General features: G+C 37.1%; 2 protein-coding genes across 3 annotated transcripts; one reads left to right on the top strand and one right to left on the bottom strand.

Moving 5' to 3' along the window:
• Window positions 1-55478: 55478 nt before the first annotated feature.
• Window positions 55479-69750, bottom strand: LOC131689789 (probable cytochrome P450 6a13). The gene is made up of 7 exons (XM_058975087.1): window positions 69487-69750; window positions 69094-69424; window positions 68833-69020; window positions 56362-56483; window positions 56212-56306; window positions 55876-56150; window positions 55479-55808 (listed from the first exon to the last, which is right to left on the bottom strand). Exons 1-7 carry the CDS (start codon window positions 69711-69713, stop codon window positions 55526-55528), a joined length of 1521 nt encoding a protein of 506 aa, XP_058831070.1. The 5' UTR covers window positions 69714-69750; the 3' UTR covers window positions 55479-55525.
• Window positions 69751-71763: 2013 nt separating this feature from the next.
• Window positions 71764-237760, top strand: LOC131693342 (protein N-terminal asparagine amidohydrolase). 2 transcript variants are annotated; one of them, XM_058981081.1, is made up of 8 exons: window positions 71764-72095; window positions 154103-154985; window positions 196012-196184; window positions 196254-196383; window positions 215211-215393; window positions 236696-236904; window positions 236973-237134; window positions 237257-237760. In XM_058981081.1, the coding sequence occupies exons 3-8, from the start codon at window positions 196062-196064 to the stop codon at window positions 237380-237382; spliced, it is 933 nt and encodes a 310-aa protein (XP_058837064.1). In that variant the 5' UTR covers window positions 71764-72095; window positions 154103-154985; window positions 196012-196061; the 3' UTR covers window positions 237383-237760. The 2 variants fall into 2 exon arrangements, with proteins under 2 accessions (XP_058837064.1, XP_058837065.1); XM_058981082.1 differs by lacking the exon at window positions 71764-72095 and adding an exon at window positions 113378-114016.
• Window positions 237761-269109: the final 31349 nt, after the last annotated feature.

The raw sequence follows: 269109 nt of genomic DNA, 5'->3' as shown, positions 1-269109 counted from the left end.
GAATGGTAACTAATGGTTAGTGCCGTGATATCATTTGCATATATTATACGATATTTTGATTCCTTGCATCCTTATTATAAATAATGAAACTGGTAATTTTTTCACCATGAACAGTATAACCAAAATGTTGCAAAAGAAGTCAAATTTTCACTAGAGTTTTGAGATAAACTAGAGATTCAACAATAAAGTTGCTCTTGGTGCTCCACGATTATAATATGCATAAATAATATATCTCACTATTAAGTGGACTACTTTGTGATATGTGTATTAATGCACCATCCATCATCTACCACACTGCTGAACGCAATGCTTAATTCAAAGGATAAATACATCAACTCTGAAAGAATTTTCAATTTAAGGTGTAATTGCACATTATTCTGGCTTTGAAGTGAACTGAATTCACAAAATGTTTTCGGAATCAATTTCCTTGAATCACGTAGATGTATATTCATCCCCCGATATTCAAAATCGGTATAGTTTTGCCCCTAAAACACCAGTAAAGCAATACGGTTTCATTTTTAGTTATTAAAAATTGGTAAGTAAGGATTGGAAAAATAAATTGTTTAATATCTCCACCACTCGATAGCCGATTTTGACCTACCTATGGCTGGTTAGCAAGGCATTTTTAAAAGATTTCTAATTATATGCAGGTAGCGTGATTAAATTGCTTCGTTCGATTAAAACATGTTGTGTTTTGACAAAATGACCCATATTTCAGAAAGTAAACAACATATCAAAAATCAAAAACAGCAGTGTCCAATTGTCACGTTAGGCCTTTCATTTGAAAGTAGTTTCGTTATGATCGGTTCAGCCGTTGCTGAGATAATTACATTACACACACATACATATAGACATTGTCTCAATTTGTCGAGCTGAGTCGATTAGTATATGAGGGCCGAGTCTCGGGTCTTGGGAAAAGTTTGCAAAGTTTGAGCGAACCCTATACATTTCTTTTCTAAGAAATTTAAAAAGCTATGCTTATACTTTCTGTTCAGTGCCTTCTGTGCTGTGGTGAAACAGGTCGTTCACTCACCCAAATCACTCGCGTTTATGTTAACTTCTCTAACTAAATAAACACAGTCCTCGTATAAGTAACAATCTGTGCATGGCATGAATCTGAAAGGAAAATATCGTTTCGCCAGAATCTTGAAACCTGGTGCTAGAAAAAAGGCATGAAACAAACACAGCCGTCATATGGTGATTTGCGAAAATTTCTCCAACCGGATAAATTTCACTGCTTGTTGTACCATCCGGTGCATAGCCTGAATAAAAAATTCTACGAAATCATCTTGTGTTAAATTCAAATTTGGCAAATAGCACACCATCCGAATGGTCCTACAGTAGACGAGGCTGAAAGTAATAGGTGGCCAAAAAGTCTCGCAACAGCGATAGCGTAAGAAAATCACCCGCAATGAAATTCAGTAGCTTGGAAATAATCACAACTCACCGTGTCCCTCCATCTCCCTACCTAAAGTACCTTGCGGAAGTTCCTCAATGAGGCAGCCCCATTAAGTTAATTATTTCCATCAACGAACACACCACCAACGCATCGGCAGCCATCACATCCGCACGCGGTGATGCTCGAGTAACACCATGACGGCGGGAGCGTAGCCCAGAACGATGCCCCCCTTCGATCACCCCAATTCACATTGTCCAGCTCCTCCTCGCTACGGAACTGTTCCGGCAGCTAGACTAGCATCATGTGTCTGATTAACTTCCGTCAATCGATTTTCACCCTCCGGAACGAAGAGGATTCTAGTTCGGAAAAAACGCGATGAGGGGCGCAATGTGTCTAATGGGCCGTAACACGGAAGTTTTATTCTTTGCTTCAGCAATCGGAGATGGAGAAAAAAAATCGTTGTCCATAAAACGGGAAAAAGTGAAAGTCCAACCCATTCAATGGAGAGGCTTAAAAATATTCAGTTCAAGTGAAAATAATTGAACAAATGTAATCTAAACCGTAATCCGCAAAATTTAAGCGGAAATCGATGAGACAGAAATAGCGAGCGACATTTTTTCTCTCTTTTGAATGGATGTAATTATGATCGATGGACAGTTGACATCCTCTCGGGGCGAGCGCACGGGTTGGTTTGTCGGTCGATCGGTCTTCATCTGTCCGTTCCATTGTCAAACCGAGGTCGATAGATTGAATTTCCATTCCGGCACCGAGTGCGAATTCAATTCTGTGTGGGAAAAACTGTTTTCACTTCCGGGTGTTTTGTGGGCGGTACAAGCTGTTTCTGTTGGAATGTTTTGTAGTGAAATTTTCCACCATGATATCTGCCTGATAATCCAATCAATTCCCAATCCTAGCGGTTGAGTGGTGACACGCGGTTCATTCATCAACTACGCAAGTGGTGATTGAAATCATACCACCATCCAGGGCAGTCTGAAATTGGATCATAATTGGAACGAGAAAAAGCTTGACAACTCAGTTATAATTCGGAGGGGACGCATGGTACATCTTTCTTACAAAAAGTTTAAGATAAATATTCATCTTCAACAGAGAAGCAAAACCAGTTTCAATACTTCTTCATTTGACCAAGTTCTCAAGTGTGATTGGCGAGGCAGCCCACTGGCCAGAGTGCGATAAAGTCTCGTCGTCTCATTCCGAACGGAGCATACCAGCCGCCGAGAGTAAGTTTTGCTGCAATAGAAACTAATTTAGCATTCATTGTGCACAATGGAAAACTTACACATTTCCAAGCGGGGAAAGGCAAAACTTTTCCCCATCCGTTTTGCTTTAGCTTAGTTAGTATAGTATCTACTTCCGTTACTAGTTTAGCAGATGGCTTAGCGTACTCCCTATCCGAAAACAGTTTTTGTGTAAATTGCCAAGATTTCACTTGGATTATAAAATCTTTCCTTCCTTCCTTCGGTCCCGTGCAGCTCGGAATGGAATGTTGACTTGAATTGTAAATAAATACCGTTTAGCATTTAACTTCCTTCTATTTCTTTTGCCATCCTCTTAGCTCTTGCAATGCTTCCCTAGCACAAGTTGATCCTGAGCGTACCGAGCGGGAGCCTAGATCAAAACAGCAACATCATTCATTGAAGCATTCGAGTGAACATCCTTGGATGGATTCCTCACTAACAAAGCTGCAAGCAAATTGCTGCTTTTTCGACGAAAGCTCGTTACAAAGTTCATCGAAGGGGCAAAAAACGCTACAGTTCGGGGAAAGGCAATTGACGTTATGAGATAGAAATTAATTAAGTATGATTAATGTGTTTGCAGAAGAGAGTTTTCCAGGCTTAATTTATATTATACACATGGGATGACGGTGCTGGAAAACGCAAGGTATTCTGAGATACACGATTTAAAGGTGTAGAAGATGCTAAATCGAAATGAGTAGAAAAATATCCATAATATGCTTGAACCAGAAGAATATCGAAATTTGCACAAAATTTTCGGATTTAGCAAGGGATTTGTAGATGCGCAGAAATTGTTCAACTTTTATTTTCGTTATCTGCCGGCCTGCAACTGTTACCAGTTCTAAAGCATCATGCTAAAACTATTTTTTGATATGTTCTTTATAAATGAAACTATTTTCGAGCCTGGCCTTGGCCTGGAAGATCAAAGCCCCAGTTAGGTAGGATTTTTGGTGATCAATGGGATCAAAATATACATATCATTGATGTAATCAACTAAGTTTCCAGAATTTAATCTTCTAAAAAAAGTTGTCCACAATTAGAAAAAAAATCACTTAACACTGATTACTAATATCTTCTAATTTACGAAAAAAATTGTTAGATGTATGATTGATGACACCATTTTTCCCATAATTACCATAAAGATCGGAAGATGTTCGACTACTCGAACAAAGCTGTAATGTCTATTTTATTACAGGTTTATTTTACCACAATTTGAGAAATACTTTCAATCGAAGCTGGTGCACCTAACGCATCAAAGCCCTACGGATAACGAAGACGTAATAAATTTTTTGAAGATGAGAGAAAAGAGCGCAATTCCAAAAGCACACGAGTTAATTGTACAGAGAATATAGAAGAGCTTCTCTTGAGTTGATTTCAATTTATTAATTCATTTTTCTTTTACTATATTATATCTGATCATCTCACTCATTTTATTCAATAGCGAACAAAAATAAAACGAAAGACTGTCATACATTGAAAACATGAAATTGAATCAATAATCCCAATTCATAGACTTTTTTTTGATCATAGAGGTTCTAACCTTAAGGTCATTCGACTCTTTTCGAGTTAGAAAAATCTCTTATGGAAAAATCTCTAACCCTATGTGCGGGGTTGGGAATCGAACCCATGTGCGCTGCGTACAAAGCAATCGATTTACCAACTACGCTATGCCCGTCCCCTAACTTATAGACTTATAGACTCAACTAGTTACAACATTTTAGCCGCTCTCCGTGATAGCCTACTGATATCTGTTCACTGAATCGTCACGTAATTTTTGAACTTACCTAGATACTAATTGGAAACCATCAAAGCGACTAAAATGCTGCTGCTGGTTGCAATATTAAGTTTATTATGATTGATTGACTAATATGTGGTTTAGCATAAATTGACATCCGATGGATAGTAAAGATAAAATTGCGACGGTTGGTCCTACCGCTACTGTGTACTTGTACTGCGTTTTTGGTTTGTTCATTTTTTCATGTTTTTCTTGGTTATTGTTCGATTGATTATAATATCACAATTTTCCGGACTAACAGTGCTTTAATACGGAACGCATTCCTCGCATAAAATGAAATTAGGTGTCATTAGAAATACAATTGCATTAAAATGACGCAAAAACAAAAACTGTATTCTCGGCTATAATGCATAGCTGGAAAATGTCATGGTTATGACCAGTCATCTGGTGACTGGTCGCATGTTTGCACGTGACATGTACAAGTTGCGGATTCTTGCGACATGTGACACAAGCGCGTGTACTATGACACGATACATATTCCCCGTGACATGTCATAAAATTTGTACATGATTCAAAACAAAACTAGTTTGTCAAGCGGCTGTACATTTACTGAACTGTGACATGTATGTTCGTTTGCGAACGGTCGCGACAATAGAAAAACAGGTTTGCTTGTTATGTGACATGTCGACAATGAACCGGTATTGAAAATGGGTAAAATATTGGATACCGTACTTTGGCGGATAATTGGAAATATAGAAAACGAGATAATTGTATTTCTTTCAACATTTCACAAATAAATATTGTTTGTTATTGCGGTTTAGAGGTGTTGAAAATCAATAGTTTTAGACATTTTAAACGCACACTGGGAAGTAAATGCGTCAAAATCGAAAAATTTTCAACTTTTCACAGATAAACATTGTTTGTTATTGCGAGTTAAGAGGTATTGAAAATCAATAGTTTTAGACATTTTAAACGCACACTGGGAAGTAAATGCGTCAAAATCGAAAAAAAAATTCAACTTTTCACAGATAAACATTGTTTGTTATTGCGAGTTAAGAGATGTTGAAAATCAATAGTTTTAGACATTTTAAACGCACACTGGGAAGTAAATGCGTCAAAATCGAAAAAAAATTCAACTTTTCACAGATAAACATTGTTTGTTATTGCGAGTTAAGAGATGTTGAAAATCAATAGTTTTAGACATTTTAAACGCACACTGGGAAGTAAATGCGTCAAAATCGAAAAAAAATTCAACTTTTCACAGATAAACATTGTTTGTTATTGCGAGTTACGAGGTGTTGAAAATCAATAATTTTAGACATTTTAAACGCACATTGGGAAGTAAATGCGTCAAAATCGAAAAAATTCAACTTTTCACAGATAAACATTGTTTGTTATTACGAGTTGTTTACTATTTTTACCTGCAACCGTCGGCGCGGCCCGGCGCGGCGGCGCTGAGCACACCTCTAATTTTAAACGCATTTTTAAATTTCCATTTTGTCGAAATTACTTCCCGTTGTGCATTTCAAATGTTCAAAACTTTTGATTTTCAAGTCCTAATAACTCGGAAAAACAAGCAACATTCATCTGTAAAAAGTGAATTTTGCTATTTTGACGCATTTACTTGCCCATGTGCGTTTAAAATGTTCAAAACTAGTGATTTTCATATCCTAGTACAGTAGGATTCCGTTTTTGGCAAAAATTTTATTTTTTGCTGTTGCCAAAACCGGAACCGTGCCAAAAATTGAACCTTATTTTTAAAGTTTGGATTTTCAATTTACGACTTCAAAAATGTTTCAAGGATTTTTAACCATGTGTGAAATGGAATTAAATGAAAGGAAAAAATAAGAAAATTCAATTTTATTCATATGTTTATCAAATTCAGTCTTCGCACAGTGATCACCTTCCATAAAAAAGTCGTTCAAAACCTCAAAAGGGATCCGAATTTTATAAGAAGTTCACATTGGGGTAATTTTACGTCGCTGAACTCATGTTTTGTGTTAATTTATTATTTCTTTTTACCAGAAAATTTTGGCACCTAGGGAGGTTTGCAAATTCAACATTTACGAATATAAAGTGCACTATATCTGAAAATGCATTTTCAAAAAGACATCGTAAACTATTTGGGAGCTATCAGTTTTGTATTCCTAAATACGGGCTTTCGATATGTATTGCAAATTTAGTGCCATTGTAGTGACGTTGTATTATACGGTGTAGCGCATTCATCTGCATTCGACTATAAAAATTGATTCCGTCTAACACTAGTTACACTGCTACCACTTGTATTATACATAAACAATACATTTCTATACTTATTGTTATCATTAAATACGACACATATAGTGTAAAACATAGTTAACCTTTAAATGCATAACGCTTTTTTAAAACAACATTGCGAAAAACATCACAAAATTATCACAGTTAAGTATTGAAACTGTAAGACAATTTTAACAAAATTTAAAAAAAATGATTTGGGCTTTTGAGGATTAATATGACTCCCATGTTTGGAAATAAAGTCAAATGCAATGTCAATTGATACAAAAAATATCTATTGCACATTTTTAAAAGATTTATTATGTACAACAAGAATGTTGACAAAAACGGAACCCATTTGTTGCGAAAATCGGAGTGTGCCAAAATGGGAGCATGCCAAAAACGGAACGTGCCAAAACGGAATCTTACTGTAACTCGAAAAACAAAAAAAAATTAGCGAAAAGTTGAAAAAAAATCCATTTTGACGCATTTACTTACTAATGTGTGTCTAAAAAGTCCAAAACTATCGTTTTTCAACTTCACATAACTAGCAATACCAAAAAAAAAACCTGTCTTAATCCACCTAGCGGTGCAATTGTGCCTTTCTCATTTCTCTAAACTATGGCACGGAGGCTTTTTATGTTCAACATAATTGTGGAAATGTCCATTACATTCTTAGTACACTTTGCACTTATACACAATGGCATGCCAGCCACGAACTTGATGAGCTACGTGTCGACGGTGAAACACTTGAAACAAAAAAATATCATACTCCATTAGCCTAATCATCATTAGATCAATGTTATCTGCTTGCTAACTCATTTTGTCATGCGGGGGTGGGTATGTGAAGATGGTGAAAGTCCCATGAACGAACGACTCCCCAGCTTAAATTGGTATGCTTTGTGATACAGTGGTGGTTTAAAGATGATGGGGTTGAAAGGGAGGGGTATGAGGGCTGGATGGGGTGGTGGTCTGAGGGGTGATTTAAGGAGATTTTTAAAGGAGGGGCGCGAACAGTAGAGGGGGGGGGGGGTGTAACCCCTCTCCGTAAACCATCAACTACGCCCCTGTTAAAATCCAGAAACCCTAAACGAGTCGAAAAAAAATTTAGGTTGACATTTTTCAGAGTGATTGCATAACCTTTCTATATGAGAAAGGCAAAAATGTGCCAAAATCCAAAAAAGTGAATCGTAGTCAAATTTTTTTTTCGAGTTTGCATCAAATCTCGACGTTTCATGCACCTTGAACACATTTAGCATCAAAAATAAAAATTCTATTTTTAATTTTTCCTATAGTTTATATGAGAAATTTCTGTATGGCCGCACTCTGAAACCCGTAATTCCGGAACCAGAATTCCGATCGATCCAAAATTCAATAGCAGCCGATGGGAAGGTTGCACCTTTTATTTGAGACTAAGTTTGGGCAAATCGGTCCAGCCATCTCTGAGAAAAATGAGTGACATTATTTGACACATACGCACATACATACACACACACACACACACACACATACATACATACACACACACATACAGACTTTTTCCGATCTCGACGAACTGAGTCGAATGGGATATGACACTCGGCCCTCCGGGCCGGGATTAGGTTGACGTTTTTCAGAGTGATTGCATAACCTTTCTATATGAGAAAGGCAAAAATTGTGTGAAAGTAGATTTTTTTTCCATTATGACGCATTTACTTTCAAGTGTGCGTTTAAAATGTCTAAAACTATTGATTTTCAAATCCTCGTAACTCGCAATAACAAACAATATTTATCTGTGAAAAGTTGAAATTTTTTCGATTTTGACGCATTTACTTTCAAGTGTACGTTTAAAATGTCTAAAACTATTGATTTTCTACTTCTCGTAACTCGCAAAAACAAGCAATATTTATCTGTGAAAAGTTGAAAAATTTTCGATTTTGACGCATTTATTTCCCAGTGTGCGTTTAAAATGTCAAAAACAATTGATTTTCAACTCCTCGTAGCTTGCACTAACGAACAATATTTATCTGTGAAAAGATGAAAAAATTTCAATTTTGACGCATTTACTTCCCCTTGTGCGTTTAAAATGTCTAAAACGATTGATTTTCAACACCTCTTAACTCGCAATAACAAACAATATTTATCTGTGAAGAGATGAAAATTTTCAAATTTTGACGCATTTACTTCCCAGTGTGCGTTTAAAATGTCTAAAACTAATGATTTTCAACTCCTAGTAACTCGCAATAACGAAAAATATTTGTCTGTGAAAACTTGAAAATTTTTAGATTTTGATGCATTTACTTCCCAGTGTGCGTTTAAAATGTCTAAAACAATTGATTTTCAACTCCTCGTAGCTTGCAATAACGAACAATATTTATCTGTGAAGAGATGAAATTTTTTTCAATTTTGACGCATTTACTTCCCAGTGTGCGTTTAAAATGTCTAAAACTATTGATTTTCAAAACTCGCAATAACAAAAAATATTGACCTGTGAAAAGTTGAAAAATTTTCGATTTTGATGCATTTGCTTCCCAGTGTGCGTTTAAAATGTCTAAAACTATTGATTTTTAACTCCTCGTAACTCGCTACATTTACTATCAAGAAGTTGAAAAAGTTCAAAATAATTCAATTTATATAGCGTCTACCATTCCGTTTATCTGCCACTGCACGGTACTTAAACGATCAAGAATAAGATACAGGTCAAACAAGCAAACCATAACAAAATGTTCATCTTTGTACAGGTTCGTAAACTGTGTGACTGGTATCGCCTTACGCGCGACAGGTAAATTATCCTCATGACCAGTCTCAAGACCGATGATGCATTTAAATTCCATGACATGTCACGAGACCAACCATCGAGGCTTGGAAGCTAACCTGTTTGAGACATGAGACATTTTCAGCAGAGCGTGAATGTACGGGTGGCTTGACATGTCGCGAAAAATGTACACAGGTTCCAACTATGCTATAATGTCATCAGCTAATTGAAATGTTTTTGACTAGCATGCATGAGTGAGATGCCTGATGTATATACGAAACGTACAGTGCACTAACCTATTACAGAAATTCAATTTAACTAACTTTATGCTGGTAAATATCTAGTATAATAGCTGAGTTTTGTAAAACGCAATCCCTAGCGGTAAGGTGTTTATTTTGGAACAGTTTTTGTACTCCGTTTTCTATAAAACTTCTACATTTTTATTATATAATTCACTTATTTTATTCGGGTCAATGCAATAGCTAAATGAAGCCTTTGGTCTTTAATTTATTTTGATGATGTAAACAATGAATATGATAAAACGTTAATCGTTGTCCAACAGATCTCGTGCGAGCGACTAACGGTTGCGCGTGGAGACCTGATTAATAGGCTGGGAAATATTTTTCCTAACGTCTTGGTGGTCGTTCATTTCTATATTGTACACTTGCGTGTCATCATCGTTGTTACTGCCATGTCCATGTTCGCTAATATCTGATTTCATCTTTGTTTCCGAACCCCTCCCGAAAAATTTCAACTTGCTGAGTAATATTAAATTATTTTGAATTTGATGTTAGTTTCAAACTCAAAATCTTTTCATGCCAAATTTGACCACCAATACTGATTTCCATTAAATGAGCTTTTTCCGATTTACGCATTGTGCAATGTTCATTTTAAAACCGAAATTTCGAACCCCTCCCGAGATTGTTTTCTGGATCCGTCCCTGTTTCGTGCGCTTACGGGTCACGAGTGTCGACTTCCTCACTGATGGTGCTGGCTGTTGATTTTGAGATACTAAACGCATCATTTGGCGTTAATATTATCTGTACAGCAGCCTCAAATTTGAGTGGTGATACGCGGGGCATTTATCAACTACGCAAGTGGTGATTGAAATGAAACCGGCAATTGTTTGTTTTTCAGAAAATGGTATTGGAGACTATGGATGTGCAAAGACGTAATGTGTATAATGATACTATTGCATTATATTTTGTACGTGCAGGGTCAGGTAGGAGGAAATGGGTCAGTCCACGGAAATTCTCACCACAAAACACCATTTAATATATGGGGGAGTACTTCCTAGATGTGTCCTATATGATGCATTCCATTTCTTCCAGATGTGACAGGTATCTTTTAATGACCCCGGTACAAGTCATTGATATCAGATCTTGTAGCCGAACATTTATTTTCTCATCGTCCATATATATGAGGATCAACCACGTGTTACAAGTTGTTATGCAAAATGACTGGTTTTGCCTGGGCTATTTTGTTGAATGACATCAGCACTGAATGCCTGGCATGGTAGAATTCGTTAGAGGAGATGTTCGTAAACTTAACCTGCATCAGTAGCGTAGTAAGGGGGGGTGGTTGGAAGCAAACACCCCGAAATATTTTGAAGATATTTGAAAAAATTGAATATGTTCAACAAAAATATGCCCAATATTTTAAATGGAATTCTCAAAGCTTCATTTGCAAAAGTTATATTTTGAGAATATTTCCTTGTAGTGAAAGAAAATTGGCGGCATACCTCGACACCTACCTGTCGGCTCGTTGTGGAGGCTAGCTCAACCGCCGAGGAGTACAAAGAGTAGATCGCGGCGAAGCGAGGAGCTAAATGGCTCCTGGAATCGTGACAAAACTGGGAGCTTATTGGTTTACGGTTTATCGATACCGAGAGAAATTTCGCCACATTCTGTAGTCCTTGACTGATGGTGAACATGGACTGGAGAATGAGCGAGAAGTATCCCCATATCGACCACCAGGCAATTCGCTACCGCATCAACCAATGGAACTCCGCTGCAGCACGGAGAAGGACGACCGGCGAACAGTGGAATTAAGATGCGACTGATCTAGCAAGAAGAATTGTGACGTCATTCGTTTTCGAGCGCTCGATCGAGATACAAGTGTTTTGTTTCCAGTCCGTGCGACAAAGAATAGTGCTAATCCGCGTTCAAGATTATCTTGCGCATTCTCTGCCTCTTCGAGGTTTTGGACTTTTATCTTCTCTTGTGCGTGTATCAACCGTTTGTTCGCATTCTTCAGCCTTTTGTTAGCAAAGTGAGGATTTAACAATAATCAGCTATATAAGCTGGACTGGTACGTCGTGGGAAACGAATATACAGGTAAGAGAAATTAACCTTTTTTGATACATTTACGGCTTTTCCCGTCTGCGCGGGTACTGACCCCGTGCGTTGACGGTGTCGATGGCTCCCTCCCCGGATGGCCAAATGGTGATCGAGTCGACTCCTAAGGCTCTCCCCCGACCCAAACAATATCCTTAGTGGTCTTCTTTCGGCCCAAAACAAAATCGCCGAATCTATTACAGATTTCAAAAGACCTGACGGAACGATTCTCGGCTGTGACCGAAATAAAAAAGGTCCGCTCAGACAGGCTCAGGGTCGTGTTGACTCTTGCACAAGGTTTGTCTGCCTGTGTGTCTGTTTGTACCGCGGGTCATGATTTGCACAAAGTGTAAACAATTGGGTCACACAGCCAGCCCGCTGTAGAAAATGCGGGGTGAATCAACCAGATGATTCGTGCAATAAGAAAGCCGAAAAGTGTCCTTACTGTGAAGAGTGTCTGTATGATATCTGGGCATGTCCCGCGTACAAACTAGGTGAGGATAAACTGAAACGTTCCTTGGCGGGACGATCCAAACTTTCTTTCGCAGAAATGCTAAAGAAAGCTACGCCACCAACCTCAACAAACATCTATGCTCCCTTGGCTCCTGACGAGGGCGAGGCTGATGACCCACAAGAGGGAACATCTACTAGGGTGCCTAGAAGTTATAGGAAGAAAGTTCCTTGTAAAGGCCAGAATGTGTCCCTTGACGGGGCTCTGGAAGTGACATCTCTTGGAAGTGTTGGAACCAAACCGAAGCAAGTTTTAAGCCAATATATTCTGATTCCTGAAGTAGCTCCTGGTCTTGGAGAATTCAGCTCAGAGAAGGAGTTCCCAGCACTTCCCGGAACATCAAAAATCCTCTGTTTCAGTTCAAGAATAATCGCGGCACTGGAATTATCAAACTCTCGGACATTGTGGACTGGATAATAAAAACTTTCAATATAACTGATCCTATTAAAAGTCTGTTGTTAGCTCTTCTACCTACAGTAAGAACATTTTTAAAGCAATTGACTGCGAAATGGCCCCTCCTTTCAGCGATTGTATCCTTCGATGGCTAACTCATTGAACGAGGTCACGCATTTAATCACTGTTCTACAGTGGAATTGCAGAAGTATCATCCCCGGGGGTGGGCGTAGCGTAGTTGGTAAATCGATTGCCTTGTACGCAGCGCACCTGGGTTCGAGTCCCGACTACGTACATAGGGTTAGAAATTTTTCATAAGAGATTTTTCTAGCACGAAGAGGCGAATGACCTTAAGGTTAAAACCTCTATAATCGAAATAAAAAAAAGTATCCTCCCAAAAATAGACACCCCCTATGGAGGAGGGCTTTTGGGGATCAAAAAGTGCTATTCCTTCTACAGAATATCCCTTCCCTCGATAACAGGTATTGAAGGTGTCGCATGTCAAGCTGAAACCAAAAATAAAGGCTTTGCATAGCTTCTATATATATATATATATATATATATATATATATATATATATATATATATATATATATATATATATATATATATATATATATATATATATATATATATATATATATATATATATATATATATATATATATATATATATATATATATATATATATATATATATATATATATATATATATATATATATATATATATATATATATATATATATATATATATTGCCCCTAACACCACGGTTGGACAACGACGGCTACAAGACATCTTAGAATCCCTACCTGCTCCGTGACTAGTTTTAGGAGACTTTAACCCTAACGGTACAGCATGGGGTTGCCTCTATGATGATAAGTGGTCTTGCTTATTTCACGATCTTTGCGATAACTTCAATATGACATTTTTGAACACGGGTGAAATGACACGGATTTCCGCTCCCCTAGCGCGCCCGAGTGTCTTAGACTTGTCCCTCTGCTCAACATCGCTGCGGTTAAGTTGCACGTGGAAGGTAGTTCCTGATACCCACGGCAGCGACCATCTACCGATCGTAGTCTCAATCAATAACGGTTCAAGGCCATTGAAATCAATCAATATTTCGTATGATCTCACGCGAAATATCGATTGGAAGAGCTATACGGCCGCGATCAAGCTCAGACTAAGCCAGTACCCGGCGCGAATATACAAAAAACGTTCTCCTAATCCGTTGTAGGCCAAAGAGTGCTCAGACGTGTGCGCGGAGAAGACCGCCGCGTATGAGACATTCCGGGACGACGGGTTACCCGACGCGACGCGACGTTAGAAACGGGAATGAAGTTTGATGAAAGCCAAGAAACGTAGCTACTGGCGTTGGTTCGTCGACGGATTAACGAGAGAAACATCGATAAACACTCTTTGGGGAACAACCCGACGTATGTGGGTCGGAATTTCATTCGCGTGATGTCTCGGCTCATGTCCAATCACTACACACTCGACGCTCATCTCCGGCGTATTGGTTTCGCGGATAGCGGCATCTGCGCTTGTGGCAACGGTTATCACGAGATCGAACATATTGTTTAGGCATGCGCCGAGTACTGTTCTGCCAGATCTCAACTATTCGATTCCATTCGGGCCCGAGAAAGATCACCCAATGTCCCGGTTCGAGATGTACTGGTAAGCCGCGATATTCTCTACATGTCCCTTATATACACGTTCCTAAAAACCATCAATAACAAAATTTAACTGCCCCTATCATTTCTCTTATCATTCCCAGAAGTGCCCTTTTCCGCCTACCGTACCCCAACGATGGTCTGATGCGACTCCAAGACGACACAAAACATCTCTGTCGAATGACCCAACAAACACGAGACCTACAGTACAACATCACACGCGCAACGCGGTGTGTTGCCGATCCGCATCTGAGCCGTACTACGAAATCGTATGGAGGAATCCCTGACGGCTCGAGGAAGACCGCCCGGCGTTCCAATATATGATGCATCCGTCCGAATCTGTCATCCTTTCTGTTGATTATCGATGGCGGAAACTGAAAGTTTATATCTCCCCACCCCCCTGTCAGCCTTGTCCACTCTCTCTCCCATGTCTCTGATACACATATGTAGGACTTCACTGCCCTCCTTTTTCCCCTTAAATACCTTCCCAAAACTTAAGTGCCCCTCTATCTTCCAGCTTTAGTTGATCAATATTTAATCTCGTTAGGAAACGCCCAACAGTACCAATACTTATAAATAGCCCTGATTAATCCCCCTAACCTTAATAAAATTGGACCACTCCCTCTAGTTAATTCTTGTTAATAAGCTTGTAAAATGTTCTACTTAGTTAATAATTAATTGCCCCAACAATCCCAACAACAAGTTTTTTTAGTTTCATTATATAAAAATAAAATAATATTGAAATATGTATCTCCCTAGTTTTAAGAAATTCAATTCAATGAAAAAATGGCACCTTTAAGCTAACACAAACGTGCCTTATCAAATTAACGAATTGAATTTAAAAAAGTCCCTTTCTCTAATTATTTTATTTGACACCGCCTCTTCCGTAAGGCTAAGCTACATTTTGGCCTTTAGAAGATTTTTCTCCTCGCGCACACTATATCCAACGGCTGTTAGTTGTCATTAACTTTGTTGACTTGTAGTTCTGATTCGGGTAGAAGTTCAAAGCACACTGATAACAAGTCTTTGATGTTGTAAGGATTGTTGATCAAGCTATCGATTATATTTTCTACGAATTTAGTCAAAATTTTGGCTGTCATGTAAATAGAAACTTCATAGATGAATTGGAATGTTTGTAATGGAAACATATAATCACAGAATTCTTGGAAAATTTGATTGTAAGTAAAAGTCTCATACAAATTGAGCATGAGCATGACGACCGTACAATTTGCAGTGGTTCCGTGATTGACCAGAACGAGCGAAATTGCACATCGAATCAACGAATGGGGCCTGGCATTAGCTCTCCATCCTCACTGTGAACGTTTCGAGACATCTATACTTTGAAATGTCAATAACCACGCCGGCCACGTCCTTACTGTCACCGGAGAGAGGAAGCAATGCTAGTGTAACAAATGTTGCTATGGAGACCGTGTATACCTCTGCATCTCCACGTTTGTCAGAGAAGTTTTTGTTAGTAAGTTGGGGTAGAGAGTTAGATAAAATCTGGATCCACCTTGATAAGTGATGCGATCTATGACACTCTCAGAACTGTTATCCTGTGATTATTGCTCTGGACAGCCGACTGCCGAAAATTCATGGTAGATTTATCGTTTGTTGAATTAATTCGAAAATTCTCGGTTTCTAAAAATGCAACTTCAACTCCGGACAGCCGACAGTCGGGAGTGTTGCTTATGTTTAATTGAATCAAACGGCAGATAAACGATTTTATTATTCCTTGCTCCTTCATTTCGGCGAAGCAGGACATTCCAAAAACAGTACAAAATAATGAAAAGCGATTACTTTCAGTGTCTCGAGACATTTGTCGATATATCTTTGTAATTAAAGGTTTCGTAATAGACGCATTACTTTTCGTATAAAAATTTTTGTATTATTATTAATGACAGTTATGTATTGGTTTCTTTCTCCGCGGACAATTAATTCTTATGTTATAATTATTCGCGCGAGTTGTTATACTATCTAAGGCACATTTTAAATGGTATAAAAAACCGAAATACCTGAAACGACTAACTTTGTATGCCGTATATACAACCGATGACATATCGTCGCTGTTGTGCTATCTTATGACAAGCGCCATTTTGCACATTTCGAGAAAAACGATTTTTAAAGTTTGAGATTGAATATCATGAAACTTATAAATAGTAGAAACAATTCAGAGAAGACAATTGATGCTTCTACCTATTCTGTATTAATCTCTCAAATATTACGAAGATCGGTTGACTATGTTGCGAGTTTTAACTTAAAATGTAAACAAAAGTCGCACTCACACGTGTCATAGGTGTGTATTGATGAAAAAATTTGTATGACGTGTCATAATCGTGCATGGAAAATTTTCCACAGAAAAAAATCACCAATTATGAACTTTTTATTATTATTCATTTCGTTTATTTGATAGGCACAAATGCGTTAGCTTGGCGGTGCCAAATGCTTGTGTTTTTACATTTTGGATATCTTAAAACTAGGAGGTTACAATGTTGAAATATTTTGTTTACAAAGGAAAAAAAAGAGTTTGCAGCTATCTTAAGACTAGAAATAAGATTCAATATACAAGAGAGGGCCAAAAGATTTTTTTATGAAAAAATTTAAAACAAGGGATTCACTTTGATATACAAGAGAGGGAGTAATAGTATTTTACGAAATATTTTACGGTTATCTTAAAACTAACAATATAGTTTTGTACACAAAAGGAGGAACAAATATTTATGAGAAACTTCACAGAAATCTTAAAACTAGGGATTCAATTCTATTTACAAGATGGAGGACAAGAGTTTCAATAAAGAGTAAAAATTATAGCTATCTTAAAACTAGGAATACAGAATACTAATTTGAATTTTTTAACTAAAACTTATGCTTGGTCAAGATATTCAGACGGTGGCTTATTTCCGCATCAGTGTAGCAGCAGTTGTATCAAGGACAGGGGAGAGACAGGGAAAGAAGAGCAAAACTTGCAACTTTCGCTCGAACGGGGGGGGGGGGGGGAAGGGGGATCAGCGAAACAAATTTGCGCCTCAGTCTAGTAAGTCGTCGAGTACCGGATTGGCGGATGGTATTCTTCGGACCCGCGGGGAATCCTTCAAAAGTCATCGGACCTCGAGTCGCTCTCGCTTCAGTTTCCTTCTATGCAGGCGTAGTGGTAAGGGCGACGGCGGTTACATAGTGGCACTCTGGAGCTGATCGGTTCCACAAGGCAGGAGGAAACTCTAAAAACGAGAAATAAAAGAGAGGGGCTAAATTGGGATATTTATCGTTTTTATGAAGGTATAAATAAGGGACATATAGGGGAAATCACGAGTTGCCAGCATATCTCGGACTGGTACATTGGGTGGTCTACCTCGGGCCCGAAGGGATTCCTTTAACTGAGACCTGGCGTCACAATACCCGGCGCATACCCAGACAACGTGTTCGATGTCGTGATAGCCCTCGTCACAAGCGCACAGACTACTCTCCGCAAGCCCAATACGCCGCAAATGTGCATCTAAGGTGTAGTGGTTAGACATAAGTCGGGACATTACACGAATAAAATCCCGACCCACATCCATCCCCCTGAACCAAGGCTTCGTTGATACCTTTGGGATAATCGAATGTAGCCATCGTCCAAGTTCCCCGTTGCTCCACGAGGTTTGCCAACTGTTGAGCGTCCTCTGATGACAAATACTAAAAAATTGAAGCAGATTGGTCTTTCGTATATGTCACCATTTAATGCGCCCACCTTTGCTAATGAGTCGGCCTTTTCATTGCCCGGGATAGAACAATGAGAGGGGACCCAAACAAAGGTAATCTGATAAGATTTTTCAGATAACGTACACAAGGACTCCTGTATCATCCCCAGAAAATACGGGAGTTGCTTTTTAGCCTTCACCGCACGAAGAGCCTCGATAGAGCTGAGGCTGTCCGAAACGATGAAGTAGTGATCTGTGGGCAGAGTGTCGATGATCCCAAGGGTGTACTGAATTGCAGCTAACTCTGCGACGTAAACTGAAGCGGGATCATTGAGCTTGAATGAAGCGGTGATAGTATTGTTGAAGATACCGAAGCCAGTGGACCCATCGAGATTTGATCCGTCAGTGTAAAACATTTTGTCGCAGTCGACTTCTCGGAATTTATTATAAAATATATTGGGGATCACTTGCGGGCGTATATGGTCCGGGATTCCACGAATCTCTTCCTTCATGGATGTGTCGAAGAATACAGTAGAATCAAAAGTATCTAGGAAACGGACACGGTTGGGATTGTACGAAGAAGGATTGATGCTCTGTGCCATGTAGTCGAAGTACAAGGACATAAAACGGGTTTGAGAATTAAGCTCGACGAGCCTCTCGAAATTTTGAATTACCAACGGGTTCAGAATGTCGCATCGGATGAGCAATCGATATGAGAGTTCCCAAAATCGATTTTTTAGCGGAAGAACGCCCGCCAGCACTTCGAGACTCATCGTATGGGTCGAGTGCATGCAACCCAAGGCAATGCGCAAGCAACGATACTGGATTCTCTCCAGTTTGATGAAGTGTATGTTCGCAGCGGAGCGGAAACAGAAACACCCGTACTCCATCACCGACAATATCGTTGTTTGGTACAACCTGATCAGGTCTCCTGGGTGAGCACCCCACCATGTTCCAGTTATTGTTCGGAGAAAATTGATCCTTTGTTGGCATTTCTGTTTCAGATACCTAATGTGACATCCCCAGGTACCTTTAGAGTCGAACCAGACCCCGAGATATTTAAATGTGAAAACCTGGTTGATCGTTGCACCCATTAACAAAAGCTGGAGTTGCGCCGGCTCACGCTTCCTAGAAAAAACAACCAACTCAGTTTTCTCCGTGGAGAACTCAATACCCAGCTGAAGAGCCCAAGCAGACAAATTGTCCAAGGTATTTTGTAATGGTCCTTGCAAGTCGGCAGCTTTGGGCCCTGTAACAGAGACCACCCCGTCGTCTGCAAGTTGCCTTAGCGTGCATGAATTGGCAAGACAATCGTCAATGTCATTCCCGTAAAAATTGTAGAGCAGGGGACTTAGACATGAGCCCTGGGGAAGACCCATGTAGCTAAATCGCAATGTTGTTAAATCGCCATGCGAAAAGTGCATGTGCTTTTCAGACAACAGGTTTAGCAAAAAGTTATTTAAAATTGGCGAAAGACCATGCTGGTGCAGCTTCTCTGACAGAATGTTGATAGAAACTGAGTCAAAAGCCCCCTTAATATCCAAGAAGACTGATGCCATCTGCTCTTTGTTAGCATAGGCCATTTGGATTTCTGTAGAAAGCAACGCAAGGCAATCGTTCGTCCCTTTGCCTTTGCGGAAGCCAAATTGTGTATCTGACAGTAAGCCATTTGCTTCAACCCAATTGTCGAGGCGAAACAAGATCATTTTCTCGAACAACTTCCGAATACAGGACAGCATTGCAATCGGCCGATACGAGTTGTGGTCGGAGGCTGGTTTTCCTGGTTTTTGGATGGCGATGACCTGCACTTGCCTCCATTCATAAGGGACAATGTTACCCTCAAGAAACTTGTTAAATAAATTCAACAAGCGCCTTTTTGCAGTGTCAGGCAGATTCTTCAGCAAGTTGAATTTGATTCTGTCTAACCCTGGGGCGTTATTGTTGCACGATAAGAGAGCAAGTGAGAACTCCACCATCGAAAACGGTGTTTCGTTCGCGGTATCGTGAGGAGACACGGCGCGGCACGTTTTCTGTACCGGGACAGAGTCCGGACAGATCTTCTTGGCGAAAGCGAATATCCAACGGTTTGAATATTCCACGTTCTCGTTGGTACTATTACGGTTACGCATACGTCGAGCCGTACCCCAAAGAGTGCTCATCGCTGTTTCTCTCGTTAACCCGTCGACGAACCGGCGCCAATAACTGCGTTTTTTGGCTTTCATTAGACTCTTCATTCGCCTTTCTAACGACTCGTACTGTTGATAGCTAGCGGGTAACCCGTCTTCCCGGAAGGCCTTATATGCAGTGGACTTTTCCGCGTACAGCTCTGAGCACTCTTTATCCCACCACAGGGTGGGAGACCGTCCATGGGTATTCGTGCTGGGTACTGGTTTAGTCTGAGCTTGATTCGCACTGTCGAGAATCAAGCCAGCCAAAAACCTGTACTCTTCCTCCGGAGGAAGTTCTTGAGTGGATTCGATTTTAACGGATATCGCGGTCGCGTAACTCTTCCAATCAATGTTCCGTGTGAGGTCGTATGAGACATTGATTGTTTCCGATGGTCTTGAACCGTTAGCAATTGAAATCACGATAGGCAAATGATCGCTACCGTGGGAATCAGGGATCACCTTCCATATGCAATCTAACTGTAGCGATGTCGAGCAAAGCGACAAATCCAACGCGCTTGCGCGTGCTGGTGGTGTAGGAATCCGCGTCATTTCTCCCGTGTTTAAGATGGTCATGTTGAAATTATCGCAAAGATCTTGGATTAATGTTGATCTATTATCATCATGAAGACAGCCCCATACCGTACCGTGCGAGTTAAAGTCTCCCAGAACTAGCCGCGGTGCCGGTAAGGATTCCGTGATATTACAAAGCGTTCGGTGCCCTACCGAGGCTCTAGGAGGAATGTAGATGGAAGCAATGCAAAGGTCTTTACCTTTGATTAAAACTTGACAAGCGACAATTTCAATGCCTGGTGTCGAAGGGAGGTTAATTCGGTTGAAAGAATAGCATTTTTTGATCCCCAAAAGTACTCCTCCATAGGGGTTTTCTCGATCCAGACGAATTATATTAAAGTCGTGGAAGTTGAGATTTATATCGGAAGTTAACCAAGTTTCACATAATGCGAAAGCATCACATTTTAAACTATTTAGTAAAAATTTAAAGGAATCGATTTTCGGGAGGATACTTCTGCTGTTCCACTGTAGAACAGTGATCGAATCGGTGACCTCGTTCGATGACTTAGCCATCGAAGGATACGATCGCTGCAAGGAGGGGCCATTTAGTAGTCAACTGCTTCAAAAATGTTTGCACTATAGGGAGAAAACGTATCAGAAGGCTTTTAAGAGGATCAGTAACATTGAAAGCTGTGAAAATTAAGTCCACTATGTCAGAAAATTTCATTAGTCCGCTACTGGACTGAGTATCTGTTTGAAAAAAGGGGACACTTGGGGTTTTGGATGTCCCTGGAAGTGGTGGGTACTCCTTGTTAGAATTAATATTTCCAAGTCCTGGAGCAAATTGCTTCGGCTTTTGTGCATCACTTCCGTTGGATTTATTGGTTGTAGATGGCGCACTCTGAGTGGACGACACCTTGGCACCCTTACGAGGCAATGTAGGGGAGGCTGGATTTCTCCTCTTCCTGGATTCCCCTGGGTTAACCAAAGATGTTCCCTCTCGTGGGTCGTCAGATTCTTGCTCAACGTTAGCCAAACCAGCATAGGGATTTTCAGACAGGACAGATGGCGAAGCATTCTTTAGCATTTCTGCATAAGAACGCCTTGAGCGTTCCTTAAGGGAGCGCTTAATTTTATCCCCGCGCTGCTTGTACGCAGGACATGATTTAAGAGCATGTGAAGGGCCCCCGCAGCAAATACACTTTTCAGTTTCTTTGTCGCAAGAGTCATCCTCATGCTCTCCTTCGCATTTGCCGCATCGTTTCTTATTTCCACAATATGTGGCTGTGTGGCCCAACTGCTTGCAATTGCTGCAGCTCATGACCCGCGGTACAAACAGGCGAACTGGTAGGCGAACCCTGTCAAGGAGGATGTAGTTGGGAAGAGAGGACCCGGCGAATGTCACCCGAAGCGAGCCTGATAGAGAGTAGGTAGTCTTACCTCCCTCGGTGTTTGCGGTATACAATTGTTTGCATTCTAAGATCTTAATCTGTTCAAGAGAGGGGTCCTTAAAGCAGCCAACCCCGTGCTCCAACAGTTCTTCGCATTTCAGGCCCGGTTCGGACACTACCCCATCGATTTCACAGGCCACACAAGGCACGTATGCTTTAAATTCCCGCGTAAAGCGCTCACAGCAAGCAATCGCGTTTGCCTGGCCGAGATCATTCACTAGAACACGTATCTTGTTTGCCCGAACACGTGTTATCTGAGTTACGGCCGGGTAATTAGCAGTCAGATCTCGAGAAAGTTTTAATATATTAACCGGTTTCTCTCCGGTCCGAAAATATACCACCCATGGCCCAGAGGAACCTTCTGGGTATTGCTTTATACGGGGAGCAATGCGAGTATTAGGGGGATCAGGGACTTCCATGATTACATCAGATGGTATTTCGCCCTCGGCCATTTAAGCACGAGGGCAGAGCGTTATATAAACGGGAATGTGTCTTATTATTTGATTACAAGGTAGAGTAAAAGTAGGGAAAAGGAAAGAAAGCAAACGAGGAAAAAAAAATAAAGCAAAACTTATCTGCAAACAACGTCGATTGTTCCGCACCAGCGAAAACAATGTACTGGATTTACTGCCGGCACCAGCAGAATGGCAGCTAACGAACGAACAAAGGATGACCTTCAATCACTGAAATTTACACAACGAACACCACTGTGAAATATAACGATCCGTTCCGTTCAAAGGTTGGGAGACGTATGAATTATGAACTTTTATTGATATCTTTGGTTTAATTAGGTCTATAAACAATCGGTTGGATGTATTTTGAAGGAAATGAGTCAGGGAATCTAGAAAAAATAGTTATTTTTGGTTACAGTGTTGCCAAATATGTTATATTACCAGTTTAAAGCTAAAACTGCGTTTTTCTCCCAATACATGTATTATTCTTTTGAAAATTATTATGCCATTGTGTTCCTACGACATTTTTACACATAAAAGCAACTAAAACTTCATTATAACTTGAGCCAATCCCAAGACATAATGATTTGAAGCAAAAAAAACTCACAATTTCTAATCACTTTTCTCTCTATATTTCAGTAACCAAGCAAAATTTCAAAATTCTGGAAACGCCATCTTATAGAGATTCGTTAGACGAGTAATGTGGCATATCTAACTCAGTTTACCCCAAAATGGCGTTTGTCATAGGATAGCACAACAGCGACGATATGCGTGGTTTTTTTACGTTGATTGCAAACAATAAGAACGGAAGGAAACTAATTTGTCACCTTTTACGTCAATAATCAAGCTATAATATTTTTATACTCAAGAAGAAAAATGGTTAACAAGACAATAATGTGGGTCATGTATTACTACAGTACAAAGCATATGTAAGTACTCAATACTATAAGAACACTTAGAACAATTAATATAATTGACTAGCTAATACCTATCGCGCGTTGCTGCGACTTTCAACGAAATAGGAGGAAAACACAATTTGTTCTGAAGCGCCATCTAGCGGGCAGCTAAACCCCAACCAATAGCACACAAACACGCCCCATAACGAATGCCTACTATGTAGAAATTTTTAAGGCAATCGGTTAAGCCGTTTGGGAGTCTATTAATCAGAGCTTAAAAAAATTGACATCGCTGCATGAATTTGAAAGGAAACGAAATTCAATTCATGCCCGCTGCGATGAATGAATTTTTTGGTTCGTTTCCATCGTCATTCGTTCTCCCGACGCAGCGCTTTCAGGTACGGACATGTTTGGTTTCAGAAGCAAAGTGAATTTTCTTTCTATGCTGGCTCTGAGAGGAATTATCGATCAAAAGTGCACCAGATATAGATTACGCAGTTCACTTATGCTCGAAAATGTACAAGATGCTAACTTCTGCCTTCAAACTGTCGACATAATAACAAATGAATGCTTTGGTTGGTTAATGAATTTATGTTTCCTCTGCACTCAAGCATTCGATTCTGCATGAAATTTCAGTCAGTTGAAAATTGAATGAATGAGAGAGGCGTTGAATCTGAATGTCGGTTTCGGTAAATGCAAGCAGAAATAGGTAACTGATTTTGAAATTTCGTAACACTGCTATTAATCATATACATACAAACATTGACTTTTATATAGATAGATTGATAGATTGATATGCTAATGGACTAAAAGTTAACTAATGAATATGATAATAAAATATTTGTTCTTCATATTGATGTGACTGCCGAAAATTGATAACTGGTTTTGAATTTTTTTTGCAAATTGTGAATCCTCAACACATAATTCAAAAGTCTTTTTCCTCTCAGACAAGATCATGCGTATTTCTCACGCGCATTACATACCCAGCGCACTAGTTTCCTAGTTGGTCAAATAAACCCCAAACAAACAAAGAAATTAGTTTGCTCAGTCTAAAGAACTGTCAGCTCGATTAGCATCAACTGGCGGATACGTGTTCCCTTACAATGCCATCAAATCAAAGAACATTTAAAATTACATGCGACAAAATATGTGGATTTCAGAATATAACAAAATAAAGACTGCTTAATTATTTTCATTAAAATAAGATGGGAAAAAATTAGTTGCATAACCGAGGTGGTTCATTTTCTAAGATAGCACTGCTGATGAATCACTTTATAAAAATAAGTGATAAGGGACGCGGGCGAAAATAGCACACAACCGCCAAAAGTTGTTGGCAAAACTTGAAAAAGTCTCATTCAAATTAGCTAAGAAGTATCAACGTGTTTGTAGGAAACAAATTGTGATGAAGTATAAAAATAATTTTTATAGTTTAACGAAATCAACTTTTTCTTGTTCATTTTCAGATTACTCATCTTATTTTAATGAAACCAAAAAAGTATTGGACGTCACATATAGTTCTAACTTCTATTTCATAAAGGTTTATAAAGAGATTCCCAAAAATTTCACGCTCAATAGAACAGGTCATCAAAGAAACACTACCACCAGGAAATACTTTCCTCTGCGTCCTTTTTCACTCCAAATCATTCACCCTCTCAAGTTCGAATCTCCTTGAAGTGGACAGAAGAAAGGACATCCTAAAATGCGTACATATGGCAAAATGGTTGAAGCTATGTATTTGCAATTTATAGCCACAGATCGGTTGGAAATCCGCTTTCCCCACACTCGTCCTTTCACGATTCCTTTTCCACCCAAGCTTCCAGTTTGTCGTTTCGTTAGATCAACTTTTGAACCGAAAGAAAAGTTTCCGCCTTGAAGAAAGGAAAAGTCGTTTGATGGGAAATGGGGCCCGAAAAGTCAAACCAATACCCACTTGTTTGGAGGATATCGGGTTTCAAAGTGAAGCAAGCCGAGCGGGTTTAACGGCAAACGTTGAATATTTATGAGAACGTTTAAAATAAAATATGTATTAAAACAAACACGAGACGGAAAAAAGGACTAACGAACTGCGTTGGCAATATTTCTAGGGTTCAGCTATGGTGGCTCACTAAATATTGAAGAGTTGGGCGTAAAAGTTTTCGGGCAAGCTAATAACTTTCACCAGGATCAATATCCCGGCTTTCCAATTTCATGTCGAAATGATTGGAAGAGAAATTAAAAACCTTATGGTAGTCGCTTCCGTTAACGGGAGGAAATTTATTTACATCATGAAACGAACTCAATTCAGGAACTCGGCACTGTTGACAGTCATCAAATTTTCACCTCTCGCTTCATATCATAAAATAATCATTTAATTTCAAATTGCGCTTGTTAATCAAATATTTGATCGAACAATGTGAACAAGCAAAAACATAAATTTATATGCTATGCAATCAATTATTGATATAATCAGAATCGCGCCGCCTTTTTTCTGTGATTTTTTTTGTTTGGAACTCGAATTTTAAGTGAAGTGAAAAAAAGTGCGGGAGGGGGGCAATAAGTTTCCATCGGACAGTAAATGAGGCAGCCATCAGTTATCGGAACAAGATTCTGCCCACATTTTTAATTGCTATAGTTTCAATTACCGATCTACTTTCCAATGTATTTCGGTTTTTTTTTTTTCGGATGTGCATATTTCATGCTCCAAACGGATGACATCCGCAGGTTGATTTATGGAATTTCATTTTGTGGATAATATATGATCTTGCTGTATCTGCTTTCGTTTCGAATTGAAAACCAGACATGCAAAAATGATGCCGAATTGTGCATTCATCGCACCCGGAATTACCAAGTCAAATCATTTAAAGCAAGCAAAGAAAATAATTCCGATCTACATCTTCTAATTTATGTATCAATTTCAAAGTCCAAGTGAACGAGATAACAAGCGAAAATATTTCACAGTACTGTCAGCTAGAAAACGAAAAATAATCCATCTCGGACAAGTCTACCGCAACGACATGTTGACACAAGCCGCCAGAAAGCTATTAAAACACAAATTTAGCATTTATATGCGATTAATCTCACACCGCAATTACTACTTGTCCTCGTCTCGGACGATAACCACACAAGCAGTCAGTTGGGAAGTAATTATTCTCCGAGGGGAATGACAGCATCACTAGAATTGACCATGATTTTGTTTTCTACCGGCTCGACGGGACGCGCAAACAATGCGTAGTGTCAAGTACATTAAAATCATTTGAATATGGCATCAATTGGAAGAAAGTGGTAATATGTAAATTTAGCTGGTGAAATTAATTAAAATGACTCAATCAACCCGATCCAGAGGGGCTATAAACATGATTTTGAGCATTTTAGTTATTTGGAGCCAAGACTATTCATATTTGCGAATTTCCCCCTTTGGCGATGTTCCTTTTTTAAGAAATTGATCATAGTAGACTATAGAAAATCTAACTTTTAAACGAAGAGAGAAAGCGCTTTATCGTCTTCGAGAAAGTTATAGAGGAAAGCATATCCATAAATTTGGCTGAAAATGTCTTTTCTCTGTCATTTAAAATTTTTCGATTTTAGGAACGCTATGTCTATGTCGACCTTAAAATTCAAATTTTTACGTCCAGCATTTTGGTTTTCGATTCTTCGCGTTTATAATGCTCAGCGGCCTTTGTTAAAATTACAAAACACAATCTTACCGAAGATCGGGTCATTTGTTTGAAAAAAGTTGTGACTGATTTTGCATTTATTTTCTCTTGTTTTTTCAACTTTTATAATTTTACTATGGGCAAAACCTATAATTATGTCATAGCACCCGTTCAGAAGCTACTATTGATATCTTTGTCTTTGATCCACCTGAAATCGTGTGAATGGTTATATGCAAAGTTGGAACTCAAAAAATCGAAAACAAATTGAATATTCTGAAACTACATACTTTTGAAAATATCTGTTCGAAATTTCATCCAGATCGGAGCACTAGATTTTAAATTACAGACGTTTGCAGCGCGAATGAAGTGGACACAAAACTTTAAACGCAATCTCGAAATGAAGTTTTTTGAAAAGTACCGTTGCGGTCAACATGATATCTCAAAAACTATTCATCCGATCTGCAATTTTTTAGTTGTTTGTATCTACATTCTCGTGTACTTGAACGGTTCCTTTTTCATTAAAAAATTCGATTCTTTGCAATGAATTTTTGTTTAAAATTTTGAACGCCACAAAACTCAATTTTTTGGTCAACATATTATGTATGAATGAAACAAAAATTTTATTGAGAAACTGATCCGTTCAAGTACACACCATAATACATTTTTCTTCAATAATCTTTGGGACCATCCATAAATGACGTAGCATTATATGGGGGAGGGGGGAGTTTTGTATTTTGTGATGATGTGTGACGACAGGGGGGTAGGGGGTCATGTCATGCTACGTAGCTTTTTTAAAGGGGAATAGGGGTTGACCTGATGTCACGACAATCTTACCCGTTTCATCTAACTAACATCGTTTTTGATTTTTTTAAATTTTTTACGGGGACAACGAGGGGGTGAGGGTTACCGTCAAGCTACGTAATTATCAGGGGGGGTATATAGAATTTTGTGACGAAATGCTACGATGGGGGAGGGGGGTGTTAAAAATCGCTCAAAAAATGCTACGTCATTTATGGATCATCCCTTTTTAGTTTTTGGATTTCAATTTAGCGGTTCGGCTTGGAGAGCGTTCACCGCAAACCTCTGCCAAGAATTTTTAATTTTTAAGAATTAAGGCACTTAATCACGAATTCAGCTCACTTTTTCACCACAACTTTGTATATAACCCCTTAATGAACGAGCCGACGATGGTGGTCAAAAACACTTTCGCTTTTTCCTTTTTATTTTGACGTTTGCCTTTTGTCTTTTGCCTTTGCCTTTTGCCTTTTGCCTTTTTGCCTTTCGCCTTTTGCCTTTTGTCTTTTGCCTTTTGCCTTTTGCCTTTTGCCTTTTGTCTTTTGTCTTTTGCCTTTTGCCTTTTGCTTTTTGCCTTTTGCCTTTTGCCTTTTGCCTTTTGCCTTTTGCCTTTTGCCTTTTGCCTTTTGCCTTTTGCCTTTTGCCTTTTGCCTTTTGCCTTTTGCCTTTTGCCTTTTGCCTTTTGCCTTTTGCCTTTTGCCTTTTGCCTTTTGCCTTTTGCCTTTTGCCTTTTGCCTTTTGCCTTTTGCCTTTTGCCTTTTGCCTTTTGCCTTTTGCCTTTTGCCTTTTGCCTTTTGCCTTTTGCCTTTTGCCTTTTGCCTTTTGCCTTTTGCCTTTTGCCTTTTGCCTTTTGCCTTTTGCCTTTTGCCTTTTGCCTTTTGCCTTTTGCCTTTTGCCTTTTGCCTTTTGCCTTTTGCCTTTTGCCTTTTGCCTTTTGCCTTTTGCCTTTTGCCTTTTGCCTTTTGCCTTTTGCCTTTTGCCTTTTGCCTTTTGCCTTTTGCCTTTTGCCTTTTGCCTTTTGCCTTTTGCCTTTTGCCTTTTGCCTTTTGCCTTTTGCCTTTTGCCTTTTGCCTTTTGCCTTTTGCCTTTTGCCTTTTGCCTTTTGCCTTTTGCCTTTTGCCTTTTGCCTTTTGCCTTTTGCCTTTTGCCTTTTGCCTTTTGCCTTTTGCCTTTTGCCTTTTGCCTTTTGCCTTTTGCCTTTTGCCTTTTGCCTTTTGCCTTTTGCCTTTTGCCTTTTGCCTTTTGCCTTTTGCCTTTTGCCTTTTGCCTTTTGCCTTTTGCCTTTTGCCTTTTGCCTTTTGCCTTTTGCCTTTTGCCTTTTGCCTTTTGCCTTTTGCCTTTTGCCTTTTGCCTTTTGCCTTTTGCCTTTTGCCTTTTGCCTTTTGCCTTTTGCCTTTTGCCTTTTGCCTTTTGCCTTTTGCCTTTTGCCTTTTCCCTTTTCCCTTTTCCCTTTTGCCTTTTGCATTTTGCCTTTTGCCTTTTACCTTTTACCTTTTACCTTTTACCTTTTACCTTTTACCTTTTACCTTTTACCTTTTACCTTTTACCTTTTGCCTTTTGCCTTTTGCCTTTTGCCTTTTGCCTGTTGGCTTTTGTCTTTTGTCTTTTTTACTTTTTCCTTTTATTTTCCTTTTTTTTCATTTTCTTCCTTTTTTCCTTTTTTTCTTTTTTTTCCTCTTTTCCTTTTTTCTTGTTTATCCTTTTTTCTTTTCTTTCTTCTTTTTTCCTTTTATTTTCTTTTTTCTCTTTTTGTCCTCTTTCCCTTTTTGTCACTTTTTTCCTTTTCTTCATTTTTTGCCTTTTTTTCCTTTGATTCCTTTCATATTACTTTTTGTTCTCTTTGTTCTTTTTTCATTTTTTTTCTCTTTGTCCTCTTTCCCTTTTTGTCCTTTTTTTCCTTTTTTACTTTTTTCCCCGTTTTTCTCCTTCTTTTTCTTTTTTCCTTCTATTACATTCATTCCTTATTTCTTCTTTTGTTCCTTTTTTCTTTATTTTTTTTTATTTTTTCCTTGGATCCCTTTCATATTCCTTTTTGTCCTATTTGTTCCTTTTTCATTTTTTCCTTTTTTTATCATCTCCTTCATTTATTGTCTTTTTCCTTTTTCTTTTTTATCCTTTCTTTTCTTCTTTTTCTTTTTTTTCTTTTTTTTATTTTATTTCCTGTTAGACCTATTTTCCTTTTTTTCCTTTCGCTTCCTTTTTTTTGCTTTTTTTCCTCTTTTTTCCCTTTATTCCTCTTTGTCCTTTTTGTCATTTATGTCCTTTCTGTCTTTTTTTCCTTTATGCGTTTTTTTCATTTTTTTCCTTTTCATCCTTTTTTCTCGTTCTTTTTTTTCTCTTCTATTTTCATTTGTCCTTTATTTTTCTATTTATTCTTTTGTCTTTTTTAACCTTGTGTCCTTTTTGTCATGTCTTTCTTTTTGCCTTTTTTCTTTTCTTTCTATTTTTTCCTTTTTTTTTTTTTCTTTTTTTTCCTTTTTTTCCTTCCTGTACTCTTTGTTCTTTTTGCCCTTTTTGTCTTTTTTCCTATTTGTACTTTTTTTTTTCCTTTTCGTCCTTTTTTTTATTTTTTTCGTTTTTGTACTTTTTGTCTTTTTTCTTTCTTTCGTTTTTACTTTATCTGCTGTTTTTCCTTTTCCCTTTCTCCCTTTCTCTCTTTTTCCTTTTTTTTTCTTTTTTCCTTTTTCCTTTTTCCCTTTTTCTCTTTTTCCCTTTTTCCCTTTTTTCCTTTTTCCTTTTTTCCCTTTTTCCCTTTTTCCCTTTTTCCCTTTTTCCCTTTTGCCCTTTTTCCCTTTTTCCCTTTTTCCCTTTTCCCTATTCCCTATTACCCTTTTTCCCTTTTTCCCTTTTTCGCTTTTTCTCTTTTTCCTATTTCTCTTTTTCCCTTTTTCTCTTTTTCGTTTTTTTTCCTTTTCCCTTTTTCCATTTTCCCTTTTTCCTTTTTTCTCTTTCTCCCGTCTTCTTTTTTACTTTCCCTTTTTCCCTTTATCGCTTTGTCCCTCTTTCCTTTTTTTTTCTTTTTCCCTGTTCCCGGTTCCCTTTATTCCTTTTTTTTCCTTTTCCCTTTATCGCTTTTTCCCTATTTCCATTTTTTTTCTTTTTCCCTGTTCCCTGTTCCCTGTTCCCTGTTCCCTGTTCCCTGTTCCCTGTTCCCTGTTCCCTGTTCCCTGTACCCTGTTCCTTGTTCCCTGTCCCCTGTTGCCTGTTCATTCCGTTCGCATTTTCCATTTTCTTTTTTTCTGATTTTCCTTTCCATTATTTCCCTTTTTGCTTTTTTTCCTTTTTTTATTTTATTTCTGCTCAATTTTTCAATTTCAGAACATTCGGCATGTTCCATGCATGTTCAATTTTTCAATTCGACATTCGGAACATTCGGCATGTTCCCATTCCAATTTTTTTTTTTTGCATTTTTTTCGCTGTGTTTCCCTTTTTAGGTTTTATTTCATTTTTATTTTATTTTTGCTAAATATTTAAATCATTTTCTCCCACTATTTGTCGTATTTTCTTTCACCGTATTAGTTTCATTTTTCTTTTTTTTTTTAATTGCTCTGTCCCAGTAATTTACTTTTCAAGTTATCCACTTTTCGTTGCTCATAAATTTTGCTTCATAGGCCATTCTTTTTTGATTTCTTCTGCTTCCAATTTTCACTTATTAAACCATTATTCATCAGTTTTTCTTTTGCTGGGCACTACTACTTTGTCCTCTGCTTTTCATATTGATTTTTTCAGTTTTTTCAATCGGTTGATTCTATATTTTTTTCCTAATTTTTCTTTGTATGTTCATATGCCCTTCCTATTAACTCTTTCTGTTTTTTTCTGCTTCAGCTTTTCCTTTTTTGTTTTAATCAGATTTCCTTTTTCAGGTAAGTTTTTATTTTTTCATTTCTATCAGTATTTTTTCTTTGCTTGTTCTGTTTTTATTTTATCTTCTTTCTGAACTGCTTCCTTTAGTCATTTTTTCCTCGGTGTTTTTACGTCTTCTGTTTTTCCTTTCTAGTGTATTCTTTTGAAATCATTTTGTTTTGAGTGTTTCCCTTTTAGAACATTCAGTTTGCCATTTTCAGTTTTTTCCCTTTTTATATTTACGTCATCAGTTTTTTTCTTACTCAATTTTTCCTTTCTCAGTTTCTTTTTCTGAATATATACGCGAACGGAGGTCTTAGTGGAGTTCTTTTTCTGTTTGTCTTTGATCAGTTGATTAATAAATTGTTTACTTTTTTCCGGTTTCAAATTCTTTCTTTCACAGTTTCTTTTTTTTCAACGTATAATTCTGTTGTCGTTCACATAAAAAAATTGTGCCGCTTTTTTCGCTTCTTTCTGTATAGTTTACTCTGGTTTCTCTGCTTCTATTCTTTATGTCACTAGCTGTCACAAATTTCTTAAGCCTCCTCCTACACTAGTATATTTATTTTTTGTGTCGTGACTACGACATAGTTTTCAATATAGGGGGTCCAATTCAAAATATCGGAAACAACAGCAGTGTAAGGTTAGTGTACTTTAGCAGCTGGATTTTTTATTCCAATTTTGTATTATTTTCGAAGTTTGTATGATTTCTGTAAACAATACAAAATTTTATTTTTAGAAAATCTTTTGAAAAACAAAACGAAGTTTTCCAGTCTATTTCAGAAAGAGTCGTTAATTTGGAGCATCTAAGAGACCAAATCGAATATTATGAAACGCCGCAAGTATTTTTGAGCCTCATTCGTCGATCGCTAATCGAACGAGAAGCATTTGGATATGCGTTCAAAATAAGCAGTGGGAAGTAGGTATCCTAGCTTTCTGTCGTTTATGTGTAGTTGCGCATGTAATTCTTGTTAATATTCGTGGGATGCGTCATAAAATGACGTTGGAAGCCCAATTTTTAGTACTTCGTGGGGAGTTAGATAACAAGGTTATTTTACTAGATAGACCGACAGGATTGTTTTTAAAACCCCATCCAACTTAGTAATTCAAACTGTTTGTGTAGCATCGGAGGTTTCATCAATCGTGTCCCATAGACTAAGTTGTCAAAAAAAAGTTTTTCGTGCGATAAAACAGTGAAAATGTTAATAATGTTAAAATTGTACTCAAAACATGTTTTATTACTAAAAACTCCGATCAGCCATAAAATTCTGCGCGACCGCAGTGAGAACTCAATCTCTTGCCCGGAACCATAACTAGAAGGTTTACGGAAAATAAATCAAATAAACAAGGAAAAGCTTTTAAATAGAACACTGGATTAAAAGATAAAAATAAGAAATAAAATAGTCAACTATTAAAAAACTATAGTAGATCTCATGCATTTTGACATCTATTGATTCAAGAAAATTGGCTAAATTCTTGAACTTTCTAAAACAATGTAGTTCATGCAAATTTCTAACCATCTAATCTAATTGCCCAGATCCGAGTACTTTAACCTCAACGAACCCCGTCATATCGAGAATCCTCCCCAAACCAGAGAATCGTACAGCAAATCCTGCTCTGCTCTTCCCGTATGGTATGAAGTCATAACAACCAGCAGTAAGCGCAATCTCAACAATCCGATCATAAAAAACCGATAACGTTCAATTCTTCTGAGCTGTGGCACAGGCACTCATCGGATTCTCCTCCATGGAAACGGGGGCACGACAGCCCACCGAAAGTCTTTGTCCGTCTCCCTTTAAATGTAGGCAGGTACGTATAGGAAATAATTGTAATATGAGCCATATCTTTCGGATTGAATCGATAAGAGCTTGCGGAACCGCGGCAAAAGAAAGCCTTTTTCCCCTAGGTAGGTAGGTAGGTAGAGAGATACCTCTTCGTTCAAACAGCGATGAGTTATGGAACACGAACCAATGCCGCGGCTTTGCCGACTGCTGCTCCTGCTGCTGCTGTTGGTGGGTACTTTTTTCGGTGCCTATTTGCATTTCGACAGTCCCGTTTGTGTACGCGAGACATCGGATTCCATCCGATGTGATCCCGAGCCGAAGTGCAGGACCTGATGCTTGGAGGGAATGTAGTGGCCTAGTGGACAAGATTCCTGGCCTGCGATAAGAGATTGTTTCGAAAAAAAATGAAATAATAATAGAGAAATAAATATCTAGGTCTAACGGCCCATTCCTGGAGACTATTCGGTTCCGGAATTGGGTCCGGTGCGGGGAGGGGTCACGCTCTGCGAAGATGGCCCATAGCGGAATTGTGTTCTGCCGTGCAAACGGCGGGCGAGATTCGTATCGCGAATTCATTGAAACTCTCTTTCTCTATACATATAGCCGTAGCTAATGCGGTGTTCTACGGATGTAGCCCGTGCCCCGGTCTCGGGTAGAATTCCACATAAATAATGCGCCTCGGTTAGAGCATCAGAGACGAAAACATCTGGCTGCGCGAAAAAGCATTTGAACGCTGAGCGGCTGGAATGCTGCTGGTTCTCCGGGTGGATGCCTCCTCGTGGCCGCACTGCCGGAGGACCGGCTCTATGCGCAATTCGATAGTCATCGCGAAATGAAGACAAAAAGTCGTCGAGAGTATCGCGATAATAATTAATTATATTAACATGGTTATTCACTAAATCTGGGGGTCCGCGCAGTAGGCCGTGGGCAAACTTTCAACGGAGAAAGAAGATGATATTTTCGATGTGGCTCGATAGCTTGTGGCAGTTTAAACGGAGGGGCTCTGGTCGCTGTGGTGAGATGATCACTACTATGACTGAACTATGTGAAAAGCTATGGTGGCTTAAGGTTGGAGAGAGAATCGGCAAAAATCGAAAACGAAAAAAGCAGTTTTTTTTCTACACCGAGTGATAGATCTTCATAAAAATCAATCAGCAGTACTCTAACAACATTTTACATAAGCTGATTGATTTTTATGAAGATCTAACACTCGGTGTAGAAAAAAAACTGCTTTTTTCGTTTTCGATTTTTGCCGATTCTCTTTCCAACCTTAAAGTGGAAATATATGAAAAGTTACACACAATTTGTCATACATTTTTCCAGGGTAATTGGAATATCAAAAGTGTTTTTTATTTTGCACAAAATCCATTTTAAATCTAAAGTCGATTTACAAAAAAAAACATCTTTGATTTGAATGATATTTTGTTCCAAGATAGGTAATTATGTTCCCTACCAACCGTCAAAAAATAAAGTTGGGCACTTTCAAGGAAAAAAATTATTTGAAAAAAACTTTTCCTTGTCCAAACTGAATTATTTTTTCTGTATATTTTTATCGAAAACTCACACAATGAAAGTCAGTGTACAGGCCCGTAGCCAGGATTTTGTTTCGGGAGGGGCTTAAAAAAATTTGCATAAAGCTTTTAATTCTGACAATTTGATATAGTCACTAGAAACTAAATTAAATTTTGAAAAGTTCATAATGAAATCAATTCCAAATCAAAGACAATCCTAAAAATATGTTCATTGTCACAAGAAAGGTTATAGTACTTACTCTCGTTACAACAAAGTATATTCTAGAGTTCACAGTATTTATGCGCTAACCGAATATGACAATGCTTGACGGTGCTGGAAAACACTAGGTGTTCCAAGCTACACCTTTAAAAGGCGTAGAAGATGCTAAACCGAAATGAGTAGAAAAATATCCATAAAATGTTCGAACGAAGAGAATGTCGAAATTCGTACAAAATCTTCTGATTTAGCAAGCGATTTGTAGATGCGCAGAGACGGTTCAACTTCTATTTTCTTTGTCTGGTGTTCTGCGAGTATTATCAGTTCCAAGGCATCATGCTAACACAATTTTTTGATATATTCTATTTAAATGAAACTATTTTCAAGACTAGCCTTGGTCGGGTAGATTAGAACCCCAGTTAGGAAGGATTTTTGGTAATCAATAGGATCAAAATATTAATTTAAATGATTAAATCAACTGAAGGAAACTGCCCACAATTTAATTGATTAAAGAAAATTGTCTACAAATCGAATGAAAACACTGATTACTAATATCTTCTAATTTTCCTTCAAATCGCCAGTCGCCGTGCATGTGTCGTTCACCGTGCAGTTTCAAAATCACGAAATTTAAAGAACTAGCTCCCTAAATCCATCGGAGAGATCCAGATCCTAAATCCTTTCGTTTCATCGTTTTATTGAAACATTCCAACTAAAGTTGAATCAAAATTTTAAATACACCGTAAGTTGATCATATAACGTGCACTGGTGCCAAACAAATGTCCTCAACTACTTATTCTCGTTTTGTTGGTAATAGTTTTATATTATTTCTAAATTGTGACGTATTTAGATAGGTATTTTTACGGTGACTATGAGGGCGGTTTTCATTTTGATAAAAAAAAACAGGATTTGAAGTCACGTCAAATCCACCTAAACGCACGGTAACTGGGGACTTGACGGTACGTGAAATTTGTTAAATGTATTACCAAAAGAACTAGAAGGTCTACCTTCTGATGTCGCAAAAAGCAGAAGCAAAAAAAATTGCTACGCTATAGCAGGCTACAGGCACCAGTGAATCAAGCTAGCTATTGTTCTATATCAGTGCACATACAAATTGTATCGTTGCCCCCGGCTGCGGAGTAAAATGAGTTTGCCAAATGAAGCAAAAGTGCCTGTGCTACGGGATAACACGAACAGTTAAGGAAGTGGAACAATTAGTTAAAGTGAAAATGGAGCTTAATCTCGCTGAAGTTACCTACATTCAGCTACATCACGTAAAAACTGTGTTTTGATCACGTTTAGAAGCTTAGCACAGGCCGAAAACTTTATTGCAAAGAACAACATGCAACACGAGGTCGAATTTAATAACACCAGAATCAAGATCCCCGTGCATATGGAAAACGACATGGTGGACGTGCGTATCCATGATTTGGCCCCGCGCACGAAGGAAGATTTCATCAAACAAATCATGTCGCAATATGGAGAAGTAGAATCTATTACGAATGACACCTGGAGAAATTTTTTCTCCGGCATTCCCAATGGCGTTCGTATTGTGAGAATGCGAGTGACTAAACCAATACCTTCTTACATGACTATCGAATGCAAATCACCGAAGGATGGCGTGACCTATAAGCAAACAACGCTAATTACATATCCCGGGCAGACCCCAACATGCCAATTCTGTAACTATACAGCCTACTACGGAAAAACATGCGCCGAAGCAACTAGTCAAAACTCATCTACTACAGCCAACTCTAACAAGCAGCCACCGATACCTTCAGATAAACCTAAAACAACGATCCAATTACCCAATAATGCAGGTACAACGACCACGACAACCGCTCCCAAACCAACAACTAGCATCGCCAATAAAGAAGCAAATACCGATGAAGACGGATATACAACAGCGACCCATAAGAACAAGAAACAAATAAGAACCTCTGATCGTGAACAGGAAGAAAGCAGTACCGATGACGACATGGACGGGAACGATAACGCGAGAGAAGGCAAACTGAATGACCACCAAGCGGCCTCACCGCCAAGGAAAAAGATCTCAACACGCAGCAGCAAACTGCGTCAACAAGATCTGGCAGACCGACATTCTTAGATTTTTTTTATTTTTACTTATTGTAAAAAAAATTAAAAGACCCACGGATCAGTTGTGCTAACGCATTGAGCCGTTTCAAATAAAATTTTAGATTGAAAAAAAAGAAATATTATAAATATGAACAAGCTCAATAATTTCAGCATCTCTTTATTCCGACATATGGACGGGTATACATCGCACTTACTTCACCTCTGTCGAAGAGTAACGTAGGTGTAAGGCCAACTTTCTTTGATGATTTCTGTTGTTCTGTAGTTGAGTGCCCAGAAAATATAGAACAGCTGCTCTTGGGTCGATTTCAATTTATTTATTATTTTTTCTCTCTTTTTCTTCGTGACCTCTGCTCATCTCTCTCATTTTATTCCATAACGAACACAAATAAAACGAAAACATGAAATCGAAACATTAATCCCAATTTATTGACTGTAGACTCAACTAGTTACAACATTTTAGTCGCTATCCGTGATAGGCTACTGATGTTTGTTCACTGTATCGTCACGTCGTTTTTAGACTTACATGGACATTAATTGGAAACCATCGAAAGAGACAGAAATGCTGCTGCTTACAACATTAAGTTTATTATGATTGATTGACTAACATGTGGTTTAGCATCTATTGACATCCGTTGAAAAGTAAGGATAAAATCACAACAGATAGTCCTACCGCTACTATGTACGTTTCTGTATGTGAACAACATTAGTAATATACGACGGTATACAATTCTTGGGTTGATGAACACCTCAGAAAAACCGCTGTTTTGCCACTTTTTGGCTTGTTTATTTTTTGGCATTTTTCTTGCTTATTGTTCGATTGTTTAAAATATCACTACTTTGCGGACTAATAATGTTTAAATACGGACCGCATTCTCCGCATAAAATGAAATTGAGTGTCAACAGAAATACTATTGCATTAAAATGACGCGAAAACAAAAACTGTCTTCTCGACTATATTGTCATCAACTAACGGAAATGTTTTTGTCTAGCACGCTTGAGTGAGATGCCTGATGTTTCTACTAAGCGTACAGTGCACTAACCTATTACAGAAATTCAATCTGCTTATGCTTTAACTAACTTTATTCTGGCTAATATATAACATAATATCTGAGTTTTGTTAGACACAACCACTAGCGATAAAGTTCTCATTTTGGGACAGTTTTTGAGCTCACTTTTCTATAAAACTTCTGCAATTTTATTATATATTTCGTTTATTTTATTCGGTTCAATGCATTAGCTAAATGAAGCCTTGTGTCTTCAATATATTTCCATGATGTGAACAATGAAAGTGATAAAACGTAAATGGTTGTCCTACAGATCTCGTGCGAACAACTAGCGATTGCATGTGGAGAACTATTTACTAGGCTGAGAAATATTTTTCCTAACCAACAGTGTCGCGGTGGTGTTCATTTCTATCTCGTACACTTCCTTATCATCATAGTGGTTACTGCCATGTCCATGTTCGCGAATTTCTGACGGGTCACGAGTGTCGACTTCCTCAATGATGGTGCCGACCGTTGATTTTGAGATACTAGACGCAGTTTTTGCCTTCAATATTATCCGAACAGCAGCCAAAATTTGGCAAATGTTTGTTTCTCAGGAAATGGTTTTGGAGACTATGTATATGCAAAGATATAATGTGTAAAATAATACTATCGCATTCAGTTTTTACGTGCAGGGTCAGGTTGGAGGAAATATGTCTGTTCACCTAGATTTTCACCACAAAAACACCATTTAATATACTTCCTAGATGTGTCCTTTATAATGAATACCATTTTTTCCAAATATGACAGGAATCTTTTAATAGCCACGGTGCAAGTAAGTGGTATCAGATCTTGTAGCCGAGCATTGATTTTCTCATCGTCCATATATATGAGGATCAACCACATGTTACAAGTTGTTATGCAAAATGACTGGTTTCGCCTGGGCTAATTTGTTAAATGGCATCAGCACTGAACGCCTGACATGGTTAAACTCGTTAAAGGCGATGTTCGTAAGCATAACCTCCATAATCACCTTCAGCAAATATTTCACATCATTAATGTTGCTCCAGCCAAATACGGAGGCTATTGACTTCAGGTCTTTTCGCATAAGATCGATCTTATGCGAAAAGACCTGAAGTCAATAGCCTCCGTATTTGGCTGGAGCACTACTTCTTGCTTCTGCGACTCAATCATTCGACAGATCCCCACAGCAAGAATTAAAGTAACAGTTTCGTTTGTCTTCCGACGAGTCACACAATATGAAGGGAACTGTTTTATCACACTCAGCATACTGAGTAGATATCCTGACCGCTGTCTTCGGTGGTTCGAAATAGCAATCTTCCTCACAATTCTCGCATTAATTTGTTGAAACCAAACAAGATACAATTTTTTTAAGAGTCACCGAAAAACATGTTGTTTCTTAAATTTATTTTTGAAAATTTTCGGGGGGGGCTTTAGCCCCCTAGCCCCCCCTCTGGCTACGTGCCTGTCAGTGTAGAGGTTATACTAACTAACTAACTACCTAACCTAACTAACTAACTTACTAACCACTAACCTAACTAAATAACTAACTAACCTTTTTGGGACTACAAGAGAAATTCAAAAAGTGCTCTGTTAGAAAATGGCAAGCCACTTTATTGTACATATTATCGAGTACAATGATCTGGTCGAATCGTAAGTGACTCTCTACCTACCGGGCCTCTATTGACAAATCGATAATTGGTGCCATAGCATTCCCTTTCTATCTGAGAACGCCAAAAACTGGGTAGTAATATATTACTTTTTTAATTCGCTCGTAAAATCGAATGATGCTCTATTAGAGACGAGAATTGTATACCGAAGCCACATCTCAAATCCAAAACGATTGAACTGCGTTCAGAATCCAACATATTATGCTAATTAATTGTTATGGCTTTTGTTGAAAAGTGTGACCGACAATCGCTCCCATAGGTTAAACTTTTGAAAATCAATATATTAGTCTAAAACGGGATCGGTTCCTGTTGACTTGCTAGACCGAAACGAACTAATTTAGTTTTGATTACATCGGAAAGATGGAATCAGAAGGATTCAAGTAAGTTAAAATTTATTAATAATAATTGGTCTGCATTCTAATGTATGATATATGTCAGATACGAAATATGATTAAAAAAAAGTCTACAACGGGTTAGATTGAAACTTGCTGAAAAATACTAAAGTAAAGGCTAGGTTTAATTATAATGTAACTTTACACTGAAACCGCTGTTAAACTATCTTCACCCTACAAAGTTAAAACATATTTTAATAATTGACAACAAGGAAAACGTCATCAATATAGCGTTAAAACACGTTTTACCTCGTAGTGTGAACGTAGTCACACTACGAGGTAAAACGTGTTTCAACGCTATCTTGATGACGTTTTCCTTGTTGCCAATTATCAAAACATGTGTTAACTCTGTAGTGTGATTTAACACACAAAAAATATTATATAAACAAGCACAAGCGAGCTTGCAAAAAAATATTTTTCAAACCATCATACTTGCGACTTCACCCCTGACCATAGGCGATCGCATGACGGCACAGAATTTAAGCAAATATTTGCATGTCATAAACATAGACAAGACACTCACTAGACCGATGCGAAAGGGTTTTTTTTTGCTGAACCCGCAACAGCCGCCCGGTTCAAACAGGTATGGCACATATGGCCGCCGGCTGTCTTGTTGGGGAGTCCGGCTAACGTTAGAACGAAACGAGCACTCCAGAAATCCCGTTTACTTTGACCTGTCCCTGGTCTGGCTGGCCTGGCCGGGTGGTAGGGTGTGGTACTGTCTCAAGAAACTGTAAACATGGTTGGTTTGGTTTTTCAATAGAATCATGCCTCCGATCCGTCCGTCCAAGAGTGGATGGAATTTTTCCTCCGGCACTGGTGGTTCGTCATTGTTGCAATGCTTTCGCGCGTCACAAACGGCGGCGGCGGATGGGAGAAGGAAATCTAGACTTTGCAAATGCAGGTTGAATAAATATTTACAGCTCATTCTTTTCTCGAAATCATGGGCATCGCTAAAAGAATAGAAAGGACTGAAGTGGGAAGCCTTGCCATAAACAATCCCTGGCTGGCTTCTTCGTGTAGTAGCTCCGGCCGGCAGCTCAACTGATTTTCGCTGGATAACTGCCAAACACTTCATTGTACGACGTTGGTGATGGGTATTTATTTACTCACGCCGGTTCCCGTTGGCAATCTTGGACGACTTGAATCGATCTTTGATTCACTGTGCTTGTTTGTTTTGCTGTTGAAGAACGAGTTGGCGATTAATGCCGCAATAAGGGGGGAAGGCGTGGATTATTGGCAGTACTATCGTAAATCCGAAGCTATTAAATATTAAGGTTTCGAAGATGTGTGTACGTAGGGTAGACGAGCCCTTATTCATCTTATTAGTCAGGATGTCACACTATTTCGTTGATAGCTCGACATAGAGTGACTGAATTGCGCTTAAATAGGCATTGTCATCTTTGCTACGTTGCAGTACAGTTGAAAATTTTGCCTGGAAAATGTAAAATGCTTGCGTTTGAGCGAAGCGAAAAGTCGAGTAGAACGTACCCTTTTTCATGCTACCATTTGAGCTAAAGCGTTGAATAAAGATAGCAGATACTGCTCTAACCAATGTGTCCAAATGGGTGGGATGAATAGAGAATCTAAAATGGATTTGGGAGCAGTAACCCTACTTCTTCAATAGAGCGATTGTGAGCACGCTTAGTCAAATATGAAGAACTATCTTGGAAATGGATCAATGCGTGATTTGATTTTCTTAGTTTGATCTGAAGTTGATAAGAAGTACATTCTCTGGAACGGGAAGATCGTTGTGGGGTTATGATGTTCTTACGTAACCACACAAATCGTCTGTCAGACTAGAAATGTTTTCACGAAATTGAACTTCTTATTTGACATGGCTTGTAATATTAATTTGTTTGTGAGATAGGACAGTTTGTAGGTGTGATCATTTTACACTACACATTGATATGAAAGATTTCAAAAGTGATATTGATTTTCCAGTTGAATTTGTTTTTTTAATTTTTGCTCACCCTTAAATGCATACTGTTTCCATTTGGTAACATACCGAATTTTGTGACAGAAAACCTCAACAAGAGGTAAATAGCGTATACATACTGAAAAATGAGTACCAATGAAAAATGAGTGTCATGTAATTAAGGGTTAATTTACTGCAACTCAGAAAATTAAACAAACCGAAATTGTTCGGTGCCTTTTAGAGTGGCCAAAAAAAGTTCTTCGTATTATAGTGCTATTTACATTATTTTGAAAATTTAAGCAAAAACAAAAAAAATTAAGCTGTTTCTATCATTAAACTTCCAACCGTCATTTCAAAATATTGTGATTGTCACAATTTCATTGAATCTTCAATGTTTAAAATAAAGTGAAATATGTGCGTTTCTGCATATGTGTGTGTTTGTCAAAACTTATTTATCTCAGAGATAACTAGGCTGATTTGAATCATATTAGGCTCAGGTAAAAGCTCTAACTTTGCTTTCGTTTGCATCGGATTTCTGGTTCCTGAGTTACGACTTGAAGAGTGCGATCACGCAGAAAATTTCCATATAAACTGGTGCAACCATGACAACAAAATGATGCAATACCTTCTAAAACTAAAAATAAAAAGTTATTTTGATGCCATATGGCTTTAAAAATGCATGAAATGTAGATATTTGACCCAAAAAAATTGACTTTTTTAGCTTAACAGAAGAGTACCAAGGGGTGTGAGGTTAAGGGTCCCAGTCCCCCTCATACCTGTCGCACTTGTAATAGAGGCACAATCGCACCACTAGGTGGAGTAAAATTGGTTTTTCAATTTAATAATACCCTAGCTGTTTCCAAAAATTTTGACAATCCATTTTTGGAGTTAAGATCATTTGGGCATAAATATCCTTCCTACACATGCTGCGAACATTGCCCTTCTACTCTCTACTCTAAATAAGACGAGCAAACTAAGTCTCAATCCGCCGATTATTGGTTCTAAGGGTTCAAATTTTCGATAAGGCCTTACCTTTTATACAAAATTTTAGAACTCGAATATTGATTTCTTTTCTTATACAGGGTGTTTGGTTCATGATTAAGAATCTCTCGGGGGGTGATAGGCTGCCGTATTTGGAGAAAAAGATTGTTCTACACACACCATCAAATCTCAACCGTTACAGAGTTATTGAACTTTTAGTGTAAAAAACTTATTTGCTTTAAAATACCTCTAACTTTAAAAGTATACTTTGTATTTTAAATGTTTTAGTTCCATTCGAAAGGTGAAAAAATTTCGCATTGAGTGATGCCCTCACATGTTTCAGCAAATGAGTTTAAGTAGCCTTTTCAAAGTAATTTATTGAAAATTAAACAATTTTAAACGATTTTTCGTTCATTTCTTGAAAATCCTAATAGTTAACCTCATCATTTTAATAATTCAGATTGTTAGTCTTGATGAGCTGCTTAGTTCGTTCTTTGACATGATACACTTACCTTTTCTTATTTTCATGATTTTGGGTTATTCAACTTGGATATTTTTATCTCATTTTCACTAGTACCAGCTCTAATTGAAAAATTATGGCACTTATTGCATTTTTTTTTTCTTTTTATTCGAAAGCTAGGAAAATTTTACAGTGAAAAATGTATTAATACCTTTCAGTTAAGTGAATTTAGTATTCTTTTAAAAGTAAATTAGTTTAAAGTTAGTGCTATTATTAGCATTTTCGTTAATTGTCTTAAAATTGTAAATAATAAACATCACCATTATTATCATGAAAATAATGCATCTCAGCAAGTTCTACAGTTCTTTCTTTGACTCCATTCAATTATCTCTTTTGGTTTCGACACAAAATCGTTTTTATCACATCGTTTCATATGCAAAAATAACGATTTCGAACCCACTACATTTGTGGCGAGCTCATGCTGTGTTAACTATTAAATAGCAGCAAAATGAAAAGAGATATAGACAAAGTGTCCAATAAAAAGTTATAGAGAACATTAAGGGGCATCAAATGAACAATAGTAACGATAAATTTTGTTGATTAATAATTAGAATAACTAAAAAACTCTCCAAAGAACACAAATTTTGAGTTATTTCGTTAATAAAAAATCATTTAGTACACTTAACTAAAAGATATTTGTACATACACTGATAGGACATTTTCTCAGCTTTACAATGAAATCTTGTAAATTACGATATAAAGCATATTTTTTAGATTAGAGTCTTTTAAGCACTTGCAAGTCGGTTACAGGAAAAGTATAGTAATGAAATTACAGAGAACTGAGAAGAGATAGAAATATGACGTCCAATAACAAATTATGAATCGTCCTAAAACCCAACTTTTGGATAATGGATATTGCTATAATCATACTTCATTATTTCGAGAAAATTAGCAAAAAGCTCCTCAAAAACACTAACTTTTGACTACTTTGCAGCTAAAAGGTAATTAAAACTAATTAACTAAAAGATATGAAAACACCATTCAATAGAAAATTTTCTCACCTTTCGAATGGAATTGAAACATTTAAAATACAAAGTATACTTTTAAAGTTAGAGGTATTTTAAGACAAATAAGTTTTTTACACAAAAAGTTCAATAACTCTGTAACGGTTGAGATTTGATGGTGTGTGTAGAACATTTTTTTTCTCCAAATATGGCAGTCTATCACCCCCCGAGAGATTCTTAACCATGAACCAAACACCCTGTATATAGTTGTCATGTCATGTACAATATAATCATAATCATAATCATAATCATAATCATAATCATAATCATAATCATAATCATAATCATAATCATAATCATAATCATAATCATAATCATAATCATAATCATAATCATAATCATAATCATAATCATAATCATAATCATAATCATAATCATAATCATAATCATAATCATAATCATAATCATAATCATAATCATAATCATAATCATAATCATAATCATAATCATAATCATAATCATAATCATAATCATAATCATAATCATAATCATAATCATAATCATAATCATAATCATAATCATAATCATAATCATAATCATAATCATAATCATAATCATAATCATAATCATAATCATAATCATAATCATAATCATAATCATAATCATAATCATAATCATAATCATAATCATAATCATAATCATAATCATAATCATAATCATAATCATAATCATAATCATAATCATAATCATAATCATAATCATAATCATAATCATAATCATAATCATAATCATAATCATAATCATAATCATAATCATAATCATAATCATAATCATAATCATAATCATAATCATAATCATAATCATAATCATAATCATAATCATAATCATAATCATAATCATAATCATAATCATAATCATAATCATAATCATAATCATAATCATAATCATAATCATAATCATAATCATAATCATAATCATAATCATAATCATAATCATAATCATAATCATAATCATAATCATAATCATAATCATAATCATAATCATAATCATAATCATAATCATAATCATAATCATAATCATAATCATAATCATAATCATAATCATAATCATAATCATAATCATAATCATAATCATAATCATAATCATAATCATAATCATAATCATAATCATAATCATAATCATAATCATAATCATAATCATAATCATAATCATAATCATAATCATAATCATAATCATAATCATAATCATAATCATAATCATAATCATAATCATAATCATAATCATAATCATAATCATAATCATAATCATAATCATAATCATAATCATAATCATAATCATAATCATAATCATAATCATAATCATAATCATAATCATAATCATAATCATAATCATAATCATAATCATAATCATAATCATAATCATAATCATAATCATAATCATAATCATAATCATAATCATAATCATAATCATAATCATAATCATAATCATAATCATAATCATAATCATAATCATAATCATAATCATAATCATAATCATAATCATAATCATAATCATAATCATAATCATAATCATAATCATAATCATAATCATAATCATAATCATAATCATAATCATAATCATAATCATAATCATAATCATAATCATAATCATAATCATAATCATAATCATAATCATAATCATAATCATAATCATAATCATAATCATAATCATAATCATAATCATAATCATAATCATAATCATAATCATAATCATAATCATAATCATAATCATAATCATAATCATAATCATAATCATAATCATAATCATAATCATAATCATAATCATAATCATAATCATAATCATAATCATAATCATAATCATAATCATAATCATAATCATAATCATAATCATAATCATAATCATAATCATAATCATAATCATAATCATAATCATAATCATAATCATAATCATAATCATAATCATAATCATAATCATAATCATAATCATAATCATAATCATAATCATAATCATAATCATAATCATAATCATAATCATAATCATAATCATAATCATAATCATAATCATAATCATAATCATAATCATAATCATAATCATAATCATAATCATAATCATAATCATAATCATAATCATAATCATAATCATAATCATAATCATAATCATAATCATAATCATAATCATAATCATAATCATAATCATAATCATAATCATAATCATAATCATAATCATAATCATAATCATAATCATAATCATAATCATAATCATAATCATAATCATAATCATAATCATAATCATAATCATAATCATAATCATAATCATAATCATAATCATAATCATAATCATAATCATAATCATAATCATAATCATAATCATAATCATAATCATAATCATAATCATAATCATAATCATAATCATAATCATAATCATAATCATAATCATAATCATAATCATAATCATAATCATAATCATAATCATAATCATAATCATAATCATAATCATAATCATAATCATAATCATAATCATAATCATAATCATAATCATAATCATAATCATAATCATAATCATAATCATAATCATAATCATAATCATAATCATAATCATAATCATAATCATAATCATAATCATAATCATAATCATAATCATAATCATAATCATAATCATAATCATAATCATAATCATAATCATAATCATAATCATAATCATAATCATAATCATAATCATAATCATAATCATAATCATAAGAGATCGCCCGTAGTTGCTACTCCGTTATTGACCAGAACCAAATTAGGTTGCAAAATGTTCATTGGAACAACATGCTTGGGAATAACATAATGAGCCACATTGTACAATCTATATTGATCCCTGCATGCTGATCAATACCGACGCCGGCCACGTCCAAATGCAGATCTTCTGGGAAAGGACGGAATGTTAGTCCGATACATGTTTTATTCGATTCCAATCCGTCCCATACTAAGACCTCAACTGGAGGTGTGCGCCACGCCGTCGAATTCAGAAAAATAGCTAGCGCCGGCGCAACGCCGGCGTGACGACAGCCATCCTTGCCAAAAATCGGCGACGTGGCGCGGTGGCGGCGCGGTGCACACCTCTAACCTCAACATCATGGTAGCCATCAGTGCCAGCCGCTCTCATCTCCATCGTTCACGGGAAAGGATAAAGGATTAAGTAGACGGGAAGTGTTGATGCCGACGGGACGACGATTCATCAGACTCTTCCATAGATGTCGCAGAGTTGGTGGTTTGGAAGGGTCTAGGATTCGCTCCAAGCAAGCGATGCGACCTGTAAAGCATAGTTTATTAGGTAGTAGTTTAGTTAGTTTTCGAGAACACGATCGCTCGAAAAAGTAATTGTCTTCTCGGCTAGATCCGTTCGCACTGTCTCATTCTGCCACTATCGGCAGAAGGCCGACAGCACCCAGTCGTCGCCGGTCTAAGGACCAAATGTCATCAATAGACCTAGACTCGCGTGGAGGCATGGAATAGAATTGAAAACTAAACAATGAACATGACAGCAAAATACTTATTCTTCGTGCTGACACAACTGAAGGTAATTGCCAACCGGTCCCCGATCCCTCTCGCGAATTGTCAATTCTTAAACCATTCTTTTAAAATACATGATTGAAGTCATCATTCCACTCAAATAAGGCCATGTGTTTTCCCTATGTACATTGAAAGCTCTGTGGATCAGTTCCCCCGTTGGTAAAACAAACTCTAAACAAACATAGAAATTAGTTTGCTCAGTCCAAAGAAAAGTTGACCAACCGGCGGATACGTGTTCCCTTACTTTGCCATCACATCAAAGAACACCCAAAATTTACAAGCGACAAAATATCTGCAATGCCGAATATAAAAGAATCAAAATCTCTACTCATTTGCAATAAAATAAGAAACTAAAAAAAAACAGTTGAATATCCAAGGTGGCTCATTTTCAAAGATAGCACTGTCGATGAAACACCCAATAAAAAATAGGTGACAAAGGATTTGGACGAAAATAGCTGAGCACCGACCGGCTGGTTTGCTATCTATTTTTCGGGCGAAGAATTTTGGGGCGACACCTGGTGGTCGCTAGTCGCCGGTGAAACGCCAATTATTTGAATATGCCAATTTTTCTTATCGCCGTATTTTTTTCACTTTTCTGATCGAATTTTTTTCACTGAAAAACCATTTTTCACTATTTTTAGAATGTACACTGCGTTTCTATATGTTTTCTGTGCACTTTTATTATCGTTGCATCGGGAATCGACGGCCCGTAATGCGAGGAAAAGATTTTTTTTTTCATTTGCTGGAATTCGTTTTTCACAAACTGTCACCACTCGCGTCAGTCGAAAATATGCCGAAAAATGCTTTTATAAGCCACTTCACTTTATATAATCGTTAAACTGCACCGTTCTTCACACTTTCGATAACCGGGAGGCAGTAAACTGTGCCGAAAATGATAAAAATTAACTGACTCGAAGGGAGCTCTACGAGAGTCAACCGTTCTCGACGAAGATACACACTCGACTCTGAAATGAATTAATTGAATTATAGAAAAAATTGGTTATTAAAATTAAATTGTTAAATTATTAAGTTATAAAAAGTAAATTAGCTTGCATTAACTGGAAAAAATGAATAAAATGCTTAACATAAAGTGAATAAAATAAGTTAAATGAATGACACGAATAAAATGCTTGAAATGAACCAAAGAATGCGTCGCATAAAATAGATAAAAGAGCTCAAATGAACAAAATGAATAAAAAGAACGCAAAGTGAAAAAAATGAATAAAATGAAATGTTCATATATTTAAAATTATTAAAATTAACAATACGAATAGAATCCATGAAGTAAATTAATTTGAAAATAATGAGTAGATAGAATGAAATTTCGCAAAAAAAATCATGAAAAAGGTACATTGAAGTTGTCAGTAAAAGCGTGTCATTTCTAGCTACAGTCTACGTATTACAAAATTGTAGTCAAATCAACGCTCTGTTCAATGCATAAACTCTGATTGTAATCCTCGCCTATTTACGTGTAGAATTCGGAGTACTCAAATGAAACGTGTACTAAATTATCCAACGCCTCTCTACTAATTGTGGCATTGAAAATTCAATCGAAACGTTCGCAGCATAATGCAATTAGGGGAAGATGGGGTAAAACGCACCCCCTAAGGAAATATGCTCATAGCTAAGCTATAGAGCATCAATTGGGAGAATTTAATTAATGATATAGTTTAGCCAACATTTTCCTCTGTAATCAAAATCATAACGCTTTGCAAAATATTCAAAAACATGAAAATAATTCAATTCTTCAAAATCATTAAAAATCACCTTTTGAAAAATAAGCAGGGCAAAACGCTCCTGTCCGGGGGCAAAATGCACCACAACAACGGGGTAGAATGCACCGCAACAACGGGGCATAATGCTCGGCGAACAAGCAAGTAGTTTTGTTTTCTGACGAGATTTCACAAAAGTGTGCCATTAAATAGCCTTAGGTTATGCAATTGGTAGGGTTTCAGAACGATTTTTCTGCTTTCGATTAAAAATCAGCAAAATCAGAGAAGAGGGCATTTTGCCCCCGATAGAGCTGAGATATAAATTTAGCAAAAAGTGAATTATTTTGTAGATTTTTCATATGTAGTGCGACAGAATAATGAACAACGATATAAATAGAACTGGAATGCTCAAATATAATAGTAAAACAGTATTTATAAGAGCGGAAAATCCTTGTTGCACGAGCCACAATAATTACATGCGAAGAGCACGTTATTGTTTTTTATTTATTTCTAGTGCTGCTATTGATGTACGGCTATCAAACTTTGACAGTGTATGTTTACTATGGCGGACTTCCGACTGGTGTTACCGTTTTCTAGAAATTTTCAGCAGTTTTCGATATAAGCAAGGGGTGCATTTTTCCCCGGGGTGCGTTTTACCCCATCTTTCCCTATAGGCTATTGAAACCTTCGCTGTAAGTTAGAAGAATCATCATGCATGCATCCCCCATCGAGAGTTCAAGGGGTCTTTGGGCGACTTTGTCCCGGATCTAATATGTGGATTTTTTTGGTATTCTCAGCTTTCAAATGACCTATTTCAAAGTTACCCAAACATTTTTCATCTTCAGGATTTGAACATAAATTAGTTGCAGTTTGTCGAATATGAACGCTTCATTGTACAGAATCGTAATCATAATCACAATAATCTATTAAATACCGCAATCCATGTATGTTATTTAATAAGGTAAAGTGCTTATTTTGACCCTATTAGGGAGAGCGCTAAAGTATTTCATAAATTACTATTTGTTTAAGAATAGTACAATTCTTCTGTCACAGCGAAAACTCGAATTGAGTGCCCCAATTATCGAACTACCATTTGAGCAAATGCAATGAGCAAAGATGTCAGACGCTGCTCTAACCAAAGGCTTCAAATGTGCAGAGCGATAATAGATACAGGGCAAAAATAGGCGTAATACTCTACATGCTCTTTTAAACATGTTTTCAAAGAGGAATCAAGTGTGCTCCAATTAGGGATTGAGTCTCTACTAATCTAAGTATTTTCCATATCTCCATGTAATTCCTTTATGATTACAGTGAAGACCTGTTTTTATCAGCCTCTTGGTGAATTTTAAGCTGATAAAGCAGGGACGTTGACAAAATCGAGACCAATATGTTTCTTTCGCTTTATGAAACTGAAGCTCTTAAAATATTCTTCTTTAGTCCCTAGATATAGCCTCATAACCCTTTCTGATTATTTAGTTTAAATTTCCGTTAAGAGGGTCTGACAGTGAAACATTTAAAAAAAAATCAAATAAGAAAAATTTACTCAAGCAAGGATTTACTCGAATTCAACTAGGTTCGTCTGCTAGAGCCCATCAAACTAGCAACTATCAATTTTTGTATGAGGCTGACAAAATCGGATCAAAAAGCTGATAAAATCAGGGGTGCACGAAATCAGGGGCTGATAAAATCGGTTCTTCACTGTATTAGACATCCCTATAAGCTACAAAAAATACTGATTTTTTTTGCAATTTAACGGAGTTTGATTAAGAAATAGAAAAGGGATCCCCTCAGTCTCTTCTACATATAAACGCTCAGTAGGGGAAACCGGGGCTAGTTGGCGGTGTGTTCAGGTTTCATTTTTTTGCCACATTGTTTTTGATAGATATTGAAAAATTGAACACGTTGCATGAAAGGGCAGACTGTTGGCAACATCTTTGAATGTAATTAAAATATTTGATACATTGTCCCCGTTTCTATAGACAAAAATATGTGACTCGGAAAAGCCGCCAACTTACCCCTGCCCCGGGGTAAGTTGACGGTGTGTGTGAGGTAAGTTGACGGAATGCCAGAAAAAAAAGCAATCAAATGGAAATTCAATTACATCAGTGGTCCTTATGAAATGTGGCGACTGTCTTTTCAATAAATCTGCATATCATTCGACACTTTCCATTATATTTCAGTCTCAATACTTCGGCACTTTTACTTCGACGCGTACTCCATATTCAAAAGCAAATTTTCGAAATTGTTCAGGTGATTGGCCGAAGTAAATGTTTCCTGCATTGACGAGAAACATAAGAAAAAGATTCCCTTACTTTGGAGTGAATTTCAGAAATTAAAAAAAATTGATGATTAATTTTGCACTGTACACAATGAGAGACAGCGCTTTATGTCTAACAGAAACGGAGGAAAGGGGATTCCGCCAACTTACTCCAACCGCCAACTAGTGCCAGGCTCCCCTATATAATTGAGTATTTAAACCATATGCTGTTTGTGAATTTTTTCGATACAGCTGACGTAATCAAACTTTTTTTTCACTCTCTTGTACGCAAAACACAAATTTTGTAAAATAGAATTTTCACGACCATACCTTCCATTGAACTACACTGATCCCTATCCTTTTTCTGGAATAACTGTCAAAAATACTAACCCATGTGTCTAAATTGCCGCCGCTAATTTAACTCCTTCTCTAGGACGAACCATCAACCGGATTTGTGTCGATAATGCTGCCATTCTTGCAGCAAATGCCAAACTGAAAGCATCTTGTTCCCCGGGTCCAGATGGTGTTCCCTCGATTTTTGTCAAAAAGTGCATCAGCGGGCTTCTTGAACCACTTCGGCGAGTCTTCGAGCTATCACTCACTACTGGTACATTCCCTTCCTGCTGGAAAGCAGCGCACATGTTTCCAGTTCATAAAAAAGGAAACAAATCGAACATTGACAATTATCGGGGAATCTCGTGCTTAAGTGCTGTATCAAAACTGTTCGAGCTGGTTGTGTTAGATCCTATTTTCTTTCACTGCAAACACTACATTGCAGATGACCAACATGGTTTCATGCCTAAACGATCGACAACGACAAACCTGCTCTCGTTCACAACATATGTAATGGATGGATTCGCTGACGGATTGCAAACCGATGCTATTTATATGGATCTATCTGCGGCCTTCGACAAAATCAACCATGATATCGCAATAGCGAAGTTGGACAAACTCGGCATTCATGGACAACTTCTGCGCTGGTTTCGTTCCTACCTCGATGGAAGGCAACTCCAAATCAGCATTAAGGACTGTCTATCTGCCCCATTCTTCGCTACATCCGGCATACCACAAGGAAGCCATCTCGGTCTAGTAATATTCCTCCTCTACTTTAATGACGTCAATTTCACATTACAAGGACCCCGCCTTTCTTTCGCCGACGACATGAAAATTTTTCAACAAATACGGGATAAAACCGATGCCGAGCTTCTTCAGAGGGAACTGAACAGCTTTAGTACGTGGTGTGATCTAAACAGAATGGTTTTAAACCCGAGCAAATGCTCAATCGTTACGTTCACGCGGAAACGCCAACCGACTCAGTTTAACTACCATTTCTTCGGCTCGAGCATTCCAAGACACTCTCACATCAAAGATCTCGGAGTCATCATGGATTCGGCATTAACATTCAAACCACATACGTCATACATCGTGGATAAGGAATCACGACAGCTTGGGTTCATCTTCCGAATAGCGAAAAACTTCAGGGACGTATATTGTCTTAAATCGCTTTACTGCGCGTTGGTCCGCTCAACATTAGAATATTGTTCAGCTGTTTGGAATTCGTACTACCAGAACGGGATTGATAGAATCGAGGCTGTCCAACGCAGGTTCATACGCTTCGCCCTTCGTCATCTCCCACGGCGAAACAGATTTCAGCTGCCGAGCTATGAAAACCGTTGCCAGCTAATACACCTCGATAAACTCAGCATTCGGAGGGACTGCTCTCGAGCCCTGTTCGTCTCGGACTTACTCTCTGCCAGAGTGGATTGCCCTACAATCCTCGGACGTCTGGATCTTCAAGCCCGCGTTCGAGCTCTACGCAATAACTCCCTTCTGCGAGTTCCGTTCAGGAGAACCAACTATGGTTGCCAGAGCGCTGTTACCGGACTCCAACGAATTATTAACAGTGTGGCGACGGCCACTTCATCTTCAGGGGAAAGCAGCGTTTGAACACAAATTTGTTAAAGTTTTCTTATATTACAAATATTTTGCATTTTTGTGTATTCATATACCATCCAACATCTACCTCACGACTGAACGCAATGCCTAATGCAACGAGTAATTACATCAGCTCTGGACAAATTTCCATGTTAAAGTGTACTTACACATTGATTTGTCTTTGACGTGAACTTACATTTTAATTTTTGAGATCTATTGCTTGTTGGACAGGTATGCAAAAAGCAGTACACAATTGCTTTGTTCGAAAGTTATTTGCTTAAAACCTGTTGCGTTTAGACCAAATCCCCTATATCTCAGAAAGTAAACAACATATCCAAAAACTAAAATAATAGCGTCAAATATTCCAATTTCATATCTTTCGCCTTTCTTAGTTAATCTTTCCGAAATCAACCAATGAAAATCGACACAGTACAGTAGCAATATCGAAACTATTACTTCGCCAGATTCCACTCAGTTCAACGTACGGCGACCACATAAGTGGAAAGTCTGCACGAAAAGGATGAGAAACGTCTTTCTCTGAAGTTGCAAATTGAAATCCACCCAAGAAAAAAACCTTCCCCGTCAGATGAAATAACATTTCAAAGGGTTGAAATTCGAACAAGCACCTACAGCTGCTTATCCGCTTTCTCCCCTCGTTCCATACCTCAATCGGATCCGGTTGTCTGGTTGAGTTATCGTGTATTCGAAACTCCACAATTTAAGACAATGTTCCAGTTAATATCTATCAGTTCCGGTATATTTTTGTACGGTCCTGACGTGGATGGACAAAGTAGCCACTAGCTAGTGCTGCAGTAAGCGAAACAGAAATGTACAGCAGGACTGGTCCACGTTCGTAAGAAAAATGCAAGTAGTTTCGCAAAGGAAGATGTTGCTGGTGAAGTTTTCAGGGAATTTTCTTTGAACACTAAATTGAGTGTGATGGGTAGAAATATCTTTGCTTAACAGATAGGGATTGGATCATTGCCCCAAGTGCTCCGTTTGCGAAACCGATTGATTATGCTGACTTTACGAAACAGTGTATTTGCATTTGCACGCACACTGGAATGCTGAAAAAATTCATGTACATTTGGAAATGCGCAATAAAAATAATCTAGAAAGTTTTAAATAATGGGCTATACTTTTTCCTGACATTTCTCGTTAGAATTGGAAATTTGCTACACAATTATTCCCAATCTGTCAATAGGTTTTAGAAGAGCAGTGTGGTTAATTAAATTTTCAGTAAGAGTGTCGGGAAAACAAGAAAATCCGATAAATTTTCAACCGCATGTTCAATTTATTTTGAAACTATTTTTCATCGAACCTACCGCTTCTCAAAATTCAACACTAGTCCGTCCTTGGCCTGCACAAGGAATGCCCGTCGGTCCAGCTGGAACGGTTTGTGGTTCGACGAAATGCGTATCTTGTAGTTTTGCACCAACCGGAGCAGCGCCAGTTTTATCTGCGTCTGGGCGAATCTCATCCCCAAACACATTCGGGGGCCCTCGCTAAAGGGAAAATGTACGAACTGGGTACGCTCGCTCTTCTCCTCCGGGCTGAACCGTTCCGGGCGGAACTTTTTCGGTTCCGGATAGTACTTCGGGTCCCTTGAACAAAGAAAAATAGTGTTTATTATTCAATTATAGATATTTGGGCGGTACAGAAGACACTTACATGTGCACAGCCATTATCGGTATCAGGATTGTGGTCCCCTCCGGGATCATATTTCCTATATCTTTTCCATCAACTTTTCGCTTGAGAACATAATTTTTTGTGCACAGCTTCTGCATCACAGCCGCCGGCGGAGTCATTCGCAAAGATTCCTGCAGAACCCAGTCAAGATAATCCATTTTTTGCAACACGTCATAACTCAGTATATTTGCATTTTCGGTTAGTGAACTATCAATTTCGCGGTAAAGTTTATCTTGAACATCAGGATTATTTGCCAACTAAAAAAAATCTTATAGTTTACGAAGTTAAAGTCAATATCAGAATTTCATTCCAGCTTACATGGTACAAAGCAAACGAAAGACCGGTGCTCGATGTTTCGAATCCTTCCGTGAAAAATGCCAATGCGTGTCCAGCGATTTGCTCAACCGTAAGATCTGTGATGTTGGGAAATAAATAGTCTAAATGAAAGTTACGATTAATAATACCGACCTGTTTTTGAATTCAACAGTGCTTGCAGCTGGTCTTCTCGTTCAGGTTTCTTCACCTTACGCTCTTCGAGCAGTTTGGAGATAAGGTTACGGAACCATGCATCTACTTCGGTCGGAACGAATCTGGAGAAAGAATATAACATGTAGGTATGAGATTTTCATATTTAAGCGTTAGTAGTTGAGTTTTTTTCCATAATCGCGAATGAGTGCGAATGAGGTAAACTTCTTTGCAAAATTCCCAAATGGAAAACAATTTGGACAAGGCCAAATTTTTGTTTGGGAATTTTGCATAGTACCAGGAATTTGGTTCTTATTCCTAAAGACATTTCGGTTCACATTCCTCGTCGACAAAAAGAACCTTTGGCTTACTATCGAGACATCAATCGGTATAAGCAAATTGTTTAACTAGCGCTAATTTGGTACTGGTGTGAACTAGCACTAAGTTGGTGTTAGTTACTGACGAGGAGAATCCGAATCACTAGAAAAACCATACTTTTGTAAATTTCTTGTTACATCTATAAGAATTCGTTCTTCCGGTGTCAGTTTATACTGAAATGGAATACGGAGCTACTGTCTACAGTAAAATCTGAATCAAACCTTACATTTCCAGTTTTCAGCTTCCCGAGAATCGGGAAACACTACGGAAGAAACATTAAAATTGAATCGTTTTCTTGTAAACAAAATAATCAATTGAAAAGTTCTCTCAACCGATTGATTGCATTGCTAAAAAGAGTTGTCAAAAGATGTCGACTTGGTGGACTACAGATCACTGATTCCTTTAATAGCTTGTCACCTACGATTGAAACGATATACTGAACACAACTGATTGAGTTGCGTCCAAAACTAGAATTCAATGAATTCTGGTCAATACAACGCAAATTGCATTTGGTCATCTTATATATTGGATAAAACAATTTAGGTACTCCATGGTAGTGTACGGATTTTTCCAATCTAATGAAAACGTACGTTTGAATCTGTTTCTGTCAAATAAGGATCAGAGCTGTTGTAACGGCATTTAATTAGCGAGGGACTGGAAGGTGAAGTATGTTTTTCAATATTAAGAGCCATAGTACTCAAGGGAGAACAAGGAGGTGAGGGAAGAAACTTTAGAAATGCGTGGAATAGGGTCATATGGGCAAGCTTAGAGTTTCTCGACGACTTAATCCTTTGTCCGCTACCACAGCAGTCAGGATCTTTTGGCATTAGAAATGCGAATCACCTGAGTCTGCGGCATGTTCGGACGAGCGTAAAGTAACTTTGTACTTCATGCTGTCGAAACTCACAAAAAGTTATGTCATGAAAAATTTCCACACTAAGCCTTTGCGACATTAAAACTCTTGAATGAGCTAGTTTTTTTTGTTTTCTGTTTTTTTTTTGTCCCTCACCAATTGCCTGCCGGAGTGTTAGTGTGGTAGTTGTCTGTGACATAACTTTTTGTCAATTCCGACAGAATAAAGTACAAAGTTACTGTACGCTCGTCCGGATATGCCGCAGACTTAAGTGATTCACATTTCTAATGCTAAAAGATTCTGACTTCGTCTTTCAGTCCCTTGCTAATCAAATGCCGTTACAACAGTTAAAAGGTTGACTCAACCCGTCGTTAACAAAAAATGAGAAATAAGGATCAGAACCGAAGTTTACCATTTATTTCAATTTTATATTCGGACGACTATCCAAATTGCGTGATTTTAAGGCCAATCATAAATACTACAACCTCACAAGCGACATTAAAAGAGTTTCTGAGCATAACTTTTGATAAAATTGATATTACATTTCCTTCTACACATCGATCGAAACCAAATATTTCTGCACAGTATTCTAGTTATAATCGAATAAAGCGACTACAGCTCCAGTATTATCTGATTCCCATTTCTTGTGATAAATCCGATTTAAAAAGTTTAAAAAAACATATTTTGCAAACCGGAAATGATAAACATTGCCTTATTTACAGGAAAAATTCAAACTAAGCATTTTGATTGTGGAAATTTGAATGCATTACAACGTATTCAATTTATATGCGGCTGTATTCATACAGATCTTATTGTATGAGAAGGTACCCTCAAATGTACGCGACATTCTTGTATTAAGTTGTTGGATGTACGGTGGAGCTATCACCTTCCATCTTCACGGCTAAAAATATCTATATCTCTGGATGTAACAAATATATGTATACATAGATGACGAAAAATTTCTTCCATAGAAAAACTGCCGACCAGTGGAAGATAGGTTGTATACACACATACAGATTCACATACACTATCGAACGGCTCACGGGGACGAGAGCTAAATGGCAACGTAATAAATGAAGACAAAAAGCAATAGAAGAGTCGAGAGTCAAATCCAAGCCTAAAGGTCGAGCCATCCCATGAACCAAGTGAGGCTCAGATATAGAGTAGAAGAAAGAGATGCGACGAAAGCACATTCTAAACATGTTCAGCATCTATCCGCAATAATTATTTCATCATTTAATGTACTTTTTAGGAACAAAAATTCAAATTGAAAATGATGCAACTCTCATGCATCGTTTCAATCTGTTCAAACAATTCCGTGTATATTAATGAAATTAATCAACTTCAACTCACCTCTTTTTTTTTTTGTTTCGATTATAATCACACCCAGGTAGGCGGCGTACAAGGCAATCGATTTACCAACTACGCTATGCCTGCCCCCTTCAACTGAACTGATCACTTTTTTAGAAACCATAAATATTTTTATCCAATATTTCATTTTAAAAATCCGAGATTTTTGTTGATATTTAACTCCGTAAATGAATGAGAATTTACAACAAAATAATTTTATCTGTATAGTAAAACGAAATAAAACACACAAGAATTTGAACATTTTCCATTTATGGGCACCAGTAATTGAGTCCGACCCCCACCAAAAAAGATTAGGCGGGATTAGAAAAGTTTAACCGAGATTAAAATAGTTTAGCGAGATATTTTGGCATCAGAATATTTGAAGTGACATCTGCTCTCTAAACCAACACTATTACAAACTAGGTGGGATTATTCCCAGTTTTTAACAAGAAACAACAGCAAAAGTTAAACTAGTCAGAATTATTTTGGGAACAAAAATGTTTAGTAATTAATTTTAGTCCAAAGTTTTGAATGATTTTCCCCTAGCAAACAGCAACAACTTGAATAGTAGATAGTTATTCGAAAAACTTTTGAAAAGGTGATCAATGTTCTCCCATTTTAGGGACCATTTCTTGTTCGCAAAACCTCTTGGTGACGATTTAGCCATTAAATAAAAAAATGCTATTATTCAGAAATGTATCGGCCGGCAAATGAATATGGAAACAAAGCGATTCTCTAGTAGTAACTTCGATTTATTTTTGCTGAATTTATCTTGATCAACATAAATCTATTGGAAAACCATTGAAATGTTTTTTCGCGAGATTCCCGAATCCAGTGAATAAGAAACATAAATTCCCGGGTTTCAGGAATCCCAGTAAATGCTAAGAAACCGGAATTTCAGTGAAATAAATTCCCGAAATAGAAGCACTAATTTGGACAGAAAACACGATAGTAAGGGAAAATCACTGGATTAAAGAGTGCAGCTGTTGATTTTAGATATTTAGAAGAACATTTTACTCATCTGTAACAATCAACCTAACCTCGAAAAGTAATTCCGGATCTCGATAATTTGCTGCAAAATGTTTTGGTATTAACCCTCAAAAAGGCAAGTTAAAATTGTGACTTCAAGAAGAATCGCTACTAAGACCCAATGAAATCAAAAGCCTCTTTTTTGTCGTTTTATCAGTGAGAGAATCGAAAGCCCGAAAACGCTCGATCATTTGTATTTTAAATTATAAGTTCATTGAAACTAGAGAACTGTAACTAGGCGGGCCTTTTTGAGGGTTAAACGAAATAACGAATGTTTTCTTGTCACCTATAATTCAATTTTTTGTAAAACTTTGTAGGGGAGAGTGAGGACACTTGATCCTTGGGGATATTTGATTTCTCTGCCATATCGCAGAATTTAAACACAATAATTTATTTACTTTTATATGAAAAGAAAATGACATATTTGGTAGTTCGTGATGTTTAAAAAACAAATCAAATGAATTATATTTGTGTTGGAAAAGTTGCATCATATTTTTGAAAATATGGGTTAAAATTCACCTCGAAGATCTTTTTACAATTTTTTTAACGATTGTTTGAGTTCGTCGAACTAATCATTTATGAATATTTTTAACCACAATTACTTTATAATGGCTTTTGTCTGGAAAAACGTTTTTCGAATGAAAAGTTACACAACTTATACAAAAAAAAACTAAATTTCGTTCACATCATACAAATGGTACCTTTGATCCCTGTAACACTGGATAATCTCGATCCCTATCATTAACTCTTACACACACTTGCGAAATGTATAGGAACATAAATCCGTATCAACTTTTGAATAGGGCGAATAAGATCTGTAAACAAACTTTTGTGTTGCTGTTTTCTCTTAATTTGTTATAATTTTAACCCAGAAAACATTTGAAGTTGATTCTACCAAAGGTAAAGATTCAAGCGTATTTTTCAAGAAATTTAACTCGGCAGCGGAATAATGAGCGAAACAAGTTTGTTTACAAAAATCTCTTTAGCCCTTTTGAAGAATTACTATTGAAATAATCACATAAAGAACCTTACAGTATAAATTGAACTAAAATGTTTCTTTTCGCAAACAAATTTTGATATAAGCTATTGAAAGATGGAAAAGCAGGTCAAACAGCACTAATTTACCACAAATATCTGGCTTCACTTTCTACTGGTCTTAGAGTTTGTCGTGCATCTAAAAAGGTAATCTTATTAGGTATTTTGTCTAAGTGGTTAGCTTTCGTTTCTATTAGCCATAGTGTGCTCTGTTTGTTTAGCCCTAGTAGGCAGGGCATGGTATTCGGATTAACACATTATTCACAGCTCTTACAATTCGAATTGACTGCAAAATGACGATTTTTGCAATCAATATTTTTATTTCAATGAAAAGTTATGCGAAAAAAATAAAATCATCAAAAAGAAAAAGTGTACCCACTCTCCTCCAATGTTTTTCCTAAAATAATTAAAATAGAACAACCATTCTACATCATGAACGTGAGAAACAAATTTCATAACGTTTTACTGGTACCAACACAAGAGTACTTATTCAAAAGGTCCTAAGTGACATTCAGCTTGAACTGAGAAAAAAGAGGTTAAAGTTTTATGGACTTAAAACAAATTCGTATTTGAGAACTAACATGTGTTTTGATGGAACAATTTAGCCAATATAGTGTAAGGACTATGCTCTTTAGGTAAATAATACTAAAACATGAAATGTTTAGTGCTAATGTAGTTTTGAGCCATTTAGTATGATGCGTCCTTTTTGAAAATTATAGGACCTTTCACATAGGTCGTTTCTTCGGGCCCAAGAATCATACGACGCTGAACATGAAAGTAGCACTTACGATGAATATTGAATTTCTTTAAGATTTTTAACAAAATGAGCTGGATTTAAAAGAAGTGTTAGAGAAAACATTTACGGTAAACTGTAGTTTATATAAACAAACCATTGGCTGTAAGTGGTTAAAACCAACGAATGGCATGGTTACTTTGGAATAACTATCCCGGATAGAATTTTACAATAGCATTTACCCTACAATCATAAAACAATAAATATTATAGTTATTACTGTTTCAATATTTTTGGACATGGTGTTCTTGCAGTAGATTTACAATAAAATTTAATGTAATAAACAACTTTACTGTTCAGCAACAAATTGATACAATAAATTCACATTAAATTTTATTGCTTTCGAGAAAAAAATGTAAGGAAAAAAATCGATTTTTTTAATGTTAAGATACATAACCGCCCCCCTTTTTTACTATAAAAGTCGCTTTTACATTGAAATTTACTGTAGAAACGTTAATGTTTACTGTTTTTGTATTATTGCCAAACACTATAATTTACTGTAAATTATTGTAAAATTACTGTAAAATTTGTTACTGTACATTTCTATTCGGGAAGCTTTCCAATTATAATTTAGTTTATTATACTTTACTACTTCGAAAATAAGTCGCAAAAACAGAAGAAAATAATTTGTTTTGTTTTTATGCATTTTACTATGTACCTATGTGCAACGGGAAAAACAGAATGAAATGAATCTTGCGTCGTTTTTGCCAGTAGCCTATAAACAGTCGAAGCAGTTTTCAAACATTTCATGCAGGTTCCTTTTAATTTAAAAGGTCTGAAGCGCAAAATTTCAAAATATGATCAGGAAAATTTTGCGACTTTTTGTAAAACCCTTGCTATTTTAATAAATACAGGACATAATGAGTTCTGCTTTCGGTACTCATTCATTTGTAATAATCACATGCTGTGCTGCAAATAACTCAGTTTGTTTACATTTGTCGCTAAGGACCATTTGAATCAGCATTCTTGAATAATGAAATCTAGTTGGCTCTTTGAGCGGATAAAATTAAATAAATAAATTAGGCAATCCATAAGACGTTTCTGATCAGCTGATTATTTCTTGTTTACTTATTCTGACGTTACTCCGAGGGGTGCGACGTCCGACAATATCGTTGATTCGATCCAACATCAAACGAATCGGACTAACAAAGTTGTTTGTCGGACGCAGTGGCGTAGCCAGAAATTTGGTTTGGAGGGGGTTTCGATGAAAATCGCAAATTTTTTGAAAAAAAGCTAAAATTTAATATGAGTTTGATAAATTATTGAAAACTCAAAAACATAAGTAGTCTAACAGATATCATTCCAGTCTACAAACAAGAAGGATCAACATGGAACAGTTTTCAAACCTCTATAGATTATTTTCTTGTATAATATGTCAATGAAGTCAAAAATTGCGATCTTTTAAAGTGGGATAAATGATCTAAAAATTTTTCAACGTTCAAGATCACCTAATATAATAATCCTTGACTTTGAAGGTTTGATAACTTCGGGAAGTTATCAACATAAAACAGCGCCTGCTTTGATATAGAAATTTTAGTGATTAATTCTCATAGAGGTAATTATAGTGAATTAATTTTTCAAAAATATTAAGAGACATGGTGCCTTTAGCAAAGTTTTTGATAATGTCATTTCAAACAATTTTGTTGAAAATATGAAGGCTACATGAATTCAACATATAGGGATTTAAATAGATTGGGCATGCTATATTTCTCCTTGGTGAAGTAAAATTTAGGTGAAAACTATTTTTTTTCTGCGCTATGGATAAAATTGTTTGAAACAATCATTGCGAGTTGAGAACACAAAACCTATAACTAAATTATAGATGGATGGAACTGAAACTTGCGTTTCGACTTCATCTCATCAGAATCCGACACTAACTTGGTGGGCGGACTAAGCTAGCGCCGAATTGATGCTAGCTCCTGAAAATGGAATCACTCTTTGTGTTTTTGAGTCCTTTTAATATCTGGGAATTATTTGATTTAAATCCAGTTCCCTTATTTTTTTGTAAGCTTCAAAGGCACCTTGAACGCACCTTAATTACCGCAGAAGAGATTTATCAAATACAGTAATTTCAGAATAGCTTGTTGTAAAGGTTTTCTACTACTATATTTCGATACTCTGAATATGTGGGATATTTATGTCTTTGACAAAGTTGTTTGAAATAGCACTTTCGAAAACTTTGCTGGAGACATTAAGTCTCGACCCAAATTTGCTTGAAGAGTAATTCTTCTCTATAATTACTTCTAGGAGGATTAACCGTCAAAATTATTCTATCAGCAGATGAACAGTTTTACGTTTTGAAATTCTTCAATGTTACTTAACATCGAAATTTGGCAGTTTCGAATGAATGTGATCGTGACCGTTAAAAATTTATCGAGCATTAATTTTACTTTTCTTCATTAGTCAACCTCACAACTTGCAGTACTAGTGCGTAGCACACAAAATTTTAGTACGCCATTCATTGCATCCTGCCAAGGGGCTATTCATATAGTTGATAATACAACAAAAATCCAATGCTCATAAAACCGATCCTGACCTCCTAGAGACAAAATTACATCAGCTTTCAACTAGTTTCTGAAATGTTATTCTTGTTGTTAACCATATTGAATTGTTGTCTAAACTCTACATAATCTAAAAAAATACATTTTCAGCAAATGTTGAAATGTATGCAAGTTTTCGGTAAACAAGCTTAGGTTTTATATGCAATCAACCTATTCAAATTTAGATTCCCATTCGAAAAATTGTCTCTAATGCATATTTTGAAGCATCTTTCCAAAAATTAGCTCATAATAATTCAGACAGTTATTTTATTTTACATTGAAGTAATTTGACAACTATGGGATTTTGGCTAAGAGATAAGTTACAAGATCCCCTTCTCACAATTTTCCAAAAGTTCTCATGACGCTTAATACACAGTTCTCAATGTAGTGATCAGAGAATATTTTTCCAAAAATATTTTGTGGAATATTAAATTAAATTCGTCAGTATCAATTTTTTTTTTCAATCCAATTAATTTTGGTTTGGGGGGGGGTTTTAATCCCCAAACCCCCCCCCCCCCCTGGCTACGCCACTGGTCGGACGAGTTTTTCTGTTCGCAGGAGTAGACTTGTTGATAGAATCCACCGATGAATTGTCAAACAAACGTCTAATGGATTACCTAATTATAAATCTCGCGTTTTTTTTTGAAAAGGGCCAATAAGCATACTGTCAAAATTCACTTTGAGAGGACATTCTGGACAAACCATTATTCGCCGATTATAAATCACAACAGCAGACGAAAGAGAAAACTTTTCTTTTTTATAAAATGCTAACTTCCATTCTCGGCGAGCTACGGTTTGACCGGAATTTTCTCTCAAAGTGAATTTTGACAGTATGCTTATTGGCCGTTTACAAAAAACACACGAGAAATTCACGTTTGAGAGTCCATCGCATTAGTGTAAGTACGCGTTAAGTGTGTACTATTTACCATCGCATGAAGCAGTGCATCCAAGAGGGTGAATGTTTTGACGTTTCTTTGAAAAATGAGTGAAGCCAACATTGAGTTCTTTGCGACTGGTCTCATGAACACTCATGAAGTTTCCTGGTTGAAAACAATCTCATTTACTTTTGCCGTCTTTGTTTATTATTTTCCACCAGCTTGTAATGTAGTATTTGTGTCATGTGGCGTATACGTACATGAGCCGTAGAAAAGTCTATAAGCTGGTTTCCTGGCTCGGCTAGTTGCCAAAAAAGACAGCAAACGCACTTTAAGCAGCGTTCACACTGCTACGAGCAAAAGTTGTCAACTTGAATTGAAACTTGTCGAATGCAAACAAACTTTACTTTTAGGGGTAAAAGGTGTGGTAAGTGTTCGGATTTTATGGGGAAAAAGCGATGCAAGAAAAAGCTCGATTTCTTATATCTAGAGAAAATTTTCAATAGGACGTAAGTAACATTGAGAGCCTCTCTTTGTTTACTTTCTCTTTCGTTTATTACGACGTCATTACAACACTTTGGACTAATTTTCCAGTACATATCGAAAGCCGACGGTTTTTACTATTATATTATGCAAAGAGTAGAGTAGTAAATGTTGAAATGGCCGAGTAATGAACAGAAGAGAAAGACCCCAAAGAGAATCTCTCATTGTTACTTACGTCCTATTGAAAATTTTCTCTAGATCTCGACAAACATATGATTACGGCCTAAAAGCCAACTGTCAAAATCCACTTTGAATGGAAATTCCGGACAAACCGTTACACGCCAATCGCAGATGTTGGTAGTAAATGAAAGAGAAAAGTTTTCTCTTTTATAAACTGTTGTGAACTGTTTTGGACTAGTAACGGTTTGTCTGGAATTTCCATTTAAAGTGGATTTTGACAGTTGGCTTTTAGGCCGTAATCATATGTTTGTCGAGAGATATGTTATTAGCAATCAATTCCCGACAAACATATGATTACGGCGTAAAATCCAACTGTCAAACACAGTTTACAGCAGTTTATGAAAGAGAAAACTTTTCTCTTTTGTTTACAGCCAACATCTGCGATTAACGAGTAACAGTTTGTCCGGAATATCCCTTCAAAGTGAATTTTTACAGTTGGCTTATACGCCCTAATCATATGTTAGTCAAGAATTATTTCAAATGCCACTTTTAAACTGGCGTTTGGTGGCAGCTTTAAGGACGATTCAGACGATACATCAACTTCCGTCAACGTCAACGGAACGTCACCGTTCCATCAGGATAAGTTACATGCAGTTAAATGGAGGCATTCACACACAACATCAACGGCACGGAACGTTTTGACGTACGGCACGTGTGAACGGGCACAAGAGAAAAGTATTAAACTTATCCTGACGGAACGGTGACGTTCCATTGACGTTGACGAAAGCTGATGTATCGTCTGAATCGTCATTTAGGCAACAAACGGTATTCACGGGGCTGGCTACGACTCATTTGCCGGTGTGATAAACAAACTACATCACTTTGGCAGTTCGTGAGCTGAATCATAGGTGTCGCATAACCAAGTTGAACTTTGCGGCAAATCGCCAATACACTCAAGCTTGAATACGCATCTCTTTTGTCAGGTACTTTCATATTTCATTTCCATCTAAGTAGTGCAGGCATCAGGGCAAATTTTTAAACCATGTTGTAAAATATTCTTTTCCGGTTCTAATGCAAATTGATTACCATGGCGAAAGACAACGAACTTTTCCTAATAAATTTGCCAGCTAAGGAATCATTATGCTTATTTCGTTACAAAAAGTTACCTGATTTGCGACGTTATAGCTAGATTCGACATTATAAAGCACAGAAGTTTTCTTATTCTCGAAGATAACGAAATGCCCGGATTATCTCGGAAAATTCAGAAGACAGTGGTGAGAACCAGGAGGCGGGGAAAGGAATATTACGATACCGATATTTCCATTTCTTCCATGCTCACATCTAATGGCTCGCTTCGACATTAGCATTCATTGAGGATTACTTCTTGCTAGTTGATAACTAGTCAAAAAAATGTACACGCTACTGATCATCGATCTAGTTAGCCGGCATTCCAAGTACTTACCCGAGTGATATAAAGAAAGGACAGAATGTGAAGCACGTCAATGATTGCTAAAGAACATTGCTAGGCAAATTCAGCACGTAATTTCGGTCGATACAGCTGGCTGCATGATTTGTTTGCAAACAGATGCTGCCAGCAGACATGATCGGAATTTTCTCGGGATTAATAACCAGTTTGTGGACAAAGCGGTCATTAAAGTTCGAGCGCTGGGAATTTTAGAAATACACGAGAAGCATACGGCTGCAAATTTGTGTGCGCATTTGGTGGCGGTTCCATTTGGCGTTGTCATTCGACGCGTGCTAACGATAACGAACTGATGATGCCAGCAACATATTAGCCACTGTAAACCGAATGTGATCGATCCAGGAAACCTATTTGGATAGTCTCAAGAATTTAGAGAAATGTCAAGAAGATGGCGAAATTGAAGAAGATAACTGCGAAATAGAATTGAAAAACGATGGTAACAAAGTCAAAGCAAAAGTTCAAATTAACCTTATTGGACCTATCCTGCAAAGAATTTGTTGTGCAGAACACACACTGCAGTTAGCTGTAAGCGATTCTTTAAAACATGCGGATATGAAGGTTTTATTAGTTGAAGTTCGGACAATAGTGAAAGTTCTCCGGAAGTATTGTAGCTTCCGAAATGTTTGCTGTGAGCAAGAAATCGATCCCTAGTTTGGATATTAAAAGAACATGATTTTATATGTCCATTGGCCAAAGGCGATAAAGAATCAATAATTGACCATAAATTGTGGGGTTCAAGGAATTCGAGGAATTTTTGCACCAGTTATGGAGGCGACTTTAGAACCTCAAAACACTCCGACTATTTTTGGAGACCCATTTTGGCGCGTTCAAGTTGAAATTTTCGAATAAGAAACTCGCAGTCATTGTTTCTGTATGAATATTAGGAAAATACAATTAATGAACAACAAAGCCTTTTGACAGATTTTTTTTTATGAGAGGATCAATTATCAGTCCATTCATTAAAATATTTGTTTAGTGTTTCGGATTCTCCTTGTCAGTAACTAACACCTACTTAATTCTAGTTAGATAAGTTCAAACAACGCTAGCTGGTACCGAGTGATGTCTCGATAGTAAGCACAGAGGTTTTCGAAGATAGGTATTAGACCGGAAACAATTTTGAACTTTTTTCGGCACACCTTTTATTTACGTTCAAAATTCAATGAAAATTTTGAACCGTTTGTTGAAACGGTAGAAATATTCTACTTCAACAAAAAAAATATTATATCATTTTTGAAATTAAAAGGACCAAAAGCTATAGAAAAATCACAGTGCGATTTGAAAAGAACGTGACGGAATGATGCATTGATGTCATACGTTAAGATTTTTTAGCGAATGGAAATAATTCTATTCTAAAAACCTTATCAACAATTACATCGTAAATGTCAGAACAGATTTTATCCAACTCATGATTAGAGTGAATGACTGCATAGAACATATTTCATCCGATCGTTATTTTATTTCAGAGTGATCACTTACCGCACTGGAATGTACTGTCCTACAACCGGCACAAACAGCGTCAGTATCATCTGAACCCCCGCCAAAAAAGACGGCTGAAAGACTTTCTTCCCCATCACTCGCCACTCGCTGTTCGGATTTTCGAAACATTCAGCATCCAAACTAAACGCACAACCGGCTACATTCTGTGTCGTGTAGGCGGCGGATATCTGCCAAGAAGTTACACAATCAAAACATCAATATCGGAACTTAATCACTACTGTCCGTTATCTTATCACTCACCGATTTGGCTTCCAAATCTTTCCCCTGCTGGCGACCGATGTATTCCACAAACTGGTCGCAAACCTGATTCATCACCGGGAACAGTTGCTTCATCTTGGCCCCGGTGTACAGCGGCGTCAACAGTTGACGCGCCTTCCTCCATCGTTCACCCTCCACCAGGAAGGGATTGTGCGCCAGTAAAGGATCGGTCTTTTCGTTGAAGGCGAAATCGTTCGCCGAAAAACAGGATTGATCTTTTCCTAGCACAGTTTTGATCAGCTCCGGGTCGCGAATTAAAACGGACGGTTTGAATATTTTGTAGTATCCAATGAATGGTTCGTTGTAGAATTCACTATAAAAAAATTATTGGACGGTAAAAAATGTTCATTGCTCACATATTCACCCCGAACTGACTTGTACCACTCGTCGGCAACTTCCGCGATGTGTTTCTTCATAAACAAGCTGGAGGTTAGATTACCGAACAGAAGGGATGGTTTCGGTCCCGGAACGCTTTCCCGCTGCCAGTGTTTGAAGTGATACCTGAGCCACAGCCATACCAGCACCCCGGCGGCGACTAGAAGCACGAACGCCACCGGGTTAGTGTACAGCAGCCCGATAAGAAGTGTCGTCAACACGATCATTTTTTTTTTTTTCGCTGGCCGGACACCTGTTGGACCGGTGGAAGTAAACTGACTGATTCGACGGGTTAACTGGTGTGATGATTTATAGGGAAGACAAAAAAATAGCGAAGGATGGTCTTACGAGAATTGCGATAAGATACGAGGTGTGTTCGAAAATGGTTAGCTCAAACGAACGAACGATGCGTTATCTAGCGAATGGTTTAGCCGTTCTATTTGTGTGGACCGAATCAATGTGTTGAATCCGATGCATAATCTACACATTGTTTTTCCACTAGTAAGCTTCGTGGGTGCGAACTGTAACTTATCTCAAGCTTAGCGAAATTCCTTTTTTGATTTTGAGTTATAAACGCATCGAGAACGGCAGTTTATTTTATAAATTGCATCAGCCGCATCCGATTAATAAAATTAATGTTCGACAATCGTTATTATTAGCTTCAAGAGATACGAAATACCATGACTGCCAAAACATTCTGATGGAAATTTGGGCTTTAGAAATTAGAAATCTACATGTTACATGTTGGGATGTTACCATTTGATTGTCTTGTGGGACATCACGCAGGCCAAGGGATTTGCTCAGAAAGACAGATAGTGTTTTAGTTATTATGAAGCTAGCGTCAATCCGGCATAAGCTTAGTCCTGCCATCAAGGACATTATACAAGCAAGCCACAACATAGATCCTAACATTATACAATCTTAAAGTCCTATAAGGGAAAATTTGACTGAACCACTTTGTGCATTAAGGGCACAAAACCTAACTTAAATTAAGTTTTATTTTTGTGTTTCGAATTCATCTCGGCAGTAACTAGCACCATCTGGGTGTCTAGTTAGACGATATATCTAAACGAGTACCCAAATTAGCACTAGTTAGACACAAAAAAAATCCAAACAGTTCGCACGACACATGCGAACGTTCAAAGTAACTGACTTGTCCCGAGTGATCTCCCGGGAAGCAAATACACAAGCTCAGGTTTGCTGACGAGAAAGCGAAAAAGATCCTAAGCCACACACCCCTCTTTCCCTTGCCTAATCATGTATCTAACATAAGCAAATATAAAAATACATTTTTCGACAAACTAACCTTGCCGGTGTGCCACGAAACTACTACTTGAGGACGCTAGAAATTTTTCCTATACAATCAACCCGAGTTGTTGACGGAATACCATCTATAGTTCTTATTTTGTGTAAAAATATCACCCCTCTTCACTTGGGGTCTCTTTTCGAAACATTTATTTTTCTTCCCATTTTTATTTCACTTTTTTAAATGCGCTTCAATCACACACCACTGCAAAAAACGCCCGCGAAACTTTAATAGTTTACTAACAAAACTTCAAATTTTCTGCTACTATGTAGATGACCAAAGCAAAATGTATGAAAACTCTCATTTGTGCGTTTGAATTTTCACTTCAAATGTAAACAAGCGAATCGGTGCCTAGCAACCCTAGCAACAAGCATGCGTTCCTGGATTCCACATATCGTCACCTTAAGTCAGTATCGGATTCTGATTAGACAAAATCGAAGCACCAATTCCATAACTAATTGCGTTGTTGTTAGTAACTGATGTTGCAGATCTCCGCAACAAATTAATTTTAATAATGAAAAACGTCAAGATAGCGTTAAAAGTTGCTTTACCTCGTCGTATGAACGTAGTATGAAACTTTCTAATTCACAAGCATTATTATTAACCAAACCTTTCAGCAATTACAAACAATTCAAAGATCCAAAATATAAAGCAATACCAGTTAGTTCTACTTTGTAGTCTACGGATGGCAATGCGACTCCACCAAAACTCCATTCATCAAAATCAATTTCGAACAACATTAGACCACAGTTGAATTTCATCGTCGAAAAAGGAAAAGCTTTCATTATATTAACATCGAACCGAACTTTCCAAAAGCTTCCACCAGATGTCCTCGGTTGAAAGCCTGGTTCGTTTCTTTTTCAGTGGAAGTACATTTGACAGGAAGGGAAAATTTGGTTTTTGTTGTTGCTGCTGCTGCTGGTGGTACTAGCCGTCTTTTGTTTGTTTGTTTTGGTTTGATCTCTTTCCGTCTTTCCACAAACAAAGTGGTTGCGCGATGAAGAAACGTGTGATTGCGAAGAAGAAAGTGAAGAAAACGAAACCAGCTGTAGCTGTTTTGTGGTAACACGGGTGAAACAAACAAAACGTTCGTAGTTCAAGCAAAAAAGGTGTCAATTATCGTCTATTTTTATGGTTTTTGTGTTTTGAAGGATGTGTTATTGTTAATCAATTGGTTCATACAGGTGTTTTTACTCTAGTACAAATCGAATGCAATTAAAGGTCGTAAAAGTGAATCAAAATATTAGTGATACACCGATTAGTGATGAAACTTGTCGGTGTTTGGAGATATTATAAATATAAGGTAAACTATATTCGAGAATAAGCATAAACAAACTTCCGAATGATTGAGAGTATAAACAAAACCATGTCCGGCATGAGTAAAGTTCAACATCCATGACATTATTTTTCAGTCTTTAAGTCAATGTCTTCGGAGGAAGCTAATGTTAAAAATACGTAGTCAAACTTTTTCTTGTTATTTTACAAGTAAAGTGATAAATAAAAACATTCTTTGACACTGAATAACTAGGGCCCTACACGCAACCATAAAATAACCTACAGAATAAGTTCTTTTAACTTAAATTTAGGTACTTTTGAGCTGTGCGTCGCTTTCGCACTTATTAGTGTTGAGTTGTTTGTAGTATACTCAAAATTAGGTAAATTCAACTTAAATTTAAGTAAATTAAACTCAAGGTTGAGTTATTATTTTTGCCGTAGTTAAATGGAAACTACCTTCAACACGGTTTACCCAATTTTACCTTCCTGCACGATACCACGAGATTGAGTCAAAAGTACTGAATTTTAGGTTGTTTTTCGGTGCGGTGTACATTCAATCAACGCACAATGATTCAATCGTCTTGATTCGTATCATTTTACTGGGCTAACTGTCAAAGGCATTATTAGCCAACCAGGCTAGAACAGCCAACTAGCATCCTTATCCCGCATACGCAGTTTTACAAAAGGCTACATCACATTTCCAGCAATAGTTAGGGGTCGGTTTGACACAGGCCCCTGCTAGGCAGCCATTTTGTCCTAGCCAACATCTGCCTTTGTTAAAATCAAAACAACCCAATGCTATTGCACGGGCGACATGGGCCTAGAGCCGGCTAGGCCCACATATGTTGACTACTGTCAAAGTCTGTATATCTCAATAGTGGATGACAGGAGTGACACCCCCTGGTTTGACAACGTCGAAATTGTCAAGTGTGACTGTGTAAAACAGGGACCTGTAACCATTTTCGAAGAAAATAATTAAAAGGCGTCGAGCTTCATCGCCTTCTGTAATAAAAGAAATTGATTATTTTTTTCTATTTATGCGAACTACACGATGTAGTCCGCGTTAAGCTAAACCGAACTGAGCGCCATATTTTTTTTCTGGTATTTTTCACGCCAAAAATTCATTTTTCGTTATCTTACCATTAATATAGAAAATTAAAAGATTTTTGCTAACCTTCGATTATTATTTGAGTTCCCAAAAATATACTGATGTGGACGGTTCTTATGGTACATCGGGTGCAATAGGGTTTTTTGGACATGTATCTCAAAATGGCGCTTGGTCCTCTTTGGCTTAACACATGTGATGTGTAAACCAGGGGGACGCAGTCTGGCAAGTGCTTCGTACCCAACATCAGCTGGACCGGACTTGACTATCACGGTTAAATAGCAATAAATAATACCTTTTAAAAATATGTCAACGACTAGTATACGAGACATGACGAGACGCTTACCCTATATTCTCTTTTTGTGGTGAAGTAACCAAAAAACGGCGTTGGGTACGCGGAAAATCTATGTGATTTGACAACCACAGCCTACTCCTGATGTAAACGAAGCAAACGATTTTCCTGAGAACACGGGACAATTGGTCGGTGTTAAGTTGGACCGGACTAAATCACAAAACATCAAAAAATGAGATAATGACAATACTGGATGAAGAATTTCTTCAGCTACATTCAACTTTTGCCAGTTTCGAAATATGTAACCATAAACAAGAATTACGGTAAAAAATAATTTGCAATTATAACGTAGATGATGCTGCAATTCAAACTTTAAACCCGTTTTTCTCGAAATCAATACTTTGTCACTTAGTCCGGTTTGACTTAACAGCGACCAATTGTAGGACACCTTCAAACAGTGAGCAAAATGGGAAAATCGTTGAAAATGGAACTTTTAACTAGGTTTATCATTTGTTATCAAGCACCTAATTGGTGATTAAACACAAATAACAGTTCATCACCCCAAATTTAATAGGCATTCTTTTTAATTTGAGTTCGGTTATGATAGGGTAGGGCGCGATAGATGAAGATTAAGCCATTTTTTACCGCAAAAATACCTTATGGAAATTTATCCATAAGTAACCCTTTCTGTAATTTCCAAAACCCGTTAGATAAATGCGTACAGTATCACTGGCTTCTTCCTCCTATTACAAACAAACTTAGCCGTCACTCTTAAATAGGCTGTACACACTCAATGAGGTATACATATAGGTGTGGCAGAACACACGGTTTGCTAGTGTTGGCAATCAAAAATATGTAAACAATCAAGAAGCACAACGGGTTGACGTCATAGCGGTCACACGATTCAATGGTAGCGGAACGACCGCAAGTCGATTTATACTGTGATCACTCACACCACTCATGTAAGATTCATCTTACGAATACCAAAGTGCCATCTTTGCCAGACCTGTATATACGGCATTGGTGCACACTGACGAAGTCAACATAGATTTGACATTTATTGTGAAGCGTGTTTACCAACATTGCTTCACAGCTTAAGGACAGTGTTGGCAATCACGGCTCACAGTAAAAGTCAAATTTATGTCGACTTCGCCAGCGTGCACAGGCTGATAAACGAAAATCCCTCAAAACAAAAGCGAGGAAGAAATGGTAAAAGTAAAAACGCTTTTAATCCACCTAACAGTGTGATGGGACATTTCTTATAACTCTTATCACTCTCTTCGGATATTACATCGTTTGAGAACATTTAGAACTTGATGCTTCGCGATGTTTTTGATAACACATACTACATGGGATAGATCTCAAACCAAATCAATGGGAAAGCGAAAAAATGGCCCATAAACTAGACATACAAACGAATTATTGCTAATGCTCTGTTAATAAAATATCTAAATTCTTCTATCAATGCATTGTAGTGGGAAAACTGAATTTTCCTAAAGGGATTATATATTGTACTGTGCCAAAAAAATCGATTTTTTTTAATCGACTTGAGGTTTATACTTTACTCAAATTTCCAACGAGACTGAGAACTAAGAAATCAACACTTTTTCTTGAGAAAAGCGATACTAGCATTGACACCATTCAAAGAAAATCAACAGTGAATATTTCCAGACTTGGTTTTATTTCCTTTTTAAGAACTATTGTGTTTGTTACATCCTAGATTGCATGATTCAGTGATCGAAACCCAAAACTTTATGAAGTATTTAAAATTATTAAATTAAAATTTGTGTTTGCTATTGAAATTGACAAAATGATAGTATCGCCCCTTTGACGATTGTTTACTTTTTCGGTCCCACTTATCAGCATTGAAGTATCGCCCTTACGTTTTTTACAATACCAATTTTACAATTGGTGGGGGTTTGGTGAAAATCGATCTTACTGTCCAAACGGCATAGTTCCGAAACCGTAATTTTTGAAGTTTTAAAATTATGCAGAATTAATTTTTCAGACAATAGTAACAGCGTTCGTGCCTTTAGCGAATTTGTTGAGACTTTATTGTAGTCATGAATATTAACCTGAGAAAATTCACCATGAATACTTCTTGGACTTTAATACTTATTTTATCAAATGATGCGCTGTTTAATGTTTGTAAAACTCATCGAAGATACTAAACCTCCGAAATTGGCGGTTTCAAAATGATGCTATCTTGACCTTAAATTACTGTTTTTTGAATATTTTACCTATACATATAATTGGTCATACAACAAAAATCAAATGCTCATCAAAATCGATCAGAACCTGCTAGAGTCGAATGGAAAGCGTCATTTTTCATAAATTTCTCTCTACATTCGGAAATTGTTATCCTCGTTATTAATCATATTACGTTTTCGTCTCAACTCGACGCATTCCCAAAATAAAAACCTGTTTTAATCCACCTAATGGTGCAATTGTGCTTGTCTCATTTGTCCAGACTACGATTCCATGGCTGGTTATGTTCAATACAATGGTGGAAATGAATATTACATGTTCAGCACGATTTGCACATACATACAACGGATCGACAGCCACGATCTTGAGATACTATGTGATACTGAAACATCGCTTGAAACCAGCGGCGGATCAAGGAGAAAGATCCGGGAGATCCAGGTCCTGCCGAAAATTTTCAACTTGTTAAGAAATTTTAAACTAGTTTTAATTTTAAAGTAGCAACCCTTCACTGCATACTCCCTCCGGGCCGGTATGATTGACGATTTTTAGAGTGATTGCATAACCTTTCTATATGAGAAAGGCAAAAATGTACCAAAGTCCAAAAAATCAATTTTTGTCAAACAGCTCAATGTTTCATGCATTTTAAAGTCATTTGGCATCAAAAATACAAATTTGATTTTGAAAATTTTTCATTTCAGTTTATATGGAAATTTGCTGTGTGATTGCACTCTTCAACTCGTAACTCCGGAACCGGAAGTCCCATCAATTATAAAATCAATAGCTGCCGATGGGAAGGTTGTAGCTTTCATTTGAGACTAACTTTGTGCAAATCGGTCCAGCCATCTCTGAGAAACAGAGGTCACATTTTTTCCACATACACACATACATACACACACAGACATTTTCCGATCTCGACGAACTCAGTCGATTTGCATATGACACTCGGCTCTCCGTGTCGGGATTAGATTGACGAATTTTAGAGTGAATGAGAAAGGCAAAAACATTTTTAGCAAATGTTGAAAGTTATGCATCTTTTTGGTGAGCAGTTCTATGTTTCATAGACGTTAAATCAATTTTAACTTCGCTTCCTATTAAATAAAGACCCTAATTACAGTACATCTCTACAAAAACGAGCTCAATTTGAAAATAAATCTGAGGATTATGATTGATTACAGAACTCTGGAATTTTTTTTTTAAATCTGAGGATTATGATTGATTACAGAACTCTGGAATTTTCTATTGGAATGTTTTCAGGCAGGAATTTGATATTGATGCAATTAGACAACTGTGAAATCAAGACCAATAGATTAGTTACATATCAGGATCACATTCCGACAATTTATCAAAAGTCCTCATGATGTTTACAACAACAGGTTATCAATCTACGGATCAGATAATTGTTATTGTAAAATTGAATTAAATCAGTGCAGCAATAAATTTTCAACTTCAATCCAGAGGGGGGGGGGGGGTTGTATGGTGTTAAACCCCAAAACCTTCTCTTGGCTACGCCGTTGCTTGGAGTTATTTATTTCGCTTTTCATTTTCCGATATGTTTCAGATCGATCCGATGGTCATAAGTTAGAAAAATTGCAATCAGAAGGTTCGCACAAATGAACATTTTTACACTGATAAGTTATCAAGTTCCTTCCAGACAACTTGGAAGTGTTCGGTGATTATTTCTAGCGGTTGTAGATAGAAAAATGAAATACAAAATTCGTTTTATCGTAATAATGTTTGGATTATTTCAATGGATTATTACTATATTGAACAATAAATAGGCGACAAAAGGTAATTCACAAACAACAATCCATAACTTTTAAAGTATTCAAAATAGATATTTAAAGTCTTCAGTAAAGTTATTCGCAAAAGTAAGAGCTACAAATTTGCTGAAGACATCATTTCGATATAATCACTTCCAAGAAAATTTGTGAAAATATCTCACTCATAGGGGGATTAATCAGCAAAAGCACAATACCAAAAGAAAGGGCATATTACCTCCATTAAATTCTCCGAAGATACTATTTACCTAAAATTAGCCGTTTTGGCGTTAATAATAGATTACATGTTTTGGTCATATTTCTGGCAATTGGAAATGATAAAAATCTTTCGTCCGCATTTAATTATAAATATCTCTTTTGATAATAGTCTATAGCTTGTTGGAAAGGTATTCGTTAAAGCTGTCTAAAAACATATAAATTGTTAATCTATATTGTCAGTTTCGGCAGATATTTTGAAAAAATTGCAAAAAACGCCATTTTTACGCATTCAAACATTCATATCTTGGAAACTAAACATCAGAATTAAAAACAAATTAATAGCGTTCATACTGTTTTTTAGTTCTTTCATTGAAATTGATTTGGATAAGATCGGTTCAGCCATTGCTGAGAAACACGAATGAGAATTTGTCCGTTACATACACACACACACAGACACACACACACACACAGACATTGTCCCAAATCGTCGAGCTGAGTCGATTGGTATATAAGACTCGGCCCTCCGGGCCTCGGAAAAAATCTTGAAAGTTTGAGCGAATTCTATACATTTCTTTTATAAGAAATGTAAAAAGTCGAACAGGAAGGTAAAAAGCAATACTAAAATAACCAAACTTCTTATCGATCAAGGAACAATAATTATATCCCTTTCTCGCTAACCCGTTGATCCCGGAGGGCAATAAATTGTTTTCGGCAACTCGGGCTGAAACCGGAAACGGTCGGAAGGCGCAGAAAATTAAAACTAATAAAACTGAAACATTATCATAATAAGCTGGATCGATAGCGACGACCAACGGAAATGCATTTTAGGACAAACATACGAACCGAAAAGCGGACCAGTACGGGAATGACATAAATGCAGTCTGGACAAGGCAATGTGTTTTTCAATTCTACCTGGACGCGAACGGTTTTGCGTGCCACCAACAGAGCGTGGTTGATCGATAAAAATACAGCAACATTGAAATGACGATACCGAAACGTTTATTATGATGATAAATAGATTGCACAGCAGAGCGGAAGTTAATGCAGCTGCTACCATCGGAGTCGTAATGGACGGATGTTTCGTTGGTTCTGCTGATTCTTGTTTAATTCAAATTACATACGTCGAGGATCAATACAAAAATCTTACAATATTTTGGCCCAATGAACAATCAAATTTTTCGTTTGGACAGATTTGAGTATCTGAAAAAAACTCACTGTCTGCACTATCTGACTAGCATACCCAGTCCAAAAAAAACGCGGACGAACATTCTATGGCGATCATGCCTCACAGAGTTAGATACGTCGAACTGAAAACAAAACCTTGTTCACTGGTGCTGGTTTCAACATTAGGGTCATACGCCTCTTTGTCGGATTAGAGAAATCTCTAACCCTATGTGCAGGGTTGGGAATCGAACCCAGGTAAGCTGAGTACAAGGCAACTGATTTACCAACTACGCTATGCCCACCCCAAACAGAATGTTCTTGTGTCGAACTTTCCATTTAGCTTATTCCGTTTACATGATTTTAACTATCTATTTCAGATTTAATTGTTGCACATGATGTGTGTCGGTATATAAAATGATTATATCTTATCCAGGACATGCTATCTGAGGAATGCAAGCTGGTTTGGTGTTGATAAATGTTGTTTCAATGAAATGATACCGCAAATTCTCAAAATGTTGTACAAATTACAATAGCCCGAGTGCTCGAGGTTTAAGAGACATGTTTGTATATGAATTTTATAGACTTAATTTTGTTTTGCTGAGGAATATTTCGCAGTTTACTAGAAGTATCGCTAAATTCATTTAATTTCTCGTCCTTTCAGCTATTTAGCTTCCGGCTTTCCTCTTATACTTCATCAACTTCTGCATGCATTAGAGCCATACCTATTCGAAAAATAGGAGCGGGGCATTTCTGTGAGCCGTTAGGCTCCCATTTTTGTGAACTATGTATTTCCCGTTTTGTTGCAATCTACTCGGATAGTCCATAAATCCTACTCAATTGGCCAACCAGTGTTTGGCGAAGTCGGTTCGGCGATATCGGATTAGGCGTAGTTTCCGGTTCGTTGCTTCCGGTTTACTGAAGCCTCGACGACCCACCGCTAGCGCTTCAAACGACCTACTCAATCTAGTCCCTGGCGGTGGAATTAGTTCGCTCGCGGGCTTCAGTCCGGCTATTCCAGATGGTTCGTAGCACCCGGTACACTTCACCAAACCTGTGGTCACTTTTACCGTTTTCCCCTCAGCTTATGTGGGGCGGCCTTCTCCGCGTACACGTCTGAGCATTCTTTATCCCACCATGGGTTAGGACGACGCTCGCGAGAGTTCGCGTCTGGTACGCGTTTAGTCTGTGTTTAAATCGCGATATCGAGTATCAAGCCAGCCAGGAACCTGTACTCTTCCCCCGGAGGAAGCTCTTGAGTGGACTCGATTTTGTCGGATATCGCGGACGCGTAGCTCTTCCCTTCAATGTTTCGTGTGAGGTCATACAAACCATTCATTTTATTCGGCGGCCTTGGACCATTAGCAATATTAATTACGATTGACCGATGGTCGCTGCCGTGGGGATCATATACTACCTTCCACACGCAATCTAACCGAAGCGATGTCAAGCAGAGGGACAGGTCTAACGCGCTCGGACGCGCTGGAGGGGCCGAAATCCGTGTCATTTCACCCGTATTCAAAATGGTCATATTGAAGTTGTCGCAAAACTCATGGATTGAGGTAGATCGATTATCGTCGTGAAGGCAACCGCATGCCATACCGTAGGGGTTGAAATCACCTAAAACTAACCTCGGTGCGGGGAGGATTTCCGCAATATCGCCAAGCCGTCGGTGGCTAATTGAGGCTCTAGTGGGGATATAGGAAGAAGCAATGCGAGGGTCTTTGCCTTTAATTCTGATTTGGCAGGCGACAACTTCAATGCCTGGTTTCGAGGGAAGGTCAATTTGATTGAAAGAATAGCACTTGCAAATTCATCGCATTACAAATTATTTAGGAAGACTTTAAATGAATCGATTTTCGGGATAATGCTTATGCAATTCCACTGTAGAACAGTGATTAAATCCGTGACCTCGTTCGATGAATTAGCCATCGAAGGATACAATCGCTGAAAAGAAGGGCCATTTCGCAGTGAACTGCATCAAGAATGTTTTTACTGCGGGGAGAAAGCTTATCAAGATGCTTTCAAGGGGGTCAGAAATATTGAGTGCTGTAAAAATACGGTCCATAATGTCAGAGAAATTTATTAAGCCAGCGCTGGTTTCTTTCTCTGGCTGAGATATGGGTATACTTGGGGTTTTTGATGTTCCTTGAAGTGCTGGAAGACCGGGAGCGACTTGCTTGGGTTTTGCACCAATACTTCCTTGAGTAGTTATTTTAGGGGTGGGGCATAAAGAGACACCTTCTGGCCTTTACGACGAAGCTTGGGAGAGGAAATGTTCCTCCTTTTTCTATTGCTTCTAGGCACAGCAGAAGATGTTCCCTCCTGGGGCTCATCACAGTCGCCTTCGTCTGTAGACAAGTTGGTATAGATGTTCGTAGAGACAGGTGGCGTAGCTATCTTCAGCATTTCTGCAAAAGATCACTTAGAGCGTCCCTGAAGGGAGCGCTTTAGATTCTCCTCGCGCTGTTTGTACGCGGGACATGCCGGGAGAACATGTGGGTTTCTCCCACAGTAGAGACACTTTTCGACATTACTTCCACAGGAATCATCCTCATGATTCCCATCGCATTTCCCACAACGGGCCTTACTGCTACAATGGGAGGCTGTGTGTCCCAATTGTTTGCAATTAGTACAGTTCATGACCCGCGGCACAAAGAGGCGAACAGGCAGACGAACCTTGTCAAAGAGAAGGTAGTTGGGTAGAGCAGAACCGGCGAAGGTCACCCGATAAGAGTCTGAGTTGACGTATGTTTTCTTCCCGTCAGCTGCGACTGATGTCTTTGAAGCAGCCTGTCACATATTTCAGCAGGTCCTCGTAACTCAGACTCGAATGGGAAACAACCCCACAGACTTCAACTCTGTGAGCTGGTATATACACCTTGTACTCCTTCGTAAAGGGCCCATAGCCAGCAATATCGTTTGCCTGATTTAAACTGTTTACTACCATCCGAAGCATATCAGGGCGAATTTTCGATATTTATGTCACGGCCGAATACCGAACCGTCAGAACTCGAGAAATCTGCAACAGATTCATTCCAAAGACATTTTTGTGGAAGAAGATCAGGAAGGGCCCGGTGGCCGAGCTTGTATATACTTTGAGCCGGGGAGCCGATTTTGTTTCGACGTCCATCTCACCTTTAGATGAACCGCCGTCAGGGGAAGTCTTTTTTGCACGGGCCTATTTCCCAGTGCACGTTACCCAGCAAACCAGCAATCGTATATGAAAGTTTACAATAAATTACAGATAATGACATACTAAATAAAAATTATAAATAGTGCAAGAAAAAATTATGTTCTGTTGTGCAAAGTTCACATAAAACGCAAATCTATTATCGAAATACAATGTTTACTTTAAGTTATTTATGTGTCCACTCCAACTTTAAAAAATGTAAATCTGGAAAATTTATGACGATTTTGAAACATTGTATACGAATCAATTTGCAATTGAATTAAGCTGCAAAATCGGTCGTGAAAATGGTCACCTCTTTATAGCACATCACAAATGCTCTGTTAAACTCGTTCAATATTAAAACAATAAAAATGTGTATTATTTAGAAAACATGGTTTGTGTAACGAATGTCGGTTGTTATTTGACTGGTATAGAAGTTATAATTAGAGTACCATATTGAGATTGGATTATGGTATTTCTAAATCGAAATCACAAAGTGATAAAAATTATCAAAAATAGTCGTGGTTCGACAGTGTACAGCTAGATGAGTACATTGCGACCAAGCTGAGAATAAGAAGATCGCAGGATCGAAACTGGAAGTAACTGGTAGCAGATAATTGTAATAATCGATGTTCAGAAAACAGTAATTTCAACAATGAAACGTCATAGAGGGCCGCCTTGGGGAGATCTGATTTTTCCAGCATTCGGTTGTGCTTTTCTTGCACTTTTTGGCATTGGAAAAAGAGATATTTTCAATCAAAAAACGTTTTTAATCCACCTAACAGTGTGATGAGACATTTCTTATAACTCTTATCACTCTCTTCGGATATTATATCGTTTGAGAACATTTAGAACTTGATGCTTCGCGATGGTTTTGATAACACATTCTGCATGGGATAGTGGCAGGACTCAGAGAATCGCTCAAATCAGCATAGGACAACATCAGTGCTAGAAATCTCAAACCAAATCAATGGGAAAACGAAAAAATGGCCCACAAAATAGACATACCAACGAATTATTGTTAATGCTCTGTTAATAAAATATCTATATTGTGGTGGGAAAACTGAATTTTCCTAAAGGGGTTATATATAGTACTGAGCCAAAAAATCGATTTTTTTTTGAATCGATTTGAAGTTTATACTTTACTCAAATTTCCAACGCGACTGAGAACTAAGAAATCAACGCTTTTTCTTGGAAAGGGCGATACTAGCAGTGATACCATTCAAAGAAAATCAACAGTGAATATTTCCAGACTTGGTTTTATTTCCTATTTAAGAACTATTGTGTTTTTTTACATCCTAGATTGCATGATTCAGTGATCGAAATCCAAAACTTCATAAAGAATTTGAAATTATTAAATTAAAATTTGTTTTTGCTATTGAAATTGACAAAATGATAGTATCGCCCCTTTGGCGATTGTTTATTTTTTCGGTCCCACCTATCAGCATTGAAGTATCGCCCTTACGTTTTTTTACAATAACTACCGTTCTACACCACCGATTTCGTCCGTGTTTTTTTCAATAGCGATCATTGTTACTATTTACAGCTGGTATCAGCTTGATAATCCTAAAAAAAATACGAAAATAAGTTTCGCCTTTAAACTGCTAGCAAAAAAAAGTATCGCCCTGTTTGTTTGCATGGAGCGTGGAGGGCGAAACTTTAAATAAACAAACAAAAATACAGTTTCGCCCGTTGTATTTTTTGCTGTAGTTTAAGAAAACAACATCGTAGAATCCAATTTTTTAGGTTAATTTGTTGCGTTTCAAAACCTTCATTCGCATGTATCAAAAAAGCCCTATGTTTACATTTGTAAGTATCGCCCTTTTCACAAAAAAGCATTGAAATGAAATCGCAGCTCCTGATATCATCTCTGAAGTGCATGCGTGCATAGTTTCAAATCTTACTTCGACATCGACTTTTTCGAGGTGACTTCCCAGTGGTATCCTTGATTTGAATTATTATCGCTAATCCTAATGCCAAAGAACAAATAAAAACCTCACGAAAACGAACCGTTTGGGAAAATCTTCATCATTACTGGAATTTTCATTTTCACGAAACTTTTCGATAACCTTCCGTCACTTGCGTTAATGCACTGGGTGCACAGTAGAGTGGGACATGGTTATATGAAAAAAATAAAATTTCGCTCCGAGTAACTTTTTGGGTCCCATTTAGCTCCCAGTACAACTCTGCAAATTTTTAGTTCGATCGGTGAAACTATATTTTTGCGCCCACGGTTTAAAGTTTACATGGGATTTCGTATGGGGAAAACGGCTTTTGCAAATTATTTCTTCCAAGAGACACGTTACCTCCTAAAAAACAATAGATGTCTGATTTTTATAGGAAATTTGTCAAGGAAACAAAGTCTAGAAGACCACAAAACGATCTGATGCTTGTGAAAACAGTTATTAAGCAAAAACCGATTGATACCCTGAAGATTAATGAAAATTTTACTTTTCATAGCATCACTGCTGCTGACGGTCGAATTATATACAAAATCTTTAATTTTCTCTTATTATTTACAAAAGAAGACTCAATTTATCCCTCAAAACTTCTGCGAAGTGGCCAAAGAATATCGAAAAATGATTTAGACACATTAAGAGAAGATCAAAACGAAATTGCATATAATTGAACAACCAACAACAGTGGTGCTAGAAAAAATGAATATTTTATCAATCGTTAGAGCATCAATTGGTTTCAGCTTAATAACTTTTTTCTCAAGCATCAGATCGTTTCGTAGTTTTCGAGACTTTGTTTCTGTGTTAAATTTCCTACAAAAGCCATATAACGGTTTATTTTTAGGAAGCAATGGGCGACCCCTGGAGGAATTATTTTGTGAAAGTTAATTTTCCCATATAAAATCCCATGTAAACTTTAAACAGTGGGCGCAAAAATATAGTTTCAGGGATCAAGCTAAGAATTTGCACAGATGTTCTAGGACCTAAATGGTACCCAAAAAGTTGCTCGGAGCTGGAATCTATTTTTTGTCCCACCCTAGTGCACAGTGCTCTGAAAGTCTAGCGAAATCGTCTTAGGGCACCAGCGGGTCTAATTCAGAGCTATCTGCGCGGCGAGTTAAATCTGTAAAGAATACTAAAAATTAATTTCTATTCCATAATTTTCAGTTCAGCAATTCGAGAGATCGTGCTCACCGCAAGCCATGAAAAATAGACTACGTTGTGAAGCGATGGTCACTATTTATTTAAAGATCACGGTTAAATAAAAAATTAAACTATTAAAAAATTTCAAATAGTTTATAATTTTCACAAACTTATTAGGAAAAATTGTTTAATAAGCTTTCGTAATGTTGTGTAGGAAAAAAGCTTAAAATTTCAGTATTTTCTCTATCTGCAACATATAAACCCTTAAGTATACCAATTAATTGGTATACGAATTGGAATAGGTTCGCCAAATTTTGGAAGAAGTCTATAAAATAACCCCTTGAAAACTATCTAAAAATTGCTGTAGTTCGATGCAATAAAAATATCTCCAAAAATGAAATGTACCTATTAATGTGAAACACAGTGAATAATACATACAATAAAGACCCATTTTTATCAGTCTCATGGCGTATTTTAGGCTAACAAAATGGGGACATTGACTAAATCGGGCAATTTTTTTTTCTTTATAATAAACTGAAGCTGTTAAAATATTCTTCCCGTCCCTTGATGTAGTCTGATAACTATTTCTGATTATGAAGAATTTTTCATTTTTGCATATTTCCATCTTCATGATAAGGAAAACATGCTCAAGAAAGGATTTACTCGAATTCAGTCTTGTTCGTCTGCTAGAGCCCATCAAAGATATGTTCATATTTGGCTGATAAAATCGGGGTTTCAATGTATTATAATAAATATTCAGCATTCGAAAAAGTTTCTTGTGAACGAGTGTAGAACGACTTTGTTTCTACTTACTTGAAATCAGCGGCGTAGCCAGAAATTCGGTTTGGTGGGGGTTTGGTGAAAATCGATCATACTGTTCAAACGGCATAATTCCGAAACCGTAATTTTTGAAGTTTTAAAATTATGCAGAATTAATTTTTCAGAAAATAGTAACAGAGTTCGTGTCTTTAGCGAATTTGTTGAAACTTTATTGTAGTCATGAATATTAACCTGAGAAATTCACCATAAATACTTCTTGGACGATATACCGTCAAAATTATTTTATCAAATGATGCGCTGTTTAACGTTTGTAAAACTCATCGAAGATACTAACCCTCCGTAATTGGCGGTTTCAAAATGATGCTATCTTGACCTTAAATTACTGTTTTTGAACATTTGACCTATACATATAATTGGTCATACAATAAAAATCAAATGCTCATCAAAATCGATCAGGACCTGCTAGAATCGAATGGAAATCGCCATTTTTCATAAATTTCTCTCTACATTCGGAAAGTGTTATCCTCGTTATTAATCATATTACGTTTTCGTCTCAACTCGACGCATTCCCAAAATAAAAACCTGTTTTAATCCACCTAGTGGTGCAATTGTGTCTGTCTCATTTGTCCAGACTACGATTCCATGGCTGGTTATGTTCAATACAATGGTGGAAATGAATATTACATGTTCAGTAAGATTTGCACATACATACAATGGATCGACAGCCACGATCTTGAGATACTATGTGATACTGAAACATCGGTTGGAGCCAGCGGCGGATCATGGAGAAAGATCCGGGAGCTCCAGGTCCTGCCGAAAATTTTCAACTTCTTAAGAAATTTTAAATTAGTTTTAATTTTAAAGTAGCAACCCCTCACTGCATACTCCCTCCGGGCCGGTATGATTGACGATTTTTAGAGTGATTGCATAACCTTTCTATATGAGAAAGGCAAAAATGTACCAAAGTCCAAAGAAGTCAATTTTTTTCAAACATCTCAATGTTTCATGCATTTTAAAGTCATTTGGCATCAAAAATACAAATTTGATTTTGAAAATTTTTCATTTCAGTTTATATGAGAATTTGCTGTGTGATTGCACTCTTCAACTCGTAACTCCGGAACCGTCCAATCAATAAAAAAATTCAATAGCAGCCGATGGGAAGGTTGTACCTTTCATTTGAGACTAACTTTGAGCAGATCGGTCCAGCCATCTCTGAGAAACCGAGGTCACATTTTTTTACACATACACACATACGTACACACACAGACATTTTCCGATCTCGACGAACTCAGTCGATTGGCATATGACACTCGGCCCTCCGGGTCGGGATTAGATTGACGAATTTTAGAGTGAATGAGAAAGGCAAAAACATTTTTAGCAAATGTTGAAAGTTATGTATTGTTTTGGTGAGCAGTTCTATGTTTCATAGACATTAAATCAATTTTAACTTCGCTTCCTATTAAATAAAGACCCTTATTACAGTACATTTCTACAAAAACGAGCTCAATTTGAAAATAAATCTGAGGATTATGATTGATTACAGAACTCTGGAATTTTCTATTGAAATGTTTTTAGGCAGGAATTTGATATTAATGCTATTAGACAACTGTGAAATCAAGACCAATAGATCAGTTACATATCAGAACCCCATTCCGATAATTTATCAAAAGTCATAATGATGTTTACAACAACAGGTTATCAATCTACGGATCAGATAATTGTTATTGTAATATAGAATTAAATCAGTCTGCATCAATAAATTTTCAACTTCAATCCAAAATTTTTTTTGGGTGTGGGGGGGGGGTTGTATGGTGTTAAACCCCAAAACCTTCTCTTGGCTACGCCGTTGCTTGGAGTTATTTATTTCGCTTTTCATTTTCCGATATGTTTCAGATCGATCCGATGGTCATAAGTTAGAAAAATTGCAGTCAGAAGGTTCGCACAAATGAACATTTTTGTACTGATAAGTTATCAAGTTCCTTCCAGACAACTTGGAAGTGTTCGGTGATTTCTAGCGGTTGTAGATAATAAAATGAAATACAAAATTCGTTTCATCGAAATATTGTTTAGCTTATTTCAATGGATTATTACTATATTGAACAATAAATAGGCGACAAAGAATAATCAACAAACAACAAGCCATAACTTTTAAAGTATTCAAAATAGATATTTAATGTCTTTAGTGAAGTTATTCGAAAAAGTAAGAGCTACAAATTTGCTAAAGACATCATTTCGATATAATCACTTCCAAGAAAATTTGTGAAAATATCTCACTCATAGGGGGATTAATCAGCAAAAGCACAATACCAAAAGAAAGGGCATATTACCTCCATTAAATTCTCCGAAGATACTATTGATCTAAAATAAGCCGTTTTGGCGTTAATAATAGATTACATGTTTTTGGTCATATTTCTGGCAATGGGAAATGATAAAAATCTTTCGTCCGCATTTAATGTTAAATATCTCTTTTGATAATAGTCCGATTTCAACAATCTATAGCTTGTTCGAAAGGTATTCATTAAAGCTGTCTAAAAACATATAAATTGTTAATCTATATTGTCAATTTCGGCAAATAATTCAAAAAAACTGCAAAAAACGCCATTTTTACGCATTCAAACATTCATATCTTGGAAACTAAACATCAGAATAAAAAACAAATTAATAGTGTTCATACTGTTTTTTAGTTCTTTCATTTACAATTGGTTTGGATAAGATCGGTTCAGCCATTGCTGAGAAACACGAATGAGAATTTGTCCGTTACATACACACACACAGACAGACACACACAGACATTGTCCCAAATCGTCGAGCTGAGTCGATTGGTATATAAGACTCGGCCCTCCGGGCCTCTGAAAAAATCTTGAAAGTTTGAGCGAATTCTATACATTTCTTTTATAAGAAATGTAAAACGTGAATATCACATACTAGCGATAGCAAGTTTCCGTCTTCGGCAAAGTAATGCAGTTTAATAGTCCAAACAATGTTCTAGAATATTTATATAATGGAAAAAATCTAGAAGAAAACTTATAATGAAAAAACTATTTTTAAGGGGCCTTTGAAAAATAATGTCCCATATCTCAAAAAGCTTAAAAGATAGAGAGTTGAAGTCTTCAAGTAAAATGATTATAACGAGTTTCTCTACAACTTTTGTCTATCGGAATTATTGAAGAAAATAAATTTCGTAACTCACTATTAGGGGGATTAATCATCAATTCGATAAGAAAGAAAGAAGGGGAGTTCTACTCCAAGAAACTTTCTCAAAGACACCATATTGCTAAAGTCTACCGCTTAGACGCAATCTAAAAAAGCCCCTTTTCTGCTCTTTGGGACCACTGTGCATCGTGGCCAGAGTTGAAAATATTCAAATTCATTGAATGAAAATTGATCATATTCGGCCGCATTCTTTTTCAGTATTCAGTGACGCAGCTGAAAACGTCAAACGAACAATCCGCCCATTCATCCATGCAGATCTTCATTCGGCTCCGATTATTACACGAAGCGACCGTGCAGCAACGAATTAAACGCATCAAAGTAGGCCCTGGCACAATGTAAGAGATGATGATTGTTGTTTCATATGCTTTATCGGCATTTGAAAACATTTTTCTAGATAATTAGTGTAATGAATATATTGTACGATATTCAACTGAATGAATAAGATGGATAGTTGAATGAATATTTTTTCTATTCACTGCGAGTCGCAGCAGGTTCATTTTTAGCCGTCAAAAAAAGCTTCGATTATTTTTAACTCTGATCGTGGCTATAGCGTCTCGTATGACAGATTTGAGCACCCAGCACACTACGCTTCTATGAATGACGCTTCTATGAATGTGCTAGGATACTCATTGTGAATTTCACTGGAATACTAGCAATATGGGTATCGAAATTCTTGAAATTACTTCAGTAGGCTGTATCTCGTGGTTTTGGAACCATTTGGTGATTTGACCTCTGGAACGGATATTCCGGAGCAGGTTTCCGTGGGGCCGTGAGTGACCATTTATTGTCCGTAGCAATAAATAACAGACTTCCGAGACAATTTGAAGAGTTTTGATACTCCTATTGCCTAGGATATTATACTGCCCATAAAAGCATAAGAGTCCCATATGGAAAAACAGCAAGCCGAGAAAAACGCTGTTCAAGATTTACATTTTTATTCAGCTTTATGGGTGGGACAAACATGTTTTGGTATTTTTTCAATATATTCTAAACAAACCTGGTAATCTTATTTGTGCATTGTGATCCAGTGGTGATACAGAATACAATCCAACATTTAACTCAATCGACAGAAATCCGGACTCTTATGCTTTTATGGGCTGTATAAAACTTTATAATCATACCCTAGTACTGGAACATTATTTCAGAAAATCCGGATTACCATGAACCAGAACCATATCATCCGGTTCAATTTCACAGAATAAAAAAGTTGATGAGTTCCTGAACCTAAAGCATCTTGGAGTGTCCAAATCGGTTGAAGAAATCCATAGTTAAAGGTGGTTTTTTGTTGTACACATAACGGTTAAATAAATGCATGTCATGTGCATGGTTTCGCACTGTTTAAGTAGTTCTTTTTAGATTTCATATATGTGCGGAAAAACTATATATACTTTTACTGTGATGACAAACGATGTAAAATGTTTGAAGTATTTGTATAATATAACGCTGTTTTTTCTTTTCATATATCATCCATATATCATCGTTTCACATCCACGTATGATTCTTTATATACAAACACATAAAATATGTACGTTTTTCGTTGATATCAAATAACTCAATTGATGTTTGACAACCCAGTTGTCAACGACTACTCGACAAAATGAAAACTTTGACCGACCAAATGAAAACAATGAAATTGTAAGATAGATAGGTATTCTAGAGCGAATCGAATGCAGGCTCATACGGCCATGATCGAAAGGAAATGTGAAGAATCCCTTGCCTTCTGCTGGCATGAGTTGGGCTTTTCACCCAAGTTTACCGCACAGTCGTTTACAAGCATAACTCATCATCATGTTTTACCGCCGACGCCCCGAATTATATTGCACACTACATTTTCAATTTCACCGTGGTCGTGTCCTGTACACAACCTTTTTTTCTATCTTAGATAGTGCTACCAACGAACTGTCTTTTGCTTTCTCAAATAAAATTTGCATAAAACATTGAAAAAATCGCAAACTTTGCTCACTTTTTCACCACAACTTTGTATATTATCCCTTAAGATAGCTAGTCCTGGTATCACATATCGTTTGACAACTGCCACAGCATAAAAGCTCCCACCATTTATTTATTTTATCTTGGCAATCATTATAACTCCGTAGTGCATCTCAAACCTTGCGTAAGAATAATTGTTTTGAATAGGTTTTATTAAAGAAATCGAACAGCTGCAATGTTTGTAATAGTCTATAATAAACCCGTCTAATGACTTGACTGCTTGTTTTATGCTAGTTTTATTTTAGGTTTAAAATAGTTCACGACACTTTTTATAACCACAAATAAAACTGAAAAGTTCAAGCTATATTTTTGAAGTAATAACGAAGTTTTGTAGAGTAATTGCGGAGCAAATCTAATGACAGCTAGATAAAACCATAATAAAATCTTCGGCTTCGATGGTGCCTTCTTAAAACCAAGGTAAAACAATGATAAATTATACAAATTAGATATTGAGTTGGCATTTCGACTTCGTCTCATCAGAATCCGACACTAACTTAGTTAACGGACTAAGCTAGCGCCGGATTGACGCTAGCTCCAAAAAAAACGGAGACACAATTTGTGTTCCTAAGCAAACCCATAGTGAAACGTGATGCCCCGCAAGAAAAGAAGCTCATTTTAAGCTGATGATCGAAACAGCTTCTTTTCTTGCGGGACATCACGCTTGACGAATGTAGTGCTAGAACACTACTTTTAATAGAGCATTTCACTAGTTGATCTGCGCAATTCACAAACACTGCCTTGTACGCAGCGCACCTGGGTTCGAGTCCCGACCCCGCACATAGGGTTAAAACCTATTCCCGCAACATTGAGTCATTTAGCATAGCAAGCATAGCAAATGCGACCGCACTCATCATGAGATGAACATTAAGCCGTATGAATAAAAACTAGCATTTGCTCAGCTTCTTGAGATTCGAGCAGTCGAGCTGCTGCGTTGAGCATTTACTCAAGTTGGTATGAATAAAACTTTGCTTTGACAGTTGCTTTCTCAAATTGAGCATTTGCTTTTCGAACATCTGATTTGGTATGAATAAAGTTACAAATCGTGAGTAAATGCTCAGCGAATGCTAAGCAAAAGGTCGACATTTCTGAGTAAGCTCGGTTGCATGCTAGAAAAATTTTAAACATAAAATCTTTTTTTTTTAGTTATTTAATCAGTAATCCATGCGTTCTGTGTACACATCATCGGTAAACAATTATCGGCAACATTTTAAAAATAAATTTTATCGCATTCGGTCTGAAATGAAAACTCTTTAAAATGCCACATGGAATTTAAAAAAATTACATGCGCTCCGAACAAGAAGGTTTCGATATGATGATTATATAGTGCTTTAACCAAACCGGTTTGTATTAAAAGGCTGAACATGTTCCGAAATTTGTTTTGTGTAGTTGGTTAAGTGAATTTGGGGAATTTAGTTGTTTTGACATGTTACTAATCGTCTGTTATTACTACAATCATTAATCAAGACCAGTTTTTTGACGTAGACTAATCTACGCATACTGGCGGTTCTACATAAATGTTTCTGTTTGAAATGTTTAGCCGATTTTTATATATTAATAGAATTAAAAAGGTTTTGCGACAAAGAATCTCTAATCCGAACAACGTTTTGCCTTTCTCATATAAAGAAAGGCTATGCAATCACTGTAAAAATCGACTTTTTAACCGAGGCCCGGAGGGCCGAGTATCATACACCATTCGATTCAGTTCGTCGAGATCGGCAAATGTCTGTGTGTGTATGTGTGTGTGTGTGTGTGTATGTGTGTGTGTCATTTAAACTCACACAATTTTCTCAGAGATGGCTGAACCGATTTTCGCAAACTTAGTTTCATCTGAAAAGTATAACGCTCCCATAGGCTGCTATTGAATTTTTAGTTGATCCGACTTCCGGTTCCGGAGTTACGGGTTGAAGAGTGCGGTCACACAGCAAATTCCCATATAAACTGGTACCACCATAATGTTCAAATGATGTAAAACATATTAAAAATGATGTAACATTACTCTAGTTTGGGGGTCTGGATCACTAATGATCAATCAAAGCAGCTTTGACCACATTGGCCACCTATGACGGTTCATGACGCCCTCGGGGAACCCGCCAAGTTCCTAAGCTAATGTCACACCCATTCCACAACGAATTCTCTACCGATTTTTACGAACTTAATTTCAAATGAAAGATACAGTAATGCCATTGACTGCTGCTGAATTTCATTCGGTTCTGACTCTTGCTTCCGGAGTTACAGGGGTGTTAGTAAGGATACACTGGAATTTCCCATATAAATCGGTACAATCGTAATACCTCAGAGGCTAAAAACTATTGAAATGGTCACCAAATCACTTCTAATCGTAGATCTAGATCACTGATTGCCAATCAAACATTCTTTGAATATATTGTCCACTATCGACGATTCCGGAAATCCGGAATTCCGGGCATATTCCACAATTAAAGTCACATCGGTTCATCGGTGATGACTGAACCGATTTTCTCAAACCAAGTCTCAAATGGAAGGCAAAATATGCAGTTGAGTATTGCGTCGCCGCCCCTTCCCCCCCTCCCCACCTTGCCCTTACACCTCCCTCCTTCATCACTCCCCTCTTCTTGGATCACCCTCACGCCCAGATTTCCTTCATCCACCCCGTATACCGAAATAAGATGAAGGATTTCTGACGCATCCTCCACACCCACTCTACTAAACCCCCATTCCCTACACGTTCAAACGCATTCCACCAACCTTTGCAAATTATAATCACATGAAGATAACATTGAACTCATGCTTATTAAGCTAATTAAATATTATTCTTTTGCCTTTCTTATATAGAAAGGTTATGCAATTGCTCCAAAAACCGACTTTCTAACCGAGGCCCGGAGGGCCGAGTCTCATATAACATTCGACTCAGTTCGCCGAGATCGCAAAATATCTGTATGTATGTATGTGTGTATGTATGTATGTGTGTATGTGTATGTGTGTATGTATGTGTGTGTATGTGCGGATTTGTTAACAAAATGTCCACATCGGTTTCTCGGAGATGGCTGAACCGATTTTTACAAACTAAGATTCAAATGAAAGGTATAATATTCCCATAGGTTGCTATTGAATTTCATTTTCAACCGACATCTTGTTCCGAATTACGAGTTGAAGAGTATGGTTACAAAACAAAATTTGTTGATTTTTCCAAATCGGTTTCTCGGAATTTTCTGAACCGATTTTGACAAACTTAATTTTAAATGAAAGGTCCATCAGCTGCTGTTGAATTTTGTGTGGATCCGAGTTCTGGTTCCTGAATTACAGGGTGATACGTACGATCGCGCAGCAAATCCCGATTCTAACGAATTCTGCGATGAATGTAAAAAGGTGAATTTTTTTCCAAAATGTAAACACAACTGTTGAATTTGTAGATCTAGGTCCCCAACAGTCATTCAAAGTCTCTTTGGCCACACTGGCCACCATCGACGGATCCGGAAGCATCCAAAGTCAGAATAACGGTTATATTGGTTTCTCGAAAATGGCTAGATTTGCTCAACTTAGTCTCAAATGAAAGGTGTTGCGTCCCCAGAAACTGATATTAAATTCCATCTCCATCCGACTTCCAGCACCGTAGTTACGGGTTGTGGAGGTCGATCACATAGAAAACTCCGATTCAAACCGATACCGCGATGAATGCAAAAAGGTGCTCTTATATATACTTACCAAGTGTAATAAGAATGAACGACATTTCCATAAAGTTATATTGTACGAACCAGCTATTAAATCATAGTTTGGAGAAATGAGAAAGGCACAATTGCACCTCTAGGTGGATTAAAACAGGTTTTTTGGTTTCTTTTGGAGTCTCAAATAACTGCAAAATTTTAACTCGATTAATTACGGCCTGGTATACCCCATTACATTTGAAATTTGTATGGGAAATTCTACTTTTTTTTAAATTTCTTGGTCGGGTTTCTTCAGAACTGAAATATCTTTCACATACACTAAAAACAACTTTAAAATTCTGTGCACAACGTTTGGACGAATTTCATGCAGTCCATCGGGTCACAGCCAGCATTAAAATAGTCGAACATTTTTGAGAAAATCCTGAATAAAATCCATATTTTTTAGTTTTTTTGAAATCACTGACAAAAACCCAAAAAGTCCACATGAACATTGTGGGAAGGGGTGTGGTGGTACAGGAATCGTATACGTCAGACATTTACATTTTTCTAAAAAAAATATTCTAAGTCCCTGGCAGTTTTTTTGCGCGGATTTCGCAACTAATACGGTCTTTGCAAAAAAATAAGTCCTTTTGAATGCAAAAGACTTAGAAGATTTTCGGAAAGACGAAAGAGACGGATCTGGACGACAATTTGTGGCCCAAAACTCAACAATATGAGTATTTTCGGAATGGTCTTGACAAGTAGGTACCATAAATTGATTCTTGACGCCATTTTGAAATCCAAGATGGGACTTCCGGTTTAGCGAAATTCTCTATAACCCAATCAATATGGGCATTTTCGGAATGGTCTTGACGAGTGGGTGCCGATCTTGTTACACATAATCGCTATCGTAAATAACGCGGGCTCGTTTGCACTTCAGCAGGTTACCATGTTGATTGGGCTCCTGGTAGTCAAGTTTTAAACCATTGGTAGCTTTCTTTCCAGCTTTTACCAGCCCTATAAAGTGAAGTAAACAGTACTTTTAAGCGTTACGGAAAGCAACTGCTTGTTCGACGCAGGGATCGTGAGTCAATAAGAAATTCTCACCGCACTCTTCTTCTGGGTGAACATATAAAAATATTTTGCGTTTCGCTAGTTTATGTTAGTTCTTATATTCGAGGAAGTTTTGGAAGATTATCCATGGTCTTTACACGCAGGAAAATATGTCGTAGTTAAAATTAAAAACCAAAATATTATTTCAAAACGCCAGTAAAATAATGATTCCACGTCAAACTTTATTGATAACAACTATTTTTGGTTTTTGGAATGAAAAAGAATAAAGTTTATTTTCAGTTGTTCAAATTCTATTGAAATTAAACACATACTGGTAACGATAACAAATAAAACAATTTACATCAATAGCAGTACTTTTTCCATGCGGCTATTTATATTTTTGAAATAATATTTTTTTTTATATTGTTTCAAAACAATTGTTTGTTATTGTTCCTTTTCATTTTAACGTGTAACGATTAGGAAACAACTTACTTTGTTGATTGTTTGTACGAATATTCTCCACAATCTGATAAAAATTAAAATTAGGCATGGCTTACTATGATTGAAATAGAAAAATCAACTTTTCATACCGACGAGGTAGAAAGTTGGTGTCCTCGAAACTGTTTTAGAAATGCTCATAATGAAGAATTTTGTTGAACAAAATCCGTTGTAAAATACTATGCAAAAAAAATTAAATCTACCAACATTTCAAAAGTATTCTTATTTATTTTAACTAGAATGTTTATTGACTTGAACAAATTTACAAGCTATTTCCGTAACCAGTTCTTTTATTGCAAATATATCAGCTTTATTGATGATACTTGATTTATGTTTGAATCAAGGTAGCACACTTCGTCAAAACAAATAAAATTGTTATGATTTCGACACAAAAATTGTATTTTCATTAAATTAGTTTATCCGCATTATTTTCATTAGATGATTTATCCTGTCAAAAAACGCAAACAACATTAATTTGTTTTGTAACTAACGAAAACAAATCTTATTTCAATAAGAAATGCATAAGCCATAGAACAAATAGGAAAATAGTTGATTATAATTTTTGATTAATGATTAATTTTTTTTAAATTAACATTACTTTTTTCTGCATGTATGCGGGATAATAGCGTCAATTGAAAAAATCATATTGATTAGTTCATAGAGAATTTCGATGTACCGGAAGTCCTCATCTTGAATTTCAAAATGACGTCAAACATCGACCTTTGTCTCCTACTCGTCAAGACAATTCCGAAAATATCTGTATTGATTGAATTATAGAGAAATTCGCTAAGCCGGAAATCGCCATATTGGATTTCAAAATGGCGTCAAAAATCGATTTCTGGCACCTGCTCGTCAAGATCATTCCAAAAATATCCATATTGTTTGTCTTCAAGGCCCGTCTCTTCCATTTTTCCGAAAATCTAAGTCTTTTGCATTCAAAAGGTCTTAATTATTTTTGCAAAAACCGTGTTAATTGCGAAATCCGCGCAAAAAAAAACTTCCAAAAATCTTTTGTTGCGGGTTTTTTACGCTGATTATCAATCTCGCGCGGTTTATTATGCGGATTTTCGAATTAACGCAGTTAACGTGTATCCCCCGCGTAAAAAACTTGGGTGTACCATTATCCCTTTAACCCTAATATTATTAATCGAATCGAAGTACTCAGGTGCAACTACTGTTAATTAACTCAAGCGTTTCCTGGAAACCGAATGCTAACAATGGCCTGTACGTTGGGCTCTTAGAAGCATTCCCAGCGAGTCCAAGGAGAACCAGTTGGCGTTCCGGGTCATGATGTGCTGGGTGAGATTTCCGTGTGCTAGAATGCTGCAAATTTGTATTCTTGTCCGTGGTATCATTGTACGCTATCTTTTCCCTATCCCTGATACGATCTCTGCTATTAAATCACGCTTGTGAATGTCTTTCCAGAGTATATTTTGCCTTGCTTAAAAAAACACAGAACAGTGTTTCTCCTAGTTCTAATGGTTAAATCAAATAATTTTTCTTCTCACAAAATGTCAAATTGTATTTTCAGTCTTTAAAAATGTTCCTAATTGCCTCCCTTAGTCTTGACGATTAATATATTTTGCATATGATCTTTATTTCTAGTTTCAAGATAGCTAAACAATATTCCCATTAGAATTTCAGACTGCAATCCCCTAGATTTCAAAAATTTTAAGCTTAACTCTAAGAACTTGTTGGCACTGTCAAGCTAACGCAACCGGCCAGATCAAATAATTAATAGGTTTGTTTCAGTACACGGACGTTACTCTGGAGCCAAAAATGCTTGCTCCTTTTCATTCCGGTTTGCTACCAAAAGAAGAAGAAAAGAAGAAGAGAATCAGGAACGATTTTCTCCCAGTTTCCTCCGGAGTACTTTCAGTTCCTCCTTGTACTGTAACAACCTAATATGAATAAAAAAAACGGCAGCAAAAAGCAATGTCGCTGTTGGCCCCATGGTACTTTCAGTGTTTCCGGGTACTACAGCTTTTACCAACAATTTTGTTTTATAAAATTTAAGTTTTAAGAGTCCATCAACACACAATAAATAAAACATTTTGGAGTGTTAGTAAAAAAAAATACCAATCAACTAAAGTGATTAAAGTTCCCTTAAGCAACAGCCGAATTTGAAAAAAGACAAACTAGCACACGGAAGAAGGAATAAATGAGCCGCAAAATTATTATCCTGTGCTAGAAGCAACTGAAACATACTAATATTTAACGCGAAAAACATAGGCGATGTGCAATTCCTCCTTTCATCCAATAACCAAATATTTTGTTTTTTCAATTTTAAGAGAAAACTTTTATTTGTGTTAAATTACAACAATTGTTTGTTTTGTTACAATAATTTCAAGTACCCTAAGATAGTTGAACTGTACTGCCCATATTCGTAAGTCAGTCCCATGTTCTATGGAATTCCCTATCTACATGAAACTGATTTACGATTATAGGCAGTTCAGGTGTTATTGTGGAAAAATAGTTTTTCCATCTAGGGTGTCATTATGCTACACATACACGCATGCATACACAACAGGGTAGGGCTTATCAAGTTAAGTTAAAATGTCGCTAGTTTCCATGACAATTTTTCTCATCATCTTGGCCGAAGTTCTGCATAGTAATCATATCTTCGTTTAATAACATCCGTATAGCAGCCCATTTTTGCTAAGCTAAATGCACACCCAACAGTTATAATTTCAACGCTTCTGTGTGTTCCGCTAAGTAGCTTATCCAGGGGGCTCCCCGGGAGTGATCTCAGAATTGATAAAATACAATTACATCTAGGGGCAGATCACTCTAAGAATGTATAACAAATTTGCATCAAATTAGAAAAAAATGCATTTAATTTCCATTTTTGCATCAGCTTGGCACTCCCTCGTAGAAAAGTTTGTATAACAAACGTCCTACGCTGATCCACTTTGTTCGACGTTTTGTTAAATGTAGGGCTAGTTTTTCTGTAGGGTTTTGACGTCTTACACGCAACGCAAACCACATTGCAGGCAACGCAAAAATATTGCACGCAACGCAAAATACATTATGAATTTCTATTTTGATGGAAATAAATGCATTTAATTTCGCTGATTTTTAAAAATGCATCACAAGTGATCTGCTCCTAGAATTACATACAGAAAATTGAAAAAAGTTGCACTATTAGAATTGCGGTATCTGCCCCATGCTTCTAACCACAGCTTAACGTACACAGTATAATCGACGGGTTGTTGGCAGTGAAGGTTGAACGAATTTCATAATCCTTCACGTTTTTGAAAGATTTTATTTTTCCTATGTAGCACATCTACAGTTGACATCGAAGCAATTGCTAGTAGTAGTAAAAACCTGTATCAACCCAGCAAATAGCTAATGCTAGCCCGGTTCACTTGCGACCATCGGAATCTGTCGTATGACTGTTTTAGGGTGCTGATTCTTTCATCTGCAGGTGATTACGGTTAACTACATATATTTAATTAGACTAGGCGAAGTATCGAAGGAAAAGATTTTCATTAGTGTTTTTCATATAAAATATCTATGAAAATTTGCAATTTATTAAACTAATTTTGTCACGATAGTGATAAATCAATTAAATTTTCAACCTGGAGAAACATATTTCAGGGATGTCTGGTAATATTTTTTGGAATCTGTGCAGCATATGTAAAAATCTGTGTTAAGGAAAACGTAAAAGTTTGTCTCAAAACAAGAAGTCGCGACTTTTTAGGTTTAGCACGAGGTAAAAAAAATGAAGAATGCTAGTCTGTGCATTATAACAGAACAGGAAATTGCTCAATTTTAAAAATCTGTACAGCATATTGAAAATCTGTGAAACAGATTAATCTTCGCACCTGGCATCCCTGGCAGATTTTGACAATTTGCTGACAGATCAAAAACTATGTTCGAATTTCGAACTTGCTACAGTCCAAGCTGAGTAAAGTAAAGATTTATTCATACCAAGTTGAGCAAATGCTACGAGAGTTTACTTTGCTCAGAATCGAGCAGAGTAAACTTATCTTGAGCAAATGCTATTTTTTATTCATACGGCTTATTGAGTCATTTAGCTGAACATAAAAGAAACCGGTCCTAATGTGGAGGTACAAATCCTGCTGTACATGCAGCAGTTATACAATGAATCTGGTTCTACGTTTCTGTGAAGTGTGCTGATGACTATATGCATTAAACTGGCACACCTGTGCATCATTGGATGGAATGATGCCTGGCGGCATTCATTCAGTATATTTCAATATACTCCAAATCGTAGCACCTACTACAAGGTCAGAGCGCAAACTGACGCTTTTTTCTTATGTGCCGTTTTATACCTGACGCAGTTCATTGGATAACAAAGAGGCAATCCTAGCAACGCTCGCTGCTTAGTTGAATTGTATGGGCCAATCAGCGCAGATAATTATCACTTTCACAAAATACATTATTTTCGTTAGACGTACATTTTACGGCATCGAATACAATGTACGTGCACATATTTCCGTTCAGGTAGTGCAAAAATATAGCGATTTCGATCAGTACAACGGAAGTTATTCGTATTTGAAGACTTGGAAAATTTTTGAAAAGGGACCTCCATATTGAAACGTTAGAAGTATTCTACTTCAAAACGGAACTTGGAAATTAAAAATATTAAATTTACTTTAAGAATTCACTAAAATTACGAAAAACAGATAATCCAGTGTATGTCGAAAAAATAGAACGCAATTATAAGAGATTCAAAAACGAGCGATTACTATCTATCCAAATCTTAGTTTAAAATCTTGATGCTCAACAAAAAAAAATTCTGCGATCTCAAAATAGACGCTAGCTTACTTCGATAGTACTGCGCAATGACAATCAAAATCAACTTTGTTTGTCATAACAATTGAGATCATAGAGCTTTGGTCCTCACTTAGATTCCGCGATTGTCCGCATTTTACAGTCGAGTGGTCACCAGCAGCGGTTTCGTCGAGAGCATCGTCACACTCCGTTCGCGTTATCTCCCGTCGAAATCTCCAAGTGAGTACTTAGCTCTATACAACCAACAGCAAAACAACTCTGCCTGAACTACTAAAACACATTTCGGGTGTGGGACGACACTCATCGAGCACGGACACATTCCCAAACGCTCTCTGCCTCTAACTTGGTGGAATAACATAGAAATTGTTGTTATTTCTGTACTTGAACTCCCCGCTCGCGAGCTCACATGCAAATAAAACCAATATTATACAGAGGAAAAGTGAAATGTAAATTATTCCAAAATTGCAAATGAGGTGTTAAACCGTCCCGTCGCGAAGCAATCGATTGCTCTTTTCGAACCCTCGGCTGAATGATTTGGTCATGAATGAGGTGCGATCAGAAAAGAACAAATCAAAATGGGTTCAAGCAGCCGAACGCCACTCACACGCTGGTTGACCATGGATGGCAAAGTAAGAATAAATTACAGCGTCGGCGTAATTTACACCAAATTTGAAAATATAAAATTATAATGGTTTAAGCGTACTCGTTGGTTGTAAGCTTCGTAGATTCTCGACTGTTCCGGACGGATGGGATGTAATTTGAATCGGTTGTGTTGTGTGTTGATTGCGAATCCGTCACGGGAAAGCTTCACAAGCAATAAACCAATGTCAATACGAACAGACGAACGGTTGTACGCGAGGGTCATTCAGGCAGGCGAAATCGGAGCTAGTAGAATATGCTAAAAGGAGCGGGAGAATATCCAATCATCACACTTATCTCAGTGATCCACACTAATGCCATGAATAGTGGAACCTTTAGGTTCAGAACTTGGTCGTAATCTCAGCTAGATTATTGGAAATTGCACGATTCGCGTTGACTTGAGATAGATGGGTGCAGGACTAATGCTTGTCTGGTTTGGTCATATGGCGACCATACCCATCCCGTTGGTTGATTGGTCAGGTTCCTCTGCAGTTCCGTCGCTTTGCCATGATGTAATGCCAGCGCCAAAGTACCTACTTATCTTCAACAATCACACTCGCAAATCTCGCACAGTCATTACTCACGTCGGCTTTGGTGCTCGGTTACGGATTTTTGCGCACAAATGATGATCTTCGAACTTCGACAGCATCCGCTTGCTCCACCACCAGAGCAACCAGCAGCAATAATATATTGATGGACGTCCGAGTGGCTACCGACAGACAGACAGAGAGAGAAAGAAAGAAAAACGGACAAGATTTGCATCTCTGCCAACTGACGTTGTAATAGTGTAATCCTTTCGACTTTGTTCGGTTTGTTCTGGGATTGGAAAATGTGGTTTTTGCTGGTTACTCTTCGGGAAATTGGTTGACCTACATATTAAAACTGTGGGTTTGACCGTAAGGTGCGAAAAATTTTAAGGATACATGGTGGTTGAATGCGGATCAGCAAAACTTCAACGTTCGCACTGTAATCGGTGATCTTTGGCCAGTGATGGGCGGTAATTTCGTCGGGATAGAGAATTGGGTGTAACAACAGGGGTCATGCAATTGGAATTACGACTCCGACCTATGACTATAGTAATGTTGATGGTTTTCTGTGCAAGTATGAAACATTGTATGGTATATTTAGATAAGTTCAGCCTAGTTTCGAAATTAGTTCTGTTTCAAGTATTTTTAGAAGTAATAACAGTAGATGCTGTATTTATCCTTAGTTGAGAAAAATCTAGGTAAAAACTACTCTTTCTCCATACCTTTTTGTGCGAAAAATATCAAGAAAGTTTGAATTTACGTAAAGGCATAAAGCAATAATTTCATTACATTAAACTTATACTATTTTGGTAGTACATTTTTTAGTGAAATAAATAAGCATAAGTTTATAAAAATGTATTGATAATTGGTGGAGTTATAACTTTTTCCCCGAAACCCTTTTTTATTTAAGATTTTTATTTCACGATTGAAGACCAATCGATCAACTAAAATCCCAAAACTCAAAAAAAATACATTGGTATATGAGTATTCCTCGTATCTTAACGATTAGTTGAATAAATAATTATTTTTTCCTGCATTCGGGATCGCTTTTCCTAAAAAAAATCGCTGCTTTAAGCTTTAAAAATTGTATTAAAAAATTCTGAATTACGAAACAAAAATATATGCATAAAAAAGGAATCTTTAAGGTACAAGAAAACTTAATAACGATCAATCGAAAAAAAAATTATGAAAATCGGTTGAGTGGTTTTTCGACAGTCGTGATTACGGAAAACCATTTTTGAAAAAAATCGACCTTTCGAGAAAAATGAGTTTAAAATTTCAAGTTACCCCTGCACAGTGTTTTAAAACGTCGTTTTCGTGCTCAAAATTAATAGCGTCTAAACCGTTGACTTTAGAAGTATAGTTTGTTCGGAGAAGTTGTTGTTCTTATGATTGCGCATCCACAGAAGTATACCGTTCAGTGATTAATTCACCTATTAGTGACATACGAAATTTATGTTACGAACTAATTAAGATAGATACTTTGTGTCTTCGGCAAAGTTGTAGCAAACGTTACTATAAAAGAAATTGCTGAAGACACCATATATCTGGCTTTAATAGTTTACAAGTTATGGAACATATTAAATGAAAGACCCCTCACAATTAGTTTTTTCATGATAACTTTTTTAGACATTCCCCTATCTTCTTGGAATCTTCCACATAGTTGTTTGCGGTATCGAAACACATATTTTTGCCGAACGTAGTTACTTCCTATCTGTTGAATTTAAAAAGAGATTCCAAATTTTACGATATTTTTAGGGTACCTTCCACCTTAAATAACTGGTTAAGGAACAAAAAGGAGCAAACAACATCATAACATACTGAAAGTACTAGCGTTTTACTTTTATATAGTGGCCCGATTGTTAGTCGACGCGATTCTCCCCGTGTGTTACGTTCAAATCAATATCCCATCGCAGTGGTTTAAAATGAAATATTCGACATGGAAGACCAAACATTTTCCACAAACAATAGGATTGTTTTGACTCAAGAGCATTTTTTAAAAGGGCGTGAATGTTTCTACATGTGTCATTTTCGAAAAAAAAATGGTACGATTACCGTATTTTACACAACAAAACTATCTGATAACGAGTTACAGTAAATAAATACTTCTGTACAAAAAAATTTACACTGAAAAAAATGTCATTTTTCATAAAAATAAAAATTTATGATAAAAAAAATAACATTGCAAAAAAACCTATTTTTTCATTTTTTTTATTTGGTCAACGATAACTTAAAGAGAACAGAAACATTTTTAATGCGATGATGGAGAACTTATCGATAAAAAAGTTTTTCTAACGATAACTTCATACATGGTTTTAAATTTTATACCAATTGACATACAATATGTACTATAATTTTATTACAGAATATGATTTTTAGTCTCATTTTAAATCAACATACATGTAACAAAAATCTTCCAAAATGCGATAGTTGTTTAGATATTTGAAATGTTGCTCCAAGAAAAACAATTCGTATATATGTCCATTTTCAAAGTTATTCGCGTTTCCCCATCAAAAAATGTCAACAATCTAATGTTTATCGGTTTATTAGATATTTGGATCATGGAGAAACTTTCTATAAAAAAGTTTTCATAACAAGAGCTTTTGACATACTATTTGCAGTCAAAAATGCCATTTTCTTTTTGCATATGATTCTAAACGCCATTTTAAATCAAAATGCTCATAACAAAAATTTTGTGAAATGTAGTAGTTCTCAAGATATTTTAATTTTTTGCCTTTCTCCTATAGAAAGGTCATGCAATCACTCTGAACATCGTCAACCTAATCCCGGCCCGGAGGGCAATCTATCATATACCATTCGATTCAGTTCGTCGAATTCGGCAAATGTCTGTGTGTGTGCGTATGTATGTGTGTGTATGTATGTATGTATGTATGTATGTGACCAAAAATAAGCACATCGGTTACTCGGAGATGGCTGAACCGATTTCATCAAACTGAAAGGTACAACGTTCCCATAGGCAGCTATTGAATTTCATTAAATTCCGAGTTCCGGTTCCGGAGTTACGGGCTTCAGAGTGCGGAAACACAGCATATTCGCATTTTTTGCCCTTCTCCTATAGCATGGTTATGCAATCACTCTGAACATTGTCAACCTAATCAACCTAATTTTTTTTGACCTACATAGGTTTTCTGTATTTTAACAGGGTCGTAGTTAGGGGTATACGGTTAGGGGCAACCCCCACATCACTCACCACCCTTCCCTAAACCGCCATAAAATTTTCTAATTCCTCTAGAGTTTATAGTGGTTCTGAAAAACAAGTGAAAAATTTGGTTTGAAATGATTTTGAGTTGGGAGACTAATTTAAAATTTCTTAACAAGCTGAAAATTTTTGGCGGGGTCCAAACCCCCGAACCCTCCTCCTGGATCCGCCGCTGGTTTCAAGTGTTTCAGCATCGACACACAGCAACTCAAGTTCGTAGCTTGTACGTATGTGTAAATCGCACTGAATATCTAATAGACACCCGATCAGAATGAAATAACAAGATTATAACAGAATACAATTTTTGTAACATATTGAGTAATAAATTAGGTCTCGTTAGTAGTTAAAATAACAGAAATTTATAACAAGTAACAATGCGAGATATAGTTTTGAAATGTTTCTGTTATGTGTTTCTGTTCGGGCAGTTCCACCATTATATTAAACATAACCAGCCACGGAATCGTAGTTTGGATAAATGAGAAAGGCACAATTGCACCATTAGGTGGATTAAAACGGGTTTTTTTTAACAGCGCAATCATTTTGTTTTATTCCCTCCCCAAGGTTGAAGGGTTTGACGGTATTGCAAACATCGTGAAGCATATTGCGTGCATCAGTGCTACAGAACCTCTGATAGACAATTGCTTTAAGATGGTTACTGTATTACGCCTTGATAGTGGTGCATCGAGGAGACCGAGAGCACGCGCCCGGACTTAAGTCTAGATATGAAGGTCACGCGATATGTTCATCAATATTTTTCTTGTGTTAACTTATGCGTTGGAGACAATTTGGCGAAAATTTAGGCTATTTAGGGAATTTTTAGAAGGGCGTAACTCCAGGGTTTTTGGCATAATTTACTCACAGGGATTTTATCCGGTTATTTTAGTTTTTTGAAGAAACAGTTCGTCGTATAGCATAGGTTGCTTCAGTAACATTATTCGTTTGATTAAATTGCATCGTAAAATTACCACAAATGAGTTACTAGCTTATTTATTCATTGTGTAGATAGCTGTTTGTCGTGATAATTAACAAAGTGCGAAATTCCAATACCATAACAACTACGACGCCCGCGAATGTCCGCTATCGCACTATACTCATTCGAAAGCTTTAAATTTTCTTTTTCATATCAGCCCATGGAAATTTTGCGATAAGCAATCCAAATTTTAAAAAAACTGCAAATGGAGACGCGTGGTACTTATTGATATCAAATTTAAGTAATTATTTTAAAGCTAGAATAATGACATGAAGACATGCACAGCTTTCAAATAATATTGAGCAGATGATCCACGAAGTTTATACAAGTGCACAAATGAGGGGAGCCGAATGGAAAGAGTAGTTACTTAGATGTCGATCGTATCCATTCCATAAAGCAGAAAATATCGGACGAATCATCAGAATCGGACGGAGATGAAAATAAATTATGCTTAAATTTTTAAATATATGAATAAGCCTAATATTTTTTTATCAACATTAAATAAAATTGTATATGTTTAAATTCTCGTTTATTCAACCTTATGTACACTGAAAGCCATTCGATGAAGAAAATAACAAAACAAATTTTTGTTTTCCTAATTAGTTGATTTCAACAGAAAAATGAATAACGTAACTAAATTTTCTCTTAATTTTGAGAGATTCTCAAATAATAGTTATTGAAAATTATTATTGATTTTGATTCAAGACGCACATCATACGAAATGACAGCAAGTAGCTAAGATGCACACCTTACTGAAATACATCAAGGTAGCGACAGCAACACGCTGGGCATAACGGTTAAGCACGTAGGTAGTTGTCTCAGCTTGGAAAGCTTGTTTTATCCTGGACGCAACTACCTGAACCAGTACACAAAAAAACAGAAATTCAACTGACCTCATTTTGGTTTTATCTAGTTTTTCTTTAAAAACATTTCAATAAAGGGATGATTTTTATTGACATTTTTTTCAATACATGTGCACTGAAAATTGAAAGTATTGTCGAAAATTGTCAAAATCATTCTATTTCGGATTTAGTCGATTATATAGTAACATTTCAATTATTAACCAATGTAATATGTAATATGATAATTATTTTTCATCGTTTGAGATTCCAAACTAGACGTGGAATAAGTATGAAGTTTTTTTGTAGTGCTGGATAGTGTTTGTGACTAAATAGAAAAAAAATATACCTTTATTCTAAAATTCAAATCAATCAATTTCCAACAATCCTTAAATACCTTTGGCTATTTCGTCTCATTTAAGATTGCAGTTTATAAAAAGATAACATTATGAGAAACATAACTCTGTATTATATTTACGTGTGAATTACTGACATACGGAATTTTTCAACAATTTAATTCCATACCTTTCATCCGTCGGTCGGTGAAACAAAACGTTTGAAATATCCTATGTTGTATTTTACGATGAAGCAGTTTAATTCAACAATGAGATTAGTTGAATTCTAGTCGTTTGTGTCTTGGCTGAAAAGGTAGTGTAACGGCATATGCAATTGTGTCTGGACTAAAACAAGCGTTAGAAGCTGAGACAAGCGTTTCAAACTTTAGCTCATGTAGCTTTTCAAGTTTTGTGCTTTAACTTTTTAAGTTTTGTGCTAGGATGAAACGTTCGTGTCCAGACTGAAACTGACAGCATCAAACCAACAACGTTGGATTATTGTTTTCAACAAAAATTTAGTTCGCCCAAATATTAACTAGACGAAACCAAAAACTCAACTAATTTTTTAGTTGAAATTGTGATGAATCGGTTTTCCGTGTAGATAATTCGGTTCAGTAACCCAAAATAACTCAAGTAAAAAACACTGTTTGATAAAACACATGTGATGTAATGTGATATTAAGTCATAATCATTTCAATACTTTTCCAGTGGATGCGAGTAGACTTACGATAGCCCCGAAATACTAACCATGGCGAAAACAAAATAATGCGTGAACGAAACTACTGATTAGTGAATTTATTTTTGCTTGTCAATTTACGTCAAAAATAAATTCAAAATCATCTTATTTGAATCATTAAGATATAACAATCATTTTAAAGCACCATAATTAAATGGAAATTAACTCTTTAGAATATCAAGCATAAATGCGGAGCACCAATATTAACAAAAAAATTAAGAACTCTAACGACAAAATAATTATTTTTAGCTGTCCTGTTTTCTAATATGTTTTAATATCAAAAAGAAATGCAATGTACATGCATAACTATTAAAAATATTAAATGCTAAATAATTATTTTTGAGCCACCCTAGTGCAAATTCAGCACATGACCATTACCATTCCACAATTTTATGAAGGATTACAGCAAAATAATTATTTTTAAGCCACCCTAATGAGTGAGAATTTCTTTTTTTAACATGTTTGAATTTCAAAAACGAATCTAGTGCACAACAGTTACTTTTAAAATTATTTATGAACCGCCTTGACAAAAAGATTTTTTGAGTCACCCTAATGAACAGTAAATGTTTATTTGTAATGTATGTTGATATCAAAAACGAATTATACGTACCAAAATTACAGAAAACCGTTCTACTTGAACTGACAAAGTTTTTACTAAGTCGAGCCACTGTGGAGAGGGCTCATGCGCCTTTTTTATGTTCTATGTTTTTTCATACTCTGCACCGGCGCATACCAACGCTCAACCACTGGTCTGTGGGCGGTGACGTGGCCGACTGGCGGGTCGACGTGGATTGACTTTTGCTGTGTGCCGTATTTGCAAACATTGTCCCACAACTTGATGGCGGTATTCGTGGACGGGGCTCACGACATTGTGTGTCCATTAGACTGGTTCAATTTTTGACTTTTAGCTCCACCAGGCCCTACTGATTGCTTTTATGGCCCTTAGTAATTGTGCAAATTTTGTTACCGATCGGTTGTGTCTACGGACCCTCCAAAAATTTCAAAGTTCATATGGAAATTGGTATGGAAAATCGGTTAAAATTGCAAATAAATTCGTAAAAAATCACCTCATCAATCAATTCATGAGAACACTATATATTTCTAAAGGCATTCTTCAACTGAACACATTCGTGGAACATTGTAAGTTTGTGAAAATTTGCTGAGAAAAGTTATTAATTAAAGAAGCAGCATGACTTCAAACAAGTGGATTTTATTAATAATCATAGCAACCCTGTTTGAATAGCTGCATTTGTCATACGGGAGCGGTAGGTGGTAAGCCTAGTTTAGACTTGTATAACGATGGAGCTATTCCTATCATACGAACGCTTAAGCCCTTCGCGATTAACAACGCACAGCGCCGCCCGCGATTGCGCAAACTTGATTACACCCCGGTAATAAGGTGAACGTTTTGGCACTTACGAAGTTTCAAACACGAACCTACACACGTCCGTTTTCGCACAATCATGTCTGGAAACCATTAACCCTGTCCTAATGACATAGGTCCATACATTCAGTAGGACCAATCAAAAAATAAAGGTCATAGACAACAGGTTCGATGGCGTCATATCCGGGAACTCTAGTGATATGGATGATCTTGCTTTCTTCCAGCATTTGAGCCGTACACGAAAAATTAAGTATCAGATTCACGGTGCGCGCGATCATTCTAGAACACACGCGAATATGCGAAAGGCAAACGGTTTTAATATAGAATTTATACACGCGAAGTTACATACACGTTAGCACACGCGACATACAAACGCACACACGATCGAACACGTTAACGTACAAATACTCGAGCCCTTCGCGATGATACACGCGATCGCAAAGTCACTACGTCCGCACATACCTGAACCATACAATGAATATCACATTCAGAATCACGTCCCGCTACAATTAGCCTTAAGCAGTGTTTTAGTGGGCGCCATTGCCTGTTTCGTCTGCAATTGTAGTGTGTGAATGTCACGGGGAGCCCTTCCGAGAACCTAGCTCTACAGCTCCAGTAGGACAACTCTCGAAAAAAATAACTTTTATTGAATTGATTTCCGAACAGTTCGGATGTTCGAAACCACAATAAAAAATTTACTCGAACAGTCTACTTTCTACTTCTGCCGCAGTCAGACGTACAATCGAGCCAAGTGAACAACAGGCCTCTCAATCTAATGTGCATTGTCTCGAGAACAAAGGAAATATCGGATTATTCTTGTCATCATGAGTAAAGTTGACGAAAAAGCTCTACTTCGACCCAACGCTGCGGTCATTGACTTTAAATTTTGTTTAAAACGACCGAGTTTTTGTGAAGTGGAATACTTTCTGAAGGTAAAAATGCAACTTATGCTTGCAGAAGTATTGTACCTTCAGTATCATCATCTTCGCAATGTAGTGTTAATATCATTCAACACGTTAGTTTTCAAGAACAACTTAAAACACGTGGTTGAAAGTGACAACGTTGGAATTAAGATTCCCGTATATATTGAGAATGATTATATAGATGTAAGGTTATATGACCTTACAACCTCGTACCCCTTCTGAGCCAATTGCAAAATGCATGTCGCAATACGGAGAAGTAGAATCCGTTACACCTGATACTTGGAGAAACTTCTTCCCGGGTACTCCTAACGGCGTTTTTGTAGTGAGGATGCGGGTTGAAAGGCCTATTCCCTCCTACTTGGCAATAAAACTCAAAACTCACGGAACTACAATTATGCACACTACGCTATGCACCCATGAGGGGCAAACTCCTACGTGCAAGAATTGTAATCAGACAGCTCATCATGGACAACCTTGCGCGGAAGATGCAGAGGAAAATGCATCTCAATCGATTGCCAACTCATCTAGGGCAAACCAACCTAAAACAGAGTTTTCTATACCAATCCCTGAACCCCAAACGGTGGCCAAATTTGTGGCAGCTGTTCAGACCATAATGAAAACCGCAAAAGAATCATCCAGCACCCCAAAAGCAACTGTAAGCAATATCGGCAACGAATGCAGTAACAATGACGACGGATTTACACTGATCAACAATAAGTGCAAGAAGCAAGGGAGAACATCTGATCCTGGACACCAAGCCAGCTTCGACCGGGACGTGAAAAACAAGAGAGAATTAAATGACCCCCCTGACGCTGTTTGCCAACAGACCTCGCGAAAGAAGGTCTCTGCTCGCAATAAAAAGTTGCGCGCACGAGATCCAATCAATTAATTCTTGTTTGTATTTTTATTTTTACATGTATTGTAAACGTATAAAAGATCCACGGCTCCGTTAAGCTACCGCTATGAGCCGTGTCAAATAAACGAATTAAAAAAAAATTACTGCACAAAATGTGATCAGCTCGAAAGAGATTTAAAGCAGAATTATCAAGATATGATACGTCAACGAATGAAAGCTATTTTTTGGAGGCGACATCTTATCGCCAAAAGCTGGCCAGACAAAATCGTTAAAGCGTGCCATAAAATTGGAGGAGCATGGTCACTTTTTTCTAAAGTTTTTCGAAAACCTCTCTTAAATTCAAAGAGATGTAATTGTTTTCATTTTTACGCGTGGAACTGATACGTTCATAGATTGAAAACGTCCAAACTGTTGAGTATTTTATTTCGTTTTACTAAAATAAAATAATGTTTTTAAGTTTTAATGAAATAAAATAATTTAGTAAATAAATAATAGTAGTAGTAAATTTTCATCCGTTAGCTTCGGGGTAACTTTGATCATCTAAAATAGAAATAACTTTCGAGATATCGTGTAATTGCATATCTGCAGGCCTACATATTTTGATGTCTCAAAAGAACAAAATTACCTAGAAAAATACAGCTGACTTTTATCGATTTTTTTTCGGGAAGTGGTCGAAATTGAACAGTCAACAAGAAAAATCTCTGATTTTTTTACAGTTTCCTTCAAACTGATCAATCTAATTGAAGTTAATTGATTTCATTAATATTCAATGAATCGTTTGAACAGATTGTAACGGTTTGGGGGAGTTGTGTCATTTTTATTTTAAATTTCTTTTCGGAAAAGGTATATTAAATGACGAAATAATGGTTTTCAATAGATGCTGACCAAGTTTAGAATATGGTTTATTTTTTGTTTCGATAACTTTATTAGGGGAATCATCTGATTGAACGTTACTGAAAAAATTCTAAGTTATCCCGGTGCTTGAAGATACACCGTTTTACGATACTCTTGCTTATCGTAGTAGGCAGAACTCCACCCTTTTCTAATCAGTAAAGGGCAGATTTTCAAACAATATTGAATGATAAAATTCGATGAATTTGAAGTCTCACGGCACATTTTATTAGCTCTAGCACTTTTATGTTTAATTAAAATCCTTTCCGAATCTTTAGAAAACCGATATGAATTCTTCCAATCTCACTATATTTACTATTCTCGGTTCAATTCGACACTCACATTTCCTGAATAAATATCTCTCTCTCTCTCTCTCTCTCTCTCTCTCTCTCTCTCTCTCTCTCTCTCTCTCTCTCTCTCTCTCTCTCTTCCATAGCATTTATTTTCCTACGCAAATCAATGATTTTTAGTTTAAAATATTTATTTATTACAGTTTCCAACTGCACTGCGCAAAAAACAAATCGGCGTAAACGAAACAAAAAGGTTTTATGTCGAACCGCACATAAAGATGCACAATAAGAATCCATCGCTGGCTAGACCATAAACTGGAAGTAATAACATGCTGCTGGCAACCCAGCTCTCCTTCCGCTACAATCGCAACTAGTCGCGCAAATCAAATCATTCGTTCGCGCTCCATGCTTGTCTCTCTCGGTGCGACTCTCCGCGAACCCGCAAGAGTCACGCTTCTCATGTTTATGTTGCCTCCCAAAGCCTCCCTATGCAATAGGGCAGACCAACTCAAAGCCAAGCATCATCTCGGCAGCAATCAGCCACAACCAGCCATCCATCCGACCAGCTAGCGGTAGGGATGAAATTGTTTTCGTTCCGAAGAGATGATTGCTCTTACCGACCACTAAAGCCTCATCCCACGAGACGAGCTGCTGAAGTAAGCACCTATGTCCTGGTCGTCTTTGCCAGCAGCACTTCAGTTGAAGATTGTCACTGGCACTGTTTGGAAGCAATCCGACTCTCCCCGTGCTGTAGCGTATCGGACACTTCTCGAGATCTCAAGAATTTGTGAAGAGTCTCCGCGCACCTCTTTCCCTGCACCGATGGAGGCCTGATCGCGTATATCGCGAGATCGCGCAATTGTGCCGGTTTACCGTCGGAGCTATTAATTCGATTAAAATCAGAAAATTATCTCCCTCGCCGTTGCTGGCCGTTTGCTGGCACGGCCCCGACATCGGCTCTCCGGCTGGCGGCAGTTGTGACTTCGTTGATCGCTCCCTCTGGTCGGTGTGGACTCGCGCAAATTCTTTTAGCCAGCCTGTGTGTGCCCCGCGCGCGTGTTTTTTATTACTTTTCAAGTGAAGTCGACGGAGTCGTTGAAGAAGATCGACTTGGCGTGGCAGTACGTATTGTGGCTCATTTTGTTGTCTTTCTACGCCCGTCTTGTTTTAATGCTATAGTTATTAATAGTGGTGCTTTAATTCCTTTGTGAGCCGGGTTGGATGCTTTTTTTATGTTTCTTTACCTACCGGGTAGGACGGTTAGCTGAACTCTTTCGTTTTCTCGTGGAGCCGGCCAGTTTGTGGTGGTATGGTATGTAGAGGGCAATCAATCGACCGTCGAGCATCCTTTCAAAGAAACTTTGAGCGAAAAAAAAGTGAAAACCGAACAAATCTGTGCTCTTTCTGGTTCAAGTAAGTGTTAGATATTAGATCGCAAAATAATTTCCGATCGTGATCGAACAATTTTTTACATCGGGTAATAGGTTTTAATTGAAACCACGGAAAAGTTCAACTCTTTCAGACAAAATCTAGGTCTAGAGAAATTTCCTGTCGTTGGTCTGTCGCCAGTCACAATCAGTAATACTGGTCGGGAGCGGTGGCGTACCTAGAAGTTCTGATGGGGGAGGTGTTTTGGGAGTGTAAAAAATTTGGTTTTAGAACGGATTTCAAATCGACATACTAATATATCATGCAAATAATTTTAACTACTAAATAGTATTGTTGTATGTATAAAATTGTCCAGTGAAGACGAGGTAAGAGGTTGCTTGCTTTGCTACACAATACTTACGCGAGTTCACCTCAACGAATCTGTTAAATTCAATTTGTTACCATAGATTAATCGACAATTAATTTCATTTGTAGGGATCAAACTCATATTCTTAGGAAGTTCAAGTTCAAGGTTTTTAAATTGATGTTTGTTATTATAATAATATAATAAAATTCGAGAAGTAGATTGTATTGTTTTGAAAAGTATCTAACAGTACTGAAAATAAAAAAAGGAAAATCTGCGGGATAATAATGTAACAAAAACATAATTAAGGGACCGACAAAGTTGAAGAAACATTGATCAAAAATGTTCCTAAAAACCTTGAAAAATACTCTTGGGAACCTTCCTAAGTGCGGAACTCTTTCGTTCTAAGAGAGTTTTGTTCTATGTTCGGTTTAAAGCAAGCACGTAGCTAGAAAACATTTTTCGGGAGGGGCCCAAGAGTTTTGAAGTAAAGGACCGGTTTTCAAAACATCTGTCAGAAACGATGGTTCTATATATGATCTTTTATGTGATTTTTTGCAGATTTTCCAAGTTTTGCGACTTTATATGTGGATCCATGTTTCAATATATGCCTATACCGTAGCTATCTACAAGCTGTTTGAATGCGACAGCGTTTTTACTCCAAACCTGTACAACAAGACCGGTATACTGGGAAGACAATATTGTTTGCTGTCCCCAGGTTGTATTGTTTCCGTTCTGGTAGCAGATTACATTTGGAGGTGAAGGTTTCAACAGAATGAAATAAAATCCATATCAACATTAGAATAGGGCTAATAAGATTTGTTAACAAACTTTTGTTTTGCTGATTTCTCTTAATTTGTTATATTTTCAACCCAGAAGACATTTGAAATTGATTCTACCAAGGGTAAAGATTGATTCATGCGTATCTTTCATGAAATCCGACTCGACAGCGGAGTAATGAGCGAAATAAGTTTGTTTATAAAAATCTCATTAGCCCTTTTGAAGAATTGATATTAAAATATATTATGCAAAAAAATGCTTTTTTTCGTGCAGGAGGGCACAATACCTAACTTAAAATTAGTTTTTAGCGGTTCGGGTTTACCTCATCAGTAACTAGTACCAGTCTTTGGGCTAACAATTTTTTTTTGCATAATTGTTGGTTCGCAAGCCAATAAACTATTTTGGATTCCGCATTCTCATCAGCAAACCAGAGCTTCTGTATTTGTCTTTCTGAGGCATCACTCGGAAAATGCCAGTTGTTAGTTCATGCAAGACGTGTGACATTTTAGATTTAGGATTGAGCGTCTAGCTAGTGCCATCTTTGGAACTAGTTTAGATTTATCATCTAACTAGCCCAAAGACTGGTGCTAGTTACTGATAAGGAGAATCCGAAACACTAAAAACTAATTATAAAATATATGCCCAATTATCTCCTGCATATAAAAATAAGTTTGACATTTTTTGTTACTGCCCAGTGTTGCTAAAAGAACGAGCAACCAAGTATGTGAACATTCTAATTGTTGATCAAAAAGTAGTCTAAAGTGTCCATACCGATAACCATGGATAACAAGCGAAGGGGTTTGAAAAAATGTCACAGTTGGGCACTAGATGTGCGAATAATGAAGACGGAACTGCTTAAAGCAGCGTAGATTCTTTGCTCGCGAACGTTTATCACATCCCGATCAGAAACACATAACAAGAATATTTCAAAACTAAATCTCCCGTTGTTACTTGTTATAATTTTCTGTTATTTTAACTACTAACGAGACCAAATTTATAACACAATTTGTTACGAAAATTGCATTCTGGTGCAATCTTGTTATTTCATTCAGATCGGGATAGCAACGTTTTTCTTAAAAGAATTTCTATTGGCGAACAGTTGACAGTGCTATGGCTATCAGATATCCAATAGCTTCAGCTTGTGCGTTGCTCAACTACCTCGGGAACCAATAGATGATCATGCCTGGAGGTAACAAATTATCATTCAATGTACAACTCCTTGTAATCCAAAGTTATATATTGATCAATACCAGCACCGATCAGGCTCGTACGTAGATCGCAGCGGGAAAGAAAAGGAATGTTAGTCCGACAATTGCTATTAGTAGAGTCCGTATATAGTACTACGCACTACACAAGTCTCGCGGGAGAAGAAAGACTGAGAGTTTTGTGCTGGACTTCTAGCGTAATTCAACATTTTAGAAGTTTCTTGGCGTGCAGCCACCAGAAGACTCATTAAGTTCCTCATTAGGTGTTTTGGGAACATATTAACGACGAATAGCGATAAAATGTCTAGCAATATACTTAATTCAAAATTTACTTAAGCTAAGCTAAGCGATATACTTAATTCAAACTAGAAAAGACCTACAAGCAAAACGAAAAGCACCAAATCATTTCGAAATAAATTGAAAATAGTATACCAACTGATATTACAGTTTAAAAGATATCGATTGTATTCGCTACGAGAACATAAAATGCTAGTGGACACCAGCCACTATACGATTGTCGCATATCCAATAAACGACAAATGATTATCCAAGTATTTATTGTATTGTGGGAAAATGCTATCAAAATAGAATTGTTGATAGAAGCCCCATACAAACCGCGAGCCATTCGAGATGAGCCAGGAGAAGGAATGGAACAAAAAACAATCGATTCTTCTATATTTTGCAGATTCGGCTGGTGTGCGTTCGTTACACCAGGTTGCTTTGCTTTATTTTCTGTGCAAGCTGAATACTTCATAGGCAAATAAAGCTTTTTAAAAAAAAATGGTGGTTGCGATTTTTCCGTTGCTTGCGAACAATGAAATTGTTTTGTTCATTCTCGTGTGAGCAACAGAAGAAATTACTGGATTATTTTAAATGAACTTTGAGGCGAGTGATTAAAAAATAGAACTTCTCTTCGCAAAGCGCAGTTGAAGTGTCACACAGAGGAGTATTCGTTCCAAAAAGCTGGCCAAAAGCATTAATATAATTTGTTCCACGAAAAAGAAAACGGTAATGAATAGAAACCAGTGTAATAAAATGCCTCAAGTAGTTTTGATATGAAATTATATTGCAATTATGATTATATGCATCTTAAAGTGCGGCTGTAACTTTCTATAACAGTTCCAGAAGAATTCGAAAGCGACGTACCTAGAAAAGGTGACCGTTTTGCTGCGCGTGATTTGTGTCCCGTCTGCTTCGTTCAAAACGCTGTATCTTTTACAATATTTGGGATAAAACGCTCAAAGTTTACACAGATATTCTCTGAAAGTATATTGATCGATATAAAAAATTGAAAAAGCAAAGCAAGTCAATTCTAAAATCGCGTAAATAAATAATATGAAACTGAATAATGCATTGTTTGGTAAAATGTCTATTAAACACAAAATGGCAGCAATTTCACTCTTGATTCATTTTCTGGGATACTAATTTCTCAAACGATGTTGACATTTGACTTAGTTTTACGTTTGATTTTAATTTTACATGACGTTGACTTTCGTAACAGTTTAGACCATCGCGTTTTGCTCATATTTTACATCGAGCGCCCGAAATATCAGTATTATTCAAGTGTAGCTAGATTTTGATAAAAAGTGCGGGTTTCAAATGTGTAATAATGGAAAGTAATGACGGTATGTACTTTATTTTTATGTATTGATGTCAAAATATATCATTTTGTTTGTTTATAAAAATGTCAATAACTTTCACGCTTTTGTAGCAGACGGTTTCAACAGACGTTTTTGCTAAATTATTGAAATACTTTTTTTGTCCACGTATGTCCACTAGACTGGCTCAATTTTTGACTTTTAGCTCCACCAGGCCCTACTGATTTCTTTTATGGCCCCTAGTAATTGTGCAAATTTGGGTACCGATCGGTTGTGTCTACGGACCCTCCAAAAAATTCAAAGTTTGTATGGAAAATCGGTTAACATTGAAAATAAATTCATAAAAAATCACCTCATCAATCAATTAATCATAACACCATATAATTTTGAAGGTATTCTTCAACTGAACACATTCGTGGAACATTGTAAGTTTATGAAAATTCGCTGAGAAAAGTTATTGACGAAAGAAGCAGCATGACCTTAAAAACAAGTGGATTTTACTATTAATCATAGCAATACCATGATTAAACGTTACTATCAAAATCAATTATGAATGCCATGATTAAAGGAACTATGAACACCATGATTAAAGGAACTATGACTTTGATCATGCAAAGCAAAACAAACAAAACGTGGTTGCTCAAAACTATACCAGGAAGCAGTACTAGCATGTTCTGACCAAGTATAACGCATGAATTTAAATGGACGTTTCATCGTAGTAATGGACTTTGTACAAATCCTCGGTCAAATTTAATTTACATAAAACTATGAATCTTAGTGAATTTGACTTGTTTTCATATTATTGTCATATTAATTTTAATTAACATTTCACTACATGAATTTCGTCGCAGAATCGTGATCTAGAAAAATATTATTTTTCGTTCTTTGAGAAATATGTGCATCGGACAGCAATTGAAAAATAATCGTACAGAGAGTTTAAAAGTTTTGTAACTACGTTGCATAATATTTCAAAATACATAGTTTGAAATGACTAATAACATCAATTCTCATAATAGCTACATTATCTAGACACCCAAACATCTTAATGCGTGCAAATCAACAAATTCTATCATTTAACTACACACTATTCTATACATTATAAACGTTATTGGAATACACTGGAGCCATTAAATCTTCATTCATGAAAATTTACTTATATTTAGGTTAAAATGTTGGCCATTTTGCATCCGCCATTTTGAATTTTGAAAATCTGACATTAAAATCGTAATCTGCGCCCCAAAAAACCGTGGTATGCACCTTTGCAGGTCAATCAAAACCATTTTCAACTTTTGGTCAGGTTTTTAGGGAAATCCGCCACTGTGCGGTGATAAGTGTGATCTTAGGTCAATGTGAATGTTAAGTATATTTTTCATGTAAAATCAAACGGGACACGGTTATGCTTCCTCATTTCGTGAATTACGGTTTGTTAAATTGTGTCATGGTTGCAATTACGTCAACGATAAAATTCATATTTTTAGTGTATGACATATTCATTGAAATATGTGGTTAATTTCGATTTTAGAAAATAAATATGAATGGATTTAGCAGATACTTTACGACTAACCAATAGATAATACTGGTTCTTGGTCACATGAAAGTAAATATAATAACTTTTTTGACGAGAATTAATCGCTCTATTAAATTCTAATTCTGACGGCTCATGTCGGTTGTAAATAAAAAGAATAAATCAACCAAGGCTTTCTAAGGAACCATGCATAACGCTTTTAACTTTTTCATGGATCGTTTTACAATTTTTTATGGATTATTTTAAAAAATTTAGGGGAACCCGGGGCTATTAAGACAATGGGGGTAATTCGGACCCCCTCGATTTCTCAGAAAATAGCAAGACTTTCTAACTATCGTACATATTCGTGGAACCGCTATTCTGAAACATTAATTTTGAGAGCTGAAGTTGATTCTTTGTACAAAGGTGATACAACGTGTTTCGTTGTTTTGCAATTCTCAAAACAAAAATCATTACAATGGAAAAACCGTGATTCAAGCAGCAATAAAAGTGAAAAAAATAAAAGGTAAGTGTTTTGGAAAGCTTGAGGCTCCTATTTTATGGAATTGTTTTTGTTTGGGTGAAAACAGAGATATTTTCGAGACGCTCACCACTTTTGTGCGATATGAGCATACGGGGCAATTCGGACCCCCTATTCCGTCAACCACAGTACAGCGGCTTGCGGCTGCGCACACCATTGCACACGCCACAGCAAAGAAAATACATGAGTCGACAGCTGTGACATACCAGATTAAGTTTTTGTAAAGCATTTTTTTTTTTGCTTCTTAAGGAGTGTCTCTTGTAACTAATTCATAAGTAAACATAATTCCATTGTAAAAAAATTAAAGAAAAATGACGGTCTGAATTACCCTTACATTGTAAAGGGATGGAAAAACGTAGAGGTTTGCAAATCGTCGCCTAGCGCTGCCATTGAGTGGTGTAAATGAACGTTTTATGACACCAAAATGTAGCCGAGGATTCAAACTAATAATTAGGACCTATGACCGGTAATTTTTTTCACATATATCCACCTAAAAGGGCGATTTACTTAAGTAGGTTCGAATAGCCCCGGGTTCCCCTATATGCAAAAGTATATGTTGGACCCTGTTGTGTTGGTTTCTTAGGTCTGGCGATTTCCAGGTTCGTCATGCGACGAGTCGGTAAGCAAAAGTCAATCGAACGAATCTAAATGGCGGCTACCAGAGATTGCCGGAATAATTGCACGAAATGATCAGGTGCACAAGGATCCGGAAAATCAATTCAAATAAGTCGGGGAATCCGCACTACTATACTTTATTGAAACAATTCTAGCTCGAATAACTGGTTATATTTCAACTAAACGATCCGTTCACGATGGCGATATATTTCAAAACTACAAACTTCCCTTTCAGTACAGCATGCGTTGACTACCGTCTTATTGCCGTCTTATTAGTTGCATGTATGCGAAAATTATAATTTCCCCTTTGAGGGTTCGGCACCCATGCTATAAAATAAACGAATTCAAACAGTATATTTTCCATAAAACTGCGAGCATTGTCGTCATCACTGCTTTCAATTTTGATCTTTTAACCGTTAAAACGTCCGACACGATAATCACACGATGAGTAATCCTTACCTGTAACAACACACCATCAAGTTAAAATTTTCTTGAGGACACGTTTTGAAAAAAGAATGTTTTGTGGGACTTCGAACATTTTTTTTGAGCGTCGAATTTTCCAAACGAACTGAACTGAACAAAACCAAAAATTGCTAGGGGTTTAGTACTTCTACTCAACCATTGTGAAGAAACATGCTTATACAAATTGTGAAGCCACGCACTATTTTTTTAAATAACTTTACAACGGCATTCAAAAAACTCAGTCTCATCGGCCCTTTGGCTGACTACGTCCTTGAGTAAACAATTCTGCAAGACTACCTCAAGCCTCAAAAAGGCAAGGGGTCTCAACAGTCTGATAGAAATTATAAAATTAATAAATTAAATTAAATTGATTAATTTCGACGATGCCTGTGATTGAGTGGTGACCGCCACTCATCCCAATCATTGAGATTTTCTGAGGTAAAAAATCTGTGGGCACGCCTTCACTCATAAGAAAAGTAAAACCGGTGGGCCGATATCTACAGTCCATATGGTGGAGTCACCTTTCTAGTGTCGGTGATTGGCTCTCAGTGCGGACAGAAATCGTCGGAAAATAAACTAGAATAAAAAAATTGATTCAGGCAAACTCATCTGGTGAAACTAATAAAATTAATAAATCGAAGAAACTAAGTAAAATGCATGAACTGAAAAAAATAATTAAAATGAACAAACGGAAAAAAGAATAAAATGAATGAACTGAATAAAATTTAAAAAAAACCTGTTTAATCCACCTAGCGGTGCAATTGTGCCTTTCTCATTTATCCAAACTATGATTTAATGCCTGGTTACGTTCAACATAACATTGTGGAAATGTCTATTACATTTTTATCACACTTGATAAGCATATATAAGTGTACGACGGTCACGAACCTGATAAGTAACATGTCGACACTGACATACTTGAAACAAGCAAAAATATAATATTTATATAGCTTCATCAGTGTGAGTTCAATGTTGTCTTTATGTTAACTTCATGGTGGAGAAGAGAAGGTATATACTTACTGGGAGGGGAAGGATACGTCGGGAATCATCTAACTTATTTTAGTATACGGGTGGATGAAGGGAATGCAGGAGGGTGGTTGGTCTGAGAGGGGGGAGTGGTGAGATAAGGGGGAGCGGGAGGTTGAGAGGTAGGAGGTGAAGGAGTAGATGGAGGGTGCAACACCCAACTTCATGTTATACCTTCCATTTAAAACTAGGTTAATCAAAATTGGTTCAGTCATCACAGAAGTGGCTTTATATCTGAAATATGCCCGGAACCCGGGACTTCTGGAATTATCGATAGTGGACAATATATTCCATTAATCTTTGATTCGCCATCAGTGATCTAGGCCCGCGAATCGAAGTAATTTGATGTTCATTTCAATAGATTTTAAACCTATGAGGTATTACGATTGTACCGGTTCATATGAGAATTACTATGTGACCGCAATAACCAACCTGTAACTCTGGAACCAATAGTCAGAACTGAATAAAATTCAATAGCAGTCATTGGGAGTATTATTTCTTTCATTTAAAATCAAGTTTGTAAAAATCAGTAAGAGTTTGCTGGAAAATAGGTGTGAGTGTACGGCTCATATGCTAGAAGAGAGTGAGTTCTCCCAAATTACCAGAGTTCCCGGTCATGTTACCAGGGACCATGTTGTTTCGTGGATATGAGCGTCCTTTTTTTTGGTCCACCAAATTGGGCATTGGGCCTATGCTGAGGGTAGAGGCTTGCGCACATAACCGATTCATGATCGCGCGAATATGGGCGTTTGTAGGTTCTTTCCTGAGACCGCGTTTGTGAATTTATACACCCAAAACGAATCGTTGAGAGCGGAAATGCATCTGTTTTTTCGCTCTCGAACTGTGAGCGAAAAGCTCCCAAACGATGCATTAGTATTCAACCAACCTCATACTTGTGCAATACAATATCGTATCCCATAGCTACACGCTGTTGGCTCACGCAGTGCAGAGATAACTTGAATAACACATAGCATCGTCTCCATGCTGTTCCATTTGTGATCACTGTTGCAATGATGAGAAGTTTATATAGCTCATTCAAATGACTATTCAGTAAAGTAGGCGTTTTACCGAGTAGATGTTTGTCGGTTCCAATCCTGATGCTACCCGTTAACCTTTTCCCAACACATACATACAAACGAAATATTTATAACAGCGGGGACATGGTACAAAGCAAAATGCGTCAATGACGATGCTGAAATACCGACGCGGCGGCGGGGAGACAAACGATATTATCTCACTCATCATCAGTATGAAGCTTAACTATACCATTTTACTACTGCACCAGCGTGTCGTCATGGTACGGGTAGTAAAGAGGTATTTTACCTAATAAAAATTTGTCGGTTCTAATCTAAAATCTGATATAAGAATTTTTTACGAGAAGTTTCAGATCACGAGCTATTTATAGCAGCGGAGAAAAGAATGAAACAAAACAAAATGCACTGCAGCAGCAATGATGATGAGATTGCTTGTGGCGGATTTGGTGGGGGGAATGTAAGATGTAGAAAAAGAGACGAAACCAAATACTAACAAAGTTTCCTTGTGTGTGAGTGTGTGTCATCGTTTTGTTTTGTGAGCGTTGCGCTCATCTCGAATTGTGCGCGAACAGCTCAATGTTCAAAAAGGATTGCTTTTGGGAATGAGATTGTGATCCCGAAAACAGAAAATCTGCACGCGCCGTTTTGGGTGTAAGTTGCAAAAACGTTTACTTAGTTACCGTAGTGACTGTATTACCCTGTTTAGAAGATCGCGGGCGTAGGTGTGCGTGGATGATCACGAAGGACCCGAGCGTTTGTTTAACGTTTTTGTCGCGAGTGCTAGCGAGTATAAATTATCTTTTATACTTCAACCCGCCTGATGTCGCTCGGCCTCTAGGCTATTTTTGTCCGGAGGAAGATAGACTGTTATCAACTTCCTGGTAGCCCACAGCCACACAATTGTGTTTCATATTTTTTGTCAATTTTCCTTCAGTAACGCCTACATAACGCTTTCAATATTTGAGCTATTAGTTTTTGTTTTCTGAACTTCAATCGCGGTTTCCGAAATGTCATTACCATTGATTTTCTGTACGTAAACTATCTCAAAACTTTGTGAACATTATTCATAATCGTGATTTCATTCATAGATTTAGAGACATTATTCAGAATGCGACGTAAACTGATTCTTGACATATTACATCTTATTTGTGTTCTGGTTTTCGTGATTGTGAATTAGTTCACAAAATCAAAACTGTCAGGATATTTGCCTCTAAACTATTTCATGAAACTCGGTTTATTATTCCGGACTCCCAATATATTAGCCACGACTCACCATCCGTGCTCGCAAAATAGTTTACAAAATCTCGAAATATTTATGGACACGTGAACTGGTTTATGATACTTAGTGTAATAGCTACGATTGACTATGCACGCCGGTGAAATAGTTCACAAAATCATAAAATATTATGTAGTATTCGTGGACTAGTTATTGATTGCTAGTATATTAGTCACCACTGACGATTCGTGCTGGTGAAATAGTTAATAAAATCAACTATTAATCATGGAATCGTTAACTGAGTTCATGATTCATACTACATTATTCACGATCCATCTTTCGTGCTTGTAATATTTAGAGGATATCCCAAATTATGTTCAATTGCATGCAACTCTGCACATGATTATGAAATGTTCACGTTAATTGTTTCACCAAATTTGAAGTATTATTCATGGAATCATTTTTGTTCTGCGAACTTTTCAAGAAATATTATAAAGTAGTGTCAAACTGCTAGCGACCAGTAATGGGTACGATGTGTAGGTACAGAAAAAGTATTGGAACCTCGAACATCGAATTCATTTGATAAGATTCAATATGATCCTCGGATAGTATACGAAAACTGCGCTGAGTGTCAAAAATACATTATAGAACACCAATTCGTGTTCGTGATATGGTTTACAAAACAAAATACTTCGAATCAGTCACACTTGTATAATCTATTTTATATTGTCACTTCACACCAAGTAAAAAAATCGATTGTAACCAAAAAATAACATATTACAATAAGACGAAGAGAAATTTCGAATAACATGATAAAATAACAGAAATCATGAACATGAGTCACATAACTTCACGTTTTAAATTCGATAGTAAAATCAAATTAATAATGTTCGAAATGACTAAGATCATGAAATCCTGATCGTGACACTATTTTGCGATTCGAAACTCGCGAATAAAATATAAATAATCCCAAACTATGAAGAAGACACTTAACAAAATCAAAACATGTTCAGAGTGTTCCCTGTCTTGTTCATAATTTTGGAAAACACTGGTTTGCATAAACTATATTAACTAAAAGAGCTGTTCATGATTTCATGAGCTTTGTCACGATTTTCAAAATTTCTCATCAATTTTTCACCACCGAAACCAATGATTCAAATTCGCGAAGTAGTTTTTTATAAACACGAATAGTTTCATGAATATGAGGTTTATTATTCAATATTTCAGGAACTTGTTCACGATTTTCGTAAATCGTTCAGTTCACAGAACGTGATTTTTTTATTCATAATTTGTGAAGGGATTTTTTCCGGTGTGTTTTGGTAAACTTTTTACTCGTCATAATACACCCTCCCCTTACATAAACTAGCTGAGCCCATGTGCCTAAACTATACACGGCATGTCTTTCTCTCGCTCTCTAAACCTCCTCGTGCAGCAAGGAATGCATCCCCAAGAATATGCTATCTCAAAAGGGAAAACCAAGGCAATAAGGAAAGCGTCTGACTTGGAGGAAAAAAGTGCGACCATAAAAACAGCGAAAAACAATAAGGAGCCAAACCCATACGCGAAGCACAACCGAGACGAACGAATTCAAAGACCGCGCGCGCTCGCGCCTCAAACTAGTAGGACCCCGTACGTACGGACACAACCGTGGGGCTGAGATAATGATCATCTTTCGGTATAGCGAGAGATCGTCCATTGGTTGGCACAGTACAATTATTTCCGCGCACTGAAATATCTATTTCTACCCAGCACTGATGATTCAGCGCGGGAAAAAGAAACGAAGATGTTGAGTAAATAATATTCAACATATTCCACGGCAGCGAATGTTGGCCTGCCAGTGCCAGTACCGAACCGTACCGGACTAGACCATAAGAGCGAGAGCAGAAACGACGATTTGGAATCGGCGGTGGCAATAGTAGAGGAATGGCAATGTTAAAAGCCATCCAGCAAGTAAAAATTCAAGACAAACGAACTTTACCTACTGGGAAGTAGAGATTTAAATGAACCAACGATGCGCCACACCACCGCGCGTAAGAAGAACACAGCGAGAAGGGCAATTCTGTTACAATCAACGAAGCCAGCCTGGTGAGTGACTTAAACAGGGAAGGAGCTACGAACCGCCGTTCAACTGGATAAACGATGATATATATCCAATTATTCAATAAGTTACTGCTGGGATGCAAAGTGAACGCACCGTGTTTCTCTAGCTGAGAAAAGTAGAAGAAATGGGAAATCAGTCTTCCCGTTATAAAAGCAAGCGTTTTCGTTTAAATTTTACATTACAAGTAATGTCCGAGCAAATCTAAGCTGGTGATCGATAATGTATTCTAATGAATTCCAAACTCAAGCAACGCTAGCAACTCACTGTCGTATGTTTAATTAAATTCTTCCTCCTCGTGCTTTGCGAACGTGTACCTTTCTACCGATACGTTCGAGCTGAATTATCGTGCCTCACCCGTGCCGTAGTTACCCTGTACCGGTCACTTCGTACCCGAGTTCCGAGTGTAAGTATGCATCATTGATGAAATATAAATCCGTTCCTCTTCAGGGATGCACTCCGAACGGCACTCGTTCGAGAACTAAGCACACATACACACACGTGTAAGGTATTGTAAAGTTGTCATCACTCATCGAGGGCCGGTTGACGTCGGTACGATTTGCACTATACCCACAACATGGGTTGCACTTGACCACATTTGATTGTGCAACGACACGATTGCCAACCTATTTGAAGTGAGACATCGACTTAGAATGGCTTAATTAGCAATCCCCCTTGTAGTCTATTCAGTAGCCATCACACCGGTACGGCGCGGCGGCGTAACACTTGGCTTAGCGTCGTCGTCGTCGTCTACATCTACGATTTGATTGGTTAGCTGGCATCGACCAATCAACATTTTCGTGTGTGCGATTAAACCATACCACCATTGCTGATGGATCACTGATACGGACTGGACGCCCGCCGCCGTCGCCGGTGGAGACCCGATAACGGATGCTCTGTTCGCGTTCGGTCAGTGCAACCGGCTTCTGAAATGGGCCGTTCTGATAACCGTTATCAGTTGGGGTACATTTGTGTAACTAAAATTGTTTGAATTTTATTGAACGTTCACAGACAGGTTTTCATTCCGCGGCCGGGATGTGAATGCGATTCATACATTGCTTATCAATATGTTTTGAATGCGGACTTCACCATTTTACAGCTGTTTCTATAAACGAAATTTTACGAGGCGTTCTTTATGGGTTTTTTTTGTCGTTCATCATACCATTGCAATAGTTGGAACAAAATTATCAAACGTTACTCTGTAGGTATGTGTTCGAAACATATCTTCAAATTTACGTAATTCTCAAATCCGCTGATCATTGTTATTTAACATTGTTAACGTGTCGAAAGGCTGTAAGAAGTGTGCTCTGGTTCATTCTAAAAAATGTCGTATAGCTATTTTTTATTAATGGACGTTAGGCATAAATTATCACTTCAAGAAAATAAATTTTTAGCGGTGATGACCTAGCATGAAAAGAGCGTAAATTTTTGAACTTTTTATATGTGGTAGAATTACTCTGGAAGCTTATCAATCTCGATCAACATTTTATTCTACTGTACAGACTTGAATAAATCTGAAGTCAAATAAAACAAGCAAACCGATTGCGTGGTATGCAGGAACTCAGCTTGTGTTAATATTCTCTATTGTATTTTGTAAAAAAAATTGTAATTCATCTTGTTTTTTCTATCTTTGATAGTACTCCTAACGACCTGTCTTTCGCATTTTCAAATAAAATTTGCAGAAAACCCTCAAAAAAAATCACGAACTTAGCTCATTTTATCGCCACAACTTTGTATTTGTATTTGTATTTAACAATTTACGTCCATCTGACAATGAGTCTTAATGAACTAAATTACAAATAATTAACCTAAAGTGATGCAAAACGATTTCTAAACTGTGCAGAACTAATGACGAAGTCGAAGATGTCGGTAAAATCGTTGAAGCGACGGACCATTGCTAGTATCGGGCTGTTGGCAGCGTAGTTAGTGTTACGCATTTCAGTCTGCAGCAGTGTTCGAGGACAAAGGACACGGGTTGGTGCGTAGAGGTTAATTTGTGATAGGAGATCGGGAACATCATATTCGGCGAGAAGAAGCTTAGATACGAAGGTAGCTTTCGACGCGTGTCTACGATCTTCTAAAGTGTGCAGTCCTAGTAATCGACAATGGTCTTCGTATGGCGGCAAGTTCAGCGGATCATTCCAAGGCAATTGACGTAACGCATATCTTATGAATCTGCGCTGGACGGCTTCAATTCGTTGGCTCCAAGTTGCATGGTAGGGACACCAGACGACGTTTGCGAATTCCAACTGTGATCGCACCAGGGAACAATACAATGCTTTGAAGCACAAAGGGTCCCGGAATTCGTTGGATATTTTGAACATAAAACCTAGTAGACGATTAGCTTTGTCAATGATCGCTGAGAAGTGATGGGTGTACGTTAGCCTTTCATCAAGGATGACGCCCAAATCATTTCGTCGTCGGCGAAGAACAGTTTCCCTCCACGCATTAAGACGAAAGCCACATCATTCACGAACAGTGAAAATAGTAGCGGACCAAGTGTACTACCTTGAGGAACTCCAGAATGGTTGGAAAAGGACTGAGATTCATTGTCACCAATTTGAACAACGACTTTACGGTGAACAAGGTATGATCGAAGCCAACGGCAGAATCGGGCAGTGCATCCAAGTTTATCAAGCTTCGTTAGCAGTATCTCATGGTTAACAGTGTCGAAAGCAGCCTTAAGATCTGTGTAGATCGTGTCCACCTGCAGTTGTTTGGACATTTGTTCCTACAAAAGGATGTGAAGGAGACCAGGTTCGTCTCCACCGATCGACCGGGAAAGAATCCGTGCTGACAAGTGCTTATGTAATGTTTACTAGCAGAGAACAGCACCTCGTTGATAAGTGATTCGAAAATTTTTGACTCGACTCTCAGCAAAGTGATTCCCCGGCAGTTCTCGATGTTGCCTTTGTCACCTTTCTTGTGTACCGGAAACATGACTGAACACTTCCAATCATCGGGGAATTTTTGCTTCCGAAATGACACATTGAAAAGGTGCGTCAGTGGAATCGCTAAAATATCCGAACATTTTTTCAGAACATCTGAAGGCATTGCACAGTCCTGGAGCATACGACGATTTCGTTTTTTGTATTGCAGAGAGAACCGATTGTTCTGAAATGGTGAATACATCCATATCCACCGCACCAACGAGAACATCACGGGACACGTTGTCGAGCTCGATGGCAGTTGGCGCATCAGTAGTAAAGATACCCGAGAAGTAACTGGCAAATAGGGAACACTTTGTCGCCGTCGTAGTCGCTACTTCGCCATTGTAAACCATCCTAGACGGAAGACCCGTTTCCTTCCTCTTCGTATTAACAAAAGTCCAGAAGCCCTTCGGATTTCGTCGTAAGTTTTGTTGGATGCGGTTCACATATCCTTTGTACAGCAATTTATTATAACAGCGGTACTCATTACTGGCTATTGCGAAAAAGCGCTTGAGAATAGGGTATCGTCGATTTGTGTACGCACGTAGAGCTTTGGCACGGATGCGTTTCAGATTCCGAAGCATTGCGTTCGACCAGGGAGGCTTCCTGGGAGGTTGATAATTTGGAACAGATTTTTCAACACAGTCAAAGAGTAACCGATTATAGAGATCAACTGCAACATCTACATCCACTTGATCAAGTAGTACACTCCAGTCAATTAGCAACAGTGAGCGGCGTAGAGCTACTAGATCAGTTTTGCGAAAATTACGACGATTCACAGCTAAAGCTTTTTCATATAGTGGTGAACTAATGGTGGAAATGGATATTTCTAAAGCGATAGTTATGATAGGGATAGGGATGATAGTTATCCAAAGGAACGATCACACTGGAAGCTTCACTCACAGAACACTCAGGCAAAGCATTCTCATTGACGAAGACAAGGTCAAGAAAACGAGATTGATGGTTGGAAACCGTGCTTACTTGACTTAGTCGGTGAAAAGCCATCCCGTCCAGAAGTAAGCGGCTGGCAGGATTTGTTGTCGAGGATAACAGGTTAGGGTAAGCGTACCCACGTCCAGAAGAAACCCACATGAGTCCTGGTTGGTTGAAATCGCCAAGGACTATCATCACATCGTTTGTATCTGCCTGAGAAGAAGCGCGCTCTATGGAGTCTAGGTGGAACTGCGTAAAAGAACAATCAAGTCGTTTTTCTAGAGGAATGTAAACAGCTCCAATAAAGTAGTTCTTCGTTTGCATAGTAATCTTCGTCCAAACTGCTTCAATGCTTGATGAACTATCTACACCAAACTCACAGGAGGCAAGTGCGGAAGAAACAGCGATTAAAACTCCCCCGCCGCGACCATGGATACTGTTACGAGCACCTCGATCCGCACGATAAACCGCGTAAGAATCCCCGAAGAACTGCATCGATGTAATGCGATCATCAAGCCAAGTTTCCATTAGAACGAAAATATCGTAGTCGCCGTCAAGAGCAGCCAAGTACAAGTCCTCGGTTTTCGTCCTGAGTCCTCTGACGTTTTGGTAATACAACCGCAAACCATCGACGCCATATGCAAAGCGTCCCGACAAATTGCAAGGACGTGATGTACCCGATGGCAAGCTGGAAACCAGAAGGTTTTCAGGAAGCGGATCGTCATTTAAAGCAAAATACTCGCCTGAGAAGGGAGTTGGGAAGACTCCCTCACGACCTCCGAACGCAGGGCCGGGACGACTAAGCTGATCGCTGGCTGGTAGCACGACTGCGTCGGAGCGCTCGGGGGCTTCCGTAGTGCGGCATAACAGGCGTCCCGGTGATGGTAGCGCAGCGTGAATTCGTTTGTGCAGTCTCGGCGATGACGGCGGAACAACGCTTCTTCGTAACGGTGGCAAGTTGTGCAAGAAAGGAATTCGGAAATCGGCGATGTAACGTGTACTATTTCCCATCAGCTACTTAGTCACCATTGGGTTTTATTGACATGTCAATGAATTCTCGAAACAGCAGGCCCTCGGGCCAAGTAGACGGAGTAAGTGCTATCTGTTTCAGTACTGGATCAAGGCCAATCTTAAACGACACGAAGGACAAATTTGTCGTGTCTTTACCCTTTGGCACTAAACGCACGATATCAGTGGTACCTTCAACATTCAAACAACGAAGAAGGATTTTCTGGACGTCACTGTCGGTGATCATAGGGTGAAAACCAGACAAATATAACCAGAACTTTGGCGGTGGTGCTTCAGGAGTAATAGACGTAACGGACAGGTCACTGAGGTCAACCATATGTACCCCAGTGCAACTTTCTACGGTTAAATCAAGGGATACTTTCTTCATTTCGTCCACGGTAAAAATAGAAAAAAAAAACCCAGACTTACAAGTGATAAATATGTCGCATGATATTTTTCATTTTGGAGTCTCTCGTTAAACCCAAAAAAAAACAATTGTAAGATTGATATCTCTATAATAACGAAAGCCTTACGATTACATTTATAATTTTGTAAATTATGCCTAACGTCCATTATGCCTAATGTACTTATGCCTAACGTATTTATGCCAAACGTCGCGCACCCGGCCTTAAATATCATGAGTAAAATGTGAGGGTATCAGTTCACTTTCCACTTTTAGCAGCACAGATCGCTCTTTAACTAGTCTTATCTACCCTACAGTAAACCGCAAAGTTCTAGAATTTAACCGAACTCATTATACTTCTTAAGAGTGCAATGGTAAAAAAAATTGGTTAAATTTGACAGCACGCTGATTATGTTGCTATATGAACTGGCAAACAAAAATTTGTTTTAAGTTCAGTAACTACAAAATACAAAATAATAATGCGATTAGGCATTCGATATCCCAATTGCAAGTTGTAGGGTTCGACGTTTCACACTTTCCATTTTTTAGCGTAGCTATGATGAGTTTGGAGCTTTTTTCTGAATCATTTTCCTGTAGCGGCAGAAAGATGAGTCGCGTAACAACTGTGTTTATTCATAAAACGCAACAAGCATTTTTGAAAACATTCATTGACATAAATATTTTGACTGGCAGTGCCGTTTGTCACGAAAATTTCCTATTTTAGACCTCATGTGTGAAGCGCCTGCCAAATCAAGCATTTTTTCGAAAACTTTAATATTTTTTACATTTCTTACAAAAAAAGTATGGAATTCGCTCAAACTTTGAAAACTTATTCCGAGGTCCGGAAGGCCGAGTCTTAATGCCAATCGACTCAACTCGACAAATTGGGACAATGTCTGTATGTATGTATGTATGTGTGTGTTTTATATCGAGGGGAATCTTCAAACGAAACCACTGCCGAATTTAGCCGTGATACTGTCGGATTCTTACTGTAACTCTTTCTCCAGCAAGCCTACCGACTAAAACTCAACCTCATATATATCCTCTTCTTCCCGGGACTACCGAAGTGTATTACTTCTGGAGAGATATGTGTAGGTATGTATGCATGCGCACTAATGTCAATGAAAGGCCGTACGGGACAATTTGACACTATTATTTTTATTTTTGAATATGTTGTTTACTTTCTGGCATATAGATAATTTTGTCAAACAAGACATGTTTTAAGTTTTTTTTAAGAAGGCAATTTAATATTGATTTATTGGTGTTTTTGGGGCAAAACTAAACATATTTTGAAAATAGTGGCTTGTGGCTGCGCACACGATTGCACATACTACATCAGAGAAATCGACCCAATCGACCGCTGTGACTACCAAGATTAATTTTTATTACAAACAATTTATTTTTTAGCTTCTTAAGGAGTTTCTCCAGTAAACATAATTCCATTGGTAAAAAAATAAAAAAAAATCGATGGCCTGTATTGTCACGAAAATTTCCTATTTTAGACCACATGTGTGAAGTGCCTGCCAAATCAAGTATTTTTTCGAAAACTTTAATATTTTTTACATTTCTTACAAAATTCGCTCAAACTTCGAAAACTTATTCCGAGGTCCGGAAGGCCGAGTCTTAATACCAATCGACTCAACTCGACAAATTGACGTAATTTTGCAAATCGTCGCCTAGCGCTGCCATGGAGTAGTGCACATGAATTTTTATGACTGCAAAATGTAGCTGAGGTTTCAAACTAACAATTAGGTCCTTTGACCGATATATCCACCTGAAAGGACGCTGGAGAATCCACTTAGGATTAATTCACTGTCAAAGTACTCGTTAAACGCTAAGATGTGCCTAGTGTTATAATAGATTATTCAGAAGTACGGTACACATTATTCGATAGACTATCAAAATCAAAACCAACCTTTTGCATCCAGCAAACAGGAAAGAATCAACAGTGCGACCAAACTATAAACACACGCTTGAAAATGTATTGTAATGCAATTGCAGGTATAACTAATTAATTATTTCAAGTTATTCAACTAATCGCTGGTTGCAGAATTTTTTTTTGGGCTCGGGATAATGCTATGTTTGATGTGAAACTAGTCTTTACCAGTTGTTAATCTTCGCATGATTATTTCCTGCGAGTGCAATACTGGGCGCTCTTCTTCTAACGACTGATGAGATTCATTCACGTGCGTGATGATTACATTAGTTTTGATTGGCTACAAAAGAAGATCTAGATATTTAGTTAGAATAGACGTCAATGGAATATAAGGCATTGCGTTTCAATTAGATTGTTTTTGATGAGGTGAAATTTGACACGCCCAGGATGCGATAGTTAGATCATTGAGGTGAGAATAGATGCGTAGAATAGAACATTTAATTTCGTTTATGCTGGAAATAGACATTTCTGCTAAATAAGCTTTATATAGAAGTTAAAGAAACAATACACTGGTGCTTTATTGTGAGAAAGGTTGTGAATAATATAGCTTGTTTTAAAAGTCGTTCAAAAAATAGTGGGGCCCTTCTAAACGGCGCCGTCAAGAAATGAAGAGCGAAAGCGAAAAGGTAAACACAAAATAATAGAAACTCTAGAAAGCACATTTTTGATCAGTTTATTAATTTCATGGATTTGCATCATTCCTTTTGAATATTCGACTGATTTTAAATTTATGATCATTGCGTTTTAATTATTTACTTCCATTCCCTTCAGCATATTTCATTCATTTTTATAATTTGATCTATTCACTTTATCCCTTTATTTCAGTTGATACATTCTATTTAGTTTCTTCATTTTAATAATCTGACTAATTTTTCTCAGTCGTTAATTTTATTCATTTCATCCAAATTATTAATTAGACGCAATATAGTTTATTCTAGGTCTTACACCAACCGACATAACCCCACAAAATGAGCCAGATGAGCATCGTTTGACAATTCTCGGTGGTTTGTTTACATGGTAGTTACGTTAGTTGGAATATAGCAGATGAGCACCCGTTGCCCTCGCACTCACGCAACTGACAAAGTAAACAAACCACCGAGTATTGTCAAACATGAACTTCATTCATTGTGAGTTCATTCATGTCGTCATCTTGTAGAACTCAATTTCATTTAATTTTTCCTTTTATTCATTTTGTTCATTTGATTCGTTTGAATCATTTAATTCATTTGATTCATTCAATGCATTCAATTCATTCAATTCATTCAATTCATTCAATTCATTCAATTCATTCAATTCATTCAATTCATTCAATTCATTCAATTCATTCAATTCATTCAATTCATTCAATTCATTCAATTCATTCAATTCATTCAATTCATTCAATTCATTCAATTCATTCAATTCATTCAATTCATTCAATTCATTCAATTCATTCAATCCATTCAATTCATTCAATTCATTCAATTCATTAAATTCATTCAGTTCATTCAATTCATTCAAGTTATTTAGTTTATTTAATTCATTTAATTCATTTAATTAATTCAATTAATTTCATTAATTTAATTTATTCAATTCATTCAGTTCATTCAATTCATTTAATTCATTCAATTAATTTCATTAATTTAATTCATTCAATTCATTCGATTCATTCAGTTCATTCAATTCATTCAATTCATTCAATTCATTCAATTCATTCGATTCATTCAATTCATTCAATTCATTCAATTCATTCAATTCATTCGATTCATTCAATTCATTCAATTCACTCAATTCATTCAATTCATTCAATTCATTCAATTCATTCAATTCATTCAATTCTTTCAATTCATTCAATTCATTCAATTCATTCAATTCATTCAATTCATTCAATTCATTCAATTCATTCAATTCATTCAATTCATTCAATTCATTCAATTCATTCAATTCATTCAATTCATGCAATTCATTCAATTCATTCAGTTCATTCAATTTTTTCAATTCATTTAGTTTATTTAATTCATTTAATTCATTTAATTTATATAATTCATTTAATTTATTTAATTAATTTAATTCATTTGGTTCATTTAATTAATTTAATTCATTAAATTAATTTAATTCATTTAATTTTTCTCCATTAGGAAGAAAATTGGGTAAATCCGTGTTTGCGCACGAAGGGGACAATACCTATAACTAAATTAGTTATATTAGATGAGACGAAGTCGAAACACAGTTTTCCATAACTAATGTACTGCCGTTCCAAGCATATCTGTCCCATGTCACTTTTTATCAATTTTGACTTTTCATCGATAATCGTTATAAAATCAAGTATATTTTCATGTGAATATTTCAAATTGTAGGGTTTGTTCTGAAAATTTTAAAAAAATATATCAAGTCAGTTTGTCCCATCGTGAAAATTCCACGCATATCTGTCCCAGTGAAATAATTAATATTAACTCTATCATCTTGTGCAAAATGTTGATTACAATATTTTCGACAGTTGCATTTTTCCAAAATGACTTCGTGAACCAATCGACGCTTTTTAGCTGAATCCTCTCTCTTAATTTCCTTTTTAGTTTTTTTACTTGTTAGTTTGCCCGGTCCCAAAACGCTTCCGTTGGAATCATCAGATGCGTGCGCAGAATTAAGCCCATCAACATATCCTTCGACTGTGACAAGCTCTTTGTGATTCGCGCATGTATCAAAAAAAAAAAAATTCCGAGTCCACGTCGAATCCGAGTACTTCATCCTCACTTTCACTTGCATATGCTTTAAGGAGTTCTAAAGCATTCATTTTCGAGATTATATCGATACCGCAAGACAGCGGAGGACAAACTTTTCACGAAAACACAATCACAAGTTTACTGATGCGTGCATCGCACTGGGGCAAGCATGCTTTGATTTGCTAGTTTTAGATCAATTTTCCAAGCATAATTGTCCCACTAACGAAAAACAACGTTAAAAAAAGAATTTCACGATGAAAATAAGTGGATTTCATGATGAGTCATCAGAAATAAGTCATACTTATTGAAATAAAATGAAAAACGCACAGCTGGTAGTATAGTTTTGTCTTGAACAGAGGAATAAGTTTTAAACTTGTATCGCATTTTTCTCGACTGGATGATTTGGAACATGGGACAGATAAGATTGGAACGGCAGTGTAACCAGTTCTAAATTTTGAACAGTCCGTGCCTACTTTGTTAAATCACATTATTCAAAGTATTGGTGTAAATTTTTAACTGATATTAATCCCTTTAAGTGTTGCAGAACAAAATCTCAAACGATGAAAAACACGTTCTTTCGAACAAAACTAATGAGATTTGAAATCACCCCGAGAGCAAACTGTGCATGACAACGTACCACGTTCCAGTATCGAATCGACTTCGCCTTGGTTCCAGCCAGTTGGACAAATGACCGTTCCTAAATCGTATTTATCGATTCACTCGGAATTGCACGACGATTGGGTGGCCAGTCGGCGAAAATAAGGACATCTATTTATTTGGTTACCTTCTGCAGTTTTGTTCCTACATAGAACATCTATTTCAAGACCTGGGTCTGATAAAGCCGTTTGGTGAAGTCGTGCGAATCTGCTGGACAAATCGAATTTCTCACGCCACAGCGACGTATCTCCGATGTGAACCGCTTTTTTATTTCAGCATCTCGCGCACACTCGAGCCCGGGCCGACCGAATAAGTGAGTTGTCGCAGGAACTGGCACTGAAATGTTAGAACCCCGAGAAGAGACGCTGCTCGTTCGACGCGTAAGGAAAAGTTATTGTCATGGGTTTGATCTTACACATCTAGCAGAACGACCTCCCCGTACAGCATTCCTCCTCATCCCATTGAGATGTGAAGGAGACAACAGCGAAAAAAAACCCGATGAACAATGGCACGTTGACGCCAACAAAGATGAGCCGCACCGGGCAGGGTGGATGACGGTCGACATAAAAAGAAATCGGTGCAACATGAGAGCAAATTGTTTCGTTTTACCGCACGTTTCGCATAATTAGGTTCGTATAGACCAGGGTTCTCACATGCAGTTTGTGTGCGGGAAGTCGCATAACTTTCCTGACACCCGGTCGGTCGGTGTGGGCACCTTCGCTGGCAGAGTCATTCTGTTTGGCTGTTTCGCAATTTTTTTTTCTGCTCATGTTTATGTTTATTTTTATGCTCATGTTGCCTAGCATTGTTTGTCTTTAGGATCGCTGTTTTGACGAAGTTGGGTTGAAGCAGCAAATTAGTTTATGTTTGTTTAAGGACAATTTATTCAGATTGTTTTTTTAAATTTTACATAGACGATAATTTTATTTGATACCTTTTAGCCTACATTACATTTCTAATTAATTGTATTGAGTGAGTATTCTGCCAAAAATGATGACGATTTATTCATTCGTTTGTAATATACATCATACCTACAAAATATTTTACCTCTTTCATTTTCCTAGGTTTAAGGATAGTTTAAGGATAGTAGAAAATTGTTGCTTCATAAATTGACATTCCGCGAGCTATTGACGATTTTTTCGAAACAAACGCGAACATTAGCGAACAAAACGTTAAGCTCCGGAACACATCCGACATTCATACTCATCGCGTAGTGTTAATCTCCCATCGTTCGCCTCGCCGGTGTGATTACGAACGCGCATAAAATGAGCGAGAACGATTCAGCAAGAGAAGCACAGCGGAAAACACGTGTGCGAAAACAAAGATGACGATAATAATGCGAAAAGTAAATGATATTTCATTGCCGTTGCATCTTTTGTGCTTTTCTTCCTGTGCAGCCCACGTTACTTTTCCACGTACTAGTACTATTCGAAGGTGAAGAGGGTCTATACCCTATGGTATACTTGGCTGTTTTTGATCCGTGCAGGAGTCTGGGTATTTGTTAGAGGACTTAATACTATTCGGAGTTTTACCAAAAATTGCAACAATATTTAAAACATTTTTGAACACCACGATAAAAGCATTACTTTATAAATTCTAACGAAAATAGTGAAAAAATTAGCATTGAGACCACATCTACAGATTGGCTGGCAGATTTATCTGCAGCATCGACAAGTATTCTGTCCGTTTATCCCAAGCTCGGATCAAATACCCCAGGATTGAAAGTGTGCAAAAAACTTTTCAACGGATCATCATCAGCAGTTGCTTTCTCAACGCAGTTTTCTTTCCATTGCCCGTAATGTGTGCTCTCTTCAACACTACACAGTGGGACAAACCGTGGGCAAAATTTTGTAATATCTTGTAGAATGTCTGCGATAATCATTCAAGCTTTGTTGGATGCGTTATAATACACCAATAGTGTACCTAGGAAATTGATTTTGAGGAATTAAATGCACCAGTAAAAAAATAAACGCACCTTTGATGAAATATTAGTCGTTCAGTTCCAAAACCAATCTAACCGGTATTATTTTAACTTGAATTTGAGCCACAGACTATCAGACGTAACATTATGAGGAAATTCCTTCAACAAATATGCTTATTTTGCCAGAATGCTAGCTCCCTTTTATATACAGTCCCAACCACTCATTTACAAGTGAGTTATTCTTCAGGTTCGGGAGCAATTTTTCACTAGTGATCTATCCCCCGTAAACTTGTGAATATGACCAGGGGTGCCATAATCGTATATGCGACCACAGTCACAACTGAAAATTAATTTAAAATGATCGTTAAAGTTGACGAAGAATCGGTTTCGAGTGTTATGTCTGGTTATCTGTGCTTGAGCTTCTGCTACCACCCCTGATTGCTACTCTGTAACTTATTGGTACTACACGGAAAATAATCCTTTAACAAATTCATGACAATAAGATCACGATTTCGTGAACTGAAGCATTTACGAAGACCGTGACTAAGCTCTTGAAATTATGAATAATAAACCTCGTATCTATGAAGCCATTTGTGGTTCCAAAAAACTAGTTCGCGTCGAATATTTACATAGTATTACATTCGAATGTTTGTTAGGGTTATTGTGGGTGTTCCCTGGACATATTTGATTTTTTTATGACCCTTGTTCATAATTTGGGAATACACGGCCGACAGTTTAACGATGTTCATGATTGCAGGAGGTTTTTCGCGATTTTAGTGATTTCTCATCAAGTTACCGTGACATTTTATTCATGAGTTTGCTATCGGATGTTTCTGTCAAGATAGCATGATTTATATTCATCATTGCAGGATCTTAGTCACGATTTTCGTAATTTCTATTCGGTGGCATTTCAGTCATGAGTAGAGTGATTCATGGTCATGATTTCAGGATACTAGTCACGGTTTTTGTATGAGTAATGTGATTTATATTCATGATTTCAGGATCTCTGCCACGATTTTCATCATTTGTCTTCACGTTATCGTGATATTTTAGTCGCGAGTGTAGTAATTTATGTTTATGAATTCAGGATCTTAGTCACTATTTTTTATATTTTAATAACGAGTAGAGCTTACTTTCGAATTTGACACGTGGAGTGATGTGACTGATGCTCATGACATCAGCAGTTTTATTATGATATTCGTAAATTCTCTTCGCTTTATCGTCTTCACGGTGTATTTATTAGAACAATTTTATGCAAAAAAATTCAGCATCTCTGAAACTTCGGAATATGAAAGAATGGGCTTTCCCCTTTCATTTGAAACTAAGATCAAAATAATCCGTCGGGGGGTCTAGAGCAACTTTTTTTTTTGAAGTTTTTTTCGTAACGATATAGGCTTTACTACTGGAGCTAGTTCATATTCCTGTCCCTAGATGGTGCTTTACACATTCGAACAACACTAAAAGTGAGAATTTGATAGAAAACTTAATTGTCTACAAGTTTGTTGACCACTAAAAATTGATCTGAAATTATCCGGAAAAGTTGCTTAAGATTTTAACAAAGTTATATCTAAGATAGTTTCACACGAGGCCTAGTGGTTTGGAAATATGTTTTCACGCACTTATTACATTACCAAAAAAGAATTAATATAATAGGCTTAGTGGCATGAAAATATTAGACGGGATTCATTACGTTGACAATTCTAATTGACCTTTTGAAAATTAGGATGTTTGACAGAGTCAGAAAACTATTGGTGCTTTTGGTTCGTAATCTTTCCCGATAGTTTCGAAGGAACTACCATTCATCGGAAGGTATTGCTTGGTTACAAGGGTTTGCTTACATTTATGTTTTAGAAAGGACCATACGTCGTATAATTTAGGTTATGATCGCTTCAGTCAGCTATTATAATTCCGATCAAGACGAAATGTTGGGACACACCGTTTCTAATTTAACGCAAACCACAGCAGTAACTGTCCAAATTATTGTTTAGCGTGAAACGATTTATACAAATTTTCTCCGCATAGCATATTGTGGCAGTTGAATTTTACGGCCATTTCCTATCAATTATGCGAGATATCGTTACTAAATTGATCCTAGATTATGCGAAATGCATTACTTTTGAAAACAAAATATGATATGAGTACAACAAAAACCTTATATACAAAGAAGTCCTCGAATATATCCCAAAAAAAAATTATCTTAATCCAAAGACTTTTAATTAACTCAATGTGACAAACAGTTTTTTGTTAACTGTTTGTCACATTGAGTTAATTTTGCAAACGGATAATCAGCGTTTTTAACCATGCGTTGCAATGAAATCCGCGAAATAGTGCAATGGTGCGTTAAAAGTTTCATTGAGTTTGTTCAAATATAAAGTTCAGGACAAGTCAATTTTATACGAAGATGCTAACAGAGTAGGAGATTCATGTAAGAATAGTTATCAGTCATCCCTGAGAACAATCGAAAAAATGAAAAAGAAGGCATACATAATTGAAAAAGCTGTTTCTGCGGGAGGAATCACTTACCTTCATGAAAAACAATATTAATATCATACTAGTTTTGTCAACACTTATCTAAGACTTTTCATCTCAAACATATTAATGGTGCCCTGTATCAGGTAATTATAATTTTCAGCTGAAAGATGAGACTTTCCAAGCTCTCAAATTCTGCTGAATTCACTGTTGAACTAAACACAACTATTTGGCAAATAAAAAAGTGAATTGACAAACCACTAGGTCTTCTGTGAAGCTAACTTAGACTTAGAATTCGTTAAAATATTAAACAACTTATCCGAAAAATTTCAAATCGGTTTTTAGTTGGTAACAAAGTTGTAGACAATTAAATAATCTATCAGATTCTCACTTTTAGTGTTGCTCGAATGTCTACAGCACCATCTAGGGGCAGAAATATGAACTAGTTCCATTGTAAAATCTATGTTTTCACGAAAAAAAACTTTAAAAAAAAAGTTGCTCTAGACCCCCCGACGGATTATTTTGATTTTGGTTTCAAATGAAAGGGGAAAGCCCATTCTTTCATATCCTGAAGTTTCAGAGATGCTGAATTTTTTTGCATAAAGTTGTTAAAAAAAGACACCGTGTCTTATGTTATTTTTTGGTTATTATCGGTTTTTGTACACGGAGTATCGCTACAATATAAACAGGAACATAAATGTGTGACTAATAAGCGAGATCTTGTTCCATAAACTATATCATGAACACGATTTGTTGGTCTATAATGTATTTTTGGTGCTCAGCGCAGTTTTCATTTTCTGTTGAAACATCACACTGAACCTTATAAAATGAATAACGATGTTCTAGGTAATAATAGTTTTCTTATATCTAATGCTCGTGCCTTTTGATGGTAGCTAGCAGCTGGACATATATGACATTTCATGGAATAGTGCATGGAACAAAAATAAATCTACGAACAATACAATACAAAATTGCATGAAATTGAAAATGATGAGGGAAGCATCACAAGCACTATCTTGCGTAATCTTAGGTCAAGTACTAGGATCCATAAACTAGTTCTCAAACCCATGAAATATTTCATGATATGGTGAAACATTTTACGCGCATTAAATGTCAGTCGTGACTATTGTACTAGAAATTATGAACCAGTTCACGATTACATGGAAATAATTCATGATTGCGTGAACTATTTCACAACAACGAATGGTAAGCCGGGACTATTATACTAGGGACAATGAACCAGTTCACGAATACATGAATAGTATTTGCTGATTTTGTGAACTATTTTTCGAGCAGGGATATGGGATAGTGACTAATATATTAAGAATCATGAATTAGTTTACGAGGATTGCATGGATTCATGAATAAATTTTTCGAGTTTCGTGAAATAGTTCACGAGAAAGTATCCACACTGTTTTGATTTCGTGAACTAAAGTTTCTAAATCTATGAATAATATCGTTAGTCAACCTTTGGTTTTATAAATAATGTTGTTAAAGTTGTGTGCTAGTTCACGTACAGAAAATCGATTTGGTTATGACATGGCGGAAAACATGATTTAAGTTCATAAAACAAAACAAACACTGATAAAATCGTTACGCGGACGTTACTGAAGGGCAATTGATTTTCGTTCATGATCCTGTTTACGTAATGTAAAAACGTGATTATTCCAGAATTTATGGCACTTTATTCATGATTTTAGAAACATTTTTGTTTCATGTAGCTGGAAAAGCACAGGGAATTAATAGATCATAATGCTTGGGAGTAACCAATCATCCTTTAATATACAACTCCTGATAATGCCAAGCTGTTGATTTATCAATATCGGCCCCGGCCAGGCCAGAACGTAGATCATAGCAGGAAAGCAAAGGAATGTTAGTCCGACACTTGCTTTTAATAGAGACCGTGTATGCCACTGCGCACCCCACAAGTATCATAAGTGGAGGGAGATTGTATGCATTCGAAATTGTGTGAGTTCGAGTTCGCGCGCTACTCAAGATTTTTTAAGTATCTGGGCGCCCGAGCACCAGAAGACTCATTTGGTGCCTAAAATACGGTTTAAAACTATCGAACGTATACTTAATTCAAAAATTAGTTTACAGAACACAGACTAGCAAAAGAAAGAGTACAAAAAAATCGAAAAGAAAAATTAAGAGTGAAAACAAACTGTGACCACAACTCAAAAAATAACGATTGTTTTCGTGACGAGAATATGAAATGATTTTGAGCGGCCTAAAATAAGCATTAAACTCACTTTTTATAACGGACATACTAGCAATTTCACGCGCGTGTTCTTTTTTTAAACCTAACTACTAGAAAGAGAGGTCAGCAGATTTGAATCTGCCATAAGAAAATGATCTGAATTACTTTACTTATTTAGTGTAAGAAATTATAAGGTCTAAGAGATTCAGTAAATGAAGTATAGTTAGAACTATTACTGTCGTTTCTTACAACATGAGAGCAGGTGTTCATTTGACCAATTCTTGGGTTCTGCCGTCAGATGCCCCATGGCCTATAGGCTGTGTTTGTCCGGAGAAAGCTACATCAGCACGTGCGTGATTTTTATGTTTATTATTAAAACAAGATTATAGACAATTGGAACGAAAAAAAACTAATTTACTAATTCAAAACAACAACTTGCTTAAACCAGAAAATGCAAAAAATGAAGAAAGAATTACTGGTTGTGTGACAATTAATAATTTATTGAAAGTACAGCTCAAAAGTATATGAAATTGCTCAAAATAATTGTGAAAATTTCTATAAAGAACATGATTAAACATGCCGCAAATTTGTAATTCTCTCTTCTAAACCCTCATACATAATTAAACAGTCATCATTCTACTCAGACAAGACCATGCGTATTCCCCATGCACATTGAAAGCCCTGTAGATTAGTTTCCTAGTGAGTCAAATAAACTCTAAACAAACCACGACATTAATTTGCTCAGTCAAAAGAAATATCGGTTCGATTGGCATCATCAAGCGGAGACGTGTTCCCTTACAATGCCATTAAATCAACAAACATTTCAAATTACATATGACAAATTATGAGCAATTTTGAAATTAATAAAATGAAATGTACCGTTAACAATCAGAATATTAGCTGAGTCAAAACGTTATTTTTTCCGAATTTTCAAAAACAATTCTTTAAAAAGGTAATTTACTGAAATTCACAGGTTTTCGATTTTTTTAGATGGCTTTCATAAATATTTATTTGGACAAGATTCCAGAATCGCAAAAATAACGATGCTGGGCCATTACGCCGAAGGGTCATTAGACCGAATAGACATTGGGCCGAATGGACGTTAGGCCCAATAAACCAAAAAAAGAACCAAACAGAGTTGATGGAACTGAGTGCAAGATTTAAATCAATAATCAGTTTCAAATGGAGGGTGAATTTCTGCGATTTTTTTAAAATTTTAGAACTAGATGTTCAGCATACTTTCGTCATCTTTTTCGATGCATTTTTAAATAAATTAATTAATTTGGTCACCATTAATATATATTTATCTTTAGGCGGTAAGCGTACCAAAACCAATCAGTTTATTATTCTTTAAGGATTCATGTTACAGGCGTAATAGAATAAATAAATGAAGTTGTCGTCAAATGTGGCTACGCCACAACTTTTCGAGATATGTGCTAACAAATATCGCATCCGCTCGGTCGGTCTTAAACTAATTCATAGCCCCTATGATCGAGTAATCCGGGTAAATTGTTGGATCACAGGTTTGCTTGCGAGGGGCCGTCGCTTCCGACAGAGGATCGGCGATCGCCCGGTCTTCCCGGGCTTTTCGGATCGTAGGGCTCGGTTATTTGGCAAAGCCAGCTTCGCCAGAAGAACTGGAGCAGTATAGAAACCGATGGTATAGTACGTGTACAAATATTTAATAAGTTGTCGCTTTTAAAGCTTTGTAATGTAATCCCGAATTAAAAGGGGCAGTAATTATCTTCTAGGGCTGGCTAGAATGTGTTATATTATATATAACTAGCTAATACCCATCGCGCGTTGCTGCGACACTCTGCGAAATAGGAGGAAAACACAATTTGTTCCAAAGTGCCATCTGGCGGGCAAATAATCTCCAACTAATAGCACACAAACACGCCCCATACCAAATACCTACTGTGTGCAAATTTTTACGGAAATCGGTTAAGCCGTTTGGGAGTCTATAAATCATATACATACAAACATTGACTTTTATATATATATATAGATAGATAGATAGATAGATTCGGAAGAACAGCTCATGATAAAGGGAAGGATATAAGTAAATAATTGAAAAGCTGTTTGAAAAGGTTGTTATTTAACCGAGAATTCTCAAAAGTTCGGAAGAATAAGCTTCGACTTATTTTCCCCATCTCTGTTAAACATTCGGGTTCGTGGCCTTCGGCGTAAAGTCCATACGTATATTCGGCCTAATGTCCATTCGGTCAATTCGCGATGTTTTTAATATCCCTATCCTTGTTAGTTAAAGCGGTATACTGGCCACGGAAGAATCTGTCTTTTCAACCAAACGGATTAATAATTGTTTTCCTAGCCACTCCTATAGGGACGACCACATCGTAGTTGGTAAGTCGACTGCCTCGTGCACAACTCACCTGAGTTCTATTGGGAACCGCTCGCTTAGAGTTAAAAATTCTATCCCGAAAAGAAGTGAATGACCCAAAGGTTGAAACTTATACAATCAAAATGCTAAGCTAAGTGAGATATAAAAATTTTTGTATGTATATGTGTATGTGGCAAAAAATGTTACCTCTATTTCTCAAAGATGGCTGGCCTAATATGCACAAAATGTGCATACACTCAAATGAAAAGTGCAACCTTCCCATAGGCTTCTATTGAGTTTTTTTTATTGATCGAACTTCCGGTTCCGGAGTTACGGGGTGGAAGATTGCGTCCACACTGCAAATTCCCATATAAACAGGTTCCACCATGACATCAAAATGATGCAAAACTTAACAAAATAGAAGCAAAGTTACTTGAATTTGTCAGTCTACATCAAAAATGACTAACCAAAGTCAAAATCTAATTTGTGTTTTTAATGTCAAATGCATTTTAAAGGCATGAAACGGCGAAATAAATTTTTTGACAAGAATTGAACTTTTTGGACTTTTTCTCATACAGAAAGGTCATGCAATCACTTTGATCATCACTAACCCAATCCCAATTTTTTTTAACCCGATCTCGACCAAATTGTTTTGGTTTTCTGTATTTCAACAAGGGCGTAGCTAGAGATATGAAGTGAAAGGTTGCACCCCCCCCCCATCTCCATTACACACATTGTGTGTTCATTTATCGGTCGACTTTGTCATCGTGCACAGGCCAATTCAATTAATTAAATAACAGTGTTAATAGAAACCTATTAGTGGTCGTTTTGTAATAATTGTAGTTTTTAACCCTCAAAAAGGCAACCGGGTCTAAGAGGCCCGGCACGTTACAATTTTTTAGTTACAAAAAAATGTGTATGCAGTATAAGCTTGGGCATGGAAATTTTGATAAGTAGCTTTGAAATCTATAACAAAAATAAAGAATTGTGAAATTTTCATCTATGGAGTGATGCGCAGCTATGTTTGAATTTTTTACATGCACAAAAAGGCAAGCCGGGTCTGGCAGGCCCGGTGTGCATGCAATACTAGGCTACTACTACTACTAGGAATACCACGGGTTTTATACATTAATATTTATCTGAAAAAAACATTTGGATGAGTTCATCGTCATATTAGCAGGAATTTTTTCATGTTTTGATTGATTTTATCTTTTTACCTTTTCTTTTAAGAAAAAAATCTTGAAAGTTTGAGCGAATTCTATACATTTCTTTTATAAGAAATGTAGAAATAGCATACGATAATGACGTGTGTCATATTTTTTTGGGTAAATACTTTTATTTCACTCACTGTGGTCTACTTGACAATTATTTGGATACAACATAACCTAACTCTGTCGTTATTGTCTATTTGTTGTCTATTCTTTCTGTTATAGTTTTCGTAATAATTCAAATTGTAGGATCTAAAAACAACAAAAAATTGAAATGGCTATAAGACGATATGCCCATGTTTTCAATCGTCTCAAAGAATCTGAAGTAATGGAAGAAATTCGAGCAAATTCAACAGCAGACGATTCCGAAATTGATTTGCAAAGCGAGGAAGAAGATGTGAATGATATTGCTTCCGATGATGAATCTGATGTAGAAAAATATGAATATGTACTCCGGTTATGCATCAGAAGAAATTGATAGCAACCCAGAAACATTTATTGGTCGTGTTCAAACGAAATGGAGCTTAGAACCAATCGACAGTCGACGTGATCTTCCGAGTACTACCCTTTTGGAAAAAAAATTGAGCTTTTTACATTCATCGCCTTATACGCTGAAATCGGGATTTACTGCGTGTTCGTACTCATCATCCTGTAATTCCGGAACCGGAAGTCGGATCAATTAGAAATTCAACAGCAGCCAATGGGAATGCTGTACCTTTCATTTGAAACCAAGTTTGTAAAAATCGGAAAAGAATTCGCTGAGAGATAGGTATGACATTATCTTAGGAACTTGGTAAGTTCCCCCGGGGCATCAAGAACCGCCATAGCTGGCCAATGTGGTCGAAGTACCCTCGGTGGGTCATTAATGATCTAGACATGCAAAGCCAAGTAATGTTGCACATATTTTAATATATATTGCATCATTTGGACATCATGGTGGTATCAGTTTCTATGGAAATTTGCTGTGTGATTGTACTCTTCAACACCTAACTCCAGAACCAAAAGTCGGATCAATAAAAAAAATCAATAGCGACCGATGGGAAGGCTGCACCTTTCATTTGAGACTAAATTTGTACAAATCGGTCCAGCTACCTCAGAGAAAAATCGGTGAGATTGTTTGCCACATACATACATCCATACATACATACATACATACACACACATACAGACATTTTACGATCTCGATGAACTGAGTCGAATGGTATAAGAGATTTGGCCCTGCGGGTCTCGGTTAAAAAGTCGAAATTTCGACCGATTGCATAACCTTTCTATATGAGAACGGCAAAAAAGGAGCTTGAATTTAGACGGGCCTTAGAGGCCCGGCTTGCCCTTTAATGTTAGGATTTTAGCTTGCCTTCACAAGGGTTAATACTAGTGTACAATTATTATGTGCTAATCGTTTGTCTATTTGTGTATGTGTTCATCTGAGTATTTGTGACAGTTGGATCAAGGAATGCATGCAGAACTGGCGTATATGATAGAATAGTTGGCAATTCTTCCGGTGTTCGATTTGCACTTTCGTGTCTATTCATTCGGGAAGATCGGATTAGATAAATTGAAGTAAAATAATTTACCGGCGCACGTGAATCATCCATTCCGGTCAGCATAGCATAATGAAATTTAAACTTTTTTTGTTGGAGACGAACCACTGCGACCAGTATTTAGATCTATTGTGGTAAAAAATTAATATTAACTTCATGGTAAATAAATATCATTTGCTGGCATGTAGACGAGTTAAAGCACTTTGATTGCATATTAAATGGGTTATTTTCTTCCACTTTATAGTATCGGTAAATTTAAGCAATTCTAATTAATCTCTGCATCTTTTTTCTTTATACGGCATGTTATGATTCCTTTTATTACTTTATTCTAAATTAGAATCATACTAACAATCTTTAACACAAATAATTGCATACTCTCTCATATACTCCAAACGCTCGTTATCTTAGTGATAACACAAACCTGGTCACAAGCGCGAACATGGTAATTAAGTGTATGTTGTAGCACCTATAAACATACAAGCGCGGTCTCAAGCATTAACTCACAGTCTTTACCCTCGGCCCTAGCAGCCTAGACTCATGGCTTCAGTTGGACTAATAAAAAAAAATGACGCTCATATTCACAAGACAACATGGTGACAATAAATATAGTGATATGAGAAAACTGATTCTCTTCTAGAATCTGTACCATACAGTAAAAGTTAAACATTAGATTTAAGGTCCGCTCGCGATCATTCAAGAATACACGGCAATATGCGAATGGCCACATGATTAGAAAATCGAATTTATGCACGTGTAGTTACATACACGCTAGCGCAAGCGACAAACACGTTAACATTCAAACGCTCGATTCTTTCGCAATCATCCGCGCACATCTACTCCCGTGATATCGCAAACATGACAACACCTCGGTAACTAAGTGAATGGTTTAGCACTGAAAAATTTACAAACGCGGTCCCAAGAGTGAACCTACAAACGCCCGTGCTCGCGCGATTATGAATTGGTTGCGTCTTGAAGTCCTATCCTAGCATAGGTGCAATGTCTTCAGGTGGACAAAAAAGCACACTCATATCCACTAAACAACACGCTCCAGGATGTAAAAAATCAAATTTATACACGTGAATTCACGTACACGCGGGAAACACGTTAGCGTACAAATGCTTGAGCCCTTCGCGATCATCCACGCAAACTACACTCGCATTCTCACAAGCATGATAACGTCTCAGCACTTATAACTTTTCAAATGCGATCTCAAGCGTGAACCCACAAAACTCCCGCGCTCGCGCGATCATGAATCGGTCACTTCCGGAAGTCTGTATCCTCGGTACCAGAAGTATAGGTCCATGCCTTTAATTGGACCAACTAAAAGAAAGCTCTCTTATCCACTAGCCGATACCTCCCATGGTGACATGACCGGGTACTCTAGTGATATGAAGTATCCCACTCCCTGTCAGAATCTGAACCGTACACCGAAAACGAAATATCAGAATTACGGTCCGCGTGACCATCCAAGAACACACGCGAATATGTGAATTGCCATACGGTTATAAAATGGAATCCATATTGTCCACTAAATCGAATCCATATACGCGAGCATCTGCGACAAACACGGTAACATACGAACGCTTAAGACCTTCGCGTCATCCGCGTACACCTACGCCCGCGATCGCGCAAACCTGATAACACCTCGGTAATAAGGTGAACGTTTTAGTACTTACAAAGTTACAAACGCAGTCTCAAATGAGAAGCAAAAAAAGCCCATGTTCGGGTGGTCATGAATCAGTCATGTCCGGAAATCTTTACCCTCCGTCCTAGCGATTGAACGAGTCCTTGTATTCAGTTAGACCAATCAAAAATCACGCTCATATTTTCACTATCACGATGGTCTTTGAATTGTGACGGTAAATATGAAGTGACCGTATCACCACAAAATTGACCGTGATTTCATTTCCATTTTCCTCGCATTGTGTTTCAGTTAACTATCTCTCACAGAAGCCGTGCGAGAGAGAGCGCGTTGGTATGGTAAACGAAATATTATCAGTGTATTGTATTCTGGCAGCATGCGGCGCTTCGTTAATTTTGTTTCCACCTTTCTATTTCTTTTATGCAAAGCTATTTGCGTGAAACTGCATGCTTGGTAATACTAACTCGTTGTTTGTCATAACCGTATTTATATTATAAATAAAATGATGGTCAGTTTCAATTCCTCTCAATAATGATTCCAATGAGTGAGAGATTCAGAAGACAACTGTCTTTCTGTTGTCAATTCATTGGAAACTCAATAAGCATCGCTTGCTGTTTTGACTGCTAACCGTTTCATTCTCTTTTGTCTAGCAAGTTTGCCATCAGTACTATGAACGAGCTCAGCACTGCTCTGGTGATATGAAAGAACTCACTTTCTTCTAGTATCTGAACCGTACACCGAACATTAAGTTTTAGATTCACGGACCGCGCGCGATCATCCAAGAACACACGCGAATATGCAAAAGGACACACGGTCATAAAATAGAATTTATAGACGAGAGGTCACGTTAGCACACGCGACATACAAACGCACACGCGATCTTACACGTTAACGTACAAACGATCGAGCCCTTCGCGATGACACACGCAATCGCAAAGTCCCATCGCCCGCACATATCTGAACCATGAAATGAATATCACATTCAGACACACGGCCCGCTGCAATTGGCCTTAAGCAGTGCTTTAGTAGGTGACGTATCCCGTCTCGTCTGCAATCGTAGTGAGTAACTCTGACGGGGAGCCTAGCTTTATAGCTCTAGTAGGAAAACTTTCGAAAAACTAATTTAAAATTGAAACTAATTTTAAATTCCTTAACAAGTTGAAAATTTTTGGCGGGGTCCTGTCCCCCCGGATCCTTTTCCTGGAGCCGCCGCTAGTTTCAAGTTTTTCAACGTCGTCACATAGAATATCAAATTCGTGGCTGTCGATCCATTGTATGTATAACTCGTACTGAATATGTAATACGCATTTTCATCATAATATTGAACATAACCAGCCATGGAATCGTAGTTTGGACTAATGAGAAAGGCACAATCACACAACTAGGTGGAGATAAATTTTTCCACATCTATTCAAAATTGTAACATAATTTCACAAAAAATGCACATTGTAGGACTAAACAACCCCAAATTCACAACTACCACTATTTGGACATAAGATGAATCAGATCCCATTAGATTCCTTATACATTTGCCTATTAACTATTACTTTAGTTTAATTACTTCAGTGTACATAAAAATGATTGAATTCGAATAAATTTTTACACATACACATTGTTAAGTGTTCTTGAACAATCACAGCACTAAATTCCTTGTATGATGAAAACGGATAAAAGTGACCGATAAGAGTAAGTTCCATTTTTACCTTCCACAAATATTGCACCTTACGACAGTGTTTAGAGCCCCAAAAACTCCGAATGGCGACCAGTGTTAGCTTCGTTCATTTTAATACCTTGGATTTCTACAGGAATAGGAGTGTTGATTCTTTGCCAACACGCATTATAGAAAAAAAATCAAATGGATTGAACGGCACATACCATAAGTTATGAATAATTATCATTCACGAAAATTCAATCCTGAAGAGATTATTCCCAATCTTTGCAAATTGGCGCTTCCCAATGCAAAGTACCTTTTATTTTGTCGGTGTTAAATCAGTCCGGACTAAGTCGCAAAACTTCAAAAAATGAGATAATGATAGAATTGGATAAAGAATTTTTTCAGCTACTTTCGACTTTTGGCAGATTTGAAGTACGTAAAAATAAGCAAGAATGATGGCAAAAGAGAATTTTCAATTATAATGTAAAGGATGCTGCGTTTCAAACTTTAAAGTCGTTTTTCTAAAAATCAAGAAATTGTTACTTAGTCCGGTCTAACCTAACACCGACCATTTGTCATACAGAATAATATTGACATCTTCTTGCAGTTTATTACATCCGAGATGCTACGTAAAGATACTAAATATTTTCAGGTAATCACAATACATACAGCAATTTGCTTGATATGATGCGTTAACAGAGACCGTTGGTGAATATAACACAGATCAGTGGTCCTAGGAAACACCCTTGAGTGAAACAGATAACCATTTCAAGTAAGATTTAGTGTGTGGTACTAATCCTAATGAAGATAATTGTTTGTGAATAATATTATGGATACACCGGATTATATAAACTTTCCTTTACTGAAATCTCGAAACTTTTTTAAACTTTGTGAACATGGAACGGAAATTTTTGTAAAGAGATTCTAACCCTTATTTTGACCTTTAATTCGTGATGTTCGTTATTTAAATTTTGCTAGCTTAGTTCAATATTTTGCAATTACTAAATCGACTAACTGGAACGCAACAAAAATTTCTACCACTCAATAATTTATGCAGAAAGAATCAGTTTCTAAAATTTTAAATTAGGTTTTCTGAATCGATAATAAGATATATTTCGTCAAGATGGTGTCCCCCTCTTTGCCATCGGGCTGGAGCCTCCCAGGATAACAGATGTAAAAAAAGTTTCTTTGTCAATCTTTTAGATTATTACTGAAACTCTAACTACTGGTGTCATTCAAACTCAGGTTCGCAGATTTTGTTCAATTTTATTTCTTGATGCTAGCAACACCGCCAACCTAACATAAACAATCAAACATCCTATTTACCAAACCCATTGGCAAAATTTTTACCATCCAATCCCCACCGTGCAGTCAGTCTCGGTCACATCTTAGGACGCGTCTCGCACAACTTGCTGGGATCATTTTTTATTATCATTATTATTTTTACGTGAAATCATAAAATTATAAATATGAGAAGCAAACAACCACCGAGCACAACGTGATTGTTGTGCCTGTTTCGGTTTCGTGCCGTATTCGTTTTCGACTGCGCGAGGATGATTAGTTCGCAATTGTGGCCGCCACAGCGCACACTGACGCGCGAAACTGCGAGACGATCCCATCGTTGCCACCACCGTCGGCGTCGTCGTCATCGTTGTCGTTGTTGTTACTGCCGCCGATGCACAACAACTCGTCGGTCGGACGGATGGACCGAAAGATTTTGCCAAATGTGCGCTCCATGCCGGAAAAGACTTTCCCTTGATCCCAGCGCGCTCGGCGCAGACCGAATCATAGCAATTAACCAATTAGATCGCGGAAAATTAGTGTCGTTTGTAAGTTGCGCGAAGTTGGATGCGCTTTATTGGGGCATGTTTCTTCTTTTGAAGATCGGTATCTAAGGGCATGATCGTTGTTTTGTCTTCCGCATACCGAAGTTTGGTTCAACCTACGCGAGAGAGCGAGAGATGGTTTTGAATTGTGCAACGTCCCTGACTGCGTGGGAATACTGCCTCGCACGCCATGAGGACTAGAACTTATACGTCAAACCATAAATTCCAATCCTTTTGACACGGTATATTTTAAAAGAAAGTTGTATTGACACATAATAGTTTCCGGATAACACAGAATGGTTTGTTTTACATCTTTACAGGTCTGCTCAATCATCATCATGTTATAGCACCGCTTGCCCCTGCTATAACTACAGCTTCCCCGTCCAGTTGCAGATTCTACAAAAACCACTGTGATTTTCAGTTGCGTCCACCGCATGCGCGCATCTCGCAGCCCGCAAAGAACACTGCCTGTCGACCAATAGAATAGATTGAGTCCGAATTTCGGACAACGCTCAACCACATAGTAGTCCGCAGACAGCGAAGCAGGCAACGCTGAGCCAAAACCCACTCCGGTGCACACCACGACACAGACACGAGTCACCAGCGCACAAGCGAAATGGAATAGCCTACGCCAGTCACAGCGACGGGGACGGCAACGACGATGACCGGCGACAGTCGATTGGGTTAGTCGCGGTTCGGCCTCCGTCCGGTTAGCAACGTTTGTGGGTAGTGGCGATCGTCGTCGAAGAGTTGTTTTGGGGGAACAAATGGAGCTTCATTCTGCGGAACATGTGCTATGATTCTGCTTTCCGAGTGATAAAGGTGCAAATTGGAGGATTTTTTTTTCTTGTTTTTATTCATTAATACACAGTCGATTAAGTTATTTCCATTGATGAGTGAAACTCCTTTGCAAGTGTGGTGATTTATGTAATGTTGATGAACATACCATAAATTAGCGAGTCTGCTGATAGTGCGGTGTCATTATTTATGGGAAGAGAAAATATTTATTTGAAAAACAACGAGCGTCATTTGGTTGAAAGAAAAAAAAAAGTGCGAACATAAAACATTGACCATCCACCAGTACACGACGAAACTCATCATATCAGCTGTTTGTTGTAACAAAAAGTGACACGATTCGACGGAGGGAGGCTGAAAGACCAAATAGGAGAGAGAGTGAGAGAGCGGCCGCGGGCAAAAATACAAGTAAGTAAAACTAAACACAAGAAATTTTCTCGCTTGAAGCGTTTGATGAGACTCACCAGCCGTCGTAATTAACGTTTGATAACATGTGTAACGATGTACGTTCAAACACGAGTGTAATAAAATTAATTACAGTGATTCCGAGAGCTGTTTACGTGACAGCGTATAATACTCCAGCGAACCATTCGTGGAAATAGTTGTCAATAGGTTTAGTTAGTTTAGTGGGAAAACCTCTTCCAATATAGCTTGCTTACGAGAACACAAAGTACAACAATAGTGAATATAGGCAAATATTTCATAAAGCATCCGTTTGAGAATAGCTCATGCCTCAAACAACTCATATCGCATTGTGAAGAGCAATTTTATTCACATTTACCTTCAAGAACAATATATTAGCCATGGAATTTGCGTTTCGACTTCGTTTCATCAGAATCTGACACTAACTTAGTGACAGGACTAGCGGGTGTTCAATACAAAATAAAAAAATTCAGTCGTGTAGTTAAAAAACAAAAAAAAATTCAACGAATTCAGTATTTTTTATTGAAAATAGAATGTTAATTCTTTAAAAAACCGTCAATGAATATTTGAGAAGGGGCTCTGGTCGGCCATACGACGGAACTTAGTCGCGATGCTCTTACAAGACCCTGGTAGTCAACTGCTTCGCATCCTTGGCCCATCAATTATTTTTGTGCACTAGGGTACTGAGGGAACCGAAAAAATCCTCAATGAGACTGTGCTGGGGCAAGTTGGTCGGGTTCCTTTTTTTTGAACGTACGGTTTCTTTTTCTGTGGGAAGGTGCCTTGTCCGGCCAGAAGACGTACGTATGTTGCTTTAACCCTAGAACGTTGCACTGGGGTATAAATGTACCCCACGTTTTGATCGCATTTTTCGCAGGTAAAAATGCAAACAAAAGAAATGTGTAGTACGTCATTTTCTTCGTTTTTTAATTGCGCAAACAGCTGTAAGTGAAAGTACGAAATTTATTGAATCAATGATACATAAATTGGTATGAACAAAAAAGAGTGAAAAAATCGTGGTTTTGACTTTTTTCACAAAAATTACTATAACTTTCAACTAATTTAAAAAAAAAAAACAAATTTTTCTAAAAGTGGAAAGAATTGTCTAGAAACGGTATAAAATGAAAATTCTATATTATTGAAAAAGTGTAATTATTTGGAAGAGCGAAAGTTTAAAAATCGAGATTGGAAAATACCACGAAATGGGGTGGAAATTGAAATGAAAAAAATATTTCTGACCAGTAATACATTGGTAACACACAACGTTGCTGTTACAGCAGTTACTGTGCTCGCCACTGTTTTGAAAAACTATGAAAATAAAAAAATACAACAATAAAAATCAGCAAAAAACAGAACGATTTTTTTTCTGCTTCAAAATTAAATTAAATTAATTTATTAAATGATTAAAAACGATTTTATAATACTAATTGTTACTTACGTAGTAAAACAACCAGTATTTAAACTGGTCTTGTCACGAGTCACATTTCCACTGACAGCACACAAACTAACGAAACGCTAACGGCAACCTACACTGGGGTACAAATATACCCCATGCCAACTTAGATCCACGAAGGCTATAAGCAAACTGGCTATACCACCATTTTCTACTATTACTAGGAACTCTAAATTGAATTATGGTTAGGGTCCCAGGTCGATAAATGTCGAATTCTCGTCCTCACACGGTTCCAAAGAAGGCGTGGGGTACATTTGTACCCCAGTGCAACGTACTAGGTTTATGAACGGCAGAAGAATTTTCTCAAGACGCTCCTCCTGGTACACTTGTTGATTGATGGCTAGACCGGTCGGCTTGAACCACGGCTTTGAAATCCCTCTGCCCGATATGGCGATGTACAGCATAACTTGTTTTTTTTTTGAAATTTATGCTAAAACGTATATTTTACTTCGGGGGGTGTGGCCGACTTGTCGCTGGAATAGTAGCTGGCATTTCCTGGAATGTGGGTTTTCGAGAGCGGAAAGCAACTTTCGCCCGGCGTCACGCAAACTCGTTCCGTCCTTGTTGTCGAACGGCTTTCTCAACGCCTCCTTCTTCTTCTTCGTCATTGTCCTCGCCGGACGACCGCTAACGGTCTTCCTTCCCACGCTCAGGGATGCCAGGATCCGGTTAACTGTACCCACGCTCACGTTTTCGTCTCGAAACTCGTTTACCGTAAACTTTTTTCCACGATGATCATGCGTTTCGTAAAACCGTACAACACGCTCGCGGAGTGCTTGCTGTTTCCACGCCATATTCGATTGAACTGACAGCACCCGAGCGAATAGAAACATGCCGCCCATTTCTTGAGAGTCCAGAGAGCGATTCTCTTGTGGGGAAAAATTGCGATCTTTACTTTAATCACAGAAAGGTATTGAAATCATTCTCATTTTTTATTGAACACCCGTTAGTGCTAGTTTTGATTTATTCTTCAACATGTCCTAGCTTGGTGCTAGTTACTGATGAAATGGATTGGAAACACAAAAACTTATCATTATTCAAGTTAAGTGTTGGTACCTTATGCACAAATTCGTTCCTAAAAAGCAACAGTTGGATTGAACCAAATTTTGTGCATAAAGCGCACAAGACCTAACTTAAAATTAAGTTAGATTTTTTCTGTTTCGAATTCATTTCGTCAGTAACTAACACCAACTTGGGGCCAAGTTAGACGAGGTATCTAAACTAGTACCTAAATTAGCACTAGATAGACACTGTATCTGAAACAGTGTCTAACTTGGCCCCAACTGGCAAGTCCCGAGTGATGTCCCGGGAAGCAAAGTCAGAAACTCTGGCTTGCTGACGAGAAACCGAAAACGAACAGTGTCAGGTGTTTGGCTAAGAAACCAAACGCCTGTCACTGGAGCTTTTGGCTTTGATTCCCGGGACATCACTCGGGACTTGCCAATTGCTTTAGGCGTCATATATGTCGTCGGATGACTGTTTGGATATAGTCGCTAACCAGTGCTAAATTGGTAATAGTTTTGATACATCCTCTAACTTGGCCCCAAGTTGGTGCTAGTTACTGATGAGATGAATTCGAAAAACAAAAACATAACTTCTTTCTTTTCACAAAATTTACTCCATGCCAGACTTATGATTCCCAAGCCAAAAAACAAGAGTTCTCTTTCGCTTTCTTTCAGCGAACCAGAGCTTCCGTTCTTGTTTACCAAGATATCACTCGGAACCAGCAAGTTGGTTTAGGCGTCTACACACGTTGATTGACTATTTGGGTTTAGATTTATTGTCTAATTGGGCCCAAGTTGGTGCTAGTTATTTATAATATGAACTCGAAACACAAAAATCTAACTGCATCAAAGAAAAATTGTTTTTGAATTATTGAATTTTGCGTACGCAGTTTTCTAGTGCGCGCAAAGATCCTTTTACTCGGCGTTAAAAGTTGTCCATCATTGTTCAATAGCATCTGATGCTGTTAATTCAAGCGTGCTTGCCTCTCGTGAGTTACGGCTGTGAACTGTTTCCTTATTTTCCGAATCTTAGAGGCATATTCGTTTATAAATTGTAGACGCTGTTGTTGATTGCTGCAAATTTGAATCTGACTGTACAATTGTTAGACAGTAAATTGTTCTTAACTGAAAACGTGAAAATCAGTGTATTGGTACTCAAAAGTAAGGAACTATCATCAAGAGGACTGACAAGCGACATTTTTGAAGTCGATCGCGGAGTTGTGGAAGAGGCCTTTGTGCCTTATGAAAGAGAAGACACTAGACTATCAAGTGTGATAAGACAATGTACATGGTAGCTAATAGTGAATAATTCAGTCAGAACCGTACGGGCTCCGAAGTGTAAATGGGTACTGTACAAGGCTATCGACTAGCTGATGTATGTGGAACACTGACGGCGGTAACGATATTATCCGCGAGGCAAATAGACGCTTTGCGAATAGGACTTTTTACTCTCGACTAAGATGGGTAGGAAGGATTCTAAAGTAGGAAGACCAGATAGTGACGATCCAAAGTCAAACAGCCTGAAAGTCTGTGATACATTCTGCAGGATTCGGAATAATTGGGTTGTTCAGCAACGATGATGATTACGCTGGTAGCTTTCTCTAAAAAATCCCCTGCAAAACCTTTCGTAGAGTGCAGTTTTTCACAGAATTGACACGTAGCTGTTTGCTTCTCTTAAATACACAGCGTAGTCTGAGCATATGGAGTACCATAAGCCAGTGTCACAAAAGATGAAATAGTGTTGGATAACGGTATCTCCAGCTTACTACATGCGAAAAAAAAAGTCCTAATCTACATTGTAACTTATGTCGAACAAGGTAATCGCCAGTTCGTCGTAGGGCAAAGTCTATTTCGACGAATCATGGCCAATGGGTATTAGATTCCGCACATTCGAGTATGTAGGAAGACTTGATCAAAAATTTTAAAGAACTCCGCATACCTCTACGCCTGATCACAGCGGAGACGTCGCTGACATCCAAGTAACCAGCAATTCAACTCAGCACATCTACAGCACCACCGATCCAATCAACTTGATCTCTTTCTATGGACGAATTTTTTTTCCAATTCATCATAACTATCAAAAAAAGCACTCCAACAAGGCACTAAAATCAATAAAGTTTTGAGATTTTCCCAATCTACGTGGACGGTTATACTTTCGTGATACGGTGGCTAGATATTTCTTACTTGGACCGCTTTTTCTGGGATCTTTGCTAGTGGGTTGTTGAAGCGCTAGTTTAAATGCTAATGTCGAATATATTTTGACAATCAACCTGACAACTGGTGAACATGTGCATTTACACTATTAACACCTGTCAGTCGTGCTGATTAGCTAGTCAATTTCATTATTGGAACAGAGGTAGGGATTGAATCAAGACCGTGCCGTGGTGGGGAGGAGGCTGTTTGAAGTTCGGGCTCAGTTGAACATGACCGTAACGTGACCAAGGTTCGAGAGGTTTTACCCGTGGGATTGACCATTTGGAGTTTCGGGGTCGAAGTCTTATTTTTGCTACCGGATATCTTTAGTGTGCATGCGGCATCGCGATCCTGTGTCATTCTGATGAGAATAAATCCTTTTTTTGGACTTTTGTCTCAGAATGGGACTTAGTTTTTCAGGTGCAGCTTTTGTTTTTTCGGCAACAAGTGTGCAATTTTGGACTTTATAAGAGGGTTTTTTTTCCAGATGAGCTTTTTTCAGGGAAGGATTCTCTTCGAGATGTCACGGTATTTGGATGTTTCATGTATTTCTGATCTATTTAGCGTAGGGGTGTGTATAAGATTTCTAAAGCTTTCTCACGGTTGGATATTTTCAGATTTTGATCGCTTTGCTGTGACCATTGATTCGAATTTTCAAACGCTATCTCAACTGCAATTATACAAACGTCAATTCCCACATGACCGCGATCGTGAATCGGTCACGTCCGGAAGTCCCTACCCTCGGTCCTAGCAGCCTAGGTCCATCCCTTCAGTTGGACTTAACTATATAAAAAAAGGCGCTCATGTCAACCAGACAACACGATCCCTGGCGATATGACCGGAAAATCTAGTAATATGGGTGAAATCACCTTCTTCATGAATCTGAGGCGTACACTGAAAATTAAGCATCAGATTCACGGTTGGCGCGATCTTCCAAGAACACACGCGAATTTTGCGAGTAGCCACACGGTAAAAAATAAAATTCTTGCACGCAAAGTTACATACACGCTACCACACGAGACAGGCAAACGCCCACGTGATCGAACACGTTAACATACAAACGCTCGATCCCTTTGCGATGATACACAAAGACGAACATACAATTGCGATCATCCACGCACAACTACGCCCAAAATTTCGGAAACACAAAAACGCCCCGGTAATTTAGTTAAAGCTATAGCCCTTATAAGCTGATCACCGCGGTCTCCAGTACGAACAAATAAACGCTCATTTCCACGCGATCGTGAAGACCCTACGTCCCAACATCTGAACCGTACACTTAATTTTACACTCAGAATCACAACCCGCTGCAATTGACCTTAAGTGTCTCTTCAATATCCTTAAACTAAAATTCATTCAACAAAACGGACTTCCGGCAGACGCTCTTGCATACTGAGTGCGTGCCTCTCTTTTCAAGCAAGCCAGAAAAATTTGGCCTCTTCAGCAAAGTTGTATATTTTGTTACTATAAAAGATGTTTCTGAACATTGTAATCGATAACAGAACTTATGGAAATGTGAAGTTATAGACTTTCTCGAAGACACTTATGCGCTATCTCTTTTCGTTTAACAGTTAGATGTTCTATAGCCTAATATGATCATTTTCTAAAAAAAATGACTACCGCCAAAAAATATTCACATAAACATTGTAGATCATATCGATTCGCAAATATGGATACTTTCAGCACCATCCAATTAAATTTAGCCAAAGCATGGTTTGAACCTCTATGCATTTCCATCTCCGTTTAGAACAGTTTGAATACGGTCCGTTATCGTAGATGCATCCTTGTCCCCAACAATTATGAAAATGTCGTCTGCGTAACCCGTCACTTAAAATCCCGAACCTTTCAGTGCAGTCCGGAGTTCCGTTTATTACTAGGGACCTCAGAAGTGATGACAGCACTCCTTCTTGAAGGCAACCTCCAGTGGTTGTCATTGTTATAGTCTCGCCTCGCAGCGACGATGTCACAGTCAAGCAACACAACATTCCAGTAATTTATTCGACAGTGGAACGCCCATTTGATTCAGCAGCATGCTAAAACGATTTGAAGGCAGTATAGTCGAAGGCCAGTTATTTTGCATAAAAACTTATGATACGTGATTGTATGTGACAACGCCATAATCATGATCTTCATATATATGGACGATGAGGAATTCAATCTGATCTGAAGCCACTTACGTGCACCGTGGCCATTAAAAGATTCATGTCACATTGGAATGAAATGACAAATGACACATCTAGGATTTACTTACCGATATTTCAAATGGTGTTTTGTGGTGAGAATCCGAGTGAACTGGCCCATTTCCTTCTACCTGATCCTGACTTACAAAACATAATTCGAGAGTACCATTGCACATCCACAATCTCTAATACCATTACCTGAAACACAAACAATTGCCAGATCTGTGGCAGTTGTTCAAGTAACATCGACTACAGCAAAAGTTGCGTCAAGTATCTCAAAATACACATCCAGCACCATCATTGAGATAGTTCACGCTCGTGATCCGTAATAAAATGAATGCCCATTAAGACGATGTTTGCCAGGAAAAAATATTTCCCCGCCTCTTAAACAGATCTCCACGCGCAATGGCTAGTCTCTCGCAGGTGATCTGCAGGACAATCATTAAAATTCGTTTTATTTCGCTTACTTCATGGAAATATATATAGAAAAAAACACGCGGATCCGTTCAGCTAACACATTGAACTAAGCAAAATAACCGAAGTATGTATTAAATAAAAAGCAGAATCTTTATCACCAGTGATTACCGAGTTTAACAAAACTGGTATATAGTACTAGGTATTGACCAGAATAAAATTAATTATTTAAATGACAACTTTTTAAATTTCTATATTAGGTCAATACACTCTACTGTTTTAGTCAATCAATCATAATAAACTCAGTGTTGCAACCAGAAGCAGCATTTTAGTCACTTTTATTAGTTTCCAATTAATGACTGTATAAGTTTGAAAGTGACGTGACGATACATCGAACAGTAATGAATAGACAATCATCGAGTGCGACTAAAATGTTGAAACTGGCTGAATCTACAAGTCAATAAGTTTTCAGTATATGACAAGCTTTCGTTCTTATTTTGGATCATTATAGAGTAAGTAAGGAGAGATGATTAGAAATTACGGAGAAAAATAGGAAAAAGAAACAACCAATTTAAATAGACTCAAGATCACTTCTTCTATCTTTTCTATACACTCAACTCTAGTGCTTTCGTAATTGCGCCCTAATCCTCTCACTTTCGAAAAAACTTTCCCGTCCTTAAGTTTTGCAAAAGTTTCATAGTAATCAGATAAATTTCAGTAATTTAAAAACAGAAAGATTTAGGATGTGTTGTCTTCTATGTGTTGGAAGCAAGTACTACAGAAATTATTGAGCTGATCCATGTTTATAGTTTCTAATTATTTTAATGATTTGCGTAAATTAAAAGATATCAGTAATTAGTACTAAGTGATTTTCTTTCAATTAGCGAAAAATTTCAGTGCGGCAGTGCGCTTTAATAGATTGAACTCTAGTCAGTTTCTTAAGTAGATTACATCATTTAAATATATTTTTTACACTGCCCAAAGGTCCTTGAAATCTGAAAATAACTATTTTTGTCAAATATGCTGGGAATCCTAAAAGTTTCATTTACTCAAATGTATGATTTGCTTAATCTAGGTAATTTTTAATGTATCTAATACTAAAACTAATACTTCTAATTCTAGGTAATCAAGGTCAATTGAGCTAAAGTTCTTATTCTTGCTTTTTAAAGAAATCAGCAGTGTTTGTGTACATTGGAACCTAAATTGAACTAGTTCGTAAAAAAAAGTATTCGTTATTTGACATTTAGTTCGTAAAAAAGTTTTGCTTCAGATTCTTAATTCGTTGGCTAAACAATATTCTCGATAATCTCAACAATATGGGTATTTTTGGAACGGTCTTGACAAGTAGATGATGAAAATGGACAATTCCATATCAACTTTTGAATAGGGCTAATAAGATTTGTAAGCAAACTTTTGTTTTGCGGATTTCTCTTAATTTGTTATAATTTCAACACAGAAAACATCTTAAAGTGATTCTACCAAGGGTAAAGATGTTGATTCATGTGTATTTTTCATGAAATTTAACTTGACAGTGGAATAATGAGCGAAATAAGTTTGTTTACAAAAATCTCATTAGCTCTTTTGAAGAATTAATATTGAATTGGAACTTTTTCGAAATCCAATATGGCGACTTCCGGTTGAGCAATATTCTCGATAACTCTAACAATATAGGTATTTTTGGAACGGGCTTGACAATTAAATATTCCCATTCCGAAAATACCCATATTGTTGAGGTTATAGAGATTTTATCTAAGACGGAAGTCGCCATCTTGGATTACAAAATGGCTCAAAACATCTATTTCCGTCATGCACTCGTTAACCCCATTCCGAAAATACCCATATTGTTGATGTTATAGAGAAAATAGCTAACTTTTATTAGTAACAATTAACTAAGAATACATAAGTTAAATTATATACAACTTCATGCTGGACTGTACAAACTCAAAAATAGTTCGTTATTTCGAAATTAGTTCGTAAAAAAAGTGTTCATTATTTCGAATTTAGTTCGCAAAAAAAGTAAATCGTAAATCGAATATTACGTAGAAAAGAGTTCGTAAATCGAGGTTTCAGTGTACACAATTTGAATTATTGAGTATGAAAATTGCTGATTTGTTGTTCGCCATTATTTCAGGGATCTAGGAATTATTCTGAATTCTGCTGCATTTTTAATGTCTAAGCTCAGTGATATAAGAAGTATTAAATGCATAAAAAATAGGATCAGTAGCTGAATCAAAATATTTAAATTGATAAATAAATATTTGTTCTCATTTGTCTGATAATATGCATATTGAACATATTGTAGTATCCTTGAACTACTCATTAAATTTGCGTAGCGGGACGACGTTTTCAAAAGTCTGCTTTTTTCCTCTGAAGAAAGATTTATTAAAAAATTCATAACATTGGTTTGAAAATTTAGACGAAATGGACTCGTTCAAGGATACGCCAAATAAATTGAAAACAATGAAAAAAATTAAATCGGTCAAAAACTTGTTCAGACCGCAATGACGTTTATGGAAAACATGATTCGCCGGAAGCGGAGAGGGAGGGGGAAGATGAAAAACAGTATAACTTTAATTTTGCTGGTCGGATATCTATAAAACTTTGGGATAACATTCTTAACAACCTACAATTTAAGATTAAAGTATTTTTTGATTTTTTTACCGTACTCAACATACATAACCCCTTATATTTTAAATATCACAAAATTGTGTTAGTGCGTTCCCACAGCATTGGTAATAGTGAAAAAAACGCCAGGTAAAAAAAGGAATTAAATCGTTTCTCCGCATCTACAAATTACTTGCCAAATCAGAAGATTGATAGCAAATTTCGACATTCTCTTAGTTGAAACATTCTCTAAATATTTCGGATTCGGATTTAGCGTCTTCTACACCTTGTAAACGTGTAGCCTAAGACATCTTGCACTTTATAGCACCGCTATATTCGGTTAACCCTTAAAGATTTTAATTTTTTTAATTGCGGTAACAAGAATAAAATGCAACTTGTTACTAAATAATAAAAATCAAATTCAAAATGTTAATACTGCAATTCATTAATCCGTCGATGTACAGTAGCCTTTCAGGCACAGAACATATTTTCAGGGTTTTTAGTTTCTTTTGTCTTAGTTTTGGAATTGTCTTCACTAAAACTTTCATTCAGTTTGCAGTGACTATCTCATTTGAATTTGTACATTAATGCAATATTTTTTAAAAGCACTGTCCAAAACAAAATCCTGGCTTGAATCTAAGTTTTGTAAGTGACAGTAAAACTGGCGAAAAACGTAGAGATTAGATTATGGAATATGATTGATAGAAAAACCTTTTTCACAAGAGTCTTAACTATCTGTCTAAAAAGGGATGCAATATGGAATATTTCCCAATAGTTCTTGTCGTGAATAACTCCAAGTGAGAAATGATACTCGCCAAAAGACAGTTCGATTCCCTATACTTGTCCGTGACAGCGAGCGAGAGCTTCTAACTGACAGCAAGTTGGTATTAGTTACTGACGAGTGGAACACGAAACATTGAATTCCAACTTTTCAAAGTTAGGTCTTGTGTCCTTTTGCGCAACAGACAGGTTGCAAACTCAAATGATGAATACTACCACCAGTATGTCATGAATATGGGTCGTCGATGACAACATGGGCGGCCAATGGTCCTGTCTGCCATTAGAGACTAGCCGTACTATTTCACCCATTTTCGGTACGGTGACACTCAGTAATGTTTACAGTCCTATTTTTTTATAATATCACAATGAGAACATGCCGCTGACGGAACAACCCGCCGAATAGCATCGATCTGTGAAATTTTATAGACGAAAAGATCTAGCAATTATATTGTTTTCGGATGAATCCCATTTCTTTGAAAAAAAATGTAGAATGGTACTAAATGGAACTGGTTATTGTAAACATTGTTTCTTGTAACGTTCCAATGTTAGCATACTACAAAAACCGTTCTACCTAGCTTCGCAAAATGTGGTATCAACTATCAGTTATTGTTTACAAGCTCAGATCGACTAAAAATTAAAAGTTTATGATTATAACTTTTTGATGCATACTGTAAACTATACCTTATTTGCCTACGAACGTTTTCACCTTATGATCAAGCAAACTAGGACACATTTGCATTGCTTCTTGCACTAAACCGTGCGAGCCTGGAGATGGATAGTCACATTCTACAAGCAACAACAACAACAGACAGAACCTGCCCAGTGCTCACGCATTACCTAACCGCGATCGTTTTATCTCAACCGTAAGATCGTTAGAGAAAGAACAAAAAACCTTTCCTGCTTATAGACCAGCACAAAAGTAGGACACCAGAATCTATCACAAAGAATCAGCAGAAATGAAAAATTACCATTCATTTCTTCCAGCGTCCATATTGTTAAAGCGATGTGGTGTGGCGTACAGCCTTTAGGGTTCGTTTTTTTCAATACGAATGTACGGACACATTGGTAAGTGGGATGCCTCGCGCGGAAAACGATTACTATGTGTACACACGGATTTGAATGTGTAAAGAAAACGGTGTGCTGCGTATCTCGTGCGCTTACCAGGAAGATTTTTCAATTTAAATAATAATGATCGCTCAGGTTTGTTTATCGATAAATCTTGTGCTATTCGCTGGAATCTCCGATATTGATACAATCTTTTCCGTCTGCCCACTTCCTAGGAGATGAGAATGGAGAACAAGAAGAGAGAGAAAACATCCGATGATCTATTATTTGCTCACGATTGCTTACCGATTATAGGAAAATGTTAGTCTGTAATGAAGAACGAAGTTTAGCTCGCAATCGATAAGCGATCGATAGTTTTTATTGGGTGTGAGATAGTACTGCCGGTTAACCCATTCACGACCATGTTGTTTCTAAACAACAATATTTTGAAATAGTTGCTTACACAAACACGTAAACCAGACAACTGAGCATTTCCATTCGAGCACCAACAGCTATTCGTAACATTTATAGAATTGCAATTGCAATTATTCTGATTGGATTCCGTTGGAACAGTGCTACCAGAGACGGATGTATTTAACAGTGCAAAATGGATTTTTTATATGACTTTGTTCTCTTTAAATATTACTGAAAACTGGAGATCCTAACAATTTTCCCTGTTATTCACTATCTTTTCCACGTAATTATTCTAGAAGAATTGTATTGAGAATCGAAAAGTAAAAATTTAGCAGCTTCTACCACGGCGAGACAAGCACCGATTTTTATCAAAACAAGTTTTTCCCAAATGTTTAATAGAAAAATAGCTACAGAAAAGTTGGGCAGGAAAGGGTTAAAATGGCATCTCGTGAGTGTTTTTTCCACCAGTACGCTGCCCAGCATAGTTCAAAGAAGCACATTTGTAAATTGATTTATTAAGGGAAGAGTAATTAAAATGCAGCTGAAGTTTAGCTTGCTTAGTACCAATAACAAAAGAACCTGATGCACGGAATCGTGGAAATTAAAATAAAATCATTTAGGACGTTCTATTATTATTTAGGAAATGTTATTTTGTATCTTGCTAGGTGTTATGCCCCTTATGCATAAATAAGAGTAATCTATTTGCTCCCTTCTGAGAGTACATTTTGCACATAAAAAAACGGTATAATCGAAAGCAAGTACTCATTATAAGTAAAAATCTTCTAATCGCAAGACGGTTATTGCTAAAAAGGTAATAAAAATCTTTCCAAGAAAGGCTATAGCTTACACATTCAAATCCTCCTATTCATGAAAAATTCGGCATCATATTAAAAAAATTCTTTACATTTTACCTTCTGCTTAAACTGAATTGTTAAATATTTGTCAGCGTATCATGCAAAGCAAACATACGCTGAAGGAAGTTGGGAATAGATTTTCAATAAATGACATACAGACGTACTTGCATATCGACTGACGCTTAGTTCAAATACCGATTTTGTTGCAATTTAAACGGAACTAGACAAAATGAGCTTTGGCTAAATAGTTCATTATATGTACTTCAATATTTGAGAAGGTACCTAGAATAAGACTACTGACCGTGCAATTTGTATCTAGTGACACACGATTCATCTGAAATGTGAACTATTTGCGATAGCGATTCTTCGTGTGCATCGTTTCCTGACTACCGCACTGTCAATGGTTCTGATATTCCAAATAAACGAAGTTTTTCCGCGAGACTGTTTTATCCAAAATGTGGGCAAAATTCCTTCATAAATAAAAATTCGTATTTTTCATAGAGATAAACTCTCTATGGGTGTGTGACCAGCGTAGTCTGAGTAAACGTACCATTTTCGGGTGATCTGCAAAAAATACGTATGAAGGTATTGGTTTGGTCGGACGCATTCTCATCACACATACACCGTTACGAACACCCGAGATGAAGTTCATCTAATTTTTAGCTGTGAGGGAATCCACTTCTCTGCGTACTGACAAGAAGTTTTAATCACGCTGTTCACACGGTGATGAATCGTGTAAGCGTACCTCTATAGAGCCGTTGTTTAAATATGCGGAAAGTATGATTTTAATGTGGTCGCATTAGGCGCTATGCTGCGCGATGTTCCGCCAAACGATTAACTCTGTTTGGTCAATGTTCTCGAACATAATCAGTATGCTATGATTGATGCATTTGCGGTACATTTTTAGAATGTAATTCCCGACTAGCTAGTCTAACGAAACATTTCGAAAAGTGAATAGCAACACAATACGCCTGCAGTAAGGCTACCTTTTGCTCCCCAGACCAAGCCGCTGTCCTTGGCTGTTAGCTGTGTAGCAGAGCTATGCTGGTTTGGTTTATGGTCCACAGCGAGAGTGGTTGATGCTCTTGCGAATCAACTGGGGAAGAGAAATGGTACAGCCAACAAAACTATTTCAAAATGTGAAACAAACAATATTTATGTGCTAGATATGAATGACACAAAACAGCGATGGACTTCGCCAGAATATTGCACTCTACGGTGTTTGTGAGTAAAATATAGTAATTTCCAACCCTTTACTAAAATGTTAGTCGGACAGGTTTCAGAAAGAATAAAAAATAGTTTACTTGTATCTATTCAACTCTTTATGTAATAAAAACAATGAAATCGTTCCTATAATTTATCGACCTTTCATTTGATATTCTGTCCGGAATATTCATGGTGATCTTAAAGTCCATAAAAATGTCTGGGTCAAAGTGTACATCACAGGTGACAACCCTAATTATGTTATTTTCCAGAGTTACACAAAAGGCTCTATGTAGGTTGATGCATACATTTCGGCAATAAATATGAATACATACACGACTTTATATTATAGTTCATAGTTTGTTAAGATATTCTCATTGGATATTAATGCAATTTTACATGCGTGTAAACCAATTAAGTATCACTCAGTCAATAGCGACAGGCTCAAATGGCACCTTCCCCATGTTGATCGGAGATTTGTGCCTTTCGATGAGTTGTCGTTTCATCATATCCTGATGGATTGGGGAAGTGTTAAAGTTAGTGATAAGAAAAATAACGACGCAGAGAACATAAACAATACGGAAGTATTATTCACTTTCAAGAGAATAAAAAACACTTCTCGTTAAGCGGATATATCAACACCCCCGAGGAGATATTGAGATAACATTACGACAACGTCATTCAAATACAGCTTAAGCTATAGCTCTTTACCACACTGGGTTAGGAACAATAGCATATCCTTGAGTTTCAACTCTCTGTACATAGGTCCATCTATGTATGGTGAACCAAAGATCCAGATACGCAATTGCATTGCTTCAGAGCAATTACGTATCAAATGATATGAAGTTCCGTAAAAGGATTTACAAAGATCACACGAATAATACTCAGCACGTTGAATAGTAGTCGATTTGGTTTGCAATGTCCAGTCAGTGCCTTGAGTAGAATTCTGCATAATTGGTTTAGGAAAAAGACAGCAAAATCTTTGACTTTTCGGACTCACATCCGGCATAATAGTGTTTGATATAACATAAGTTTGCAAGCTACGCCAATGTTCGATTTAGCATTTGAAATGCTAAGTTCTTCGATTTAAGTTTGACATGCTATTTAATAATTTCGATCTCGAATCTGCCGAACTAAGTGCTTTCAGGGCAGCCTGTCACAGCAATAAAAGATTTTTTCACCGCAAATTCCCTGATGAAGTGTCGATTATAGACATCCTCGTGAAGATGATTTAACTTTGATTGGATTGTCATGACTTCTCCCTTCTGCCACTAAACAAGACACCCGTATGTCAGTATTTGTCTAACAATTGTTATGTAGATCCACTGAATGTATGTATGGGTTTGAGTCCCCAAGATTTGCCGAAAGTCCGTCTACATTGACCGAAGGCCATGCAAGCTTACATGGTTCTGAAATCGATATGAGCTGTCCAATTATGTTTTGAGTCAAGAATTACCGCAACGTACTTAAATTGATCTGCAACAATAATTTCAGAATCAAAGAACTGCAACGGACAAGCTCCGGTTGTAATCCTTCGTTGCGTGAAAAGCCCCATTTTATTTGGATTAAATGATAGTCCAACTTGAAGACACCATAACTCAACAACACATATGGCTTGTTGCATAATATCAAAAGTGTGTTAATGCAAATACCGATAATCATTATATGATAGTCATTGGCGAAACCATTTGCCGTAAAACCAAGCTCATTAAGTTTCTTCAACAAGGTTTCATAGAAGTGGTGACAGTACAAATTCACAGAAACTCAGTTTCTTTACATCTACCCGATTCAATGATGAGCACAGTACACGCATTGCTAAGCATTGCGTGTATCCAGTACTCCATGACCTCGTGCTGCTTCCAAAATGAATTCGAAAGTCACGTTGACAAATGTACTTTCAATATTAAGAAAAACTCCTAGCCTTGATTGATTTTGCGAAAAAGTTTTTTCAATGTTGTAGACAGTTTGGTGTAATAGGGTGGTAGTAAACTTTTCCCGCCGATATGCATGTTGCATTGAATGCGGCGGGTACTCTCGATGCGATCATCCCAAATATAGTGGTCGATTAAACGTTCCAGTAATTTGAGAATGAAGGAGGTCAGACTCAGGGCCGGCGGAGCACGTGGGTAGTATGGGTAGTTGTACCCACTCGAAAATTACCGAGGAGAGAATTACCCACTTGAAAGTTTCGAACAAATCTGAGATTAACCACGAATGTGTCTCACACGCAAAATGCATGCGTCTGAAATTCTGGATGTTCAATAACTTCATTTTTTTATTCAGATACAATTTTTTTTGCCTTGCAATTTAAATTTCTTGAAAATATGAGATAATAATTAGGATTTGTTTGAAATTCGAATTTTTTTTTATATATTTATGTTAAGAAGAATACAAGCAAGTAGCTCAGATCGATATACAAAAAATATTAATGTAATTTTATTCCGACTAAAGCATTTTGTAAGAAATATTTTTAAAGACTAAATATACAAGATCACTATCAGTACCTGATGAACAGGATCGCCGACTGGCCTTCTTGGATCCACTAAGAACTCGTGGGATCATATTTCCAGGTAGCTGTTGGCATGTTAACCAAAAGAGAAGAGATAACTAATTTTGGATATCAAACGTGCTTTAAAATATGTATATGAGAGACATATGGGATCGATCGAAGGTAGTCACTGGAGTGGAACGAGGCCGAAAAAATAGTTTAGTGGAGATCTGGCGCCAATACACTAGTCGTACGACCAAACAACATGTTTAATGTTACGATAACCGTCACAAGCGCAGAGACCGCACTCCACGAACCCAATTCGCCGGACCGGAGATGCGCATTTAACGTACATGACCCGAGATATCACCCGAAGGAAGCCACGACCTTCACCCATCCCCTTTAAACCAAGGTTTGTTAATATCTTTGGGATTCCTAAACTTCCCTACGAAATTTGCCAAGGTTTGAGCGTCCTCTGACACGAAATACTCAAAAACTCGTTGAAGCTACGCGATCGTTCACAAATATCACCTTCTAATGCCGAAGTGTCTGCCTTCTTATTGCCATTCCAATCTAAGTGTCGCCTTTCTCATTACCCGGAATGGCGCAATGTGAATGAACTCAAACCAATATTTGTTTCTGGTACGATTGCTTGAACAAAGCACTCAGAAACTCCCCATTTCCCTAATAAAAACAAGAAGTGCTTTTCGTGCTCCATGAAACGGAGAACCTGCTTGGAACTGAAACGATGTGGGCACGGTCTTTGATAGGGAAACATAAGTTTTCAAGGTTTTGTGAAGAGAATGTTTGCAACACAGCCTCTTTTATGATCGCCCTCACCGCTACTGTCATAATAATTAGTATAGAAGCTATACGTAGCTCTCATCATCTGATGAACATTACGGTGATATGCCCACTACAATGCTTAGTGTGAGCATCTTTGCTGTCTGATAAATTTGTGTGTTTAAAGACAATCATTACGTTTATATACAGTATTATCATTTCTTCCAGAAACGTGTATCGTTTGAATGCTGTTGTCGGTGAAAAGGGATTCTTGGCTCCGTGTACGCCGATCAAAAATTGAGTCGAGTACACAACGTAGGGCCTAGCCACCAGACGAAATATTATTTTTCTCGTTAATCCATCGACGAACCGGTGCCAATAACCGCGTTTTTCAGTTTCATAAAATTTTTCTCTTGTGTTTCTAAAATCGCATATATTGGGAAAAATTCCAGCGATCCGAAGTTCAGAAAGTCCTTGTAAGACTTTTGCGCGCAAAATTCTGTGCACTCTCTGCCCACCACGGAATGGGAGACCGTTGTTCGCGCCAAGTACTCGTTTCGTCTGACCTTTAATCGAAGTGTCTCTATAATCAAGCCTGTCAAAACGTTATGCACTTCCACTGGAGGAATTTCTTGTTTTGATTCGATTATTTCGAATATAGTGGATGTGTAGTATATCGTGGGTGTTGAAGTCTTCTAGAACCAGCTGAGGTGCGATGTATATGAAAGCAATATCAATTGAAATAATAGCACGTGTTGATCCCCAAAATGCTCCTAAATAGTGCATTCTCGACCCTGGCGAATAACGTTAAAATTGTGAGAGATCTACGTCGTAATTCCAACTTAAATTTACAAGGTTTTACATAATGCAAATGCATTGTATAAAACCTAGGAAAATAATAGGACTGACGCACTTACGTCGGTTTTGTAACAGCACCCGTCGAGACACTCTCAGGCCTTTATGAGGAAGCTTAGGAGAGGAAATCATTCTCCTGTTTCGAAAATTGACAGGCATCTCGCTGTGGCCGGTGGCGTAGCTCTTTTAAGCATTTCTTCTCGTAGCATTCCTTAAAAGCATGCTTCAGTTTTTCCCCGTATAACTTATATGTGGGATATGTCGACAGTTCATGCGGAGTCTCTCCACAGAAGCAAAATTTTTCATAATTTTCTCCGCATTTTCCACACCGTGTATCTACAATGGGTAACTCTATGGCTCCATTATTCGCCACAAATGGCAGTTCATGTCCTGCGGCACAAAAAGGCGAACAGATAGACCAGCTCCGTTTAAAAAAAAACAAAGTTTAGAAGAACAGATCTGGCGAAATGACGAACGTAATTGCTTGCATACCAGCATTTTCACTGACTAAAGCGAGGAGCCAATACCATATTTCGCAATTAAAGTCCCTTGCGGAGATTTCACCATCAATCTCTACTTCTCGGGCGGGTACGTAGACAAAATACTTCTCCATACTGGCCCGAGTGTTGTTTAGTTACATAACACGATATATCGATGATGCTAAATGGCTTGATTTTGGTCCGGAAGTATTGAAAAGGATTATTTTTGCCATTGGTATTCAAAGCCCATTAAGAATGTTGGTCGACTGAGCTACCTTCCCATTAGTCCACATCATCATGCGGGCTTCAGTGCCCACCAAGAAGGTTCTATCGCAGGGAATGGAAATTTATATGAAAGAAGTAATTGGGACTTAGCTCCACAAATGCTACATGTAGCAGTAATCAACAAACGCGTTTTCGCTGAGCCATCGGTCATACAGCCTGTCAATAAAGGGTGTTTTCAAATTGCCTTCAGCTATTATCAGGGAATTTTCATTTTCTCTTACATACGCCATGTCTGAACTTTCCTCAGTACGGGTAGAAGTCATTCTGAATCTTACTACCCACTCTGAAAAAAAAACTGTTCCGCCAGCCCTGGTCAGACTAATCGGTCTAAAGCTTTTTGCCTCCTCATAAGTGACACGGTCATCTTTGGGAATGAATTTCACAAATATTCCCCGTCACGCTAAAGGAATGTGACCTTTTCCAAGACTACAAAATATGCTTGAAGTGTTCATATCCTCTTTGAAGTAGAACTGGAATGTTTCCATCGGGGACTTATATGGATCAAAACATTCAATCGCCCATTTGATCTATTCAGTTGTCACAATTCTACGGCCCAAGAGTCAGAACTTCTTGAAAAGAGCTCAGGGGCAGTCGTCGATAACGGCTCCGTGCAGCCTGGAAAGTGTGTGTCAAAAACACAGTTGAGTACTACATCTTTGTCAGACAAGTATTCAGCAGTATTATTTTTATTTCGAAAGTACTACTAGTCTTGTTGAGGCTTGAGACATTTGTGCAGAGGCTTTTCTAACCATTTCGCTCAGAGGATCGAAGGGCATTGCTGTAAACTGTAGGTTAAAACATTCTAAATCTGTTTATGGAAAAATATCCAACTTCACCATAAAAAATATCTGATTTCACGATACAACATCATCATACACGAAATTTTTCAATATCCCACGTCAATAGCTGTGTTTGTTACTTGAACAGAATTACGTCCTGTTAATTATTTAACTGTAATAGAATGTCAATGTGACTATACAGCTTGATGAAGGTCGAGACGAACAACAAAATGCAACACTTCCTACTCTGTCGCAAAGAAGCAAATCGATGAAAAACTTTCCATACCACTATTAACATAAGTAGCCTAACATTATTTATACGACTTTCCCCGCCGCCAAACTATTCTAAACAGCAAACGAAAAGGGCGAACGGATAAAAAACCATTAGTTAGATCGCCCAGGCTCCCAGCAGCGCAAAGACTATTGCATAGCTACTCGGGAGCCCAATCATAGACTCAAGCAAGGAGCGAGTTACATATTTAATTCCAAGTTTCGTTGCGCTTCAAGATTAGATCTTGTGCACTTCGTCCGTCTTCGTCTATGATTCTCTTCCCTTTGTCCCAAACCGTCGTATGATTCTATAGCAGCAGCAACAGCAGCCCACAACGACGCGGTAGAGAGGTTGCTACTTCTTCGCGACGGACAATCAGCATCCGAAACAGGCCGGTCGTGTAACGTTTGTGTCTAGCTTACTGATGGCTATGTAGGTACCTTTACGTATACCTAGTGAGGCTAAGCTGTAAGCGCCAACTTAACCAGCACAGTCTAGTTCTTCCGGGATCGTGATTCGACCGGCTGCAGCAGATATATCACAAAACAGCTCTTCTGTTCTCTTCTACACCCGGCAGCCACGGTACACAGTGGTTCCGATAGTGGTCGAAAAGGGGGGCTTTTTCGATTGTACTGAAACTGTGGAGTTGAGCAGCATTATTTCTTTAAAGGATTTGCTTTAAGTAATATTTTCATTCTTTATATGTCGCCAAATCGAGGATTAATCTCCTAAGAATTAACTACAGAAATTCATCCACTTCTAATATATAGATATAAAAGTATCGTCTTCAACAAAGTTGTAAAGGACCTTATTAGCAGAATCTTTTCGAAGACACTAATATTCTAGTTGTCGCGGTTTCATGATACAGGGTCTTATTTTTGGAAGGCTGATCAAAGCGGTTTTTTTCATAGATTATTTTATGCATTTTGACAGCTTCGCAATGTTCTAGGAAGAGGTACATGCTGTTATCAAAATGTTCGAAAAAAAAAGATTCGTTTGTCGTTATTAAAGAGATGAACAATCGATTACATAAAATTAAATGAACTAGGAATTATTACTCTGAAAATTTCATAAAATTTGTTATACTAATAGTCCATAGTTTTAACTCAATAAAAAAACTGTTTTTTTGCACTTTATGACACCACTGTGCAGACACAAGAAATATGTTTTCGATGGCGCTTCATGAAACGGGGCTGCCGGCGGCAGTTAGAAACCGGGTGACGATCGAAGAAGCTGGATTTGTATGAATTTTTGCCATTTATTTTCAATTGCAAGCAATTAATCGGCTGTACATTGAACATGGCGCTCGGAGAAGAATGAACACATATCATCATCGAAGGCAGCTAATTAATGATCGCGATGCTGATCCAGTGAAAGATAATTAGAAATGGTCCAGTTCACAATTAATTTAAAAGCAATACCTACGGGTAACTACTTTTACGTAGTGAAATTTTGATAATAATTTGATAATAAATACACTCTTACTGACACTAAGAAACCGTTCGACGACTTGCTTTTCGAGTCTAGCAATCCTTTATGGTACTATCGCAGATTAAGGCGAATAAGAGCATCGTGGACAGTATCACAAAATGGTAGTTAAATAAGGTTGATGTTGTAACATTCTTTTCACAATAAACGAAACACGGGGTGAAATATTCGGTCTGTTGCCTACTGAATGAAACGCGTGTGTGCGTGCGATCTCCTATCGGTGTATATCGATAACACAAAACTATCCCAACTAATGCTTTAGTGTTATTTAAGTATCACTTCACCATAAAACAATAAAATTTAAACCTGAATCACAGTAAACATACCCAAATGCAACAACATACTGCTGCTCGTACTTTACTGCATGCTGAAACACCCCTGCAAACATGTTACACTTGACTCAATCATGTTATTCAGTTTGACAATCGGATACAAAAGTTCACAGCGTACAAACCTTCCCATTGTTGCAGAGACACATCACATTCAGATTTCAAGGTGTTCCTGAAATGTCAGCACAAAAACATTACACTTTCTGGCCGATTAGAACTGGCACGTCAACCTGTAGTAGTTAGTCGTCGCCGTCGTCGTCGATTGCAAACATATTATTGGCATTCATTGTATATATGTATGTATATTGTCTTGCCTGACATTAACGCTTCCATAAATGCAAATTTGTGGTAATTTGAACAAATTGCACATTTGCATCACTCTGGTTTGGTTGTTGCCCGCTTGCTTTGTTAATCGGATGATTCCGAACGCGGCGAAAATACTTGGCGACGACTTGGGGGTGCAGACTTCGAGAAACATCACCACGTGATTGGGCTGCTTCCACCCTCCGTACTCATTCAATGAGCATCGCAGCAATCTGTCGTGTTTGATTGCATGCTTGGAGACTATGTTGTTATGATACGGTGAAGGAAGTGAGTGATGTTGACGCGCCTCGGAATGTTTCTTCTATTGTATTCACTTTAGCGGCCCTATATGCAGGGGTTGATCATTTGGAGTTTGAAGATAATAAAATACAGTCTGTTAAGAAAAAGCGTGATCGACAATACTTTTTATCTTTGATATTCAAGTAACGTAAGTTTATTTAAAGTTAATGATCGACATTTTAATACATTTACCTGGATAGGATGCCTCTAGCATACATTATTCTTCGAGACATACATGCGATAAGACTCTATATAACTGCTCGGATTTGACATGAAAAATGATTTTATGGAACTAAGCGGAGTCGACGTCCAACTTTAAGAAAAGCCACATTTTTTCTTTCAATGAATATTCCACTTCTCTAAAAGATGGGCGAATTTTGGAAGCTCTGAAATCAATCGATAGCGAATCGTCGAGATTCGTTCATTTTGTCCGCATTGCTGCCGGAATAGAAATAACGATTCTTTGCAAAATTGACTCTTTTTGCACGAATTATTGGTGAAGTAAATTTTTGTTATATATTACGACAGATATTTTGTGCATTTGATTATTATGACCGGTTCGGGGAGGCGTAGAAAGCGAACTGGTAATAATAACAGTATTCCTATTCAACAAACTTGTGTTTCGAAGACAGCCATTAACTTGCTTACTTATAAGAAGTGTTTGTTTAAAATTTCTTTCAAAATGACGCAAAAAAATACTCGAATCTAACAATAAGATCGATACAATTTGTTTCAACGGCAGCAATGTAACACAGTCGAAATATAAAAGATGGCATTAGTCATTTATCCAAAAAATGAGGTTTTGAATTTAACTAGGAGAACTGCCTGTGTGAAGCACCATACAAAAATATTTTTAAGTATATTTACACTACCAAATGTCCGAGTTTCTTCAAATACATATCCTCAAACGCATGCACATTTGCCGTGGCTCATTTACTTAAGGGTAAAGCCTGGGTGTGTAAACACTTTCAACAGGGCTTTTTCAAACTTTTTTTTGGGATTTCATGAAGGTTTGTCTTCATGATGTATTAATTTTTTTTAGATGGGGCGGATGCCCTACGAAAAACCATTATTGGTTTTGTGCCAGTATAAGACTGACCAGACAGAATGAAATACGTCAAATCCGACCAAAAAGTGTCGAGTTTTCGTAAGACCTCAAGAAGTCACTTTTGGGCGCTTCCATGTGGATTTGTCCAGTTACAGACTTAGATGTGACGTTGAAATGAATATTTTTCAACATCCACAGATCGCTCGCCAAACAAGGTTTTCCGTTTGGTTAGCTAGGGTTCAATGCCTTCCAACCTTTGTATACGTGGTGTACCAAACGTCTGCCAAAATAAACTGAAACTTGAATCAAAATGTTGGATTGACGTTTGAACTGGTTCAACAGTCATGCAGTGCCTCGTTTTCTGCCGCTCTCATGCCCTTTAAACGTCTTGATTACATGGGATATGGTTCAATGTGCGATTCCGAGCTGCTACCCTCACACTAAAATTTTTTAAACAAATATTTTTTTGATGTTTGGTCTATTGAATGATTTTATATTCATCCTAAAAGCGGAGCCCGCAAAATTCCGGGGCCCCTGGCCCAGACCCAGAGTGCCCATGAGTAAAGACGGTACTGACATCATTCTAATCCTTCCAAACACTGCATAGTCTACTTCGGCGATTGGGGTCGTTATCATCTTATGTAATCCATTCCAGTTTATTCACATCTTCATCAAAGTTGATTGTAATATAATTTTTAACATCTTAGACGAAGACAACGGAGATCTTAATTATATAATTTATTATAAGAATTTTATTATGATTTTATGATAGAAGGCTCAGAATAATCCAAAAAATTTATTGTTTCTATCAACACTGTAAATGTATCACCTGTAAGCACAAAAACCTAAATATCACAAAATATTTTTATTGCATGGTATTTTTTAATGAAATATACTAAATTTTTGGTAATATTTGCAATTTTTTCCATTTTTTAAAAATTTTGTAGATTTTAATGATTTCTAAAATATTTTGACATCTTGAATATTTGATTTATGTCCATTTTTATCTCTTCGCATTTTTCTATTTCATTTTAATTTTTTTTATTTGGTTGTTGATATTTTTTTAATTTTTAGAGTGTTGTTTTGTTTTATTCTTTTTCAATTATTTTAATTTAATTAATTTTTTCGACTCTATTCGAGTTTTTCGATCTTTTTTTAAATTTTTTGTACATTTATAAATTTTTTTAGAGAAATATTTTATTAATCTATTTGATATGCAGTGAAAACTCGCTTTTATTAGCCGCTGGGTTAAATTTAGGCTGACAAAATGTGAAAATTGACAAAATCGGGACACGTTTCTTACTTTCGTTTCAATAAACCGAAGATGTTAAAATATTCTTTTATAGTCCCTGGAGATAGTCAAATAACCCATTCTGATTATTTAGCATTATATCACCCAATGCAAAAATTTTAAAAATTAATTTTAGCATATTTTCGTTCTTTCAGATAAGAAAAACATGCTTACGAAGGGATTCACTCGAATTTGACTTGGTTCGTCAGCTAGACCCCATCAATGAGACAGACAAAATCAGGTCAAAAGACTCACACTTCGTATTTCGATTTTGTTTTATTTTTCCAGTTCCTCGACTTTTTCGATTTTCTCAATTTATTTTTTTTATAGTTTTTCGATTTCTCTGACATCGATAATTTTATTCGACTTTCAATTTTGACTTTGCTTATTTTTTATTATTGTTTCGTTACTATAGATTTCTTAAATTTTTTCCGATTTTTTTTTGATTCTGTTAATTTTTCCTATGGTTCTATTTCTGCCTTTTTTCCAATTTCTCGATTATATTTTAACTTTTTTGATTTTTTTGGTTGCAATGACTTTTGGTTGTTTAAATTGTTTCGATGTTTTTTTGAAATGTTGTTTTTTTTTATATTTCTTTAATATCACGATTTTCGTTGATATTCATGACTCCTTTAATTATTCATAACTTTTTAATTTTTTTAGATTTTTTAGATATTGTCGATATTTTTACTTTCAATTTTTTTTGGTTCTCTTAAATATTTTAACTTCTTCAATTTTTTGTTTGTCTTGAGTTGTGCTATTTTGCACGATTCTTTAAATTTTCTATTTTCTAGATTTTTTTTACATTTTCGCTTCTTTTTGGTTTAAATTTTTCTGATATTTTTTATCTCTTCAATGTTTTTATTTATTTAATTTTTTTCAATTTTTGATTTATTCGTATTTATGTTTTTTATTACTTTGCTTTTTTTTCAATTTTTTAAATTCTCTCGACTATTAACTTTTTTGTGTTTTTTTCTATTTTTGAAAGTCTTGTTTTTTTATTTTTCCGACAGCTTGCAATTCTTTTAATCCGTACTTTTTATAATTTTAATATTTTTATAATTTTCGTGGGTTTTTCTCTTTTTTTCGATATCTTTGATTTTTATTATTCTTCAGATTTTTCGATTTTTGCAATTTTTTCTATTATTGTCAACTTTATTTTAATTATTCGATTTTTTTTGTTCAATTATTTTACTTGTTTAGATTTATTAAATTTTTTCGAATTTTTTGTCTTCATTGATTTCTTGATTGCCTAATTTTTTCGGATTTTTCGTTTTCTTTAATTATTTTGGATTATTTTGTTTTCTTCGATTTTTTTATTTATTTCAACTTTTTGGTTGTTTCAATTTTTTCGTTTGAATTGTAGAATTTTAAACCTCAGAGTCATCTTCAGTTTTTTTCTTTGGGTTTCATAGATTTTTTCCATCTTTTTTTCCTTTTCTAACCTTTCTGTTTATTAAAGTTTTAGATAATTTTTTAATTGGTTTGTTTTTCAGTTTTTGGAAATATTTTCAAATTTTCCCATACAGTAAAAACCCTATGCTATATTTCCCCCTAAGGAGAAAAAATTGGGTAAGAACCATAGTGCCTTCGCCTGGTAAGCCAAGACAAGGCTTCACTGTGTCTTATCGGCATAAACAGAACTTCTGCTCGGACGGGACATCACGTTTGACCAATCGTTCGGTTAATACACAAAGGGTGTTTCCGTTGTTGGGATTTCCGGAAATAAGTGAGTTTCTGATGAGACGAAGTCGAAACGCACCCATGACTTTGTAGATTTCAATCATTTTTGCATCAGCCGATTCAGAAACACCCAGTTCAAATATTGGTATTAATTTAATATTTGTGCAAAAAAAGTAGTCTATTAAAAATCGGTAAAATTGAAAAGTTCACGAAAAAATGGATTCATGAAGCAGCTTTTCCGGCAGAACCGTCAATAGAAAACACATAAGTGGCTCAATCGAATACGATAGGTTATAAATAGAGACACTGCATGTCTGCTTGAATAATTTGTTGCTCGCATGCCAAACGCGCGACGTCATGGGAATAACGTCCGGACGGTACAGTAAGCGGAAGACGCCATGGTAATGGTGGCATTAACCCGCGCGTAGCCAAACCGTGTATGAACTATACGAGTGACAGTACCACTTGCACCCACCTCCCCGCTGTGTTCAAAATCCATCGCGCGTTCGACTCGATACCATGCACACACTAACGAGTATAGAAATGCGATAGGCTCGAGTCGCGTACAGTCGATCTGCAATATGATATGCAGGATGCAATGGGTGTGCGTTGCTTGTGAGCTTGCGTCGAGTAACTTTTATGCGTTGTGTCGGAATTGTCATGCCAAAATATTTTCGGTGATTTGTAGGATAATAAATCATTGATACACACTTTTCATATTTCGAATATACATGATGATTTTTTATCACTAACGTATCTGACAACATGCTTCTGTAGATATTTCTAATGCACGGGCAGACTGAACTGAATTTGCGCCTACAGATAGTCGAATGCTAGTTGGAGATTTTGGTTGCAGACACTCCTCTAGTATAACGACTCGCCATTTCTCTGTTTACCGTTTATCTGTCAGTGTCATTCCATTCGCGCCTGTCAATGGCTCTCGTTCAAGTAGGATTCGAAGATATGTTCTCGGATTGAGGCCTTTTGACAGGTCTCGTGCTTAATTGGAATAACACTGTCAGATAAACTTCTTTGATTCAAGTAACAACCTAATGATAAGCTCTGAAGTAGTACAATTCTAGATTCATAATTTTGAGACATATAATATAAAACTGAAACTTCCAAAACTAGAACTTACTCACCCCAGTAGCAATTTGAGCGAGCGTTTCTTTCGGTTTAAAATTCATGCCCCATCAATTCTTAAGCAAAGCTAAACATTTATTTGCGAATTGTGTTGCACGCTCTTGAAATAAGCTTTAATTTTTAACCCTTAAATGCATGAATTTCATATTTGTTTGGTACTCCTTTTTCGCCTCACGAGTCATGGCTTACCTATCCCAAACAGATCCTCAGCTACATTAATAATGTACTACCCGGTTGGGAGGACACAAACAAACAACTCGCTTCTAACTAGGGTGATGAGCTTATTTGCGCCATGTTTCTATTATCACCCTACCCATTTGAAGCCTTTGGTTAGAGCAGTGTCTGCCATCTTTGTTCAACGCATTGAGTCAAATGGTAGCACAACAATAGGGGCACTCGATTCGAGTTTTCATTGTGCTCAAACACGAGAATTTTACTGTTTTCAACGCATTTGTGTTATTATATTGGTTCTTAACAACGAAGCAAAGTGGTTGATGTCAATTTTTACGCATTCCATTGATTGTAAGGCAAGAAATTACTGAATTAGTGAGGCACCTTGCTTAGTATGGTGAAAATAGGCTCATCACCCTATATTGGATTCGTGCAATTTGTAACATGTAGAGCAAACAGGGGCAGCCACAAAAGATAACCAGAATAGTGGTCGCAGTGGCAAAGTTTCCCCTAACCAAAATAAACTCATTTTTCAGGATTTTTGCAACGTATACCTCTTTTTAAGGCATTATATCACAAAAGTCGGTATTTTGTCAAATGACAACAGTATGAATTTAAGGGTCAATGTCACCGTAGTCTTTTCCTGTATATAACCCTTAATTTTTTCTGGATGCCATTAGTTTTTTTCCATTTCTACGGATATCCTTGTTTCTTTTTTAATTCTTTTAAACATAGATTTTTTAATTTTTCAATTTTTGTTGATATTTTCGATGTTTTTTATTTTGTAAATTTTTATGATTTTGTGACTTTTGTTGACTTTCTTCATGTCTCCAGTTTTCTAATTCATTAAAAAAACTTTATCCGATTTTTTTCAATAAATGATTTATTTTAGTTTTCTGTTTCTCTTTTTTAATTTACTTCGATTCTTTTTGTACTTTCTATTCATCTCGATTTATTCTAATTTTACAATTTTCTCAACTCTCACCGTTTTTTTTTGGTATTTATTTTTGATGTTTTCGATGTCGATGTTCGATGATTGTGGATTGTTTGGTTTTTTATGACATATTTATTATGTGTTATTTTATTTCTATAATATTTGCTGATTTTCCTAATATTATTTTCTGCTCATCTTTTTTAATTTTGTTCGATTTTTTTAAATATTTTTGACATTTTACTATTTTTAACTTTTTATTGTTTTCGAATTTTTTCTATATTTTCACATTTCTCTATTTTTTTGATTTCGTGTATGTTTTATTTTTAGATTCAAACGTTTTTTTCATTTTATATTTTTTAATGATTTCCAATATTTTTTTAAAATTTGTTAGATATTTTTCATGTTTTTGTTTTGTTTTGATTTTTTGCCATGTTTGATTTATATCGATTTTTCTACCTTTCCATTTTTTGGGGTTTTCTTTTTGTCGATTTTTTGCGATGTTGTTCAATTATTTAGAATTTTAAGTTTTTCATGTTTTAGTTTTTTTCTGCTGTTTTTTTTATTTTCTTGAGTTTGTTTAATTTTATCAACTTTATTAGCATTGTTCGACTTGTTCGATATCCTCTGAAATTTTTTAACTTTTTTGAAGTTTTTTGGTTTTTTCCTATTTTGCATTTTTTTTGAATTTTGTCTCATTTTCTCGATATTTTCCAATACATTAGGTTTTTTTTCAATATTCATTTTTTCATATTTTTAGATTTTTTGATTTATTTAATATCTTTTGAAATTTTAGATTTTTTGAATTTGTTCGATTTTTTCCACGATTTACATTTCCTTTTAATTTTTTTATTCTTTCCGATTTTTTTGTTTTTTTTTCATTTTTTTGATATTTTGAGTTTTATTTGATATTTTCGATTACTTTGATTATTTCGAACTTTCCAATTTCAAAAGTTTTTTGATTACACTAGCTGAACAATTGACCAAAATTCGCTGCGCTGCGAAATAATAATGTTACGTGATAAAAATCACCTTCCAACAAATTGTTTAACAAGGAATCCAAAGCAATGATTAGGCTACTACTTTTCCTGAAAACTTTAAACGCTTCTACTAACACTTAAAACAAATAACGATTTATTTATGAGTCTTGTATCACCAGCCAATGCAATTGGTTGCGCATAGCAAAATCTACCCCCTCAAGGGAATCGTTAGAGTCGTAGTCGTCTTTAACCAAGACAATATAATGATTTGTCGTGGTCGGAGGTACCTTTAGTTTTTTCGTGATATAGCCTTGAAAATAACGCTTCATTTTCTCCTCGCGCTATTTGATCACGGCATAAGTTTACAGTAAGAACTCTTCTCTACATTTCTACAGCAAGAATCATCCCTACGTTTCTCTTCGTATTTGTCCGGTACTTCAGCCCTGTCTTCGCAATTCAAAATCGCATCGATAATCACACCGTCGATCTCGACTTCGCAATACGGCACATAGACACGGTTGTCCGGCGTAAAAACAAGTCGCTAGCAATATAATTTGCCTGCGTTAGGTTGTCTCAGCAAACCTTTTAAACTTCGGACGTGGTGGTCCGGGCTCTAGCGAACTGAGTTCGCTATCTACTTCTTCTAAGTTTTCACCGCCTTCATTGCTACATGCAGTTTGATTAAAAAAATCCTTATTTTCTTTCAAAGCAATTATCAAAATTCTCTGATTGACCTCGGCTCGGCGATTGTATTGCATTGTCTTTGAAACCTTACAATTACTTATTTTTTTAAATTTTCTCTTAAAAGATCGCGTTAAGAGCAAATATTTCTATGCATAAAGATGGTACTAATAAATATATTTGCTGGAAGTTAGGCCATCGGACGACATCCTTCCCATTCGTCTGTACAAAACTGAACAAGCAATAATTTATTCCAATCAACGTATAATTATGGTTTTCTCCCTTTAAATTAGACAGACACAACAAACCCAGCGCCATACAGATCCGCTCTCGTAAAAGCTACTGCTTCGCTGTTCTATCAAACAGATTGATGATTATGATGCGGTTGACGTTCTTGACGCGGGTGTGCATCTTGATTTCAACCGATACCGGCCAAAAGGTCATCGGATTTCAGGTCAAGTGAAATGGGATTCCAGTGCTCATTCGCAATCACAATTGAACTCGAGTTCGGGGTATTAAATTTTAGCCTTCCACCGCCCACCATTGCGCATCGAAACACTCCCACTTTCGTAAATAAATATATGTACACATTTGCACACACTCGCGTATGGCCGGGGATCAGGACGACTAGCCGGCACAGCGCACTAATGTGTTCCCGTGGAATTCGCTAGGGTCCGCCCTACTGTAACTAAACCATAATTCACTTTTTTTTGTTAGCGCGTAAAACTTGCTGCAGCAGATCGCTAGTTTCTCCCGTGTCAGCGGCGAGTGGCGTGCGCGCACAAAAACAACAACAAAAAACACACATCCAATCCATCATCCCACGAAGAAAAGACGTTCCCTCTCGCTGGGTTCGTCTAGGGCGTAGTAAAAAATAATTGTTCAACTATAAATTAAAATCCCATTTCTATCGATAAAAATATATTTCCTAGGAGAGCGTAGATCGAGGCATCTGGTACCTACGCGTCCGTGGCAGATACACCCAAAACGGCTGAATACATATAGAGTGCGGCGTAATAAAACCGCGAGAGTTTACCAAAGATCGCATACCGTGAAGGGGTGAAGATTTAGCAATAATGCGAAAATTTAGCGCGACTATAAAACATTTATTTCAATTAAAATCTATACAGTCACGGCTTGCGTGGGGTTCGGTTTCTGTTAATCGAATGTATTGCTAGTCATAATCGATATCGAGTTTAGATTCTTGAATGGCCGCTTGAACACTCTTAGCATTCCACTAGTATCATTTGTTTTCAATTAATAATTAATTAATATTTATAATTGATTGGGCATCCTCGGAACAAATAAGCGAGCAACTTGTTCGTTAGGCGGCTCTCGTCTCAGCGTAGTGTCTTTTACAATTATTATTCGCGTTTCTTGATCCGGCTGGCTTAATCAATTGATCATCAAAGAAAGCTGAAAACGACAACCCTGCGCACTTTTGATGCAATTTTTCTAGAATTATTAGACAATACGTCACATGACCGGGAACCCTATCTATATAAGGGATCCCACTCTCTGCCAGAATTCAATGATGGAAATGAAATAAATTTAATAAAATATAAAGAACTAGCTAATACCCGTCGCACGTTGCTGCGACTTTCAAGTAAATAGGAGTAAAACACTATTTGTTCCGAAGCGCCATCCGGCGGGCAGATAATCCCCAACCAATAGCACACAAACACGCTCCATAACAAATGTCCACTACGTATAAATTTTTACGGCAATCGTTTAAGCCGTTTGGTAATCCATAAATCACATTCTACAAACATTGACCTTTATATATATTTATAACATTCCCATTTATTATACGACGTTAAATATGGGAAACGGAAAAAACTATTTTGTGTATGGTAGTATGATATATATAAAAAATTATCGCACTATTTGAATTGTTTGCTAACATCAAAAAAAACTATTGGTGAGTTGCTGATAGTTATTCAGTGTCGCTGTAAAATTTTGTTGTGAACGCACTACAAATCTCTCAACTCGTCAAACAATGGTGAAGGGAATTTCTGGGAATTATGTGAAAAATCCGTAACATTCGTGAAGTGGCAATAGGTTTTCTCATAACAAATGCAATCTACAACAGCTTCTCTAAGTAAAACAAAATTTTGAAGAACTGAGAGTTAAATAATGAAGGAGTCAAAATGGAATAAATATTGTTCAAAGTGAAAAATGTAAAGAAATTAATCAATAACGTAGCAATACCAAAAAAAGGAAACCTTACCTAAGATTAGAACAACGGAAAATTAAAAACATTAAAAAGATGGAATAATGAAAGATTCCAAAAATGAACCAAACAAAAATAACAAAAACCAGCAAATGATGAAAACATGATCAATAGACAATGAATAATAGATAAAAACCACAAAAGAGCAAAAAAATTAAAAATAGAACATGAAATTTAAAAAACTTTGTGCAAAAATTTAATAACCTGAACATAGTGAACAAATAAAAAAAAAACAAAAGTTGGAAATATAAACAGACCAATTTTCTATTGGTAAACTAAGATTGATATAAAACCAATGAATATAAATAAAATCTGTAATGAACCGAGAATAACAAAAACGTTTAGGGGCGGGCATAATGAAATTTTAAATCGATCTTCTTGTACGCAGCTCACCTGGTGTAGATCTAAATTGAAAATATGGAGAAATTTGGATGTTGTGGTTCAATCAAATTAAAAAAAAGAATGAAATAGACAAATGGAAAACAAGAAAAAGTGGACAAAATTCAGAAGAGAATTGTTTGAAAATATGAAAAGAAAAAATAGTAACAAAAAATGGAAGAAAAATGCATAATTAATAATATGAAGAGATTGTGAAATGGAAAGTAAAATACGTTCACAGACTAAGAAAAGATGTCTTCGTTCTTCCACAAAAAGTTCTTCCGAGCTTCTGCTTTTGATCTTTTTTTCGTTAGTTATTGATAATTAGAAAATAATTACTTTTATTCAAAAATTCAAAATGGCGGATCTCGTTGGCCTCTGTGGGCGAAACCTCGTCCTACTTTGTCAAGTGCAGAGCCTCTCGTAGTTAACTGATATGGGAAATAAATATAATTTATTAAACTTCTGCGAAATTCCCCGTGAACTTCTGGGAAGTTCCCCGTGAACTTCTGGGAAGTTCCCCGTGAACTTCTGGGAAGTTCCCCGTGAACTTCTGGGAAGTTCCCCGTGAACTTCTGGGAAGTTCCCCGTGAACTTCTGGGAAGTTCCCCGTGAGCTTCTGGGAAGTTCCCCGTGAACTTTTGGGAAGTTACCCGTGAACTTCTGGGAAGTTCCCCGTGAACTTCTGGGAAGTTCCCCGTGAACTTCTGGGAAGTTCCCCGTGAACTTCAGGGAAGTTCCCCGTGAACTTCTGGGAAGTTCCCCGTGAACTTCTGGGAAGTTCCCCGTGAACTTCTGGGAAGTTCCCCGTGAACTTCTGGGAAGTTCCCCGTGAACTTCTGGGAAGTTCCCCGTGAACTTCTGGGAAGTTCCCCGTGAACTTCTGAGAAGTTCTTCGTGAACTTCTGAGAAGTTCTTCTTGAACTTCTGGGAAGTTCCCCGTGAACTTCTGGGAAGTTCCCCGTGAACTTCTGGGAAGTTCCCCGTGAACTTCTGGGAAGTTCCCCGTGAACTTCTGGGAAGTTCCCCGTGAACTTCTGGGAAGTTCCCCGTGAACTTCTGGGAAGTTCCCCGTGAACTTCTGGGAAGTTCCCCGTGAACTTCTGGGAAGTTCCCCGTGAACTTCTGGGAAGTTCCCCGTGAACTTCTGGGAAGTTCCCCGTGAACTTCTGGGAAGTTCCCCGTGAACTTCTGGGAAGTTCCCCGTGAACTTCTGGGAAGTTCCCCGTGAACTTCTGGGAAGTTCCCCGTGAACTTCTGGGAAGTTCCCCGTGAACTTCTGGGAAGTTCCCCGTGAACTTCTGGGAAGTTCCCCGTGAACTTCTGGGAAGTTCCCCGTGAACTTCTGGGAAGTTCCCCGTGAACTTCTGGGAAGTTCCCCGTGAACTTCTGGGAAGTTCCCCGTGAACTTCTGGGAAGTTCCCCGTGAACTTCTGGGAAGTTCCCCGTGAACTTCTGGGAAGTTCCCCGTGAACTTCTGGGAAGTTCCCCGTGAACTTCTGGGAAGTTCCCCGTGAACTTCTGGGAAGTTCCCCGTGAACTTCTGGGAAGTTCCCCGTGAACTTCTGGGAAGTTCCCCGTGAACTTCTGGGAAGTTCCCCGTGAACTTCTGGGAAGTTCCCCGTGAACTTCTGGGAAGTTCCCCGTGAACTTCTGGGAAGTTCCCCGTGAACTTCTGGGAAGTTCCCCGTGAACTTCTGGGAAGTTCCCCGTGAACTTCTGGGAAGTTCCCCGTGAACTTCTGGGAAGTTCCCCGTGAACTTCTGGGAAGTTCCCCGTGAACTTCTGGGAAGTTCCCCGTGCACTTCTGGGAAGTTCCCCGTGAACTACTGGGAAGTTCCCCGTGAACTTCTGGGAAGTTCCTCTGTCGATTTGTGGTAGGTTCCCAAATGAACTTCTGGGAAGTTCTCCTGTGCACTCCTGGAAATTTTCCCTGTGAACTTCTGGGAGTTCCCCTGTAAACTTCTGAGAAGTTCTCCTTGTGAACTGCTGGGAAGTTCCCCTGTGAACATCTGAGAATTGCCCCTGTGAACCTCTGGGAAGTTCCTCTGTGAACTTCTCCTTATAAACTTCGCAGAAGTTCCCCTGTGCACTTCTAGGAAATTCCCCTGTGAACGTCTAGGAAGTTCCTCAATGAACTTCTGCGAAGTTTCCTTGTGAGCTCTTGCGAAGTTTCCGTGTGAATTTCTGGGAAGTTCCTTTTTTATGAATGGCTATAAAACTTTAATAAAATCTAAATTGTTGCTTGAGCTCCACGTGAAAAAGTGAACTTTTGGTAAGTGTCGTGAACTATTCTGGGAAGTTTCGTGAACTTTTCTGAGAAGTTCTATGAACTTGCAGGAAGTTCCACACATTTTCATGATGTTGCTTAAGCTTCTAGGAAGTTTCGGGTACTTCTCTGTGAACTGAGAGGTTTCTCTGTGCACTTCTGGGAAGGTTCTCTGTAAAATTCTGGGAAGTTCTCTGTAAAGTAATGGGAAGTTCTCTAAAAATTTTCGTTCAGTTCGCGGGAAGCCTGTCTTTTTCGGCGGAATTCAGAGCGAATGGCAAGTTCCGTTAAGTACGCAGAACTTTTACAAACATTTCACAACTTTGTTGAGCTTTCCTGAATTTCGCAAAACTAAAACTGCAATTGCAGAAATTCATTGAACTCGTTGATCTATGGCATATCTTCCATGAAATTTGCAAAACTTTTCTGAAGTTCGCAAATCTTCAACAAACTTCCTTACATAATTTAAGCATCTATTTCAATAGACTTCTATGTCAATTTTTCGAGTACAAGATAATTGCAGGGCTTCCGCCACCCCCCTTCTATGAGTTATACTTAATTTCAAATTTTATAGGCGTCAACAGTTATGTGTCCAACAAAAAAACGCCTTTAACAGGCCAACGAGGGTACCCGGGTACCCACAAATTGAAATGCTCATAACTATGGCTTCCTTTAATCGATTTGGACACTTTTAGATGTTTTGGATTCAGAAACTCATCCACACGTCCACTGAACTGGATGAATGGATCTGGTTCTTGGTAATCCGGATTTTCCGGAGTAATGTTCCAGTGCTAGGGCATGATTTGTAAAGTTTAATAATGTCCTAACAATATGAGTATCAAAACTCTTCAAATTTTCTTGAAAGTCTGTTACTTGTTGTTACGGGACCCTATGGCAGTTTAAAAAATGGAATTGGAATGGAACGGCCACTCACGGCCCCATGGGAACCTGCTCCGGAATGTCCGTTCCCGGATCAAATCACCAAATGGTTCCAAAACCATGAGATATAGCCTACTGATGCAAATCCGAGAATTTTGATACCCATATTGCTAGTATTCCATTGAAATTCACAAATGGTATCCCAGCACTGGAACATGCTTCCGGAAATCCGGATTCCCGGAAACCAAATGAAGTAATCCGATTCATTTTTACCAAGTCTAAAAGTGGATGAGTTCCTGAATCCAAAACACCAAAAAGAATCAAAATCGGTTGGAAATTACCTTAGTTATTGGTATTTCAGTTTTGTGGGTACCCGGGTACCCACGTTGGCCTGTTACGTAGTTAAAAAATTCCGGAGCCCCTTTCTAACTCCCCCTCTTATTATTTCAACAATATTATTAACACAAATGCTTGATTTAGCGAAGTTCTAAGATGTCACAAAGTTTCAATTTCCAACTATGCATAAAACATGGAAATTTCATTAATTGAAACCTAAAAAGGTACCCGGGTACCGCGTCGGACACATAACGGTTAAAGAAGAAAAGTTAAATTTGTCTCTTCTTTTTACTGAAATCTCGTTTAAAAATTATAAATAATTTATTTTTAATGCCAATGTTAAGCATAAGGCAGACAAAAAGTAATATCAATTGATCAATAGAACAAGACCTACTCTTGACGTTAGCAGATAAAACATGGTTTTAAGAAAAACGCCATTTTGAAGCCGCCATTTTGAATTAAAAAAAATCATTTTCTAATTATCGATAAATATCGAATAGGGCGAATGACCAGGAGGTTAAAGTCCCAATAAACAATAATAATAATAATAAATATCGAATAAAAGATCAAAAGCAGTAGTTCGAATGTGTTTTCACTTTTCCACAAAAAAATCTCAAATATTGTTTTGAATCCACAAGAAAAAAAAAGCCAGATAGAAATAAGGAGCATTTAAAAAAATTAAAAGAATGATTGAAAAAATAAGGAAAACAAACTAAAAATAAGCAAACAAAATGACGGAAAAAATATCAGAAATTAATTATAAATCCAAGAAATTGCTACAGAAACCAATATTGGAACAAAAATTGAGATGCATTATAAAAAAAATAAGAAAACTTGTATGCATGCAAAAATGAAAAATATGAAGCAAATATAAAATATAAAAAGGTACAATTGGAATAAGTAGAACAAACAGGCAAAAGAAATAAAGACAATTCAAAAGATATAAAATTTGCCGCTGCTAGGATAAATAATAGGATAATATATTAGGAACAGCCAAATGAAAAGTGTGAAAAAGAAGAGAAATTTCAGCTAATAATTGAAGATGCAAAAATAAAAAAGTACTACACAATAACAAAATAGGTAAGAAAAGTAAAATGGTAAAATGGAAGATATTTCGAAACGGTAAAAATAAACAAAGCAAACAGGCTGAGAATTGGCAGAATTGAACAAAACTAAGAAATAGAAAGTAAAGGAAATGAAAAACTAGACAAATTTCAAAAAAGTTTATAATTGGATTGTGCGATATGCTGATTTTAAAGAAAACAGAAATTTTGTGTTGTTCGTGTGCACTTTGTAATGTGTTTATGTTTAGCTCTGATTAATGCCCAATTTCGCCAGGCAAGTTTGGAAGTTTTCTAGAACATTTTAATAGATACTTTTGAGATTGATGCTGTATTTAAAAAAAACCTGTTTTAATCCACCTAGCGGTGCAATTGTGCCTTTCTCATTTCTCTAAACTATGGCACGGAGGCTTTTTATGTTCAACATAATCGTGGAAATGTCCATTACATTCTTAGTACACTTTGCACTTATACACAATGGCATGCCAGCCACGAACTTGATGAGCTACGTGTCGACGGTGAAACACTTGAAACAAAAAAATATCATACTCCATTAGCCTAATCAGCATTAGATCAATGTTATCTGCTTGCTAACTCATTTTGTCATGCGGGGGTGGGTATGTGAGGAGGGCGAAAGTTCCATGAACGAACGACTCCCCAGCTTAAATTGGTATGCTTTGTGATATAGTGGTGGTTTAAAGATGATGGGGTTGAAAGGGAGGGGTATGAGGTGGTGGTCTGAGGGGTGATTTAAGGAGATTTTTAAAGGAGGGGAGTGAACAGTAGAGGGGGGGGGGTGTAACCCCTCTCCGTAAACCATCAACTACGCTCCTGTTAAAATCCAGAAACCTTATGCGAGTCGAAAAAAAAATTTGGCCGGGATTAGGTTGACGTTTTTCAAAGTGATTGCATAACCTTTCTATATGAGAAAGGCAAAAATGTGCAAAAACCAAAAAAGTGAATCTTCGTCAAATTTTTTTCGTGTTTGCATCAAATCTCGACGTTTTATGCACCTTGAATACATTTAGCATCAAAAATAAAAATTCTATTTTTAATTTTTCCTATAGTTTTTATGAGAAATTTCTGTGTGGCCGCACTCTGAAACCCGTAATTCCGGAACCAGAATTCCGATCGATCCAAAATTCAATAGCAGCCGATGGGAAGGTTGCACCTTTCATTTGAGACTAAGTTTGGGCAAATCGGTCCAGCCATCTCTGAGAAAAATGAGTGACATTATTTGACACATACGCACATACATACATACACACACACATACACACACACACACACATTCACACACACATACACACACATACATACACACACATACAGACTTTTTCCGATCTCGACGAACTGAGTCGAATGGGATATGACACTCGGCCCTCCGTGATTGCATAACCTTTCTATATGAGAAAGGCAAAACAGAGGGTTTAACAAAATGAAAACTTTTAAAAAAACTCATAAGCAAAGCAATAGCAGATCCCATGCACTGTCTTCTCGATCCAGGTTTTTTTTCAAGTCATTGAGACGAACGATCTGGAGGTGTAGCGATTGAGAAATAATAATACTTGTACGCAACATGTGAAACAGGTAGAAATAAATCGAAGGCCTTTGAACGTAGGGATGACCGGGATTGCCTACCAAAACAATTACCACTGAGGGGCAGGCGTTTGAATGGATCATTTCATAAGTTTAAATACCCGCACTACTCATGTGCAGTAACAGCATAGAGCGATAGCACCAGTGTATGAATGAACAAATAGGTAGTAGGATGCTAGTACTAGCCATGCAACTGTTCTGTACACTATAATCGGCTGCGAAGTCTGTAAAAACTAAGGTTCAAAACGGAATGTAGTGTCAAGCCTTTGCATTTTTATGACGCAACCTCACATTAGTCCACTATGATATTTCTTTCTCGGATATATTAAATCCCGTGAAAGTCGCCATTTTTATAGCTTTCGAAGTTTTAGCTTTCAAATCAGAATTAATAAAATTCACAATATCGAAAGAATAGCACCAGTCCTATATTAGAAAGAGTAGCACCAGTCCTATATTCTTGTAGTCCATGAATCAGCTGTGAATCCCATCGAAATAGAGCATCAAAGTTAGAGTCCGGTATGATATGAGTCAAATAAAAAAACCGGCCTTGTAAGTCGGTTCACCTTTACATTAAAGGATGACAATGGAATGACAGTCAATGATCACCTTTCCAAAATCATTGATCACAAACATAGATGAATGTATCATTTGCAACTATTATTGAACAAGGACAGAAAAAAGCCCAAGGCAACATTGTCTCGGACTTTAATCAACTCATTCCATTCGGAATGCAAATTTAATTGACAACAGACAACTCACCTGTCATCCTGTCGTACGATTTGATTTCAATCGAAACGATAACAATGCCATCATTATGGAAATCATACACTCAGAGTTAGAAAAATGGACTCGAATCGGATAAACAACAGAAAATGTGTGTGTGTATGTGTGTGCTTCCTCAGGCATGGTAATAAAGTAGACTATCTAATGAGACTTGGGTTAACGGGTCACATTACTATCACGTGTAAACCAATTGAATTGTGCTCCTAATAGGTAACAGGTTACGGATATAAAGGACATATGTAGAATCTGACAGTGTATCATTAAATTTTATGTAACATTAGTTCGCACACGATTCCGCCCTCTCCGCGTCACTTTGTTTTTTATTTCTCTCTAATTGACAGTAACATTCGTCTGATTATCTCATCTTCCTTTATCGTCTGCCATTAGATGACATTCCGAGCGGCCTACACAAAAATCAGTACCAAACATAGTATCTTCAGTCACAGCCCGGCGCGCCAAATACCGCAAGCCATTAATCATGCATTGTGTGTCTACACTGTAAAATTCCATCATCCCGGTAACCGACCTAACATCATATCGGTTCCGAGCATAGCGCACAATTTAAAGTGTACGTGATACCCTCTGACAGGGACAACGTCAACGAAGACGACTCGAAAGCTTATTTTTTCTCAGACTCTCCGAAAGGCTCCGCGACTCACTATTCTCCACAAACGATAACGCGCGGTATGCCACAAAATCAAATCTTCATAATTTAATCAACCATCAAGCTCATCTCTCAACGTAATGGTTTGCAGCATGCGGTCTCTGAACAGCGTTAACCGCAAAGCGCAGTGAATAAATTATATTTGTTATTAGTGTGTACTGGGCCGAGTCCCAGTCGCAAAGCGGAAAAGTGTCAAACCCCAAGTCATCGATGATCAATCAATCGCGCCAATCACATCGAATCGAATAGCCTTCAGCTACGACAGACTCATTGTGCGAGTACGCGTATGTGTGTATGTGTGTGTTTGAGATGCACTTCTCGAGGCATACCAATCATAACTAAATGCAATTCGTTTCCCCTCTTGCTCCCACTCGACAGATATCCGACGACAGGGTAGATAGTCAATTCAACAAACAACAGCCGATAGAATGGTGCTGGTACTGAACGGCGTCCTACAAGACGAGTGTCCGATGGATACGCACTCGCTGTTCGTGCAGCATCCGGTATACCGGGATACGGCCACACAGTTCCTGTCGATTCCTACGAAAACGGTAAGGGAGTTTCTGTGACAGGTGTCAAGCGATTGGATATACTAAAGCTTTCTTATATAACCTCTACAGGTTGGAGCCCCTGGGCTGCTGTACGTCTGTCAGCGGGAAATGGCCGCCGTTGCTCCACACGACAAAAATGTAAACATAATCGGATCGGACGATGCGACAACCTGTGTTATCGTGGTGGTGCGGCATTCAGGTAATTGTTTGATTGTAAGGAATTCTAAAAGTTTGCGACTCGCGATGATCTACTGATTTATCAGAGTTCATAAATTGTATACATTCGTTATCCACTTGTATAGAATTCTGAATTTCATTCTTTTAGTTGGTCGGCAAAAACACAACTAAAGTGGAATAGACCGCCATAGGCGGCTCCAGCCGGTTGGTAAAGTGGTTAGGGAGGGGTTGGGGGTTCACGGCTTCCTTTCCATTCGACTCAGTTCGTCGAGATCGAAAATTTTCTGTGTGTGTATGTGTGTGTGTGGAAAAAATGTCACCTCTGTTTCTCAGAGATGGCTAGACCGATCATAAAACAAATTACCGTATATAGGGGAGACCGGCGCTAGTTGGCTGTGTTTTAAGTTTTAATTTTTTACCGCTTTCATTTTGGTAGATCTTGCAAACTAGAACACGTTTCATGAAAGGGCAGACTGTTGGCAACATTTCTGAATTTTATCAAAATGTTTGATACGTTGTCTTCATTTCTAGAGACAAAAATATGTGACGCGAAAAGCCGCCAACTTACCCCAGCCCCGGGGTAAGTTGGCGATATGTGTGGGGTAAGTTGGCGGAATGCCAGAAAATAAGTAATCAAATGGAAATTCGATTACATCAGTGGTCCTTATGAAATGTGCCGTCTTTTGATAAAACTGTATATTATTCGACATTTTTCATTATATTTCAGTCTTAATACCCCTTCATTTTGACTTCGACGAGTACTTCATAATCACAAGCAAATTTTCGAAATTCTTCAGGTGATTGTGCGAAATAATTATCCCCTGCATTGACAAGAGACACGAGAGAAAGTTTCTCTTACTTTGGAGTGAATTCCAGGAATGAAACTATTTGATGGTTATTTTTGCATTGTAAATAGTACCGCCAACTTGCCCCGTGAGCATCACCGCCAACTTAGCCCAACCGCACATCTTATAAAAATGTTTAAAAAAATTACTTTTGTATATGGATAGGTACAATATCTATACGGATACTGAAAGTTCGTTTCACGCACTATCGAAAAATATAATCATTCGGGGAATAGATTGGTAACCACCTTAAATAACACAAATTTGGTTTGAAATGATTTTGAGATTAAACTACTTTAAAATTGAAACTAATTTAAAATTTCTTAAAAAGTTGAAAATTTTTGGCGTTGTCCGGCTCCCGGACTCTCCTCCGGCATCCATCTCTGGTTTCAAGTGTTCTAGGGGCGACGCATGACATCTCAAGTTCGTGGATGTCGATCCATTGTATGTATGTGCAAATCGTACTGAATATGTAATAGACATTTCCATCATTATATTGAACATAAGCAGCCATGAATTCGCAGAGAAAGTTATGAAAATTTAGAGCTATAGTACTCAAGTGAGCGCAAGGATGTGACATATATAGATTGGAAAACTAGAAGTGGCAGGGTCATTAGAAAGAGGCTTAAAATCTTACGGACTAATCTGTTGTCTTCTGCTGGCGGGAGTTGAGCTTAGGCAGCCTTAGTACGAATTGCTTAAGTCTACCAACTTTTTCAAACTCGATTTAATTTTTTGTAGAAATATCGCCTTCGCATTTTTTTTCCCTCTCGCAGGTTGATGGGATTGACGGTATTGTAAACATCATCAAGCCACAATAGATTCAATAGAGTTATCTAAATATAAGGACCTTCGCTCTTTTTAGTTTTTATTTGCACCAAGTTCTACTACTAGAGGTTAATTAGTTCTCATGTTAATAATCCACCAAACATTATGACTACTGAGGATTTGATTTATATAAGAAGCCCGCTTCAAGATGTTGATTACAATACGCCTCGATAGTGGTGTGTCGAGGAGGCCGGGAGGGCTGATATGAGCCTTTTATCTGTTCTATACCTTTCCTCTATTTACCAGCTCATAACCAACAATCAACCAGTAACAAATAGATAATTGAGAAAGGATGTGCTATATGTGGTGATTGGCTATTCAAGTATTAGTAGTGTTTGAAGTACTAATGTATGTCTCATGTGATGATCATAACTTCAGCTGTATCTTGTACCTATCTAATCTATTACGTCTCTCATATATTGTCTTTTATTTCTTCTTTTCGAGTCCTATACTGCCATTCTACACCCGCCTTCAGCTGGGTCAACAAAGATGGTGATAGTGAACGTCTTAACACTCACACATTCTCAAACGCGGTCTCAGTGGGAACCTTCAAAAATGCCATCGTGCACGCGATTACGACTCGGTCACGTCCGGAAGTCTATCCTTGATCCTAGAAGCCTAGGTCTACGCCTTCAGCTGGACCAATTAAGAAAATACGCCCATACCTATTAGACAACACGTATCATGGCGACATGACCGGGAACCCTATCGATATAAACGATCCCACTCTCTGCCAGAATTCTAACCGCGCACTGAAAATTTAATATCAGACTCATGGTTCGCGCGACCATTCAAGAACACACGTTACAAAATCACGTCGGCGCACAAACGTTAGAGCCCCTCGCGATTTTCCAAGCAACCTACGAACTCGCAAACATGATTACACCCCGGTGATAAGGTGAAAATCTCAGCACTCATAAACTTACCAACACGATCTCAAGCGTCAACCTACAAACTTCCGCGCTCGCGCCATCATGAATCGGGATCGTCCGGAAGACTCTATCCTCGGTACAAACAATCTAGGTCCTTGTTGATTAATAAAAAAAATAATAAAATTGAAAAATAACTCCCATATCCACTAGACAAAACGTTCCATGGCGACATGACCGGAAACTCTAGTGATATGGGGTAACTATCTCCCTGTCAGAATGTGATCCGTACACCGAAAACTAAAAATCAGAATGACGGTCCGCGAATATATGAAGCGCCGCAGGGTTTCAAAATCGAATTTATACACGCGAAGTCACATACACGCGAGCACACGCGACAAGCACGTCAACATACGAACGCTTAAGCCCTTCGCGATCATCTACGCACACCTATGCCTGAGATCGCGTAAACTTCATAACACTCCGGCAATTGTGTGAACGTTTTAATACTTACGACGTTACAAACGCGGTCTCAAACGCGAACCCGCAAACGCACGCGATCATGAATCGGTCACGTCCGGAAATCTTTAGCCTTCATTCTAGCAATTTAGGTCCATACATTCAGTTGGACCAATCAAAAAAAAATAAAGCTCATATCCACTAGACCACGCGTTCTACGGCGACATGAATGGGAATTCTAATGATATGTAAGAACCCACTTTCTTCTGGAATCTGAACCGTACATCAAAAATCAAAAATTAAGTATCAGATTCACAGTCCGCGCGCGATCATTCTAGAACACACGCGAATATGCGAAAGGCACACGGTTATGAAATAGAATTTATACACGCGAAGTATTAGTACACGCGACATAAAAAACGCGCACGCGACATGCAAACGCACACGCGATCGAGCACGTTAACGTACAAATGTTCGAGCCCTTCGCGATGATACACGCGATCGCGAGTCCCTACGCCCGCACATACCTGAACCGTACAATGAATATCACATTCAGAATCACGGCCCGCTACAATTGGCCTAATGCAGTGTTTTTTTGGGCGACATTGCCGGTCTCGTCTGCAAATTGTAGTATGTGATTCTGACGGGGAGCCCTTCCGAGAACCTAGCTCTACAGCTCCAGTAGGACAAATCTCGAAAAAAAAATATCGCCTTCGCATTTTTTTTTTCTAAATGTGCCTGAAAGTATTCTCTTTAAAAAGCAAGAAGAAGAATAAATCAATTTCGTTGTCTCCAATTATAGATATAAATGTTTTAAAAGAGCCTACATATTATTCAATATTGCTCATAACTTCGGTTCTAAAAGTGCTATCTATATTCTTCTTTTATGAAAAAAATGGTTCCAACGAGCTTTAAAAGTTGTCCGAAAGCACAGTTTACGAGAAAAAAAAAATAAAAAAGTAAATGCAAAAAACAGTTTTGGTTAGAAACACCCTAAGTTGCTCAATTAAAATCTATAAAATAAAAACCTTTGGAGATACAACTCTGACATCTTCTGCAAAATTAATTGGAATAAGTTCTTTTTCAATGTGTCTGAAGACTGCAATATTATATCTCCCCACATTCAGAAAATAATTTTTGAAACACCCTAACAATATGAGCCAACCTAATACCATCTACATCTGAAGATGGCCCATTTGATACTGATTAGAGACCATTACGTAACGCTTTTAGGGAAGAAACATGTAAGACAAATTGTGACATGTGACATATTGGAGAGGGAGACTAAGCTAGAACGTTACGTAACCTTTTTTTGCCGAAGATTTTTTTAAAGAATTTGTTACGTAATAGGGAAGAAGGGATAGAAAATTTTGTGACGATTTGTTACATGGGGAGAGTCAATTGTGGGTAATTTTGGCGTTACGTATTTTATTTGTCCTGAAGACATCGTAGCTCAAAAATATAAGGTTTAGCTACAAACATTTTTTCCTAATTTGTGAATTCGGACCACTATGCAATGTTGATACTGCGTCCTTATTTACAGGGTACTAGGAATACACCTGATGAAGTTCATTCGGCATCTTCTGCAAACTGTTTTAGTAAAGATATACGTGCAATCAATCGGATTTAGAAACTTATCAATTTGATCTCTTGTTTTCGGGAATACCAGTCACTTTTTTGTTTTTCTTCATGATTCCTGGGATTTCCCGGCAAATTTCTTATCTGTTTCCGTATCCCGGGAAGCTAAAAGTTGTCGGAAAATGGAAGCTCTACTCTTGAGCCAAGAGATCCTGAGTGCTTATCGTGGTCAGTGTGGTCAGAGTGCTCTTCTCACTCATTTCGTACAAGGGATATCTTTAGGGATTGTCTGCAATCTCGCTTTTCAGAATCTCCACTGCAAGAATCATACCCATGATTTTCTTCGCACCTGTCATACCCAGCCTTATTAGTACAAGGATTGGATTGTCTAATTGCTTGTATTTAGTTAGGGTGACCATACGTCCTGGTTTCCCAGGACATGTCCTGGTTTTTCACTTACTGTCCTGGTGTCCTGGGAAGTCGAGGCAAAAGCTTGCTTTGTCCTGGTTTTTCTCCTGTAAGCCTAATAACAGGTGTTCAATAAAAATGAGAGTTTTTTCAGTCAGGTAGTTGAAAAAAAAATCTTCAATGAATTCAGAATTTTTTATTAAAAACATAATGTTTATTCTTCAAAATAACGTCAATGAATATTGGAGAAGGGGCCCTGGTCAGCCGTACGACGCAACTTAGTCGCGATGCTCTCACAAGAGCACTGGTCGGCACTGACGTCCTTCTTCCGGATACAATTCCGGATCCTGGTGGTAAACTGCTTCGTATCCTTGACTCGCCAATTATTTGTATACACTAAAGCACTGAGGGAGCCGAAAAAAACCCCAATGGGACGGCACTGGGGCAAGTTGGTCGGGTTTCTTTCTTTCGGCACGTACGGTATCTTTATCAGCTCATCGTCTTCTTTGCGTAATGGGAAGACGTCTTGTCCGGCCAGAAGAAGTACTTCCCAACCGTATGATGCTCTTTTAAGAACGGCAGAAGAATTTTCTCAAGACACTCCTCCTGGTACACTTGTTGATTGATGGCCAGACCGCTCGGCTTGAACCACGGTTTTGAAATCCGTCTGTCCGATATGGCGATGTACAGCATAACATTTCTTTTAAATTTTTGCTTAAACTTATATTTTACTTAGGGGTGTGTGGCCGACTTGTCGTTGGAATAGTAGCTGTCATTTCCTGGAATGTGGGTGTTCGAGAGCAGCACGAGCGACGTCTCGCGGTAGTTGTTCGTCATCCACCGGCACTGCGATTTCACGATCGCTATCTGCTCGTCCGTGTCATCGGGGGACCGAGTGTTCTCCCGACAGATGTCCTCCATCTTGAGAGCTCGGTGAATCAAGGCCGGCATCACGCAAACTCGTTTCGTCCTTGTTGTCGAACAGCTTTTTCAACGCTTCCTTCTTCTTCTTCGTCATTATCTTCGCCGGCGGCCGCTACCGGCCTTCCACTCCACGCTCAGGGATGCCAGGATCTGGTAAACTGTACTCACGGGCACGTTTTCGTCTCGAAAGTGGTATACCGTAAACTTTTTCCACGATGGCAAAGAGTTTCGTAAAACCGCACAACACGATCGCGGAGTACTTGCTGTTTCGACGCCATCTTCGATTGAACTGACAGCACCCGAGTGAAAGGAAACATGTCTCCCATTTATAGGGTGTCCAGAGAGAAATTCTCTTGGAGAGAAAAGAATTTACGCTCTTTTCTTTAATTAAAGAAAGGTATTGAAATCATTCTCATTTTTATTGGACACCCGTTATATTTCTAATTATTGAATTTTCGCTTTATTCACTCTGCTCCAGAGTACGACAAACAACACTTAATACACTCGAAGAGGCGTTCGTATGTACGTACCATATGAATGAGCTGTAGTCTGTTTGCAACAACATTTGGCAATCGAACTAATCGAACCGATTCCAGTTGTGGACCAAACTCTGGCCGCTATCAATGTCGATGAAACAATGATTCCGGGATCCGAAAATTTTCCTTTAGTACCTACCTCTAAGAAGACACATCGAAGTTTTGGCGATTCTGCTTCTTCTAGAGTTCTCTTGCAAGTGGCAGTTTTTCGTTTTAGTGGAAATCCATTTCATAAAAAGGAAAATGGCAAAACAACAATAACTGTCGTGGAATAACCTTATTGAGCGCTCTCTCGAGCTGGTAATTATGGAACCCCTTTAGGATCAATACCAGTTCCTAATAAGTCTACTTTTCCATCTCAATCGGATCGGAAGCTATCATCGCGCTGCTTGTTAACAGTGTAGTGAATCACACGAAAGTTTCTACATACAGTCTGATGTCTATATGTACCGCGCCAGCAAAGCAATTGAAAAATAACAGTTGTCCCAAGCCAGTGTGGAAAATAATGCACCGTTACTTTCATTGATGCGGTATCGATCGTTTATTTAAAAATCATTGAAACTCAGCAGCAAAATTTGAACAATCTTCGATACAATACAGTGGTCGTTTGTCCAATCCGCCTTTGTGTTCGCGAAGTGGAACAATTTATACAGGCGCATACTCGTAATGCGGTACTGGTAGCATTTAAAACTTTGGCCATGGCAAAAAGTTTGGCTATGGGAAACAACATGCAACACGTCGTTGCACATGACAATGTTAGAATCAAGATACCCATTAACATTGACGATGATAAGACTGGTGTGCGTCTGCACGATCTATCCCCGCGTACAACCAAAAAATTCACTATTGATGTCGAAGTACGTAATGGTGAAAGTTTGAAACTTGGCGAAACTTTTTTCCAGGTATATCCAATGGTGTTCGCATAGTGAGAATGCGAGTTACGTAACCAATTCCTTCATCCTGAACATTGAATACGAAATAGAAGGAGTAAGCAAATCTCAAATCACGCTGTGCACATATGAAGGACAGATCCCTACGTGCCAAGCCATGTGCGAAAGCCTCTGATGAAACAAGATCAACTGCGAGCAAACCCAACAACATTAACAAAATAATCAACAACCGGAGTTGCAACTCAGCCACCAACGATTGCTGGAACAACAGAATCTACACACAGCGTGTCCGATCATTGTGGTACTGCTTACCAATGGTTGTCATTCGAGATTGCCAGATATAGCGCAGGGAAGCTACTTGGGACCGTTGATGTTTCTGTTTTGCTTCAATTATGTGTATTTATTTAGTGCTCGCATGTTCCAGGCGATCTCATAATAATTCGTCTTATTTGCTAAATTCAGGATTTCCGATTTCTCCAACAACAGCATGAAACTTTCGCTGGTGGTGGTGTAGCAAGAACTTCGCGTGTGTGTGTAAATCCTAAAAAGCACGGTGATCGAGTTCCCACGAAAAAAAATCCGGTAGAGCTCTTCCTCTCAGACCCACAGAACTTTTTTACTGCCGAAGCTCTGCCTGCCCGACCCAAGATCTTTGTAACTGCTGAAAACCTGTGGAGAAGGCTCAGTCGATTGATAGGTAACGAGGGGAGGGAGCCTTCTTTCGTCTGTCCTGGTTTTTTACTCGCCTCATATGGTCACCCTAATTTAGTGCAACTCGTGATCTACAAGTCCGCAAAGACGACTTAACGTTTCAAAGCAGACCCTACCAAAGTCTCCCCATACGAATCTGAAGTGGAATATGATTTGTCCCGTCCTGTGTGACGGAGCCGAAATGCAATCGCTTTCTGGTCAAAATTCGCACTGACTAGAGCAGAATGTCTTTGAAACAGCCCGCATATCCAGATCTGCAAAATAATTCGAACCGGTGACCACACCGTCTATCTCAACTTTGTGTGCGGATATGATAGGTAGACCTTCGCAAGAATCCAGCCTTCAGCAATGTCATTTGCTAGCTTAAGACTGGAGACCACAATTCTGAGCATAACTGCATTTTTTTAATTTTAGACGCAGTCGAATATTGTTCTGTAAGATCTTTCGAATTCTTTAGAATCCTTAGCGCACAAATAATAAGTTCGATTTCAAATGGAGGATCAAAGCTTTCGCTGGCGGATCTTGTTCTATATAAATTTCACCATTGGATGTAGCTTTTTGAAAGAATGCTATTCATTAACGGGCGTAAAGCCTGACATAGAGCCAGAACGTAAAGAATACAAGAAACAGTAATTATGGGCAATATAAGAAATTAAAATATGGTGAAGCAAAAATGTGGGCACTTATCTTTACTTTTCCAATGTGCTGTGAAACTCTGGTGTCGGAACACTAAAACAGTTTCCGATTCACTTTAGAACTGGCGCTAATAATGTGAACCACCACATTCTGTGCACAGACGTATCTTTATTTCACATGTATAAGGAAACTCACACAAATAATGGAAAAGCACCTCAGCGTCGCTCTTATTTGTAGCTAAGCACACACCACTCTATGCGATATACAGCCGAACGATCCAAGCGTTTCAATACTCATGATAACAGGTTATTCTTTTATAGAGCTTTTTGGTGAACAGATGCATATAAATAGAAATAAAAAAAGAAGATTTGTTTGTTAATTTTTCAAACTTTGTACACAAAAAAAAAATCGCGACCAAGTTCATGAAATTATGGATAATTTTCGTATTCATAAAACTATTTGAGGTTTAAAAAAACTAGTACGTACCAAAAATATACATAGCGATACATTCCAATGTTTAGTTGAGTTACTACGGTTGTTTCATGGACATGTTCATTTTTTGTTATGATTCCTGTTCATAATTTCGGGATTCGTTTCGTGATTTCTCTTCACGTTACTGCGTTATTTTATTCATGAGCTTACTATCGGATTTTTTCTGGAAGGGTGGCTCAATTCATGTTCATGATTTTAGAACCCTGGTTTCGATTTTCGTAATTCCTATTCACGTTATTGTAACATTTCTTTTACGAGTCTCGTATCGGATGTTTCAATTAATGTGATTTATGTTTGTGATTTCAGAATCTTAGTCATGATTTCCGTAATTTATGTTTACGTTATCGTGATATTTTAGTCACAAGTAGAGTGATTTGTGTTCATCATTCCAGGATCTTAGCCGCAATATCTGGTATTTTAGTATCGAGTAAGATAATTTATGTTCATGATTTGATGATCTTAGTCACGATTTTCGTAATTTACATGCACGTTAACGTAATATTTTATGCCTAAGCTAACTATATAATCTAACACGTGAAGTAATGCGACTCATGTTAACGATATCAGCAGTTTCATCGTGATTCCTAATTTCTCTTCGTCTTATCGTGATACTTTTTAACCCTCAAAAAGGCAACCGGGTCTCAGAGGCCCGGCACGTTACAATTTTTTAGTTACAAAAAAATGTGTATGCAGTATAAGCTTGGGCATGGAAATTTTGATAAGTAGCTTTGTATTCTATTACAAAAATAAAGAATTGTGAAATTTTCATGTATGGAGTGATGCGCAGATATGTTTGAATTTTTTACAAACACAAAAAGGCAAGCCGGGCCTGGCAGGCCCGTTGTGCATGCAATATTTACTAAGAATACCACGGGTTTTATACATTAATATTTATCTGAAAAAAACATTTTGATGAGCTCATCTTCATGTTAGCAGGAATTTTTTTTTCATGTTTTGATTGATTTTATATTTTTACCTTTTTTTTAATCTTGAAAGTTTGAGCGAATTCTATACATTTCTTTTATAAGAAATGTAAAAATAGCATACGATAATGACGTGTGTCATATTTTTTTGGCTAAATACTTTTATTTCACCCACTGTGGTCTACTTGACAATTATTTGGATACAACATAACCTAACTCTGTCGTTATTGTCTATTTTTGTCTATTTTTTCTATTCTTTGTGTTATAGTTGTCGTAATTATTCAAATTGTAGGATCTAAAAGCAACAAAAAATTGAAATGGCTATAAGACGATATGCCCATGTTTTCAATCGTCTCAAAGAATCTGAAATAATGGAAGAAATTCGAGCAAATTCAACAGCAGACGATTCTGAAACTGTTTTGCAAAGCGAGGAAGAAGATGTGAATGATATTGCTTCCGACGATGAATCTGATGCAGAAAAATATGAATATGTACTCTGATTATGCATCAGAAGAAATTAATAGCAACCCAGAAACATTTATCGGTCGTGTTCAAACGAAATGGAGCTCAGAACTAATCGACAGTCGACGTGATCTTCCGAGTACTCACCTTTTGGAGAAAAAAATTGACCTTTTTACATCCATCGCCTTATACGCTGAAATCGGGATTTGCTGCGTGTTCGTACTCATCATACTGTAATTCCGGAACCGGAAGTCGGATCAATTAGAAATTCAACAGCAGCCAATGGGAATGCTATACCTTTCATTTGAAACCAAGTTTGTAAAAATCGGTAAAGAATTCGCTGAGAAATAGGTATGACATTATCTTAGGAACTTGGTAAGTTCCCCCGGGCCATCAAGAACCGCCATAGCTGGCCAATGTGGTCGAAGTGCCTTCGGTGGGTCATTAATGATCTAGACATACAAAGTGAAGTAATGTTGCACATATTTTAATATATATTGCATCATTTGGACATCATGGTGGTATCAATTTCTATGGAAATTTTCTGTGTGATAGTGCTCTTCAACACGTAACTCCAGAACCGAAAGTCGGATCAATAAAAAAATCAATAGCGACCGATGGGAAGGCTGCACCTTTCATTTGAGACTAAAATTGTACAAATCGGTCCAGCCACCTCAGAGAAAAATCGGTGAGATTGTTTGCCACATACATACATCCATACATACATACACACACATGCACATACAGACATTTTACGATCTCGACGAACTGAGTCGAATGGTATAAGAGATTTGGCCCTGCGGGTCTCGGTTAAAAAGTCGAAATTCCGACCGATTGCATAACCTTTCTATATGAGAACGGCAAAAAGGAGCTTGAATTTAGACGGGCCTGAGAGGCCCGGCTTGCCCTTTAGTGTTAGGATTTTAGCTTGCCTTCACAAGGGTTAATTACTATCAGTTTTTTTACTTTCTTAAGCCGTGTGGTGTCCGGTAGGTTAAATTTTTTTTGGCCTCTTTCAGCCAATAATAGGATTTTGCTCCCATATCGTAAGAGGCGAATAACGACATGCTAGGAGTTCCTAGGTCAAATGTAGGGCCATCGGTAGCTAAAACTTCGTAAAATCATACTCTTGGTTCTTTCTTCAAAATCATCCAGTGCAGTACTCTGCGTCAATCTTTCGAGTTTGAATCGCTCATATGGTAGTCGGTCTTTGCCAGTATTGCTTTTCTCCCATTCATTTTCCTTCTGGGCCACCGATGGATCAAGAGCCCTTGTCGTTGTGTTTATTATATTTATTACGCATAATAAACATGTCGCTTGCTATTTGGCATTTAACCCAATTATGGAAACGTGTCTCATAGGGAGAGTGGAGATGCCAACTTGTCATTAACAATTTGTAGTGAATTTCTTCACATTCATTTGGAAAATCTTTTACACTCTTTGTACTCTTGCTCTCTACTGCAAACTTTGGAAATGATCATTGAAGTTTTAATAAGAAGCATTACTCTCGATGGCCGGCTGTTCAAATTGCTCGTTTCAAATTCTCGGAAATTGATCGCGAGCGACTTTCGTACATATTGCTAAGATCATATTGTCTATTGATGAATACACCTCTAGCGGTTTTATCGTTTTATGTAACGCCCCGCGGAAGAAAAATTATGAAAATGTCTATTCAAACATCATTTCTACGCACACCTGAAAACTTTCATCTAAAGTGAGACGACAAAGCCTGTGAGTAGTTAGCTAAATCACAATATCTACCAAGATATATCCTGATTCATCTCCCTACCTACTAACACCAATCCTATTCTGTGACACTTGTGGATGACGCAGAGAATTCCTCGGTCATAATAGTCACAAGTTTTTAATTAACATTCCTTGCCATCCTAAAATTGACCTGCATGGGCGTGGCCATCTACGTTATTGATCATACTATAATCTTAGGCTGTGAACCATTTGGCGATTTTATTTAACCTTTAGTTAAACTTTGACAGTTCGAAAGTTATTTTCTGTTTTTTTTTGTTTCTGTTGGAAAAATTTAAGAGAGCGAACCATTTCAAAAGTTGACATATGGATAGTTATTTAGACTTGACAGCTGAGATGACCACAAGTTGGTAGAGATGTGAACATTTCTAGACCAACATGTGAAAAGGGCGGTAGTTCAAATGAAAGTCTCTCTGTGTTTACTTTCTCTTTCGATTATTATGGCGTCAACATAAAACTTTCCAACATTATTTCAATAAATATTGAAAGACTCTGATGTCGTCTAGCATATTATGCTAAGAGTTAAGAAACAAACGTAGAAGCAGCCGAGTTATTGACGGAAGAGAGAGTAAACAAAGAGACTCTCATTTAGACTTACGCCCTTTTCTCATGTTGGTCTAGATTCGTCGATATTTTAAAATTAGTTTTTTTTCTTTTTACATTAAGTATGACAGTCATAGCCTCGAAAGGTAAACATCCACATCATGAAATAACCCAAACAAATCTTTACACAACTCGTTATCGTTTCCATCTTTATCCCTTAATTTTGTATGGAAAAATATTGACAACCTCAATTAGGTACAGAAAATGTTTCCACCTTTTTATTCTGCATCATGGGCAAAATTTTAACCATCGAGCTGTCAAATTTAACTATCGCTCTGTCAATTTTATCCATGCTCCGTAGTAGGGTTATTTTGCAAATAACTTTCGAAGTGTCAGATTTTAACCAAAAATTAAAAATTTCTCCAAATTGTTCACAGCCTTAGTCGATTTAGGTTGCACGTTGAGTATGATGTACTACTCCCAGGTATCATACATTTGGTTCAATATGTAATTCCAACAGGCTTTGATCAATCACGGGAAACTCACGGGTGGTCAACTACGCTAAGCTTTCACGAACACTGATTTTGAATTGTGACTAATATATTAGGAATCGTAAACTAGTTCACAATGATTAAATTGATCTATGAAAACTATTCTGGGTTTCGGGAAATAATTCACCAGAAAGTATGTTTTGAATTTGTGAAATAATGCACACTCATAAAAACAAGATTCTGTACAAGATCAATCATGAATTCATGTCATAAAGTCGGACTCTGAATAATGTTACTGAATCTACGAGTAAAATCATAAATTAACCTAAAGTTTTATGAATATTGTTCCTAAGGTTATCAACTAGTTCACGTACAGAAAATCGATTTGGTACAAAACAAGTATATCCTCTCCATAGCATTATGTAGGCGTTACTAAAAGGAATTGGAATATAAATATAAAACTCATGATTTCATTGTTCTGTTTTCGTAACGTAAAAACGTGATTGTTTCAGAATTCATGGCACTTTATTCATGATTTTGGGAACAATGATCGGAAATGGTGAGTGAAGCTAAGCAATCATGTGAAAAAAAATTCCCCACCCAGAGGCGAGACTCGAACCCGCAACCTTTGAGACTCCGGCCCAATGCACTAACCCTTATGCTATCCCTGGGTATGGTGACATCCCAGAAAGAACATATGATTATCCCACTGGCGACGGTGATCGTACCCTGCCTGCAAAGCGAGGAATCACACACAACGGCAGCTGATCACCCCAACACACATTTGATCTATTTAATTTCCCCGCTAGATACCAAGGCCCGGGTTTTTATAATCGTCTGATGTCTAATTTTTAGTTCATTACCCATCGTACTTCGGTGGGTGACAGAGCTAATGAAGACTGTCGATTTCTGGTCCCTTGCCCAGTGAACAGAGGTATGACGGAAGCGAACCCGCCCGTTCGAATTAAACTAATAATTCAATTTTTTTGGTCTTTTGGCTTAAGTGCCAATACCTTATTTAGGACTGGTGGTATCCAACGGGGAAAAACGATCGGAAATGGTGAGTGAAGCTAAGCAATCATGTGAAAAAAATTCCCCACCCAGATGCGAGACTCGAACCCGCAACCTTTGAGACTCCGGCCCAATGCACTAACCCTTATGCTATCCCTGGGTATGGTGACATCCCAGAAAGAACATATGATTATCCCACTGGCGACGGTGATCGTACCCTGCCTGCAAAGCGAGGAATCACACACAACGGCAGCTGATCACCCCAACACACATTTGATCTATTTAATTTCCCGGGCCTTGGTATCTAGCGGGGAAATTAAATAGATCAAATGTGTGTTGGGGTGATCAGCTGCCGTTGTGTGTGATTCCTCGCTTTGCAGGCAGGGTACGATCACCGTCGCCAGTGGGATAATCATATGTTCTTTCTGGGATGTCACCATACCCAGGGATAGCATAAGGGTTAGTGCATTGGGCCGGAGTCTCAAAGGTTGCGGGTTCGAGTCTCGCCTCTGGGTGGGGAATTTTTTTTTCACATGATTGCTTAGCTTCACTCACCATTTCCGATCGTTTTTCCCCGTTGGACACTACCGGTCCTAAATGAGGTATTGGCACTTAAGCCAAAAGACCAAAAAAAATTGAATTATTAGTTGGGAACAATTTTTTCCCGTGTAGATATTTTTAATTATTTCGTAGGTTACTTATCTTCACAAAACGTATCTGTAAAGTCTAATAAATCTCTATGATTTCCACGTAACTAAATTGCACTTCCGGAATTTGGAAAACCAGTTATCTACGCTTAATTCTTTATTTTTTTCCTTAAGCGTTTTATATTAAAGTATGTTTTTTAGTGTTTCGGATTCTTCTCATCAGTAACTAACAACAACTTGATGCTAATTAGATAAGTCCAAACCAGCACATAATTGGCGCTAATTAGACACCAAAATCGTAACAGTCACACGTCTTGTGTGAGCGCTAAACAACTGGCTAGTGATGTCTCGATAGTAAGCACAGAAATTCTGTTTACCGATGAAGAATGTGAACCGAACCCGTTTTTGGTATAAGAACCAAACGCCTGATACTATGCAAAATTCCAAAATGAATTTTTGTTCGATCTTATCTAACTAGCATTAAGTTGTTGTTAGTTACTGACGAGAAGAATCCGAAACACTGAAAACCATACTTTATGTTAGGTCTTGTGTCCAAGGATGCAAAATGCCTACCTTTTCTACGGCTGTTATTTTTCTACCTACACTCTCCTTTCTCATATGACGCTGCTGTCTTTCGCTAGTGCAGGACGCCCAGCGCTGTACGGCAGCCTGTAAGCAAAGCAGTAACATGATAAAAAATTACTGCCCCCAGTACAGCCACCAGACGCGAGCGGTACAACTTCTCTCTCTCTCTCTCTCTCCTCATTTTACACTTTTTAATATTTTTAATTTATTCAATATTTTTAATCACAAACGACGACAATGAATGCGGGTCATTTACGCCACGACCGGCATCAACGCTTTCGTGTGCGAGCCTCTCACTTTGACTATGCAGTGACAAGTGTACAAAGCGAGAGAACAAACTTTACTACGCCACACTCTCACCGAGCAGTCGGAGTACAGCGGCAAAACAAAAATGTATTTTACTGCTGTACGGAAAAATGTACTCGGTTTGGCTACCGTTCTGGCAAGAGCAGTACTGATGCGTCTCTGTAGCGGGCTGTACGACTTGTGCAAATGTAAATATATCGGAAAAAATGTAGTTTACAGATACCGTTTGCATCCCTGCTTGTGTCCTTATGCACAAATATTTGGTCCTGTCCAAATTTTTTCCATTTGGTAATATTGCATAGATGCGTAGTAATTGACAGGGATGCCAAAGGTAGGGAAACATGGGGAGACTTGACCAGGTTTTCAGTTAAAACTCCATAAATCTCTAAAAAGCCTTCAATCCCTCAAAAGTCATTCAAATATAATGCGCAAAGTTATTGCGCGTTTTCATGATTTTTTGCAGAATTTTTAATTTAATTTTTGACAAGATACACATTTTTTCTGTGATCGTTTTTTCTGGTCAAGTCTCCCCATTGCGGGGAGACTTGACCAAGGCGTGGGGAGACTTGACCAAGAGAATTTTGAAAAATCATAACAAAAAATAATGACATAAAACATACTGTAATTATTTTTTTCCCTATTGTCGAGATCCTTAGGTAGCAGTAAAAAATATAAAAGAGTTTAATTTGATTAAATTTTTTTAATGCATTTCTTTTCAAAGATTAACTGTACTGCTTGCATTGCATGTTCACACGTCACGAAATCGCCTCCTACTATTGCTAACTTTGCTTACAAATTTTAAAATATAAAGACCTATGTTTGGGGTGGGATTTTTTTATGGCGTGATTAACATTAATAGTAGATGCCAAAGCATAATAAATATTAGGAATTTTGTATCTTTCTTCAGCTGATCGCCACTTGGTCAAGTCTCCCTATAAAATCTTGGTCAAGTCTCCCCAACATTAGTTATTGCGTTCAATGTCATTAAAATTCTAGTAATAACTATTCCAATGTTTCAGTTTATGTAAAATCATTTCACTGCTTCACAAGAATTAAGATGGTATATTAGTACATTGATAGTAATTAGTAGTCGAGTAGATATGTCCATACAAAGTTTGATAAAAAATTACAGCATTTAATGCAAATTTATTAATCACGTAATATTTTCTGTAAGGAAAGGATTTTTTATTCCAAACTTTTAAAATTACCTTAACGGATCGAAACAAGTATAAAAATATTTTTTACCTTAACGGATCGAAACAAGTATAAAAATAAGAATCGAATAGAAGACGCCATAGCCGAAAATAGAATTTTGCGCTTGGTCAAGTCTCCCCATGTTCCCCTACTGGTAAACTACATTTTTTTCGGTATATTTACATTTGCACAAGTCGTACAGCCCGCTACAGCGACGCATCACTACAGCTCTTGCCAGAACGGTAGCCAAACCGAGTACATTTTCCCATAGAGCAGTAGAATACATTTTTGTTTTGCTGCTGTACTCCGACTGCTCGGTGAGAGTGTGGCGTAGTAAAGTTTGTTCTCTCGCTTTGTACACTTTTCTCTGCGTAGTCAAAGGGAGAGGCCCGCACACGAAAGCGATGATGCCGGCCGTGGCGTAAACGAACCGTATTTATTGTCGTCGTTTGTGATTGAAAATATTGAATAGGTTAAAAATATTAAAAAGTGTAAAATAAGGAAAGAGATGCTGTACCGCTCGCATCTGGTGGCTGTACTAGGGGCAGTATTTCTTTGTCATGTTACTGCTTTGCTTACAGATTGCCGTACAGCGCTGGGCGTCCTGCAATAGCGAACGACAGCAGCGTCAAAAGAGAAATAAGAATGTAGGCAGAAAAATTACAGCCGCAGAAAAGGTAGGCATTTTGCATCCTTGGTTATTGGACAAACTTTCTCATTTTTCTCAGTAAAACACTGTCCGTGTTAAGCTACCTTTAAATCTCTATTTCGCGGATTCTTTTTCAAATAGACGTATCTAACAATGAGAAACATTCATTGTTTACTTTCTTCTCGGTTCCTCGGTAACATTAACGTTTACCGATTAACTATTTGCGTAATAAGTTAGTCAAAACCGCCTTCTTTCGATCTGACTTGTGAAATTAATGGAAAGCCTTAGTTATGCCGGCATAATCGAAAGAAAAACTAAAAACCTGTTTTAATCCACCTAATGGTGCAATTGTGCCTTTCTCATTTGCCCAAACTACGATTCAATGGCTGGCTATGTTCAATATAATAGTGGAAATGTAGATTACATATTCAGTTCAATTTTAACATACATACAATGGATCAACAGCCAGGAACTTAAGATGCTATGTTTTGACGCTGAAACACTTGAAACGAGAGTAGGATTCAGGAGGAGGGTCAGAGGGGTTCGCATAATATTTAATTAGCTCAATTAGCATTAGCTCAATGTTGTCTTTCGAAAACTTATTTTATCATGCGGGGGTATGTGTGTGAAGGGAATGAATAACCCACAACCAAGCCACCCCCCACAGGCTATCTTGGTATGCCTACTAGGTGAAGGTGATTGGGCTTGAGAGAGGGGTGGGTCTGAAGAGGGTGCATGAGGTGGTCGTTTGAGGGAGATCTACTGAGGGATTTTGAGGGAAGGTGGCTTGGTGTGGAGAGTGGCTTGTTGGGGGGAGGGGATTTAAGGGGAGGTAGAGAACTTCGCGATAGGTGGTTTGCCACCCCTCACCGCATACCCCTAGTTGCGCCCTTGTTAAAATACAGAAAACCTATATAAGTAAAAAAAAAAATAGGAATTAGGTTGACGATTTTCAGAGTGATTGCATAACCCTTCTATATGAGAAAGGCAAGTCTTTCATTGTTAGATACGCGTACTTCTAAAATTCGAGAATTTGTTTCTTCGTTTTCTAAAAGCTATATTCAAATTTTCTGTAAAAATCTTTCCCTCTTTTCTTAGGATCTGGTGCGGTAGCCCTCGCCCATTTGGATGGAAACGGTACCGACGAAGCTGTATCGACAATGGTTGCCCGGGTTCAGGAATTGGCCTTTGGTTACCCGGAAGGCCGCATTGAACTGCAGCTGATAGGTGGCTTCAAAGATCACCAGGGCTACGCGGAGGATCTGTTCAGCAACATTATGCGTAAGTATTAGTCATTGGGTTATGCAAATGGTACGAAATCGAAGGTTTTCGTTGATCAGTTTAGATGTAATAGTTCCATTTTTTGATGTTTGTTAAACTGTGAGTAACAACAACCATAACTGATGATTTATTGTCTGTCATTCTCTTGGTTTGGCGATGAGATGAGAAAAAGCAAACCTAAATTGAAATCTATTTGTGATCTTTTATGGTTGATTCGAGATTTAAACACACTGGGAAGTTTTCTACCAAAATCTATTATGGGCAGTTTGTCTATCAACAATTGTCAAAGTAGCAACCGAAAATTAAAGCTCAAAATTATTTAATTTATTAACACGGTAACATACGTCAGTTTTAATTCACTGAAAATCTTGCAAACAAGAAATGCAATGTTGGACTCTCTAAAAGCTAGAAATACAACATTTGTCGAAAAACTGCGCATGATCGAGTAAATTTATTTAAAGCTAGGATGATGCATCTTTACTTTTGAAAAACGATATATCTATTATCAACATAAAGATTGATAACTTGAACTCAGGTCCTCACTTCTCTCACTTAAACCAAACCATTTCCCAGAGTGCCGCTTCCTATATCAAAGTACCGCCAAAGGTGCATAAAACGTCAACACCTCTCGGCACAATCCGTACTCGCACAAAGACCGACCCCATTCATGACTATTGATAATCATTTATGATTTCAATCCCCGGAGCACTACTATTCATCGAGCTCTTCTCTATCATCCGCGTTCGAGCCGAGTCGGTACCGTTTACCGTAAACACAATCGTACGCCATCAAGTGGCCAGTCATTTCGTCGAGGAGAGTCACTATTTCTAATTTGCAAAATGTTGTGGTGCTACTTTGCCAACCAACCAGGTGCTGTGGAAAGGGTTGGGGTTATTTTTTTATCTTCGTAGCCGCACTACGGAGGAAATTTATGATCAGAGAAGAAAGAGATATTTTTACGACAAAAATGAACGTTGATTGGACGAAGTTTGCACCTTTTGCCGAAGGGAGTCCATTTGAAAGGTGGCTTAGATCCTCTATAATCATATTGCACCTCAACAACAGCAGCAGCAGCAGCATCACGACGCCCTATACTGAAGAGAGGGGGCGATTGTGGTGTGTTGTGGTCAAATTTTAATGACCGACATCTTTTGGGCTATCGCGTACGTATAGCCAGTCCAAGCCGAATCAAAGGGGTGTGTTCGGGAGGAGGTACGAGAGGTGGAATAATTCAAATTGATGAGATAGGATTAGATAACCACCATTAGTCTATTGAGGTACAGTGTGCTTGCTTTTCCTGGAGGTGATGGTTGCTCATACTCGCATACGCTATGGGGAAGGAATTATCAAGATTATCGGATTGCAAAATTTGAGCAGTTCTGATCGTAGGCGAGTATCAATTTTGGGGTTTGTAAATGAGGAAACATTAATCTGCGATTGCTCTAGGGAAGGAAAGATGGAGCACAAATCGATATTTATGTTTTGAATATGAAGCATGAATAATATGATTCTAGCTGTACAACAAAACCTTGACACTTTCAAATCTTAACTATCCCACGAACAAAATCAGTTTTAATTTCTTCTGGTTAATCGTTTTAAAAATCATTCTTTGAAACTGAATATAGAGTCAATTACTATACAAAACTGAATTAAAATAGCCATAAACCTAACATCTGTAACGATTATTACTTATTCGGGATCTGCTTAGAACTACAAAAAAATGTTTCAATCAACATAGTATACGTCTTTCTCATTGAAAAATGTTTAATATATTTTGTCTTTTATTGTTGTATTACTTGTCATTCAATAAGAATAAATTTTGGCTAACAGTAATCTTAGAAATTCTATTCTACTTTTAACCTAACAATTTCCCGAATTTTAATTCCAATATTTTGTGACGCTTACACATATTTTTCTTCATAAGGCTTCGTTGCGCTATTTTAAAACCTATAGAAGGTACGCATAAAATCGGTTAAAAATTTTGCATAGCGTAGTTGGTAAATCGATTACCTCGTACGCAGCTCACCTGAGTTCGATTCCCAACCTCGCACATAGGGTTAGATTTTCCCCAAAGAGATTACTCTAACCCGAAAGGAGGCGAATGACCCTAAGGTAAAATATGCCGAATAGTAGATTTTTGCCTAAAAAAATATACTGAAGGCCTCAACGTTCCATATCTTTTTAGGCCATTTGCAGAATTAATCGATTGCGTGGATTATGCGGTTTTCTTGGACTTAGAACATTTTACCAGTCCCGTATCCAAGGTTTTGTTTCGTGAGGGGTTTTAAAAATTATTGCATAAATGTATTAATTCTGATGACTCGAGATAATCATTAGAAACTGAATGAAATTTTGAAAAATCCTCAGTGAAAACAATTATAAAATTAACTAAAATGACAATCTCTGACGATGCTAGAAAAAGCGAGGTGTTCTAGACTACACGATTACAAGGTGTGGATGGCGCTAAATCGGAATGAGTTGAACAATATCCAGAGAATATTCGATCGAAGTTCCTAGGTTAAGGTATTGCTCCGTACACATGACTTATCCTGGAAGCACCTCAAGGTTTTGCATCATAGCCTTTATCCATTCTGTATTTAGTGAATCACTGACATAGAGTCACCTTTTCTGATTCGCTATTCCCGATTGTGTACCAACGCTTCATGTTTCTTCTGGCGGTTGTACAATAGCCGTAAAGGATGAACTCTAATTCTACACTAAGTAACAGCATGTATTAATATACCGGCTCTTCCACGCCATAACTATGAAAGCTTTGTTTTTAAAACCGTATTTAAAAAAGTAAACTTTGATGTAGGAAATTTATTGAATTGGCCTAAGGTGAAACTGTCGAATTTCATAAAAACTATAAGGGGCAGCCCTATGGGGTTGCACGAACTGTAGACGTAGGACTGTACTACTTAATGTTAAATATTTATTTTCGTAGTACATTTATAGCGGTAAGCTTGAATCTAGTTGGTACCGCCACACGGTACTATCTTTGATTTTAGGCCCGAGTTTAGTCCGGCCTAAGACGTTAGTACCTGTCATTACAGAAATGGCTGCATCCTGAAGCCAAATGAAAACAGTGTAAAAGGCCGCCATGTTCCTCTTGCATACATCTCAATAATTTGAATCAACTTTTCGAACTTTATGTGCAATATTATGGCCCATGTTGCACAAAAATCATATGAGTGCAAGTAAGCAAGTTTTATCCCGTACGAAAAACAGGTGTAATCGAATTTTAAATGCATTTTTTTAAATATTCTTTATCGTCCTATATCTAGAAGGTGCTACACGCTCATTTCAAAATGCAACATCGAAGAGTTATATTGTAGGTTAGCAGAAGTCGAATCATATTGAAAAAAACTGTCGAACGAAATTTTATAATTGGATTCAGAGATGAAAATTGTTTTCGTTCGTTAGTTTACCTATGGCTATCAAAATGAGTGAAGTTTAATTTGCTCACATTTTTTTAGTTATTTTAACACGAGGAAAAGAATATATAATCACAATTTGTTCCCTTTTCTAGGTTTATCTTCTCTCAAAGAACACCATAAGCAAGTGGAAGTTTATTTATATTTTTACTGCTTTCGAAAGAGTTCAAAACTAGGATTGAATAAAAAACTGTAAATGAAGCCATGCCATATAGCCTAAGTAACACTTTTAAATATGACGACAAACAAACTGTTACAAATATTATCATTTTGATCGTTATTTAAATGTTATCGGAGCTTATTTGTATTGTTTCGTAATTTATAATTTTCTAGCATATCTTGAACGATTTGCATTTCCGCTGTGGTACAAATTTTCGTTTAATTCTTTATGATAGAACAGATATGCTCAGGGTATGAAAGAGCTGTGAAAGCTGAGACTAGACAGATGACTTGGCAAAATTACGCAAAAAGTTGAATACGGAAAAATCGCTTAAATCGTGTCGGAACTTAAGAGGAGTTGTGTAAGGTATAATCGGCAGAAAATTGGATACTTTAATTTTTTTCGATGCAAAGATTGTCTTTTCAGTCTGACGCCACATCGAAAACTGTACATCATAACTCAAAATCTACTGGACCAAACGTTGAGACATTTGCACAGTTGTTTTTCACAGCATTTCATAATTAGTCAAGGGAGCTTTTATTTTTGGTCGATTTTTTCATAGTACTTTGAAACCAAAGTCCGATTATTGCTAAAACAACGATTAGCATGTTATTGTAAAGTAATAATATTTAGCAGTTTGCAAAAAGCTCTTGTAGTTGCCTGGGCAATGATGTGAAGAAGAAGAAGAACTGTGCAAAATTCAGAACGATTGGTCCAAGAAATTTTGTCTGCATCCAGTATCAGGTTCAATTTGTAAATTTATAATTGTCAATTCATTATCAGACAGATAGCAGACTATAGGAAATAACTAATTATAATTTTTATTAATTAAAATTACTGGACTTTTGGTATTTCAGGCTTGATTGGGTAGTCGTGCTGATAATTTGAATTACTTCATTTTCAGCAAAGTAGGTCTGCCAAATTCTATATGCATGGTTCGTAGACTAGTTGGATAGGATGGTATAATAAGCCCCACCAGGCTAAAATTTCAGATTTCCATTCCATGGACGACATAATTATCTGAAGCAAATAAATAATTTTTCTTGCATTTTTCATGTGTTGCAGAACAGCAACTGATACAAACTTTTCAAAAGATGTAAGCTTCCACTCTTTTTCTATAAGCATTTTATTTAATTTGGAACAGTCAGATTTGGCTGAACTGACTACTAAGTGTAATGTTAGAGAAGCTCTTCAAGCCCTTGGAGTGGCTAGCGCCTAACATTACAACTCTATAACGTTCTGGATAGTATGTACCATTATTAGCAAAATAACGTTTTAGTCAATTATGGATCTTAAATAATAAATTGTTTAAGCGGTTACTCCACTGTAGAATTTTAAAACAATCGATTTTTTATTTATTAGTCTAAAATGTGCTTTAGGATGTAAAATATGATATCCCAAAACATGGAGAACGAAAACAATTCAAAAATATACAAATCTCGACAAACATATGATTAGAGCGTATAAGCCAACTGTCAAAATTCACTTTGAGAGGAAATTCTGGACAAACCGTTACTCACCAAGCACAAACGTTGGTAGTAAACGCAAGAGAAAAGTTTTCTCTTTCATTAACTGATGTGAACTGTATTCAGCCAGTAACGGTTTGTCCGGAATTTCCTTTCAAAGAGAATTTTGACAGTTGGCTTTTACGCCGTAATCATACATTTGTTGAGAAATTTTCAATTTTGCCGCAACGCTTCTTATGTATAACCCATGTGTACTGCAAACTTTACCCGCATTTTTCTCGAAACCACAGGCCGGAAATGTAACTCGAACAAATGATTTTTGGTCGCTTTGAAATTTTCACAGTATATTCAAAATTGATTTCTCCAGTCACGTACGCAGGATTAAATTTTATATTGCTTACCTTTTTTTGATTTTGTGTAGAGTTTTATGACATTTTCTACGTTTTATCACTCAAAACTGCGCCATTTCGCTTAAAATCAAAATATCGAAAAAATCCTACGTACATCGCTATTGACATAAGGAATCAGAAAAACTTTAGTTTTTGGCGCTAGGTAAAAAATCACGGGAGATAGATTTCCGACCATGGACCCCTTCCAAAAACGCTCATGAGGTGAAAATGCTGCAGAGCCGCCATCTTGTGATGAAATTGCTCGAAAAAAATATTTTATTTGATACAATACTTATGTTATAAATCCTATTCAACAAGATGTCGATTCACCATTTTATTGAGCAATAAAAAAATTCTCGAAATATTCAGACTATTAAATAGCATTAACAGTGAATTTTAAATTAACTTTATTGTACGGTTTTTTAACTTAGCCGTGTATTGCTGATCCGAACGCAGCAATGCAAATGGCAGCATCATGTTACCGGAAGAAGACAAAATATGCAAAAATTTGTCATACTTCTCCTGCACACATTTCGTTATTTTCAATCCTCTCTTCGGCTTTCTTCTGGATAAATATGGCTCCCTTTGCTCGCAATAAAGATGGAAATAAATAAGCCAGTTTATCAGTTTTACTCATTATTAAGATCAGTATATCCATTGACATTATCTCATCGAGTAGTTGTGAAATGAATAACAAGCACCCATTGTTAGAAGCAAATAATACCCATTTTTTGACAGCTCGAATAACTTCCGAAAATGGGCAATTTGAATACTTAAAATGGGTAAAGTTTTTTTTACCGTGTTTATCTACCCGCATTTTTTTTTATTTCCTCGTTCTTTCCTTCTCTCTACACGCTTGATTCCAATTGCACATCAAAGGGTTACAGTAGAGCACGTTTGGATAAATTGAGATCAATTCAGATCAAAGTTGTTTTTGTGAATTAGAAGCAAAACTACAATAGGAATTGTTTTGATTCTTTTCTTTTTGCTTATCGCTAAGAGATAAGCGGGACCATTTAATTCGTTAATATATATCGATAACATATTTTCACGAATTATTGCCCATATATCTACTGTATCAAACATCAAAAAAAGTATATAACGGAAGAAAATTATTGTTTTAGGGGATAGATCCAAACAAATGACAATTGGATATAGATCGTAAAATGCAATATTTTATGAATTTTCCTACACTCGTGGTTAGTAAATTGAATCAGAATGTTAACAGCTTAGAAATTAGCTTCACAAATACTCTAAGCTAAGAGTAAATAATTGATTTTAAATATGTGCAATGTTCCAATAAGAATAAAATCACATAAAACATCTGAACACAAAATATTTTGAGATTTATTGTGAACACAACGGTGATCAATATATTTATTTCGATTTTTGGCATATGGATCAATAGTTCTGAACAACCGGTACATTATTCCAAAACATTGCTTGAACCGCGAATCAGAAAAGAATGCGACATAAATATGGAATACGTCATATTAAAATATTAATTAACTCTATAGAAATAATTAAACAGGTATAAGATTCTGTCAGTTGTTGTAATGATCATAAGTTAGTTTGAAGCAAAATTGCGTATAAACGCCACAAATAGTTACAGGGTGTTGGTAAAAATATATTGCTAGGATGTTTTAAACTCTCATTTATGTTTTAATGTACTTATTAATTTATTCATAAAATCATAGAAATTTTGTTAGCAAATAAAATCGTTCCAATTTGCATTGATGCATTATAGAAATATATCTATATTCTATCTGCCAAAAAAAATAAATATAACGCTGATCATTCTGTCAAGGTTTAATTTTTTGTTTGATCTTTGTTTACTTTTTATTTAAACCTCGCTGAAAAACGTGTATAATTTTAATTCGCAGGCCTTCATTGATAATTGATCTTTATTTCAAACTTGTGAAAAATCACTTGAAACGAAAATAAATGTTCTCCCCCACGTCGATAGGTATCATGTTCAATTAGAATGACACTCACAGTTCATTTCAAATTCAAATTGAAATATTTTAACCAATTTTTTAATCAAAGTTTGAAATCTCGACAAACATATAATTCCGGCTTTAAAGCCAACTGTCAAAATTCTCTTTGAAAGGAAATTCCGGACAAACCGTTACTCGCCAATCACAGATGTTGGCAGTAAACAAAAGAGAAAAATGTTCTCTTCCATTAACTGCTATGAACTGTGTTTATCCAGCGACGGTTTGTCCGGAATTTCCTTTCAAAAAGAATTTTGACAGTTGGGTTTTAACCAGTAATCATATTTTTGTCGAGAAATAACTATCATGGCACCAATTACAACCGATGGTTCAGCCACCTCTAACTCGACGAGCGCCTATTCAAACTGAATAAAAGCATGCATATGTATATCAATTAATTTTCTTTTGTGCATATTATGTCACTACAAAGTACTGTACATCATCGGCCAACTTTCAACTATCCAACACGTTAAAGTTCTATGTTCAGAAACATATCGGCAACAAGTTGACAAAATTGTTCTCAAATCCTATGGAACGAGATATTTGACGAAGAAAAGCTATTTTCCTGCAAGAAAATATCGGAATGAATTTACTCATTTTCTTTAACTTGAATTTGTTGTTTTTTAACATTGACGTGTAACGCAGATCAGAACGCAGCCATATAAATGACAGCATCGTTTGATTAAAGCTTACCAAATATTTTAGGCCGGTTTAAAAGTTAGTCCGGTTTAAAAACAGTTAGTACGGCTTTGTGCTTACGGCTATTAGAGTAATAATAACTCAAATATATTTATTACGTATAGTTTAAGCACAACCAATCAACATCGAATGATACATATTGAACTAAACCTTCTTGGTTATCAGATCATTTCATTTATAGTAGGTGATCGAATCCGATTAAACTTATTTGAGAAGAGCTGAAGAAAGAAAACAGAAAGCCGTGACCGAACTAATATCTGGAACTAAATCTTTATAGCAAAAGATCAGCTTTTAAAAGTTGTAAAAACTTTTCGATTGTGTTTGGTAAAAAACCCGGACCGGTGAAGAGAAATCAAATTCTAATCAATATAATGACATCCCAACAAACAATTTGGCTGGATGACGGTTTAAACAGTTCTTGTTCAACTTATTCTCGCTGATTAAAAGCTTGTTCAGCTTTTGTTGTTTGTTGAGATTTCATGTATAGACCAATCTTTCTAGTTATATTTTGCCGTTATTGTAACTTTCATAAAGTACGCATACAAATGCAGTGATCTTAATCATATAGCGAAACTATGAATATACAAGAATCGAAAACAATTTTATATATGGACGGTTTTCGAGTGTCAGTCTATTCATTCATAAATAGGCTTTGTAGTATGTACCTATTAGCAAAATCAAAATAAGATAGGCTGAGTGGAAATGAATCACGTGAAGTGAAAATGAATCAATGAATTGATCGAACGTAAATAATAAACTTTCGTTGTGCTTTCCATAGATCCGCGTAAATTTGTTGCTAAGAATGTTTTCGTCTTTGCCCAACGGAAGCACAAATTGCTATCATGCAGGTTAGGCATGCAACCGCTAACAAACAGGGATGCCACATTGAAATCTGTGTTTCGGTCAGAAATATCTTTTTACCATCTCTAATAAATGAAACAGGAAAAAATCTGTGATAAATTCCCGAAAAATCACAATATTTCCAAAAATCTTTGAAGTTTTCATCAAAATGCCAAAAATCTGCCATCTGTGAAAAAGAATCTGTGATCAAAAATTGTGAAAAAATCTGTGACATTACAGAAAAATCTGTGAATATGGTAACCCTGCTAATAAACTAGATATACCTACCTACACACTCGCCTCAAACATCGAACCCAAGCGCACAAAGCAAAATGAATCAGCGCTGATGATGATGGGTAGAGCGAAAGAGACAACTAGTACTACGACACTATGTTAGCCGTGTTTGCAGATAGAGCTCGATGTACAAGCGATTTTGTGTACGAATAATTGTTTTCGAGATTGTATATAAAAGGTTGCTGGAAACGAGCACAACACAAAAGAAAGCATAGTGTTTGAACGGACAAGCTCAGACGCTTATTGGACACCACTGAGTAGCGTACCTCCACAGCCAAAGTAACGGACTTATAACTCAGCTACACTGGCTGTGAAAACACACAGCGCAGTGATCTGCTTCGCCTGCCGTCCAACAGGCAACTGAGCTTGTCCTGCGAATTCCGTTCTTTAAATAGTCGATGATGACGTCATTCATAGAAGTGTAGCGCGCTAGGTACACACATCTGTCGTACCAGACTTGGGAAGCGCTATCTTCTGTGTGTAAATGCGCGATATTTTGACTAGGTTGTACATTATTTAAATGTTTAATGCCATGATATCAAAAATCTTTGGATTTATATATTGGAATCTTTTCTTAGAAGTATTTCAGGGCGATATGCGCAAAATATTTGAAAATTTATCGTGAGATGGCTGAATTATATGCGTTTAAAATTGGACCACTTTTCGTTACATGCCATTTTTGTAGAATTTGAAAGTGCACCCACATATCGAAAACAAAGACGTCAAAAGTTTTTTGTGTGGCAAGCGATCTGTAAATGTGTCAAAATAAACCATTTTTATTAAATCTAGAACCGTCTGCCGACAAATCTACATTAAAGAATACCTCCAAAAGTGACTTCTTGAGGTCTCATGAAGGTGTGACACAATCTCTGTACTACTTTTGCTTTTGTAAACAGTGAAAAAGATTTCAACATCCTTGTACTTCACTCTGTCAGAAAATGTAGGGCCATCGGAAGCTAAAACTTCGTAAAATTGCACTCCTGGTCCTTTCTTCAAAATCATCCAGTGCAGTACTCTGCGCCACTCTTTCGAGCTTGAACCGCTCATATGGTAGTCGGTATTCGCCAGTATTGCTCTTCTCCCATCCATTCTTCTGGGTCGCCAATGGATCAAGAGCCCTTGTTGATGTGTTTATTATATTTAGTACGCATAATAAGCAAGTCTTTCGCAATTTGGCTTTTAACCCAATTATGGAAACGTGTCTGATAGGGAGAGTGGAGATGCCAACTTGTCATTAACATTTCGCAGTGAATTTCTTCACATTCATTTGGGATATCTTTCATACTTGTTGTACGCTTTCTTTGTACTGCAAACTTTGGAAATGATTATTGCAGTGTTAATAAGAAGCAATACTCTCGATGGTTCAAATTGCTCGTTTCGAATTCTCGAAAATTGATCGCGAGCGACTTCGTACATAATGCTGAGATCATGCTGTCTATATATGAATGAACCTCTATTATATTCCACGCGGCTTTATCCTTTTGGGAGTCATAAATTACGTAATGCGTTTACGGGGGAAGGGGGAGGTACAACAAGTTGTAACATGTTGTGACATATGGGGGAGGCTAGATCGTTACGTTTTTACTGAGCAAAAAACTACGGAAAAAACAAACGGAAAATTTGTTACGTAATAGGGGAGGAAGGATAGAGAAATTTGTGACAATTTGTTACAGGGGGGAGGGGAGTCAATTTTGGGCAATTTTTGCGTTACGTAATTTATGAATGGTCCCGTTATGTAACGCCCCGCGGAAGAATAATTATTATAATGCCTATGTGAACGTCATTCATATTTCTACTGGAGGTCGCACACCTGAAAACTTTGATCTAAAATGAAAAGATAAAGCGCGTGAGCGCTTAGCTGAATCACAATATCTACCAAGATATATCCTGATTCATCTCCCTACCTACTAACACCAATCCTATCATGCGACACTTGTGGATGATGCAGAAAAGTCCTCGTTCATAATAGCCACAAGTGTAGACCTATCATTCCTTACCATCCCAAAATTGACCTGCATGGGCGTGGCCAACTACGTTATTGATCCTATAAACTTATTCTCTTTAGGTTGCACGTTGAGTATGATGTACTACTCCCAAATATCATACAATTGCTTCAATATGCAATTTCAACAGGCTTTGATCAATCACGGGAAACTCACAGGCGGTCAATTAAATTAAGCTAAGCTACTTATAGTCATCTGCAGTGTTCATATCAGTTCGGCCAAATTCCGACACCTCTCGACAACCTCAGAAAAGACATAGCGAGGATGGTTCTTATCCGAACGATATTCTTGTTGGCGGTCGAAAGTTAGTCGATAACAGCAACATTGTTACGGTTCTACCTCCCACGCCTTTTCTCTGGGTGTATTTTCCTGTTTTCATTCCAGCGTTACCAAGCAGACTGTCGAAAAAATAAATAAAGTTGGAGTTCACCCAAAGTGCCGTGATGCAGCTCTTAACTCTGACACATGGCCGCAAGGCATACTATTCAGGGAATTTGAGGATAGCCATACCCAGCTCGCTGACTGATTTTCCTTCGTCTCCAGAAGCCACATGTACTCCGCTAATGCAACACGGTCCATCAACGGCCCTACATCGTTCAGCAGTCGCCCCGGTCCTGTATGAGTGGGTGGAGAAGGAGTCTTTCAAACCACCTTTCTCGACAAGTATTATACAAATTGTAACGTAAGCACTATGGAAGCCCTTGATCCCCCCGACGACGATCGTCGTATTCTGGGGCGCGATGTAATTCATTCGGGATACCTCGAATCCCTCGCCAATATCGACCAAGTGACCGTGAGCCATTCCAATACTTTTCGTGGTTTTGACGAAAAGATCTTCCTATACTATTCTATTCAATTCTATTCTAACCCTTACCAGTATTGAAAAGCATTCTGAAATACACTGCATTTATTCTGTAGTGTTTGTCTTGTCAAAATTAATATTTAAAGCAATACACGTATATGTCGCAAATATTAAAACGGCCAGGCCTACCGTACAGAGTTGGGTTTGAAGCTGTTTCAAAATTAGACAGCAATTATATTACTCATTTAATAAATAATTTAATTAACGAATTGTTTTGAATCTTGAATTAAAGAGGAAGAAACGAGGACAATCCGCACCGACCGTTCCAATTTAAAGGGGATATAATAAATCGTTGGGAGTGACGTGGTTAAGATGGTTAATGTCACTGCTTTGGTCCTTTGGGATGGGACAGAGGTATTTACACCTTGCCCTGACGAAAGGATCTACCTATACGCTCAAAACGGCAACATAGCTTTTCTCCCTGCTGAACCCGATCCTGAACCCGAACATCGAGGTTTACTACCAAACTGTTGGTGGCTTAAATTTATCAACGGACAACTATTTGCTCGCGACCACGGGCTGCTGTTATGACGTCGTCGCCTTGACCGAAGCTTGGCTCGATAACCGTACTCTGTCTCGCTAGGTGTTTGCTTCAACATTCGATGTCTACCGTCGTGACCGCAACGCCCTCAACGGCCACAAGATATCAGGTGGTGGTGTGCTTATCGCCGTTCACCACGGTATAAAAGCCCGAGTTGTCAACGATGACCGGTGGGCGAGCTCCGAGAAAGTGTGGATATCTGTGAAACTACCCGATCGCAATCTGTTCCTGTGTGTTGTGTATTTTCCACCTGGCAAAATTCGTGATTACCCAATTTAATCTCCACCAAAGAGAAATATAGCGTAGGGTGGGTGCCGCTATAGTTGAGGTGTACCAATAGTTGCAGTAGTGAGTTATACGCCTAACTAAGGTACCAACCATCAACAAATATTTTTTTATCGATTCATTGTACTAAAATTATGGAACAATAAAACTGTTATCTTTGAAATTTGCTTAAATACCTATTGAAAAAAAAAAATTCTTTGAATTTTGAGCTCCCTTGCACCTATAGTTGCAAGTCCCATAAGAAATCAATGGGATTTGCAACAATAGGAACCGAAATTAGCGATTGCACCACTATTGGTACATGTGTTCCTATAGTGGTACAAGCGGTTTCGAATACATAAATTGGTTATAATTGGTTCATATTTTTCTTGTGAAGTAGGGATTGAAAGTTTTCGTTTAATGTATTAACATTGCCCATAGATCTATTAATCGATTTTTTAGCAAAAGTTTTCCTTAAGTATGCGACTATTGGTACATCCACCCTAGTGCATATTACTGCATCTCATCAGCTTAAATTAGAACTTCTTTTCATACCGGACATAATATAGGGCTAGGGGGTTCCTAAGAATCACAAATAGTGTTTTCGTTTTTTTTCGGACCTAAAAAAAAAAGGGTTCGTGCGATTATGAATCGGTTACATCCGTACCCTTGACCCTAGTAGCATAGGTTCATGCCTTCAGAGGAATTCCACGAAGATCCGTCCGAAAATCTTTAAAATCGTGACCGGCCATCTTAGATTCCAATGAAACTTTACACGTTTCACCGTCATGCAAGACTAAATATTTTCAGCAGATAATAAGATTATTTTGACTCAAGAGCAACTTTTCAAAACTAACGTAAACGTTTCTACGTGTATGAATTTCAAAATTTTTTTGTTCGATTACTGTATTTTATACAGCAAAACTATCTGAGAACGAGTTACAGGGAATGAATACTTCTGTCTGAAAAAAATATGCACTGAAAAAAATGTGTCATTTTTCAAAAAAACAAAAATTTATGATAAAAATTTAAATTGCGAAAAAACCCATTTTTTAAATTTTTTATATTTTGTTATCAAAAACCTAAAAAGAAAAGAAACATTTTGAATGTGATTGCATGATGGAGAAAAAATCGGTAAAAAAGTTTTTCTAACAATAGCTTCGTACATGTTTTTAAATTTCATACTAATAGACATACAAAATTGTAATTCTATTACAGAATATAATTCTAAGCACCATTTAAAATCAAAATGCATTCATCAAAAATCTTCCAAAATGCGATAGTTTTCGAGATATTTGAAATTTTGCTCCTTCAAAAACAATTAATTCGTGTAATTATGCTCTTTTTGAAAGTTATTCGCGTTACCCCATCAAAAAATGTCAAAAATTTAATGTTTATCGTTTTAAAGACGTAAAAGCAACTTTTTTAGTGTATTTGGATCCTGGAGAAGCTTTCAATAAAAAAGTTTTCCTAACAACAACTTTTGACATTTTTTTTATTATTCTTACTATTTGCAGTCAAAAATACAATTTTCTGTTTGAATATGATTCCAAACGCCATTTTAAATCGAAATGCTCTTAACAAAAAAATTCTAAAATGTAGTAGTTCTCGAGATATTTTAACTTTTGTTTTAACAACACAATTATTTTGTTTTATTACGACCTTTTCATAAGTTAGTCGCGTTTCTCCATCAACAATAATAGGTTTTTCAAAAGGCCCGTAAACTTTCCTGCAACTTTCTCTTTGACGTCTATTTTAAAGTTACATGAAAACAACCAACATATGATTCAGCTATATAGTTTAATCAACAGACCCTATGGTTGAAATATATTTTGGTTGCTTTCATGTAACTTTCAAATGGTTTACAATATCGCCTTGATGTCAAAGAGAAAGTTGCACGAAAGTTTACGGGCCATTTGAAAAACCTATTATTGTTGATGGAGAAACGCGACTAACTTCTGAAAAGGTCGTAATAAAACAAAATAATTGTGTTGTTAAAACAAAAGTTGAAATATCTCGAGAACTACTACATTTTAGAAAATTTTGGTTAAGAGCATTTCGATTTAAAATGGCGTTTAGAATCATATTCAAAAAGAAAAGTGTATTTTTGACTGCAAATAGTAAGAAATATAAATAAATGTCAAAAGTTATTAGGAAAACTTTTTTATTGAAAGCTTCTCCATGATCCAAATACACTAAAAAGGTTGCTTTTACGTCTTTAAAACGATAAACATTAAATTTTTGACATTTTTTGATGGGGTAACGCGAATAACTTTTAAAAAGAGCATAATTACACGAATTAATTGTTTTTGAAGTAGCAAAATTTCAAATATCTCGAAAACCATCGCATTTTGGAAGATTTTTGTTAAATGCATTTTGATTTTAAATGGTGCTTAGAATTATATTCTGTAATAAAATTACAATTTTATATGTCAATTAGTATGAAATTTAAAAACATGTGCGAAGTTATTGTTAGAAAAACTTTTTTACCGATTTTTTCTCCATCATGCAATCACAATCAAAATGTTTCTTTTCTCTTTAGGTTTTTGGTAACAAAATATAAAAAATTTAAAAAATGGGTTTTTTGCAATTCAAATTTTTATAATAAATTTTTCTTTTTTTGAAAAATGACACAACATTTTTTTCAGTGTATATTTTTTTCGGACAGAAGTATTCATTCCCTGTAACTTGTTCTCAGATAGTTTTGCTGTATAAAATACAAAAATCGAACAAAAAAAAATTGAAATTCATACACGTAGAAACGTTCACGCCCTTTTGAAAAATTACTCTTGTATCAATATATTCCAATTGCCAGAGAATATCATGGAGATTCATACAGCGAACACACCTGCAAAGTTTCGTTCGAATCGACGATGGTCATATTTTGCGGTCGGCCGGTTTCTCATGGAATCCCTCTTCAGTTGGACTAAACAAAAATGACATTTATTTCCACTAAACGTTCCACATTTCATGGCGACATGACCGGGAGCTCTGGTGATATGGTGAAGCTCACTTTTTTCTAGCATTCAGCAAGTTAAAGAGGGAGGAGGTGTTTAAATTTAATTGGATTTTTAGAAAATCGTTGTGGCACAGTTCTTGCAATTTCCATATAACAATTGAACAATAATTTCCCCAATTTTCATCGCAAAGCACTGAAAATTGAACGGGTGACTCAAAATCTACTAGACCAATCGTTTTGAAATTTTGCACGGGAACTTTTTAGTTTTTCTCGAGTTTTTTAATTTTTCGTAGCACTTTGAACCTGATTTTCGCTAAAAAATACATGTTATTTTTAAAATAATAATTTTATGAAAACCTCCCGTAGTAACCTGGGCAATGGTGTGCAAAATTTCACTCACAGATTCTGCAATGAAAAATTAGGAAAATGTTGTTCAAATGTAGGTTTATCTTATGGAAATTGACTGATGGGCTTTTCGATTGATTGACACCGGTGTACTGGAGTGCACTGGTTTTGCACTTTCTAGCAGAAGTGTCAATGGAACATACCCAGTTTTCTGAACTTCTGCTAGAAAGTGCAAAAACGGTGCAGTTTCATTGCACTCCACTACACCGGTATCAATCAATCGAAAACCCTATGAATATACTGACACTTTCTGTATCGCAAATTAAGTATCAGTTTCGCGTCCCCGCGATCATCCACGAACACACGGAATATGCGAATGGACACACGTTTATAAAATCAAGTTTATACACGCGAAGTTACATACACGCTAGCACACGCGACATACAAACGCCCAAGCGATCGAACACGTTAACTTACAAACGCCCGAGCGCTTCGCGATGGTACACAAATACGAACATGTAATCGCAATCATCGACGCACAATTGCGCCCAAGATTTCGCAAACACAAAATCGTCCCGATGGTTTAGCGATCTCAAGCGCGCAAATAAACACTCATTCCCACACGATCGTAAAGTCCTTTCACCCGCACATCTGAAGCATGCACTCAATATCACTATTAGGTTCTTTACGGACGCAGTTAACCTCACTTTTCTTGACAGTTCACTTGTACTGTTTACATGGACATAGAAAAATTTTGTGGACTACTAGATTCGCTCGAAGCAATTCGCAAGAAATTTTCTAAGTCCATGTAAACAGTACAAGCGAACTGTCAAAAATGAACACTTGAGTTCATTTGTGACGTCAGTGTAAAGTATTCAATTAGGATCACGGCCTGCTGCAATTTTCCTTAAGCAATGTTTAATGGGTAACATTTCCCGTTTCGTCTGCAATTGTAGTGAGTGATTCTGACGGGGGTGCCCTCTACAGCTCCAGCAGGACAACGCTCGAAAAAAAAATTACCACAGAAAAAGTCGCAATCCTTTTGATAGCATTTACAATAAATCTGTATTCGGGTGGTTCAAACAAAAGAAAGAAATGCTTCGAATTTCCATGTCTGTAATTACACGCACGAAACAATTTCAGGTGTAGAGCCGACTCTTATCGGTTACCTGGAAAATCTTCGAGGCGCCAAGATGCTGGATCTTGTTTTGGAACCATTCACAGATATAGCATGCCAATTAGGCAGATCTTCGATCTTCCATTCTAGGTCGTCATACCTGAATGGATGAATGGGAGCAATCCGGTGGTGTGGAGGCAGGGGACTCCGGTTGTCACTATAATTTCTAAAAGCTAGGTTCCACACCATCAGTGCATATTTCAAGCGGAGGCATATGCGTCGAATGTAACTGCTTAGAAGCGATTAAAGGAGCAAAGCATTGGTCATTTTATCAGATAACCTGGCTGGGTTAAGAGAACTGAGTTCCTGTAACTTTGTGTCCAAACTCGTCAAAAGCTGTCGGCAGAATCATGAAAATATGAATTTCACTGACCTATCAACAGGCCATTTCTCTCTCAGAGCACATCTGATCAAGTTAGAAAAGGTTCAAAATTGTGTCGGCAAGAAATGCCATCAAGTAGAGGAAACATCTAGTCACTTACTAGGCGACTGCTCAGTTCTCATTGGAACCAAACGATCTGTGATAAAAATTCGTCCTACCACTATTATCGGACTCACTAGTTTTTACCAACTGTTTAATCTAATTACATCATCTCTGTTGGCCCCCATTCATGAACGCACTCATTCTCACTTGACCGTATCGTCGAATCACACAGTACGTATGCGACACCCAGGAGCTTGTGGCTTGTTCGCAGTAGATTGAAGTCAATTTTTTGATTTAATTATTTTCTAATTGACCCCTAGCGGCCTCCGTCTGTACCCGTCCGGCATGGCACGGGTGCTGGGGATCCTATTCCGAGGAAAACGACGACGACGATGATGATTGAATTAAGTGCCACTTATGGTGGCATGCTATCGACGATTCAGCCTAGCCGGGGACAGGATGGTATTAAAAAAAGTAGTTATACATGCAATGTCAATTTCCATACGTGCACCGCCGTTTGTTTTAACGCCGTTAGTAAGTGAGACCAAATTCAATTGAAGACAGTATTTTTCATTCCATTAAATCGTACCGCAGCAAAGTGTACCATCGTGACGGCTCAAGGAACCATTCACACACACACACTTCACACTAGTTGTTATTTCACTTGTTTCGAAGTCCCACTCCATGCCGTAGCATCTTGGCAGCTAATGGCAATTAATGGGTTGGAACGAATCAGGCAGTGGTCACCATCGCATATCTCGCAGATAAGGGAATAGATTAATGGACATTTATATGTAGGCTTATGGGTACTTGGGTGATGATTATGCAGTTTGACAAATTTGTAGTTGACTTTGGTCGAAGATGTAAGAAGTGCCTAATTGTGTTAGTCGATTAAATTTGTTACCCGTGGGAGTGGATGGTTAATTTACGCCTCTGTAAATCGTATGTTTGCCTTTCTCTTATAAGAAAGTCTTTGCAACGGATGATGCGGTGCTAGAAGGCGAACACGAAATTAATAGGATATAGTTGGTTACTTGAGTGACAGATTCTCACTGCTTGGCTCTTAAATTTCCTGTCAATTTACGAACAAATCTGGAGTCCCTCAAGGCAGCAACATGGGACCCCTACTGTTTGTATTATTCTTCAACGATGCTACTTTGGTGCTTGGCATGGACTGCAAACTGATTTACGTCGATGATTTGAAATTGTTCCTCGTCAGGCATTGTAATTCTCTCTCACTCATGCGAAAAGAAGCTTATCCGATGTCGAACTTTTCCGAGATAAGATGAGTCGCAAAATTCTCCGTCTCCACAAATAGCGTGAGAATGATTTTCCGGATAAAATTTATTTGACTTTTTCCTTCTCACCGGAGAAGGTGATAAAATTTTAATTTCGTGGAAATCAATTAAAACTTCAAAAAATACACTTAATTACAAAGAAAGGCGGCAAAGAACTATGATAGACGTGTTTTTCGTGTTTTGGAATAACGACAGCAAAGCAGCGAACGCAAAGAGGACACCGTGATAAACTCATTCACTCATTCTCCGGCTGTTTTATTTATCCGGAGAAGTTGTGTGAGTGTCAATAACTTTTCGTGTGAAAATGTGAGTTTTTATTGTCGCAATAGCAAACTATCCGGGCGCATTTACTCATATGAGCGATAAATGCAATGCCTGTTTCTCGTAGTTTCGATCTATCGACGACTGCATTCGTCTTCAAGAGCTTCTGAATACCTACATTCGTTAGCTGATGTCGTAGAAACTGGCTGATTATAAACATTGCAAAATGCCAAGTTAAACGCTTTAATTTTGAAAATAACCCGACAACTCGACTTCATTTCTAAAATCGGCCGAGATTTCAAGAATCCGCATTGTATGCAGACGTTATATTGTTCGCTGGTTCGCCCACTTCTTCTTGAAAATGCTTCTTTAATTTTGAGTCTTCATCAGCTTACATGGAACTTACGGATTGAATGGGTGCAGAAAAGATTCGTCCGCTTTGGCGGAATCCTGTAGACCTTCCACCGGCTCCTGCTCGATATCGTCTGACACACTGGAACAACGCGGAAAGCTTCAGCAATTAGTATTTGTAGCAAATATACTTAACGTTGAAATTCACTTCCCGAAGATCCTGTCACTTCTTAATTTTCATGCCTCGCAACGTTCTCTATGCGCATCAGGTTAATACAACCCAAATTCCATCGTATGACGTTTGAGTTCAACGAGCCGATAACAGCATGTATGCGAAGTTTCTCCACGGTCGAGGATCTGTTCGAGTTTGGTGAGCCGTCGCATAAGTTCGCACAATTTTATGACTTGACTCCTGCTATTAATTCAGACTAATTTTTGTCAGATGAAATACTTTCATAAATAAATAAGCAAATGAATATATGAATAAATAAATAAATAAATAAATCATATGGATTTGTCGGATAAAAAGGAAATGTTTAAGGCAGTTTTATTCATGTTATCTACACAGTTCGTGTTGTATCAATTATTAAATGTTGATTGATAAAATTCTTGACATCTTCATTTCATCTCTTTCAGAAGAGGTTTGTACAGTTATATTTCATTTTGTTATTCTATCTTAATTTCCTAAGTAGTTCATGAGCATCCTTCACTATCACTTAGGTACGAAATTTCAATTCAATAATGAACCCTACTGATAAAACATAGATTTTTACCCTACACACAAACGCTCGATGCCCTCGCGATGATGCACGCGATCGTGAAGTCCCTATGCCCGCACCGTACAATAAATACCACATTCAGAATCGCGGCCCGCTGCAATTAGCCTTAAGTAGTGTTTTAGTGGGTGACATTTCCCGTCTCGTCTGCTATTAAAGTGAGTGGACGCGAACGCTAAAACTAACACCTTCCACGCTCACACCACAGTAGGACTCACAATTAAACCTATACATACAAAGTCACACGCAATAATTACAGGTATTCGTCTGGCAACCGGGGAAAGTATATCTCAAACGCAGAACTTGTCATTTTAATGATGGCCCTGGATCTGCGTTGCTTATGTTCGAGGCACCATAGCTTCGTCCGTCAGGTCAATGATGTATACAACTCGTTAGCCATCGCGCTCGGCCCTAGCTGCCCATAAGGGGATAAACAAAAGTTTAAAAATAAATATAGTACGGTTGAAACAGATTCAAGATTAGTATTTTTACTGCAAAGTTTCATTGACTCCGTACAACTTCGTCTTTCACTCAAGTTCATTACAACCAATTACAGAAAGAGCCCTTTAGCTAAAAGAACCCCCTCAAAAATATCGCAGACTTTTGTTGCGTGACGAATGAAAAAAAACTTTTTAAAGTCACGTAAATAAAAATAAAGAAAAAAAGCAGACTTGTGCAAAGCTTTACCCAACCCAAAAAAAATCGACGAAATGATCAATGACTGATTAATTTATTTAATTTATTGATTCCTATTTCACTATACAGAATCCTTCCACAAGCACCCGTTGGAGATCGACCTAACGCAGGCCTGCGTCGGAGAGCTGAACACCATCCTACGGGGAGACATCAACTGGCCCATCATCTACGGAGTGGGTGTTAATGTGAAAACCGGGGAAATATTTCCCGCAACATTACCGGAAAAGGGTCCCGATCTTCATCTGCGTATGGCGCGGCATTTCACTGGTGGCCATCAGGTAAGCGAACAAATTAACATGCATCCATGTGAGCTTTAATAATCATACGGTATTATTCTTTATTTCAGGTGCTAGATATTTACGATTCCACCGTCGGAATGCTCCGAATTGGTCCGTTCAACTACGATCCACTACGGGGCGTAGATCTGTGGTTGTCGCAGAGTGACGAATTCATTTTACAACATTTATCCACCAGTCCCGACGTGGAGCCACCCCATTTCGCTATGCAAGTGAGTGTGCCATAAAATTAAAGCTTCGCGATTCAAAGCTTTTCGATACCAGTGTTCATCGCGAAATAAATCACAGCATAGTGCTGTTCGCTCTGATTTTTATCGTATAATTTCTCTCGTAGGTCCGTGCCACACTTAGATACATCCAAGATAACCAATTTCCAGCGGTAACGGTGTTCCGAAACAACAATCCGCATTATTTCCGGCGGGATGAAGCGACTGGTTGCTGGGCACCGGTGCGTTTCTAGAACTCAAGCGACAGCAGCGGAAAACGTTTCCTCGTAACAAGCTCCACTCTATGATTTATTTAACCGACGTAGGATTATTTTTTACTGTTTTAACCACCACAGGAATTGCACCTGGTTTCTTTAGTAGCCTCCTTAGATTCACTTTGTTTCCTTCAAACTAATTTATAGGTTATGCTGTTATATGACTGTAGACATTAATCTGTTTTGGATCATTTCACTATCTCCTGGGCGAATCTGTTGACCGACCCCACTGGCGAAGCTAGCAATCTGTGGTAGAAAATTAAGATTTCAAATGGATAAAAGCAAACCGATTGGTACGAATTATTGTTCAAAATTTAGTTTTATGCTCGTTAAAAAATAAACCGTCGTAGAAATTGATTCATTCAAGTTTTTGTTGCTTCTCGTAGGAAAGAAAGTCCGTCCGTTGCATAGTGGGCAAAAATTTATGGAAACTCGCAAATAATTCTGTAACTCAAACCAATTAAGTTGAATTAACGAAGATGCATTTCTTATGTGAACATGTCTAAGGAATTCAATGTAATGGTTTACGAATTTGCCGTACGAATTATGATCGTTACCTCTAAATACATATTAGTTTTAGGGTGTTAAACGAAATTATCTCTGTAACTCGAATAGGAATTAAGCTCTGTCTATCGAAATGGATCGGTTTAATATGAAAAAGTCTGGGGAATCGAATGGAAGAATTTACGCTGAACTCACGAAGTTTACTGTAGCGGTTCTAAAGTTAGCTTTTCTTATAGCAAAAATCTGGAAAATTGAATAGAAGGACTTAAACTAGCCGCACCAACCGAACCACCCTTGAATCTGGAATATTTTGTAGGTAGTCCATTAAAGTTGGGCTTTCTTATGGACAGAAATTCTGGACAATCGAACCAAATAGTTTATATGGATCGGAATATTCTCGTACCCAATTTCCCATATTTCATGTGATTTTAATTTAAATCATCCTTGAATCTCCGGAATTTGATGGAGATTCTCCAAATCTAGCTTTTCTTTCGGCTAGAAGTCCAAAGAATGAAATGTAAGAATTTGAACTGACGGCACGGATCGTGTTCGTGGTTATTTTACTCCGATTTCCCAGTTTATGGCAAAGTTTCATTAAATAACCCTTGTATCTTGAAAAAAATTATTGGAGGCTCACTAATGTTAGATAATGTTGAATTTTTGTGCTTCGAATTCACCTCATCAGTAACTAGCATCAACTTGGCGTTATTTATACGATGAATCCAAACAGTCACTTGTGTGGACGCCAAAAGAAACTGGTTGGCCCCGAGTGATGTCTCGAGAAGCTCTGATTTGTTGACGAGAATTTGAATCCATATTTTTTTTTTTGGCTTGGAAACCAAAGGCCAAATGCAAGGTTTACTCTCAAGAGGGAAAAACTGGAAATAATCAATTTATGAATGAAAGACGCAACATCTCAAAGATGATTGTATAGAGATGCGCGAAGACTGAAGCCAAAAGTTCCAATCGAGCCCAAAACAACGGTTCCAAACGAGCAATGTAAACAAATATGGCGGATTTAGGAAGTAACTTGTGGGGCGTATTGAGATTGAAATAAAAAGAAATGCATGTAATTATGTTTCCACACGAAAAGTGTAAACTTTATGTACATGCATACCAAATAACTTTTATGACACAAATAAAGTACAAGTAAATTTAAACACATTTTAAACATTAAAAAACCATTGATCGATTGTCTAGTCCCTCATTTTATATAACTGATAGATGCAAAGTCTGGACATTATAAACTTATCAACTAGTTTTCTCCGATTATCGACATTCGTCATAAATATTAATTTTAAATGGCTTCAGCAAAGTGCCAACTGTGCGACAATCTTGATATTACTCATCAACTGTATTTTCGATATATCTTCTCTAGTGCAACGAAAAACATTTACAGTTACGTGAATAAATACGTTTTCGAGTTGCATGATTGAGTATGTTGCGAAATATTTCTCAAAAAAAAATCCGTCAAGCATTCATTAAAACAACAAGTCACTCGCTGTTTACACAAAACTCCTAGTTGCCAAAACAAGAAGACAAAATAACTTGGTAAACCATGCAGCCAAATTCACTGTCGTACAATACGGTTTATTCATTTTCATTATACATACTTTTTAACTTTAAATATATGATCATTGCATTTTAATTAATTATTTCATTCAGCATCTTTTCATTCATTTTGTTCATCTGTGTTCATTTTATCTGATTTATTCGTTTCATTCTTTGGATTCATTCTGATCAGTTTATTCTTTTCGTATATTTTACTCATATAATTCATTTAATTTATTTTATTCGCCGTTTTCATTCTATGCATTCAATTCATTTTTCAGTTCATACATTTTGTTCAGTTTCTTCATTTTAATAATCTGACTATTTTTTATCAGTTTAATTCATTTCATCCAAACAATTTATTCGACACAATTTATTTTTCTTTTCTATTAATTTATAACCTTTTGACATCTTTAATTTTTCATTTTAATCAATACATTTTATTCTGCTCATTTTCTTCTTTTTATTCATTTTATCAGTTCAGATCAGCTTGTTTATTTGATTCGTTTATTTTATTTATTCATTTATTTTTTATTTTATTCATTTTGTTCATTTGATCCTTTTCATTCATTTTATTCATTATATTCACTGGATTCATTAAATCATTCATTGGTTTGCATAGGGCTTAATCAAATTGATTCATTTGATTTATTTGAATCATTTGATTCATTTAATTAATTTTGATTTATCTTTAATTTTATTCATTTCATGTTCAGTTATTCTTTTATTTATTTCATTCAATTTGTTAGTTTGAGTCAATTTATTCTATTAGTTAGGCATAAGTACGATAGGCATAATGGACGATAGGCATAATTCACAAAAATATAAAAATATTCGCAAGATTTTCTTTATTGTAGAGATTTCAACCTTATGCTCGTTTTGCGGGTTAGAAGCTTTGATGTATACAATTGCATACCTTTGCGAGACAGCAAAATGAAAAACACCAAGCGATTTATTTATTTCTTACAAAAGTAGAATTGATGCTAGCAGAAACGGAAAAGAAGAATGATCGGTCGTTCTAGGCGAGAATTTGTGAAGAATTTTTTGCCGGCGTCGGCGGTAAAACATGATGATGAGTTATAGACCATGCGGTAGACTTGGGTGCAACGCCCAACTCCTACTTAGCAGAAGGCAAAGAATTCTTCACATTTTCTTTCGATCATGTCCATATGAGCCTGCCTAGTCCTAGTTTTCCGTTCTAAGTTTATAACTGATTCGCAGAATACCTATCCGTCTTTCAATTTCATTGCTTTCGTTTCTCTTAGTCTCAAATTCGCCGAAAATAGCCAACAAAATCGGTACAGTAAAACCTTGCGAAAATTAAAACTTAGTAACATACAAGTGTAGAATTTGTTTTTTTTATTTTTTCCATGGATGATCTGAATGCTTTCTTCATTTGAGTGAACAGTTTTGATTCAAACCCATTTCAAGTTTGTTATAGACGTATTATCAATACTATTATATCCAAATATTGAACAATAAAGAGTAATAATGGACAGCCAGGATGTTATGAAAACTTGCAGTGTAATGGACAGCATCAGCATTAGCGTACGGATGTTACGTATGTACCGAAACCTTTATTGTTTCGGTATCTTTTCACAGTACGCGGAAAAACTCTGCTTCGTATCTGACAGTTTCCGTAGTTTTATCTTTGAATATAATCATTGGACTAAATATTATTGGAGATAATCAATATAGAAGCAACAAATTCATCATTCTTTCTTTCATAAACTGTTCTTCAAGAAGATATATATTTTCTTCTTGGACAATTGCACCATGCATGCATGTAAGAACTAATCAAAGTTAATGTGCGTTAATCATACCTTAACACAAATGAGATTTTGTTTTATATGTTTATTATTTTGTTTTATATATCGTTCGTTTTATTGATTTTCTATAATTTATTCAGTTTATTCGAGATTTTATTCGTACAGGACTAGAAACTGTTTTCATCCCACCTCTAGTTGAATGCCTACTTCGCATAAGTTCTCCAAACTAATGAATGATCCAGCAGTGATATGTGTAAGAAATGTCTCATCCCACTGCTAGGTGGATTAAATCGGTTTTTCTCTCCAAGTGTCTTTATATTTAATATATCGTCTTTGCAACGTCTTACAACCCTCAAATATCCTCCCTCTATTTGTCCGCCACTACCACGAAGATTTATCATATTGCTCACTCGTCTGGCTCCAAACGTTAAAGTCAGTCTAGCACGAAGCCGCAAGTTAAGTATCTATAACAAATTACCAATCACAGCAAAATGTATAAGACTTATCGTCTAAAACTAACTGGCTATATACTATCTTACCTTCCACAGTCTGATTTCGAATGAGCGAACGAAGTATCAATAAAAAAATAACCGGGTTAACAATAACTGTTGTTTCCACTAAAATATAAAAATCCTTTGTTCACTTAGCAAATTTTTAATTATACAATTTATACTAAGCGTTCACGTAACACGTCTCGTAATGGTCGATTGCGAAATAGAAGTATTGTCCCTTTAAGGTACACCAAACACACGCAACATATACCAACTCACGATCGGTCCAAGGGGTATATAAACCACCTTGACATTGGCGAATTCAATCAACTAAAGCCTTATTGCTCTTTGCTCCAAAAAACAAGTAAACTAAATGCATACCTGCATGAAACCGGTTGATTTAATCAATGAATCAAGCATTTCTTTTGTTTCATCACAACAGTTGGATCGGTAAAGGATCTGCTCGACATGAGAAGCTTAATGGTAAGACTCGCACCTATCTTTTCCGGATTCAAAGTGAAGATTTCAACCATAGACAAACAGACATATGTAACAAAAAAAAATTCTGATCGCTTAAGAGAAAACATACATAGTTCTGTGGTCGCTTAATGGTAACAAATCTTAGTACATTATGTATAGCAGATCTTACAGTTGTGTTATACAAAGGAACTATAAAAGAACTCTATTTAGATCAAAATGAGTGTGCGTAATTAGTTAAACCCATTAATTTGAACAAAAACAGCGCTGCTCATATTAGTATCGTGATATAGATGATGGAAAACCGACGATTCAATTATATGAATTAGGTCTGTTCGTCTGTTGTTCAGCGCACAAATAAAAGTCGTAAGTATATTGAAGTTTGTAGCGCATTGTAGCTGAATATGCTGGATATCACGGAAAATTCCAGGCGAGGCCACGAATCTTTTTTCACCAATGAAACCGTTTCTTTATTCATTCTCGTTCATAAAAAGGTGAGCCCAATCGATTCATACCCACGTAACCTATAAACATGTCACGGATACCTAAAAGGCATTAAGTTGAGCGACCGAAAATAAAAGTCGCAAGGATGCTGCCAAAAATTCGGTTTAAATAGATTAGAATGTAAAAATCGAAAAAAAAATTTAAACGCAAAATCGGACGAGATCCTTCAGTATAAGAATCGTTTAAAAATTTCTCAAACATTTGCAAATTGTTTATTAAGGTTTAATCTATAAAATCGAAATTTTCGGGTGTAATGTGTCAAAAATGGCGTCCAAAATGGCAGTTTTCCGAACTAAGAGTTTTCGAATCGGCTGGCATTCTAGTTTTTGAACCATTCAACCAATCAACTTCGCGTTTTGTCCGCCCAAAAGAAGACAACATTCTCCGGCGCTGTAACCTACAAAATCACAATATTTTGATCATTAACGATTTTTTACAGCCGGCCAAAGTGGAAAAATCATGCGATAAAACGATAGTTTATTTTCAAGTGACCGCCATTTTGTTTCTATAAGAATTTTTTTTATGCTTTTAGGTTGGGGCGCCTCTATGGAATGTAATCTTCAAGATCGTTTTGGTTTTCTGTATGTAGCCGACGAATTGCGACCTTTATCGAGCCCGCAGATGAAGTCGGTTTTCAAAACATCATTTGTTGGCGCAATTTATTGACACCTGTCACTCGATAATTTTGGCTTTGTTGATGAAACCTTGATAAACATTTTGCAGAATAGCGCACATGTCTAAGTCATTTTATTTCTTCAGAAAAATTATTAAACATTAGGTACTTTTTGGTCGTCAATGGCTGGGCAGTGCGTAAGCCTCTTGTACCTGAAGGCATAAAATAGACCCCACTTGCGGTCCTTAGCCTCCTGCCCAGTAACTCCTAGCCCTGGCCTCCTCGTGGCGTCGACTGGGATAGAGTAACCTTAGTGAAGATCGGGTAACCAACCCCGGTGGGAACTTTGGTCGTATGCTGGCAGGGAAGGGGGGGTTACCCTCCTTCGGAAGGTGTAAACCTGTCCTGGTGTCCAGGTGGGACCTTAAGCAGTCCTGGCACGACGGCCCACCGGCAAGACAGGTGGTTGGCGTAGGCCCTATAAGCCACCCCTTAAAAAACCCACATAACGAACAATACAGAAGAGAATACGACCCAGAACAATCGGCAACGACCCAGGCGACGAATAAAGGATCACGATTGGAAACTCGGAACATGGAACTGCAGATCGCTCGGCTTCGCAGGATGTGACAGGATAATCTACGACGAGCTACACCCCCGCAACTTCGATATCGTGGCACTGCAGGAACCTTGCTGGACGGGACAGAAGGTGTGGAAAAGCGGGCATCGAGCGGCTACCTTCTACCAGAGCTGTGGTACAACCAACGAGCTGGGAACCGGCTTCATAGTGCTGGGCAAGATGCGCCAACGTGTGATCGGGTGGCAGCCGATCAACGCAAGGATGTGCAAGTTGAGGATCAAAGGCCGTTTCTTCAACTACAGCATCATCAACGTGCACTGCCCACACGAAGGGAGATCCGACGACGAGAAAGAAGCGTTCTACATGCAGCTGGAGCAGACATACGACGGTTGCCCTCTGCGAGACGTGAAAATTGTCATCGGCGACATGAACGCACAGGTAGGAAGGGAGGCAATGTACAGACCGGTGATCGGTCCTAACAGCCTGCATCCCGTATCAAATGACAACGGCCAACGATGTGTGAACTTCGCAGCCTCCCGTGGAATGGTAATCCGAAGCACCTTCTTCCCTCGCAAAGATATCCACAAAGTCACCTGGAGATCACCGGACCAAGTAACAAAAAATCAAATCGACCACGTTCTAATCGACGGTAGATTCTTCTCGGACATCACAAACGTCCTCACTTATCGCAGTGCGAATATAGATTCGGACCACCACCTGGTTGCAGTATGCTTACGCTCAAAACTTTCGACAGTGCATAGCTCTCGTCGAAGCCGAACGCCGCGGCTAAACATCGAGCGGCTACAAGATGGCAGAGTGGCTCAAGAATACGCGCAGCAGTTGGAAGTGGCACTACCAACGGAAGAGCAACTAGGCGCAGTTGCCCTTGAAGATGGCTGGAGAGATATCCGATCCGCCATAGGTAGCACCGCAGCCACTGCACTAGGTACGGTGGGCCCGGACCGAAGAATCGACTGGTACGACGGCGAATGCGAGCAGTTAGTCGAAGAGAAGAATGCAGCATGGGTGAAAATGCTGCAACACCGCACGAGGGCGAACGAGGCGCGATATAAACAGGCACGGAACAGGCAGAACTCGGTTTTCCGGACCAAAAAGCGCCAGCAGGAAGACCGCGATCGCGAAGCGATGGAGCAGCTGTACCGCGCTAAAGACACACGGAAATTCTACGAGAAGTTGAACCGCTCGCGCAGGGGCCACGTACCACAGGCCGACATGTGCAGAGATACAAACGGGAATCTTCTCACGGACCAGTGTGAGGTGATCCAGAGGTGGCGGCAGCACTACGAAGAACACCTGAACGGCGATGCAGCAGACGACGAGGATGGCACGGTAACGCACCTGGGAGCACGGGCGGAAGACATTACACTACCGGCTCCGGATCTCCAAGAAACCCAGGAGGAGATCAGCCGGCTCAAAAATAATAAAGCCGCTGGGGTTGACCAAATACCAAGCGAGCTACTAAAACACGGTGGCGAGCCACTGGCTAAAGCGCTGCACTGGGTGATTACCAAGATTTGGGAGGAGGAGATTTTACCGGAGGAGTGGATGGAAGGTGTCGTGTGTCCTATCTACAAAAAGGGCGATAAGCTGTATTGCTGTAATTACCGAGCAATCACCCTGCTGAACGCCGCCTACAAGGTACTCTCCCAAATACTATGCCGTCGACTATCACCAATTGCAAGAGAGTTCGTGGGGCAGTACCAGGCGGGTTTCATGAGCGAACGATCTACCACGGACCAGGTGTTCGCTCTTCGTCAAGTACTGCAGAAATGCCGCGAGTACAATGCACAGTGGTCCAGATCGCTAATTTAGGAGGAATTTTTACTTTCTGACAAACCTGTATAATTTAGCCGTATCATGTCTTAGGATGAATTTGTGTACTTTAGAAGATGCTTCTTTTTATTGGAATAGTTATTAGGGTGGTTCTAATTTATCTAAAATACGAAAATAAACTTTTTACTGATGAAAGATAGAGCTCCACAGTCTTCCACAAAGTTGTAAAGTAACTTATTTTGAATAAATTTGTTGAATATATTAAAGCTCTATCTCTTTTAGTTTTTGTTATACAAGAAATTAAAAAAAAAAGATTAGGGTGTTCCTGAAAAAACGTTTTTTTAGTATAACTTTCGTATCTTTTACTTTTTGTTAACACAACCTTTGAACAGCTTATTGAAAACTTCAAGCCGAGTATTTTTCTCCAAGACACCGAAGGTCTAACTTTTTTCTTTAAAAAGTTATGGACACTTTTCGTTAAAAAATAGCCTATTTCAAGGCTCAATATCGCTGATGCGGGCACCTAAAATTGAATTCTGTTTCCACCACATGAAAGACCATACTTATTAGTATATTTGAGCAAAAATTGGCGAATACGATATTTTTTTAAAATTTGCAATTTAGATTTAAAGTTTGTAGTTTTGCAGTTTCAACGCATTAAAGCATTTACACACATAGGGGAGGGGGTGGGCGTAGCGTATTGGTAAATCGATTGCCTTGTACGCAGCGCACCTGGGTTCGAGTCCCGACCCCGCACATAGGGTTAGAAATTTTTCATAAGAGATTTTTCTAACCCGAAGAGGCGAATGACCTTAAGGTTAAAACCTCTATAATCGAAATAAAAAAAAAAAAAAAAATTTACACACATATCGTTGTATTATGAAAAAAGCCACTTTCAAATATCATTCTCTCATCGCAGCAAGCTTTGCATAAGTGAAACGACTGTCAAAAAAGGTTTCTGATTTTATTCGTTTTAAATAAAACTAGTAAATATGGATATTAGTCGAAGAGAGTTGGCGAATTTGCTTATTGCTGGTAAAAAGACAGATGAACTGCTTAAGTTCATTACAAGTAGTAATCCAAATGTAAAATTGAGACTTGTTAGTGCTCGGAAGAAAATAAAAATCTTCATGTTGGAATTTAGAAGGTTGTGGATTCGGAGTAAGCGCACGCAAATTCGGTTTGAGCTGGAAAATTTTGTGTGGCTTGAAGGAAAGCTAAGATTCGAAGTCGAAGGTAAAGGTAAAGGCCGAAAGAGGAAACCATTTTCCGAAATATGTCGCAGAGCCAAAATAAAAAGATTAGGAAAGTTGCGCGATAAGTATTCCACGGAAGAACTTGGTTTAGCGTCAGCCGTCAACGCTAATTCTACTGGTTTCCGTTTAGTTGGCAGACAAATCGAACGATTGTCGAAAAGTCCCGTCAGATCTACCGTAGAGAATTTAGGATCTATGGCTGTCCCGATTGCAGAAGCGTTTACTGCGGAGGAGGCACTTAGATTTATTTGTGAAAATGATTTTTCTAAGGCGCAGTACCAAAACATACGCAGCTCAGTTATGCAGAAGGGTTTGGACATTTATCCCGCGTATAATAAAATAGTAGAAGAAAAGAAACTATGCTATCCGATCGGTATGTACTATTCTCAAAGATTCGTCCCTGAATCAACAATTTTTTTCAGGAATTTCTGTTCAGCCTTCTTGTGCGTATGTTCCCCTTCAAGCTCTTGTTAACCATACCGTGGAACGACTCATCTCGTTTCTGAATATTGGAGTTCTACCACTGCATCCTGAGGATAATACGTTTGTTATCTTTAAGTGGGGCTGCGATGGAAGCAGCAACCATTCCCGGTAGGCAACATTATTTTTCTTCTAAACTTTGACTGACAGTCTCTTTTCCACTTGAACATAGATACAAGCAAATGTGCGTTGACGAAGATGAAAATGGAGAACTATTCGAGTATAACGATTCGCATATATTTGCTCTATCTATAGTACCTTTACGTGTAGTTAGTCGCCGGAAAGATGAGTCAAGAGATTGCATTCTTTGGAATAATGATTTTCCATCCTCAGTATCCCTGTGCCGACCAGTAAAATTAATTTTCAAGAAGGAAAATCCTGAACTAACAAAGGATGAAGTTGCCGCGATGAACAAGCAAATCGATGAATTAGTCCCGACTATAGTAAATGTTAATATGCGCAAGATTCCGATTAGTTCAAGCTTCATATTTTCCATGGTTGATACGAAGGTAGTGAATGACGTAACAGGCACACCGTCTCAAGCGTGTTATATATGCAAACGCTCCGGAAAGCGATTGAATGACCCTTTACTGGAAACCAGCGATCCACCGGATAGTTTATATGTTTTTTCACCTTTACATGCATTAATACGAGCAATGGAGTTACTATTGAATATTGCTTACCGTTTAGCTCTAGCAAAACCGCGTTGGCGCGTAGGCAAAAATACCAGCGAGCTTAAGGAACGACAAATAAAAATTCGACAAGCGTTACGTGACCGTTTAGGTCTTCGTATTAGCGAACCCTTGCCAGGTGGCGGAAATTCTAACGATGGTAACACAGCTCGAAAATTTTTCAGAAACCGAGATGTCGTTGCAGAAGAAACCGGGTTGGACGAAATGTTGCTAGAACGTATGTATGTGCTATTAACAATCATCAACAGCAAATTGGGAATTAACGCGGATGCTTACCGGAGTTACGCCGAAGATACACGATTGCTTTATGTACGCCTGTATGGTTGGTACGCTCTCTCACCAACCGTGCATAAACTCCTGGTCCATGGAGGAAGCATTATTCAACATAACATGCTGCCAGTAGGTATGTGCAGTGAAGAAGTTCAAGAAACCAGGAATAAAAGTATTCGCAGATTCCGAGAATTCCACGCACGCAAATTCGATCGACTCGTCAATCTTGATGACGTTTTCAAGAGACTTCTTGTTTCATCAGATCCTATAATTTCTCTTAAATGTAAACGTCGAATTCAACGAGCACCGCTGGATATACCTGAAAATGCAATGCATCTACTTTTGAATTAATTGGCATTGAATAAATTCTCCTTATATAAATCATAAATTATTGTCATAGCCAAATTATTTTTAATGAACACATTCTGTATTGTTGATATGTAAGCAAAACAGAAAAGGAAATACAAAGGCTTTAGGCAATTTCTTTTATGTCGCTATGCGATAAAATTTAAAACTTTGGTTAGTAAATTTAAAATTACATGCTTAAAAAAATAATATTTTCCAATTTTTGCTCAAATATACTTAAAAGTATGTTCTTTTCTATGGTTCAATCCGAACTTACTTTTATTTGCCCCAATCAGAGATAATGACATTTGAAAAAGGGCTATTTATGAGCGAAAAGTTTCCATAACTTTTGAAAGTATAAAGTTAGACTTTCAGAGTTATGAAAAAACGTGGATTGAAGTTTTCTAAAAGCTGTTCAAAGGTTGTTTTAACAAAATATAAAATTTCTTTCGAACATTAACAAGTCTCAATTTTACATTTGGATTACTACTTGTAATGAGCTTAAGCAGTTCATCTGTCTTTTTACCAGCAATAAGCAAATTCGCCAACTCTCTTCGACTAATATCCATATTTACTAGTTTTATTTAAAACGAATAAAATCAGAAACCTTTTTTGACAGTCGTTTCACTTATGCAAAGCTTGCTGCGATGAGAGAATGATATTTGAAAGTGGCTTTTTTCATAATACAACGATATGTGTGTAAATGCTTTAATGCGTTGAACCTGCAAAACTACAAACTTTAAATCTAAATTGCAAATTTTAAAAAAATATCGTATTCGTCAATTTTTGCTCAAATATACTAATAAGTATGGTCTTTCATGTGGTGGAAACAGAATTCAATTTTAGGTGCCCGCATCAGCGATATTGAGCCTTGAAATAGGCTATTTTTTTAACGAAAAGTGTCCATAACTTTTTAAAGAAAAAAGTTAGACCTTCGGTGTCTTGGAGAAAAATACTCGGCTTGAAGTTTTCAATAAGCTGTTCAAAGGTTGTGTTAACAAAAAGTAAAAGATACGAAAGTTATACTAAAAAAACGTTTTTTTCAGGAACACCCTAATCTTTTTTTTTAAATTTCTTGTATAACAAAAACTAAAAGAGATAGAGCTTTAATATGTTCAACAAATTTATTCAAAATAAGTTACTTTACAACTTTGTGGAAGACTGTGGAGCTCTATCTTTCATCAGTAAAAAGTTTATTTTCGTATTTTAGATAAATTAGAACCACCCTAATAACTATTCCAATAAAAAGAAGCATCTTCTAAAGTACACAAATTCATCCTAAGACATGATACGGCTAAATTATACAGGTTTGTCAGAAAGTAAAAATTCCTCCTAAATTAGCGATCTGGACCACTGTGCAATGTGCCCACACATCATTTGTTCATCGACTTCAAAGCCGCATACGACACTATCGATCGAGATCAGCTATGGCAGATTATGCACGAGTACGGATTCCCAGACAAACTGACGCGATTAGTGAAGGCGACGATGGATCGGGTGATGTGCGTAGTACGTGTCTCAGGGACGCTCTCGAGTCCCTTCGAATCACGCTGAGGGTTACGGCAAGGTGATGGTCTGTTATTCAACATCGCGCTGGAAGGTGTAATAAGAAGAGCAGGGATCGACACGAGTGGTACGATTTTCACAAAGTCCGTACAGCTACTTGGTTTCGCCGATGACGTTGATATTATTGCACGAAACTTTGAAAAGATGGAGGAAGCCTACATCAGACTGAAAAGAGAAGCCAAGCGCGTCGGACTTGCCATCAACACGTCGAAGACAAAGTACATGATAGGAAGAGGTTCACGAGAAGAGAATGAGAACCGCCCGCTTCGAGTTTGCATCGGTGGCGACGAAATCGAGGTGGTTGAAGTGTTCGTGTACTTGGGCTCACTGGTGACCACCGACAACGATACCAGCAGAGAGATTCGTAGACGCATCGTGGCAGACACTTCGGTCAAACAGAGTTCGCCGTCGTACGAAGTTGATCATCTACAAGACGCTGATTAGACCGGTAGTTCTCTACGGGCACGAGACCTGGACCATGCTCATGGAGGACCAACTCGCACTTGGTGTCTTCGAACGGAAAGTGCTGCGTACCATTTACGGTGGAGTGCAGATGGAAGACGGCACATGGAGACGGCGAATGAACCATGAGTTGCATCAGCTGTTGGGGGAGCCGCCCATCTGTCATACCGCGAAAATCGGACGACTACGGTGGGCCGGGCACGTAGCCAGAATGTCGGACAATAGCCCGGTGAAAACGGTTCTCAATTGCAATCCAACCGGTACAAGAAGACGTGGCGCGCAGCGAGCACGATGGATCGACCAGGTGGAAGACGATTTGCGGACCCTTCGCAGACTGCGTGGCTGGCGACGCGCGGCCATGGACCGAGTGGAATGGAGGAATCTTTTGTATACGGCACAGGCCACTTCGGCCTTAATCTGTTAATAAATAAATAAACTTTTTGCATAATTGTATAATAGGACCCACTTAAAAGTAATGTTCTGGTACTACATTTGTCGCACTAAAATCCTATCAATCCTATTTTCCATTGAACTGTCTGCTCTAAAGAGTAAAGATATCACCAAGGGGCCGTTCATAAATGATGTCGCGTATTGACAGTTGGAGAAGAGCGTGACGTAACATGAATTATCGAGATACAAACTTAAAATGATTTTGAGACGTACTAGTGGAGCGGGAATAATACTGACAATTTGCATCTGTGTATTTTAGACTATTTTTTTCTTTTCTGTGTGACATGGTTTATGAATGCCCCCCCCACAAAATAATAGTCCATAACGAATATCATGTAACATCGATAACAGAGCAGAAAGATTAAGGTCAATCTCCCTCTGGGTTGTGTAAAACTGAGAAGCAACATCAATTTAGACACAGCGAAAAAGTAAAAGTTGAGTAAAAAATTACGGCGCATCCAAAGGTAAAGGGCGAACACGAAATTATTGCGACACCGAAAATGTCATGCCAATTTTCTTATATTGTTTAAAATCAAACCAAAATTTTAGGGTAGTTTTATACATATATTTACTTCAAAAATCAAAAGTTAATCGATGGAGCCTTGAGTGTAAAATTGAACGCATTTTCGCTTGATGCCCTCCATCAAAGTCTTTACAGTGTCATCCGGTACCAGTCTCTCAGTTTTTTTTTCAAAAGGTGCTTCTCGAGGCACTCAGATTTGTAGATCTTGCCATTTACTGTGCCCTTTGTCACGAAAGGCTCACTCCTCAGTCCGCAAGAGCAGATGGCCTGCCAAATGAGATATTTGGAGGCGAACTTCGACATTTTCTTCTTCTTAAATTTGTCGTCCACCGTCCACATAGAATGCTTGGAATTTGCTTAAAATCGGCTTTTATATACGTTTCGTCGTCCATCACACAGCAGCCATATTTTGTCAGCATCTTCCCGTAGAGCGTCCGTGCCCGAGTTTTAGCCGTCGATTGTTGCCGCTCATCGCGGTTTGGGAAGTTCTGTACCTTGTATGTATGTAGTACAGCTCTCTTCTTTGCATTCTGGACGTAGCTCTGCGACATGCCGATCTTTTTAGCCAAATCACGGCTTGAGACGTTGGGATTTGCTTTAATCATCCGCTTCACCTTTCCCTCCGTCTTTTTGTTCTCCGGTCCCGGTTTTCTTCCAGCTCCTTTCCCGTGGGCCAATGTCAACCGCTCCTGGAACCGCTTCAACACTCTGGAGACGGTTGAATGGTGAATGTTCAACATTTTTCCCAACTGCCGGTGCGACAGGTCAGGAAATTCCAGGTGTTTGGAAAGAATTTGTTCTCTCGACTCGCGTTGGTTCACCTTCATTTTCGTTGAATCGAAAAACACGACTTCGAGTTTGACAGCATGTAAACAATACACATCAATGAGAAAGTGTGCAAAATTTGGTTGATTTTTACCCAATGGTAAAAAAGTTATGCCCTGTCGAATGTGTCGCAATAATTTCGTGTTCGCCCTTTAATAGTGATGCCACCACCAGAGGTGGTTCTATCGTTATTTCGTTTGGTGGTGAATTGACAGTGGACCACACAATTGATGCCCAAGTGATCGTCATAATTATGAGATGAGATATTTCTTACACATTCCACTGTTGGATTATTCATTAGTTTGCAGAACTCATGCGAAGAAGGAACCTAACTAGTGGTGTGATGTACACAGTTTTTAGTACTGCACGAATGAAACCTCGATTAAGGCGAACAAATTAACGAAAATAAAACTAATAAAAAAATAGTAAAGCAAACAAATGAAAAAATGGAACAAAATTCATAAAAAGAGTAGAATAATTAATTTGAATAAAGTAAAAGAAATAAATAAATAAAATTAGTTCAGTTCACTAAATGAAAAATTAGGAATGTACGAAAAAGCTGTGAAATAATAAAAAAAAATAGATTGAGTCGAATTACTAAATTGGATGAAATGAATCAAAAAAAATGAATAAACTGGATCAAATGGACGAGTTAAATAAAATAGGGTAAGTTAGGGCAAATCCGACCGTTGGGTAAACCCGACCCCCCTCTGTTATCGAAAATTGGAAGCACTACGCGAACTAATATCAGTGTTGTCGTGTAGAGCATCGAAAATAATCATAATGGTGGCATGGCAGCATTTTATTATTTTACATTGAGATGCTCAAATGACAATAAGTGAGTTTTTACAACTTTTGATTTGATTTTTGTGCATCTTTGATTACAGGATATTTCTGATTTTTAAAGTGATTGAATAAACAATGTAAGTGGATTTAAATTATCTGATTAAAGTCCTTTTTTTCGTAATTTTTGTTAATTGCATCGTAATGAAAAATGACGCGGTGGGGTTAATCCGACCTCTAAATAGTGGGGTAAATCCGACCGCTTGTTTTGGTAAGAAAATGTTTATTTATCAAATTGAAATATATTTTTATTATTTTTTAGCACAATGGTAATGCGCTTTTATTATTTTTTGAACATAATTACAAACGAAAAACACAAAAACGTGATGAATATAGTATTCGTCGAGCAATTGCTCCGATGCAAATGGGAATATGTTTACGTGCTACTGCTCGTGATTTTGACATTCCAAGATTGACATTGAATTCCATTTTCTTTTATTACAATTCAATTACATAACATTCATTGATTTATCATTGAAAAACCATAAAATTTGGGTAATATCTGTACTAAATCAACCAAAAACATAGACGGTCGGGTTTACCCCACCATTTTTTAAAACAGCAAAAATGAACTTTTTCGTAAAACGCTTGTATCTCAAAATTTTCTCAAAAAATCTCTCTAGCTATGCATAGAAAGTTGCGCAGAAGTCTAATCTTTAATTTGGTATATAAAACGACTTAATCCGATGTAAAATGAGCATTTTACAGCCAAAACCATTGACTAGGTCGGATTTGCCCCACCTCACCCTAAATATAAATTAAAAAAAACGAAAAACATTAAATGAATGAAATGAATAAAATCAATAAAATAGTAAGAAAAAGAGAATGTAAAATATGAATAAAAAGAATCATATGATTGAGATAAATAAAATTAACAATATGAATGAAATTATTAAACCAAATAAAATAACTAAATAAATAAAATTAATAAAAAAGATAATGAATAGAATTGATCAAATGAACAAAAGAAGAACAAATAAGCATACTAAATGAATAAAATTATGAAAAGTTAAACAATATTAAAAAATAATTTAAGATTAATAGAATACAATAAATACAATCGTATCAAATTAAAAATTTCTATGAAATGATCATAATGATGCATTAACTAGAAAAAATGGACAAAATACATGAAATGAAAACAGTGAATAAAACAATTTGTACGCATATAATGAATAAACTGATGAAGAATGCATCCAAAAAATTAAACGAATAATACAGATAAAATGAATTAAATTAACTCGAATCAACAAAATTAATAAAAGATTACTGATAAATAAACGATTAAAATAAAACGACCATATACATATTTAAAATTTGTCCAATATTCAAAAAAAATCCACAAAAGTGAATATTCTGAAAAAAAAATGAAAATCCTCTTTTGAAGACAAAAATGTTTTGTATAAAGTGAATGAATAAAACTAATTAGACGAATTTGAGAGCCATTATTTTGGAAAGTTCTGAATTGTTTGTGGAAATCTCATTATTTCAAGAATGGCTAATTAACATACAAATGTGTTTCTAGAGTAGCAATTCTTTTCTGTTTCCATGATTTCGTCTTCGTTTTTCTTTTCTTGATGGCATCATTTAAGATCTGGTGTCTCTACTTTATTAGCGGACCTTAATTAGTGATCAGGATAATGGAACGTTCAACTTGTTTTGAAATTCAAATATGTTTTTTTGGTCACAGACTTCTGAAAAAAAATATTTGCGTCAGATGACCAATGCAGTATGGAAAGGTTCAATACAGAGGTGACAATTTTTTTGTCTCATATTCTTGTGCAAAAAAATTTATTGAATTGATAATATAGTTCGACACTCATAAAGGGATTTTTAAACATGCCAGAATTAATAAATGAGAATATATTCATCGCAGAGACATGGTACCTTCGAATGAAATGTTCAGAATGAATTGCTGAATAACATAGACGTAGTTAGAAAATAAAAAAAGGGAGAGGGGGGGGGGGCTTGTGTACTTACCAGTCTTTTTTCTAGATTGTTTTGTATAAGACAATGAATCATAACGTCCTTGTAAATGTGAGCGACTGAACGTTCTTAATATATTGATAGAGCCAAATATGAATCATACAATCGTTGCTATAGGAAGTAAAATTTACAACATTTAGGATTTACACCTAAAAACTTATGTGTTGCTTTTGCTGGAGGTTAAATTCTGGAATTCTTAAGTTGAATTCTGGTCTTGGGTCCTAACCTGAAATATATTTCAGTTTTTCTAATATCACTATTTTGCGTGAACCTAAATTCCATCAAAAACGTATTTTTCCATATAAAATCTCATACAAACATTGAACGCAATGCGCAAACCCTGGAAACAACCGACCACTCCCAAATTTTGCACATGTTTTTTGACCATAAAAAGAACACAAAAAGTGTTGTGCTTAAAAATGTGATATGTCGAGGCACTCTAGTACATTATTTGTTTTATCTACAGGATCCAAAAAAAGAAAATAATCTTTTCATAAACTGCTTAGCGAGGGACCTGAAATTTCACCTGCAATAAATAAATTGCGTCCAAAGCCAAAAAAATCAATTTAAAGCCGACGTAAGTCCATCTCGGGTTTTGGAAATGTATAATCCCAACAAAACACCTTTACAGGATATAAAACAAATCTACTTTCTCTGTGCCTCAACTAGAATTAGAATTTTTGAAATTTTCTGAAATTGTTTATTGGATTTTAAAACCATTCAATGTTTCTGAACCACTAAAGAGTGTGCTCTCAGCGTTCTTCTCAGCAATAGAACATTCTTCATGCAGTTGACTGCGCAATAGCCCATCATTGCAGCGAGTGTATCTTTCGATGGCTAATTCATCACTTGTGGTGAAAGACTCCGTCACTGTTCTGCAGTGGGATTGCAGAAGTATCATCCGTAAAATGGAGTCCTTGAAAATTTTGTTATAGGTATAGGTAGGTTATTGATGCGATGCATTTGCTTTATGTGAAACATGGCTTACCTCAAACATTAATTTAAATTTAAATGATTTTAACATTATTCGCTTAGCCCGAAACACCCCGTATTGAGGAATGCTTCTAGAAATTAAAAAAAGTGCTGTTCTTGCTATACAATCAACATCCCCAGTTCAAATTGGACAACGTCAAATTTTTGAGGTAGTAGAACCCTTGCCTGCTCCGCGACTTCCTTAACTCGCACGGAGTATTGTGGGGTTCCCACTTCAATGATAATCGATCCTCTTTATGACAGTTTCAAATACCAGCGAAATAACACGCATCCCCAGACCATCTGCTCGTCCAAGTGCATTAGATTTATCTTTATGTTCGACATCACTTCGGCCAGATTGCTCGTGGAAGGTTTTACCTGATTCTCACGGTAAAGATCATTTGCCAATCGTTATTTCAATTAACAGTGAATTAGGCCTCACGAATTCAATCAATGTTCCTTATGAGTTGGTACGAAATATTGATTGGAAAAAATACAAAGCATTAATTTCCCCTTCTCTTGCTTCGACGGTCTCCTACCGAGGCATATGTATCCGTAGCGGTTTTGATTAGTTATTGAGGTAGCAGAACAAGCCCAAACGAAATGCAATCCTGGCGTGATAATAAATAGGCGGCCACCTGAGAACTTTGAAAATATCACGATTTTGCATAACATATTTGACAGTGTTTGGAGGCTTTTCGTTGCCGGATTGTCAAAAGAAACTTGAATGAGTACTCTTTGGAATATTTACTTTTTAACAAGAAAGTTTGTCCATACTCTGCTACTGCAGTAAATTATTCGCGATGATGAAACTTGAACCCGCCTCTGTCTTTATAGCCGAATTAGCAGCAGTTCACTATCGTTTAATTAATACATTGTCCCCAAGTCATTATTTCATCCTCATTGATAGTATCAGCACAGTTGAAGCTCTACGCTCAATGAGGGTTTATTGTTATGATCCTTTATTTTTGTGGAATCTACGGGAATATCTGAGTAATCTGAGTAAACTAACAAGAAAATGTTATCAATTTGCCTAAGTGGAGGTCCTTTACTCTACTTCGGGCAATGAGAAAGCTGCTAATTTAGTCAAAATTGGTGCACTAGATGGTGAAATATACAAACAACTAATCGCTTTCAATAAATTTTATAGCGCTTCTCATCAGAGGACTCTTGCTAGTTGGCAAACATCTTGGGACAATGGAGATCTGGGACGGTGGTTACAATCTATTATCCCTAAAGTATCAAACAATAATGAAATTCAAACGACTTGTAAATCAATACGAATACACTCAGTTTGTCTTCATATCTCGCCCTGAGCAGAAGCAAAAAATCGTCCCGCGCAAGTGAAACAGTCAATTCTACCTAAAAATCAATCGGTGCCTATCACACAAGCAGTCCATATAACAATAGCCTATACCTACTATGCGATTTAGTGATGAGTGACGGTGCCCAGCAAAAAGCAACACAGATGCGGCCAAACTGTGTTGCTGTTGATTTTTCAAAATGCCCCGTAAGACCAAGCCATTCGGGAAGTGGAACAGTTATTAAAAGTGCAGATGGAACTCAATCAGGCTGAAGTGAAAACCCTACAAATGCATCATATCAAACATTGCGTGCTGATTTCGTTCAACAACATTAACCAAGCTGAGTCATTCGCCTCGCGAAACAACATGCAGCACACCGCCGAATGCGGCAATGTTAAATATAGCATTCCCGTATACATCGAGAACGGCGCTGTAAAAGTTCGGGTCCATGATTTGGCTACGCGTACCCCTGACGGCGCGATTAAAAAATGCTTGCAAAAATACGGAGAAGTAGACTCCGTAACACATGATACATGGAGGATTTTTTTTTCCCGGGCATCCCTGACGGTGTTCGTGTGGTGAGAATGCGTGTAACCAAGCCAATTCCCTCTTACTTAAGCTTCACAGTGTTTGGAAGGGACGATGCTCTCACTCAACAGACATCACTAGTCACGTACCCACGGCAAATTCCTACGTGCCAGTTCTGCGCGAAGAAGCTGCACCTCGGAAAACCTTGCGTAGAAAGTGTTAAGGAAAACTCAAATCCAACTGAAATCAGCACACAACCATCTTACGCTAAACCACTAACAGCTGCAAAACCAGCTTCTCCGGATCAGGAAGCAACAAACATGAATTCTACAACGATCGCGTTTAATGTCTCTAAGCCAACAACCAGCAACAACAACAATGAAGCGAAATCAGAAGAGAACGGACAAACAATAGCGACCCATACGACTAAAGCACAAACCAGAACAACCGATCGTGAACAGCATGCGAATAGCACAGATGAGGATATGGACGAGTACGACAACGAGAAAGAAGGCAGACCAAATGACCCTCAAGATTCGGCGAACAACTTTTCACCGCCAAGGAAACGATTCTCAACACGCAGCAGCAAGCTGCGTCAACAAGATGGCACGAGTAAAAAATAAATAATGTTTAATTCTTTATTTTTACATATTGTAAAATATTAAAAGATGTCCGGCTCAGTTATGCTAACGCGTTGAGCCGTGTCAAATAAACAGAGAAAAAAATACGAATACATACAATAGTGGAAGCAAAAATTTGATTTGAAATTAAAATTAAATCAATGCATTCAATTGGAGCATGAAAAAGCCTGTAATTATGCACCTCCATTCGTGTGATATTACATGTTTTTTTTTATTTTACAGCAATATTGGAATTAAAAATACACACCTAGAAAAAATAGTGTAAATTTACGTCTCCTGACCATGACATATACGAGCATCAAAAATGACTTAGTTTTACGTTTGATTTTAATTTTACATGATGTTTAATTTCGTAAATCATGTAATTTTACTCCACATACAGCGTTTGTTCTGAATGGTAGGAAGTGTAATTTTATGTTATTGCGCATGTAAAGTATACGTTTCATGTAAAATTAAACGGAACACGATAATGTTCCGTCATTTCGTCAATTACGGTTTGTTGAATTGTGTCCTGTTTGCAATTACGTCAACGATAAACTTCAGATTTTTTTGGTGTGTACATTGGAGTGCATTGGTTTTTCGTTTAATGAAACTATAATTTTCAAATAACGTGTAAAATTATAATAAAATTTGTTGAGGAAAGCACGACAAACCGTATGTGTTTGCAGTGGAATCTAATTTTACATTTATATTCATACTCCAAATATGTAGGGGAGAGAGGGTAACAATGAAACACATTTTTTCTGCAATTTAATTTTGATGATAATACATGTTATTTGTGTAATCAAAAGTGATACATAGTGCCACTATGTTGTTAACTAATACATATATTTTTTCCAGCTGGTAAAATTCACGGGAAATAACATTTTTTGGATAATAAACAGTTGGTGGTAAAATGTATCAGTGTGCCCCATGGGTAGGAACTATGAAACACGATGTCATCTATAGTGAAATATTCTACTTATAAATTTTATTCTTTTGTTTTGACGAAGAATGATCCTAACGCTTTGAATTAAAGTTATATTGAGGCGAAAATCGTTTGTTTACGAAAGAATCCACTATATCATCGCGTAACATCGAACCACCATATATGCATATTAGCTGCAATCCTGAAATAAGAGACAATTTCTACAAAATTTGGCCAAATTTACTAATTTTGCACTATATGAGTAGTATTTAGTGTGGAAAATCGGAACCCATTGACATTTTGAGACAGACCACAAAAACAAACAAAAATCACTGTTCCCCATACGCCATCGTTTCACAGTTACCCAATGGGTCTATTCATGAAAATTGTGAAATCACACAGAACCATGAGTAGTTACCAAAAAACTTTGTTCGCGGCAAATGTTGAGCATAAAATTTGCTATAAATAGCAATAGACTAAACATTTATTCAATGAATGGTAATTCATAAAGATGGAATAATGTTTATCATTGCAAATTTACTCTGGCTATCACAAAACAAACAAATATCCATTAAAAGAGATAGAGTTAGCAGATCTCTTGCAAAATATAGCAACACGTGTAAAGAATTAGAAATTGTGAAATATGAGGGAATTAGACGATTGCGATCATGCATTGTGATTTTATTGCGAATGTTTCATAGTTCCTGCTGATCCACTGTTACCCTCTCTCCCCTACCTGAAAATAAATGTAAAATCACAAAATATTTTTTTCTGTGTAAGGCATGGTTCAAAGCGTTAAATATTTTTTCTGTGTAAGTCATGGCTCAAAGCGTTGAATGTAATCGGGCCTTGATTCTTGTGAAGTGTAGGATCACGTCAAATCATAATACTTAAGATGCGCATCTCCGCCTTATTGGGCTCGCAGAGAACAATCATTGTGCTTGCGGAAAAGGTTATCACAACATTGTTGTTTGGTCGTGCTCAGAATAGCGTGAAGCCAGATCCCAATTAGAAAATTCTTTACAAGTTCGAGGAAGACCAGTTCCTGTTCCTGTTGGAGATATCCTAGCTTACCGCGATCCTCTATAGGTGGAACTTATCTATCATTTCATTAAAACAGAGTCTGTCAAAATTTAATGAAATTTATCTTCTCATACTTCCATCCTAGGCTTTACCAAATTAAAGTTACCTAGGAGTTCAGTTTTGTTTTATATTCAAATAACAGCAGTAAAAAGTTAAATAAATATGCTTAAAATATTAGATCATAATGGAGTACAAGAATCTAAGAAAAAAGTAAACATTAAAGTGATGATAATTATTATCAGGGCCTAAAATTCTAACATCCTTTCAATGAACAATGGAACCCACTGCATTCACCTTCGTCTTTTTGCTACCTCCTTCGTTACTAAAGACATACAAAGAAAAACAAAACAAACAAAGTTGGGTTCTTCTTATGATTCTATAGAAGCGAGTAGCAGAAGTAACGACTTTCATTTTTCTATAATAGTACAAAAATTGCTTTTTAATATTAAATAAGCCATTTTGATTCTCATTTTAATTTTTATTAAATGAAATTATATCAATGTGAAGCATAGAACTGCAACTTGAACACCGCAAATCAGGGAAATATGCACACCAATAGTACCTCAGTCGTCCAATATCATCGTCAGCTCATAATTCCACGAAAGCGAACGACAAGCAAATATCGTTAATAGTATATTTTCGTTCGCCCAGCACTATGTTCAATATCGAAGGGGCTAATGTCGCTTTCAATCTCAAAGCGAAAACGAGTGTGCGGAGAAAATAATGAAATTGATTTTCACCGCGCGCACCGGTAAGTGAATGCTAGATCGTGTTGACGTACCTCGATTTCATCGTTGCCTATGTACAGTGTGATAGGGTGTTTTAAAAAAATGGTTTTATTTACATTTTTCGCCTGGCTTTCGAAATACTTTCAGATGTTTTGAAGAAGAGTAGTTTGTCTCAATATACCGAACCTTCCTTCGTTAGAATATACCGCAGCTTTACATAACATAGAAAACGAAACTAGTTTAGTAGTTGGTGTATGAGGACAGTATGCGCTCTTAAATTATCAAGTTATCCAAAGTTTACTTTAGTTTAAAGTAAAAACCACAAAAGCTATTTAAATAAAACCCTTTTCTAAAGAACACCCAAAATCTTACATTCGAATTTCTCATGGAATGCCCGAATGTGAAAGATGGATTGTATAATAACTTTATTGAAAACAGCCAATCTCTATCGCGAACCGCTTTTAGTACAATATTCCTACAATAAATACAATCCGACACTAACTATTCTGTCACTAAGTTAGTGTTGGAGAATCTGGAGAAAAAATTGTTTCAACCACAAAATTTTTCCACTGAGGAGAAATATAACATAGAGAAATAAACAATTACTGTATGCCTTCTGCAAAACTCGAGTTAAGCTGTAATCAAAAAAATCATTAGTTTGGCAACCGAAAGCATAAAATAAAAATTTTATATAAAAAAATTATGTGTAAAAGTTCTGGCCGACCCCTTAATTGCTCACGTTACATGACGTTGTTGCCTTATAACTTCGTGTGTATTGTGACTGTCTGTTTGCTTACGATAATAATATTAAAATACCGAATCAGTGTAAATAAACTCGAAAAGTGCCATTCATTCAATGCAGTTGTTAGACGTTCATTCAGCGCTGATGATCCATCGAAGTGCCACATGCCGTGATGATCGGATTAGTCGATCACATCCACTAAGAACAAACAAACCATACCCTACACTTTGTACCTATTGGAAATAGCATGCTTGTAGATTCTAACTAAATAAACTGAGGATGCTTGTTTGCCCCAATGAATGAAATTCCATATACCGGTGAAGTGCAAAGGTACATATGCATCAACAACTTTAGGATCCGTAATATGTAAGAGAATGAACGCGGATGTTTAGCGCAAAAAGAGGTATGTAATGAAACGTCACATGTCTGAAAGCAGAATGATAGCTTAATTACATTTCATGACAGAGCGTATATCACTGACGTAGCATCAGTGACAAGTCTGAAATATCTGTTTATGATAGTGGAACGGTCAAAAACTGGTTAGGCTTTCGATTTCCCAAATGCGACCTCGGACTTTACGATTCACTCCTTCTATTAGGTTATTCCAAACTTTTTCACCTTATTTGAAGCTGTGCTCATTGTTATTATCTGTGGTTCTCCTTCAAGTTATACAATTGGATGCAGTCCCGCTGAGTTTGGGATATTGCTGTATTTAGGTACTAACCCATTATTGCCCAACCTACTATATATAGTAGGTGCTAAGAATAACTCCTATTACTCAAGTAATAACGCAGAACAGACATTATCAATGATTTAATATTGTTCCTATACTCTTGCAGAATACGTTTAGAGAATTTGGAGTGGTTAAACCGGCCCACGGAAAGATAGAAATCAGCTCTAGTGCTAAATCCTATTTCTGTTTTCAAATTAGTTGAATTTAACAACAAATTCCTAAAAATAACAAGCGATTTAGTTAAAATTCAGCTTTTATTTTTCTAATTAAGTATTTGTTTTTAAGAGAAGGTTTAAGTTAAATAAAATCCAGGACACAATCCAGCAAAACAAAAACTAAAAATAAAATTTGCATCTTAGTCTTTGTTTGCGGTTGAATTTAGGAATGAAAACAGCATTCTCAACCAAATAGATGAAGAATGCTATTTTCTTATTTCATGGCTGTGTATATATGCTGTGAAAATTCAGCACGACGAATAACAAAAACCTTTACTGAATTTTATAACCAGAAACATTATTGAAAAACAGAACAGTTTTTGCTCATGTCAAATTCACTTGATCGAAAAAAATAAATTGTTAGTAATTGGTGTTGTGGCAGATATGTGCACGAAATATTTTGCGAATTAACGTTGTTTAGTTTTAGTTCAAAAGGATTATTGTCAATAAGTAGTGCACAGATAAAATGAGTAGTTAATGTTACATGAAATTGTCCACGAAAAGTGAAGTATTTTGGTCGAAAATGGTGGTAAGTTTTTATTTTTCTCTTATATTCTGGCCTGGTGGAGAGAAATTGTGGCAATGTATGTATTGTCAAGAAAGAATACTTAATGTCAGTGAAACAATTATAGTATCATCGCATAATGTATTTATTCAGCATGTTTACGTCCGTTTAGTTCCCTACACGGTAAAAAAAAACTTTACCCATTTTATGTATTCAAATTGCCCATTTTCAGAAGTTATTCGAGCTGTCAAAAAATGGGTATTTTTTTGTTTCTAACAATGAGTACTTTTTATCCATTTCACAACTACTCGATGAGGTAATGTCAATGGGTATATTGATCTTGATAATGGGTGAAAAATCCTTAAGCATTATTTCAAGCGAGTTAACCTGCAAACTAAGGATCGTAGTGGAACCTGCAAATTATTGCCCTGCATCGGAGTCCGTGGCGGAAACGGAACATTTCGGCAATGCTCCGAAAACAACGTCTGTTTAGACTACTGAGGATGTTGAAAATATGCGCCAGTTCGGCATTTTTAGAGCAGCCAAAAGATCCAGCCATCAAAAATATATCCAGTTGGCGGTTTTATTTTGTTAAGTATTATTAGAATAGGATTTCTATCTAGATTCCTATACTTTTATAAGGAGACAATAATGTGAAATGAATGTTATTTTATGTTTTTTTTTAATTCAGAAAAATTTCTATTGACAATATTTTTCATTCTGGCGCGAATTTCATGAACGGGTATTTTTTACGCATTTTGTTGTAACAGTTCTGCGAAAAATAATGGGTGAAGCATACCCAGGTTGACGTACAAGGTCTGTACTCATTTATGGGTACAAACGCTTTACCCATTTAATGGGTTATTCCACTTTTATTGAAGTTGAGTAGTTTTCTACGCATTAATGGGTACTTGATTTTCTCTGTGTGTATAAGATGTGTCAGAGGTGGATGTTAAGCGCCATTTTGAAATCCAAGATGGTGACTACCGGTTAATCAAAATTTTTTGCAACACAATCAGTATAGGAATTTTTAAAAATGACTGACGAATGAGTGTCGATGGTTGATCTTTAGCGCCATTTCAAAATTAAAAATGGCGACTTTCGGTTTAACGAAGTTCGGAAAAACCTAATCATTAAGGTTATTCTAGGAATGGTTCGGATGAATTGTTTCCAGAGACAGATGTTTTACGCCATTCTAAAATCCAAGTTGGCAACTTTACACGAAAAATTAAACATATTTAAACCAAAAATATGTGTTATTGAAGGAATTAAAGTTAATGGTTTACGTTTTTAGATCCCATTTACGGAATATATTCCTAACAAGAAATTGTTATAAGCCAAGGTTAGGAACCAAGGAAAAATTCTCGCAAATATTCATCAATCCTATTCGAAAACAACTATACTGAATGAGTTACAGAATTATATTCATCTTGATTGGGTTAACCCTTTGCGACGCGAGTTTTTTTTATTGTTAATACTGTTATTTTTAGCTTCATATAGGTTTTAAGGGTCACTGATTCTGATTTTGACGTCAAAAATGTAAAATTCAAAATGCGGATCCAGTATAACAACTATGCCACCCAAAAAAACCGTGAATCGAGTTTTATACTGAGGGTAACAAAATTTGCCAAATTCGTAAAAATGGTTGCCATTTTGTAGGCGCCATTTTGAATTTTCGAATTCTTGCATCAGAATCGTAATCAGGGACCCCAAAAATTCTCGTTAATCGAGTTTTATGCGCATTTTTTTTCGAAAAAACTGACCTACGAAAAATTCTGCAAAAAATATATTATTTAGTTCAATGTTTGAGATACTTTCAAAAAAAATGTTTGAGTCTCTAGGGCTTTTAGTTCAGACACAGCCGAATTTATTGTAAAAAACGAGATTTTCGAGTTTTAATTGTTTATAACTAATAAGTAATTAACAAATTCACATATTTTTTGTGCTAGTTATACTCCTTACATCTCTAAGAGTTGATTAAAGGAAGAAATCGTTTTTAGATATCAACGCCAACTAGAAATCAAATGAAGTAAGTGGGACGTGTACGTCCCTCCGCGTCGCAATGTTTGAGGGGGTGGGGGATGCAAAGGTTTCAGCATGAAAAAAAAACTTTTTTGGGATTTTTTTTAAACGTGAAGCGAATTGATTGAAACTTTTTTACATCACATTGAATTATTTCAATAACATCTTATAATTTTTCTATGCAAAAATATCGACAAACGACTCGGTGACGAAGCTTTTTGTAGAACGCCTCTGGAAAACCATAATTTGCGGTGTTACCTGCCATTCAAAAACTACTCAACCGATTTCTTTCAAACTTTGCATAAACATTCTATTAAAAAATACCTAACTCCTACGTAGAGTTTTTAAGATAAATTTTCAATTAGGGTTTTTTTACTCATTTAATTTTTTTTTTCGTTTCGCGAAAAATTCCGCCTTTTTATTAGTATACACCCCTTTAATCGAAAAATTATCTCAAAAACTCAACATAGGAGTTAGATATTTTTTACATAGAATGTGTATGCGAAGTTTGAAATAAATCGGTTGAGTAGTTTTTGAATGTCAGGTAACACCGCAAATCATGTTTTTTCCAGAGACAAAAAGCTTCGTCACCGAGTTGCTTGTCGATAGTTTTGCCTAGAAAAATTACAGCATGTTATTGAAAAAATACACTATAATGTACAAAAGTTTTGATCAATTCGCTACACACAAAGTTCTAAAAAAATTGCAAAAAAATGTTTTTTTTTACGCTGAAACCTTAAAGAAAATTTTGTTAAACCGGAAGTCGCAATTTTGGATTTAAAAATGGTGCTAAACATTGTCCTCCGACACCCTCGTCAAAACCATTTCGAAAATACCCATATTGACTGTATTCTAAAGGACTTCAACTGAATCAAATTAATGTCGAGATATAAGTCTAAAAAGCAGGAATTTTATTTGTTTTAAATCAGTAGAAAAAACGCTAAATTTAACCAAAGCTGTCGTAAATTTAAAAAATTGACATTCTAAATTTAACTACGAAAAATTTTAAATTTAAAAACAGAATGGCTTAAATTCAAAACTGACATTTATTGAAATCAACTGAGAAAAAACCTAGATTGAACAAAGCAACATCCCTAAAATCAGCATATTTTTTCAGGAATTCAACCAAATAACTAGATAATTTTAATGCCAAAAAGTTTTGAATTTAGAGTATATATTAGTTGAAATAACAGAAAATAGCACTAAATTCAGCACAAAATTTAGTTGAGAATATGGAGAATGTGTCTCCGCTAAAAGTGACAGCATCATTTTCTCGCCAAATCAGCAGAGAAAACAGAAATTCCAACTAGCATTTTAGCTCTTTTCAGGAAGATCGAGAACAACTAATCAAAATCAGCAAATTGAGAATTTGCTTAGTTGTCCTAAATAATAACTAATTCAATTCAGTAAATCAACTAAGGTTTTCGCATCTGAGCCGAATTTTGGTTCTCCGTGGGTGCTTATGTTTTATTATTATTCAATTTTCCCTTAAAGGGTTACACATTTTTGTAAGGATGAAAAAAAACGAAATTTTGTTAATTAGATATTCTGAAATGAAACACGCTGAGGAAAATTTTCTCAAAATTTCATTGAGATCGAAATACTACAACTTGAGCCACAGCTATTCATAGACCGCTACCCATTGACCACTCGTAGGCGGTGCGTAGTGTTTCATACGCTGGACCGTTGATTCGCTGCACCTACAATAAAACTCGATTATCTCGGAGTTGTATTTTGTTGAAAAGCTCATTCGCGGCGATCACGATATCTCAGGAACTAATTAATCGATCAATCTGAAATTTTCACGAATGGTTCCTTATTACATCAGCTGCTTTGTGTACAAAATTTTTTTTACTGGAATGACCACGTCATTTTTTCAGATCGGAAAACTCAATTTGTGATGCGTGATCCGGGTGGTACTGGTGCCGGTAATTCCAAGAATACCAATCTATTTTTTATATCAAAGTACCGTTACTGAATAAAAATAGGAACCGGTAAAATCGGTACTATGCTAAACTTATGATAAAGAATTGAGCTGAAACTTGACGAAGATTAAAAGGCGTTCGTCCCCAGAAATCTATCCGCACGGAAACGCTCCCGATCGCATAGCAACTAATATATTAGTCGAATTTTTGAAATCGATTGGTTAAAATTTGGTACAGCTAAACGATTGTTGATTTTTCTAAACTTTCATTTTTGTTTTTGAATGAACAAAACAGTTGCTGAAACAACTAAATCATCTAGTTGAAAATGCGATGCTGTCAGTTAGCAAAGACACACACCACCCGAATCAGCTCATCAAATAGCTGTAACAACTAATATAATTGTCGATTTCAAGATTGGTGCGAGTTGAAACTGAAAACCGAGATGGTTGTTTCAGTCAATTGTAATATTGGAATAATTCCCAACCAGTTGTAACAACTAATATAATTGTTGATTTCAAGATTGGTGCGTGTTGAAACTAAAAACCAAGATGGTTGTTTCAATCAATTGTATTATTGAAAAATATCCCAACCAGTTGTAACAGCTAACGATTTTGTTAATTATAAGGAGGATTTGTTACCCAGTAATAAAAAGCCAAATTATCTTCGAAGAAGTTTATTGCTATCATATCAATGGTTTGATTTATCCAAACGCATCACTAGGAAATATAAATATTAACACTGTTCAGCGCCAATACGTTTACATTAATTCTATTTTATAAAAAAATATATAGCATTGACTTTCTATACGAATTATGGTTCCATGTTCCACTAGATTCTCTATTTGCATGGAACAATTATTTATGCAATGATAGAATATACAGATCAATTTACTGATGGAGACTAATGTCCTATTCTAATGTCTAACATTTGTTAACATGTGAGAAAATTGGATGGCTGATTTGTAAAAACACATGAAACATACACACCTGGTTCCAGAAGATTTGCTCACGTTCGAACATCAGTCGAATCATGCAATTTGTTGTCTACCTGATGTATTATATAAAAATACTTCCATAAATTCACATAAATATCACTAAATTAGGTAGGCACTTCAAAGTATTATAACTGGTTTATTAATCTAAACTTCAAAATCAAGCTCATTTATGTTAGCCTCAAAAATTTTACAAAATGAACATAGCGAGAAAACTGACGTATCCTTTTCAACTAAAGAAATGGTTAAATAAAATTTGCAAATTTTTGTTTCCTTTTTGCTGTCTTTATTTTCTGAAAACTGACAGCTTTCAAAAACAACTAATTTATTCAGCCAATTGATGATGCGAAAATCAACAGGACAGTTAGTTGAATCAACAATTTTTAGTTGAAACAGTCAAGACAAAAATCAAAAATTGCAATATTCATT

The sequence above is a fragment of the Topomyia yanbarensis genome, chromosome 3 (genome assembly GCF_030247195.1).
Source record: "Topomyia yanbarensis strain Yona2022 chromosome 3, ASM3024719v1, whole genome shotgun sequence".
In the NCBI taxonomy this organism is placed as follows: Eukaryota; Metazoa; Arthropoda; class Insecta; order Diptera; family Culicidae; genus Topomyia; species Topomyia yanbarensis.
The sequence above is the reverse complement of the archived record's forward strand: the minus strand, read 5'-3'. Positions and strand labels throughout refer to the sequence as shown.

What these genes read in the sequence shown, in the direction of transcription:
- LOC131689789 (XM_058975087.1), bottom strand. Translation starts at nt 69,713, where the DNA reads ATGATCGTGTTGACGACACTTCTTATCGGGCTGCTGTACACTAACCCG. An exon ending in GGACAGTACATTCCAGTGCG is followed by an intron (nt 56,484 to 68,832) that starts GTAAGTGATCAC and finishes TTCTTTCTCCAG; the next exon opens with ATTCGTTCCGACCGAAGTAG. An exon ending in TTTCGTTTGCTTTGTACCAT is followed by an intron (nt 56,151 to 56,211) that starts GTAAGCTGGAAT and finishes GATTTTTTTTAG; the next exon opens with TTGGCAAATAATCCTGATGT.
- LOC131693342 (XM_058981081.1), top strand. Translation starts at nt 196,062, where the DNA reads ATGGTGCTGGTACTGAACGGCGTCCTACAAGACGAGTGTCCGATGGAT. An exon ending in CGTGGTGGTGCGGCATTCAG is followed by an intron (nt 196,384 to 215,210) that starts GTAATTGTTTGA and finishes CTCTTTTCTTAG; the next exon opens with GATCTGGTGCGGTAGCCCTC. An exon ending in ATTTCACTGGTGGCCATCAG is followed by an intron (nt 236,905 to 236,972) that starts GTAAGCGAACAA and finishes TCTTTATTTCAG; the next exon opens with GTGCTAGATATTTACGATTC.